This window comes from Martes martes (assembly GCF_963455335.1).
Source record: "Martes martes genome assembly, chromosome: 3".
Taxonomy (NCBI): Eukaryota; Metazoa; Chordata; class Mammalia; order Carnivora; family Mustelidae; genus Martes; species Martes martes.
The window spans coordinates 61,977,101-62,250,482 of record NC_137890.1 but is presented as its reverse complement, the minus strand read 5'-3'; the positions used below and the strand labels follow the sequence as shown (position 1 = coordinate 62,250,482).

General features: G+C 39.5%; 2 protein-coding genes and 1 pseudogene across 3 annotated transcripts; 1 reads left to right on the top strand and 2 right to left on the bottom strand.

Moving 5' to 3' along the window:
- Positions 1 to 25,459: 25,459 nt before the first annotated feature.
- LOC308339381 (small ribosomal subunit protein mS31-like) lies at positions 25,460 to 57,342 on the bottom strand. Its single transcript, XM_080797979.1, has 7 exons — positions 57,087 to 57,342; positions 52,028 to 52,312; positions 42,617 to 42,775; positions 41,683 to 41,820; positions 37,776 to 37,855; positions 33,691 to 33,834; positions 25,460 to 25,759 (listed from the first exon to the last, which is right to left on the bottom strand). The coding sequence occupies exons 1-7, from the start codon at positions 57,200 to 57,202 to the stop codon at positions 25,626 to 25,628; spliced, it is 1,056 nt and encodes a 351-aa protein (XP_080654105.1). The 5' UTR covers positions 57,203 to 57,342; the 3' UTR covers positions 25,460 to 25,625.
- LOC308339804 (ubiquitin-ribosomal protein eS31 fusion protein-like) lies at positions 52,494 to 53,316 on the top strand (annotated as a pseudogene). The gene is made up of 2 exons: positions 52,494 to 52,514; positions 52,874 to 53,316. The product of its transcript is annotated as a ubiquitin-ribosomal protein eS31 fusion protein-like (transcript).
- A 21,641-nt stretch (positions 57,343 to 78,983) lies between the features above and the next one.
- LOC308340231 (phosphatidylinositol 3,4,5-trisphosphate 3-phosphatase TPTE2-like) lies at positions 78,984 to 250,598 on the bottom strand (the record flags this gene model as incomplete). Its single annotated transcript, XM_080799391.1, has 20 exons — positions 78,984 to 79,104; positions 80,200 to 80,270; positions 82,140 to 82,235; positions 84,341 to 84,432; positions 91,575 to 91,680; positions 93,727 to 93,807; positions 95,154 to 95,215; positions 141,546 to 141,634; positions 141,738 to 141,819; positions 142,852 to 142,912; positions 163,867 to 163,931; positions 164,652 to 164,715; positions 164,857 to 164,956; positions 166,973 to 167,092; positions 167,465 to 167,686; positions 168,785 to 168,946; positions 233,242 to 233,295; positions 234,174 to 234,230; positions 243,920 to 243,967; positions 250,552 to 250,598. 20 exons carry the CDS (start codon positions 250,596 to 250,598, stop codon positions 78,984 to 78,986), a joined length of 1,800 nt encoding a protein of 599 aa, XP_080655517.1.
- Positions 250,599 to 273,382: the final 22,784 nt, after the last annotated feature.

Genomic DNA, 273,382 nt, shown 5'->3' with positions numbered 1-273,382 from the left:
TTAAAAAGGACTCATGTCTGTTCATGTAGACAAATTATTTCTAACAAGAAACACCACCTGTATTATGAGATTTTGCAGTTATTCCTAGATAAGTTATTCTTGGCAGCTGTGCTGTAAAATCACGTGTCAATGTGTGTGTGTGTGTACTAGTGTGTGTGCGCACGCACGTTCCTATGTGTACACACCAGGATTCTATTAAAAGATCACAAATCGCCACCTTATTTTTACAGTCCAATGAAAACTTACAGCAAATGTAGTCACTAATAAAAGTTGATGAGAACCATGGAAACCTCTTAACTTAGAAATCAGGTGGACCTGAAAGACAAAAAAAAAATTTTTTTTGAGAAAATTAAGCAGTCAAGGTAAGAATGTTACCCCAAAACATTTAAAGATGTGGACGTTTTTTATTAGCAAGGGCCTTTGCTAATAAATTCTTATGGTCATAATGGAAAAATTATTTTTAAATGGGTCATGATGGAGGAATTATTAAAATAGTAATTTTAATACCCCAGGTAGGGGTGCCTGGCTGGCTCAATGGTTTAAGTGTGCAATTCTTAACCTCGGGGTTGTGAGTTTGAGCCCCATGATAGGTATAGAGATTGCTTAAAAATAAAATCTTTTAAAAAATAGTAATAATGGGTAAAGCACTCTCCCTTATCTCTCAGTAAGTCCCAGGCCTTTCTTGAGTAGGACAGATGTGTGTGCGTTGGGGGGCGGGTGGTGACAAGGACAGGACATCAGTTTTCCTGAAGTCTCTCCTCAGTCATCACTAATTTCCCTCTGCTATCCCTGACCACTTTGCTTCTGGTAGCCAGCTGAGAGAGAGAGGAGAGAGAAGCTAGGGAAAACTTCTAAATCATGATATCCTACTTAGTCTACAATCTGGAGTCTACTTTGATGCCTGAACATTCTCCTGGTCATGGGACAGTACTCCTGCTAGCATTCACCAACCATCAGCTCCCAAGCTCTCAACTTCTCTCTTTAAATGACACCTGTTGCATTCTTTGATTGATGTTAACACATCTGGATTTCTTTCTTTTTTTTTTTTTTTTTTTTTTTGCTTGAGGAATCTATTATGGACTGAATTGAGCCCCCCTCTCCCATGTATTGAAACCCCCAGAACCTCAGAATGTGACTGCATTTGGAGATAGTGTCTTTAAAGAGGCAATTAAGTTAAATCCAGTCATTAGGGTGGGCCCAGATCCAATCTGATTAGTTTTCTTCTAAGAATTGGAAATTTGGACACAGGAGAGACCCCAAAGACATATGATATGAGGACACTGAGAGAAGCAGGCCTTCTGCCAGCAAAGGAAAGAGGACTTAAAACAAAAACACAAACACAAACAAACATGCAAACAATCCTGCTGACACCTTGATCATCTTGGACTTTCCAGCCTCCAGATCTATGAGAAAATTAATGCTGTTTAAGCCCTCCCCCCGCCCTCTCCCCAGGACCTATTCACCCCCACACCCCTCACGCCCCCACTGCCGTCTATGGTATTTTGTTATGGAAGCCCAAGCAAACTAATACACTGACTAAATGATCAGCTATGTTTATGCAAAGCATAAGTTAGATTTTTAATATTCCATTGAGGAACTAAAGGCCCTAACCCAGAAAGGCAGTTAAGCAAATAAAACACTAATTTGAGAGCCAGAGTCTCATCCGAACCATCTGCTAATGCTGGGGTCATTACCAAGTGGCACAGTCCGCATTAGAGGGAAACCAAGCCCCAGGAGTTGTTCTAAGCACTGGACCATACAAACTCATTTCACCTTCACCGCCTTGCAGGGAGGTCTGACTGTCTTACAGGTGAGTCCAGAAGGTAGAGTCACTTGCACAAGGCCACCTGCTAGCAAGTGTGAGAGCTGGGATACTAAATGAGGGAGTCCAGAGTCTTTGCCCTTGACCATCAAGCCATGCGGCATCCTTAATTAGTAAGTCTACTACTTGGGACGCCTGGGTGGCTCAGTCGGTTGGGTGTCTGCCTTTGGCTCAGGTCATGATCCTAGGGTCCTGGGATTAGGTCCCACACGGGGCTCCCTGATCAGCAGGGAACCTGCTTTCTCCCTCTCCCTTTGCCACTCCTCCTGCTTGTGCTCACATGTGCTCTCTCTCTCTCTCTCTGACAAATATATAAAATATTAAAAAAACAAATGGCTACCAGACACATGAAAAAATGTTCATCATCACTAGCCATCAGGGAGATTCAAATCAAAACCACATTGAGATACCACCTTATACCAGTTAGAATGGCCAAAATAAGCAAGACAGGAAACAACGTGTGTTGGAGAGGATGTGGAGAAAGGGGAACCCTCTTACACTGTTGGTGGGAATGCAAACTGGTGCAGCCACTTTGGAGAACAGTGTGGAGATTCCTCAGGAAATTAAAAATAGATCTTCCCTATGACCCTGCAATTGCACTGCTGGGTATTTACCCCAAAGATACAGATGTAGGGAAAAGAAGGGCCATCTGTACCCCAATGTTTATAGCAGCAATGGCCACGGTCGCCAAACTGTGGAAAGAACCAAGATGCCCTTCAACGGATGAATGGATAAGGAAGATGTGGTCCATATACACTATGGAGTATTATGCCTCCATCAGAAAGGACGAATACCCAACTTTTGTAGCAACATGGACAGGACTGGAGGAGATTATGCTGAGTGAAATAAGTCAAACAGAGAAAGTCAAGTATCATATGGTTTCACTTATTGGTGGAGCATAACAAATAATATAGAGGACAAGGGTAGATGGAGAGGAGAAGGGAGTTGAGGGAAATTGGAAGGGGAGGTGAACCATGAGAGACTATGGACTCTGAAAAACAACCTGAGGGTTTTGAAGGGGCGGGGTGGGAGGGTGGGGGAACCAGGTGGTGGGTGTTAGGGACGGCACAGATTGCATGGAGCACTGGGTGTGGTGAAAAAACAATGAATACTGTTACGCTGAAAATAAATAAAAAATTTAATTAAAAAAATATATTAAAAAAAAAAAGTAAATCTACTATTTATTACCCTTCCTCACCAACTCAACTCTAGAGGGGAAGTTAAAAGACCTGAATTCACGGGGCGCCTGGGTGGCTCAGTTGGTTAAGCATCTGCCTTCAGTTCGGGTCCTGATCCCAGGATCCTGGGAGAGCTGCCCGCTTCTCCCTCTCCCTTTGCCTGCCACTCTGCCTACTTGTGATCTCTCTTTTTGTCAAATAAATAAATTTTTTAAAATCTTAAAAAAAAAAAAAACCTGAATTCAAATTCACACTCTACCCCTTAGCCCTCTAGGTAGCTTCCTTATCTGAATGATAATGGTACCCCTTATGGGGCTGATAATGCCTATCCACTGTGGGGGCCAACTGAGATGATCATATAAAGGTGCTTTGCAGACAAAATTAGTCCCAGGCATTGTAGACATTTTAAAATTAAAATTTTAAAATTGGAAATTTTTTTTATAGTCCTTTTTTTTTAAAGGATTTTATTTGTTTATTTGATACACAGAGAGAGATCACAAGTAGGCAGAGAGACAGGCAGAGAGAGAGGAGGAAGCAGCCTTCCCGCTGAGCAGGGAGCCCGATGTAGGGCTTGATCCCAGGACCCTGAGACCGTGACCTGAGCCAAAGGCAGAGGCTTAACCCCCTGAGCCACCCAAGCACCCCCCTTCTGGAAATATTTAGAGGGGTTCTCAGAAGAGTGGGAATCTACCATGGCCTTAGTTCCATCAGGGCCTTATATCCCCTACTGGTTGGTCCTTTTTTTTTTTTTTTTTAAGTTTATTTATGTTTTAGTAATCTCTATAACCAACGTGGGCTCTAACTCAGGACCCCAAGATCAAGAGTCACATGCTCCTCCAACTGGGCCAGCCAGGTGCCCCCAGTGGGTCTTGTATCTACAGTCCGTGAGGACTCAATCAATGCCATCCACACAGCTCCAACCCTGCCTTCTGTAAACCATTCTGTGGACAAGAAAGCATGGGAGGAAAGAGAGATCCCCACTCACTTCCCCTAGCCTCTGGAGCCTTCTCTCCTGCCTTCCCTGAGTCTTCCCAGAGCCCTTAGAAACACCGTGTTTAGGACAAGCAGAGTCTTTAGATGAAAAACATATGTGAGCGGGGCTCTGAAAGAAAGGGAAGCCTGGGCCCTTGGCTGGCTCAGTCAGTAGAGCACAGGACTCTTGACCTCGGGGTTGTGAGCTCGGGCCCCACATTGGGTGTAGAATTTATTTAAAAATAAAATATTGGGGTGCCCGGGTGACTCAGTCAGTTGAGCGTCTGCCTTTGGCTCAGGTCGTGATCCTGGGACCCTGGGATCGAGCCCAGGGTTGATCTCCCTGCTCAGCAGGGAATCTGCTTCTCCCTCTCCCCCTACCCGCTGATCCCCTTGCTTGTGTTCTCTCTCTCTTTCATTCTCTAAAAAATAAATAAATAAAATTTTAAAAACAAATAAATTCTTTAAAAAATAAAAAAGAAAGAAAGGGAAAGCCAGCCTATTGAATAAGGCAAACACAAGACCAGCTCTGACCACAGCCCCCTGCAGGCACGTGGGAAACCTACCCGAAGCTCCTCCCTCCCACCGCCAGCCGCCCACAGTGCCTTCACACTCATTGCCCGCTATGGTCCCTGTGGCTGTGAGGCATGGGAAGGCCACCAGTCTTCCCTGGGACAGGCCTCAGATGTCCGTGTTAGACCCGGTCCACCCCAATTGTAAACCCTGGCCCTCCAGGTTAACGCCTGTCGCTTCCTCCCAGGGCCCCCCACAGCTTGGGCCTTCTGGAATCACACTTTGTAAGTTGTCAGTCACCCCCATCTCTGACACAGCCTCGGCAGCATTGTCCATGCCTTGCCATGCACCTGTTGGGGTGCAATAATTAATTAAATGACAACATTTAATTAATTCCCTGCCTACTCTTGATCTTAGCACAAGCCTCAGGATGGGAAGAGAAAGACTCTTTCAAGAACCGGCTTTTGAAATCGACACTCCCCAGGGAAGCTTGCATTCCCCTCAGCTCCATTCCTGCTGCTGCTCCCATGTCAGGATCCAAACCCAGCTCATCCCATGTGCAGAACAGCTAATTAACCTTGCGGAGAAAGCTCTGTACATCTTGGCAGGGACAGAGCATCAAGCTTACCCCACAAGAGACTAGCTGGGCTGGGGCCCCTATTGAAGATAAATCTTGACATATTCAGAGCCATCGGATTTTTTTTTCCTGTGCCCTTGGCTTCTTTCTATACTACAAAAATTTGCAAAACAAAGGGCAAAAATGCCACAGGCTGGGCTAAATGCCGTGCACATTCTCTAGCTGTGTGGCACAGCCAAAGGGAAGTGCATGGGCTTACTTTTCCCTCTGTTCTCATGGAAATAAACACTCCAAGAAGCTGAGTGTTTCACTCACCGTTTAGAGATCTAATGTTCATTTACCTCCCACTGTTGGTTGTCTGAGCCAGTAGTCAAGGCCCCCAGCAGCCCAGCCTTCCCAGGTGAATATGACACCCCACCCAAGAAGGCCATCTGGCCATTCTACACCATGGACTCTTGCCACACATCAAGTGGACAGCTAAATGTTCCAAGCCTAAGCTGTCATCTATCTGAAGGCTATTACAATCTAGTATTTTCCAAAGTGGCTTATTCTAGACCACCAAAATGTGCAACAGGCCATGTGCAATTAATTTTTGCCATTTGTTTCCGTTTGGGGGATCCTCATACATAATTGTCTATGTTCGTCGTGAGGCGTCCGGGAATGAGCATGAAGTTTTATGTTCATGAGCCCTTCTCTAATACTGAACATATTAAAGTGGGCTGTCACGCTGCTTTTTTACACAGAAGATGATTCCCCACAAATTTAGTCATGGTTATTTGTTAGTTTTCATCTTTTCCTTGAACCACATTTCTCTCCCTTGCCAGTGTCCTCCATCATCTTCTGATATGAATGAGAAGAGGCAAAGAAGTTGCCATGAAGTCCTTTTTCACTTTGATGAAAGTACTTTTAATAACGTTTAAAAGCAGTGTTTTAGTGCCCCCTACTGGTACATAATATTAGTAATCCGTCTGCCAAAAAAGGTTCCCTTTTTAAAGAAAAGTGGAAAAGTAAAAAAAAAAAAAAGAAAAAAAGAAAAGTCTTTTATAAGCCTTTTAGAACTCGTTTGATTTTTAAAATATCTTAAAAGTAACATAAATACTCCACCATTTTCACTACTGTACATTACGTAGGCGCACTAACATGAAATGTCTTGAATTCTCTATCAGCTCTTTTCTTCCATCTAATATTTAGTTTTGGCTGGGAGGAAAACTTTATCAGTTGTACTTTTGTTTTTTTTTAATTTATTTCATTTATTTATTTTTAAAAATATTTTATCTATTTATTTGACAGAGAGAGACACACAACAGGAGAGGGAACACAAGCAGTGGGAGAGGGAGAAGCAGGCTTCCCACCCAGCAGAGAGCCCAACACAAGGGCTCCAATCCCAGGGTCCTGGGATCAGGGCCCCAGCAGAAGCAGACGCCCAGCAACTGAGCCACCTGGGCGCCCTTCAGGTGCACTTTTGGAAACTGTGTCATTTTTACTTAACGAGTAAATATACTTACTAAGAGAGAATTTTCTTTAGATCTTCACACCCTCTCTGAAGCATCTTTTTTGTTAATCTAAAAATAACAATGTTCCACTTGAGGAAAAGGGAGGAAGTAGGCTTTGGGAATGAATCAGTCTTTAAAGGAAATTTATGCCTTAGATTTTCATGAACGATGATAATTCTGAAAGTAGATCAATGATAGCCATTAGGATAAAACCCCAAGCCCCTAAAAGAATACTAGAAGAACACGTCATGCCACATGAGAGACTGGATAAAAGGGTCACTGATGTGGAGAGGAACTGAGGCAAACGGGTAGGTTGTGGGGTGAGGGGTGAGTTGGAACTAGAATGACTTTTAATTAAATGCGGAGAAAGATTTTTATCCTTAATAAAACAAGCCCTGCTTTGAATAGTAAAATAATTTCGCAACATTGATTTGCACACAGAAACTACTTTTTCTCCTTGCATTTGGGTGGAATGCCAGCCAACTAGGGCAAGAAGGACCCCATATGGCCTAGAGCTCTCTGTGCACTCTTAGCCAGAAGGAAGAGGAGAAAATACAAGCGAGCATACAAGCGCAGGCCACAGCCAAATGACGCCAGATCTGCAGTGATGGCTCCCAAGGGCCCACAGGGAGTCAGGACGTGGGGGGGGTGGGGTGGGGGGGAGATGCACTAGAACAGGGGTTTCCAATTCAGCCATTGATGGGCAGGCCTGTTTTGGCAAAACCAGATAGAAACTAGCCATAGATTCCTGTCAAAAATATGCCAAGTGAAACCATTTCACTGATAACCTTTTGCCAAATTTGAATGATTAGCCCTAACGTGAAAAATGCTCTCAAAGTACTATATCCTCACAATGAGCAAAGCTTCCCAGGAAATTTAAATTGCCTGAAACATTCTTCTGCTACTTCCTCAGGGATTTTCTAAGCTGTTTGCAAATCTCTTAGACCCGATCTTCTCAGGTTTTTTTTTTTTAATCCTTATCCTAATTTTAATTTTAAAATTCAGTGGAGGAGATCATTTGAGGTACATTTGTCATATTACTTTTATTTCTGTCACTTATTTCCACCTCTTGCTTTTAAAATCTGTTAAGCAAGAAGTGAGCATTTCATCAAGACATATACTTAAATGTCCAAAACTATGGAATGTCTCAGTGTGTTCTGCCAAAATCTTAATTCTAGGTATTTTGGCTTCAATGTTAATAACTACCATTATTAGTCATACTGTAGGGGGGGAAAGCGCCTTAACTGACAGTTCTCCTAAAACCTAACCTACCCATTATAATTTCACAGGAACTAGACAACTTGGAAATCTGCGCTTGTCTCCAGGGTTTATTTCTCTTAAGGTCAGAAGTGCATTATAAATTTGACACAACTGTACATCTCAGCTCATGTTCCAGGGGAAGGGAAGGGACAGGACGAAAGTTGGGTTTTTGTTTGTTTGTTTGTTTGTTTGTTTTAATAAGCAAGCCTATTAACACATAGATCATTCTCATGAAGGAGCTCGCATTCATCTGCAATCCATAGTTTGATTAAAATACCTAGCTCGGAGAAAGAGTAAAAATAGACTGTGACCCACAAACAAATTATGGCTTATGCAGTCTCAAATGTGCTTTAAAAGTACAACTCCTGGGGCGCCCAGGAGTCTCAGTGGTTAAGCATCTGCCTTCAGCTCCGGTCAGATCCCAGGGTCCAGGGATTTAGTCTGGCATCAGGCTCCCTGCTCCGTGGGAAGTCTGCTTCTCCCTCTGCCTCTGCCTGCTGCTCCCCCTGCTTGCGCTCTCTGTGTGTGTCAAGTAAGTAAGTAAGTAACTAAATAAATAAATAAGCACATGGGGTGCCTGGGTGGCTCAGTGGGTTGGGGCCTCTGCCTTCGGCTCGGGTCATGATCCTGGGGTCCTGGGATCGAGCCCCGCGTCGGGCTCTGTGCTCGGCGGGGAGCCTGCTTCCACCTCTCTCTCTGCCTGCCTCTCTGCCTGCTTGTGATCTCTGCCTGTCAAATAAATAAATAAAAAATAAATAAATAAATAAATAAATAAATAAATAAGCACAACTCCTACAGGTAAGGAAAGTTGGAAACCCTGATATAAAGAACAGTTGTCCTGATTTTCTTTTGCTTTTCCTTTTCTGTCTTCTTCTTTAATGTGAGTATAGCTGACACAAAACGTTACGTTAGTTTTAGCGTACAACATAATGATTTGACAAATTTACACATATGCTCTGCTCACCACCAGTGAAGCTACCTTCTGCCCTGATTTTCTTTTCTTTCTTTCTTTCCTTTTTTTTATTTTAAGATTTTATTTATTTATTTGACACAGAGAGTGAGAGAACACAAGCAGGAGAAGCAGTAGAGGCAGAGGGAGAAGCAGGCCCCCAGCCCAGCGGGGAGCCCAATGCAGGGCTTGACCTGAGCCCAAGGCAGCCGCTTAACCATCTAAGCCACCAGGCGCCCCTGCTCTGATTTTCTTTATGCTGAATTCCACCATGAACTTAGAGAAAACCTAGGATTACATAGGGGTTCGACAAGAAATTCACTGAAGCCTACTTACGCAATGTTTAAGGCTACAAGAGAGATGTATGCATAAGCATTTAGTTCATGTTTAGTATGTGCATTTATTCATATTCTACAATATACCGCAACAATCCTACGGGCTGGGGTAAAGTTTTACAGTCCCTGTCAACTGAGGAAACAAAGGCACAAGGTAGTAAACAATCTATGCACAAGACACAGTTCATCACAGAACCAGGGATTCAGGGTCCTGGGGGTCGGCAAGCCCAGCAACAACAGGGAGCCCACCTCTCCCTCTTCCTCTGCCCCTGCTCATGAGCTCTCGCTCTCCCACTTATTCTCTTGCAAATAAATAAATAAATTAAAAAAAAAACTTATCAACACTGCTCTTAAAAAACCAATCACTCTGGAGAAATTGTGTGATCTATTTTGGGCTCTTTTAGTTATGCACATAGAAGCAAATTCATCCTCATTGTTCTCAGGGACCACGGAACTGTGATGCTTCAGGAAGGGATGCTAAGTGTTCTGTTATTATCTTCTTATAGGACCATGCTCCAGTAAATTATGTTTCTATTAGGGGAGACCTTCCTACCCAAATCTGGATTCAGCCCACACTATGCTTACAGATTATAGGATGATTTTACAGACTTGAGTCTGCTGAGCTGGTGTTTGCAAAGGTGATGAGGACTGAGAGAGAGAGAGAGAGAAAGAGATCAGGAGTTGGATCCTTCCTCCTCCTGAGCTGGATGCAAGACTGGGAAAGGAGGCTGAGCAGCCCAGTACCTGGGGTTGAGCTGTCAGTGTCCCCCAAGTGAGGAAATCAAGAAGAAGGACCCGAGGGACACCTGGCTGGCTTAGTCTGTAGAGCATGTGACTCTCAGTCTTGGGGTCATGAGTTCAAGCCCCATGTTGGGCTTCAAGTTTACTTAAGAAAAATAAATAAAAATTGAAAATTGAAAAAGAAGAGATACGCTACCACTGTACCTCGGCAGGGGCAATATTAGCATTTAGGGCCATTCTTCAACATACCGGACTCTTGTGTGTATGACAAGGTGTTGACTTAGCAGTTGTGACCCTAGCAACACCACTGTCCTCTGTGAGTCATGGAGACAACCATAAAGCAAAGACTATCCTCCTGTCACACACATTTCCAAATACCCTCTGAGTGGGGTGGTAACATTCCATAATGAGTTTAGAGAGAATTTCAAGTAAATATCCTGACATTTCCATATATCACCTGCAGTAAAATAGAATTAATCAAGTGATTTCCCCCCAAACAGAGGACACAACATCAGAACCAGAAATCACGATTCAGACTGCTTTGCAATTAAACCACCACCACACACACACACAAAAGCTCACGTCCCCAGAACTCATACATGGATTTGGAGGAGTGTCAAGTGTTCAAACTACACAGTGCCTAGCACAAAAAATGGGCACTCAATAAATTACATGTGGTTCTTGGGTTAAAATATACCGACTTCTGATTTGCATTGACTTCTAGCTAATCGTTTCATGCCTGTCTTTCACCCCAGACCCAAGCTGTTGTAGCTAGCAATCATAACTTAGTCATCTTTACCTCCCACAGTAGATCTGCAAATAACAGGAAGTATCTTGAACATCGTAAAGGTCAATATCAATGGAAAGTGATGAAAGATATCAGTAATTGGATTAACAGGTAGCACAGTCACTCATGCACTGGTCCCTGGCTCCTGGCTGCATTTCAGAATCACCTTGGGGAGGGAGGGTTGTTAAAACTTCAGATTCCCAAGACTCGTATCACACCCTGTGAAATCAGAATGTCTGGGGCTGAATCAGCAGCATTTGGATTTCTTTTCTTTTCAGCAGCATTGTATTTTTGTCAAACTCCCCAGGTGACTCCTCTATGCCTACCCGGGACACATCCAAAGACTTGGGTTTATGGAACCAACTTTCCTAGGAGTGTCTCTCATACTTCCCAGATGGCAGAATTTATTAAATAAATTTCCAGGTTCCTACCTCAGAGATTCTCATCAGAAAATCTGGGCTGGGTCGCAGGAGGCTAGGTTTTTTAACAAGCACCCCAGGTGATTCTCATAACCACTCAGGATCACTAGCTTAAAGGGTTACGGCTGAATCTAGTCTCCATGGTGAAGGCTGGCCCCCACGCAAGGTTTTGTGGTTGGTTGGTATAGAGCATGTGATAGCAAGAACTAACCAATACTTTCTTCCTCAGAAAGCTATTAGAGGATGTGCTTCAGCAAAAGATGAGGTCAACAAAGAAAGAGGAAGACGTAAGCAGTATAGGAAGAACTATAAGCAACACGGGAGAGGGGTCCCCTTAGGAAGAGGTGAGGAGAGGTAATCACCATGTGCAGTGGACAGCCAGCCCAGAGCAGGTGAAGAGCCCCCAGGCAAGACGTCTTCAGGAAGGTGAACCGGATAACACAAGAAGCATCTCAGTATCTTCAGAGGAGAGATCTAGAGCTTTTGAGAGTTTCCATTTAATCTCTCTGTTATTAGTGCAGAGCCTGGTATCCCCCAGCCCCATCCTTCTGTTTTACCCTCTCTGGAACACGTCTCCAGTGTTTTATGAGTAGGGTGGGTGAGACAGGTATCTAGATGCTTGGGTGTGTGTTTTCTAAGTAAATTCCACCCCAATTCGGGGCTTAAACTCAGGACTCCAAGATCAAGAGTCACATGCTTCACCAACTGAGCCGGCCAGGTGCCCTACCTGACTTCTTCCTAACCTATTTTTCCACCAGTATGTTTTATTTTACCTATTTCCTTCTACCATCGCCTTCAGAGGAATCTGGTACAATCGATGGCCAGCTGGGGGGAGGGGGTAGATTCTGTAGCATACAACAGGTTGGTCCCATTTCCTTGGTTGGCTCCCCCTTTATCACTCACCCATTGGCCACCCAGCCTCCAAAATGGTTTCATCTTTTCTTCTCTTCTGTCCAACTTTATGTACTTGGGCCTCTTTTATTTATTATTTTTTTAAAAGGAAAGATCCCTTTACAGCCATTTTAATGAGGGTTCAGCAAGGAAGATAGATGGCATGTGTTCAGTTTGTTATCTTTAATCAATCAATTTATTTATTAAAGGCTTTATTTATTTATTTGACAGAGATAGACACAGCAAGAGAGGGAACACAAGCAGGGGGAGTGGGAGAAGGAGAAGCAGGCTTCCTGCTGAGCAGGGAGCCCGATCCCAGACCCCGGGATCATGACCTGAGGGGAAGGCAGACGCTTAAGCGACTGAGCCACCAAGGCGCCCCAGCTTATTATCTTAAACAGAAACGCTTATAGATTGCAATTTTTTCATGTACTTCAAAAGTTTTTATTATGGAAAGTTTCAAATATATATAAGATGCCTGTAATGTTAATGAACCATCAGGAGTTTCAACAACTACCAATCCAAAGTCAATCCTGTTTCAGTCCACATCCCTATTTGGCCCTCTTCCTGGATTATTTTGAAGCAAATCCCAGGCATCATATCATTTCATTTGTAAATCAATAATGGATTTGAAATGCTTGTGTAACTACCTCAAGGAATGAATTTCTGATTAGGGCACTTCAAATGCTAACTAATCCCCCCCTAGAGTGTGGGTTCCTAATTAGGGCACTTCAAATGTGCACAGCGTCTAGGGTGTAGCTTAATGTATACACACATACATCACTGTTAATATTAAAGCATTTGAAAGTAAATCATCCTACAGACAATTGGACACTGTGAAACTCAGAGATCTAGGAGCATTAAAGTGCTTTGCTGTCCAACCAGCAGAAACTTAAGAGACAGAGCACTCAAAGCTGATACATTTTGTATGCAAAAATCCCAAGGTGCATTTTTGCTCTTGAGAGAATAAGAGAGGAGAAATCTAAGGAAAAAGAGCTAATTTGTGGAGAAAAATGGAGAACTTGAGATAATATTGGGTGCCACAAGAAATACAGACAATTGATACTCCATGATTAAGGCTCAGAGAGAGGTCAGACTGGCTATTTATATAGCCAGATAAATTATAATAATTTAATAATAATTAAATTAAATTTAATTTAAATTAATTAATTTAACCAAATTTAATTAATTCACCAAAATTAATTCATCAAAATTAATTCACCAAAAGCATGTGAACAAGGGGTTTGTCCAATTGAAGAGACTGGAAAGAGACCAGAATGCCCCCAGTTGGGGCATGGGGAGAGGAAAAGCGGTACCTGTTTGTGGTTCAATCGGTTAAGCACTGGGCTCTTGGTTTCAGCTCAGGTTATGATCGCAAGATCCTGGATCAAGCCCCACATTGGCCCCATGCTCAGCGGGGAGTCTGCCTAAGATTCTTTCCCCATCCCTCTCCCTTCCCTCTGCTCATGCTTGCACACACACGTGCAGGCTCTCTGTCTCTCAAATAAATAAATAAATAAATAAATAAATAAATAAATAAAATCTTAAAAAGAAGTGGTACCTGTTTGACAGAAAGGGAGTTGGGTGACACTTGCAATTTCCATTGCAATATGTTATCATGGAGAGTGTGGTATAAATTTTGTATATGCTATGCTCTCAGAGTAGGGTTCTTTTTTTTAAAAAAGATTTTATTTATTTATTCATGAAGGACAGAGAGAAAGACAGAGCCAGAGGGATAAGCAGGTTCCCTGCTGACCAGAGAGCCCGATGTGGGACTGGATCCCAGGACCCCGGGATCGTGACCTGAGCTGAATGGCAGACGCTTAACCTAATAAGCCACCCGGGTGCCCTTGAATAATGTTTTTCAATGCATAAAATAAAACATATGGAGTATAAGAGATCTAATTATGTTGAAATACAGTTATCAAAATATTTTTGAAATGTGATATAATAATAAGAGTTATTACTTTATTGACATATTAAATAACAAGATCTAGTGGCGGGTCTAATAATTACTGTAATTTTCAAATAATAATGAGCATAAATTATATTTTGAGATATCTGCAACAGTGTTCTAATGTGCTACAAAAATAGTCATGACTTCTATGGGTGACAAAGTCATAGCATGGCTAATATGAGTGTGTTGTGATGTGCACATTTATAATGGAAGGAAATGCTAATTTTCCATGAGAGGTGAGTGGAAACAGGATATATTTTCCTATCTAAGTTCACAGACAGTCCCCTACCCTGAACTCTAGCCCAGACACTCCTCTTCTTTCAACAAGACCCTGGACCTAGTCCAGCGACACCTGGGTGGCTCAGTGTGTTAAACGTCTAGCTCTTGATCTCAGCTCCGGCCTTGATCTCATGGTCATGAGTTCAAGTCCTACATTAGGTCCATTAAAAAAATATATGTTAAAAAAACACAAACCCACTATTCCAAAGGTAGACAGTTGAATACAGTTGACCCTTGAACAACCTGGGGATTAGGGGTGTCAGCCCAGTGCAGGTGAAAATCCACATAGAACTTTTGACTTCCCCAAAACTTACTAATAGCCTACTGCTGACCAGAAGCCTTACCAATAACATAAACAGTTCATTAACATGTATTTTGTATGTTATATATATAGTATATATTCTTACAATAAAGTAAACTAGAAAAAGGAAAATGTGATTAAGAAAATCATAAGAAGGGAGCGCCTGGATGGCTCAGTCAGTTAAGCGTCTGCCTTTGGCTCAGGTCATGATCCCAGGGTCATGGGATCAAGTGCTGCCTCGGACTCCTTGCTCAGTGGGGAGCCTGCTTATCTCTCTTCCTCTGCAGCTCCCCCTGCTTGCGCTGTCTTGCTCTCTGTCAAATAAATAAATAAAAGCTAAAAAAAGGAAAAAAAAAAAAAAAGAAGAAGAAGAGCTACCAGTAGTGGATACTTCATTTAAAAAATACAGAAGGGAGGGCCCCTGGGTGGCTCAGTGGGTTAAAGCCCCTGGCTTCAGCTCAGGTCATGATCTCAGGGTCCTGGGATCGAGCCCCGCATCGGGCTCTCTGCTCAGCAGGGAGCCTGCTTCCTCTCTTTCTCTCTGCCTGCCTCTCTGCCTACTCGTGACCTCTATCAAATAAATAAATAAAATCTTTAAAAAAAAAAAAAAAGTACAGAAGGGGGCAACAAATAGTGTGTTTCTTCCCTCCCCAAGGTCTGAACCATTCATGAGGTAAACAATAAAAAGTCTGGCATATGGAGAGGTGCCTAGGTGGCTCAGTCAGGTAAGCATCTGACTCTTGTTTTCTGCTCAGGGTCATGGGATCGAGCCCCTCCATGCTCAGTGGGGAGTCTGCTTGAGAGTCTCTCTCTCTCCCTCTCCCTTTGCCCCTCCCCTTGCTCCCTCTCTCTCAAAAAAAATAAAATAAAATAAAATAAAAAAGAAAAGTATGGCATGTGGAGACCAGACTATTATGTTTATTATGAACAAAGCTGATTTTGGATAATGCAGCCTATCTCTACCTGTGAGCAGAGAGCCCTCCAAATTCTGCACCCTAGATTTTGGCAGATCTACCCTGCAACTCACAGACAGTGCTGGCCTGAGACAGCTCTCTGCCTGCAAGGAGTAAATATTTCAGCAGGCGTGCAGTCTGATTAAATACTTGTCTTTTACACCCTCAAGCCATTTCCTGGCCTTGGCATCCATCACACCGTACAGCCACGGAATCTTTTTCTCTCTTCTGCGAGCATGTGTCATTCGTCCATTCCTCTCCTCCAATAAATAGCGTTTTTAAACGCCTCTCTGGGGCCTGGTGATATGCTAGGTCTTGAGCACAGGATCTCCCAAGACGACAGAAGCTGACACAACCTCTCCCCTTGAGGAGATCAGGATGGGGAATGTCGTAACGGAAGTAAACAGAGTGTTGTGTTAGACAATAAGCGTGGAGAAATGACTTAATGAAGCAGGGAGAGAGGGCTTTCTTGGGAAGTGACTTTTAAGATGACACGTCAAGGCCAGGGAAGACCTGGCCAGGGTGTTTATACTGTGGAGGCTGGGGGAGGCTCTGCACATGGCAGAGCTCAGAAAAACGCTCAACAGCAGAAGAGTGATAACTGTCAAACACTTCACATGCTAGGAAAGGAGCACACGAGGGTAAGCCATTATCATTGGTTGATACCAGCAGATCTACTTTTATTCCACGTCCTTGGGGTACCCAAAGAGACGCTGAGGCAGACCACAGGAAAAGACGTTCATGTAAAGGGCATCTGCCCATCTGGACAGATGCAGGCCCCTTCTCACCAGGCATGAGCCTGGAGCTATCCAGGTCCAAGCCTGAGCTCCCAGCCCCACAGAGAAGCCCCCACCCCTTTTTAAGAGATTTTATTTATCGATTTGTGAGAGAGGGCAAGAACAAGCAAGGGGAGTGGCAGGCAGAGGGAGAAGCAGGCTCCCCACTAAGCAGGGACCCTGATGTGGGACTCGATCCCAGGACCCTGGGATCATAACCGGAGCTGAAGGCAGATGCTTAATGACTGAGCCACCCAGGGCTCCCCCCCCTTTTTAAAAAAATTAACATATAATGTATTATTTGCTTCAGGGGTACAGGTCTGTGAATCATTTTGGTCTTATACAATTCACAGTGCTCACCATAGCACATACCCTCCCCAATGTCCATCACCCAGCCACCCCATCCTTCCCAGGGTAGCTCTGTGTTCAACATCTTGAGGAGCCTTCATGCTGTTTTCCAACATGGCTGCACCAGCTTGCATTCCCACCAACAGTGGAGGAGGGTTCCCCTTTCCAAAGGAGGCCCTTCTTCTTTTTTTTTTTTTTAAAGATTTTATTTATTTATTTGACAGACAGAGAGCACAAGTAGCCAGAGAGGCAGGCAGAGAGAGAAGAAGGGAAGCAGGCTCCCTGCTGAGCAGAGAGCCCAATACGGGGCTCAATCCCAGGACCCTGGGATCATGACCTGAGCCGAAGGCAGAGGCTTTAACCCACTGAGCTACATAGGCACCCCAAAGGAGGCCCTTCTACCCAACACCTGCCTGGTCCCATGCCCACCCACGAAAGCAAGAGTCTGCTACAGAGGGATGATGACAGTGATGAGACTGTTTATGGATCTTGGAGGAGGACATCATAAATAAAATCAAGCATTCTGTTTCAGTGATGGAAAGTAAAGGTAACTGTATATGAAACCACAAAAAGAGCAAGCTGCCATTCCCAAATTAATGTTGGAGTCTACGGCCATACCACCCTGAACGCGCCCGATCTTGTCCAAATTAATGTTGGATAGTGAAAAAAAAAAAAAGACTCCTGGAGCGTCCTTTCTGACATTGGGGGCCTGGGGAGGAGTACAGAGAAAGAAAAAGGACATTATTTTTGAAGTACACAGAACGTGCCAGTCACTGCGATGTATGTCACCTCGTTCCGTTCCAACTCCTGCAGGTCCCACAAGAAGGGAATTCTAAGCACCATTCACAAAGGAGCAAACAGGCTGAGAGACTGAGCCCTGTTCTTAGAGTCACAGCTCCTACTGACATAGCAGGGATTTGAACCGAAGTTTCTGACTCCAAGGTGGAGAAAACCAAAGAAAGGAGAGAAAAATACAGGAAGGACCCTGCAGAATTGTCAATGATTCAGGACCTGGCAAAGCCAAGAAACTCTCAGAGCCTTTCAATTTGCTTCCTTGCCCTCTGAACTGTCCAGTAAATAGTACAGCACGCAAAGTTAACAGTTTCAGACCAGCCATTGCTTTCCAGATGGATACATTAAGTTTGTCACAATTAAAGTTGGTAAAAATAGGGCACCTGTGGGGGGGAGGCTCCATTGGTTAAGTGACTGGCTCTTGATTTCTGCTCAGGTTATGATCTCAGGGTCATGAGTTTGATCCCCACGTTGGACTCTGCACTGGGTGTGGAGCTGGCTTAAAATTCTGTCTCCCTCTCTGCCTACCCCACTCCACCTGGTTCCCACTCTCTCTCTCTCAAAAAAAAAAAAAAAATATATATATATATATATGTAAAGGTAAACCACTCTCAGACATACGAAATGCTCCCTTTTAGGGGTACTGTGCCAGAGACTATGACTAAGTGTTTTCATATTCTGTACTACTTTCGACAGGAGCACCCGTATTTCATTCTCCATAAAGATGCTACTGAGATCTTGGATAACATTGTCCTTCCATTCGTGTGCTGCGAACATGATTTGTTTAAGAAGCTCTAAATCACAAGCATATTCCAGCAGCTCTTTGCTTTTCCTAATACAAGCTACTTCCCATTCTCTGCCACCATCACCAACATTCTGGTTCAAGGAGATATTAAGAGACACAGTAAATTATTCACTTTTCAGAACTCGCTTAGTCCTTGAATTAATATATTTTAGAAAGCAGGTTTGCTTCAGCCCCTTATGACTCTATTACTTAGAATGAAATCTCCCTAATTTAATAGTCAATTTGCATACATGTATAAATGCATGGATTTTAAAGCAACTTTGGGATTAAGAGGATTTTGTTGTCATTATTTGCATAACTTAAAGCTGATTACTCCAAGGAATTTTGGATCAATTTTAAGAATGGTAACAAGGCAAGAATCTAATGATAACACACTCTTTAGAACCAAGAATCTAATGATAATAAATACATTCTTTAAAATCAAGTCTGTAAACGGCCAGATAAAGGATGTCTTTAACAACATGGTCTCAGCTGAGGACATTCTCTATCATCTGTCAAAACTAGGGCTAAGCTCCGCCTGTCTTGCAGTTATTTGTCCATTTCCATTCATTCCTTAAAATATTATGAATTGTTGTAACATACAAAAGAGTATCTGTGATATGATGTAAATATAAATAATATAAATAATTTAAAGCATAATAATAAAGTGACCACCTGTGAGCTTCCCATCCAGCTTAAGACAATGTTAGTATTATGGAAGCTCCCTGTGTCCCTCCTCAACCACATGGCCATTTCTCCTGAAACGCAGTGTTGTGTCCATCATTCCCATGTTTTTCTTTTAGTTTCATCAAATTTATAGCGCAAGGCAACATATTTAAAATTTGGCTTTTAAATTGTATGGACATGGTACTGTATTACATGCATTCTTCTACAACTTCTTTTCCATGCAACATTGTTTCTGAAATGATCTGTGTTGGGCACCTCGGTGGCTCAGTCCTTAAGCGACTGCCTTCGGTTGGGGTTATGATCCCGGGGTCCTGGGATTGAGTCCCGCTTTGGGCTCCCTGCACTGCGGGGAGCCTGCTTCTCCCTCTGTCTCTGTCTCTGCCTCTCTCTGTCTCTCATGAATAAATAAATAAAATCTTTTTAAAAATTTTTAAAAATGAAATCATCTGTGTTGATGTGTATAGTTCTATTTTAATGATTTTCACTTGGGCATAGTGTTGCATTGCATGAAGAAGCCACAATTTATCAGTTCTCTGGGTAATGGGCACTTTCTCCCTTGATTTTTATACTCTGAATAGTTTTGGGGTTTTTTTTTCCGCTTTTTAAAAAAAGATTTTATTTATTTGAGAGAGAGAGAGTGAGAGAGAGCATTAGAGGGGAGAAGGTCAGAGGGAAAAGCAGACTCCCTGCGGAGCTGGGAGCCGGATGTGGGACTCAATCCTGGTACTCTGGGATCATGACCTGAGCCGAAGGCAGTGGCTTAACCAACTGAGTCACCCAGGAGCCCTCATTTTTTTTTTTTCAAGTAAGCTCTGTGCCTAATCTGGGGCTTGAACTCAAGCCCTTGAGATCAAGAGTCGCATGCTCTATTGATGGAGCCAGCCAGGCACCCTGCTTTGAACAGTTTTATACATGCCTCTCAGGACATATTTGTGAGGGTTTCCTTGGGCATATACTCCAGGAGCAGGATTGCTTGCTTATAAGATTCAGTAATTATGTAGGTAAAAAATATTTATATACACAAAATTATATGTATTTATATTATATATTTATAGTATACATTTACATCTGTATAAATGTACATTTATACAGATGTACAAATGTACATAAATTATACATTACATGTATAATTGTTATATATTTATGTATTATGAAAATTACATATATAAATTACGTAATTCCAAAAGTGGTTGCCAATTTACACTCCTACCAACAGTGTACAAATGATACTGCCTTTTAATTTTTCACCCATCTAAAGAGAATACAAATGTTATCACAATATGGCTTAAATTTGCATTTCTCTGAACATTTTTCATCTACTTATTAGCTATTTATATATTTCCTCCTATGAAATGAAATGCCTGCCTTTGTCTTTTGACCACATTCTTTCAGTTGGTTTATTTCCCTCTATTTGATTTTTAGGAGTTCTCTATGTATGTTATATACAAATTATTTGGTGACTATATCTTCATGTTTGAGGCTTATCTTTGCACTCTTGGCACTGCCTTTTTAAATTAAAAGTTCTAAATTTTAAGTTAAATTTACAAATCTTTTCCTTAGAGATGGTGCTTTTTTTTTTTTTTTTTTTTTTTTGAGATGGTGCTTTTTGATATTTTAAATCCTTGTCTACTCCAGAGCTGTGAAGATATTTTTGTTTTAAATGTTTTTTAAATTTTTTTTATTTATTTGTTTGACAGGGAGAGGGGGAGCAGCAGGTAGAGAGGGAGAAGCAGGTCCCCCACCAAGTAAGAGGACTCCAGGATTATGACCTGAGCTGAAGGCAGACATTTAACCGACTGAGCCACCCACACGCCCCAAGTATCAAATTATTGAATTTTGTTATCATGAACTTTTTATCCATCTACTTACTTAAATATTTTCATTGTTATTATTATATTATTATTATTTTAATTTAAGTAGGCTCCATGCACAACATGGGGCTCAAATTCCAGACCTGGAGATCAAGAGTGTCATCCTCTACTGACCGAGCCAGTCGGACATCCCTTTTTTCCTTATTTTTTATTACTTACTATGTTTCATTAAAGTTTTAAGAGGTTTTCTTCACAAACATCCTAAATATCTTTCATTAAGATTTTGTTCATTTATATCTTTGATGCTACTATGAACAGGATCTCATAAATCATCTTTTTTCTGTCGCTGGTATATAGAAATGCAGTTGCAAACTTGCTAAATTCTCCTATTATAATTTGTAGGTTATTTTTTCCCTACATAATCATAGACTCTAATAATGACAATTTCATTCTTCCTTTCTGTATTCCTTTCTGGGTTCCGGCAAATAACCTCAGACTTAGTGGCTTGGAACAGCATGCACATTATCTCCCAGTTTCTGTGGGTCACTTAACTGGGTCCCCTCTTCAAGGTCTCACAAGGCTGCAGTCAAGGAGTCCGCTAGGCTCTGTGACTTTTCAGAGCTTGGGGTCCTCTTCCAAGATTGGTGGGAGAATTCAGCGGTTGGAGGCTGTGGAACTGAGATCTCCATTTTGCGGCTGGCTGTCAGGCAGGAGTTGCCTTCTGCTCCCAGGGAAACTGCATGTGGCCTGTTCGTAGGCCTTTTCATGACATGGCAGCTTCCTCAAAGCCAGTAGAATTCTCACCCAGTTGGCTAACAAGGAGTCTTAGGTAACGTAATGTAATCACAAGAGGGATGAATTTCATCACTTTTGCCTAGAACGTAACTCAGTTGTGGGAGTGACTACCCCATCACCTTTGCCATATTCTATTTGCTAGAAGCAAATCTCAGTCTCTGTCCAGAAAGGGTGTGATTCAATGAGGATTACTTTAGAATGAATTTCTAATTCTAATAGCTTTTATATATATTTTTTTCTTGCTACACTTATAGGTTAGGCCCCCATATAATTTTTTAGAGATTTTTACTTATTTATTTGAGAGGGACAGAGAGGGAGAGACCATGAGAGAGGGAGGGAGAAGCAGACTCCCCGCTGAGCAGGGGGCCTGGTGTGGGGCTCCATCCCAGGACCCTGGGATCATGACCTGAGCTGAAGGCAGACGATTAACCGACTGAGCCATTCAGGCGCACCCCCAGCCCCACCGCTTTTAAAAGATTTTATTTATTTGAGAGAGAGAGAGCACGTGTGCATGTGTGAGTGAGGAGAGGGGCAAGGGGGAGGGAAGGGGAGAGGGGGCGAATCCCAGGCAGACTCATGCTGAGCACGGAGCCCACGTGGGGCTCAATCTCATGACCCTGAGCCAAAACCAAGAGTCAGAAGTTTAACCGACTGAGCCACCCAGATACCCCTGCATTCTTTAATTTTTTAATTTTTTAATAATTATATATAATTTACTATATAATTATAATTTTAATTTTTTAATTCTTTAATTCTTTAGTTTTTTCCCCATTGTTAAACCTCCCTTGCATTCCAGGAATAAACTCAGTTTGACTCTTGTTTCTTTCCTATTCATTGCTAGATTTAGTTTGCCATGTTGTTTGGTTTTTCAAATGTGCCTTCATGATTATGATTAACCTTTGTTAATTCTAGTCTCTTGAAATTAATTTGAGGTTTGTTCTTTTTCTGTGCTTTAGAATAATTTGTGTAAGAATTACCTTTCTTCTTTTTTTTTTTTAAAGGATTTTATTCATTTATTTGACAGTCAGAGATCACTAGTAGGCAGAGAGGCAGGCAGAGAAAGAGGGAAGCAGGCTCCCCGCTGAGCAGAGAGCCGGATGTGGGGCTTGATCCCAGGACCCTGAGATCATGACCTGAGCTGAAGGCAAAGTCTTTAACCCACCGACCCACCCAGACTCCCCAAGAATTACCTTTCTTCTGAAGGCTTAAAACTCTCCTGAGAAATAGTCTGAAGTTGTTGCTTTCTTTATTGGAAGTTTGTTTTTTTTTAAAGTTATCTCTATGCCCAGCATGGGGCTAGAACTCACGACCCTGGGATCAAGAGTTTCATGCTCTACGGAGCCAGTCAGGTGCCCCTTTATAGGAAGATCTTTAAACTAGGGATCCAATTTCTTTCTTTCTTTTTTTTTTTTTTTAAAGGCATGTAGATGCTCTTTTATTATTATTATTATTATTATTTTTTAAAGATTTTATTTATTCATTTGACAGACAGATCACAAGTAGGCAGAGAGGCAGGCAGAGAGAGAAGGGAGGAAGCAGACTCCCTGCTGAGCAGAGAGCCCGATGCGGGGCTCGATCCCAGGACGCCGGGATCATGACCTGAGCCGAAGGCAGCGGCTTTAACCCACTGAGCCACCCAGGCGCCCCTCTTTTATTATTTTTTAAAGATTATTTATTTATTTGGCAGACAAAGATCTCAAGTAGGCACAGAGGCAGGCAGAGAGAGAGGGGGAAGCAGGCTCCCTGCCAGCAGAGAGCCCGATGTGGGGCTCGATCCCAGGACCCTGGGATCACAACCTGAGCCGAAGGCAGAGGCTTTAACCCACTGAGCCACCCAGGCGCCCCTTAGCCCTTATTTTTAAGATATTTTATGTTTTATCCCTCTCTTCCACTAGTATGACATGAGAAAAAATAACCAAAATGAAGGCAACAAAGCATACAAAAGGTACACAAAAGCAACTAGTAAAAATAAATCCAAATAGATCAGTAACTATGATTAAAAATAAATGAACTAAGTACTCAAAAAAGTTCAGGTGTCCCCATGTTCTAGTAAAGAATGTATTTTGTTGTTGTTGGGTGCAGTTTCTATATATGAGCAAGAGATTACTGTCTGTGAATTGATGTCTTTCATAAACCATAAAAACTCCTCAAGTATCCAGATAGCTTCTGACCCATTTCTTCTTCTCTCCTTCTGGAAATCTGATTGCACAAATGTTACCTTCTCTTAAAAAAATCTTTTTTTAAGTAGTTCTCCATGCCCAACATGCGACTTGAACTCATGGCTCTGAGTTCAAGCGTCATGAGTTCAAGTGTCACATGCTCTACAAACTGAGCCAGCCAGGTGCCTAACAAATGTTACCTTCTTGTATCAATCTTTACCTCTCTTTCAAATTTCTTTTCTCTTTTCTTCTCTGCACTACATATGGATTTTTCTTTAAGTAGGCTTCACACTGGGCACTTTTTTCTAAAACTAGGTTCAACACTCTTGGGGCACCTGGGTGGCTCAGTGGGTTAAGTAGGTTCAACACTCTTTTTTTTTTTTTTTTTTTTTAAAGATTTTGTTTATTTATTTGAAAGAGAGAGACACAGCGAGAGAGGAAATACAAGCAGGGGAATTGAGCGGGAGAAGCAGGCTTCCCGCTGAGCAAGGAGCCCGATGTGGGGCTTGATCCCAGGACCCTGGGATCATGACCCGAGCTGAAGGCAGACACCCAACGACTGAACCACCCAGGTACCCCAGGTTCAACACTCTTGACCCTGAGATCAAGACCTGAGCTGAGATCAAGAGTTGGATGCTTAATTTACTGAACCACCCAGGTGCACCCATATGGATTTCTTTAGATCTACCTTTGTGTCTAATCTGTTGTTAGACTCCTTAAATTTTCGTTTCCCAACATCTAGTCACTTTTATTATCTCCTGCTCTATATTTTACTCTATCTCACATTTAGTTCATAGTATATCATAAGTCCAATATTTATTTATTTGAGAGAGAGCAGGTTCCACACCCAGGACAGAGCCGGGCACAGGGCTTGATCTCATGACCCTGCGATCATGACCTGAGCCAAAATCAAGAGTTGGCCACTTAACTGACTGAGCCACCCAGGTGTCCCAAGCTTAACATTTAAAGACCTTATGAGTCTGCTTCTGCTCGTGTCCAATCACACAGTTTTATTTCCTTATGTGTTTTGTAATTTGAATTCTGAGTTGATGATGGGTTCCTTCATAGGATTTCCATTTGCTTATGCCGGGAGCCTAAAACACTACTAGCGTACGACCACTATAAACTAAATTCTTGTTTTGAGTTTTTTAGAATCTTTATTCCTTTGAGTTGTATGAATTTGAGTCACACTGCTAAGCACCGTAATAGAAAATAAATAGTTCTAACTTTGGCACAAAGACCTAAAGGACTAGAGGGGTTAGAATAAGCCACTTATCTCTACAAGGTTACTTCTTGTTCATGACCTAGACTTTGATAAGGGTAATTAATTTAGGGTGAAATATATAAAGATATATAAATAAAAATATGTGTGTGTAAATATACATAGTCAGTGCATATAAACCTGTCTATAAACCATCTCAACTGTTAGAGCACTCTGATGTCATCAGATATGTGGCTAATAATTGTATTTCAAAGAAGCATAGTCACTGAAAAGAAAAAGAAGTTGTCTTAAACTTGTAGTAATTCTAAGATATTCTTCTTGTTACGAATTACCAGTTGATGGAGCGCCTGGGTGGCTCAGTTGTTAAGTGTCTGGTGCCTTTGGCTCAGGTCATGATCCCAGAGTCCTGGGATCCAGGCCTGCACTGGGCTCCCTGCTTCTCCCTCTCCCACTTCCCCTGCACTCTCTCACTGTTTCTCTGTAAATCAATAAAAATAAAATCTTAAAAAAAAAAAAAAAGAATTACTAGTTGAATCTGTAAATACTGACAACTTTTCTCGATGCAAGAATATTCTTCAGTTACCACTATATACTTTAAAGCATTTTAACATTTATACCATTCAAATCAAATGTAATAATTAACACAATATAGGAAAACTTCTAGTAAAATTATTTTATTTAGTTTTAATATCCATCACCAACAGCTTGAAATAAGAATTTCCATGGTCTTCAATTAAGCCGTATCCCACTTTCTTTTAGAATGTCTTGTTTTTCATTAAAATAATTTCTAAACCACTCTATGTGTTCAATCTTCTGTTTAACACTCAGGTATGGTTTTTGGAAAGGCCACAGGTCACCAGCTCCATGAAGTGGCGAATTGGTCCTTGTTTTGGAAAATCTTTCAGGTGTTTATCCAGAAATACATGTTCATGAAATTCTGAACCATCATCATCAAATCCTAGGAAATGAGATAAAATACAATTTTGAAGTAAAATCTCTATTGTAAAATCAGCACTAATGACTATTACAGTTAAAGCCATCAACTTTGGAGTTAGACCTATGTTTGCCCACCAATTTAACAACTGTGTGACTGGGCAAATTAATTAACTTCTCTGAGCATCAGTCTTCAGGTATAAAATGAGGATTAAAATAGAACCTTCTTCATGGGGTTTCTGTAAAGATTACACAGATACAAAGCTTATAAAACTCTTATATAATGCCTAGCACATTATAAATGTTCACTATAAATGTTCACATTATGATTCATATTATAAATGTCCAAAGCATAGGAGCAGTTACTGCTAATAAAAACTTCAATTCTACAGCAACCACTAAGAAAACTACACAAACTACACAGAAAAAATTATGTAAATAAAACAAAATAGAATTTTAAAACATGTTCAAGCAGCTCACAGGGACCCCCCCCCAAAATGTAACGAGAAATAGAGAAAATGAAAAGAAAACAAGTAATAAAATTGGAGACTTAAGTCCTAACAAATCAATAATTACCTCAGATGTAAATGGTCTAAATACACCAACCAAAAGACAAAGATTGGAGAGTGAATATAAAATCATGCATCCAACGATATGCTTTCTATATGAAACTCGCTTCAAACACAAAATCAGAAGGTTGAAAATAAAAGGATGGAGAAAAATACATCTTGTTAACATTAATTTTTTAAAAAAGCAAGCATGAGTGGTTATATGATTATCAGACAAAACAGACTTCAGAGCAAAACAAACAAAATAATTACTAGGGAGAAAGAAAAACATCTGAATTAGAAAATTAGCCAAGATAAAGAAGAACTGAAGAACATCAACAAACATTATCAAACTGACATCTACAGAACACTCCACCAAACTACTTCAGAATACAAAATCTTTTCAGGAGTTCATGGAGCATTCACCTAGCTGGACCACATCTTGGGTCACAAACTGCAACACATTTAAAATAACTGGAGTAATACACAGTACATGCTCAGATCATAATGGGATCAAACTAGAAATCAGTAACAGAAAGACAATAGGAAACAGTTAAAGATCAAGCAATATACTTAAAAAACACTCAGAATTGAATGAAAAAGAAAACACAACAAATTAAAATTTGTGGGACACGGCCAATGCTACGAGGGATACATACAGCACTGCATGAATACAGATGAAGAGGAAAAGTCTCAATCAATAACCTAAGTTCCCACCTCAAGAACTAGCAAAAGAGCAAAATAACTCTAAAGCAAGCAAAGGAAGGAAATAATAAAGATAACATCCAACATCAATAAAATTGAGAATACAAAAATAGAGAAAAATCAACAAAACCAATACTAGTTCCTATCAAAATCTCAGTAAAGTTTTACCAACAAATTTATTCTAAAATTTATATGGAGAGGCATAAGTCCTAGAATATTATAACAATCTTGAAAGAAGAATAAAATGGGAGCGATAATGCTAAGATTTACTGAAATAGCTACAATAATCAAAAGTGTGGTATTGGCAGAGGGACAGACACACAGACTGATGGGACAAAAGGGAGGGCCCAGAAATAGACCCTGTTATGGACTGAATCGTTATCTCCTCAAAATTGATAGGTTGAGGTCCTAATCCCCAATGTGACTATATTTAGAGACAGGACCTTTAAGAAGGTAATGAAGGTTAAATGAAGTTTTAACAGTGGAGCCCGGATCCATCCTATCGGGGCTTGATCTCACAACCCTGAGATCAGGACCTGAGCCGCAATCAAAAGTCGGATGCTTAACCGACTGAGCCACCCAGGTGCCTCAATGCAACCAAAGATTTAATAAAGGTCTGGTGTCTAGAATATATTAAATATATAAAAAAAAAAAACAACCTCCCAAAGCTCTATAGTAAGAAAACCAAACAATCCAATTAGAGAATGGGTAAAAAACAAGAACAGACATTTCACTGAAAAAGATAAATAGATGGCAAACACACATAAGAAAAATGTGGTCAACCTCTCGACCCACTAGGGAAATGCAGATTAAAACCACAATGAGCTATCAATACACATCTATCAGAATGTAAACACATCTAAAAGAAAAACAGCGACAACATCAAATGGTGGTGAGAATGAGAAGCCAGATGGTTCACACATTGCTGGTGAGAATATAAAATGGCATAGCCACTCTAGAAAACAGTTTGGAAGCTTCTTTAAAAAAATTAAACATGCAGGGGATCCCTGGGTGGCTCAGTTGGTTAAGTGTCTGACTTCAGCTCAGGTCATCTTGGGGCCCTGGGATGAAGCATTGTGTCAGGTTCCTCCCCAGCCCTGGGCAGGGAGTCTACTTCTTCCTTTCTCTCTTCCTCTGTCCTTCCACCTGGCTCATGCTGCACTCTCTCTTTCTCTCTCTCTCAAATGAACAAATAAGTAAAATCTTTAAAAACAAAAACAAAAACAAAAAAACCCACACAGAACTAAACATGTAGGGCGCCCCGCTGGCTCAGTTGGTAGAGCATGTGATCTTGATCTTGGGGTTGTGAGTTTGAGCCTCATGCTGGGGCTCAATAAATAAATAAACTTTAAGAAAATAAAAAATAAAATAAAAACTAAACATGCAGCTACTGTATGATGAAACAATTTCACTCCTGGGTATTTACCCCAAGGAAATAGAAATTTACATTCATACAAAACTCTGTACAAAAATATTCATAGTACCTTTTTTCATAATAGCCCCAAACTGGTTAACAACCCAGATGTCTTTTACCAGGTGAATGGTTAAACAAACTATACAGCACATTCAAATCATGGACTACTACTCAATTAAAAAACAAACAAAAAAACCTCAACCAACCAAACAACAAAAAACAAGGCACAAACATCTGATACATGCAACAATTGGCTAAATTTCCAGGTAATTAATCAGGCTGAGTGAAAAAAAGTTAATTCCCAAAGGTTACACACTCTATGATTCTATTTGTATATATTTCTTGCAATGATAAAATTACAAAAATAGCGAATGAATTTAGTGATTGCCAGGGATCCAGGACTAAGAAGGGGAGGCAGTGGAAGGCAAGCAGGTGTGGCTTAGAAGGGCTCTAAGAGGGCTCTGAGATGATGGAACCGTGTATCTTGACCGTGGTGGTGGTCTCCTGAGTCTACACATGTGATAAAATTGCACAGAACTAAATACACATGTATAAAGGAATACTTGTAAAGCTGGTGACATCTATACACGGATGGAGAATTGTATCAATGTCAATTGCTTGGCTGTACTACGGTTCGGTTTTGCAGGAAGTTAACTATTGGGAGAAAATGGGTAGAGGCTATCTAGGATATTTATTATCTCTTCAGTGGCATGTGAATCTACAATTATCTCAAAATATAAGGCTTAAAAGCTTTCTACTCACTTGGAGTTAGTTTATATTTACTGAAAGAGATTTTAAAAAATTTATTTGGATACTTAAAGATCTATACACTATTTTTATTTATTTTAAAAGATTTTATTTATTTATTGGACACAGAAAGAGAGATCACAAGCAGGCAGAGAGAGAGGAAGGGAAGCAGACTCCCCGCTGAGCAGAGAGCCTGATGAGGAGCTTGATCCCAGGACCCCCAGATCATGACCTGAGCCAAAGGCAGAGGCTTAACCCACTGAGCCACCCAGGTGCCCCTATACGTTATTTTTATTAAAACTGAAGTAAATAAAAAATAAATCAAGGTGGTAGACAGATAAATGGCCACATATCGTATCACTCTCATGCTTCTAGACATTCCCCTTCACAATGTGATTTTGTCATTCTTTGCATAAATGGAGTCTGTTTCTCAAACCCTTGAATTCAGGGTTGGCAAGTGAACTGCTTTGGTCAACGGTATATTACTCAACACAGTGCAAACACAGGCTTGAAAAGTACCTACACATCAATCCTTGCTCTTCCTTGCTGTTATGAACTCTACTACAGTCGTGTGAAGAAGTCCAAGTTAGTCTTTGAGATGATGCGTGACATATAATCCAGTTATCTCTACCTCCACTGACAAGAGCCAGCACCCACAATCAGACATGTGAGACAAGCCACTCTAGAGAGAACTACCTGCAGCTAAGCTGCCAGAACTAACCAGAAAACCCATAAATTCAGGAGCAGTTGTAAGTTAGTTATTGTTTTACTAATTTTGGTGGTAGCATGTTATGTACCAAAAACTGATACATTTCCAAACTTATTGTACTTAACATTTTTTTGGTGGCATGTATATGGCTAAAGAATATTCAAGAGCAAGACTCTGTTAACTGCGTAGTAGTAAAAACATGATTAAATTTAAGGTCAAAGTTAAGGCTAAAATAAAAATGCTTTTATCATCAATCCAATATATAATAACTACTACAAAATCTAAGTGGGAATAATGCCATCTAACTGCTCTTACAAATCTCTATGCTGGCAAACAAAACAGAAGGGACAAACCAGTTCTTAAAAATAACAACAACAACAACAACAACCTGGAAAAAAGCTACTTCAAAATGGAAAATAATTTATATGTTTTATGTGGTAAAACAACACACTGAAATCTTTTATATAAATGAAAAACACAACACTGGAAAGTAAAGCTGTCAACACAGGACACGTCATTTTGTCATTTTCAGTATTATGTTCAGAAACTGGCATGGCCCACCCCTAAAAACAAAACACTTTTCCCTCAAAGTATCAGAGTAAATCTTCATGAAGCTAACTATTAGTAGAGAGAGCATGACATTTTATTAATCTTAAAATTTAAAAATAAGAAATACAGAAGAATATTATTAAACTGTTTAGGCTTCAAATTCTAATGCCACTCTCTTAAAGTATTCTCAGGTTCCAAACTGTATACTGAAGGGAATGATCAAAGTGAGAAAGTTTCCACAGTTCTTTTCCTGTTTTTCATTCCAATAACAATTGCCTCAAGGAGCTGGAAATGAGATACCTCCCTTTCCCACCCTGAAGCATCAATAATATGTACAAGTGTATATGGAAACTTGTCACATTTATCTCCCTAACCTGACCAAAAGACATGTTTGGTTTTTTTTTTTCTTTTTGTAAAAATTAAACTTGCTCAAAACCCAGGTCAAATTTAAGATAAATTTCTTTGGAGTTTGGACATTCAAGATTTTGACGAACTGAAGTGTTTTATTTTTGATGACAATGTATGCTAACCCTTACTTTCCTGTTATCCTATTTGGTGGTTCCTAGAATATACACATCCTCACTAACAGTTTAAGATTTAAGATCCTTGCAGGATAGTAAAACCCTCTCATAATATTGTTATAGGAACAGAGATGATGATGGTTGATGATGCTTTACTTGTATAACCTCACTTGATTTTCAGAAGAATCCCATAAAATAAATTTTATTTTTATTCCCATCATTTTATAGACAGGGGAAGTGAGGCTTAGTGAGATTAAGCATACAACTCACTCAAAACTTGAACCCCTAACCACTGTCTCACCTAAATAAAGTCACATGTTCAGGCACCTGGGTGGCTCAGTTGGTTGAGTCTGCCTTCCACTCTGGTCATGATCCCAGAGTCCTGGGATCAAGCCCCGAATTGGGCTCCCTGCTCAGAAGATAATCTGCTTCTCCCTCTGCCCCTCACCCCGTTCATGCTCTCTCTCTCTTCTCTCTCATAAATAAATAAATAAAATCTTAAAAGAAAAAAGTCACGTTATTCTACCTCAACATTTTGTTTTAGAACCATATTTTTAATTACGATGACTCAGAACACCCATGTTTCATCAAATAAGGAAATTTTCCCTTAATATCACCCACTGCATCCTGCTAATTTTTTTCTTTTAAAATTCTGTGTTCATACAGAAGGGACATGAACTAACATTTATTTACATGTATTATACACTAAGAACTGTGCTGAGCAACTCAAATAACTTTGCCTTAGTTCTTACATTCTTCCAATGAGGTACCTTTAATTTTACAGATGAGGAAACTGATCTGGTTTTTTAACCTCAGGAGGTTAAATTGTTTTCTCAAAGGCAAATGCCTAATCACTGAGAGAGCTAGATCTGTACTCTGGTTTGCACAACTGAAAAGTCCTTGGGCTTTTTTTTTTCACCCTTCCCTGATACCTACCAGAGTATGGGAAGCATAATACTTTTTTTTTAAAACTTTTTTTTAAAGATTTTATTTATTTATCTACTTGAGAAAGAGCAAGAGTGAGTGACTACAAGCGGGGAGAGCAGCAGAGGCAGAGGGAGAAGCAGGCTCCCCGCTGATCAGGGAGCCTGATGTGGGTCTCGATCGCAGGATCCTGGGATCGTGACCTGAGCTGAAGGCAGATGTTTAACTGACTGAGTCACCCAGGTGCCCCTGGAAAGCATAATACTTTGAGAAATATACATTTTATATTTAACAGGTGAAAACACAGCAACATAGCATCCTTTATGACTGCATATACCATACAAATCCACAAAATATTCAGAATTTATTAAAGGAATTATCAGTCTCTAAAAAGTTTTCCTACACAAAGTAATAATTTATGAGGATATAAGACAAAATATTTCTGATACTTAAGCTTCCATTCCACTTATTAATCCAAACAAATGAAAGATTATAAAAAAATAAAATGTTACAATGACAGCATACTACTACAAAGGTTAAAATATGGACTACATTTTCCTAAGACTTACGGCGATGTTTACAATTCCTAGCTAACTGTACCATAAAAGTAAGTGAATCTCTTCTAATTGAAAATACACCTTAAAAAAAAAGCATAAGAAATAAACTGCATAGTAATACTGTTTTCCTTTTGAGTGAGGGAAAAGTAATATCTCCAGAATAATCTTCAGGAAAGTAGATAATATAGCGTCTAGCAGTTCGAAGAACCTAGGTATGGAGCCAGAGTTCCAAAAAATCTTGAAGTCTTCTAACATTTTTGCTTTGAGTAGCATTTAAGCACAAGAACCTTACATCTCATTAGTGCAATAGTTTTATGAGTAAAAGACAACCAGCATAAAACTTAAAGAGTTGTAATGTTCTCTAAAACTGAAATATCATCTCATACCCAAGATTTAATGTATGAGAAGATTTTCCAGGTAATCTCCTGCTTAGCAATTAGGAAACTGTCATCATTTGTAGTCAACACCTTCACGTCACATAGAAATTCATGACACGGGGCACCTGGGTAGGTCAGTCATTAGGCATCCGCCTTCAGTTCAGGTCATAATCCCAGGGTCCTGGGTTCGAGCCCCGCATCAGGCTCCCTGCTCGGCAGGAAACCTGCTTCTCCCTCTCCCACTCCCCCTGCTTATGTTCCCTCTCTCACTGTGTCTCTGTCAAATAAATAAAATCTTCAAAAAAAAAAAAAAAGAAAAGAAATTAATGATACATTTCTACCATATGATTTTACTTGCTTTTTAAATTTATATTATTTTTTTAAAACAGACTCCATGCCCAACGCAGAGCCCAACACAGGGCTTAAGACCTGAGCTGAGATCAAGAGTTGGACGCTTAAGGGCGCCTGGGTGGCTCAGTCCGTTAAGTGTCTGCCTTTGGCTCAGGTCATGATCCCAGGTCCTGGGATGGGAGTCCCACATAAGGCTCCCTGCTCAGCAGGGAGTCTGCTTCTCCCTCTGCCCCTCCCCTCCCACTCGTGCTCTCTCTCAAATAAGTAAGTAAAATCTTCCAAAAAAAAAAAGAAAAAAGAGTTGGACCCTTAACCAACTGAGCTTCCCTGGTGCCCCTAGTTTTACTTCTTTATTTTTCTTATCAAAAACCCAGAACTAAGTGAAATTCTAACTTAAAAAAAAAAAAAACAAAACACTGTCAAATTTCTTTTCAGATACCACAGAGATATTTATACAAAGTTTTGAAATTCATGTAAATACCAAACTCTATGACTGAACACCAACCAGATTTAATCTCCATACGGAATTTTATAAACCTCTGAAATTAACTTACGGGCTTCATTGTTAATTGGAAACTCCCACAGCTTCCCCTCTTTCGTCCACTGGATCATCTCTGCAAAACCATTCTGAAGGGGCTGTTCATTTACCATGGCTAACTGCTTTGCAAATTCCACTTCCCAAAGTGAAGGTGCTGTCTCTACAATAACATTTCAAAATAATCACAAGTCAATATATACATCTTTATTTTTTAAAATGTTATAATCAACTCTAAATTAGTAATACATTTCAGCATTTCAGGCCCTGAGGATTAAAATAAACAGTATATAATGAAAGGTCACTCACTGAGAGCTAAAGCTAAAGGAAGATGACAAAAAAGCCTACAGCAACAATTCCTGCAAGCTTTAGCATTTACTACACTGCTAGGCAAGCAAGCCCTAAAGTCTCACCACCCCCTCTACTGGAAAGGAAAAGGAATGTGTATTTTGTTTAAGAATGTTTTCATTAATGTGAGTATTTTTTTTAAAGATTTATTTATTTATTTTAGGGGCCCCTGGGTGGCTCAGTTGGTTAAGCATCTGCCTTCAGCTCAGGTCATGATCCCAGGATTCTGAGATCAAGCCCCACATTGGGCTCTCTGCTCACTGGGGAGCCTGCTTCTCCCTCTCCCACTCCCCCTGCTTGTGTTCCCTCTCTCACTGTGTCTCTGTCTCTCCGTCAAATAAATAAATAAAATCTTTGGAAAAAAAATAAATATTTATTTATTTGAGAGAGAAAGAGAGGGAGAGACCACGTATGCAAGAGAAGGAAGCGGGGAGGAAGAGAATCTTAAGCAGACTCTCCCTGAACACAGAGCCGGCCAACCAGGGCTGGATCTCACGGCCCTAAGAACATGACCTGAGCCAAAATCAAGAGCTGGATGCTTAAATGACTGAGCCACCAAGGTGTCCCATGAATGTCAGTATTTTTTATATAACATGTGACTTTAATATTTAAAGTCCAGCCTGTTTATCTTTAGTCTGTCAAGATAAGTCACAATGTACTACTATTAATGACCAAAGAAATTAAATTAACATAATACTGATGATACTACTACTGGATAAGGAGCACTTACTCTGCTAATGCTTTTTATGCATTAGTTCATCTCATCCTCACAACCAACTCTATGAGTAAGTTCATATAAGGTTAGCTTATGACCACCATCATATCACATTTCAATCATTTATTTGCTCTGGAAATTGAAGACATCTTTCAAGAAAGGATCATATTTCCACCAGTCACTGCTGGTGGGAATGTAAAATGGTACAACCTCTTTGAAAAATAGTTTGGCAGTTTCTTAAAAAGTTAAAAATACACTTAGCATACAATTTCACTCCTAGATATTTACCCAAAACAAAACTATGTCTACACACAGACTTGTATGTAACAGTTCATGTACGACCACACCTAGGCTTAATTAGCCACATTTACAGAATAATCATAACAACAAAATAATTATCAGTCACATTTTATAGATTTATTCAGTAGGCAATGATCAGCCCACATCTTTTCTGTGATCACAATCATCACCACCATCATCACTGTCATTGCTAACGGCTGCAACTATGTCCTGAATGTCAACTGTGGTTTTGGCACTGTGCCTGACAGACACTTAATTACATTACTTCATTTAATCCTTGAGAGGTATGGACTAGCCCTATTTTATAGATGGAGAACGAGAAACCCAGAAAAGTTAGTATGACAGAATCTGAATTTGAATAATCCACATCTATCAAATACCAAAATTCCTTCCATTAAGCTATATTGCCTCTCAGTTCTAAATTACTGCAGGGTAAGTAGAAAGGTCTACGACTACATCCTTTACAGCAGTGGAACAAACCTGGAGGGAAGCAAAATGTGGGAATCATGGGACAGAAGAATTCATTCATTCTGTCAATAAATAATTACTGAATGCCAACTATACATCAGGCATTATTTTAAGTGGTAGAGAGACAGCAGTGTACGCGGTGGGTATTGTACTTAACTGGAACAAAAGACATTCTTTAGACTCAATCAAGTATAACTTATTAAAACAGTACCTTCATTGAATTTTTAAAAAAAATTTTACTTACTTATTCTTACTTAATCTAGAGAGAGAGAGAGCAGGGGGAGTAACAGAGGGAGAGAGACAAGCAAACTCCCTGCAACTTGGGACACATCAGGCTCCATCCCACAACCTTGAAATCATGACCAGAGCTGAAGAGTGGGATGCTTAACCAACTGAACTACCCAGGCGTCCCCTAAGGTAAATGTTAATAAATTTACCTTATGAGAGTACAATCATTTTATATTTTTTATAGAACACATAAAACTTCAGTGCTTCCTTGCCAGCTAATTTCAGTTTTAAGAAACAGGATTTCTGATTTAAAAAAGCAAGCTGGCTCCTTCAAGAATCCAAGTGCCTCTCCTGGCTGTTCATTAGGTGGACAACCGCAGCTGCCCTGACAATAAACGCCTCCCCCCCTTTTTTTTTTAAAGATTTTATTTATTTGACAGACAGAGATCACAAGTAGGCAAAGAGGCAGGCAGAGAGAGAGGAGGAAGCAGGCTCCCTGCTGAGCAGAGAGCCCGATACGGGGCTCGATCCCAGGACCCTGGGATCATGACCTGAGCTGAAGGCAGAGGCTTTAACCCACTGAGCCACCCAGGCGCCCCAATAAATGCCCTTTTGATGCAAGTGTAATAGCTGCCACATCAACAGGAGACAGGTGATCTATTCTCCATGACTGCACATTTTATTTTGCTTTTTTCAAGTAGCTTGTTAGAATCATCTAAGTGTGTGTGTATGTGTGTGTGCATTTTGTATTTCCCTTTTTTTTTTTAAGGAAGTCTCAACACCCAACTTGGGGCTTGAAACCACGACCCCAAGATCCAGTTACATGCTCTGAGAACTAAGCCAGCCAGATGCCCCTTGTATTTCCTGTCCATCATACAGGACAGAAAGCAGTTTTCGCAATAAGAGCAGGCAAGTTGTTCTCTTAGTTTTTCCTTTAGTTTAAAAGAACAAACACTGATTGAATTAACTCCTTTCCTCTATGGATTGATACTTCACATCTCAATTTGTTCAAAAAAAGCATTTATTAAAAAAAATTTTTTTAAAGCATTTATGATTTAAGGTAGTTAATTCCTATGATTCGTCAGCCACTGGCTAGGTGTTGCTGGGTATACAAAAATTAGTGAAACCCAGCCCCTAATATCTAGCAGTTTACTGAATAGTGGGAAAAATCAGATGTTTATATAAGTAACTATGATAGATTAAATGAGCCATTGGAGGCAGGCCATGGAACTTAAATATCAATTACAAAATTATCAAGCCCAAAAGCTAACTTATAATCTTTGGAAATGAAAGCCACTTGTAAGCTGAAGACCATTTGTATTGAGCTTCCCGTTTATCTGAATTTATCAGTAAACCATACTTAATGTCAAGCAAGAGGACACTCTTACATCTCTTTTAATTAGACTTAAATGGTGATTATGAAAGATTTGACCTCTTACCCAAAGGGATAAGTACATGGAAAAAGGATGGTGTGTTTAAAAAAAAAACAAACATGACCACCACAAATCTGCTAAATATATTTCCTGAATGCTCTTCTTCCCAGCTCCTAAACAATCACTAAGTCACTTCATTAAGTTACTTCTACAAACGCTCTCTCCTTTTTTTTTTTTTTAATATTGTATTTATTTATTTGAGACTAAGGCAGAGGCTCAATGACTGAACCACCCAGAGTCCCACCCCCCCACCATCTCCTCTTCTAGACAGCAAGCTGCCTTAGGGCAGAAACCATAGTTTATCTTTTGTAATAGCATAGTTGCAAACAGAGGGTGATAGTTAATGTTCTAACCCAAATCAGTAGCCAACTGCCAGCTCTGGATTCAAGAAGGTAGTAGTACTTACCTCCCACTGTCTCACCGAATGCAACATTTCAAGGGAGGAATCTGGCCAAGACTAGCAATGGCAACAATTACATTCATAAGCAGGATCCAGGCCAATGACAGGACGGTTTATTAAAATACCTCACATTGAGCAATCAAAATATTAAGGACTTTTTTTTTTGAAAGATGGAATGTTTCTACACCTGAGAAATCATGTTCTTAACAAACCTGTTTCAGGTACCTCTTCAGTAACTGCCTTAAGGTCAAAAATATTAAGTCTCTTCCCTTTGAGCATATTTTTCCTAAGACTGAAAAAGAAAAAACAATTTAACTTAATATTTTTACAATAGCCAACAAAAAATTGAGAAAACTATTTTATTATTATCATTTTTAAAGATTTTATTTATTTATTTGACAGAGAGAGAGACACAGTGAGAGAGGGAACAGAAGCAGGGAGAGTGGGAGAGGGAGAAGCAGGCTTCCTTTCCCCCCAAGCAGGGAGCCCAATGTGGGGCTCGATCCCAGGACCCTGGGATCATGACCTGAGCCGAAGCAGATGCTCGATGATTGAGCCACCCAGGCCCCCTTAAGAAAACTATTTTATATGAAATACTCAATGTAGAAATTAAAAATAATTCCACTGGGGTGCCGGGTGGCTTATCATGAAACCAGGGTCCTGGGAAGAGCTCTGCAGCAGGCTCCCTGCTCAGCGGGAAGCTTGCTTCTCCCCCTCCCACATCCCCTGCCTGTGTTTCCTCTCTCAATGTGCCCCTCTCTGTCAAATAAATAAATAAAATCCTTAAAAATAAATAAATAAATAAGTAAAAATTCCACTGACCCACAACAGACATTTTAACTAAATTGCTGCATCGTAAGAATGGATAACTAAAAACTGGAACAAGTGTACTTGAATTTTTGCATCATGATACAATAAAGCAGTTTAAGTAGTTTAATTTCCAAAATATCTAACTGAAAAGATTAATTTTCCATAATTTTATGTGATCCATTTCATATTAAGGCTTTAGAAAACTCAACATTAGAAAGTTATTAAAATATGCTAAATTAAAAGTTGTTAAAGTCAACAGTTGTCTTAGTTTAAGGGCAGAAAACACTGCATGTTTAATTACAAACTATAATTATAAAAGATGGCACAGATAAATCAAAACATTCCCACTTGGGGCGCCTGGGTGGCTCAGTGGGTTAAGCCGCTGCCTTCGGCTCAGGTCATGATCTCAGGGTCCTGGGATCGAGTCCCATATCGGGCTCTCTGCTCAGCAGGGAGCCTGCTTCCCTCTCTCTCTCTCTTTGCCTGCCTATCTGCCTACTTGTGATCTCTCTCTCTGTCAAATAAATAAATAAATAAATCTTTAAAAAAAAAAAAAACAAAAAAACATTCCCACTTATAAAGCAATCATTCTGTAATTTTAACATAATGATTAACTTTCTTTACATAACATTTTAAATTAACTATTAAAATTAATGTCAGAGAGTTAATAGGTAACTTTTCCTTGTATATTTTAATCAACTGCTTTATGCATCAATTCACATTCATACTTGAATAAATTTACTGGGAGATTAAAAACCAGTTCAAAACTGGATAATTAGTTTTAAAATAATTTTGAATTTTTGGGGCACCTGGGTGGCTCAGTCAGTTAAGTGTCTGCCTTTGGCTCAGGTCATGATCTCAGGGTCCTGGGATTGAGTCCCCCCTACATTGGGCTCCCTGCTCAGTGAAGAGCCTGCTTCTCTATCTCAAATAATAAATAAAATAAATAAAATCTTTAAAATTCTTTTCTGAATCGAATTTTTTAATGAAATCACATTAACTGAAAAAATTCAACTACCATATTAAAATTAGATAAAGTAATCTCAAATCACTTAAGTTTTCCTTTAACAGATCCCCAAGTATTCTTAAACAAAGGTATTTATGCTCCCCAACTATTTTCAGTGTTTTTGCGTCCCTCTCCCCACCTGCACGCCCTCACTTTGCATCAGGTTAACAGGCAGATGGATTAAGGTAACTCACAGCAAAGAGGGAATGATTTGGTAAAGTATGGAATTTTAGAATGTACTAAAGAAGAAGGGAAGGGAACAGACATTTGCTGTGCATCTACTATATATAGCTGGCACATTCCTCTCCTATTTCTCAAGAAAGCCATTTTTTTTTTTTTTTAAGATTTTATTTATTTATTTGACAGAGACCACAGGTAGGCTGAGAGGCAGGCAGAGAGAGAGGAAGGGAAGCAGGCTCCCTGCTGAGCAGAGAGCCCGATGTGGGGCTCGATCCCAGGACCCTGGGATCACGACGTGAGCCGAAGGCAGAAGCTTTAACCCAGTGAGCCACCCAGGCGCCCCTCAAGAAAGCCATTTAAGTCAGGCTTCAGTTTCAGCATTTTATAGATGAGGACACAGACCGACAAGGCTGTAAAAGTTGCCTCAGTCCCAGAATTAGTCAGTGGCATAATGCCAAGATTCTGAGGCAGGCCAGAATGACTCCAAAGCCAGTGCTCTGTGCCTCACCCCTCTCAGATGTCTCTTCCTGAATGAATTAGCCCAGGGTATATCTGTGGTGATTAGTCTAGGCCCGGATTGTCTCAGGCTGTCCCATGACAGAGCAGGGTAAAAACCTGGTATCCCATCACTCCTCTCCCTTACTCTAGAGTCCTTCAGTCAGTTTAACACAGTCATTATATGCACATAAACAAATGTCCAACTTTTTAGCTTCTCCCTTACCACTTTCTAATTTCTAAGAATTTTTTTTTGACAGACACACACGTGTGTTGGCAGCAGCGGGGGGGTGGGGTGGCTGGAAGGAGGAAGAAGAGAGAGGGAGAGGGAGTGAAAGAATCCTAAGCAGGCTCATCTCACAACCCTGAGATCATGACCTGAGCTGAAATAAAAAGTCAGACACGTAACCAACTGAGCCACCCAGGTGCCCTGCCACCTTCTAATTTTCAATGATGGCTAATATCATTAAGAATCAAACTATGATATAGCATTCTGATGTAGTTTCGTGGAATCATTTCAAAGATGACTGATTGAAACAAGACCGAAATTATTAAATAAATAAATATATATATATATATATATATATATTTTTTTTTTTTTTAAAGTAAGCTCTATGCCCAACACAGGGCTTGAACTCACAATCCCCAGAAATTAAGAGTTGCACGCTCTACTGACTGAGCCAGCCAGGCACCCCTGAAATTAAATATTTTGAGGAATCTTAAGTAACACTCCAAGTATACATTATACTCTATCCAACATGTCATAAGCATAAAATCACTTTAAGTTAGTAATTCAGAGAATCTCTCTAAATCACTGTACCTTCTTGAACTTGCTTTGTTAACAGCTGACTATCTTTTACAATCTTCCTGTACAAATCAGTAGTTTAACTTCTGATTAACTTGCTGGGATTATACTTAAAAGAAAATCCAAAGAATACATAACATGTCAAAAACACTCCAACTGTAAGCTCCCCCTTCTATCAAGATCAGTTAGTTTTTGTTAGAGCATACTAAATATCTGGTTTCCCCTCCCCGACTATTACTTCATGGGCTTGAAGGAGAGAAAACAGAAACTTTCAGTAAATACAGACAGCTTTTTATTCTAAAATAATTACATAAGGCATGGCTTAGCATCTTTAAGTCTGCAAATCACCAAATTCAAATTGCCACAAATAATCTACCACCTTAAGGTATTATAATGGATCTTTCTTTCTTTTTTTTGATGGTGGATTATTTCTCTAAGGTATGAATAATGATAATTATATAGAGATAGAAAAACTATATAAATATTGCTATGTACATATCAGAATGAAAAATAATGCTTCTCACAAATGCTCATTTGTTCAGAATTCAATCGGCTCCACTTATCTTAAATCAGGAGACCTCTACTCATCATGGATAAATAGGAGGCAGGGCTCGATGTGATTAATGGTATAGAAAAGCATAAGACTACTAAACCCAGAACATCGTTTCCTCTATAGGAAATGGTACATGCAGGGTGAGAAGAGAGATATAAATGCATCCATAATGCTCAAATACCTATCAGCAATAACATGCACAGAATAAAGTAAATCTACAGAGAAACAAATAAAACCAGCAAAACCAAACAGACTGCAAAGCCTGAGTACCTTTTCTTAAGATCATCAGTCTTCTGTCCCATGTAATTGTCAGTTCCTTCATCAAATTGAATTTGATGCACTGCTCTTGTACTAACTCTAGCTGTGGCAGATTTGGCAACTTTCATATCTGATATTATGTTACTGACACTGAAATAAGAAAAAGGTCAAGTGTATCAGAAACTGTAGCTACAGGATAGTAATAAACTTTCTTATACATGAGATTCCTATTATTTAAGTCATATTTCACTTCCACGCACTATAACAGCACAAAGCATTATGTTTAAATGAAAGATTATATGTCATATGTTAATTCACATCCCACAGACCACTAAGATTTATATTTCTTTTTGAAACACAACTTTTGAAGGTATTCCTCAGAAATGTTCATTTAAAACATAAAAGTGTCACTTTTATGGGACACTATTTTAAAAAAAGTGTCATTTATGAAAAAGTATCAGACATCTGAAGTAGTGTATCAACTTCAGTCAGTTATTTAATAATAAAATAAAATAATGAGATGAGAGGCAGAGTGAGGAGGTGTCAGCTAAAACATAAGGATAAGAGCAAAAGTGAAGGAAACAGGCCTGAAGATGATCATACTGTACATAAGACCAGAAAATTATTTAACAGGAAAAAATTAATATTCTCAGAGAAACTGTCTTATTCTTTTACTTGTTTTTAATCACGATACTGAATTTATCATTTCTTTTTCAGGGACAAGAGATCGTGTAACTTCGCGAAAGAAAAATTTAAACCATTCCATTGATCTTTGAAAGACTGCAATCTTACTTAACATGTCAGTTTAAAAAAAATTACTAATATTCCACCTATAAGAAATATTTCATGTATAAATTGATATACTGTGCACATTACTCAACAGTCACATGAAAAGAATTTATTTTGAAAAACCAGCATTACCAACAGAACTATTTGATTCACTAACCTAATTTTAGTTCTTTCTCCATCTTTCTGTGCCTTTGAGACTTCCTCATGCTGCTGGAGTTGCCTGAGCAGCTCTGACTTGGTTGTCTGCTTATCAAAAGGGAGAAAATCTGCAACAGCAGATGCCGCTGCTTCCAACTCAGGACTCACGGACTTGGTTCTAACAAAGAAAATGAAAAACAAGAAAAAAAAAAGGCATTACTTATTATGCCGTTAGTTTAGTGGAAAGTAAAATGATTCTTTTCCAGAGAAAACTTTTTTCGTCATTCAAAAAAATCCATTTCTGACAAAATCAATTATTTTTAAATATTTGGCTTTTTTTTAAGTAGGCACCACACCCAGCCTGGGGCTCAAACTCAAGACCCTGAGAGCCAGAGAGCCAAGATCAAGAGTCACATGCTCAATCCACAGAGCTACCCATGTGCCCTCGGTATTGCTTTTTTGTTTTTTGTTTTTAAGATTTTGTTTATTTATTTGACAGGAAGATACAGTGAGAGACAGAACACAGTCAGGAGTAGTGGGAGAGGGAGAAGCAGGCTTCCTGTCAAGCAAGGAGCCCGATGAAGGGCTCGATCCCAGGACGCTCAGATCATGACCTGAGCCAAAGGCAGATACCTAACGACCAAGCCACCCAGGAGCCCCGGTACTGGTTTTATATAAACTTTAAAATGTCACAAGCTGAAGTTAATGGATACTTGTTGAAGCACAATACTAACTCAGAACAACACATTAAAGTAATATATTAAAATATAAATTAAGCACAATACTAACTCAGAATATATTAAATTAAATATATATTTTATATATATTATATATTTATATAATGGTTAAAGTAGAGGGGTGAGGAAAAAAAAGAGTGGCGGTTATAGTTTACTGGATTTTTAGATGCCAATTTATTTCAGAAACTATATATATTGCAAGCCAATATTAAAGTAGCTAAATCTATTCACATATCATGATAAATCCATATGATGGAATAGTACTCAGCTCATGCGATTAACATGAATGAAACAATGAAAAGTTGGATTAAAAAAAAAGGGTGCTCTGTAATAGTCCATTTATACAACTTCTAGAACAGGCAAAATTAACCTACACTGAAAAAAATCAGCATAGTGATTGCCTCAGGACAGAAGGCTACTGACGGGAAGAAGGAAATGAGAAATGCTGTGTCTTGATAAGCTCGTGGATTTGCCAAAATCCTACAGCTAAGATGTGTATGCTTCAAAGTATGTAAATTTTACCTGGGGAAAAAAGAACCATAAATCATTATCATGATCTAGTAGGAGATGGAAAGTAGGTGAAGATATAGACAACATAAGAATGGCAAAAATATTGCTTACTGAAACTGTGTGACAGGTACAAAGGGGTTCATTACAGGATTTTATGTTTTAAACTTTCCATAAGAAAAAGCTTTAAACAAAGCTCTTCCTCAGTAAATTAGGATAAGTTAATGGAAAAATGTGCCAGACATAAAAAAACATTGTCTACATTATTACATATTAACTCACTAAGAACTGCTCTCTCAGTGAGCGGGATCCAAGTTAATGTTTTACTTTCTACATAATGATCGGTTGTTTAATATGTAAATCAAAATTCCCAAATCCCTAAGTTGCTGGATAAAGATTTAAGGACTTTACCTGAGATATGAGAACTCTAAAACCTGACTATACCAAGGAAGAAAAACAGAATAAAAAAGGGAATATTACAATTAATACTACTATTAGTTAAAAAGAAATGAGCTACTTACAAAACTGTTACCTATGAATAAGGTCTGAAATTTATCCCAAATCACTTTTCCTAAACTACTTGAGAGGTTTGTTTTCAAATTTTAATATGCATATTTGATCAGAGTGTACAAAGAATATAAACGAGTATTCATTTTCTAGAACCATGAATTTTATCACAACGGTGTTCTTTATAATCATAGTTTCTGGTTTTATAATTTGAAATGTTCTAGTTAATAAAAATTGTCAGGGAGCTTCTATCATTGAAATAAGATGATCTTTACATACTGAGATCCTTCTACCCAGATTTTTAACAAGAGAACTTGCTAAAATAACCACCTGTTCTATCCTATAACTCACACTATTTCAGGAAAACATACTTTATACCATTCTGTACTTCCTGAATTTATTTAAAATGAATTGTATGACATATACAATTTCAGAAAAGAAATTCTTGTAAGGAGTAGGATCCTGTTAAGGGGACACAAAAATTAACACAATTTTTGGCAATCTGATGACACATTTTCAATAGCCTAAGCAGCACCTGGCTAGCTCAGTCAGTTTAGTGCCCGGCTCTTGATTTTGGCTCAGTCATGATCGCAGGGTTTTGAGAAGGAGCCCCAGGGCACGCTCATTCTCTCTCACCCTCTGCCCCTCCCCAACTCGCATGAGCATGCTCTCTCACTCTCACCAGGAAAAAAAAAGTCCCAAACATATGCAAATCCTTTTACCTAGAAATTCCACCTCCAGGAGTATTAGCTAAAGAAAATAAGCAGATACATACATGTAATTTGAGGGATACTACACACTCCAAATTCAAGGCTTAAGCAGTTCTATCCCTAGTACCTGAAAGCAAATCATCTTTCAGATACCTGCATGGCTTTATGCATAACTTTATTTCAGGCCTTTTTTTTTGAGAGAGAGAGTGAGTGAGCACATGAAGGGGGTGAGAGGCAGAGGGAGGAGGAAGAGAATCTCAAGCAGGCTCCATGCTCAGTGCAGAGCCTGATGGAGAGCTCTGTCTTACAACCCCAAGGTCATGCATGACCTGAGCTGAAATCAAGAGCCAGTCGTCGCCCAGCCAACTGAGCCACTCAGGAGCCCTTATATTTCAGGCCTTTGCTTAATCATTATTCTCCCACGATCCCTTTTAAAAAATAGCCCCTCTCCAGCCTATCTTATTTTTCTTCACATTTCATCACCTGACATATTGTATGTCTATGTGATGTGAGTATATATACTCTCTCCCACCCCGACTCCCCCAATATTCCGTAAGGAGCAGAGACTTTTTTTTTTTTGATGCTGTTTTGTTCACTCCTCTCCTCCATCTCATTGGACACTGCCTGAGATATAATGACAATCTAAAGTTGTTGAATGAAGTTCATCATAGCATTATTTTATACCAATGAAAAACTAGAATAATCTAAATTTCAATTCGTGGATTCATTAATAAGTAACTGAAACCTTATTGGATGATCAGAGCAGATAGTTGCTTAGTTAAGAGAAAGTTAAAGTACGAGCTAGAAATTTTGGTTATTGCTGTACTCACCAGGGGTCTTGTTAGGTTCCACAACCCATTCAGACTCACAAGACTACCACAAACGTGTTTGGTCCAGTCTATTCAGAAAGATAAAGGACAGAACCACAGCAGACTGGCAGGGCAGCCTCATGTGTCCCTCTCAGTGGCAATCCTTGCAGCACTCATGTGGATGACACCGCACATGCCATCCAAAAGTTAGGAGACCCACATCACGCAGGTGCAGGAGCTTCTTCGCTTAGTGCCCCGTGGGAACTGGTTCTCTCTCGTAACAAGGCCACAGAGTTTCCATGGTCCCCACAACGGACATGCAGTTACAAGAGCAACTGCACAAGGAAGCCCTAGGTACATATGGTGAACCATAAGGTACCGATAGTCTCCCAAACCAGATGCGATCAATTAGGGGTCAATTTCATCATGGTAATGTTCCCTTTAGTACAACAGACATCAACAGTTATCAGGTTAACAGGTGTGGCAGATAATACTTTTAGGAAATAGAGATACCTGTATTTCTGGTGCTACAGACTCTTCCAAAACCTTGCCACATTCCCATAGAGAGAAGGACTCCATGTTCCCTCCCCTTGAAACCAGAGCAAACTGACTGCCTCGATGAACACAACGATAGAGATGATGCACAGTGACTTGCAAGCCTAGGTCATGTAAGATGACGCAGCTTTGGTTTGGCTCTCTTGAGATGTCTGTCCCTGGAACTCAACTAGGAGGTTATGGAGAGGCCTTGACTCAGTGTTCTGGCAAAAAGCCCCAAATACAGTCTTAACCAGGAGCTAGCACCAGCCACTGGTAAGTACGTGAGCGAAACTTCCCCTTGCACTGGCCCTCACTAGTGCCAAGTGGGGCCGACACAGCTACCTCCACCACGCTCTGCTCAAGCCGTGGGATGGTTTGTTGCGCCATAACACGTAACTGGAAGATTTTGGTATCTAGAAGTTGGGCGCTACTGTAACAAAAAACCTAAAATGTATGGGAAACCTTTGGGTATTAGGCAGTGGGTGGAAACAGGAAAGACCTTGAGGCAAGTATATATGAGAGACTAGGGCCTCAAAGAGACTTAGAGCCCGAGGGCCCTCAAAGCCACTGTGAGGGAGAACTTTAGGAAAATCAACATTACTGGAAGCTGCAGGAAAGGGGACTTCTCTTTAGCAACACTGTTGTTTGTAGTAACATGGAAAACAGGAAATACACCCAGGGAATTGGGTAAGCCAGTCTAAGGAGACTTTCAATGTAGAAGGTGCCTCTTGGCTTCTTAGTTGCGGATGATAAAATTCAAGAACACAGAGATGAGAAAAAACTGTACCATATAAAGGAACCAAGATTTGCTGGAATCAAAAATAAAACATTTTGGGGCACCTGGGTGGCTCAGTTGGTTAAGCAACTGCCTTCGGCTCAGGTCATGATCCTGGAGTTCCAGGATCAATTCCCACATCAGGCCCTCTGCTCATCAGGGAGCCAGCTTCTCCCTCTGCCCCTCGCCCCTTTCATGCTCTCTCTCTCTCAAATAAATAAAATCTTTAAAAATAAATAAATAAATAAATAAAACATTTTTCCTTCTTAGCTCCTCCAGGAAGGAAATGATGCTAAAATTCGGAAATGGCTTCTGATATGATCTCACTGATATGTGGAATTTAAGAAAGGCTGAGGATCATAGGGGAAGAGAGGAAAAAATGAAACAAGATGAAACCAGAGAGGGAGACAAACCATAAGAGACTCTTAATCACAGGAAACAAAACTAAGGGTTGCTGGAGGAGAGGGGATGGAGGGATGGGGTTACTGGGTGATGGATATTGGGGAGGGCATGTGTTGTAATAAGCACTGGGTATTATATTAACATTGATGAATCACAGGCCTGTACCCCTGAAACAAATAGTACATTATCTGTTAATTAATTAAATTTAAATAAAATTAAAAAAAGAAAAAAGAAATAGCTTCTGAAGAGAGATCAAATTCAGTGCAGTGTCAGGAAAACACTGTTTAATGATAAAGCCATGGGTATCAATACAAAACTCCTTGTTAAAATCTTAGATTTTTTTCCAAAGATTTTATTTTTAAGTAATCTCTGCACCCAACATGGGGCTCAAATTCACAACCCTGAGATCAAGAATTGCATGCTCAGGAAATTTGGGTGGCTCAGACAGTTAAGCACCTGCCTTCAACTCAGGTCACGATCCCAGGGTCCTGGGATTGAGCCCATATGAACCCTGCATCAGGGTCCCTGCTCAACAGGGAGCCTGCTTCTCCCTCTCCTGCTCCCTCTGCTTGTGCTCTCTCATTTTATCAAATAAATAAATAAAATCTCAAAAAAAAAATTTCATGCTTTACCAACTAAGCCAGAATTTCATGCTCTACCAATTAAGCCAGTCAGGCTCCCCAAGATCTTAGAAAGATTTAAAATGGTGCCTTAGGGAGCCTATGAACAGACAACAGAATTCTAAGAAACTAACGGGTATGGTCCCACAGGCTTGCACAGGGAGCTCAATGCAGAATAGGACTTAAGTTCTCAAACAATGCCCACAGGGAAACACAGCACCGCAGGGAAGCACCACAGGGAAACACAGCCATTAGTCAGTGACCGTGCAAACTACTAAGTCAAGGTGGTTCCCAGTGTTAACACTGGACCACTGCATTCCTTTTGATGACATATTTTTGTGAAGATGCTTTTCTGGCAGTTGCTATGATAAAAAGCAAGTACCACCCCCTCCCCTCCAATCAATATGAAACAGGAAAGTATCCAATCTTATCCAGTATGAGTCCTAGGTTATACCATAAAAACAACACAAATTCTTTCTGGCTCACTTTCTCTTGAGACACTTGCCTTTGGAACCCAGATGCCACGCAGTGAGAAAGCCCAGGCTGCACAGTCCTGCGCTAAGGTCTCAGCTAACAGCTAGCTTCAACTGTCAGAGCTATGAATGAGCAAACCTTTAACCGATTCCAGCCCCTGGACTTCCAAGTCTTCCAAGGGAGGACAGCACAGAGCAGAGATTAGCCTTTTCCACTATGTCCTGTCCAAACTGCTTGACCCACAGAAGCCATGAGCCTTAAAAATGGTTGTTTTATGCCACTAAATTTTGGAGTAATTGCTATGCAGCCACACTAACTTTATCAACAGCTGTTTAATATATAATACAAATAAAAAACTAGAATCAGGTCATACATGGAGCCATGACAGTCATCATGAATCAAAGATGATTAACCCAAATCTGTGGATCTGGGATCCCTTAAAAAAAGAAGGTGGGGAACAAAATCATTAGATACATTAAAAACAATTTTTTAATTAAGTAAACTCTATGCCCAATGTGGGGTTCAAACTCAGGGCCCCAAGATCAAGCACTACATGCTCTGCTAAGCCAGCCAAGGGCTCCTAAAAGATACATTTTCATTTTATTTAAAAAAAAGATTAATTTATTTATTTTACAGAGAGAGAGCAAATGGGGGGAAGCAGAGGAAGAGGAACAAGCAGACTCCACGCTGAGCATACAGCCCGATGCGGGACTTGATCTCACAACCCCGAGATCATGACCTTAGCCAAAACTAAGAGTCTGAGACTCAATGAACCGCGCCACCTGGGAACCCCTAAAAGATAAATTTTTAAAACAAATGTATCTCATTCACCAATATTTTGTTGCAGGACCAAAGCCCTTCTTTGAACAGAAGTTCCAACATGTATCTTTTATATATGCACTGCACTATAGTACATCCTCCAAGAGTTCCGATTTTGGTTTCTTTAAAGTGGAAACTCAGATTAAGAACTTAAAAAGGCTTACAAAGCATTCTGAGTGCAGAATTTTCTTACATTTTTCTGCTTGTCTCATTCATACCTAATTGGAAAGGAATTTAAAAAAATTTTTTCTGAGTCTTTGCAAAACATTCAACTTATTTTAACCATTTCTATAATAAATAATTAAATTATATAATTGTAATAAAAAACCACAATGGGTCACAAACAGGTCTGGAAGCTTAAAAAAAAAAAACCCTCTCGCTAAAGATAGATATATATATGTGCATGTGTGTGTGTCTATATCATCTAATTCTATATACTTTTACTATTTTTGTTTATTTTGTTTCTAAAAAGGAGGAGGAAGATGGGGCACCTGGCTGGTTCAGTCAGTAAAGCATCTGACTCAGTCTCAGGGTTGTGGGTTTGAAGTCCACATTGGGTACAGAGATTACTTGACAATGAATAAATAAATAGAGGAGAGGGGGTACCTATGACGGGCATGCACTGAATTAGCTTATTCTCTACCACCCAATTACGCATTCCAGGGATGGTTTTGATACAATGGGATACAATACAGAAACCAAGAAGTTTCATAAAAATATTAAGTCATTCTGGAAAGTAGAAATCTACATTAGTAGGCGCTTGGGTGGCTCAGTCATTAAGCATCTGCCTTTGGCTCAGGTCATGATCCTGAGGTCCTGGGATAGAGCCCCACATTGGGCTCCCTGCTCAGCGGGAAGCCTGCTTTTCCCTCTCCCACTCCCCCTGCTTATGTTCCCTCTATTGCTATGTCTCTCTCTGTTAAAAATCTTTAACTAAAAAAAAATCTACATTAGCTGCTGATTCTGCTAAGAGATGTCAAAGATGGGGTTGTTTAAGCCACATACTTTATCACTATTTGAATCGATGATATCTGTGTAAGACTCACCATTATTTAAGTATCATTAAAACAAAACATTGCCATTTAAACTACAACATAATGCTAAAACATTATTAGAATCAGTGAAATAGGGGTGCCTGGGTGGCTCAGTAGTTAAGCATCTGCCTTTGGCTCAGGTCATGATCCCAGCGTCCCGGACACTGGGATCCAGCCCTATATCTGGTTCCCTGCTCAGCAGGAAGCCTGCTTCTCCCTCTTCAGCTTCCTCATGGCTATGTTCCTTCTCTTGCTATCTCTGTCATAAATAAATAAAATCTTAAAAAAAGAAAATAAAAGAATCAGTACTCTTTTCACAAGCACAAGTAATTACAATATTTTGAGGAAACCACATAAGCTGAGAGCACTGATAATTACTGGTCAAAGGAAGTCATATAAAACAGTTGTAATCAACATGCTTAAATTCTATCCTCAGTGGAATTTTTAAAATGGAAATTTCAGGGGTGCCTGGGTGGCTCAGTGGGTTAAAGCCTCTGCCTTCGGCTCAGGTCATGATCCCAGGGTCCTGGAATCGAGCCCCACATCAGGCTCTCTGCTCAGTGGGAAGCCTGCTTCCCTTCCTCTCTCTGCCTGCCTCTCTGCCTAACTGTGATCTCTGTCTGTCAAATAAATAAATAAAATCTTAAAAAAAAAAATGGAAATTTCAAACCCAGTCCTTCAGAGACATGAGGCTACCTCCAAATCAGGATATAAACAATTTGGTAATTAACAGTTTAAAGAGGCAATTAAGTTGCAGTTAATAACACTGATGAACATGTAAGAAAACATGTGGAATTCTCAATTAGATCTTGACTCTTTTCCTCTCTAAATTGTATGCAGATGTCCCCTTCCTATTTAAAGATTTTTTTTTTTCCAATTTTAAAAATTTTTAAGTAGGCCACCCCACCCCCCACCCAGAGTGGAGGCCAACACTGGGCTTGAACTCGTGACCTGGAGATCAAGACCTGAGCTGAGATCAAAAGTCAGATGCTTAACCAACTGAGCCACCCAGGCTCCCCTTAAAGATTTTATTTTATTTTTTAAAAGATTTTATTTATTTATTTGACAGAGAGAGAGTGAGAGAGGGAATATAAGCAGGGGAAGCAGGAGAGGGAGAACCAGGCTTCCCGAGGAGCAGGAAGCCTGATGTGGGGCTCAATCCCAGGACGCTGGGATCATGACCTGAGCCAAAGGCAGACACCCAGCACCTGAGCCACCGCCCCAAAGATTTTAAAGTAACCTCTAAACCCAATATGGGACTTGAACTCACAACCTCAAGATCAGGGGTCACATGCTCAACACACTGAGCCAGCCAGGTGCCTCTCCCCTTCCTATTTAAATATAGAAGGCTAACAGTATCTTTCATGTGCTACAGTCTCTGTGTTTACAGATTAAGTTTTCATGTAGCATCTCCCAGGTCCTCTAATTTCAATTTTTGTTCCTAAAAGAAAGAGTTTCAAAGATTACTTTCAATGTAATTGAAATTCAGTTCAATTTACCTCTTCTTTGGGGCATCTTCCAGAGTTTTTTGAAGCCTGCCAATTGTAGCTTCCACACTCTTGAGTTGTCTTCTGCTTGAGGGCTTTGTTGTTTGTACATTTACTGTGCTTAACTCAATTTTCATGCCCTTAATAATATCTAACAAGTCTTTTTTTGTATTCTCCTTTACACTCTCTTGGCTCTCTGTTTCTTTGGAAATCCCATGCGTTGGAGCAGACTGCTCATCTTTCTTGCTATAAATCACACTGTTAGTGCCAAAGTATCTTTGGACATTATTTTTTGTCCTAGAAAGAAGCATTAAAGAAAAAAAAAATGAAAAATACAATCCAAAATAATAAAGCAAGGATTCAAAACACTGCTTTTACATGTTTTTAAACTTTTCTAATTCAAATCCTTCCCTTTTGTTTTTATTATTATTGTCAGCAACCGTAACAAGAACAACGTAACATTTATTAAATATATACTATGTGCTTAGTCTGGTGCAAAGTATTTATTACATTTCCTCATACCCGCAACAACTCCGTATTTCCCCCATTCTACAGATAAGGAAAATAGAAACCAGAGAAGCGAAGTGATTTACCCAAGTTCATGTAGCGCAGGGCTCACTAAGGCCTAAGATACACTGGTGAGTCACAAATGGGTTACAGGTGTGCTGAGACTGACTGATCACCTGGTCCTTGGGGTAGCTGGGTGAAGCCTGGGGCTGCTGGAGCTCCTATCTGTTGCCTCCCTCCGTTTACCTCAAAGTTTGACATAAGATCATTTTCTATGCATTCTGTGACATTTAAAAAAGGTGATAACTTTGTGATCCACCATCTGTGGTGGAAATATCACCAAGATGAAAGATTTTCATAAAAACCTTATGGGGAAAGACCACTTTCCAGGATGAACCCTCAGATACAATAGAAACTGTAAAGGCCAAGATTCGGGATAAGGAAGGAATTCCTCCTGACCAGCAGAGACTGATCTTTGTTGGCAAGCACCTGGAAGATGGACGTACTCTGTCTGACACAACATTTAAAAGGAGTCCACTCCTCATCTTTGGCTGAGACTTCATGGTGGTGCTGAGAAAAGGAAGAAGTCTTATACCACTCTCAAGAAATTCTTCTTGAGAATTCCTCATGAGGGAAAGAAGGTTAAGTTAGCTGTCCTGAAATACTATAAAGTGGAATCAGAAGTGCCCTTCAGATGGATGTGGTGCTGGAGTTTCATGGCTAGCCACTCTGACAGACATTACTGTGACAAATGCTGTCTGACCTATTGCTTCAACAAACTGGAAAACAAGTAATTGTATATGCGTTGATAAAAGACATGAACTATGGGGTGCCCGGGTGGCTCAGTGGGTTAAAGCCTCTGCCTTCAGCTCAGGTCATGATCCCAGGGTCTTGGGATGGAGTCCCACATTTGGGCTTCCTGCTCAACAGGGAGCCTGCTTCCCCCTCTCTCTGTCTCTGCCTGCCTCTCTGCCTACTTGTGATCTCTCTCTGTCAAACAAATAAATAAAATCTTAAAAAAAAAAAAAGACACGAACTAACATTTAAAAAAAAAAAAAGGATTCCACAGGCTGCCTGGGTGGCTCAGTCAGTTAAGTGTCTGCCTTTGGCTCAGGTCATGACCCCAGGGTCCTGGGATTGAGTCCCACATCAGGCTCCTTGCTGGGGAGTCCACTTCTCCCTCTGCTTGTGCCCTCTCTCTGCCTTTCTCTCAAATAAGTAAAAATAAAACCTTAAAAAAAAAAGGTTGCAAAAACCGTGACAGAGTTAATAAATTGCAATTTACTATTCTCAAACCCCAAACTGACTGACTACCAAGTCCTTGTTCTTAGCATAATACTACCTCTTTAAAAGGTATAAAAATAAAGAAATTTCTTTTTTTTTTTTTAAGATTTTACTCATTTATTTGACAGAGACGTCACAAGCAGGCAGAGAGAGGGGGGGAGGCAGGCTCCCTGCTGAGCAGAGCGCCCCGATGCGGGGCTTGATCCCAGGACCCTGAGATCATGACCTGAGCTGAAGGCAGAGGCTTAACCCACTGAGCCACCCAGGCGCCCCCAGAAATTTCTATTAATAAAGAAAAGTTACTTTCTTTAAAAAACATGTCTGAGTATTATTCTAATGTCTGGGTGTTATTCTAATCTGATCAACTTTCTCATTGAGCTACATGTCATTTAACCAATCACCATTTGTAAACTAAGCTGAAATGGAACAGTAAAAAGGATATTCAATGGCTACTTTCCGCTTTTTCATTAAATACATTTGTGAAAAAGAATGACACAAATGATTACATCTATTTCAAATTCATGCAAAAGATTTGCCAAATCTAAGTCACCCAAATATCTGATTTTATTTTGTGGTGTTAAAAACCTTTTGATACTTGATATTGACGAACTTTTTTTCTTTTTTAGAGATTCATTTATATATTTGAGAGAGAGAGCGTGTGAGCAAGAACGCAAGCACCAACAGAAGGGGCAGAGGGAGAAAGAATCCCAAGGAAGCTGAGCATGGAGCCCGATGTGAGGCTCATTCTCAGGACCCTGAGATCATGACCTGAGCTGAAACTGAGTCAGACATTTAACCAACTGCACCACCCAGGTGTCCTGATATTGAAGAAATTAAAAAGCTAGGGCACCTGGGTGGCTCAGTCAGTTAAGCATCTGCCTTCCGCTCAGGCCACGGTTCTGGGATCCAGCCCCACGTCCTCCACGTGGGGCTCCCTGCTCAGGGGAGAGCCTGCTTCTCCCTCTCCCTCTCCCCCTGCTTGTGGGTGTACTCTCTCACACTCTCTATCCCAAATAAATAAATCTTTAAAAAAAAAGAAAGAAAGAAAATATTTTTAAAAACGTAAAAAGCTAATGAATGTGTTAGATTAGAAAGGTAAAATGTACAAAAAGTCATTCATTAAATACAATGAATATCTACTCTGTGCTGGATACTATACTATGCATTGACGATAGGATACAATAGTAAATAAGAATCTCATGGTCCCTATCTTTCTGAAGCTAACAGGCTAGAACACTGTTTCTTAAACTTCAATATGCGTAAGAATTACCTAGGGGTCCCACCAAGGAATCCTTATTCAGTAGCTTTGAGGAGGGACTCAAAGTGTTTGCATTTCTAACAAATTTCCAAGTAATACTGATACTGCCCATCAGAGGACCGCGTATCTGAGGAGCTACGTGACACACGTCCTTTAATCCTTACAATTTTACAGGACAGGTTTTACTACTTCTGTTTTACATAAGCAACTGATGCTTAAAGAGGCTAAATCAGTGGTTCTTAACCTTTAGGGATCATCTGAATTACGTAGGGAGCTTATTTAAAATACATTCCTGAGATTCTTGGTTGCTAAGTTTGGTATGCTGCACAAGGACCTGCATTTAACCAAGATGCCAGGTGCTTCGGATACAACTCATCTCAAGACCGCACATCAGGCCCTGGGCTACATATTATATCAAGTTCTCAAAGCTAGCCAATAGCAGTACCAGACTAGGGACCCTTTAATGAAAGAAAAAAATGGCTACTTCCAAGAATTCTGAAACAGACTATTTGATTTGCTTATAAAAATATCAAAGGCTATCAACTCGAGGCACTAAACAATTAGAATGCAAAACCAATTACATAATTAATATCTTTATAATCAGTACACAGGATCTTCATCATATCATTCAATATACGGTACGATTCAGTTTAGGAAAATATTATTTCACATGTTAAAGTTAAATATTAAAGGTATTATAACAAAGGTGGCAATCAGGAGACTCTCACATATAACCTCCCATCTTTCAATGTTTCCTTCCAAGACTACTACAGGGCCACAGAAAGTAATCTATGTTTAGTACAGGAAAATCACGTATGGGCAGTAACTCCATAACACTAAAATAATAAAACTTTGGTCATAACCTCCCACCAGGGCTTGTTTCCACTGAGAGCATTTCATCAGCACTTCAAATACAACACATCCAAAATCACCTTCAAGAGCTCCCCTCTAATACTGACTATCCATTTTTCACCCTTCTGTACTGAAGGGGCTTCTTACCATAACAGATATTTTGAATTCTAAAAACTATGACATATTTTAAAAGCTTTCTCAAAGCTGCTCCTCAATCTTCTATTAACATTAACAGTACACCTGTCTTGTAGGGTAGCCTGCTTAAATCTTTTCTCTACCTTACCCTTATTTCATGTCACATCATATCAGTTCTACCTGATTTTTCTCCTCCATCCAGCTACTTCTTCCCATCTCCATTGCTACTAACCTGCTTTGAGCTACACTTAATCATAGTGGCCCTGGCCCCAAATCGTTCTGCTTGGATTATATGCAGCAGAATTAAGTTTCCATAATGATGAGGGTTCTTAGAGAATAAACAGCAAGACGAAAGACGCATAACTACTTTTCTTGCCTGGCTAGCTCCAACCCTTGGTCCCCCTTTAGATTTTATCAGACTTCTTTTCCAGAAAGGATACCCTGAACCTCTCCTGCAATAGTTAGCTGTCCCGACTTGCTCACCCAGCCATGACTGGAATTAATAAAGCATTCTGTGCTACCCACACCATCTCAGCCTCACTCCGCTAAACTTGAATTGCATGCTTGGTGAACTATAAGCTTCGTGGTGGCAGAACTGGTGTTATTCGGGGTTTAACGCCAGTATCGGTACAGTGTAGGTACTTTAAATGTCGAATCAAAGAATAAATGGAGGCAGGAATGAGACCGTTATAGTCTTGGGGAGGGGGGGGGGGAAGGTGAGACAACTTTGCTTCTGGAGCCCGGACTGAACGAGGGGAGGCGTGGCAAGAGGTAGGCGGTGCGGTGTAGAGCAGAGCGCTCGGGACAGGAGCCAACCTTGTAACCGTAGCTCTGTTTCTCACTCACGTTATGACCTTGGGCAAGTCATTTTAGCTTTCTGGGATTTCCCTTTCCTCAGCTTTAAAGCAACGGCCTCTGAGATCCCGCGGGCTGGAACATCCACCCCAGGAAGCGGAGAATGACCACCGAATGCCCCGGAGGGAGCCCGGAGGTTGCCTTAACACCCGTAAGGCCAACAGCGCCGAAATGCGGTACCTGACCGTTCCGTGCGGAGCACCGAGTAGCACAATCGTAGCCTCTGAGCCTCCAGAGTATAAAGGGAAGCGGGAGACGGGCCTTAGGGGTAGGATCGCGGAGACCCTCGGAAACATTGCCAAGAGACAAACCAAACCGGCAGCATAAACGATCAGGCCGTCCCTCTGCCAAACACGTCCCTCGCTCTCTCTTTCCGTTCTCCAGCCTGGTGCGTTCCGTCCCTTCACGTTCCGGTGGGCAACAGGGGCCGGTAACTGAGTTCCGGGCTCGTCCGCGGCCGGGCCCCGTCAGCCGCGTACCGACGGTGCTAGTGTCCTAGGTGGAGTGGATGCCTGAGTTCAGCTAAGATGCGCTGGTTCAGGCATCAGGACCCGCACGGGAGAGGAAGAGAGTGGAAGGAGTGATCTAGTGTGCAATACTACTTTGGGGGGCGGGGAAGAGGCGGAGAACTGACCCTACTGGGCGGCGTCTGGGGGAGAAGATGCACAGCGTTCATCACATTCTCAGAATGGTCCGTGGCCACAATGTTACAAAAGAAAAATTACCCTAGAACGTAGAAATTAGTATTTCTTTTCAGTCTCTGTTCTTGATGTAGCGTCAAAACATGAGACATGTATGTTTCTTCGCCCGCCCCCCACCCCGAAATTGTTTCAGAGAGAAAAATCTGCAAGAGAAAGGCGTGGTTTCTTCCTGCCCTTGAGGAAGGCAGTGAAGGATGAATGAGGGGTGGCCAAACCTCGAAGTGCTTGAGCATAAACCCCGGGGAGAAGGCCGGCTGATAAATCACATGCGAACCTCTGGACTGGACTTGCATGGTGGCCGCTGAAGGCTGACATCAATTTTCCCCCTACCATTTCAAGAGACAATCAAGATAGGTGGCGAGTTTTTTGTAAACGGAAATACAGAAAAGCGTATGAGTCATAAACATGTTGAGGAAAATGTGCTTCATGAATTAGTAGGGACTGAAATTTACTCTTTCTTCCTTCCTTTCTTCTTCTTTTTTAAAATTTTAAAATAGATTTTTGAAAGATTTATTTATTTATTTTAGAAAGACTGAAAGAGAGTACAAGCAGAGGGAGAGAATGTCCAAGCTGACTCCTGCTGAGTGCACAGCCAGAGGTGGGCCGCCATCCCAGGACCTATGAGATCAGGACCTGAGTCGAAACCAAGAGTCCACGCTCAAAAGACTGAGCCACCCAGGCGGCCCAGACTCTCAACTACTGCTTTCCAAAAGAGGCCTTTAATGATTACCCTAGTTAAAATAGCCTCCTGCACCACCCAGTCACACTTTCTGGCAGGGATTGCGGTTGTCTACCAATCCCCATTTGCCTCTTCCTCTGGAGTTTTCACTCTATGTGGCCACAGCAGAAATGACATTTCCCAGCCTTCCTTGCAGACAGGTACCTCTACATTTTACCAACAGAATGTGAATAGAAGCGATGTACCCATAAAAAAATGGGCACAAATTCCCCTAAAACTTTTCCTCTTTCCTCCTAGTTGGCATACAGACAAGATTATAGGAGTCGAAGCAGCTAGGAGATGGAGAGATGAAGCCTTTCAGAGATAAAGGTGAGAGCCACCCTGCCTCTGTCCCTTGCTGCCTCCTCCAGACTCTCACAAAGGAAGGGGGGAGGGGAACACTTCCTTCTTGTTTAAATGTATTTCTTAGTTTCTCTGTGACAAGTAGTCTAGGTTATATCTTAACTAAGGTACCCTCTATGTCAAAACCTTGTTTCATTTTCTACAGAGTATCATTAACGGAAATTTATCTCATATTTATGTGCTTTTGTTATCTCACTCTGACAGAATGTGTGTTCCGTGAAGGAATGGACTTTGTCTTATTCACTGCTGCAGTTCTAGTTCCTAGAACCATGCCTGTCATACGATAGATGCTCAAAAATATTTGGTGAATACATTAATTATTTCCAAGTACAAAATAGGTGCAGAGAGTTTAGGAAATTTGCCCAACTTCTTGCAGCTAATCAATGGAAGAGCTAGATTCAAACTCAGAACCACTTAACTCTGATATTCTTGTTCATCTTGGAGTACCTGAGGGTTTATGATTTTACTTATGCATAAAGTCACAAGGAGGTGGTCACTAAACACATAACTGAGTAGGTCAAAAGATCTGAATCCGAGATTCTAGCAAGCACCCCAGGTGATTCTGGTGCAGGTGGTCTTCAGATAGAATTTTGAGATATACTACAATGACAGTATGGCTTATTTAGCTATTCGTAGCTCTACATTCACTTAGGATGCACTTAAAGAAAAAGTGTTATAATTGGTGTACTATTAAAAGTGATGATCAGACTATTAACTTCTGACGAACGTCAAAGTCATAATGCTCAGCGAACAGAGCCAGATGTAAGAGACCATACACTGTATGATTCTGCTTCCATAACAGTGTGAAGAAGACAGAGCTAAAGGGAAGAAATCAGATCAAAAGTTACCAGGAAGTGGGGATGGAAGGAGGTGATTGGGTACGACAGAACATGAGGGAACTTTTTAAACTTATTGAAATACTCAGGGCGCCTGGGTGGCTCAGTGGGTTAAGCCTCTGTCTTCGACTCAGGTCATGACCCCAGGGTCCTGGGATTAAGCCCCACATGGGGCTCTCTGCTCAGTGGGGAGCCTGCCCCCCCCCCACCACCTGCCTCTCTGCCTGCTTGTGATTTTTGGCTGTCAAATAAATAAATAAAATCTTAAAAAAAAAACTTATTGAAATACTCTATATCTTGATTCTGGTGGGGGTCATGGCCTTTCACACTTACCAAAACTCAAGACGTGTACACCTAAAATGTGTGAATTTTACTGTATGTAAATAATATATCTCAGCAAAACTGATTTGAACAAAAAAGTTAATTAAAGCAGTTAGAAATCTGCAATTATAAAATTGGTCACAAATTAAACCACAGGAGAATTTTAATATATCCTAAGAAAAAGAAAAGAAAAAACCTGTCCTGTGAAAAAGTATAATTTGTGCAATGGTTCAAAGCAATTATTTATAAAAACAACAAAAATGTAGCCTGAAAGTAGAAAATGTTTTTCCTCCTTCTTCTATTCTGCCGTGGACTCACTAATCATTTTCTTCTCATTGCCCCCTGAAATGCACTTTCTAGAACAATGTGCCTTTGGCAAGAGGCAGCAAATCAACTGAAATAAGTCCTGATACACATCAGGGACTTTGTCCTAAATGTCTCATGAAATTCTACACTCATTAACTTGACAAGCTTTCCATGAGCGGAAAAGTCAAAAATTATTCTATATTCCAGTTACCGATTGCTGTGTAACACACCACCCCAAAACTTAGTGGCTTAAAACAACAGTTTATTCTCTCTCACAGTTCTGTGGTTCACTGGGTGCAGCTGGGCGGTTCCCCGTTGGGGTTAGTCATGTGGCTACAGTCAGATAACAGCTAGTCTGGATTGGACGTCCCAGATGTTATTCTCATTCACATATTTAATGGCACAGCTGGGATGGCTGGAAGACACAGGGCCTGGCCGAGTAATATTCTCTCTCTCTCTCTCTCTTGCTTCCTCTCTCTCTGCATGGCCTCTGAAGGGTAGCAAAATATGCCACCTTAAAATATACCACTTGGGTCATAAAGATCATTTTGAGCTGTGGACATTTAAGATGCAAATACAAGTGGAGCTCTCAGCCCTCCCCCTATTTGCCTAAATGCAGGACATAAACTTTTGAAGGTGTTCCCCCTCCCTTCTCTACCAGGAAAGACAAGTTAAGCACTGGCTACAACTCTAGAAATGTCAGCCCAGAAATGGCACTAAAGGGATCCACATAAATAACTTTACTAACTAGCCCTTAGTTTACATTAGTTCCCCCCATATATTTGCCTTTTCACGATTTGCTGCCCTAGAAACTGAAAGTCCTTTGCCCTGGTCTTGTGACTTCCCTGAAAATTCACCACTGTTTTCTTAAGATGCTATAAAAGCCCAAATTCTAACCATCTCTTTGAATTACTCATCTCCGAGTGCTCTCAGACACAGAGATATGTCTGTGTGGCATATGCATTAATGAACTTCTATTTGTTTTTCTCTTGTTAACCTGTCTTCTGTTAGTCTAATTTACAGGGTCCCAGCCATTGAACCTAAGATGGGTGGAAGGAAAAGAGATCTTTTTCCTGCCCTGCACCTCTCTACCTGCCTAGCTGGGGCTTCCTTACAACGTAACATCTTAGAGTATTTGAGTTTTTTACATAGAGACCAACTTACCTTATAGCCTTATATACAGTGAGTGTTCCATGAGGCCCAGTGTAACGCTGCACAGCTTTTTAGGACCTAGCATTGGAAATCACATAGTATCACTGCTGTGGTATTCCACTGGTAAAAAATGAGCCATAAGGCCAGCCCAGATTCTAAGGAAAGGAACTGTACCTCCCCCGGACACTAGGAGGAGTGGCTCCTAGGGCCCACCTTTGGAGACTTGCTACCACCTCTCAGCAAACTTTTAATTACATCCATTCACCGTACCAGCCACTCTGCTGTCTTGTTTTGTCTTTTTTTTTTTTTTTTAAATTTCCAACTATCTTGATAATCGTGTAAGAACTTATTTCAGTTTATATAAAATATTACAAAGAAGTATCACATACATTATTTAATTTGGTCATTGTGATACTAATAGAGGAAGGCAGGACAAGGATTTTCATTTTTATTTTTTAAGGATTTTATTTATTTATTTGAGAGAGAGAGCACGCAGAGGGAGAGGGAGAAGCAAACTCCCCACTGAGTGGGGAGCCCGGTGCAGGGCTCAATCCCAGGAACAGGACCTGAGCCGACGGCAGATGCCCAACTAGCTGAGCCACCCAAGTGCCCCAGAGCAAGGATTTTTATCCCCATTGTACTAACAAGAAAATGAGCCTCAGAGAAGTTCACTGAGTCACCCGAAGTCACATGACTAGTAAGTGCTAGCCCACAGCCTGCTGACTCCTAATCAGGGCTTTTCACTGGCTCTCATGCCGGCTCAATGGCACGTTTGTGTTTCACTGGCATCATTCCAGCCTGAATGTCAAAGTTCACTTGACAACATCCAAGTGCTGGTGTCGGCAAAACGATGCCTCTGAGGTTAGTGTGGTTGGACAAATTAAGAAAAAGCAAACAAAGCTTTAGGGAGCTGTTCACTGGAGAGATTTTAATGAGCCTGTGTTTCAGATGAAGATTATAGGTATTGATCGTACTGTTTAAAAAAAAAAGGGCTTCTTCAAGCTGATTTTGATTTTGTTTATAAAATATGAGATAACCCTGTTGAATAAAGTAGCAATAAATTGGAGGGTGCCTGGGTGGCTCTGTCAGGTAAGTGTCTGCCTTCAACTCAGGTCATGATCTCAACATCCTGGGATCACCACTCCACACCACCCCGCTTCTCCCTCTGCCCCTCCCCTCTCATTTGTGCTCTCTCTCCCTCTCTCTCTCTCTCTCTTTTTTTTCTCTCTCTCTCAAATAAATAAATAAAATCTTTAAAAAGGAAAGTAGCAATAAATTTGCCATCATGCAGTAACGTTAGAGATGATGCCAAGCAAACCTTTTTTTTTTTTTTTTTTTTAATTTATTTGACAGAGAGAGAGAGACAGCAAGAGAGGGAACACAGCAGGGGGAGTGGGAGAGCGAGAAGCAGGTCTCCTGCAGAACAGGGAGCCTGATGCAGGGCTCGATTCCAGGATCTTGGGGTCATGATCTGAGCTGAAGGCAGACGCTTAATGACTGAGCCACCCAGGTGCCCCTGATACCAAGGTAACCTAAAATAATACATAGACAAGTCATGAATGTTCAAAGGATCATTGAAGAAAATATTCAGGTCTCAAATATTTTTATTTATTTATTTATTATTTATTTAGAGAGCAGCGGGAGGGGTAGAGGGAGAGGGAGAAGAATCCCCACTGAACAGGAACCCAGGACCCTGAGATCATGACCCGAGCTAAAATCAACAGTCAGACACTTAATGTACTGAGTCACCCAGGTGCCCCAGGTCTCAAATATTTATACTGATGACATTGTTTAGCATTGCTTCACAATGCCAGGCAGATGTCGAAGTCAACAAAAAAGGAGGATTTGCTGCTGTATGTCAGAGAGTTAACTTCATGGATCTTCTTACCTCCTTAACACCTGGAGACAGACTGACACAGGGTCCAGTACTATAAGCAGACAAAACTATTTGAAGTTTGCCATGTGACATAGACCACCCACAAAATTCACATAATTAAAGAAAAATAAACTCTAACATGTGTTTTTAAACTATTTATACTTTTTCCAAGAAATCGAAAGCAAAGAAATGAAGAATAAAACAATCACACTAAAACTTCGTAGCTCAGGGGGCACCTGGCTGGCGCAGTTGGTAGAGCACACAACTCCTGATCTCGGGGTTGCAAGTTTGAGCCCCATGTTGGGTGTTGAGATTACTTAAAAATAAAATCTTAAACAACAACAACATGGGGCGCCTGGGTGGCTCAGTCATTAGGTGTCTGCCTTCAGCTCAGGTCGTGATCCCAGGGTCCTGGGATCGAGCCCCGCTTCAGCTCCCTGCTCAGCAGGAAGCCTGCTTCTCCCTCTCCCACTCTCTCTGCTTGTGTTCCTTCTCTCGCTGTGTCTCTCTCTGTCAAATAAATAAATAAAATCTTAAAAAAAAAAAGAAGAGTTTGCTACTCTTACAGTAAAAATTGAAAGATGAATGGTAATATCCTTTGAAAGTTTAAAAATTACAGGAGCTGTAAGGGAGACAACTTTGTTTTTGTAATGAAACTTCTATGTTTAAATAATTGTAGACATACAGAAAAGTTGCAAAAGTTGTACAAATATTTCCCAGACTACCCAAATGTTAATGTTTATCACATTTGTTTTTATCTTTCATTCTCTTACCTGTTATTTTTTCCCAGAACACTTGAAAATAAGTTGCAGAGGGGCACATGGGTGGCTCAATGGTTAAGCCTCTGCCATGGGCTCAGGTCATGATCCCAGGGTCCTGGGTTCAAGCCAAGCATCGGGCTCCTGCTCAGCGGGAGTCTGCTTCTCCCTCTCCTGCTCCCCCTGCTTGTGTTCCCTCTCTTGCTGTATCTCTCTCTCTGTCAATAAATAAATAAATAAATAAATAATATAAAATCTTTAAAAAAGAAAAAAAGAAAAAAGTTTGCAGAGATAATTCACTTTACCTCTAAATCATGTGGGGTGTATTTCCTCAAAAAGGGACATTATCAGGGCGCCTGGGTGGCTCAGTGGGTTAAAGCCTCCGCCTTCGGCTCAGGTCATAATCCCAGGGTCCTGGGATGGAGCCCCACATCGGGCTTTCTGCTTAGTGGGGAGCCTGCTTCCTCCTCTCTCTGCCTCTGCCTGCCTCTCTGCCTACTTGTGATCTCTGTCTGTCGAATGGATGAATAAAGTCTTTAAAAAAAAAAGGGACTTTATCTTACATAAGTACAGTGCAATTATAAAATTAGGAAATTAACATCAATATAATACTATAATTCAATCTGCAGACCTTATTCAAATTCCACCAACTGTCACAACGATGTCCTTTATAGCAAAAGCGAAAGAAACTGTTTTCCTCATCCAGGACCCGATCAGAGATCACAGGTTGCATTTAATTCCATGCCTCTTCATCTCCTTTGAGTGGAGTTCCTCAGTGCATCCTCGTCCTTCATGACCTTGACTTCTTTTTAAATTAAAGTATAGTTGACACACAATGTTACATTAGTTTCAGGTGTTTGATCTTGAGGTTTTTGAAGAGTTCAGGTGAGTTATTTTGTAGCGCACTCTTATTTTTTTTCCTGTTTCCTAGTGATTAGATTGAAGTTATTAGTTTTTTTAAATCAGGAGAAACGCAGAACTGAAGTTATATTTTTCACTGTGTTCCACGTCAAGAGGCATTTGTGTTTGTCAGTCCCATTACTAGTGGTGTTAAAAATGAACAGCTAGGTAAGCAAAATAAGTCAACCAGAGAAAGTTAATTATCATATAATCTCACTGATATGTGGAATTTAAGAAATAAGGCAGAGGATCATAGGGAAAGGGAGGAAAAAATGAAACAAGACAAAACCAGAGAGACTTCATAAGTCCCAAACTGTAAGAGACTCTTACAAACCATAAGAGACTCTTAATCATAGGAAACAAACAGGGTTGCTGGGGGCAGGGGGAAGGGATGGGGTAACTGGGCGATGGACATTGGAGAGGGTATGTGATGTAACAAATACTAGGTATTCTATAAGACTGATGAATCACAGACCTGTACCCCTGAAATAAATAAAACATTATATGTTAATTAATTGAATTTAAATTTAAAAAAGAAAAAAATGAACAGCTAGTTTAAGAGATACATAGGGCAAGGTCTAGAAGGGTCCTAGGCGGAGGAACTTCTGTCCCTTTGACTTGGGATGGACCCATCCTCCTGGCGCAGAGATGTGTTTGCCAAACTTGAAGCTTCTGCAGAAAACCATTTTGGTTGAGGATGTTAAACAATCTAGAAGGCTAAGAAGCACTCTCCTTTATAAGGCTGTCTTCTGATTTTAAACATAGCACTCCTAGAGAATACCAAAGCCAATTTTTTCAGCAATTACTACTTCTGGACCTAAACCTTCATCATTCAACTTTTACTAGAAATTCCAGGAAGAGTGTATTGTTATTGTTGTTAAGAATTTTTTTTAAGGATTTATTTATTTATTTATTTGAGAGAGAGAGAGAGAGAGAGAGCACACATAGAGAGGCAGAGGGAGAGGGAGAGAGGCAGACACCTCATTGAGCGTGGAGCCCGACACAGGACTCAATCCCAGGACCCTGAGATCATGACCCGAGCCAAAATCATGGGTCAGAGCTTAACCGACTAAGCCACCCAGGCACCCCTGTTGTAAGAATTTTAATATAGTTCTGGAGTGGCTGGGTGGCTCAGTGGGTTAAGCCTCTGCCTTTGGCTCAGGTCATGATCTCAGGGTCCTGGGATGGAGCCCCCATATGGCTCTCTGCTCAGCAGGGAGCCTGCTTCCCACTCTCGCTCTGCCTGCCTCAGTGCCTGCTTGTGATCTCTCTTTCTCTGTGTCAAATAAATAAGTAAAATATTAAAAAAAAGAATTTTAATATAGTTCCACATGCAGATGCTGAAGAAAATGAAAGAATTTTAAAAATTAAGGAGAACATAGTTTCTAGCCAGCTCATGGTGCTGCAGATCTCTGGAATCTGTGATTTGAAGGCAGAAATCTAGAAGTAAAAATGTTATTGATGTCACATTCAGTTGTATTTTAAAGCAACATGTACATTTAGTCTTGGATGTTGGGAAGAGTTTTTCAAATATTCCGAATTATAACACATCTTTGGACAAGGCCAGTCTGAGAGTTTAGGAAGGGTCATATCCTGAGCTATAGAAAGGCATTCTTGGTTCTGTGCAATAAGATGGACAGACAGGAAGAACCAGGGTTGAGAATTACACCTTCCTCAGGTGTCACAGCAGTGCAGTAGGGAAAGGATTGGCCTTGCTACGAAAATGAGGGATTTGAAGCCTTTGCTGACAGCTTTCTAGAGTATAATATGATAATTATGTTTATTACCATAACACACATGCACACACCTCCAATTATATATATATGTGTGTGTGTGTGTGTACATATATATATATATGTATATATATATATATACTGCTCTGATTCCAAAGCATTCTATGAATTAATGATCATTTGAAATTTTTTCACTAGTGAGTTAGAAATGGAATTCAATGACTAGTGGCGCACTAAACTGAAAGATGATGTTGGGTGTATATTATAATTATATAAGTGTATATTATAATTATATAAAAATATTGAAAATGGGTGAAATTACACAAAGTTACAGAAGAGCAGCAAAGATGATAAAATAGCAGTTTAGTTAACGGTAAAAGTGAATTCTTTTCCATTTAATGCACTTCCTGTAATACTGAATCTACCCACATTCATTTCGTACATTATTTAACTACCATGCTAATTCTAAGAAACACCATAGAGCTAAGTAAATAATACATCTTGGGAAAAGTTAGAAATATTCTGCCGATCTGCCATTGCCGCCAATCTGTTCATGCTAGGACCACAACAGGGCAAATAGAGAAGCCCCTTTGCTGTGAGGGCAGGTCAGTGGAACACAAATGTCACTGCCCAGGTGAGTTTTTCTGGTTCTGTGGCTGCTTGCTTATGCATTCATTGAAGTTTTTGCTGCTTGTTTTATTCCATTTTCCATCACACTTGCTCTGTCTATATACACTTCTTATGCAATCACATTTAATTTATATTATGCATTACTTTTCAGTCACTAGCATCACCTGTATATGTGATTCATTTTCCAATAAATATGTTGCTTTGTTGTTTACTATATACCAGTATTCACTGATACCAATACATTTACTTTTAGCTATAGAGTTTATATATATATGTGTGTGTGTGTATATATATATATATATATTTATTTATTTATTTAAGATTTTATTTATTTATTTGAGAGAGAGTGAGTGAGAGAGAGAGAGAATGAGCTGGGAAGGGAGGGGCAGTGGGAGAGGGATAAGCACACTCTCTACTAAGCAGGGAGCCCAATGTGGGGCTCGATCCTAGGACTCTGTCTGGGATCATGACCTGAGCTGAAGGCAAATGCTTAACCGACTGAGCCTCCCAGGCGTGTGTGTATATATATATATACACACATATATTTGCCTTCAGCTATCTCGTTTACTTCTCCGCATGAAATCAGGATTATCCAATCCAAGGTCATCGCGTGTCAGGGCAGACAGAGGACACCACGCAAGAAGGAAGTCCACAAACAGTCAATATTTGGAAATCCAACCAGCCAGGCTGCCAGTGGCATTGGTACACCGAGGTTTGTTCTTTGTGAAATATGCCTGCAGAATAAGCCCACTTCTCCAGCACTTTTAGTTAGTCATTTCAATTTACACATGACCTCATCAGTAAAAGTATCAAATTATTACGAACGTTCTTCTCCAGGCAACGTACTGGCTGAAGGTGCAGAGAGGAAGAAGGAGGCTAGGCTAGCTGAGCTCACTTAGGGCATAGTTTGTCACCAGGTTTCCCGATTTGGGTAGGGAATGGGTGGGTGTGTGGCAGAATGTCAGAGGTAATATTTCCCTTCCTTTTTCACAGGTGCGCTAACACCTGTTGTGTTTCCACACCATCCACAGTTGGAAATGTTTATCTTTCTCGGTAGATATAGATGTATTTCAGGCTAATCCAGGCTATAAATCAAGCCAAACAAGAGTATCAAACCCAGCCTAAAATAGACGTGGATACCTGGTATTAGTATAAATATGTAACATGTATTATGTGAAAATACAGTTTCGGTCCCCTTGGAATATGAAGATGAGTAAGACTTCATCCCTGCTTCCAGGGTCTGGTGATCAGATCAGGGTCACAGGTTAACAGGTGATGCAACAAGAGATACAAGGCAATGTGGTCAAAGGGTCATGGTCACGTACTCCTGTGGGGGCACGGGTGGAGGAGTCTCTTGGATCACAGGGTAGCCTTCGCACTAGGTCCTCAGTGCCCCAAACCAAAGGGCAACGTCAGGTGTGTGGGGGCCAGGGTTGGGGGGAGGGTAGGGAGACCTGCGGCAGCGGCCTGTGTGGGAGATGGGGGCCGGAAGAGGAAGTGGCTTTGTGCCCTTCAGATCAGACTGTCTAGGTGCTCACTTCTCAGCCTCAATGTAAAATGACTCATTCTCAGAAGATTGACATGTAAAATGGCTTTGGATTTTAAGTTTCTCAAAGAGCAGGATCACGTCATTCTAATGTGAGCTGCACAGTGTAAGACACAGCAAATAATTTCTGGAGCTGACAGAGATGTTTCCAGGCAGAACTGTCCTCAGCCCCAATCCTCAAGTACCTGAAAGGTCCCCGGTTGCCCCACCCCCACTCCCTCCCTTTTCACCCTCATGCTGCCCCTGGGGGCCTGCCTCTGTGCTGCCTGCCCTTCTCAGAGCTTCCCAGCTTTGGGCCTCCCCAGGCCTAGCACCCTGGCCAGATCCTCCCTGGAAATTAGGCTTCTCCTCCCCTCAACTGCCTGTCAAACTGCCTCTCTCTCTCCTCTCTGCACCAGGAGGAGGGCTGAATACTTCAACCGACTTACACTAGTGTGCGAAGGCCCAAATTGCTGTCTTATTTAACACTTATTTAACAAACCATGGCAAGAAAATCTGATTTTTAGAAGAAGAGCCTTTAAATTCCATTAAGCAAGACTGCAGCTCCAGTTGGGATTGTTTTGTTTTCCCTTTCCTGGCCCTCTCAAGTTAGGTCCCCATGAAACCGCTTTTCTGTGAGAGTTAACACCTCTTTGCCCCTGGGATGTATTTGTAGGGCTCAGGTGCCCTCTGCAGGCAGAGATAATTTCATGGTACATAAAACATTTATACCATGGTGTGGGGAGGGGGGCGGCATGTGGTGCTCCAGTGTTGTGTGTGGGTGTATGTGTGGTATGTAGTATGTGTGTGGGAGTGAGGGCGTTGGGGGATATATGTATGCTGTGTGTGTGTGTGTGTGTGGTTTGTGTGTGTATGTGGTATGTAGTATATGTGTGGTATAGTGTATGTGGTGTGTGTGTGTGGTACGTAGGGTATGCGTGGTGTAGTGTGTGGTCTCTGTGGGGTGTGTGTGATCTGTGTGTGGTTGTGTATGTGGTATGCAGTGTATTGTGGTATAGTGTGTGTGCTGTGTAGTCTGTGTGTGTGTGGTCTGTGTGTGTGTGGTGTGTAATATATGTGTGGTATAGTATGTGTGGTATGTGTGTATGTGTTATGTAGGGTATGTGTGGTATAGTGTGTGGTCTCTGTGTGGGGTGTGTGTGATCTGTGTGTGGTGTGTGTATGTGGTATGCAGTGTATGTGTGGTGTAGTGTGTGTATGTGGTATATAGAGTGTGTGTGGTATAGTGTGTGTGGGGTGTGTGGTTTGTATGTGTATGTATGTGGTATGTAGGGTATGTGTGATGGTGTGTGATGGTGTGTGTGTGTTGTGATGGTGTGTGTATGTGGTATGTAGTGTATGTGTGGTATAGTGTGTGTATAGTCTGTGTGTGTGGTGTGTGTGTGTATGTATGTGGTATGTGGGGTATGTGTGATGGCATGTGTGGTATGTGTGTGATGGCGTGTGTGGTATGTGTGTGTATGCATGTGCGTCCCTGCTAAAAAGACTACAGATGATTGGAACCTGAGCTGGGGGTTCCCTCATTCCTCTGCCCCTCATTCTAGACCCCCAGTCCAAGACACCATTGTCCTGGGCTTTGGCTATTTCCATGGTCAACTAAGTGGCCCCCTTCCTGTCATTCCCACTCTCCCACAATTTCTTCCCTATCCAGCCACCAAAGCTCTCATTAATAACGTAATTCAGACCATCTTTTTCATCTGCTTGGAATCCTCAACTGGCTCCCCATTGTACTTCAGAAATTTTCCCCCAGAGGGTAAGATTTCATTTTATTGTTACATCAGTCTCACAAATAAACCAACACAGCGAGAAACACCGAGCAGGTAAAGTGCAGTGCCGGGGCCTGGCAACAGGAGAGAGGAATCCAGTCTGTCTCCCGGGCCGCAGCCTGGAAAGGTCATTCTAGCATACAAGACCAAGGGCAGCTGACAAACAAAGCGACTCACTCTATAGACATTCTGAGGCGAGGAGTAGAAAAACTTCCCAGGTGGGTTCTGTGCAGGGCGAGGAAATGGACCTAAATGCCCTCCATGCCCAGTGCTTGACTGTGGCTCCCACCTCCATCCCCCTCACCTCCCCTCACTGCAGTTCCAGCCACTTGCGTCTGCTTTCTGTTCTTCACAAACACACCACAGCTTTGCTCTAGGACTTTCAGCTTTGGCATGGAATCTCCTCTTTCCTGGACTAGTCTTCTGAAAGACTGTCCCATGATTGCCTCCCTCACCTCTTTCTCACTTAGCTCATCAGCCAGCTTCTCAGCTGCACCACAACTGGTGAAGCCAACCTTCCCACTCCTTCCTGTAGCCCAGTTGCTTTGCCTTGCTCGCACTCATCACCCTCTGAAGCAATCTCCTTTCATCCCCTCAATAGGCTCAGGGAGCGCCTCCAGTAGGCACTAAATTGCATGCCCTTGGGCTATAACGAGATACAAAGAGTTAAGCTCCCTGCCTCTTGGAGCTTACAGATCTTGTCAAACCTTTTGTTTACTTATTTATTGTCAGCCTCCCTCCCTAGAATATAAGCTGTCTGAGACCAGGGACCTTGGTCATCCTTGTTCCCTGCTTTATTCTCAGAGTCTCAAACTGCCTAGCATTGAACATCATTGCCTAGCAATGAACATCATTCATGGTCAATTTTTATTAAATGAATAAAATGTTTATATTCTTATTAGGGTACATAGATAACATTTTAAATTCCTTTCATTGTGATGAAGTCAATTCATTCAATTAGTATTTACTATAAAAATAAGGCAAACAAAAAACCCCCCAAATTACTAATTATTCCAATGATCTATCATAACAATAGTTAGCACTGATTGACCACTTACCATGCGTCAGGGACTATAATAAGTTATTTATATACGTTACCTCATCTTACCTTCACCAAATTCCATGACACAGGTAGAATTATTCTTCCCTTTTTAAGATGAGGAATTTGGGGCTTAAAGAAGTTGTCCACCATCATAAAGCCATCAAATGGGAGAGCTGGTCTTCAAGGACAGGACAGTCGGGCTCCAGAGTCCGTGCTTTCAACCTCCCCTCCATGCTACCTATCCACCTGTCCACATTCATATCAGAAAGTAAGTCTACTCATCAACTCCTTACCACCTTCTGAAAAAACTCAACACTCTTAGCAGGGTCTGTGGGACCCGTGGAGGCCAGCCCTGCTCCTTGCTAACTTCTTCTCCTATTATCCTCACCTTTGATCCTGCACTGAACCACTGGGGCTTCTAGACTGTCAAGCTTCTTTCTCCTTTCTTCTCATGCAGTTGCACAGTTTGTTTCCCCCTTTCAAACTCCTACTCACAATTGCTTCTCATACTTCAAGACTCAGCCATTACCTCCTCCCCGTGTGCTTCCTGGTTCCTTGGGCTTGGTCCTGTGCCCTTTCCCTGTTGCTCCCCAGCATCCCAGACATGCCTCTGCAGTACTCAGTGAACTCCTTTCCTCGTTGCAGCCCCTCTATTTGGGAAACAAGGCTTTATATTTCATCTCCAATTTTCCAGTGTTTAGCACAAAACTTGGGAAGGAGATGTTGACTACTGCTTTGAATGATGGATATGCATTTGGGAATTGGTTGAATGCCATGTTTTAGTATTTTGCACACAGAGGGTAAAGAATCCTATTATAAAGAGAAGGTTAGAATGTGGCATACAGAAGTCTTCATTGGTGAGGTCACCTGGGCATTGGGGGTAGTGGGGATGGGGATGGTACACAGAGCATCAGTTGGTAGAACCGTATCTTTCCCTCATTCTCATCCCCAGAAGACTTATTCGAACTGCCCAGCTGGAAAAATAGGTGTTCGGATTTTCCCCTCAAGCCATCTGACTCCAGACCTGCAATCATCTCTAGGCTGCGTTGCCTCTAATATACTGGACCTTCCAAAGAACGGATGTATCCCTTTATTCGTATTCCCTTTCAGTGATTGTATCTGTGTTTCTCCAAAATACTCAATTTTCTAAAAGCACTTTTTAAATGTTAAGAAATGGCTAAGTGTCTTGGGATGGGTGCACGGAAAGATCAAGTCGTTTACCCAAGTTCTCGCACTACTACTAATAGAGCAATTTGCTTCTAGACACTGTACTCTTAACCGATAGACTGTCTTGTCTTCAGAACAACTCGATCACTCAGTTACTCATTCTACAAATATTTATTGAGTGCCACAGCACGCTAGCTATTGTTCTAGATCAGCAATGTTCGATAAAACTTTTAGTGAGGGGTGTCTGGGTAGCTCAGTCAGTTAACCATTGGACTCCTGATCTCAGCTCAGGTCTTGATCTCAGGGTTGTGAATTCAAGCCCCGAGTTGGGCTCCATGGAGCCTACTTAAAACAAACAAACAGACAAACAAATAAACAAAAACTTTCAGTGATACCGAAATCTTCCATACCTGTCCTGCCCCATATGGGAGCCGCTAGCCATATGTGGGTATTAAGTACTTAAATGTGTCTAGGACAACGGAAGCAATGAATTTACTTTATTTCCTTGTAAGTTCAAGTTAAGCAGCCACATGTAGTGATGGGCTACCAAAATGTATCATTCCAGACGCCAGGGAAACAGTTAAAAGCAAAGATCCTCGATCTTGCCCAGTTTACATTTTGGGATGAAGACAGAGGTGAGAGGAAAAGAGAAAGACAGTAAATAAGAGACATAATACATAAGTGAATTATATAGCATGTGCTACGCTACAGAAAATTAAAAAGTACAGCACAGTCAATAGAGGCTAGTTTGCATTTTGAAATAGAGTGGTCACACCAGTCATAAAACTTTCTCATCCTTTGGTCAGGATAATTTGGTCCGATTCAATTCCTACTCCAATTTCTCTCCTCTCTTCCCTTTCCTCTTGTGAGTTCAGCTCCTCCAAGATGGGGCAGGAAGGGGACAGGAAAGTCAGGCTTGCCTTTTGCACTGGCCTTGCTCTGGGTCCATCTGATGCTGGTGGTCTCTGTCCAGATGAGGCTCTTCAGAGACTATGCTGTGGGGTTCTCTAGGGCAGAGTGTGCAGGTTTGCCCTGGCTCCCTCCATGCTGGAGCGCCCCTCTCAGACAAGGGCAGTGGCTTCTGCTGCGGTTAGCCTACCCCCAAATCCCTCTTCAGGCAATAGATCGTCTCCTTTGGCTCCTTGGGCAGCCCCCGGGCTCCTCCCTTCCTGTCACGTGGGGCCATGGGACCGGCTGAGAGCCCTGATGTCCTTCACCAGACCACTAGACCTTCAAACCAGCAGAGTAAGCCTTTCCACCTTCAGAAATCTCTGAGAAACAGGCATCAGTCCTTAGGTCCATGGGACCTCTGCACTCTGGCTGCCCCCAATACACACACCAAGCCCTCCCAAGACCCCCTTATCCTGCTTGACTCTGCTTGTACGCTTAACTGCACCATGGAGGGCATGGACTTGGCATCTCACAGTCTGCCGGCTGGGAGGAGAGCCAAACATATTCCTCTCAATGTAAAAAAAGTATATTATTGACGTGTAGTTGACATACAATGTTATATTAGTTCCAGGCACACAACATAGAGATTTGACAATGCTGTACATCACACAACACTCACGATGGTAAGTGTGGTCACCATCTGTCACCGTACGTTATCACCACCTTATTGACTATAGTTCCTGTGCTGTACTTTTCATCTCCGTGACTTATTCATTTTATGAAACTGGAAGTTTTTTTGTTTTTTTCTTAAAGATTTTTGTTTATTTATTTGGCAGACAGAGATCGCAAATAGGCAGAGAGGCAGGCAGGGAGAGAGAGAGGGGAGGAAGCAGGCTCCTTGCTGAGCAGAGAGCCCGATGCGGGGCTCTACCCAAGACCCTGGGATCATGACCCGAGCTGAAGGCAGAGGCTTTAACCCACTGAGCCTCCCAGGCGCCCCAAAACTGGAAGTTTTTAACCTCTCAATCCCCTTCACCTATTTCTCTCACCTCCCCCCACCCTCACCTCTTCAATCTTTTGGTGGCCTGAATGATTTTGTGAATGGGGGGGATAGGCATCTCAACAAGAACCCTGCACTCTCCCTGACCCTCACAATTCGCCTATGTCTAATGACAAACATGTCCCTGCCACCTAGTCAGTTTCTCTCCCACTGCAGACTGTGACGGTGGAGCCTGGATGAGGAGGGCTGGGCTGATGGATGAGAAGGCAGCAGGTTGTGCTGCCTCTGTTTAAGCCTACAAGGAGGTGTGGTTATCCACTCGCGGCAGCTCTTTCTGGAACGTATGGGACTTACCGCCTCTTTCCTTTGAGTCTTAGCACCAGTTTAGGACGAGAGGAATCAACCTCCTCTTACGCTTTCTGGTATTAAATCATAATGGTAATTGTTAACAGCAGCATCTGGGTGACTCAGTCGATTAAGGGTCTGGCTCTTGGTCTCAGCTCAGGTCTTGATCTCAGGGTTGTGAGTTCAAGCCCTGTGTTGGCCTCCATGCTAGGTGTGGAGCCTATTTTATTTATTTTTTTAAAAATTTTTATTTATTTATTTGACAGAAAGAGACACAGTGAGAGAGGGAACACAAGCAGGGAGAGCGGGAGAGAGAGAAGCAGGCTTCCAGCTGAGCAGAGAGCCCGATGTGGAGCTCGATCCCAGGACCCTGGGATCAGGACCCGAGCCGAAGGCAGATGCTTAACAACTGAGCCACCCAGGCACCCTGGAGCCCACTTTTTAAAAAAAGCTTAAAAAGATAAAAACAAGTGCAATTTTTAACCATATATTAAATGATCCGTCTATGTAACATCCGTAAATACAAACACTTCCTTTTTTGGTTGTCTTGTTTGGTTCACTAAAAGGGATCCTTCCCAAGAGGATAAACTTCAAATCTTCCATTGACCACAGTGACCAAAATATATATGAGAAAAAGAAAGATCTAAGAACTGTAGGGTTGAGGTAGTCTAGCCTCATAGTTGCCAAGACAACTGTTTTGTAGTGACCAAAGGAGGAACTGTTCCTCCTGATATTATGGAGAAGCTATACATTAAGTTCTCCCTCCCCCAAATGGCAATTGTTCAAGCTGAATTAAGTGCTTATTGACTCTGAAAATTTGAAGGGATCTATCTGACTGGTGTCAGATGTGAACATAAGAGATGAAAAGAACCTAAACAAGAAAATTTATTCATATATTTCTGATAAGTTTGCACTTCTAAGAAAATAGGACCAATTATAAGTAGATTTTGCAGCTTCTAATGATCACAAAAGAAAAAAGAAGGCAAAGAGAATGGGCCTTTAGAATTCTTATTAAAAATATTTATAAAATGCTTGTAACGCTTACTGTGATTAATCTGATAAGTGTAAAAGATCTGCAAAGTTGGTAATGTTTTGATCTGTTTTATCGTTGGACAGATTATTGTTCATTCTGGCTCCTAAGCCATATTTTATAACCATTTTCAAAGATGGTTTTGATGTTGCATCTAAATGAAAACGTCATTGAAAAATGGGGATGTGGCTTTAAGAGTTAGTAATGGAATACTTTTGTATCTAAAGCACGTTAGCTTTTAGAAAAGTATCCATTGCAAAAAGGCCTAGTTGTGGGGAAAGAAGACCATAGACACCTACAACGTTCACGCTGGTGAATTATAAGATGATGATGTAATCCAACAAATTGATTGCAATGATTCATTTTTTAAAAAGATTTTATTTATTTGAGAGAGAGAGTACAGAAGCAGGGGGAAGGGGCGGAGGGAGAGGTAGAGGAAGACTCCATGCTGAGCCGGGAGCCCGACATGGGGCTTAATCCCAGGACCCCACGATCATGACCTGAGCCAAAGGCAGATGCTTTACCAACCGAGCCATCCAATCGCCTTCAATGATTCATTTTTTTAAAAAGAGTTTATTTATTTATTTTAGAGAGAGTGTGCAACCATGACAGTGGTGGGGGGGGGCAGAGGGGGAAGAAGAGAATCTCAGGCAGACAGTTGTGGGAGAGAAGACCACAGATACCTACAATGTCCATACTGATAAATTGTAAGAAAGTGGTGCAATCTGACAAATTTATTGCAATGACTCATTCTTTTTTAAGATTTTATTTACTTATTTATTTATTTGAGAGAGAGAGCGAGCGAGCGAGCATGTGTGCACCACAGTGGTGGGGGATGGGGGGTGGGTAGGTGAGGGGCAGTAGGTGAGGGAAAGAACCTCAAGCAGACTCCGTACTGAGCACAGAGCCTGAAGTAGGGCTCCACCTCATGATCCTGAGATCATGACCTGAGCTGAAATTAAGAGCTGGACACTTAGCTGACTGAGCCGCCCAGACATCTCTCACAACGATTCCTTTTGACAGCACCCCACTGTGGGCAAAGCTGGGGCCAGAGGAGGAATAAGTCAGAGTTCTTGTGCCTCAGCAAGGGACACAGAGTAGATTCTACTATAGGGGCCCTGAGGGCTCAGCGGGTGGCTCCTCCCACCCATCTAGCAGAATTTTCCAGTGCTCTCAGCTTTATACCCACACCTCCCCTGCACAGAGCCAGACTTCTATGGTTCCCCAAATGAGTTGTACCTTTGTACATGCAGTCTTCTCAGTTAAAAAAAAAAAAAAAAAAAAAAGCCCAATTAGAATCATTTGCCAACACCGACCCCCACCCCCGCCCCAGCAAACCCAGACTTAATTACAGTTTCAACGTACCCCAGGAATGTGATTTTTTGTTTGTTTGTTTGTTTTTTAAATTTATTTATTTGTTAGAGAGAGAGAGAGCGAGCACAGGCAGACAGAGTGGCAGGCAGAGGCAGAGGGAGAAGCAGGCTCCCCGCCAAGCAAGGAGCCCGATGTGGGACTCGATCCCAGGATGCTGGGATCATGACCTGACCCGAAGGCAGCCGCTTAACCAACTGAGCCACCCAGGCATCCCAGGAATGTGATGTTTTAACAGGCAATATGAAATTTCCTGATCAGCCCTAGTGAGGTTATCTCCATGATAAATCCTGCCATTCTCTTTCCCCATAAAGAAGCTGACCTGGCCTGAAACAACCCTTTCTTTTCTTTTGCAAATAACTTCTAGGTCCATCCTCCTTCCTCTGAAAACCTTCCATTTTGCACAGCTCCTTTCAGCTTCCCTCTACTTGCTGGATGGGATGCTGCCCGATTCATGAATTACTTAATAAAACCAGTTAGGTCTTCAAATTCACTTGGCCGAATTTTGTTTTGTAACCCCCCTGATGGGAATGCTCAGCCTGTCTCCAGCGGACATGTGTCGTGTTTTCTGGCTGCTTGGCATTGTCTTACAGCCCTGCCTACATTTGCGGAGTTCTACCAAGGAAACTTGTCTTGTCTTTCAAGACAAGCCAGAAATCTCATGTTCGCAGCCCCCTTTGCAGATCAGAGTGCAGGCGCCTGACTCACACTCCTTCCATCAGCTGCCTCTGTGTGATTTAATGATTTGGAAATGAGCAATACAAGGCAGGGGCCGTGGCGTGGCAGTGACTTCTCTGGCCAGGCTGCTAAGGAAGGTGCCCGGCTGGGAAGAGCAGCAGTTAGGGTGCGGAGGCCCTGGTACGAAAGCGACAGTGGTACGGACTATAACATCTAGAAGCTCTGAGGGAGTTGCGGCATGGTTTCCATGGCTCAACAGTTCTGCAGTGGGCTTGGAGACCCTTGCAAGAAGTTCTTTGGGGAGCTCCATCGGCTCATTCAGCAAACGCGGAAGTCACCCAGCATCCTTGTAATCTTTCGCTTTTGTGCTCCAGAGTTGGCTTCTGTTGATTGCAAGTAAGAGTTCCGAGTGATACATCAACAGGGTTTCCTCCCTTAAGAAAGGGCCACTTGTCTTTCAAAACCCACCCCAGTATGGGGGTCCCCTGGGGACTTCCCCTACAACTCACTCTTCTGTCCCTTTTTCGTTCCCTTCTCTGGGATGCCACACTACCCGCCCCCCTCTTGCGGCAAGCCCTCACCAAATTTTAATTATTTGTTTCTTCCTCCTTTACCAGGACTGAAGTTTCTCTGAGGCTAGCCATTGTGTTTTTCATTTCTTTATTTTCAGCACTCAGCACAGGCTGGTGCAGAGCCCATTTTACATTGTATATATTTAATGTTAAAAAAATACATGTATAAATATAAGTATAAATATAAGTATAAGTATAGTATAAGTATAGTATAAGTATAAGTATAAGTATAAGTATAGTATAAGTATAAGTATAAGTATAAGTATAAGTATAAGTATAAGTATAACTATAGGTATACGGGCAAGGAAGGAGGGTTAGGAGACATGAATAGGTGGCAGGGATTGGGGAGAAAATTATCCTATCCTAAAAGGGAAACTATCTATTAGTATCAGCTATTAGTTCTTCAAAGAGTAGTTCGACAGCAAACTCTTGAAGGTAAATTTGCCATGTTTTCTCTTTGTGGGGATTATCCAGCTCATTTCGTGGAAGGTAAAGCCTAGGAAAGAAGAAACAGGTTTCAAGCACAGAAGGCCAACCAGGGTTAGTCTTAGTCCCTCTCCTGTGCCTCAGCTGGCACATACAAGTGGAAGGGCTTGGTAACATCTGGGATGGCCAATGCTGGGGCACTCAGTAAGGCTGTTTGTAATTCCCAAAATGCTCCTTCTGCCTCAGCTGTCCACTCTACCACAGTGAGTCCTCCCTTAGCCAGTTCGTAGAGAGGTTGCGCCATCTCCGTGAACCGCGGTATCCACAGCTTGCAGTAGCCCACCGTCCCAAGGAAATCCCTTATGGAGACCAAAGCCTAAATAAGTGGTGTGGCTCTGACAGAGCTGTGTTTTTACTGCTGACACCCGATACCCTTTCCCTGCAGAGTCTCTAAGAGAGCTCTCGTCCCCCGCAAGCAAGACCCATAGTCCTCAGCGGCTATTTCTACTATTCCCACTAACTCAGTCCTCCTTCAAGCACTAGAGAACTAGAATTCTAGAGAACTTCCAGACTCAGGAACGAATTTCCAGATAGGGAAGAAGTTTCCCTGGAATAATAATTTTCAGATAATTAAAAAATATATATATTTCCCAGTTTAGTCACTAGAAAGTCACTTTTAAATGGGAGAATATTGATTTTTTTTTTTAAAGCTGTCTTCACTGATGCTTACTGTGTCCTCTAACTTCTGCCCTAGATCTAAGTGTGTCAGTCACCTTTAAACTAGCTAAAGCCTTCCTCGAGGATGCTTTCCTTTCTGGCCTAGAATGTGGTAGGTGGTCGGTCATCAGTAGATGAACACATTCGGTGGACCTGCCCTAGTCAGGGTAACTGAGCAGACTCCTCCTCCACTTGCAAGGGGAGGGGTTTATCACCACACTCTAGATCTGATTAGAATACATTTCAGCTCCTATGACACAGTCCTATGGCATGGACTTTTGAGGATAATGCCACAGTGGTTCTCAAGAATAGCCCTATATTTTACATAATGAAGAATGGGGGACTTGAGGATTTCTTGGTTTCTATAAATTGAGGGTAGGAGTGCCATTCTGCCTTACACAGATCTTGGAGATGAAGCCATTTCTACTGGATTATATCAGAGCCATACCTGTTATTTTCTACAAAAGCTGTATGGAACCACAAATAAAATGGGCAGTTGTCATAGTATTTCGGCAAATCCTAAAATTTAAAAAAAAAAGTTAATTTTCATGGTAAAAATGACACTAAAAACTAATTCCAAAGGGATTAAAATTCCTTCCTTTCTATATATGTCGAACAATTACACACATAGCATTAGACACACAGCACTTAACAGTCTATAACCTTCTGCTCACGACACACACCATTAGACACACAGCACTTAACAGTCTATAAACTTCCGCTCACGACACAAAGGAGACTTTAAGAAATGGCTTTTTCTTGGGGCGCCTGGGTGGCTCAGTGGGTTGGGCCACTGCCTTCGGCTCAGGTCACGATCTCAGGGTCCTGGGATCGAGCCCCACGTCGGGCTCCTTGCTCAGTGGGGAGCCTGCTTCTCTCTCTGCCTCTGCCTGCTTGTGCTCTCTGCCTCTCTCTCTGTCAAATAAATAAATAAAATCTTTAAAAAAAAAAAAGAAATGGCTTTTTCTTACCATTCCTATCAAAATTTAAGGAAATGTAGTTTTTTCTATATACATTAGACAATAGCCCTCCAACCTAGTTTACATCGTGCTGACCAGAGACCGATGCCAGTTTATGTCCAAAGACCTCATCCCTTTCTACAACGAGTAGCTACATTGATAATTGACTGTCAGTATTAATGATAAGAATACCCACACATGAGAGAGTTTTCATCTCATGGCCCTTGAAAATCACAAAATTAAGCAACACTGCCCGGGCCAGTACTTCTGGTAGTGGAGCTCCTGCTTAGGACCACTGACTGAGCGAGCGTTCTGACCGGCTTCAGGGATCAAAGGGTAGCCGTCCGGAATGGGAACAATCGAGGTCACTTGCTTCCACACACATACCATTTCACTATCGAACAGATTCTCCGTAACAGGGAGCAAGCAGGGGTGAAGGAGGGCACAAACTAGAACTTGATCAACATTGTTAGTTGTTGGCAGTTCTGCTTGATGATTTTAATAGGAAAACAAAACCACTGAGGCTTAGAAATCTGTTATGTAAAGAGTAACAATTGTACACTTTGTGACTTCTCAGCAGAAGTTACACACTCATGTTCAGAGTAATGACAATGGCAAACATTCTCATTTTTCATAAGGTAAATATTAGATTCAAGATACTATTTAGGGGTGCCTGGGTGGCTCAGTGGGTTAAGCCTCTGCCTTTGGCTCAGGTCATGATCCCAGGATCCTGGAATGGAGCCCCGCGTCAGGCTCTCTGCTCTGTGGGGAGCCTGCTTCCACCTTTCTCTCTCTCTGCCTGTTTCTCTGCCTACTTGTGATCTCTGTCTGTCAAATAAATAAACCTGAAAAAAAAAAAAACTATTTAACACGAATTATGTATCAGTTCAAAGGAAAGTCAGATCTCCCTCATTGTAAAGTACTTTATAAACTATGGGGAGCAGTGTGTTTTAAAGATACAAAACAAAAGTGTGATCACCACTCTACAGTAAACATACCTTGGTTTTTTCCTTATCTGAGAATATATGCAAGTTGTATAGAATTTAGAAAAAATGAGCAAGGGGTGCCTGGCTGGCTCAGTGGGTTAAAGCCTCTGCCTTTGGCTCAGGTCATGATCCCAGGGTCCTGGGATCGAGTGCCACATAGGGCTCTCTGCTCAGCGGGGTGCCTGCTTCCCCCCTGTCTCTGTCTACTTGTGATCTCTGTCAAATAAATAAATAAAATCTTGTTAAAAAATGAGCAAACATCTCTTCTGTTCTTTTTAAAAATTTTGTTATAGACCAGCCTTGTTTTTCTCCCCCTCCCTGGCTAGGGGTTGACATCTCCGATCCTGTTCCTTGCCAGGAATTGTAGCAAAGGAAAGCCTAAATCAGAATCATTCAAAAGGCCAGACGAGAATACTGGCATAGGTTGGTTCTGGATGACTCACTGATGAAGAGAAAAACTTCACTTTCACATCATCATACAGAGGTGGGCAGTTGGACAGATGGATTGTCACGCTGTCTGTTTCAGCATCATGAAGTATCTGTGAATGATCACATGGAACTCAGAACTGTAACCCTAGCTAATGGGTGGATAAACAGTGAAGTTCAGTTTGCTTGTCACGGCTTCCTGGATTTATCAAGTACACTTGGTCTCAGAGTGCAGTCATTACACATATAAATAAATGTGAATCATTATTTCTATTAAGTTGCAATACTGTTTACATTTTTAAAAGACCAACATGTTTGGAGGGTATGGTACTTCACTGCTGAAAAGTAAAATACTCCATTTTCTGTCAGAATTTAAATGTCACTGTTGAACGTGTGTCATTTGATTTGCAGATGCTGGGACACACTAAGAAGCTCAGTTTTAAAGTTGGCATTCACATTCAAAAAACAGTATGTAATTGGTCATGTTTTATTAGAAAGGTGTTTGCTAATGATGTCATAGGCTTTGTCCGTAGCCAACTACTGGATGGAGTGACCACAGATTGGCCAAGTTTCTGGAATGAAGGACTTTGGGGCTATCCTGAGTATTTCTTTGTTACTGATTGGCCCTTGCATAACAGTAGTACCCACACTAAGGAGAGTCTGTGTGAAATACCAAAGAAGGTGCAGACTCAGGTGATGCTTCAGGGAGCTATAGACCTAAGAAACAATGGTAGAATGGCATGAATTACATGTCAAGCTGGATAAGGAAGACTGTGTGGTTGTGTGTTTTGGGGAGCTTAATGAGAAGCATAGAATAAGAAAGTTTCACAGAGGAGCAGAAAAGGAGTTGTGTGTGGAAGGATTTGTGCACACGAGGAGCACTGAAAGAGAATGCCGTGCAGACTGGGTGGTGTGGCGGAGGGGGAGGAAAGACATCGAACACATGAAACAGAAATGAGAGTGTTGTGTCCCAAGGGCCAGAAGGTACCCGGTCTACTTGGAATGGAGTCTGCAGGTCAAGTTCCTGATAGCAATAAGCTCAGGTCTCAGGTATGATAGGGAAATATCTTAAAGGTTCAAGAGCCAGGAAATAAGAAAAATTGTGGAAGCATGGGGGCGGGGCAATTCCTATGCGACAAAGTGGCCTGACAGTTATCGCTTATACCACTTAGTGATTATAGCTCACAAAGCAACTTCACATATATTATCTAACCTAGTCCTCACAACCCTGGAGATGTGGTCTTTATTTTGCAGATATACTGAGCCAAAGATACTGACTGGCTTTGACTACAGGCCCAGAGTGCATTCTTTTTCTGCTCCACTTACTGCTTTTCAAGTAGGAGCAGAGAAATACCTGCATATTGCCGGTCTCTCGACGCTGTATAGTATGAAGAGGAGGGAAAGGTAGGGAGACCACTGTGGAAATCCAGGCATGAGCAAATGGGGTGCTGGACTGGGCCGTGACGATGGGAACAGAAAGGAACGGAGAGAGTGAGGAGAGATTCCAAAGGTAAAATCAATAGGAAGTGGTGACTGGATGTGGGGGCATGGCCAGGAGAGACTCAAGGATTCTACATCGTAAGGCCTCAGTGAGAGAATTCTGGTGTCACTTGCAGAAGCAGAGGAAAAGCTCATCTGACAAATCTGGATTGACAAACACAGTTCTGTCGTTGGGGCAGAAACTGTCTAGGTAGGTGTCCTGCACCTACCATGTGGTGGGTACTCATAAGCCTGTGCAGAGTGGATGGAAGAGAAAAAAAAAAAAAAGTTTACAGCAGGAGAATGGATGAGCAGAACCAAGAGTAGAGTATGTGCAGCGATAAGAAACAGAAGTCAAGGATCAGGTCTGCGCGCGTGCCTTCCGTGGGACAAAGGGGAAGGAGTGGTGGTGGTGAAGTAATAGGAGAAGAGAGACAGACCTGGAGAGAGAATTTTGAGGGTTTATATTTCTTAAGACCCGCGAAAGCTTCTTCTTGCTTTAGGGTAGTCGAAGGCACTTCAACATTTAAGAAAACAGACTACCAGGTCCCATCGCTTAGGGGAAAGAGGTATATGTGTCCCCCTTCCAACCACTCTTGCGTTACTTCTCACAGTGCAGTCCCATAGGACATCGGAGGTAGAGTCACTTGGGACACTGCCTGCTAACACTTAACATGCTGGTTTGACATTGAGATTTGAAACAAACACCAGAATTTCCAGTTTGCATGCTGTCTCTTACCTGACAGTTTTTGGAAGCAGAACAGAAAAAGACGATCTGGCTCTGCATTATTATTTGTACTTTTAGATCACTCCCATTGCCTTTTCCCACACCTGAAGGAAATAAAGTTAGGCTCGTTAGAACAAAGAGCAAAATGTCTCACCGATTAACATTATGGATTAAAGAGAAAATTAGGACAGCTAACAGTGTGTCAACAGTGAATCATTTGGGTCCTGCTTGGATTCCGTCTTTAAGAGACAAAGCTTTAAGCCCAACTTTGTCTCCTAAAGCACAATTGATAAGGCTGGAGGGGGGGAATAAAAAGACACATAGTTTAGCTTCTAAGACAGAATTTCATCTCTTCACCTTTCTAGAAAAAAATCAGGTAGGTAACTTGCCACCTTGCCTGCTAATGTGTTGCTTACTTCAGACATCCGACAATGGGTCTTAAATAGTCCAATTTCCTCTTACCCTCATCTGGAGTTAGATATTAGACAGCTGCATCCAAACATTCCGGTGGCATTCACGATACATCTATAGACAAATGGTTTCTTGCTCTCTATTCAATTCAGATGACCCCCTTTTTTTAGTAGTTCTTAAAGGCTGGTTTCTCAAGCCTCCAATTAATTCTTACTGCTTTTCTTTTAACCAGGAATGTCACAAATATGCATAGAAGGTACAGAAGTAAAAAAATATTCTAACAGAGTCATATGTTAATCATTCTTGATGTTCAGATTCTATTTGCACCGTATGAACACATTATTCATTTGTATTAAGCATCATCATGTCTGAGCCTTACTTCTCCATCCCATCCCATCCCATCCCATTCCAGTTGCAGAACTCCTCTGCAGAACTGATGTTCACCAGAAATTAGTGAAAATGTAGAACTAAATTAATTCAAATACTTAACACATGACAGGAAAGGGCACTGATTTACAAGTTTAATTCCCACACATTTAAACCTTTTAAAATAAAGCATATTTCTATAATATAAAAGGTAAAAAAGACACGAGGTGAAGAGTCTGGCTCACCTACTCCCACCTGTTTATTTGTCCAGCTCCAAATGGAGAATATTTTTATGCACATATAATCAAATACAAATACTCTCCCAGAGTATTTTTATATATGTACGTATGCACAAATACGAATACATGTTATTCCCCACTTCTGTGTTACAGAAATTGTTGCATACCACAGCACTGTCCTCTGCCTTGCATTTTTAAAATACATGTCGAAACCTTATTTGACTCATCAATTAGTAAAAAACCAGTAAAATGTTACAGCTGATTCAAAGTAAACAACAAGCCACTGTGGAAAACAGTATGGAGTTTCCTCACAAAATTAGAAAGAGAATTACTGTATAGTCCAGTAATTTTGCTACTAGGTATTTACCCAAAGAACATTAAGCACCAATTTGAAGAGCTATATACACCCTTATGTTTACTGCAGCATTATTTACAATAGCCAATACATGGAGGCAATCCAAGTGTGTACTGATAGACGAATAGGTAAGGAAAATGTAGTGAAGATGTATTTATACAGGTATACAGACACACAATGGAACGTTGCTCAGCTGTAATTAAAAAAGAAATGAAATCTTGGCATTTGCAACAGTGTGGATGGACCTATAGGGATGCTAAGTGAAACAGAGAAACAAATGTATTTCACTCATGTGGAATTTAAAAATATAAATGACAGGAATAAAGGAGACAAAAAATCAGACTCTTCAATACAGAGAACAAGATGATGGCTGCCATAAGGGAGGTGGGTAGGGGGATGGGTGAAATAAAGGGGAATAAAGAGTACGCGTATCATTTTTAAAATTAACATAAAATGTATTATTTGTTTCAGGGGCACAGGTATGTGAATTATCCATCTTACACGATTCACAGCACTCGCCATAGCACATACCCTCCTCAATGTCCATAAATTTTTTTTTAAGATTTTATTTATTTATTTGAGAGGGACAGAGAAAAAAAGCATGAGCAAGGGAGAGGCAGAGAGAGAAGTAGGCTCCCCGCTGAGCAGGGAACCTGACACAGGGCTCTATCCCAGGACTCTGGGGTCACGACCTGAGCCAAAGGCAGACACTTAACAGACTGAGTCACCCAGCTGACCCATGAGAGTATGCTTATGTTGATGATAATATACTTATCTTGATGAACACTGAGTAATGTATAAAATTATTGAATCATTATATTGTACACATGAAGCTAATATAAACTAACATATGTTATACTTCAATTAAAAAGAATACTGCGCATCTATAGGGAAATAAAGATTGATGACATGAGTTTATAAACAGATACAAAATGGTTTAATCAGTCGCCTGGTGGCTCAGTTGGTTAAGTGACTGCCTTTGGTTCAGGTCATGATCCCGGAGTCCAGGGATTGAGTACTGCTTCGGGCTCCCTGCTCAGCAGGGAGTCTGCTTCTCCCTCTGACCTTCCCCCTCTCATGCTCTCTCTCTCTCCCATTCTCTCTCTCCCAAATAAATAAATACATAAAATCCTAAAAAATGGTTTAATAATCAATCGCTTTCCACTAGATACAACTAATTTGTATTTTTATGTACAAAAATTATTTACAGTATTATTACTTTTCTACAACTTAGAGTTATAAAGAGCTTAAAGACCATGAGAGGTAGAGATAATCCCAGAAGGGTGCACAAGTCAAACTACTGCTCACTGCAAACGCTTTCACCCTTTTTTCTGACAGTCTCCCCATGCCCCTTCTGTTTTGATCTTAACAATCTCAAAGGAAGATTATTCTTATTCCAAAAGAAGGCTGGTGTCTCTAACACTGAGTCACGAAGAAATGGGAAATCTGAACAGACCAATTACTAGTAATGAAACTGAATCAGTCATCCAATAAGTCCCAACAAACTGAAGCTCAGGACCAGATAGAATCACAGGTGAATTCTGCTACACATTTAAAGAAGAGTTAATACCTATTCTCCTGAAACTATCCCAAAAAGTAGAAGGCGAAGGAAAACTTCCAAATATATTCTATAAGGTCAGCATTACCCATACCAAGACCAGACTAAAGTCACAATTAAAGAAACAACAAACAAATAAATAAAACTATAGGCCAATATTCCCCATGAACTTAGATAGATATAAAAATCCTCAACAAAATATTAGCAAAATACATTCAACAATAAAAAGATCCTTTGCCACAATCAGTGGGATTTATTTTGGGAATGCAAGCATGGTTCAATATTTTCAAATCAGTCAGCATGGTACACCGCATTAGCAAGAGGAGGATAAAAATTATATGATGGTTGCTGTTTTGTTGCTGGGAAGATGGCAGAGTAGGAGGATCCTGTGCTAACCTTGTCCCCTACACACACACCAAGATAACAGCCACATCAGTGCAACAGACTCTGAAAAGGACCCAAAGACTGGCAGAACAGACTTTCCACAGTAGAGAGGAGGCCACATCGAAAAGGTAGGTGAGGTGAAGACACAGTTGAGAACCAACCCCCCGGTAAGACTATCCATGAAGAGGAGGGAACCCCAAGCATGGAGAAGCAAGAGGCTCAGACCACAGAGCAGGCACAGGGAACCTGCGCTGAGAAGAGAAGACAAGTCCCCATAACATTTGGCTTTGAAAACTAGTGGGGCTTAATAGGTTTTCAGGACCAGCAAGGCTCAACTCTGGGCACTTTATTTATTTACTTGAGTATAATTAACATAAGTGCTGTATTGGTTTCAGGTGTACAGTATAAGGATTCAACAATTCTATACAATCAAGGTCAGTGTACTATTAATCATCTTTATCTATTTCACCAATCCCCTACCCCACTTACCTTCTGGCAGCTAGCTTGTTCTCTGTATTTAAGACTCTAGTTTTTTGTCTTTTTCTTTTTTTTGTTGTTTCTTACCCCACTTACCTTCTGGCAACTAGTTTGTTCTCTGTATTTAAGACTCTAGTTTTTTGTTTTTTTCTTTGTTGTTTCTTAAATTACATATGTGAATGAAATCATATGGTACTTGTCTTTCTCTGATTGAGTTATTGCATTGAACAATATACCCTCTAGGTCCATTCATGTTGTTCCAAAGACAATATTTCATTCTTTTTTTTTGACTGAGTAATATTCCATTATACATATCTGTATATGCACCTTCTCTTTATGCATTTATCCATTGGCAGACACTTGAGTTGCTTCCATATACTGGCTATTGTAAATAATGCTGCAATAAACATCGGGGGTACATATAGCTTTTGAAATTAGTGTTTCCATATTCTTTGGGTAAATATCCGGTAGTGGAATTACTGGGTCATATGGTAATTCTACTTTTAATTTCGTGAGGAAACACTATAGTATTGCCCACAGTGCTTGCACCTGTATGTCTACTGCAGCATTACTTACAATAGCCAAGACGTGGCTATTGTACTCAAGTGTCCATTGATAGATGAATAAAGAGGTGGTGTGTATGTATACATAGAACAGAATATTACTCACCCATAAAAAGAATGAGATTTTGCCACTTGTGACAACATGGATGGACCTACAGGGTATTATGCTAAGTGAAATAAGCCAGACCCCAAAAGTTAACAGAACTTCTTAGCCTAGAGGGTACAGTGTGTTGGGCAACCTAACAATGCGATAAGATATATATATATATATATAAAGAAAAATGCTGGTGTCATTAGCTTTGGCCTGATTATTTACATGGGTGCAGAAAGACTGGTAACTTACCATGTAGCCCTTCTTAAGTTGGCTCTGAAGTCTGGACCCACATGGTACTGAACAGCTGCTAAGATTACAACTTTGTCTGGAAGTCTCCATGAGGCATCTCAAACTGGACTTTTAGAATCTATTTGTTAGCCTGAGACTAGCAAACCAAACCCATGGAACCCTCTCCCAGTTTTCCCCTGCAGTACTTATCCATTTGGGTTAGCTCCTCTGTTCTCCATCTCTGCACCTTCCAGTTTTAACTAAACAATGTTTCTGCAGTTTATATAAAATTTAAAATTTAGCAGAGAAGTCACAGTCTTAAGGGTACAACATCAGACTGAGAAACATACGAAATTCTAGAACTTATTAAAAACATTTTTAAGCTTAGAATTTTGAGAAACGATTCCCATTCTCACTATTCATGTTAGAAAAATACATTAAAATTCTACTGGACCAAATGCCTATTTGTCTGCCTGGAACGGTTGATACTCATGGGGGTCTGTATAGATACCGTTGGTCCCATTGTTAACAAAGAAGAAACTGAAGCAGAGTATACACTCCGACGCAATTCTGGCTCTCCTACCACTGAGTTGGTTTTAAGGTTGTGTTTATATTTCTCGGTGGGAGAAACTGCTCCAGTGGCGAACCATGTTGCTTTTCCTGGTCTAGAATAAAGTGGTCGACTCTTTTTGCAGGATCCCACTGAATGTGGGAAGGGAACAGATCAAAACTGCTGTCCCCTACCTTCTGACACCTGTTGGACGAGACTGGCTCTACCTGGAGAGGTGTGGCAACACCTGGAATTCTGAGTGAGGTCATCCATTCAGACCACAACAACCCTCTCCCTCCTAATTCACACACCGCCAAGGAAACAGTCATAATGGATTCTCTAGAGGACTCTGCAGTCTGCAAAGCGTTTTCACCAAAAGTTGCTAATTTTTATACACAGGCAGCCTTCTGCCCGAATGGGCCATGTTTCAAGGGTCTGCCTGCACAATGCTTGTTTGGAAACCTAGACAAAATTTCCCACAGAAACAATGCTCCTGGGTTGACATTTGTTTTCACAAGCCAGAAACCGATGCAATCCGATTGTGGTAATCCATTAAAACTCCTCACCACCACCTCTGTGTGTGTGGTGGGAAGGAAGGGATATAGAAATAATTTGAAAAAAGCACTTTATACTTTAACTGTAATCTGTTTTACTATGCAGTTTATATATATACTTAAAGGATTCTTTTATTTCTGAATAATTGGATGAAATGTTTAAAAATATATATATCTAGCTCTTATTTTTTGTGATTCCCCAGAAGGCTAAAAATACAAGCCTGTTTGGATGGATACCAGTGCTCCGGCACCATACTACTCATGAGGGACCCAGCACCTCCACATGGGCCATGGTTTAACTTTGGGGAGTCAGAGCATCGCTCCCTGCTGCACCTCGGGCAGTGAGAGTGAAGCCCCAGCCCACCCCCACTGTGGCGAGCCTGTTCTGCCGCCTCCCCTGTGAACTGTGCAGGAAGCGGGGTGGTTGATGGAGAATTAAAGACTTGAGGATGGTTCTCCCCCTCCCCTTCCCTTTCATTTCTTAAGTCCCAGAGATGGAAGATCTAATTTTCCTGCCTCCCTGCATGATGGCAGATCCCAGTCTCTCTCCGGACATTCTTGAGGCAGGAGAACAGTCAGCTCTTTGAAAATTGGTCAGGATTTTTACTCCTGGTAATAACTAATAGAAGCTAGGAGGCTGAAAGACGCCCCCCCTCCCCACCACCGCCCCGAGCCCAGGTTTCTCCCAACCCCCTTTCTGTGTTTCCGTAGATTCCAGTAAGGAAGACCTGGGTGGTGCTCCTTAGGAAGCTATCCTTGACCTTGACCCTCAGCTGGCAGGGTCAAGTCTGTGTGTGCCCCAACACTGTGGTCAGCTCTTTATATCCATGCGCACGCATTCCTCTCCTTCTTGAGGGCAGAGAAACACTAGCAGGGGGCTTGCCCAAAGCAGGCACTTGGTAGTTATTTCTAAAAGAGAATTTGTGGCAACAAATTTCCTTTGTTGTTTGGGTATTGAAGACACCTTTGTGTATTTAAGACATATCAAGACATCTCGAGTTGCTGGGGATGAGGGGACTAAGGGTGCAGGAGGGAGGGGAGAGAGAGAGACCAGGATGATGAGAGGGAAAAGAAGGTTTCTGAAAGGCTCATGTGAGCAAATGATACAGGGCTGCCAGATGAACCCTGAACTAGAGGTGGACATGAGGGAGAGGTGGTCTCCAGGGCTCGTGAGCCCTTCCTCTCTTCTCCATCAGAGGTCCTATTCTTAAAAGCCCACCCTGGGCTGAAGCCAAGGCAGCAGTGAGAATAGAAAAAAGAAGGGGATGGAGCCCCCACAAACTGGTGAAGAGAGGACATCTAAGGGCTTCTGGGCTCTTCCACTGGGAGGGGTTACATGTGAGGATGCATAAAAGGACAGCCATGAGTTGGGATTGTTGGTACACACATGGGAGCAACCATCCCACGCCTCCAGAGTCAGAACATTGCCCTCCTGGCCAACTCGTCAATGACCCACAAAACACATACCATGAATTGAATGAATGACGATTTTTTGAATCTTAAGCGTTCTTCTTGGCGGGAGAGTCATATTGTAGGTACTTTTCACGTTGGAAAAGTATCCAACGTATCTATTCTGCAAAATAACAGAAGACTCAATTTAAGTGGAGGTGAAAAGTCTATCCTCAGCATTCCTGATTTTGTTTTTGTTTTTATTTTTACATAGAATTTAGGGAGAATCATTAATGAAAGAAACATTTATTGAGTGCCATTATATGACTAGGCATGCTTATGTTTGCTGTCTCATGACTGAGTATCTCCCTTAGAAGAAAAATTCTGAACTCTGTGCTGTGGGGAAGGAACAAGAAGGGAGCCACATGTTGCTCCTATAGGCCACTTTCGACTGAACGGACACCTAACCAGACCCAGGGAAAGAGCTACAACATTTCACCAAGACGTAGTTAATACGACTGTGGAAAAGCTCAGTCTGGGTGGAGGCTTAACTGTGACTAAGTTCAAGGAAGGTTTGTGCTCTGGCACACATTTGTGCTCCTAATCACGAAAGGACTTGAGCTCCACACACCTCTAACGAAGATACATATGCTCTTGTCCCTGTGGCCAGCTTGAGTGTATTTTTTAAAGATTTTATTTACTTATTTGAGAGAGAGTGTGTGCAGTAGAGAGACCAAGAGCATGGAGAGGAGCAGAAGGAGAGGGAGAAGCAGACTCCCCAATGAGCAGAGAGCCCCAGGGTCATGACCCAAGCTGAAGGTAAACACTTAACTGACTGAGCCACCCACATGCCCCAGAAATTGGATATTACTAAGGTATCATTAAGGTATATATTTTTTAAAGATTTTATTTATTCATTTGACAGAGATCACAAGTAGGCAGAGAGGCAGGCAGAGAGAGAGAGGAAAGGAAGCAGGTTCCCTGCTGAGCAGAGAGCCCGATGCAGGGCTCGATCCCAGACCCCGGGTCCATGACCTGAGCTGAAGGCAGAGGCCTTAACCCACTGAGCCACCCAGGTGCCCCAAGGTATGATATTTTTATTTTTTAAAGATTTATTTGTTTGTTTTAGAGGGGCAGAGGGGCGGAAGTAGAGGGAGAGAGAGAATCTCAAGCAGACTTCCCCATGGAATGTAGAGCCCGTTGCAGGGCTTGATCTCATGACCCGAAATTATGACCTTGAGCTGAAATTAAGAGTTAGATTCTTATCGAACTGAGCCACCCAGGTACCCCTTAAGATATAATATTTTTAGATATGATCAATGGTGTTATGGTATTTTTACCCTCGAGAGTCTATGTGAATGCCACACTAAAATACTTGTGAGATAAAATGACCCGATGACTGGGATTTCCTCCACAGTCATCTGAGATCTGTGGAGAAGGGGTGTGTGTGTGTGTGTGTGTGTGTGTGTGTGTGCATGTGCATGTTAGGAGAGTGGGGAGGGAATGAATGCAACATGATAAAACGATGGTTGAAGTGGTGTGAGGACTACAAGGGGATTTATTATAGGATTGTCTCAGCTTTTTATGTTTGAAATTATTCACCATAAAATATTGTTGAAAGGATAAAATAGGGTAACTGCATATATTTCACATGGATTTTCTGAGTATTAAATGAGATAATATTTGTCAAAGTATAACAGTGTCTGGAATAGAATAGGTTTGGTAAGATGTTAATTTCCCCTTTTTCTTTCAAAATACGGCCGCCCCCTCTTGTCTCTTTCTTTGATTCTCCCCCTCTCACACACACACACACACACACACACACACACACACACACACGAGATGTTCTGCAAGAGATGAATGGCCCAAGTAGGGGTTTGTGAAAGACTCATTTCCTCTCAGAGAGAAATCAAAGGCTAGTGATTTTCCATAATCTTCGAGTCTGGAATCCTAGAAATTGGACCTTTCTACTTTGGGAAGGAATCAATTCTTAAACTCCGTAAGCAGTGACCAATGTTAAATGGAGAGCAGGATTCCCCAGGGCAGGGTGTGTGTGTGTGGGGGGGGGGTTACTCATAGACATGGCTCTCTGGCCCTGGGAGGGATACAGGCCTGTCACAGGCACCAGAGTGGAGCGGCCCGATCACGAGAGGAAAAGAGTGCGCAGCGAAACCAAATAATGGCTGCTGAACTCCCCCAAAGGTCCCCCCCTTTAAGAATGACAACTTACCTGAGAAGGGGTTTCAACTCCCTGAAATTTAGTACTGGTGCTTTTATCTGTTCGCCGTTCTCCAAAATAATAAAGGCTCTCCTACGGAAAAGGGGGCAACACAGTCATGGCTCACATGCACCTTCTTTTCCTGTGGAAGGCATTCTTAAAGGTTCTAAGGGCACATTATTTCCTCAAGTCTGCAGCCTGTAGGCAGAGGTTACTCAAACTAAAGTTAACAACAAAAAAAATCGTATCAAGGTTTTTTACACAAACACGCACTCACATACAACTGAAACCAAAGTTTCACAAAACAATACTTACCTTTTGATATTTTCTATTCGAATCTAGTCCATTTTATTTTTAAAAACGCTAGTCACAACCCAACAAGTTGACTTTACAATTCCCTGAGAGATTGGACCCCGTTTGGAAAACACTGGGGAAGAGCCTCCATTTTCCTAACCTGTGTGTCTCAAATTAGGAATAAAGCAGATGGTGGCACCAGAGAGTGGGGCACTGGAGACAACACGAAGTTTCTCTTCTCAGACTACTGGCCAAGTGGGGAGCAGAGCTGCTGGCCATGTCCATTCAGTGGGAATTTCTCAGCACAATCATGGCAGAAATAAGACTGAGAACCCCACTTTAAGAACCGGAAATAGCCCACCCTGTCTCTGCAGAAATTTTCAGAGGGCCCAGCCTCCAATAGATCCCATAGATATTGACTATGAGAGGTTAATAACATCAAGGAGAGATTTTGTTCTGCGTTGGAAAATGTACCTTTGACCTACCTAGTGCTTCTAAGGATGTTGGAGGTCCTTTGGAGAACCTACCAAACCAATCTTGATATTATTCTTGTGAGGAAGGAGACCGTCCCCTAACTAGGGGCATAAGAATGGGGCTGGGAGCAACTGAGCTGTAGGAGGCATTTTGACTGTGGAGTTGTTTTACACTTGGACAGGTTGACTTTACCCCCTCTCTCCTTAATCCTGTCCCTATTAGACCCTACCTTTATTTAAAATGTTGGTATTACTGTAGACATCATGGATTTTTTTCCATTAATCTTGATTTTAAAACATACTGCATTTGATTACTGAAAATTACTGAAACTACTGAAAATTTTGGCATTCCCTTAAATTTTGTGCTTGAGGGGAGTTTCTCACTGACCTCACCCTAGGCCTGGCCCAGACTAAGAGGCACCTAGGTCAGTTACTAACCAGTGCAAATTAAACTAGGAAATATGGTGTATTAACTAACTAGAATGTAAAGAAAATTTTGGAAAAAAAAATACACAAGGACATATCAAAACGAGGCTTTCTAATAAGTGGATCTCTAATTACAACTTCATTAAGTACCATGACTCAAAGAACCATCTTAATATCCTACCAGTGAGGCTTCAGAACTATCAAATTCAATCAGCACAAGATCATCTGTAGTAACATCTTTCCTACCTCTGCAGTTGTAAATATTCCACTGGCAATAAGGTAGGCACAAATCATCGTTCCAGTTCTTCCTGCAAAAGAAAAGAAGTTAGTCCACGAACAACCTGTTCATGGCAGTACTTGGTATAAAGATGCTGTCAGAAATATTCAAAGAGCTCATTTGGGATCGATTTTCTTTTCCTCTGAAAGTGCTTGTTCAAAAGATTTCAATTCAGGAATAGCCAAAGCTGTTTCTTTGCTCTGAGGTTGTATCTAGAATTCTGTCCTGTGTACACAAAGGCACGTGCGCACGTGTATACTGTTCTTGAATCCCCGCTGCTGGGGACTGCAGTGACAGGCAGAGCCAGTGAGGTCTCCTCTAGGACCTTAGAGCTAAAGAGCTACTTACCAGTTAAGAACCAATTACACACCCTGTTTTTCCAACTAACATAAATAAAAGTACCTATAAAAGACAAAACGTGATCAGAACCCAAAACATGACATAGCATTTATAACACCCATTTTTTCTTTCTATTTTTGAGTCTTTAAGTGTGTTATGAAACATACATGAAGGTAAACAGAACAGTATAACAAACCCCATATATCTGTTTCCCAGAGTATATTATATTGTTGTCCTTGTTCGCTCCTCTTCCTTCCTTCCATGTTTTTCTTCCTCTCTTCTACCACAGCATTTCACTTTTTAAACTTTTTGTAAGTATGCTCCACACCCAGCACAGAGCCCAGTGGAGGGCTTGAACCCATGACCCTGAGATCAAGATCTGAGCTGAGATCAAGAGTCAGACACTTAAGCAACTGAGTGACCCAGGCACTCCCTCTAGCATTTAAAAGCAAACCCGTGATTGCGTGTTATTTCATCCTCAAAATTTATGTTTTACTCTAAATTATATTTTTGCCCTGCTATACAAAATTTGATTTAAAAAATACAGTGTGTCTTTTATTTCTACAGTTATCTGTAGCTTTTGTCTTAGCCAGTGTATGCTGAACTTACTTTGTGTAATTTCAAGCTTACCCTTTTAACTTTAGATATATACTACTTCCTATTCTTTTTTTTTTTTTTCAATGAACAACTAAACTTATTTTACAACCCATAGTTTGGAAAACATTCTAAGCCAAGTACTTCCAAAGAAGACTTTTTACCACCTCATGCTGTGGTAAAAAGCCTTTAGCAAGGCTTCTTGCTAAAGGAAATCCTGACTATTACCAACCCTGCTCCCAGTGGTAAAGACTGTTAACATTTCAGTTCTGTCTGGAGGCCATCCCTGGGTCTCTATAACTGGTATTTTCCCATCTGAAAAACACTTTTGCAGATTCCCTGTCCTTGTGGCTGTGTACAGTCACAGACACAGTACATATCCTATCATCCAATCAAGTCAAGTACAGCAGGGAAGCATAAAAAAGATACATACTTACCTTCAGTCATTTATCTTAATTTAAAACATAAGGATTTGGAAAACAGTGTGGAGATTCCTGAAGAAATTAAAAATAGAGCTACCCTATGACCTGCAATTGCACTGCTGGGTATTTACCCCAAAGATACAGATGGAGTGAAAAGAAGGGCCATCTGTACCCCAATGTTCATAGCAGCAATGGTCACAGTCGCCAAACTGTGGAAAGAACCAAGATGCCCTTCAACGGACGAATGGATAAAGAAGATATGGTTCGTATATATAAAGGAATATAATGCGTCATCAGAAAGGATGAATACCCAACTTTTATAGGTGCTGAAAAAGCATTTGACAAAGTATAGCATACTTTCTTGACCAAAACTCTTCACAGTGTAGGCATAGAGGGTACATACCTCAATATCGTCAAAGCCATCTATGGAAAACCCACAGCAAATATCGTTCTCGATGGAGAAACATGAGTGCTTTTCCGCTAAGGTCAGGAACACGGAAGGGATGTCCATTATCACCACTGCTATTCAACATAGCACTAGAAGTCCTAGCCTCAGCAATCAGACAACAAAAAGAAATTAAAGGCATCCAAATTGGCAAAGAAATAGTCAAACTACCACTCTTTGCAGATGATATGATACTTTATGTGGAAATCCCCAAAGACTCTGCTCCAAATCTGCTAGAACTTGTACAGGAATTCAGTAAAATGTCAGGACATAAAATCAATGCACACAAATCAGTTGCATTTCTATACACCAACAGCAAGACAGAAGAAAGAGAAATTAAGGGGTCAATCTCATTTACAATTGCACCCAAAACTGTAAGATACCTAGGAATAAACCTAACCAAAGAGGCAAAGAATCTGTACTCAGAAAACTATAAAGTACTCATGAAAGAAACTGAGGAAGACACAAAGAAATAGAAAAATGTTCCATGCTCATGGATTGGAAGAACAAATATTGTGAAAATGTCTATGCTACCTAAAGTAATCTACACATTTAATGCAATCCCCATCAGAGTCCCATCAATTTTTTTCAAAGAAATGGAAGAAATAATCCTAAAATTTACAGGGAACCAGAAAAGACCTCGAATAGCCAGAGGAATGTTGAAAAGAAAGCCAAAGTTGGTGGCATCCCAATTCCAGACTTCAAGCTGTATTACAAAGCTGTCATCATCAAGACAGTATGGTACTGGCACAAAAACAGACACATAGATCAATGGAACAAAATAGAAAGCCCAGAAACAGACCCTCAACTCTATGGTCAACTAATCCTTGACAAAGCAGGAAAGAATGTCCAGTGGGAAAAGGACAGTCTCTTCAACAAATGGTGCTGAGAAAATTGGACAGCCACATGCAGAAAAATGAAACTGGATCATTTCCATACACCACATACGAAAATAGACTCAAAATGGATGAAGGACCCCAATGTGAGAAAGGAACCCATCCAAATCCTTGAGGAGAACACAGGCAGCAACCTCTTCGACCTCAGCCACAACAATTTCTTCCTAGAAACATCACCAAAGTCAAGGGAAGCAAGGGCAAAAATGAACTAGTGGGACTTCATCAAGATCAAAAGCTTTTGCACAGCAAAGGAAACAGTCCACAAAACCAAAAGACAACTGACAGAATGGGAAAAGATATTTGCAAACGACATATCAGATGAAGGGCTAGTATCCAAAACCTATAAAGAACTTATCAAACTCAACAGCCAAAGAACATATAATCCAGTCAAGAAATGGGCAGAGGACATGAACAGACATTTCTGCAAAGAAGACATCCAGATGGCCAACAGACACAGGAAAACGTGCTCCACATCACTTGGCATCAGGGAAATACAAATTAAAACCACAGTGAGATACCACCTCACACCTGTCAGAATGGCTAAAATTAACAAGTCAGGAAATGACAGATGCTGGCAAGGATGCAGAGAAAGGGGAACCCTCCTACGCTGTTGGTGGGAATGCAAGCTGGTGCAACCACTCTGGAAAACAGCATGGAGGTTCCTCAGAAAGTTGAAAACAGAGCTACCCTACGACCGAGCAATCACACTACTAGGTATTTATCCTAAAGATACAAATGTAATGATCCAAAGAGGCATGTGAACCCGAATGTTTTTAGCAGCAATGTCCATAATAGCCAAACTATGGAAAGAACCTAGATGTCCATCAACAGATGAATGGATAAAGAAGAGGTGGTATATATACAATGGAATACTATGCAGCCATCAAAAGAAATGAAATCTTGCCAATTGCGACGACATGGATGGAACCAGAGGGTATTACGCTTAGCAAAATAAGTCAATCAGAGAAAGACAATTATCATATGATCTCCCTGATATGAGGAAGTTGAGAGGCAACGTGGGGAGTTTGGGCAGTAGGAAAGGAATAAATGAAACAAGATGGGATCGGGAGGGAGACAAACCATAAGAGACTCTTAATCTCACAAAACAAACTGAGGGTTGCTGGGGGGTAGGGGGTAGCGAGAGGGTGGTTGGGTTATGGACATTGGGGAAGGTAAGTGCTATGATGAGTGCTGTGAAGTGAACCTGGCTGTGAACCTGGCAATTCACAGACCTGTACCCCTGGGGCCAATAATACATTACATGTTAACAAAAAAATTATATATATATATATATATATATATATATATAAAATAATTAATTAATTAATTAAATAAAATCTTTAAAAAAAAAAGAAAGGATGAGTGCCCAACTTATGTATCAACATGGACAGGACTGGAGGAGATTATGCTGAGTGAAATAAGTCAAGCAGAGAGATCAATTATTATATGGTTTCACTTACTTGTGGAGCATAAGGAATAACAAGGAGGACATCGGGAGATGGAGAGGAGAAGTGAGTTGGGGGAAACCGGAGGGGGAGACAAGGCATGAGAGGCTGTGGACTCTGAGAAATAAACTGAGGGTTTTGGAGGGGAAAGGGGTGGGGGATTGGGTGAGCCTGGTGATGGTTATTAAGGAGGGCATGTATTGCATGGAGCACTGGGTGAGGTGCATAAACAATGAATTTTGGAACACACACACAAAAAATAATAAAATAAATAAAATAAAATAAAATAATTAAAAGAAACATAAGTGTACACATATTCACTAAACTTCTGATATTAAAGGTTTTAACTTTTTAAGTATGAGTCTCCAGGTTGGAGTTCTTTCTTAGAAAGGCCAGGCCCATGGTATAAACCACTGCATCATCTGTAATTACTAGCTTCAGAATTTTTTTTCTTTTTAGAGGAATCTAGGTGAAGAAGCCTCTTAGATTTTACTACTGTGATTTTTCTCCCAGTGTTTCTATTAGTCTTCCTTGCATTTAATTCAGCTGCAGTTTTGGTTTTAATCACTCAACTTCTTTGAGTCTTCTTGAAACATTCAACTGAGGGCTCATAAAATTGTAATGTTCCGTTCACTCTGACATCTTACAGATCTACATAATATTTGACTATTTGATGTAAGTGTAATAACAAGTAGAAGTGCCAGACACTGTGGAAGCAGGAACACATAGGCACACTAAATTGAAGCTTACTGGCTACAGGTTTTCATCATGCCAATGGACGCCATGGGTGTGTTGTGGTTTTTTTAAAAGATTTTATTTATTTATTTGACAGACAGAGATCACAAGCCGGCAGAGAGGCAAACAGAGAGAGAGGGAGAGGCAGGCTCCCTGCTGAGCAGAGAGCCCGATGAGGGGCTCGATCCCAGGACCCTGGGATCATGACCTGAGCCAAAGGCAGAGGCTTTAACCCACTGAGCCACCCAGGTGCCCCTCACCGGGTGTTTATAAAAGGAATAGAGAACATCAAAATATTCACCAAGTTGGTTGGATGGAAGTCTGTAAGAGACCTTTTGTTATCCTGAAGTCAGAAGTGTCTTGGATCTCTAAATAAAATATAGTTCTGAAATATAGTTCTGGCTTTCATAATTATAACCAACACTTGGTTAATACTTTACAGACCTCATATAATCCTGACAACAATTTTGTGAGGTAAATACCCTGCTTAAGGAAGGAGAAACTGAGGTACTACAGATTTAAGCAACTTTCACATCATCAAAGATATCTTAATGCAAGTTTATATGCTCTTTTACAGCAATCCTTAAACTTAATTCTTTCTCAGCTATGCCTACCATCCTCCCCACAATGCACAAATTATAGTTCAAGTTCTTGAATCTGTAAGCAGAGACTGAGGTAATTTTCCTGACACCAGAGTGGTAGCGTGTATTCGTGTGTGTGTGTGTGTGTGTGTGTGTGTGCATCTTTGTGTCCCTTAGAGTTGCTTAAGGCACCTAAGATGTAATGAAAAGAGGGGAGTTCCAGTCCAAGATGGTGACGTAGGAAGATCTTAAACTCACCTCCTCTGTGGACACACCAAATCTACGCCTATTTACAGGTGCAGAAACCACATAGAGAAACCAGACAGAGAATGGCAAGAGAGAGGGAGACATGGTTCTGAAGGGACTCCCCACCCCCAACACCACAAACTGGGGAAGGACAGTACTGAGGGACCACAAGCAGACTTATCTGCCCTGGGGCACAGACAAAAAGTCAGTTTAAAATAGAAACTAGTATATAAGATCAAGTCCTACAACTTTGCCAAACAGCAGGTGACAGCTGGAACTCTCTCTGGGTCAGAAAGGCTGGTGAGTACCATGGTTTCTGCTTCCCCTCCATGTTGATACTGTGAACAGGAGCAGAGTCCAGGTGTCCTAGATTGTCTGATATCTCAGTGAGTTCTGGGTCACCAGTCCACTTGAGCCAGAGCGATCCCACCAAGGCAGCCCTAGTGCTGTGTACACCAGGACATACCTGGTTAGTGCTCCCTACAACTCTGGCTGTTGTGCCAAGGTGATACAGGTGCAAAGCACCATGCAACATACTAGACCTGCCCCACTTCAGCTTCAGGCAGTTTTCTAGGGCTCTGTTAGCACAGAGCACTCTGGGACCTCCCAATACATACCTGCTTTGGCTCCAGCCAACCTGCCAGAGCACCCCTGCAGGGAGACCCCAGGATATTGACTTGCTCCAACCTCAGCTTCAACTGTCCTCTCAGGGTACCCTTTGCATGGAGAGCCCCAGGACTGCCCTGGCCTGCACACTCACTTGTTGCCTGCTAGGGAGCCCCCTGTGAAAAGTACCCCAGGACCCCTTGGCCTGCATGCCACCTTATCTCCAGCCACCCAAGCAGGGTGCCCCTACATGGAGTGCCGGGGATCCTCCAGCCTGTTCCTCAGCTCCAGCCACCCCATCAGGGCACCGTCTGTTGGGACAGCACCAGGATCCCTCCAACTGCACCTACTTCAGCTTCAGCCATTCTGCAAAGCACCCTCTGCATGGAGAGCCCAGCGACTCCCTGGATGGCACTCATTTCAGATTCAGCCATTCTGTCAGGAAGCCCTCTGCGCAGAGAGCCCAGGGGCCACGCTGGCCAGTACCTACTACAGTTTTGTCCATCCTACCAGACAGCCCAGCATGGAGTGTTCTGGGACCCACAGCATTACCCTCATACCAAAACCAGAACTACAAAAAAAAAAAAAAAAAGAAAGAAAGAAAGAAAGAAAGAAAAGAAGAAAGAGAGAAAGAAAGGAGGAAAGGAAGAAAGAAAGGGAAAAAAAGGAAGGAATCCACAGGCCACAGGCCAATATCCCTGATGAACATAGATGCAAAGATCCTCAACAAAATATTAGCAAACCATATTCAACAACATATCAAAGGGATCATTCACCACAATCAAGCAGGATTTTTCTGGGGATGCAAGGATGGGTCAATATTTGTAAGTCAATCAACATCAACAAAGAATAAAGTCATATGATCATCTCAATAGATGTAGACAAAGCATTTGACAAAACCTAACATTCACTCCTGATAAAAACTCTCAACAAAGTGGGTTTAGAGGAAACATTCCTCAACGTAATAAAGGCCATATGTGAACAACCCATGGTTGACATCATACTTAATGGTAAAAAACTGAGAGCTCTTCCCCTAATAGGAACAAGACAAGGATGTCCGCTCTTGCCACTTTTGTTCAACATAGTACTGGAAGACCTAGCCACAGCAATCAGACAGAATAGAAATAAAAGGCATCCAAATGGCTAAGGACGAAGTAAAACTGTCATTATTTGCAGATGACATGATATTATATACAGAAAATCCCAAAGATTCCGAATTATTAGAACTGGGGCGCCTGGGTGGCTCAGTTGGTTAAGCAACCAACTCCTGATTTTGGCTCAGGTAATGTCTGGGGTTGTGAGAAAGAGCCCTGCATTGAGTGCCATGCTTAGCGAAGAGTCATCTTGAGATTCTCTCTCTCCCTCTGCTCCTTTCCCCAAAGCATGCAAGTGTTCGTGCTATCTCTCTCTCTCTCTCTCTCTCAATAAACAAACAAATAAAATCTTTAAAAAACTATTAGAACTGATAAGTAAATTCAGTAATGTCATGGGATACAAAATTAATATACAGAAATCAGTTGTGTTTAAATACACTAATAATAAGGTAGCAGAAAATTAAGAAAACAATTTTATTTATAATTGCATCCAAAATAATAAAAACCTAGGAATAAACTTAACCACGGAGGTGAAAGGTCTATACTCTGAAAACTATAAAATACTGATGAAAGAAACTGAAGACACCACAAATGGAAAGATACTCTATACTCATAGATTGGAAGAATTAATATCGTTAAAATGTCCATAGTATCTAAAGTGACCTACAGATTTAATGCAATCCCTATCCAGTACTAACAACATTTTCACAGAACGAGAACAAAGAATTCTAAAATATGTATGGAACCAAAAGACCTTGAATAGTCAAAGCAATATTGAGAAAGAAAAAAGCTTGAGGTATCACCATCTCAGATTTCAAGATACACTACAAAGCTGTAGTAATCAAGATAGTATGGTACTGGTACAAAAGTAGACATATAGATCAACAGAACAGATTAGAGAGTCCAGAAATAAACCCACGCTTATTGGGTCCATTAATTAATGACAATGGAGGTAAAAATTATACAATGGGGAAAAGGCAGTCCCTTCAATAAATGGTGCTGGGAAAATTGCACAGCTATAGGCAAAAGAATGAAACTGGACCACTTATACCATACACAAAAATAAACTCAGAACGGATTAAAGACCAAAATGTGAGACCTGAAACCATAAAATTCCTAGGAGAAAACTTACGCAGTAAGCCCTTTGACATTGCCCTTAGCAATATTTTTCTACATCTGTCTCCTAGGCAAGGGAAACAAAAGAAAAATAAACTATTGGGACTAAGCCAAAGTAAAAACCTTTTCCATAGTGAAGGAAACCACTAACAAATTGAAAAGGCAACCTACTGAATAGGAGAAGATATTTGCAAATGATGTATCTGATAAGGAGTTAATATCCAAAATATATTAAGAACTTATACAACTCAACACCAAGAAACCCCAAACAATCCAATGAAACAACGAGCAGAGGACCTGAATAGACATTCTTTCCAAGACAACATACAGATGGCCAAGAGACAAATGAGAAGATGCTCAACATCACTAATCATCAAGGAGATGCTATCAAAACTGCAACGAGATATCACCTTACACCTGTCAGAATGGCTAGAATAAAAAAAAAACGAAAAGAAATAACAAGTGTTGGCAAGAATATGGGAAAAAAGGAATACTTGTGCACTATTGGTGAAAACATAAGTTGGTTCATCCACTCTGAAAAACAGTATGCATTCCTCAAAAAGTTAAAACCTGAATTATCGTATGATCCAGTAATACTGTTGCTGGGTATTTACCCACAGAACACAAAATTTGAAAATATATCTGCACCTCTGTGTTTATCGCAGCATTATTTCCAAAAGCCAAGATATGGAACCAACTCAAGGGTCCATCCATAGATAAATGGAAAAAGAGGGGGTATATACATAGAATGTAATATTACTCGGCCATAAAAAAGAAGACCCTGCCATTTGCAACAACATGGACGGATCTAGAGCACATTATTTCTAGTAAAATAAGTCAGAGAAAGACAAGTACCATATCATTTCATGTATATATGGAATCTAAAAAACAAATAAGTGAACATAAAGGAGAAGCAGACTCATAAATACAGAGAACAAAATAATGGCTCCCAGAAAGGAAAGGGTAAGGGAAGGGGCAAAATGGGTGAAATGGGAGTAGGAAGTACAGGTTTCCACTTACAGGATGAACAAGTCAAAGAGTCAAAGAGCACAAGTCAAAGAGCACAAAGAGTGCAGCACAGGGAATATAGCCAATGGTATGGTAATAGCATTGTATGGTGACAGATGGTAGCTACACATGTGGTAAACAAATCCACATTTGTTCTTTGGGTGAATACCCAGCAACAGCACTACTGGATCATATGATAATTCAGTTTTTAACTTTTTGAGGAACATGCATACTGTTTTCCAGAGTGGATGCACCAACTTATGTTCTCACCAATAGTGCACAAGTATTCCTTTTTTTACCGCATTCCTGCCAACACTTGCCAACATAGCATAAAGTACACTTTTGCTGAAATCAGTATGTTGTACACCTGAGACTAATGTAATGTGTATCGGCTACACTTGTGGACTCTGAGAAACAAACTGAGGGTTTTGGAGGGGAGGGGGGTGTGGGGTTGGATGAGCCTGGTGGTGGGTATCATGGAGGGCACATATTGCATGGAGCATGGGTGTGGTGCATAAACAATGAATTTTGGAGCACTGAAAAAATTAAATTAAAATTTAAAAAATCTAAAAATTTCTTACTCAAGAAATTCAGGCCAAAATTGCCTTTTTATCAGTTTGATACAATGCTCATTTGATACAATTAATTTTCTCAAAAGATGTACTTTGTAGCACTCTTGAAATAACTTCAAAGGAGCTAGAGAAGCTTAGACATTCACCTCCTATTACTTAAATAAAAACAAGCTCATTGCATACTAGAAAACGACAAATGTTGGAGAGGCTCTGGAGAAAGGGAACCCTCTTACACTGCTGGTGGGAATGCAAGTTGGTAAAGTCACTTTGGAAAACAGTGTGGAGATTCCTCAAAAAGTTAAAATAGAGCTACCCTATGACCCAGCAATTGCACTACTGGTATTTACCCCAAAGATACAGACGTAGTGAAAAGAAGGGCCATATGTACCCCAGTGTTCATAGCACCAATGGCCACAATCACCAAACTGTAGAAAGAGCCGAGATGCTCTTCAGCAGACGAATGGATAAAGATGTGGTCCATATATACGATGGACTATTACTCAGCCATCAGGAAGGAAGAATATCCAACTTTTGTATCAACATGGATGGGACTGGAGGAGATTATGCTGAGTGAAATAAGTCAAGCAGAGAAAGTCAATTATCATATGGTTTCACTTATTTGTGGAACACAGGTAATAGCATGGAGGACATTAGGAGAAGGCAGAGAAAAAAGAAGAGGAGAAAATTGGAAGGGGAGATGAACCATGAGTGACTACAGACTCCGAGAAACAAACTGAGAGTTTAGAGGGGAGGGGGGAAGGGGGATGGGTTAGTCTGGTGATGGGTATTAAGGAGGGCACGTATTGCATGGAGCACCAGGTGTTTTATGCAAATAATGAATCTTGGAACACTACATCAAAAACTAAAAAAGAAAAAAAAAGAAAAGAAAAAGACTAAGAAAAATATGTCTTCTACTAAAAACTGATAGTATATGGGCCACCTGGCTGGCTCAGTCAGTGGAGCACACAACTCTTGATCTCAGGGTTGTGAGCTCAAGCCCCACATTATATGTAGAGATTACTTAAAAATAAAATCTTAAAAAAATTGATAGTATATGGTTGAGGGATAATAATAATGGCCATTATTATTAGGCTATTACAACCTCTTTCCTGGTACTCTTCACTATTCATTTAATCCCCACAATATAATTAGGTGTTTGGTACTGTCGTCAACAAATTTTAGATACTAGAAATTAAAGGCAGGGAGATTTTAAGTGATTCATGCAATGACACACAATTATTTAATACCATAGTTGGGATTTGAACCCAGATATTTTATTTCAAAGCCTGTGCTTTTAATTATTGTGTTTTGATAACCGGAACTTTTCAACTTTTTTTTTTTTTAAATCTTTCAAACAGAAAAAAAGTCTAAACATTGGTTGGTAAAAGACATCTGTAAAAGAGAGCTAACGAATGTATCAAAGTTCTCAGTTAATTCTAGTCCTTTGGTCCAGTGGACTTACATCCTAGAAAGCTTAAAATTCCTGAATGAATAAATTTACTAAGGAGATAGCTCAACATCATTGAATATGCTCTATGGTGAAGAACATGAAGATGCTGTAACATAGCACTGATTTCATCTCCTCCTTTGAAAACCAGGAGGTGGTATATTTCTCACACTGACAGCCATTAACTTTGGGGCTAATTCAGGCAAAATATTAATGCAGATACATTTAAAAGGACTGATTACATACACAGAGATGAAGAAAGGCCTTTACTACTCAGGCCAAGCATGACTTCTCTAAGTTCTGGTAGATTTCACGTATTTCTTTGATATTCTCATGATAGACTTCATACTTTCTGTATACCTGTATTCTCATGGTACTCCTTGTATGACACCTGCTCAAATGTCATTTTATTGGTAAGACTTCCTTGACCATTTACATACATGTCAAATTAGCAACCTCTCCCCCCACTTCATATTCTTCTTATCCTCTTTTTTTCTATTGCATGAATCACCAACTAACACGTTTTTTCTTTGTAAACAGGAGCCTCTGGTCTCCATGGGAGCAGTGCCCCTGTGTGTTTTGTACACTGTCACATACCCTGCATTACTCAGTACCTGGTGTTAAATGCATGAATGAATGAATATCTGGCCTTTCAATCTATCAAGACATCCAGTCCCATGACCACTCCTTTTTCTCATTTTTATTTCATTGTCTCATCCACCTAGGTGCATGGTGGATAATTTCACTATTGGTTCTACCAGTACCAAAAAATCATTGCCAATAACATTGTCTTTCATGTTTCTGGCCCCTTTCGCTTTACCTACTCTGTAAAAGTCTAACACTGCGTCAGTTCAAGCACCAACTTCCTCTGTCCCTACACCAGAAATGTAGAGACACTGGTGATGCTGAGAACTGCTAGAGAAAAATCCCACAACTTTTCATATTGGTAGCATAAAAGAACAGTCTAACACTTAAACTGGGCCCTCAATGTGGCCAAGACACCTCTCTCTATCTGTTGTCAGTTTTTCCTGGTTCCCTCAGAATCTGGCTGAAATTTTCCCAATATTCCTTAAGTCTCCAACCCCAACCACCTTCCCATAGTCTCTCAGTTTGTGTCTTTCTTTCTTCAAGACCTCCCTTACCTTGTTGCCTCCCGGAGTCTCTACCATAAGCTTCCTACAACGACATCTATCCTTACTGTCTTTCCATGAATCTCACTTATAAGGAGTTCCTCCTCTTTTTATTTAAAGTCCAGTTCGTTAACATGCAGTGTAGTATTAGTTTCAGGTGAGCGATGTAGTGATTCCACACTTCCACACATCACCCAGTGCTCATCACAACAAGTGCACTCCTCAGTCCCCATCCCCTATTTCACCCTGCCCCTCACCCACCTCCCTTTGGTAACAGTTTGTTCTCTATAGTTAAGTCTGTTTCTTGGTTTGCCTTCTCCCCACCCCCACCCCCGCCCCCTTGGCTTATTTGGTTGTTTTTTTTTTCCCCTTAAATTCCTCATATGTGTGAAATCATAAGGCATTTGTTTTTCTCTGACTTATTTCGCTTAGCGTAATACTTTCTACCTCCATTCATGTCATTGCAAATGGAGGAGTTTCTCCTCTTAATTCAGCAAAACCCTCCAGTTGGTCTCTGGGTCCCATCCGCTTCTGATTTAGTGTCTTGACCTATCAGTCCCCACTTCTCTGTATCTTTAACCACTTCCTCCTCTGACTCCCTCCCCAGGGTAAATAACTATATTCAGGCCCCTTCACCTTGTCTTATAAAAAACACTATCAGCCCAAATGCCCAAACAGCTAATCTCTCTGTCCTTTCACAGCCAATTCTCTCGAATCCCTAACCCACTCTTGTAAATGCCACTTCTTGAGGAATCTCCACACTGTTCTCCAAAGTGGCTGCACCAGTTTGCATTCCCACCAACAGTGTAAGAGGGTTCCCCTTTCTCCACATCCTCTCCAACACACGTTGTTTCCTGTCTTGCTAATTTTGGCCATTCTAACTGGTGTAAGGTGGTATCTCAATGTGGTTTTGATTTGAATCTCCCTGATGGCTAGTGATGATGAACATTTTTTCATGTGTCTGGTAGCCATTTGTATGTCTTCATTGGAGAAGTGTCTGTTCATATCTTCTGCCCATTTTTTAATATGATTATCTGTTTTGTGTGTGTTGAGTTTGAGGAGTTCTTTATAGATCCTGGATATCAACCTTTTATCTGTACTGTCATTTGCAAATATCTTCTCCCATTCCGTGGGTTGCCTCTTTGTTTTGATAGATCTTCCCTATGACCCTGCAATTGCACTGCTGGGTATTTACCCCAAAGATACAGATGTAGTGAAAAGAAGGGCCATCTGTACCCCAATGTTTATAGCAGCAATGGCCACGGTCGCCAAACTGTGGAAAGAACAAAGATGCCCTTCAACGGATGAATGGATAAGGAAGATGTGGTCCATATACACTATGGAGTATTATGCCTCCATCAGAAAGGACGAATACCCAACTTTTGTAGCAACATGGACAGGACTGGAAGATATTATGCTGAGTGAAATAAGTCAAACAGAGAAAGTCAAGTATCATATGGTTTCACTTATTGGTGGAGCATAACAAATAATATAGAGGACAAGGGTAGATGGAGAGGAGAAGGGAGTTGAGGGAAATTGGAAGGGGAGGTGAACCATGAGAGACTATGGACTCTGAAAAACAACCTGAGGGTTTTGAAGGGGCGGGGTGGGAGGGTGGGGGAACCAGGTGGTGGGTATTAGGGAGGGCACAGATTGCATGGAGCACTGGGTGTGGTGAAAAAACAATGAATACTGTTATGCTGAAAATAAATAAAAAATTGAAAAAAAAAAATAAATGCCACTTCTTCCGCATCAATGATTTTGGTGCTGGATGTCCCTAGGCTCCATTTTAATAATTATAACAACTACCATTTATTCACTGTTTACTAGGTGCAGGTGATCTGTTATACATTCTAATATGTATTATCTCATTTTAGTTTCATAACAATCTTCTGAAATAGGTAATTGCCATCCCCATTGTATAGATGGGAAAACAGACTTGCGATGGTCATGTAACTCACCCAGATGGGTTAGTAATGGTCCCAGGATTTAAATTCAGAGTTTAATGCTAATTATTCCACGATTACCCACTGCATAAGAATATGCACAGTTAGAGAAACACTGATCTACAATATTTGTAAGTTTATTACTTTTTTTACTTCATTTCATAATCTTTCTTTCATAAACTATTCCTTTTTATCTTTTCAAAGTTGATATGTATAAATTTATGAAATCAATGTATCTATCTTGGTCTTGAGCTCCTTCATCCCACTGATGGGGGATTTTTCTAGTCACCCACAGGCCACTTTATTCCTCTTGTTTTTTCAGTATTTCTTCACTGCACCTAGATTGCTATATTTTGAGTTTCCTTTACTGGCCTTTTTTTCCCCCTTCATTTCAGATATTTTGTTATTTATCTGGTAAATTTGGCGGGATGGTTACTCTTCTACTATTTTCTCGTAAGTGAAAAATATTTATTCTAAGAAATAGCAAATTTTGAAGGCCTTTCTTTACCCTTAAAAGCATGCTGAAAATATTCAATCTGAGAACTGTTTTCATTAGAGTGCAATAAATCTAATAAATTGATTGAAAGTTTTTTAAAAAGGCTATTTCTAAGTCAAGATTGTGGTTTAAGCATCAGTGATAGATTGAAAACCTCTGCCTCTACCTAAAACACATGGAAATGACAGAGAAAATCATTTGATTTCATGGCTCAATCCAAAAGTAAAAAGGCAAGGAAAACTCAGAGGATCAGAAATGGAGAAGGGAGTCAAGTTGGTAAATACAGTTGAAGCCAAGAAATCTCAAAAGAAACTATTATAGGGGGAAAAGGGTGAAAGAACCCATAGAAGGCAGGAAAAGGGATAAAAGGAATCACAGAAAAATTGTTGTGAATATGAAATACATAACTGAATACCATAAATAAGTCCAAATATATCAGTAGTCACACATAAAAAATATATTGAAAATGGAGCTGAGATTACATTTTCAACGATGCAGTTTGAATGTAAAATTATGAAAGATTCATAACCCACTAAGATGATATAAAATCATGCATTTGCATGTGTCCCTAGCAATATTCCACAAAATATAAAAAATATAAAAATGAAAAGTTGGTAGAATTAAAAGGAACCAGCATCTTTTAAAAAATCAAGGGAGAAATTATTAATATACTTCTCTCAAATTCTGACATTAATAGTAAATATAAAGATTTGAATAATAAAATTCACAAGATTGATTTGATGGATAGATTTCTCTGCATCTGAAAATTAGAGAACATACATTATGTTCTAGGTATGAGATTTCTCATTATCGTTTCAAATGGATCACATGTTACACCACAAATTCTCAACAAATTCCAAAGACCCAATATTATTGTGCAGAAGTTAACAGAGCTGGCCTGAGACTGCCTTCTAGAGGCCTGTCTGGAAGTCTGGCCTTGGCCAGTATCTAGAAAATTGGATTTGGGGAGGATTCCTACACCATTACCTGATAAGACTGGCTCACTGGACCTAGAAGTATTTATGCAAACAATATGGTTTTCTTCTGAACACCTGCTTTCTCCTGGGAACATGGAATTTCAGTGCATCCTAGGTAGAAGATATCTACTAACCAACCTCCAATAAAAACCCTGGACACACGGTCTCTAAGGAGTTTCCCTGGTAGGAAACATTTCACCCATGTTGCCACAACTCACTGCTGAAGGAATTAATCACATCCTTGGTGACTCCACTGAAGAGGACACTTGGAAGCTTGTGCCTGGTTTCTTCTGGACTTTGCCCCATGTACCTTTTCCTTTTGCTAATTTTCCTTTGTATCCATTTAATAATAAATCGCAATCATGAATAGGATTATATGCTGAGTCCTGTGAGTCCTCTGGAGAATTACTGGACCCGGGATGGGTCTGAGGGATCCCTGACACAGTTGGTGGCAGAAGTGGGATTCACTACAATGACTGACTCACTGAAATATGACAAAACATTGTCTGGGAAAAGGAAGGATGAAGAAATATGGGCATGATACATCTTGGGTAGATATGGAGTAACCAGCAATGTGAAACAGCAGCTCAGCGGCTGTTGTGAGAGGGAAAAGTTACCTGTGGAAATAAAAACAAATAGAGGCAACCCTATATGAACTGGCTTGCTGGTTTGCCTGGCTGATTTTGGCCATGCTGGCTAAAGTGAGAGAAAAGTGCAACCCCAATGATTGCCCTTGGCTTCCCCCCCACCCTCCTCTAGGTAAAAGGAGAAAGGGACCAAACTTTCCTAAACGTGAGCTTTCAGGTAGCCAAAAATGTTAAAAGCTTGCCTTGTTCTTTTCTCCAAGTTGGAAGAAAAATGGTTAAGTCAGTCCCCAGGGGGAAGCAAAGCTTTAGATAAACCAGACAGAAAACCAATTAAAGGGGAAAAACACTCTAAGCCATTACTGAGCAATCATCTAGATTGGCGCTCAAACTTAAATGACAGGTTGTCTGAGCATCTTATTAAAGTGTGGATTCTAATTTAGCAGTTCTGAGGTGAGTATGAAGATTTTGCAAGTCCCTGGACCACAATTTGATTCCAGATCACAATCTCTGAACAAATACAAAAATCAATAATAAAAACATAGCTAACTAGAGATTTAAAAATAAATAATTTTTAAATAATCCAGATGTTTAAGAACCACTTCTGTATTATCTTTGCATTTAGAAACCAGAAGATTTTTAGGAGAGTAATTTTTAAGAGAATTAGTACAATCATGAATTATTCAAAACTAAAAACAAAAGCAGTATCTATAAAACAACTGGAAGTCAGCTAAAGCAGTATTAACAGGAAAAGACACAGACTTCAAATCCATAGGTCATATGGTTAAAGAGTTTTTGAAAAGTTTAGGGTTTTATTCATTAATTTGAGAGAGAGAGAGAGAGAGAGAGAGAGAGAGAGAGAGAGCATGAGCACGTGAGCACACAAATGTGGGGAGAGGGGCAGAGGGAGAGGGAGAAGGCTCCCTGATGAGCAGGGATCGGGCTCAGGGCTCCATCCCAGGACTCCAAGATCATGATCTAAGCCAAAGGCAGATGTCTACCAACTGAGCCACCCAGGTGCCCCCCAGATTAAAATTTAATTAGCCAGGTTTTCAATTCAAGAAAGTAAAAGAAATGAATACACTAAAATCAAGTAAAAAATTTTGAAATAAATATTGAAGCAGAAATGAAACACAAAACGAAAGAGACATGATTGGTAACATCAAATACCACGTTTGTTTGTTTGTTTGTTTGTTTCTTAAAAAAACTGAGACAGAAATCTCTTATAAAACTGATTTGTAGTGGTGCCTGGATGACTTAGTTGGTTAAATGTTTGCTTTTGACTCAGGTCTCGATTTCAGGGTCCTGGGATCAGCCCCATATTGCATTCCCTGCTCAGCAGAGAGCCTGTTTCTCCCTCTCCCTCTGCCATTCACCCTGCTTGTACTCTCTCACTCTCTCTCTCTGTCAAGCAAACAAATGGAATCTTTAAAACAAAATGGACAAACAAAAAACCCCTGATTTTTAGAAAAGGAGAGGGGAGACAAATATTAGAAATAAAACAGGGGTCAAAATTATTGTATGGTAGAAATTCAAAAACGCTGTGACGATAACTTTAATAAATCAACTGTTTTAAAAATGTAAAAGAAGATGGGGGCACCTGGGTGGCTCAGCCAGTGGAGCATATAATTCTTGATTTTGGCACAGGTCACTGTCTCAGGGTTGTAAGATCAAGTCCCAGTTTGGGCTCCTTGCTCAGTGAGAAGTCCATTGGAGATTCTCTCTCCATCTCCTTCTGCCTCTCCCTTCACCAACTCTGTGCTCTCGCTAGCTCTCTAAAATAAGCCTTAAAAACTTAAATGAAAGTATCAATTTAAAAAATTGACTCAAAAAGGGAAAACCTGAATAAAACAACATTGCATTAAAAATTATATCTAGTCTTTCTTACCACCTCCCTCCAAAAGAATAAGATGACATTTTTACCAAATCTATAAGAAAGAAATAATTCCTATCATTTATAAATCCTTTTAGATAATGATAAAAAAAAACTTACAACTCATTTACTAACACTGATATAATAGATTCCCAAATTGCAAAAATATAATAAAAGATAATTTTATACCAATGTCACTTAGGAACATAGATGTTAAGACTTATTTACAAAGGGAATCCAGCAGTAGAAAAAATATATATCAATACCATGTTCCATTTATAATGCAAGAATAATCTTATGTCAGAAATCTATACTAATATAATATGTCATATTTACAGATTAAGAGAGATATACCTTGTAATCATTTCAAAAAAGGCAGAAAAAAACATTTACTAAAATTCAGTATATATTCATAGTTTTAAGAGCCAAGCAAAACTAGGAAACTTCCTTTTTTACTTTTACTTACTTATTTTTTTTAGAGAGAAAGAAGGCACAGGTTAGTGGGATGTAGAGGGAGGGAGAGAGAATCTCAAGCCGACTCCACACCCAGCATAAAGCCTGACACAGGGGCTCGATCTCGTAAACCTGAGATCATGACCTGAACTGAAATCAAGAGTTGGATGCTTAATTCACTGAGCCACCCAGGCACCCTGGAAGCCTTTTTAACTTGAAGAAAGGGAATCTACCAAAATACCTACCAGGTGTAAGTATCTTCCATTTTTTCAACATTATGCCACTTCACTTTCATGAAAAACCCATGTTAGCACCTGTTTTTCCTAAGTGAAAGCTGTCTGAAGAGGATTTTCACTTTTATGAAAAAAAGGAAAAAAGCAAAAATACTGTTCAGCACTTATTTTGCAGTGAGTACTTATGGAGGCTGCACACACTCTGAGCAGTGAGAGTGATACTGCTAAACTCCTTCCCTGGGAATGACACTTAGCATCTAGCGTCAAGCCATTGTAGCTTTGAACTCTGTCTGTGAGCATCTGTGGTTCATCCTGATTTATTTTGTGCATCCATTAGCAAGATATGTCCTAAGATACCAGAAAATGCTAAGATGGGTTATTTTCTTGGCTCTAGGAATGCTCTAAAAATTTTCTGTATAAATTAATGGTAATTACTTCTTTATTTCACATTATTTTGGTTTGCAAAAATTTTCACAGGAACACTCTTTCAGATAGCAGGAAACCTGTACATCATATTAATGTTGAAATGTTGCTGGCACTCCCTTTAAAGCCAGGAACTAAATAAAATGTCCATTATTCACTGTTCCTATTTAACACTGTACTATAGGGCTTAGTGCAGTAAGAAAAAGTAACAAAATGTATAGGGATAAAAACAGAAGAAACAAAATTTCCTTACTTGCAGATAAGAAAAATCCAAGTAAATCTACAGGCTAAAGCCTAAAATTAGTGAGAGTTCGGGTAGATTGCTAAATACAAAGCCAACATTAAAAAACCCAATAGCTAAACGGAGATGCAAATTGAAATCTTCAGCATAATTGCTACAGGAATATCAAAATAATATTTGACTTCTAAGCTAATGGTGAAGGCGGAGGAGGAAGGAATTATATTGTAAAATTTCAATCAAACGAAAATAAAATGTCAGTAAGTATACAGAAGATTTGAATTAAAACAATTAACAAATGACCTAACAGCTACAGAGTACTGTTGACAACAATGCCTAATACACTTTCAAGTGCACAGAAAAGATTTGACCAAATTGACCAAATTGTGGACCAGAATGCAAGTATAAGGAAATTTCTAAGAACTAAACTAAAAAATGGGTAATATATTCTCTGCAATGCAACCAGAAATCAACTCCTAAAAGATAATTACAAAATACTTAGATGTTTAAAAATAAGAAAGTATACTTCCACTTAATACATAGGTCAAAGAAATAAGCACAATGGAAATTAGAAAACACTTTGAACTAAATAATTATTAAAAATGCTACATATAGAGGAGGAGTCAAGATGGCAGAGCAGTAGCAGGCTGAGATGACATTGGGTAGCAGGAGATCAGCTAGATAGCTTATCTAACCATTGTGAACACCTACAAATCCAACGGGAAATCGAAGAGAAGAAGAGCAACAATTCTAGAAACAGAAAATCAATCACTTTCTGAAAGGTAGGACCTGTGGAGAAGTGAATCCAAGGCGACGGGAAGATAGACCCCGGGGGGAGGGGCCGGCTCCCGGCAAGCATCGGAGCAATGGAGCACAAAATCGGGACTTTTAAAAGTCTGCTCCATGGAGGGACATTGCTCCGGAGGCTAAACCGGGGGGAAGCCCAGGCAGGGTCAGCGTAACCCCAGGTCCCGTGGGGTCACAGAAGGATAGGGGGTGTCTGAGTGCCGCAGAGCTCACAGGTATTAGAGCGGGGAAGCCGGCTACAGTGACAAAGCCGAGGAGTGAGCTCTCAGCCCGGGATTACCTTGTGCCGGTCGCGGGCTGGGGGGGCTCGGAGCAGGGCCAGAGGCCACAGAGATGGAAGCGACTGGGCGCTTTTCTCCAAGTGCCAGCAATTGACTGCATTCCTCTAGGCGCAACCGCAGGCCAGGGAGGCGGGCGGTAGGGTGCTTTTCTCTGAGGGCGCACTGAGGAGCGGAACCCCAAGCTCTCGGCTCCTCCGGGCCGGAGATTGGGACGCCGCCATCTTCATTCCCGTCCTCCAGAACTCTACGGAAAGCGCTCAGGGAATAAAAGCTCCCAAAAGCAAACCCGAGCAGATTACTTAGCCCGGCCCCCCGCAAGGGCGGTGCAATTCCGCCTGCGGCAAACACACTTGAGAATCACTACAACAGGCCCCTCCCCCAGAAGATCAACAAGAAACCCAGCCAAGGCCAACTTCACTCACCAAGAACAGCGGAATTCTAGAGGAGGAGAAAGCAAATCTTATCTGGACAAAATGACAAGGTGGAAAAACTCACCACAAAAAAAAGAACAAGAGGCAGTACCAAAGGCTGGGGACCTAATCAATACTGACATTGGTAATATGACAGATCTAGAGTTCAGAATGATGATTCTCAAGGTTCTAGCTGGGCTCAAAAAAGGCATAGAAGATACTAGAGAAACCCTCACCGGAGAGATAAAAGCCCCTTCTGGAGAAATAAAAGAACTAAAATCTAACCAAGTTGAAATCAAAAAAGCTATTAATGAGGTGCAATCAAAAATGGAAGCTCTCACTGCTAGGATAAATGAGGCAGAAGAAAGAATAAGTGACATAGAAGACCAAATGACAGAGAATAAAGAAGCTGAGCAAAAGAGAGACAAACAAATACTGGACCACGAGGAGAGAATTCGAGAGATAAGAGACACCATAAGATGAAACAATATTAGAATAATTGGGATTCCAGAAGAAGAAGAAAGAGAGAGGGGAGCGCAGAAGGTATATTGGAGACAATTATTGGAGAGAATTTCCCTAATATGGCAAAGGGAACAAACATCAAAATCCAGGAGATACTAAGAACGCCCCTCAAAATCAATAAAAATAGGTCCACACCTCGTCACCTGATAGTAAAATTTACAAGTCTTAGAGACAAAGAGAAAATCCTGAAAGCAGCCCGGGAAAAGAAGTCTGTAACATACAGGGGTAAAAACATTAGATTGGCAGCAGACCTATCCACAGAGACCTGGCCAGCCAGAAAGAACTGGCATGATATATTCAGAGCACTAAACGAGAAAAACAGGCAGCCAAGAATACTATATCCGGCTAGGCTATCATTGAAACTAGAAGGAGAGATAAAGAGCTTCCAGGACAAACAAAAGCTGAAAGAATTTGCAAACACCAAACCAGCTCTACAGGAAATATTGAAAGGGGTCCTCTAAGCAAAGAGAGACCCTAAAACTAGTAGATCAGAAAGAAACAGAGACAATATACAGGAACAGTCCCCTTACAGGCAATACAATGGCACTAAATTCCTATCTCTCAATAGTTACCCTGAATGTTAATGGGCTCAATGCCCCAATCAAAAGACACAGGGTATCAGAATGGATAAAAAAAACAAAACCCATCCATATGCTGCCTACAAGAAACTCATTTTAGACCCGAAGACACCTCCAGATTTAAAGTGAGGGGGTGGAAGACAATGTACCATGCTAATGGACATCAGAAGAAAGCGGGGGTGGCAATGCTCATATCAGATCAATTAGATTTTAAGCCAAGGACTATAATAAGAGATGAGGAAGGACACTATATCCTACTCAAAGGGTCTGTCCAACAAGAAGACCTAACAATCTTAAATATCTATGCCCCTAACATGGGAGCAGCCAACTATATAAACCAATTAATAACAAAACCAAAGAAATACATCGACAGTAATACAATAATAGCAGGGGACTTTAACACTCCCCTCACTGAAATGGACAGATCATCTAAGCAAAAGATCAACAAGGAAATAAAGGCCTTAAATGACACACTGGACCAGATGGACATCACAGATATATTCAGAACATTCCATCCCAAAGCAACAGAATATGCATTCTTCTCTAGTGCACATGGAACATTCTCCAGAATAGACCACATCCTGGGTCATAAATCAGGTCTCAATCGGTACCAAAAGATCGAGATCATTCCCTGCATATTTTCAGACCACAATGCTCTGAAGCTCGAACTCAATCACAAGAGGAAATTTGGAAAGAACGCAGATACATGGAGACTAAACAGCATCCTTCTAAAAAATGAATGGGTCAACCAGGAAATTAAAGAAGAATTGAAAAAGTTCATGGAAACCAGTGATAATGAAAACACAACGGTTCAAAATCTGTGGGACACAACAAAGGCAGTCCTGAGAGGAAAATATATAGCGGTGCAAGCCTTTCTCAAGAAACAAGAAAGGTCTCAAAGACACAACCTAACCCTACACCTAAAGGAGCTGGAGAAAGAACAACAAAGAAAGCCTAAACCCAGCAGGAGAAGAGAAATCATAAAGATCAGAGCAGAAATCAAATAGAAACTAAAAAAACAATAGAACAAATCAACAAAACTAGGAGCTGGTTCTTTGAAAGAATTAATAAGATTGACAAACCCCTGGCCAGACTTATCAAAAGAAAAGAGAAAGGACTCAAATAAATAAAATCGTGAATGAAAGAGGAGAGATCACAACCAACACCAAAGAAATACAAACAATTATAAGAACATACTACGAGCAACTCTACGCCAACAAATTTGACAACCTGGAAGAAATCGATACATTTCTAGAGATATATAAACTGCCACAACTGAACCAGGAAGAAATAGATCACCTGAACAGACCCATCACCAGTAAGGAGATTGAAACAGTCATCAAAAATCTCCAAAACAAACAAAAGTCCAGGACCAGACGGCTTCCCAGGGGAATTCTACCAAACATTTAAAGAAGAATTAATTCCTATTCTCCTGAAACTGTTCCAAAAAGTAGAAATGGAAGGAAAACTTCCAAACTCATTTTATGAGGCCAGCATCACCTTGATCCCAAAACCAGACAAGGATCCCACCAAAAAAGAGAATTACAGACCAATATCCTTGATGAACACAGATGCGAAAATTCTCACCAAAATATTGGCCAATAGGATCCAACAGTACATTAAAAGGATTATTCACCACGACCAAGTGGGATTTATTCCAGGGCTGCAAGGTTGGTTCAACGTCCGCAAATCCATCACTGTGATACAATACATTAATAAAAGAAAGAATAAGAACCATAGGATACTCTCAATAGATGCTGAAAAAGCATTTGACAAAGTGCAGCATCCCTTCCTGATTAAAACTCTTCAAAATGTAGGGATCGAGGACACATACCTCAATATTATCAAAGCCATCTATGAAAAACCCACCGCAAATATCGTTCTCAATGGAGAAAAACTGAAAGCTTTTCCGCTAAGGTCAGGAACACGGCAAGGATGTCCGTTATCACCACTGCTGTTCAGCATAGTACTAGAAGTCCTAGCCTCAGCAATCAGACAACAAAAAGAAATTAAAGGCGTCCAAATTGGCAAAGAAAAAGTCAAACTATCACTCTTTGCAGATGATATGATACTTTATGTGGAAAACCCAAAAGGCTCCACTCCAAAACTGCTAGAACTTGTACAGGAATTCAGTAACGTGGCAGGATATAAAGTCAATGCACAGAAATCAGTCGCATTTCTTTACACTAACAGCAAGACAGAAGAAAGAGAAATTGAGGAGTCAGTCCCATTTACAATTGCACCCAAAACCATAAGATACCTAGGAATAAATCTAACCAAAGAGGCAAAGAATCTATACTCAGAAAACTATAAAGTCCTCATGAAAGAAATTGAGGAAAACACAAAGAAATGGAAAAATATTCCATACTCATGGATTGGAAGAACAAATATTGTGAAAATGTCTATTCTACCTAAAGCAATCTACACATTTAACGCAATCCCTATCAAAATCCCATCCACTTTTTTTTAAAGAAATAGAACAAATAATCCTAAAATTTTTATGCAACCAGAAAAGACCTCGAATAGCCAAAGGAATATTGAAAAAGAAAGCCAAAGTCAGTGGCATCCCATCTCCAGACTTCAAGCTCTATTACAATGCTGTCATCATCAAGACAGTATGGTACTGGCACGAAAACAGACATATAGATCAATGGAACAGAATAGAGAGCCCAGAAACAGACCCTCAACTCTATGGTCAAATAATCTTCGACAAAGCAGGAAGGAATGTCCAATGGAAAAAAGACAGCCTCTTCAACAAATGGTGCTGGGAAAATTGGATAGCCACATGCAGAAAAATGAAATTGGACTATTTCCTTACACCACAGATGAAAATAGACTCAAAATGGATGAAGGACCTCAATGTGAGAAAGGAATCCATCCAAATCCTTGAGGAGAATGCAGGCAGCAACCTCTTTGACCTCAACCGCAGCAACTTCTTCCTAGGAACATCGCCAAAGGCAACAGAAGCAAGGGCAAAAATGAACTATTGGGATTTCATCAAGATCAAAAGCTTTTGCACAGCAAAGGAAACAGTCCACAAAACCAAAAGACAACTGACAGAATGGGAGAAGATATTTGCAAACGACATATCAGATAAAGGGCTAGTATCCAAAATCTATAAAGAGCTTATCAAACTCAACACCCAAAGAACAAATAATCCAATCAAGAAATGGGCAGAGGACATGAACAGACATTTCTGCAAAGAAGACATCCAGATGGCCAACAGACACATGAAAAAATGCTCCACATCACTCGGCATCAGGGAAATACAAATCAAAACCACAAGGAGATACCACCTCACACCAGTCAGAATGGCTAAAATTAACAAGTCAAGAAATGACAGATGCTGGCGAGGATGCAGAGAGAGGGGAACCCCCCTACACTGCTGGGGGGAATGCAAGCTGGTGCAACCACTCTGGAAAAGAGTGTGGAGGTTCCTCAAAAAACTGAAAATAGAGCTACCCTATGACCCAGCGATTGCACTACTGGGTATATATCCTAAAGATACAGACGTGGTGCTCCGAAGGGGCACGTGCACCCGAATGTTTATAGCAGCAATGTCCACAATAGCCAAACTATGGAAAGAACCTAGATGTCCATCAACAGATGAATGGATAAAGAAGAGGTGGTATATATACACAATGGAATACTATGCAGCCATCAAAAGACATGAAATCTTGCCATTTGTGACGATGTGGATGGAACTAGAGGGTATTATGCTTAGCGAAATAAGTCAATCGGAGAAAGACAACTATCATATGATCTCTTTGATATGAGGAAGTGGAGATGCAATGTGGGGGGGTTGGGGGCAGGTAGGAAAAGAAAAAATGAAAGAAGATGGGATCGGGAGGGAGACAAACCATAAAAGACTCAATCTCAAAAAACAGACTGAGGGTTGCTGGGGGGAGGGGAGACGGGAGAGGGTGGTGGGGATATGGACATTGGGGAGGGTATGTGCTATGATGAGTGCTGCGAAATGTGTAAACCTGGCGATTCACAGACCTGTACCCCTGGGGATAAAAATACATTATATGTTTATTAAAATAAATTTTTAAAAAATGCTACATATAAAAATTTGTGGGAAGAAGCTTAAAAATTCTTAGAGGGAAATTTATGGCCTGACATACTAATCAGAAAAGAAAAAGCTTAAAATCCCTCTAAAGAAGTTTTTTTAAGAAAGAACAAATTAAACCAAAGAAAGTGGAAGAAAGGAAACACTAAATATAATAATAATTAATGAAATAGGAAACAAACAAAAGAAAGAATTACAGTCAATACAGCCAAAACACTTGATATTTTAAAAGGACTAATAAAATTGATAAATCTCTGATGAGACTAATCAAAAGAAAACAAGAAAATAATGTAAGAAAGAAAAAGGAACCACCATGATAGATATTAGAATACAATGATATTTTGAACAAAGTGATGCCAAGACGCTTGAAAATTTAGATAAAATGGACAAGTGCTTGGAAAAATACACCATACCAAAAATGGGTACAATAAATAAAATTATGAATAATTCTACACCTAGTAAAGAAACTGAACCACAGGTTTAAAACTTCCACACAAAGAAAATGAGACCAAATCCCCACACTGAGGCCAGTGTGGCTTTACTAGAGAATTTCACATTATATTTAAGGAAAAACATGTCACCTTACACAAAATCATTGAGAGAATTTTAAAAAAGAGGGAACACAACCCAATTCTGGTTTATGAAGCTAAAATTTGAAAATTATTAGAAAAGAACAAATATACCCAGTCATACCTATGACATGGACACAGAAATTTTTTTTTCTTTTTTTAAAAAAGATTTTATTTATTTATTTATTTATTTAACACAGAGAGAGAGAGACCACGAGAGAGGGAACATAAGCAGGGGAAGCAGGAGAGGGAGAAGCAGGCTTCCTGCTGAGGAGGGAGCCTGATGCGGGGCTCGATGCCAGGACCCTGGGATCACCTGAGTCGAAGGCAGACGCTTAACCAGCTAAGCCACCCAGGTGCCTCTGGATTAATTAAAATTCAATATCCAGCAATTTATGAAAAATCATAGAGCACAACAAAATTGTGTCTGTTCTAGGAATAGAAGGATAATCCACCAAAGCAATCAATCATATTAGCAGAACAAAGCTAAAAATTACATCATCTTAGGGACTTTTGATAAAATTTAACATCCATTGATGATAAAAACAATAAATTACAGGAATTTCTTAATCTGATAGAGTACCTAAAACACACACAGGAGTGCCGGGGTGGCTCAGTCAGTTGAGTGTGCAACTCTTTCTGCTCAAGTCATGATCTCAGGGTCATGAGATTGAGCCCTGTATGGGGCTCTGCAGAGTCTGCTTGTCCCTCTCCTTCCCCTTCTCCTCCTCTAGCCCCCACTTGTGTGTGCGCTCTCTTTTTCAAATAAACAAATTAAATAAATAAAACATATATATACATACGCCCTAAAGCAATAGGTGAGAGATTTGAAAGCTTTTCTTTTTAGAGCAGGAATAGAACAAGGATGATTCTTTCTAATTCAACACTGGACCAAAGGTTTGAGCCAGTGTTAGAAAAAAATAAAATTGAAGGGGAAAAAATACAATTGATTATGTTCACATGATGCAAGCATGTACCATAAAATCCAAAAGGATTTACAGATAAATTAGAATAAGGAGGTTTGGTGAGGTTGCCAATTGCAAGGTTAATAAAACGAATTGCATGCCAGAGCAACAATAAACATTTAGAGAATAAAAATTTTAAAGAGATATGATTTATAATAGTATCAAAATATCTAGGAATAAATCTAACCAAAAATATATAAGCTTTCTTTTTCTTTAAGTTTATTTTTTAGTAATCTCTATACCCAACATGGGGCTTGAAAAGAATCCTACAAACATAGTGATTCACAGGGACACATGTGCCCCAATGTTTATAGCAGCGATGTCCACAACAGCCAAAATATGGGAAGAGCCCAGATGTCCATCAACAGATGAATGGGTAAAGATGTGGCACGTGCGCGCGCACACACACACACACACACACACACACACACACACTGGAATACTATGCAGCCATCAAAAGAGTGAAATTTTGCCATTTGCAACAAAGTCGATGGAACTAGAGGGTACCATGGTAAGTGAAAGAAGTCAATCAGAGAAGACAAATACCATACGTTTTCAGTCATATGTGGAATTTAAAAAACAAAGCAGATAAACATGGGAAGGGGAAAAAAAGAGGAAAGCAAACCATAAGAGACTCTTTTTTTTTTTTTTTAAGAATTTATTTATTTATTTGACAAAGAGACAGCAAGACAGGCAACAGAAGCAGGGGAAGTAGGAGAGGAAGAAGCAGGCTTCTTGCTGAGCAGGGAGCCCGATGCAGGGCTTGATCCCAGAACCCTGAGATTATGACCTGAGCCGAAGGCAGATGTTAACGACTGAGCCACCAAGGCACCCCCCCCCAATAAGAGACTCTTTTTTTTTTTTTAAAAGCTCTTTTTTTTTTTTTAAAGACTTCACTTATCTATTTGACAGACAGAGATCACAAGTAGGCAGAGAGGCAGGCAGAGAGAGAGAGGAGGAAGCAGGCTCCCCGCAGAGCAGAGAGCCCGATGCGGGGCCCGATCCCAGGACCTCGGGACCACGACCCGAGCTGAAGGCAGAGGCCCAACCCACTGAGCCACCCAGGCACCCCAAGAGACTCTTAAGAATAGATAACAAAGTGAGGGTTGATGGAGGGAGGTGGGTAGGGGATGGGCTAAATGGGTGATGGGTATTAAGGAGGGCACTGGGAATTACATGTAAGTGATGAGTCACAAAATTCTACTCATAAAGCCAATATGACACTATATGTTAAGTAACTAGAATTTAAATAAAATTTTGAAAAGAAACAAAAACCCAAACAATTGTGAAAAAGAACCAGAAAAGGGGGCTCCTTTGACTGGAAATCAGGACTTATTAGAAAACAGTGGTAAGTAAGATAGTTGTGTGACAGACACACAGATAGATGAAAGATCAGTGAACAGAAGAGAAAGTTCAGAAACTGAACCACACGTCTTGGCAGTAAAGAAATAAAAGTCTTTCTGATCTTTCTGTGCTGAAACAATTAGATAACTTGGCCCTTGCCTCACACCACACATAAAAATGAACTCCAAATATAATAAACTGTCTATAAGATATCACGGGAAAGGGTCTTCTTAAGCTCAGGGAAAGGCTTTTTAATCAGGATACAAAAACACTAACCTTATAAAGAGAAAGAATGATATACACTGACTATATTAGAATATGTCTGTTAACCAAAAGATACTCATAAAACAAACACAGAAACAGCAAAATACAGAGAAGATGTTTCTTGTAATACATATAACAAATACATAAAACAAATCTTTGTAAATTACATATAACATATAATAGAGTTGAAATCCAGAATATATAAATAATTCCTACAACCCAACTGGGAAGAAACCCAAAAATTCAGAGAAAAATGGGCAAAGAAATTAAAGAGTTACTTCATAACGAAGGACATCCAAGTGGCTAATAAACCTGTGAAAACTTTCCCAATTTTGTTAATAATAATAGAAATGCAAATTAAATCCATAATGAGATTCATCTGCACACCCACACCCACCCAGTAGATAAAAATAAAAAGACTAGGAATTCTAATTATTGGTAAAGATATGGAACACATGGAAATTTCAAACAATTTAACAGTGGAGTGTAAATTGGTAGAATTATTTTTGGACATCATCTATTCAATTTGAGATTCATTACTCTAAACAGGAATATTCTATTCCAAGGTACACAGTCAATAGAAATGTGGGAGCATGTGCAACAAGGAATATATATTTATAATAGCAGCATTAGCTATAGTAGTAAAAACTGGAAAGAATCCAAATGTAATATTAAAAACAGCTTCCATTTGTAGCCGCAGTATGTCTAGGAATGAATTTAACAAAGATACGCAAGACCATAATGAAACACTGTGTGTAACTATACTAAAAAATTATGCAAGACCATCATGAAGGAAAGTATAAATTCTCATTGAAAAACCACCAAACACTTCCAAGAAAGATGGCACTATTGGATGATCCTACGTTCAATTTGTTCTACAGATACACCTAGATAACACATCAGTGCCAATAAACCAGAAAAATGACTGGAATACCGGTAGAGCAGACTCTTCATAACTACATGTAGAGAAGAGGCCACACTGAAGAGGGTAGGAAGGGAAGAGATGCAGTTGGGAGCCAAACTGACCCTCAGGACGGTCTGTGGTTGGAAAGGACACCGCTGGGGTGGACAGGACAGAGGAGCAGACCCACAACACGCACCCCAGGCATGGGAGATCCACAGTGGAAAGACGAGTCCCTGTAACATTTGACTTTGAAAATTAGAGGAGCCTGACTTTACTAGTTCTTACAATCAGTGGGCTTACACAATCAGCTGGCCAGGCTCCAGGAAATCCTGAGGACTACAGGAAACTGAGTTCCCCCCCTTAAAGAGACAGCCCAACAGCCCAGCTGAGATGCAGCACAGAAGCAGCAGTTTGAAAAACACTTGGGATATATGGAACGGCGATTTGTTCACTAATCTTAGAGCCTGTGCTGGAGTGGCAGGGATCTTCAGGAGGCTTTTCCAAGAACAAAGGAGCTGGCAGGTACTGTTCCACTCCCCAGGCCCCCAGTTTATATATACATCTAGGGAATCAGCGTAACACAAACACTCTCCGTTTTGCTTACTAACAGTGCACCCCCCAACCTGAGCGCTTCTGCAGACCCACCCCTCCAGCCTTGGAAGGAGATTTTGGGGGTCTATAGGTCCCCTCTAGTAGAGGGGCCTTGCTGGCACCACATGTCCCACACTGTGTTCTTCTGCAGATCCGCCTCCTCCAAAACACCCTTGTTGGATGTCCATCCAAAGTGATGTCACAGGGGCACCTGGGTGGCTCAGTCAGTTAAGCATCTGCTTTTGGCTCAGGTCATGATCCCAGAACCCTGAGATCGTGTCCTGCATCAGGCTCTCTGCTTAGCAGGGAGTCTGCTTCTCCCTCTCCTCCTCCCCTCGCTCATACTTGAGCTCTTGCTCCTTCTCTCTCTCTAAAATAAATAAAATCTTTTAAAAAAAGAAAAAAAAAAAAAACCCAGTCCCCTCTTTGTAAGAGACGGCCCTGACCGGTCGGTTTGATTCTCGATGCTTGGCGTGAAATAAAGCTTTGCTTGACCTTCAAAAAACAAAACAAAACAAAACAAAAAACCAACTAAACAAACTAAAAACAAAGTGGTGTCACAGTCATGGAAGTGGACAATCAGCCTTGACAGGGCCAGTACCACTCCAAACTGACTCCTGCCCCAGAGAAAAAGTAACCCACATACACCAAGGAGTTTGACTCCACTCCATCAGTGGGCTGGGGGCAGCCCAGTGGGCTGGGGCCTGACTTTTAGTACTGCCCACCATTCAAAGCTTCGTGGGGAAAACACAGGAAAAGTGCCTGCAGTTTGGTGCTATTGCATCTCTGGTTAATGCTTGGTCTGACTAAAATCAAGTCCAATGAGGCTCTAGACAGGCCCACCCATAACACAGGGACCAAACCCTGCCCATGACAGGCAAAGATGACTTGTGGATGACTGGACTGAGAAAAAAGTGGCCAAGACACAGCCATAGGGCACACGCAGCACACATAGGAGACATCCCTGAAGTACCAGGTTCTGGCGAACAGGAAACATTGCACCACAGGACACTACAGGACCTCTTCTGCATAAGGCCACTACTTTCAGGAGCAGGAGACATAGCTGACTTTCCTAACACACAGAAACAGATATACAGACAAGAAGAAGAGACAGACGAATATGTCTCAAATGAAAGAACAGGACAAAATCACAGCAAGAGAACGAAACGAAACAGAGATAAGTAACATGCCCAATAGGAAATTTAAAGTAATGGTCATAAGGACACTCACTGGACTTGAGAAAAGAGTGTATGAACTCAGTGAGACCCTCAACAAAGAGATAGGAAACATAAAAAGAACCAATCAGAGACGAAGAACTAAATAACTGAAGTTAAAAATACATTAGATGGAACATATAAAACACTAGAGGAAGCAGAAAAATGGATTAGTGATGTGGAGGACTGAGTAATGGAAAGCAAGCAAGCGGAACAGAATAAAGAAAAAGGACTAGTTAAAAAATGAAAATATATTAAGGGAACTCAGCAACACCATCAAGCATGATAACATTCACACGGTACGGGTCTCAGAAGTAGGAGAGAGAAAATGGGGCAGAAAATTTATTTGAAGATATAATAGCTGAAAAATTCCCAAATTCTGGAAAGGACACAAAAATCCAGTCCAGGAGGCACAGAGAACCCCCAAAAAAATCAATCCAAGGACATCCATACCAAGATATGCAGTCATTAAAATGGCAAAACGTGGTGATAAAAAGAGAATTTTCAAAGTAGCAAGTGAAAAGGAAACAGTTACATATAAGGGAAACCCCCCAAAATATCAGCTATTTTTTTAAGCAAACGTTACAGGACAGAAGGGAGTGGCGTGCTATATTTAAAAAACTGGAAGGAAAAACCCACAGCCAAGAATACTCTGTTCGGCAAGACTATTATTCATACTGGAAGGAGAGATGAAGAGTTTTCCAGACAAATAAACGATAAAGGAATTCATGATCAGTAACCAGCCCTATGAGAAATGTTAAAGGGTACTCTTCGAGTGGAAAGGGAAGACCATAAGTAAGAATAAGAAAAGCAGGAAGCACAAAGACAGTAAAAATAAGTGCGTCTATGAAAATCACTCAAAGAATTCACAAAACAAAAAAATGTAGAGCATGATACAGTGTACCTAAAACAGGGGAGGGGAGAGGAGTAAAAATTTGCTGCCTTTAGAATGACAAACTTAAGTGACCATAAACTTAATAAAGACTGCCCTATGTCTAAACTGTTATATATGAACCTAATGGTAACCACAAATCAAAAACCAATAAAAGATATGCAAAAAATAAAGAGAAAGGAATCCAAGTATATCACTAAAGAAAGCAAACTAGCCATGAGAGAAGAGAGTAAAAGAAGGGAAAAGAGAACTACAAAACAATAAGAATAATAAAAAAGCCCCAAGTAACAAAATGGCAATAAATACACACTTATCAATAATTATTTTCACTTTAAATGGACTAAATGCTCTAATCAAAAGACATAGGGTGACAAAATGGATTAAAAAAAGTGAGGCTGGGGCGTCTGGGTGGCTCAGTGGGTTAAGCCTCTGCCTTCGGCTCAGGTCATGATCTCAGGGTCCTGGGATCGAGCCCCGCATCAGGCTCTCTGCTCAGCAGGGAGCCTGCTTTCCCCCCTCTCTCTGCCTCTCTGCCTACTTGTGGTCTCTGTCTGTCAAATAAATAAATAAATTCTTAAAAAAAAAAAGTGAGGCTTACAAGGCTTACAAGAGACTCATGTCAGAACTAAAAACATGCATAATGAGACTGAAGGGGCGGGGAGGAGTCCAAGATGTTGGGAGAGTAGGAGACCTAAATTTCATCTGGTCCCAGGAATTCAGCTAGATAGCTCTCAACTCATCCTGAACACCTGCAAACTCAGAGATTTAGGAAAAGAAGAGCTGCAACTCTACAACAGGAAAGTGACCACTTTCTGCAAGGTAGAACATATGGAGAAGTGAATCCGAGGCAACACATGGGAAGATAAACATGGGTGGAGGGAGCACCTGTCAGCCGGTTACGGGAAAGCGATACAGCAGTGAAGTACAGAGTCAGAACTTCTAGAAGTCTGCTCCAGTGAGGGACGCCCTGGCCTCAAAGAGACTCGGGGGGCTAAATGGGGGCAGAACCCTAGGTGGGACAGTGAGGCACAGTTGCTGAGAGGCAACTCTCAGCCTGGGGGTTGCCATAAACCTTGAACTGAGGCACAGTGCCGAGACTGCTCTCTGAGCACGGGCCCAACAATTGACAGAACAGGTGAAACCCTTCTTCCTCTTATGGGAGGAGTGGCACAGGTGTGAGCCACAGGAGTCTGCAGGGTTTGGAGACTCAAAACATGTCCTATGCCTGAGATAGAAATGCTTGGTCACAGGCCAGGTGAACATGGAGTGTAGACAGAGACCAGGGAGACAGGAGGGACTGAGTGTCTTTCCAGGAGGGCGCACTGAGGAATGGGGCCCCGAGTTCTTGGCTCTGGGCTGGAGATTAGGAGGCTGTTATTTTCATTCTCATCCTTTAAAGCTATGCAGACAGCCTGAGGGAACAAAAGCCATATACAGCAAACTAGAGCAGATTATTCAGCCTGGCCCCCTGGCAAGGGTGTTACAATTCCTTCTGAAGCAGAGACACTTGAGAATCAAAACAATAGGCCCCTTCCCTGGGAGATTAGCAAGAACACCCAGGCAAGGCCAAGTTTACCTATTAATGAGAATGGCAAAACTCCAGTAGTAAGGGAATGCAGCACATAGAATTCATGGGGTTTTTTTCCCCATGATTACTTAGTCTTTCAGCTCTAATTTAAAAATTTTTTTTCTCTTTCCCCTTTCAACCACTTTATCAACTTTTTAGAAAAATCTTTAATTTTCATTTTTACAGTTACATTCTATCCCTTCATTGTATTTAATTTTATTTTTGTACATATACAAGTTTTTCTTTCTTTACAATTTTGGGATGTAGTTTCTTCTAACAGACCAAAACACACCCAAAATCTAGTGTATGGCTCTGTTCTAGTCACCTGTCTGATCATATTCTCTTGTACTCTGCTTCCCTTTTTTTGTTGTTGTTGATTCATTGTTGTTGTTTTATTAAAGTCTTTTTTAATTTTCCTCTTTACAGTTACATTCGATCCTTTCGATGTATTTAATTTTACTTTACACTTGGAACATTCTCCAGAATAAATCACATCCTGGGTCACAAATCAGGCCTCAACCAGTCCCAAAATACTGGATCATTCCCTGCATATTTACAGACCACAGTGCTTTGAAACTAGGACTCAATCACAAGAGGAAATTTGGAAAGAATTCAAATACATGGAGGCTAAAGAGCTTCCTATGAAAGAATGAATGGGTCAACCAGGAAATTAAAGGAGGATTTAGAAAATTCATGCAAACGAATGAAAATGAAAACACAACTGTTCAAAACTTTGGGATGCAGCAAAGGTGGTCCTAAGAGGGAGTACATAGCAATACAAACCTTTCTCAAGAAACAAGAAAGGTCTCAGATACACAATCTAATCTTACACTTAAAGGAGCTAGAGAAAGAACAGCAAATAAAGCCTAGCCCAGCAGGAGAAGAGAAATAATAAAGATTAAACCAGAAATCAATGAAATAGAAACCAAAGGAACAATACAACAGATCAATGAAACTAGGAGCTTGTTCTTTGAAAGAATAAGATTGAGAAACCCCTGGCCAGACTTATTAAAAAGAAAAGAGAAAGGATCGAAATAAATAAAATCACGAATAAAAGAGAAGAGTGAAATAAGTCAAGCAGAGAGAGTCAAGTATCATATGGTTTCACTTATTTGTGGAGAATAACAAATAATATGGAGGACAAGGGTAGATGGAGAGGAGAAGGGAGTTGAGGGAAATTGGAAGGGGACGTGAACTATGAGAGACTATGGACTCTGAAAAACAACCTGAGGGTTTTGAAGGGGCGGGGGGTGGGAGGTTGGGGGAACTAGGTGGTGGGTATAAGGGAGGGCACGGATTGCATGGAGCACTGGGTGTGGTGAAAAAACAATGAATACTGTTACGCTGAAAAGAAATAAAAAAATTAAAAAAAAAAAAGAGAAGAGATCACAACCAATACCAAAGAAATACAAACAATTTTAAGAACATATTATGAGCAATATATGCCAACAAATTAGGCAATCTGGAAGAAATGGACACATTCCTAGAGATGTACAAACTACAAAAACTGAACAAGGAAGAAATAGAAGACCTAAACAGATCCATAGCCAGCAAGGAAATTGAAGCAGTCATCAAAAATCTCCCAACAAACACGAGCCCAGGGCCAGACAGCTTTTCAGGGGAATTCTACCAAACATTTAAAGAAGAATTAATTCCTATTCTCCTGAAGCTGTTCCAAAAAAACAGAAATGGAAGGAAAACTTCCAAACTCATTTTATGAGGCCAGCATTACCTTAATTCCAAAACCAAAGACCACCAAAAAGGAGAATTTCAGACCAATATCCCTGATGAACATGGATGCAAAAATTCTCACCAAAATACTAGCCAATAGGACCCATCAGTACATTAAAAGGATTATTCGCCATGACCAAGTGGGATTTATTCCTGGGTTGCAAGGTTGGTTCAACATCTGCAAATCAATCAACATGATACAATTCATTAACAAAAGAAAGGATAAGAAACATATAATCCTCTCAATAGATGCAGAAAAAGCATTCGACAAAGTACAGCATCCTTTCTTTATTAAAACTCTTCACAGTGTCGGGATAGAGGGAATATACCTCAATATAATAAAAGTCATCTACAAAAATCCCCCAATGAATATCATTCTCAAAACTAAGCACTTTTCCGCTAAGATCAGGAACACAGCAGGGATGGCCAATATCACCACTGATGTTCAAGATAGTACTAGAAGTCCTAGCCTCAGCAATCAGACAACAAAAAGAAATACAAGGCATCTGAATTGGCAAAGATGAAGTCAAACTCTATTTGCAGATGACATGATACTCTATGTGGAAAACCCAAAAGGCTCCACCCTCAAATTCCTAAAACTCATTCAGGAATTCAGCAATGTGGCAAGGTATAAAATCAATGCACAGGGCGCCTGGGTGGCTCAGTGGGTTAAGCTGCTGCCTCTGGCTCAGGTCGTGATCTCAGGGTCCTGGGATCGAGTCCCACATTGGGCTCTCTGCTCAGCAGGGAGCCTGCTTCCCTCTCTCTCTGCCTGCCTCTCTGTCTACTTGTGATCTCTCTCTGTCAAATAAATAAATAAAATCTTTAAAAAAATATCAATGCACAGAAATAAGTTGCATTTCTATACACTAACAATGAGACAGAAGAAAGAGAAATTAAGGAGTTGATCTCATTTACAACTGCCCCCAAACCATAAGATACCTAGGCATAAATTTCACCAAAGAGGCAAAGGATCTGTACCCAGAAAACTATAGAATACTCATGAAAGAAATTGAAGGAGAACAAAGAAATGGAAAAATGTTCCATGCTCATGGATTGGAAGAGCAAATATTGTTAAAATGTCTATGCTGTCTTGAGCAATCTACACATTCAATGCAATCCCTATCAAAATACCATCAACTTTTTTCACAGAGCTGGAACAAATAATCCTAAAATGTGTATGGAACCAGAAAAGACTCTGAATATTAAGAACCAAAACTGGTGGCATCACCAGTTTTCTTGATGACTGTAGTCATCAAGACAGTATGGCACTGACACAAAAACAGACACATAGATCAATAGAACAGAATAGAGAACCTAGAAATGGACCCTCAATTCTATGGTCAACTAATCTTTGACAAAACAGGAAAGAATATCCAATGGAAAAAAGACAGTCTCTTCAACATATGGTGCTGGGAAAATTAGACAGCCATGTGCAGAGGAATGAAACTGGACCATTTCCTTACACCATACACAAATATAGCTCAAAATGGATGAAAGACTTAAACATGAGACAGGAATCCACCCATTAAAGATTTTTCTAAAAAGTTGATAAAGTGATTGAAAGGGGAAAGAGAAAAAAAATTTTTAAATTAGAGTTGAAAGACTAAATAATCATGGGGGGAAAAAACCATGAATTCTATCCATCAAAATCCTAGAGAAGAACACAGGCAGCAACCTCTTCGATTTCAGCTACAGCAACTACTTGGTAGACAACATCTCCAAAGGTAAGGGAAACAATGCCAAAAATGAACTATTGGGACTTCATTAAGATAAAAAGCTTTTGCACAGCAAGGGAAACAGTCAACAAAACCAAAAGACAACTGACAGAATGGGAGAAGATCCTTGCAAATGACATATCAGATAAAGGGCTAGTATCTAAAGTCTATAAAGAACTTACCAAACTCAACACCCCAAAAGCAAACAGTCCAGTCAAAAAATGGGCAAAAGACATGAACAAGACACTTCTCCAAAGCTGACATACAAGTGGTCAACTGACACATGAAAAAATGCTCAACATCCCTTGGTCTCAGGGAAATGCAAATCAAGACCACAATGAGATACCACCTCACACCACAGAATGGCTAAAATTAACAAATCAGGAAATGACAGATGTTGGCAAGGACATGGAGAAAGGGAAACACTCTTACACTGTTGGTGGGAATACAAGCTTGTACAACCACTAGGTTCCTCAAAAAGTTGAAAATAGAGCTACCCTACAACCCAGCAATTGCTCTACTGGGTATTTACCCCAAAGATACAAATTTGATCCAAAGGGGCACCTGCACCCCAATGTTTATAGCAACAATGTCCATAATAGCCAAACTATGGAAATAGCCCAGATGAATGGATAAAGAAGATGTGGTGTGTACACACACACACACACACACACACACACAGAGGAATACTACTCGGCCATCAAAAATATGAAATCTTGCCATTTGCAATGACATGGATGGAACTAGAGGGTATTATGCTAAATGAAATAAGTCAATCAGAGAAAGACAACTATCATATGATCTTGCTGATATGTGGAATTGAAGAAATAAAACAGGGGATCATAGGAGGAGAGGGGAAAAAAATAAAACAAGACAAAACCAGAGACAGAGACAAATCATAAGAAATTCTTAGTCATAGGAAACAAACTGAGGGTTGCTGGAGGGAAGAGAGGTAGGGGGATGGGGTAACTGGTGATAGACATTAAGGAGGTCACATGATGTAATGAGCACCGGGGTATTATATAAGACTGATGAATTGCTCACCTCTACCTCCTGAAACCTATAATATATTATATGTTAATTAACTGAATTTAAATAAAAAATGAAAAAATAAAATAAAAAAGAAGTCACTAAAATTTTTCTGCATGAATATGAAAAAAATATTATGGAAAGAAGATACAGATGGATAAGTGATTAAAAAACACACACAACTACAATATGTGAAGAACTTACTAAGTATACTACTATGCACTTTATATACAATTATAAAATTTTTCCTCAACACAAACAAAAAATAAAGTGAAGGAATGGAAGAGCATTTATCATGCAAATGGTAGTGAAAAGAGAGCTGGGTTAGCAATACTTGTATTGGACAAAATAGACCTTAAAACAAAAACTGTAACAAGGACAAAGAAGGGCACTATGTAATCATAAAGGGAAAAATCCAACACAAAGAGAGAACAGTTGTAAATATTTATGCATCCAACATGGGAGGACCAAAATACATAAAGCAATGAATAACAAACATAAAGAAAATAACCAATAGTAATATGTTAATAGTAGGGGACTTTACCACCTCACTTACATCAATGAACAGATCATCCAAACAGAAAATCAGGAAGGGAAGAATGGCTTTGGACACATTGGACCAAATGGATCTAACAGATATAATTAGAACATTCTACCCTAAAACAGTGGAATACACACATTCTTTTCAAGTGCACATAGAACATTCTCTGGATAGATCACATGTTAGGCCACAAAACAAGTCTCAATAAATTTTAGAAGACTGAAGTCTCAGCATGTGTCTTTTCTGACCGTGTTATGAAACTAGAAATCAATTATAAGAAGAAATCTGGAAAGATCACAGATACATGGAAGTTAAATAATATGCTACTAAACAATGAATGGGACAACCAAAATCAAAGAGGAAATCAAGAAATACATAGGGACAAACAAAAATGAAAACACACTGATCCAAAATCTTTGTGATGCAGCAAAAGCGGTCCTAAGAGGCAAGTGCATAGCAACAGAGGCCTACTTAAGAAGCAAAATAAAAAAATCACAATTGCACAACCTAACCTTACAGCTAACAGATATAGAAAAAGAACCAACAAATCCCAAACAAGTAGAAGGAAGGAAATACTAAATATTAGAGCAAAAATAAACAAAATAGAAAGTGAAAAACAATCGAACAGACCAATGAAACCAAGAGCTCATTCTTTGAAAAAAAAAAATCAATAAAACTGGTAAACCTTTAGCCAGACTCATCAAAAACAAAAAACAAAAATAGAAAGAGAGGACTCAAATGAAATCACAAATGACAGAAGAGAAATAGAAACCAACACTACAGAAATGCAAAGGATTATAAGAGAACATTATAAAAAAATTATATGTGAATGAACAGGATAATTTAGATAAAATTCATAATTCTTAGAAATGTATAATTTCCCAAATCTGAATCAGGAAGAAATAGAATATGTGAACAGAGTGATTACCAACAACGAAATTGAGTCAGTAATTTAAAAAAACTCCTAACAAACAAGAGTCCTGGAAAAGATGGCTTCATAGATAAATTCTACCAAGTATTTAAAGAAGAATATATGTGTATTCTCAAACTGTTCCAAAAGTAAAAAGAGGAAGGAAATTCATTTATTCTATGAGGCCAATATTATCCTGATACCAAAACCAGATAAAGGCACTACAAAAAAGAAAAAAAAAAAAAGAATCACAGGCCAATATCTCTGATGAACATAGATGTAAAAATTCTCAACAAAATACTAGGAAACCAAATCCAACAATACTTAAAAAAATCATTCACTGTGGGCAAGTGGGATTTATATTTAACATGCAAGTGTGGCTCAATATTCAAAATCAATTAACGTGATACATCATATCAATGAAAGATAAAAACCATATCATTTCAACAGACGCTGAAAAAGCATTTGACAAGGTACAATAATCATGCATGATAAAAACCTCAACAAAGTAGGTTTAGAGGAAACATCTCAATATAATAAAGGCCGTATATGAAAAACTCACAGATAACATCATACTCAATGGTGAAAAACTAAGAGCTTTTCCCCTAAGATCAGAAACAAGACAAAGATGTCTACTCCCCATTCCTATTCAACATAGTACTGGAAGTCCTATCCACAGCTGACTAGAAATAAAAGGCATCCAAATTAGTGAGGAAGAAGTAACAGTCTATTTGCAGATGACATAATAATGATATAGATATAGATATAGATATAGATATAGATATAGATATAGATATAGATAGATATATAGATCTATCTATCTATATAAAACCTTAAAAGATTCTACCAAAAAAACTGCAAGAATTGATGAACAAATTCAGTAAGGTTGCAGGATACAATATCAATATATAGAAATCCATTGCATTTCTATACACTAATAATGAAGTAGTAGAAAGAGAAATTATGAAAACAGTCCCATTTACAATAGTACTAAAAATAATAAAATACCTTGGAAGAAACTTAACCAAGGAGGTGAAAGACCTATAACATGAAAACTATAAAACACTGATGAAAGAAACTGAAGATGAAGCAAACAGATGGAATGAAATTCCACGCTCATGGACTGGAAGAACAACCATTGTTAAAATAACCATATGATCCAAAGATTTAATGTAATTCCTGTCGACATATGAACGCCATTTTCATACAACTATAAAAATCAGTCCTTAAATTTGTATGGAACCATAGAAGACCTCCAAGTAGCCTAGGTAATCTTGGAAAACAACAAGACTAGGGGTATCACAATCCCAAATTTCAAGATATACTACAAAGCTGTAGTAATCAAAACAGTATGGTACTCTCACAAAAAGAAACAAATAAATTAACAGAACAGAATAGAAAGTCCAGAAATAAACCCACAGTTGTTGGTTCAATTAATCTAGAATGAAGGAAGCAAGAACATGCAATGGGAAAAAGACAGTGTCTTCTACAAATGGTGTTGGGAATACTGGACAGCTACACACAAAAGATTGAAATTGGACCACTTTCTTTCACCATACACAGAAATAAACTCAAAATGAATTAAGGACCCAAACATGAGACCTGAAACCATGAAACTCCTTGAAGAAAATGTTAGCAGAAAGTGCTTTCTCATAGGCCATAGCAGCATCTTTCTAGATATGTGTCCTCAGGCAAGGGAAACAAAAGTAAAAATAAACCTTTGGGACTATACCAAAATAAAAAAACTTTTGCACAGTGAATGAAATCATCAACAAAATGAAAAGCCAACCCACTAAGTGGGAGAAGATATTTGCAAATGACATATATGATAAGGTGTTAATATCCAAGATATACAAATAATTTACACAACACCAAAAAACCCCCAAAAATAGGATTCAGAAAATAGGCAGAGGATCTAAATAGACATCTTTCCAAAAACATACAGATGGCCAACAGACACATGAAAAAATGTTCTACATCACTAATCATCAGGGAAATGCAAATCAAAATCACAATTAGATATAACATTAAGACAAGAAATAACAAGTGTTGGCAAGGATGTGGAGAAAAAGAATCTTTGTGCACTGCTGGTGGGAATGTAAATTGGTATATCCACTGTGGAAAACAGTATGGAGGTTCCTCAGAATTCCTTAATTCTTCTGTAGGTTCCTTAAAAATAAAATTACCATGTAATCCAGTAATTTTGATATTGGGCATTTATTGAAAGAACATGAAAACACTAATTAAAAAGATATATGCACCCCTATGGTCATTGCAGCATTATTTGCAATAGCCAAGGTATGGAAGCAATCCGAGTCCCTATCAAAGGAAGAGGTGATATCTATAACTATCTCTCTATAAGTGTGTGTACACACACATATACACACAATGGAATATTATACAAATATATACACACAATGGAATATTACTCAGCCATAAAAGTATGAGATTTTACCATTTGTGACAACATGGATGGACCTAGAGGGTGTTTTGCTAAGTGAAATAAGTCAGCGAGATAAACACCATATTATTTCAGTTATATGTGGATTCTAAAAAACAAAAGGCAGAAAAAGACCTACAAATACAGAAAGCAAAGTGGTTGGTGTCAAAGGGAAGGGGGTGAGGCTTTGGATAAAATGGGTGAAGGGGAATAGGAGATACAGGCTTCCAGTTATAGAATAAGTCAAGGGGATGAAAGGTACATCACAGGGAGCTGGTCAGTGGTACTGTAACTGAAGATAACAGAAAGCATTGCATAGTGACAGATGGTAGCCACACTTGTTGGGAGCACAGTATAATGTATAGACTTGTCAATTACTATGTTGTATAGCTGAAACTAATGTAACACTATATATCAACTATGCTTTTTTTTTTTTAAAGATTTTATTTATGTATTTGACAGAGAGAGAGATCACAAGTAGGCAGAAAGGCAGGCAGAGGGGGAGGGGGAAGCAGACTCCCTGCTGAGCAAAGAGCCCGATGTGGGGCTCGATCCCAGGACCTGAGATCATGACCTGAGCCGAAGGCAGCGGCTTAACCCACTGAGCCACTCAGGCGCCCCTCAACTATGCTTTAATAAAAAAAATTTTAAGGGGCGCCTGTGTGACTCAGTGGGTTGGCCTCTGCCTTCAGCTCGGGTCATGATTTCAGGTTCCTGGGATCAGGCCTCATGCTGGGCTCTCTGCTCTGTAAGGAGCCTACTTCCCCCCCTCTCTCTCCCTGCCTCTCTGCCTACTTGTGATCTCTCTGTCAAGTAAATAAATAAAAATCTTTAAAAAATTTTTTTTAAATTAAAAAAATTTCAGGGTGGCTCAGTGGGTTAAAGCCTCTGCCTTCAGCTCAGGTCATGGTCTCAGGGTCCTGGGATCAAGCCCCACATCAGGCTCTCTGTTCAGCAAGGAGCCTGCCTCTCTGCCTACTTGTGATCTCTCTCTGTCAAAATAAATAAATTAAAATAAATAAATAAATAAATAAATAAAATTTCAGTAGTGTGGCATAAAGAACTGAGAAACAGTCCCAAACTTCTATTTAAACTTGGTACATGATTGAGAAAGGATTGTAAATCAATGGGGAATAAATGAGCATGTGATGGATGGTGTTATGACAATTGTATATCCATATGGAAAAAAGCCATCCCTCCCCAAATCCCAATTAAAGACCTAAATTTGAAAAATAAAACTTTAATATTTATAAAGTATAATACTGTCACTATCTCAGTGTGCAGACTGGATTTCTTAAACATGACAAAAAGCACAAACCACACATTGTACACACAAAGAAAGACTGATAAATTTCACTCCATTCAAAATCATAAATACTTCCAAATGACAAAATAAATCATAATCAAGTTAAAGATAACACGTAGGAGTAGACTGTTATAATATAAACTACCAACAGAAACAACAGCATCCATTTTTTATGGCTGAGTAATACTCCATCATGTGTGTATGTCCACACACCCCACATTTCCTTCACCCATTTATCTACTGATGGACATTTGGGTTGCTTCTAAAACTTGGCGATTGTAAATAATGCTGCAATAAACACAGGGGTGCACACATCTTTTTAAATTAGTGTCTTCATTTTAACATAGCATGTCAACATTACTCAAAAAAAATCAACATCCAGTTTATTTAAAGTAGTCCCATAAATCAATAATAAAATACTTTGACTGTCATGATTCTGCTGGAGATGTGCAGGCAAGAAGAGAGCAAACCAGCAAGAGGGGACCAAAACCAGTATGAATGAAACTTGAAATAAAAAGCTACTCTGATACATACCAGCTGAAGACCAGCTTGCCAAACAATCCTAAAGGAAAGTCAATGTAAGACAGGTGGACACAGGATAACTGAAGTCCCTTCTCAGAAAAAATTTAAAAATGAAATTTGAAATGAAGGTTATCCTTCAAGCAGGGAATTAGCTTTAATTAAAAGGAAACTACAGTTAATTGCTTGGATTATAATATTTTAGGTCAAGCCACGTGAAATGACAGTATTTGTAAATAAAAGATAGTCAAAGGAATGCCTATGGTTTCACTTCTATAGCCTTCATTTATACATGTATTTCAAATTGCATGTCTAGTATATTTCAACCTGTAGAGCTAATGATAGAACCTACCTATTAATTCACGGGCTTAAAACCAGTTTTCAAGTAAGACTAAAACCTGATTCTACTCAGTTGTATACGGCAGTTTTAAAATACTGTGTTTTACTGGAATGCAATAAAAAAGTGTTTTATAGTCCACCAAAAATATAATTCTTGGCCAAAAATTGTGAAATATACTCAGATGATTATTAAAAGCCTAAAGCTGAATGAGAGAAAAATCCAACTCAATTTAAATTGAATGAATTTACACTTTTTTTTTCCGACTTTACCTCACAAAAATCAACTTCTTTGTATCTCTACACTACAAAAATTACACTATAATTTTTGGGTTTTGCAATAGCATCACTGTTTCCTCCTTAAATTTAAAAGGTCCTCACAAAGTTTAAGAACAATTTTAAACAAAAGTGCTCTGATAGTTTATAAAATTAAACATTTTTACTTTCATAGATATTTTGGCAAATCAAAAATGAAGAAACTCAAGTAGTCAATAAACAAGAAAAAATATGCTCAATCTTTCTTAGTTTTGTTATTCCTATTTTCTTCCCTTTAGTATTTACCTTCCACCCCCCACTCCCTTTCCTTCCCTTCCTTTAGTCTTGAAGCCAACATCAAAAAATGTTAACTATTTTTTTCTTAATTTATTCATTTATTTGAGAGATTTGAAAGAAAGAGTGAGAGAGAGCAGGGTGGGGAGCAGAAGGGCAGAGGAAGAGAGAAACTTAAGCAGACTCTGTGCTGAGTGCAGAGCCTGGTGAAGGACTTGATCTCCCCACCCTGAGATCAGGACCTTAGCTGAAACCAGGAGTCAGATGCTTAACCATTGCGCCACCTAGGCAACCCTCCTTCCAAAATTTTAACAACTATTAATACTAACAACAGTATGAACCTTCTTCTTGTACTTTAATGTATTAATATTTATTTATAAAAAAAATTAAAAAATATTTTTACCTTTGCCTCCCTTACAGTGAATCACTACGATGTTTTCGTCATCTTGAGCCATCCACTCATCTACTTCTTTGGTGAATGCCACCATCTCACTGATTTCAAATGTAAAATTTTCAGTTGAATTAAAATTCATCCAAAAAATCAAGCCCAGTATATTTAGCTTTCTTTTGACAGCCATCTTGGCATGAAATTTACCTTAGGCTGGGGACATTGTGATCATCAATCTTGATTCGCTGGACCCTGTCATGGAAGTACTTAGGATTATAAGCTCTTTCACCTAAAATAAATAATACATAGGTCAGATAGCTATGCCTAATAAACACAGTAAATGATCAAGTTATGAAGAAGTTATACTTTTTATTATAAATGCCTTATCCACCTTAATTTTTAAAAAATATTTTATTTATTTATTTGTCAGAGAGAGAGAGAGAGAGAGAGCATGCGCACAAGTAGGGGGAGTTGCAGAGGGAGAGGGAGAAACAGGCTCCTCATTGAGCAGGGAGCCAGATTCGGGACTCGATCCCAGGACTCTGAGATCATGACCTGAGCAAAAGGCAGATGCTTAACCAACTGAGCCACCCAGGCATCCCCCTTATCCACCATTAAAAGATTTCTTACTGGCTCTTGTTGCTTTTAAGAATATTAAGGGTCTGAAAAACAGAGATAGCAGTGGTTTGTCCATCTTGAGAACCCAACTTATTTGGGCTTAACAGGGCTTACTTTTAATTTTCTAGTAGGTTACTCATCATATTACCGCAAATTACCACAGAGCAGAAGTACATGTGGCCAACCAGAATGCTTGCCTCCTGAAAATGTCTGTTTAATATACAGGAAGAGGAAAAGACAAGACAGAATACTAAGTGGGGATATAATCTCTTTTCTACAGGTTTTGTTTTCGAGCATATTTTCCCTTGTTTATTGACTATTTGGATTTTTTCATTTGGGTTTTGCTCTCCTCACACCCCACTCCTAGAGATTTAGGAAATGTATTTTTTGAATTGTCTGTCTTCAAAACACAAGCCAGCAGGGAAAACAGAAGTATTTTCCTAAACCGAACACCACCAGAGCAGATTCTACCCAAAATGGCTCTGCCTCAACTTAAGCTTCCTGTCTGCCCCACACGGCATTTATACTATTGAGATATTTTTTTCCTCTACAAAACAGAACCAATGCAAGACGGAGATTTTTAAACTCACTTCCCATCACCCAACAAATACTTATGATTAAATGAAATGTAAAGACTGAATCATCTTATATGTAGTGATCTGTTTCATATCAATAGTAGCAAAATATCTGGCCATGTACATACTGCATAGATTGTAGACTTGATAGTGTTCTTGATGTTTGGTATCTAAGAACCGCACAACTTCCTAGAAAAAATAGACACATGTCTTACATAAATCCATATGGCACCTATATAAGCTATTCCTTAGGAGTAAGCCAAAATGATCATTACCTTTTATTCACTTGTCCTTCACCCTAAAGGGGAGATTTAGGGAAAAGAGTACCTACATTTCAAGTCCTAGTTTATCCACTGACAGTTTTCAAATAGTCCACAATGTTGTGTGTGACTACCTGAATAACCTCTACTATAAATACACATTGCTTAAAGCTACCAGAGACAGTTACTATCCTTACGTAAATATGTAAAAATTATGATTTCATAGTAATATATGATTCTTATCTAGATCTATTTTTAAATAGATAGGTTATGTATATTTTTTAATTTTTTAAAAAGATTGATTTATTTTAGAAAAAAGAGAGAGAGAATATGAGTAAGAGGAAGGGGAGGGGGAGAGAGAATCTGTAGCAGACTCCCCACTTAGCATGGAGCCTGATGTGGGGCTCCATCTCACAACCCTGAGATCATGACCTGAGCCAGAACCAAGAATCTCAGGCTCAACCAACTGAGCTACCCTGGTGCCCAAATAGATAGTTTTTTTAGATCATGATCTGGATATTACAGTCAACCTATGCACTATTTAAATGAATAAATAATGCAAAAATGTGTAGTATGATTGTGTGTCTATATATGCATGATAAAAAAACATAAACACATTAAATTTTAGTTAAGTGGTGGCAATATGGAGACTTTTTTGGATCACCTTTGCATATTTTCTAAAATGAATACATATGCATGTATGTGCATATACACACACACACACAAATATGCATATATGCATAACTTTTCAAATAAGATATAGTGATCTAAAGTACAGTTACTATCACATACAAATACAGTATTTCTAACAAATTTATCCATTTGAAACTTCACACACAGGACCATGTGTCTCTGTATAACAAAATGACTATAAAAAAGCTTAAAAATTGATGAGTATAGTACCCTGAGCAACGTTTACTAGCTTCATATTGTGAAAAAGAAAAAATATCAAAACGATCAATTGGTTAAATTGTCAGTAGGAAATAGTAAATAAAAAAGATAAATACTCTGAGTCTGTATAATGCTGGAATGGGGGAATAGACTCATATACATCAAGATTTCATGAGATCCTTTACACTAAAATGAATTCCAGATGGAGTAAAGAATCAGAGATTTAAAAAAACCCACAAATATCTCTAAGAAGTTCAAGTGCATATTAATCAAATCTTTAGATCAAGAAAAACAAAATACTGAAGCAATGGAAGATCAACAGATTTAGGTTCGACTTTAAAAATTTGAGATTTCCATTAAAAAATGCCACAGTACAATAAACAAAGAACAGGGAAGAATCATTTTCAGTAAAATGGAGTGAATGGGGACTATGTCTAATATTACTATAAACTAGTTATACTAGTATAAACTAGTAACTCAAAACAATTTAAATAATACTCCCTCAACCTATAGATAAATGGGCCTAGGACATAAATTCATTAAAAAGAAAATTTAACTGCATAACAACCTATATAGATAAATGTTCACCTCACCAACAGAGAAGTCTAAACAACAATAAACTCCCATTTTCACCCATGAAATTAGCCCTTTCCTTTTCAAATGGGAAAATCCAATGCTCGCAAAGATGGCATGAAAATAAAGCTTTTGATTTATTGCTAACATAATCCCTTGGATTTGGCAATACATATTGAGAACCCCCAAAATACTCATACTCCATAACCAGGTAATTTTATTCCTAGGAACCTATGAGAAAAGGTTTTATGCCTTTAAACCTGTGTGCCTCTGATGCTGCATTATTAATGTTTTTTTAAATTTCTTTTCAGTGTTCCAGAATTCATTGTTTATGCACCACACCCAGTGCTCCATGCAATACGTGCCCTCCATAATATCTACCACTAGCTGCATTATTAATGTTAATGACACCTAACTATCCGACATTCAAGCTTGATTATAACACTGATGAAATATCACACAACCATTAGAATACCGTCTTGCCCTTCATTCTCTCAATAAGCAAACATTTCACAGTGTTTAATTTATGTGCAGTCTTCCTTAGTATACCACACTTACAGATATTCAGCATTTGCTTTTTTAATGGAAGAAAAAAAAAACAAAAACCTGGGGGGCGCCTGGGCAGCTCAGTGGGTTAAGCCTCTGCCTTCGGCTCAGGTCATGATCTCAGGGTCCTGGGATGGAGCCCCGAATTGGGCTCTCTGCTCAGCAGGGAGCCTGCTTCCCCCTCCCCCCTGCCTGCCTTTCTGCCTACTTGTGATCTCTCTCTCTCTGTCAAATACATAAATAAAAATCTTTTTTAAAAAATACCTGGATGGCTAAGTTTTAGGGATTTTTTAAAAATCACCTCATATTTCTCTATATGTTTAAAAAAAATGATCTCAAGGTCTGAATTTTCTCCAAGAGTCCATCCTTGACTCAATACAAAGATAACTTACTGCTATGTTTTCTGATCTAAATAGTTTACCTGAAGACTATAAACACCTCTTAAACTAACTAGCTCTACAGAGACAAAAAGCATGTAAAACAAAGTTCAACTCTGCCAAGAAACCACATTTTGGAGGACTAGATGGATAGTTTTTGTCCTCAACCAGAATAAAGAATATGTAATTGTACCAAGGTCAAAAACTAAAAGATAACTAAGAAGATTTTTAGCAATGTAGGTAATGTAGATCTCCTTTTTCTCAATAACCTTACGTTTACAATTCCAGAAACTCTTGGGAAAGTGAAAAATGCTGTCTACTCTTTGAAACCCTTTTTGCAATAACCTCCCACTTTGTCCTAAATATGCCAACCCTTTCTCTATGTTCACAAAATATTAACTAACCAGTAGAGTTTACACTGGAAGTGACTGTCTATCTTAGCACATTCCATGATCTGGAGATGAAAGTGCAACCTCTTTGCCTGCATGTCATGGCAGCACTGGCCATACTTGTTAACACTTCCACCATAGTGCTTTCTTCTTTATTCCCACATATGTCCAATCTTGCTACTTCTAGGAAACACTTGACATTTATATTAGCAAATTTACTGCATATGAAATCTTACTGTTTGCTCTACATATTACTATCCATTGCTCTACATATTACTATCCATTGTTGTTCAAAGTCTAATCCTGCAAATTTATTCCCTCTTAAGAGTGAAGGGGAACTACATGACCACTTTGCATTTTCTCAGAAATTAATCATGCCGATATCTGAATCTCACACCCTCTAGTCAAACTTGTTAGTTTGTAGATGGCTTTCATCTTAAAAACAACAAAGACATGCTCTGTCCAGGATACGTTGTTATCATTGAACGTGCAAGCACCAGCACAGCTCCACTGCCTCATTCTCAGTCAGCCCAGGTACCTGAACTAATAGCTCAGACATAAGCCTGCACTCTGGCAAAAGAGGAAGGTAAATATTCATAAGGATAGTAGATATGATTTTGGGGGTGGTTTATGATTCATGAGTTTTATGAAAACTGATGATTTATCACCTCTTCTTCTATTATGTCTATTAAAAATGGTAAAAAGATCATGGTTTACTAGAATTTTGTCAATACCCCAAGGAGATAATTGTTAAGAACTGAAAACAACAACAACAACAAAAACCTCAATGGTCTAGAGAACACTCTAAAAGCCAAGAGTAATATCTTTGCTTTGACTTACATACTTAATGAAGTTTGTGGCTTTTTAACACCCTAGCCAATATTAAGTGTTGCTAAATTTATATTTATCACCACTAAATCTACAAAGAAAAATGAATCAATTTAGACAAGTTGTAATTAACCCACAGTTCTCAGCCCAACCTACTGAAAAGTAATATTGGCAAAGGATACTCTATCCCTAGAGATGGATTCTGGCAATTTGAAGATGCTGTCCTGAAGTGCCATAATCCATCCAATGGACCCTGGTCAAATTACTTCATAACTATTCCCATTATGGAATGAATAAAGTAGTTTCCACATTAAATAGCAGTTTGGAAAATTTTTCAAAATTGGTCAAGGGAGTAGTAGAATCATGTCTTACTTACAAATAACATAACCTAGATAAGATATGGTTCACACTCTCCTTAAGACCTTTTTGAACATTTATAAATTGATTTTGACTGCCCAAGTCTCAAGACTATGAATATGGACTACTTATTGTTTTTAATTTTTTGCATGTATAGAAAAGCTTCCCTGCATTAAGTGATTTCATGAATGATTCAAATACTTCATCCTTCCCTATTGGGCTCTATCATGTGAATTTATTTGATCAACGGAATGACATAAAGCAGGTAATTGCAAAAACCCTTATAAGATTCCACTCTAGCTCTTGCCTTTTTGCCATTACATAAGAACACACCCAGGCTAGCCTAATAAAGAATGAAAACATATGGAGCAGACAGGAGTTACCCCAGGTATATGGTGGGATGGCCATAAGGTCATTATAGAGCAGCTGATAAGGAAAACTGAGATTCCATTCCACAGTGGTAATGTAGGAAGACCCTGACTTTACCTTCTCCATGGCCACACCAAATCTACAAATCTACAAATATTAATAGAATAGTTCCTCCTGAAGAACTGAAGGATGACTGAACAGCTTCTGCATAACAAAAGATAAAGATAAAGAAACTATGTAGTTTCTATGTAGAGAACTGCAGAGAGAGGGAGGCACAACAATGAAGGGAAGCCCCACCTCTGACACTGTGAACTGTGAGGGTTCAGTTAGAGATTCATCTGCCTTGGGGCAAGAAAATAAGCCATGGTTTAAAAGGGCAACTAGGATTTAAAAAAAAAAAAATTGTTGCCCTAGAACTCTACCAAATGCTAGGGAAGCTCCCAGAAATCTCTCCAGATTGGACAGGTTGTTGACTGTCACAGTTCATGCTCCCCTTCTACCTAGATAGTGTAGATAGGTGCAGGGTTTACACATCCAAGCTGGTATAGAGCCCCAGTGAGCCCTGGGCCCCTAGCCCACATGAGCCCCAGCCATTCTATCAAAATGGCCCCAGTATGACACACACTGGGACACTCCTGCTAGGCACCCACTATACCTCCAGCCATTGTATCAAAGTCATATGCATGCAAAGCACCCTGAAACATTGCAGGCCCCCACCACATTGGCTTCAGATGGCTTGCTAGGGCACTTACTGCAGAGAGTGTGCTGGGACCTCCTGGTTCACAGTTGCTTTGGCTCCAGCTAACTTGCCAGGGAGCCCTTTGCTGTAAGCACCTTGGGACACCCTGGCCTACACCCACCTTAGCTTCAATAGTTCTGCCAGGGAGTAGTTGTATGTGGAGAACCTGAGGCACCCTCACTGAAACCTACTTCAACAGCTGTCCTGCTGGGGTGCCACTTGTGCAGGGTGCACCAGGACCTCCATAAGCTTGTGCTCCACCTCAGCACTATCTGCATGGAGAGCCATGGGACACCCAGATTTCACCCACTTCAACTATTTTGTAAGGGTCCTCTCAGTGTGTAGAGCCCTAGGACCCTCTGCTTACAGCCACTTCACCTTCTGCTGTGCTACCAGGGTGCTCTCTCTATGTGGACAGCTCCAGGAATGACCTGACTCAGACACACTTCAATTATGGCCATCCCACCAGGGCAGCCCCCACATGGAGCGCCCCAGTACCCACAGATCACACAAGCCAGAATTCTAGCCAGCCCCTCAAAGTTACTAGGAACACACAGTGTACACAAGGGACAACCATACACAAGACCATTCCTTCAAGTTTCGGATAAGTAGCTGTTCTAATCATAGTAGCAAATACAGAAAATCAAGCAAAATTGGGAGGCAGAGGAATATGCTTCAAATAATAGAACAAAACAAAACCTCAGAAAAAGACTAAATGAAACAGAGATAATCAATATGCCTGATAAAAAGTTTAAAGTTATGATCATAAAGGTGCTCACTGGTCTAGAGAAAAAAGTGAAAGACCTCAGGGATAACTTCAACAAAGAGATAGAAAACAAAAAGGAACAAATCAGAGTTGAAGAATGTAATAACTGAAATGAAAAACTACTAGATGGCATCAACAGTAAGTTAGTAAATATAGAACACATAAGTGATCTAGAAGATAGCTGAATAGCAAAAAGAAAAATAGAATTTTTAAAAATGAGCATAGGTTAAGGGATCTCTTGGACAACATCAAATAAGTAAGCATTTGCATTATTGGGGCCCCAGAAGGAGAAGAGAAAGGAGTAGAAAATATATTTGAAGAAATTATAGCTGAAAACGTCCCCATCCTGGGGAAGGAAGTAATATCCAGGTTCAGGAACCATAGAATTCCAAGCAAGATGAACCCAAGAAGGGCCACACCATAACACAGAATAATAAAATGTCAAATGTTAATGATAAAGAGAATTTTAAAGGCAGTCAGAGCGAAGCAAAAAGTTACATAAAAGGGAAACCCCATAAGCCTATCAGCTGAATTTTCAGCAGGAACTTTGCAGCCCAGAGGAGAGTGGCATGACATATTCAAAGTGCTGAAAGGAAAAAATATGCAACCAAGAAAACTACCCAGCAAGGTTTTTATTTAGAATTGAGAGAGAGATGGAGTTTCCTAGATAAGCAAAAGCTAAAGGAGTTCATCACCACCCAACCAGGCTTAAAAGAAATGTTAAAGGAACTTTTTAAAGTGGAAGAGAAAAGACCTTAATTAGAAGTAAGAAAATTATAAAAAGATGTAAAATATGAAAACATAAACACAAAACATGGAGGAAGGATTTAAAAAGTTTTTTAGAATGTGCTTGAACTTAAATGACCATCAACTTAATACAGAATGATGTATACTTAGAACGTCGCATATAAACCTCATGGTAAACACAAACCCAAAACTTATAAAAGATACACAAAAAAGAGAAGGAAAGTCAAGAATAACACTACAGAAATTTATAATCTTAAGTAAAGAGAACAAGAAGGAACAGAGAAGAACCACAAAAATAACCAGAAAACAATCAAAATGACAGTAAGTACACACTGAAAATAATTACTTGAATATAAGTGCTCTAAACACTTCAATCAAAAGGCATAGGGTGGCCCAGTGGATAAAATACAAAACACATCTACATGTTGCCTACAAGACACTCATTCAGATGTAAGGGCACACTCAGGCTGAAAGTGAATGGGTGGAAAAGATATTTCATGCAGAAGGAAGTGGAAAAAAACCCCCAAGGTAACAATATTTATATCACAAAAAGCAGACCTTTAAGACTTACAAGAGAATAAGTAGGGCACTGCATAATGATAAAGAATCAATTGAACAAGATGATACAACAATTATAAATATCTATGTACCCAACAATGGCACACCTAAATACTTAAAGCCAATATTAATACCCATAAAGGGAGAAAGAGTAATACAATAATAGTAGGGGAATTTAACACAGTGCTTTTTAAATAGATATATCATACAAGAAGAATATCAATAAGGAAAGTGTGTCTTTGAACAATACAGTAGGTCAGATGGACCTAACAGATAAATACAGGACATGCCACACAAAAACAACAGAATACAAATTCTTTTTATATGCACACAGAATGTTTTCCAGGATAGATCACATGGTAGGCTAAAAAACAAGTCTCAATACATTTAAAAAGATTGAATCATATCGTGTATATTTTCTAATCACAATGGGGTGAAATAGAAACCAATTACAGAAAAAAAATTGGAAAACCAAACAGGTAGAGATTAAACAACATGCTACGAAGCAAAAAATGAGTCAACAAAGAAAATGAAGAGCAAACTAAAAAATATATGGAGACAAATGAAAATGAAAACACAATAGTCTAAATCTTTGAGACTCAGAGAAAACAGTCCTAATAGGGATATTTATAGAGATACCAGCCAACCCAAAGATATAAGAAAAACCTCAGTCTAAAAACCTAAAAAAAAAAAAGAAAAAGAAAAGTCCAAAATTAGTAGATTGAAAGATTTAATAAAAATTGAGCATAAATGAATGAAGTAGAGTCTTTAAGAATAGAAAAGACCAATGAAACAAAGAACTGATTCTTTCAAAACATAAAAAAGTCAATAAATCTTTAGCCAGACTGATCAAGAGAAGAAAACAAAAGGAACCGAATGAAACCAGAGACAAAAGAGTTAACAAAGAACACCACAGAGGTACAAAAGATTATAACAGAGTACTACAAAAAAAAAATGTCAAAAAATCAGATAACCTAGAAAAAATTGATGAATTCCTAGAAACATACAGTCATCCTAAACTGAATCAGGAAGACATACAAATTCGAAAACCAAATTACTGCTGACAGAATTGAATTGTTAATCAAAAAACTCCCAACAAATTCCAGGATCAGACAGATCATAGGTGAATTTACTAAATATTTTAAAAAGAGTTAATACCTATTGTCTTCAATCTATTCCAAAAAAATAGCAAAGAAAGTATAGCTTTGAAGTACAACCTAATGAGGCCAGCATTATCCTGATACCAAAACAGACAAACACACTACAAAAAAACAAAATTACAGAACATTATCACTGAAGAACACAGAAACAAAAATTCTCAACAAAATATTAGCAAACCTTATTTAACAAAACATTAAAAGGAACATTCACCATGATCAAGTGGGATTTATTCCAGGTTTGCAAGAATGGCTCAATATTTGCAAATCAGTCACCCCAAGTCAACAAAATGAAGTATAAAAACCATGCAATCATCTCAACAGATGCAAAAAAAGCATGTGACGAAATTCAACATCCGTTTATGATAAAACTCTCCAAAAAATGGGTTTAGATAGAACATACCTCAACACAGTGAAGGTCATATATGACAAACTCACAGCTAATGTCATACTCAATGGTGAAAAATTGAGAGCTTTCCCTCTAAGATCAGAAACAAGACAAGGATGTCCACTCTTACCACTTTTATTCAGCATACTCCTGGAAGCTCTAACCACAGCAATCAGACAAGAAAAAAAAAAAAAAGCATCCAATTTGGTAAGGAAGATGTTACTGTCACTATTTGCAGATTACATGATACTATACAGAGAAAACCCTAAAACCCTAATAAAAAACAATTAGAATACATGAATTCAGTAAAGTTTCAGGACATAAAATTAATGTACAGAAATTGGTTTTTTTGTACATTAATAATGAAGTAGCAGAAAGAGAAAACAATTTGATTTACAATTGCATCAAAAAGAATAAAATAACCTAGAAATAAACTTAACAAAGGAGGTGGAAGATCTGTGCTCTGAAAACTATAAAATGCTGATGAAAGAAATTGAAGACAAACCAGATTATGAGATATACTACAAAGCTATAGTAATCAAAATAGTATGGTACTGGTACAAAAATGGACACATAGAACAGATTAGAGAGCCCAGAAATAAACCTACACTTATAGGGAAAATTAATCTAGGACAAAGGAGGCAAGACTGTACACTGGGGGAAAAGATAGTCTCTTCAATAAGTGGTGGTGAGAAAACTGGACAGCTACATGCAAAAGAATGGTCGTTTTGTTCCTTTTTGCTACAAAAATAAATACACTGGATTAAAGACCTAAATGTGAGACCTGAAACTATAAAACTTCTTGAAGAAAATATAGGCAGTAAGCTGTTTGACATCAGCCATTGCAACATCTTTCTAGATATGTGTCCTCAGTCAAGGAAAACAAAAGTAAATATAAACTATTAGGACTATTCCAAATAAGTTTTTGTATGGTGAAGGAAACCACCAACAAAACTAAAAAGCCACCTTGTGAATGGAAGAAGATATTTGCAAATGATATATCTGATAAGGGGTTAATACTCAAAATATATAAAGGACTTATACAAGTCAACACCCCCAAAAATATGATTCAATTAAAAATGGGCAGAAAACCTGAATAGACTTTTTCTTCTGAATTGACATTTTTTTCAAAGAAGATATAGAGATGGCCAACACATACATGAAAAGATGAAAAAGAAATGCAAATCAAAATCACAATCAGCTATCACTTTATACCTGTCATAATGGCTAAAATCAAAGATAAGAAATAAGTGTTGGTGAGGGTGTGCAGAAAAAGAAACCGTTGTGCACTGGTGGTAGGAATGCAAACTGGTACAACCACTGTGGAAAACAGTACAGAGGTTTTTGAAAAAAATTAAAAATAGAATTACCATATGATCCAGTAATTTCACTACTGGGTTACCTAAAGAAAACAAAAATACTCATTCACAAAGGTATCTGTACCTCTATGGTTACTGCAACATTATTTACAATAGCCAAGATATGGAAACAACCCAAGAGTCCATTAAAAGATGGATGGCTAAAGAAGAGGTGGTATATATACACAAAGAAATTATCGAGCCATAAAAAAGAATGAGATCCTGCCATTTGCAACAACATGGATGAACCTAGAGGTATCATTTTGAATTAGTGTGTTTTGTTTTCTTTGGGTAAATACCTAGTAGTATGAATCCTGGATCACATAATATGTCTATTTTTTGGTTTTGGAGAAACTTCCACACTCTTTTCAACAGTGGTTGCACCCAGTTTGCTTTCCCACCAGCTGTGCACAGGGTTCCTTTTTGCTACATCCTCACCAACACCTGTTGTTTCTTGTGTTGTTGATTTTAGCCATTCTGACAGGTGTGAGGTGTTCTTGTGGTTTTGATTTACATTTCCCTTGGTCGTGGGTGATGTTGAGCATCTTCTCATGTGTCTGTTGAATGTATGAGGTTATGAAGTGTACTGGATATATATATTACAGCAGCAAATAAGAAAACAAAACTTTAAAATACCATTTAAAATAATATCAAAGACTTCTGGGGAAGATGGTAGAATAGGAGGACTTTCAGCTCCTCTCCTCACACAGATAAAGCTAAATAAATGCATCAGTGTAAATAACCCAAAAAATGACACGGAGACTGGCAGAACAAACTCCACAGCTAAATGTAGAGAAGGGGCCACTGAAAGAGGGTAGTAAGGACAGAGACATGGTCTGGAGCTAAAGAGACCCATACAACTCTCTGCAGGAGGGACGGGTGCTACAGGCATGGTGAGGGGAGAAAAACAAACCTCCACATCAGGGAGCCCATATAGGGAAGATGAATCCCCATTACATTTGGCTTTGAAAACCAGAAGGGCCAAATTTTGCGAGTTCTTACAACCAGTGGGACTTAAAACATGGAATTTCAAAAATCAGCAGGAGTAAGAAAAGTGGGAAGCACAAAAGCAGTTAAAGTAAGTATAACTATGAAAAACAGTGAGCATACTTAGAAAGTACAAGTAAATTATGACACCACATACCTAAATTGTGGAGAGGAGAGGAATAAAGAATGAATTCAAACTTTAAGTGACCATTGACTCAATATGGTCTATTATATGCAGAAGATGTTACATATAAACCAAACAGTAACCACAAATCAAAAACTGGTAATAGACATGCAAAGAAGAAAGAGAAAGGAATCCAAATGTATCATTAAAGAAAGCCAGCTAATTGTGAGAGAAGAGAGCAAGGAAAGAAAGAGAGAACTACCAAAACAACCATGAAACAAGTAACAAAATGACAAATACATATCCATCAATAATTGCTTTGAATGTAAATGGCTAAATGCTCCAATCAAAAGACATAAAGAGATGGAATGGAAAAAAATAACCAAGACCCAGCTATATGCTGCCTACAAGAGACTCATTGCAAACCTAAAGACACATGCACATTGAAAGTGAAGAGGTGGAGAATGCATGCAAATGGATGTGAAAAGAAAGCTGGGGTAGCAATACTTATGTCAAACAAAATAGAGTTTAAAACAGACTGTAACAAGAGACAAAGAAGGACACTATATAATCATAAATGGAACAATCCAACAGGAAGATATAACAATTGTAAATATTTACTCACCTAAATACATAAAGCAGCTAATAACAAACATAAAAGAAGTAACTGAGAGTCATACAATAGTAGTAGAAGACTTTAACACCTCACTTACATCAATGGACTGGTCATCCAAACAGAAAATCATCAAGGAAACAATGGCTTTGAATAACACATGGGACCATATTGAATTAACGGATACATTCAGAACATTCCATCCTGAAGCAGCAGAATATACATTCTTTTCAAGTACACATGGAATGTTGTCAGAACAGAGAACAAATTAGACCACAAAACACGTCTCAACAAATTCACAAAGATCCAAGTCATAGCATGCATCTTTTCTGACTACAACTATGAAACTAAAAATCAACAACAAGAAGAAATATGGAAAGATCACCAATACATGGAGATTAAATAACATGCTACTAAACAATGAACAGGTCAATCAAGAAATCAAAGAGAAAATCAAAAGATACACAGAGTCAAATGAAAATGAAACACAATGGTTCAAAATCTTTGGGGTGCACCAAAAGCTATTCTAAGAGGGAAGTTTAGAGCAATACAGGCCCACCTCAAGTAGAAGTCTCAGACACACAATCTAACCTTATACCTAAAGGAGCTAGAAAAAGATCAAACAGATAAAGGAAATAAAGATCATACTCAATGGTGAAAGACTGGGAAAATTTAACTATGAATGAAGAGACAAAGCTTCTGAGGAAAAATAATCAAATGGATGAACCTCATCTGTTTCAAGCTGAGAAAGATTTATTTCCTGAAGGCAGTGAAAATACAGGCCTTGGAAACAGTAGTTCTAACTGCCAGGAGACAAAAGAATGAGTAGGATCCAATACCAGTAGAATGAGACAGTCACAGAATCATCTACAGAAAAAAATGACGATGTTACAGAAGTTTTAGATGGATTATTTACATACAGTTCTACTTTTATACTGTATGAAATTTTAATGAAATAAAGTGGACAAAATTAGTTCTACAAGATAAGCAGATTGTAAAATAAAGTACTTTATGGGATAAGTCCTAAAAGAGTTGTTCATGCAGAACTGTAAATTATGAGCTGTTCTGGGTCTTGCTTAGCACTGATTTTTTTGGGGGGAGGGGGCAGGGGCCTCTGGTTAAATTTCGGTTTGTATATATATATTTTTTTTAAATTTAGAATTAAAGTTTTTATTTTATTTTTGGAAAAGATTTTATTTATTTGAGAGAGGGAGAGAGAGCAAGAGCGTGCACATGCATGAGTGGTGGAAGGGGCAGAGGGAGAAGGAAAGAACCCTTAAGCCAGCTCCTCCATGAGCCCAAGTTTGTCCCAGGGTTCAATCCCAGGACCCTGAGATCATGACCTGAGCCAAAACCAAGAGTAAGACACTTAAACAACTGAGTCACCCAGATGCCCCTAGAATTAGAATTTTTAAATGGAAGTAGCAATTACAATTTTTAAACCTTTGGAGAGTATCACCTTTAGTTTATAGATATACACGAAAGCTTTTTGTCTTGTCTTTTTCTGACAGCATTAGCAGTTTTCATATTTTGGTCAAAGTTTCAACATTTTACCATATGAATTATATGGTTTTGTGTTAGTTCCATACTACTTATAAATATATATTACCTATATTTATCTCTTATAGGAAAATATAAAATTTATCCCCTTAGAATAATATGTGTTTATATGTAATGTAGTATATACCATATAATATATAATATACATAATATAGCATGCAATATAATATGTATTATGTAAAATATATAACATGTTATATGATTATATAAAAACTATTATATATAATATACAAATCAATGATGTATTATATATAAATTATCTAGTTTATAGTTTATAAATTTATAGAATTTATAATATAATTACATAATGTATAAACTAAAAAAATGTACTTATATAAACTATATACTGTGTATATTAAATTTGATTATAGGTACGTTAATATATACATGTTATATTTTTATATATATAACTATATCTAAATATACATCTATTTTTCTAGGTTTTGTTTTTCTGTTTCTATAAAAGATGAATTTATATTATATATGTCCATAAACGAAATGTATATTTACATATTATAACATGTATTGCATATAACTCCATATTTTATATACATAATTATATATCCTATATTGTATATTTTAACATATATTACATATAAATACACATATATTATCCTAAGGGGAAAATGTTGTTATTTTTGTGTTTCTAAGAGATGAGTATATACACAAATATATATGCAATATGTATTTATAAATAGAATAAAATATACTACATATAATTTATATGTAATTATAAATTACATTAAATTATATACTATGTAATATATGATATATATTTAAACATGTACTATTCTAAGAGGGAAATATATTATCCTATTATAGTAATATCAATTTATTATATAATATTTATAACTATTATTTAATATATAATATATATAGTACACTGTATATAATATACATTTATATAATTGTATACATATTCCAAGGGGGAAAATGTTTTATTTTTCTGTTTGTCTAAGAGATGAATAAAATGGATACTTTTTTCAATTGATAATCATTGTGTTCATCTCTCTCAAGGCAGTTTCTTTCTGACTACATATATTCCTTGACTTGTGATGGGGTTAGTTCCCAACAAACCCATTTTTGATTGAAGATATTAAAAGTAAAAAATACATTTAATACACGAAACCTACCCAACATCATAACTTAGCCTAGCCTACCTTTTCTTTTATATGTTATGTTATGTTATGTTAGTCACCATACAGTACATCATTATTTTTTGATGTAGTGTTCTGTGATTCATTGTTTGTGTATAACGCAGTGCTCCATGCAATACATGCCCTCCTTAATATCCATCACCAGGCTAACCCATTCCCCCACCCACCCTCCCCTCTGAAACCCTCAGTTTGTTTCCTGGAGTCCATAGACTCTCATGATTCATCTCCCCCTCTGATTTCCCCCACTTCATTTTTCCCTTCCTTCTCCTAATGTCCTCCACACTATTCCTTATGTTCCATATATAAGTAAAACCATATGATAATTGTCTTTCTCTGCTTGACTTATTTCACTTAGCATAATCCCCTCCAGTTCCAACCATGTTGATGCAAATGATGGGTATTCACCCTTTCTGATGGCCGAATAATTTTACATTGTATATATGAGCCACATCTTCTTTATCCATTCATCTGTTGAAGGGCATCTCAGCTCCTTATAGTTTGGCTATTGTGGACATTGCTGTTATGAACACTGGGGTGCATGTACCCCTTCTTTTTACTACATCAGTATCTTTGGGGTATAGCCAGTAGTACAATTGCTGGGTCATAGGGTAGCTCTATTTTTAATAGAGGAACCTCCATACTGTTTTCCAATGTGGTTGTACCAACTTACATTCCAACCAACAGTGTTAGAGGGTTCCCCTTTCTCCGCATCCTCTCCAACATTTGTTGTTTCCTGCCTTGTCAATTTTTGCCATTCTAACTGGTGTAAGGAGGTATCTCAATGTGGTTTTAATTTGAATTTCCCTGATGGCTAATGATATTGAACTTTTTTCCACATGTCTGTTAGCCATTCGTATGTTTTCTTTGGAGAAGCATCTGTTCATGTCTTCTGCCCATTTTTTTGACTTATTTGGTTTTTTGGGTGTTGAGTTTGAGAAGTTCTTCATAGATCTTGGATACCAGTCCTTTATCTGTAATGTCATTTACAAATATCTTCTGAAGTCAAACTCTCTCTCTTCATAGATGACATGATACTTTATGTAGAAAACCCAAAAGCCTCTACCCCCAAATTACTAGAATTCATACAGAAATTCAGTAGTGTGGTAGGATACAAAATCAACGTACAGAAATCAGTTGCTTTCTTCTACACTAAGAATGAAAATATAGAAAGGGAAATTAGAGAATCGATTCCATTTACTATAGCACCAACAACCATATGATACCTGGGAATAAACCTAACCAAAGAGGTAAAGGATCTGTACTCAAGGAACTACAGAACACTCATGAAAGAAATTGAAGAAGACACAAAAAGATGGAAAAACATTCCATGCTCATGGATTGGAAGAATAACATTGTTAAAATATCTATGCTGCCCAGAGCAATCTATACCTTCAACGCCATCCCGATCAAAATACCAAAGGTATTTTTCAAAGTACTGGGACAAACAATCCTAAAATTTGTATGGAACCAGATAAGATCTCAAATCACCAAGGAAATGTTGAAAAAGAAAAACGAAGCTAGGGGCATCGCATAGACTGATTTCAAGTTTTATTACAAAGCTGTGATCACCAACACAGCATGGGACTGGCACAAAAACAGACACATAGACCAATGGAACAGAGTAGAGAGCCCAGATATGGACCTTCAACTCTATGGTCAACTAATCTTCAACAAAGCTGGAAAAAATATCCAGTGGAAAAAAAGACAGTCTCTTCAATAAATGGTGCTGGGAAAATTGGACAGCTATGTACAGAAGAATGAAACTCAACCATTGTCTTACATCATACACAAAGATAAACTCTAAATGGATGAAAGACTTCAACACAAGGCAGGAATCCATCAAAATCCTAGAGAAGAACAAAGGCAGTAACCTCTTCGACATCAGCCATAGCAACTTCTTTCAAGACACATCTCCAAAGTCAAGGGAAACAAAAGCAAAAATGAACTTTTGGGACTTCATCAAGATAAAAGTCTCCTGCACAGCAAAGGAAATAGTCAACAAAACAAAGCAGCCTAGTCTACCTTAATTGTGCTCAAAAACACATTATCCTACAGTTGGACAAAATCATCTAATAGAAAGTCTATTTTGTAGTAAAGTGTCGAATGTCTCATGTAATATATTGAATACTGCACTGAGTAGAAAAAAACAAACATGGCTGTACAGACACACAATTGTTGTCAGGGTATCAACTGTACATGCTCATGATCACATAGCTGCTGGGAGCAGCAGCTGATGAAAATAATTGCACAGCAGATCACTAGCCTGGGAAAAGATCAAAATTCAAACTTCAAAGTGTGAGGTCTACTGAATGCTTATCACTTTCACACTGTTGTAAAGTCGAGCATTTTTCATTTTTATTTTTTATTTAAATTCAAGTTAGTTAACATATAGTGTAGTATTGGTTTCAGGAGTAGAATTCAGTGATTCATCACTTACATTTAACACCCAGTGCTTATCCCAACAAGTGCCTTCTTTAATGCCCATCACCCATTTAACCCATCCCCTACTCCACATCCCCTCCAGCAACCCTGAGTTTTGTTCTTTTAGCTACAGAGTCTCTCATAGTTTACCTCCCCATTTTTTTTTTTTTAGATTTTATTTATTTATTTGACAGAGCGAGATCACAAGTAGGCAGAGAGGCAGGCAGAGAGAGAGAGGAGGAAGCAGGCTCCCTGCCAAACAGAGAGCCTGATGTGGGACTCAATCCCAGGACCCTGAGATCATGACCTGAGCCGAAGGCAGAGGCTTAACCCACTGAGCCACCCAGGCGCCCCCATTTTTTTAATCTTTTTTTTTTTTTTTTAAATGTTTTTTTAAGATTTTATTTATTTGTCAGAGAGAGAGAGAGAGAGAGAGCGCGGATCACAGGCAGACGGAGTGGCAGGCAGAGGCTGAGGGAGAAGCAGGCTCCCCGCTGAGCAAGGAGCCCGATGTGGGACTCGATCCCTGGACGCCGGGATCATGACCTGAGCCGAAGGCAGCTGTTTAACCAACTGAGCCACCCAGGCGTCCCCATTTTTTTAATCTTATTTTTCCTCCCCTTCCCCTATGTTCATGTTTTGTTTCTTAAATTCCACACAAAATTGAAATCATATATTCGTCTTTCTCTGACATTTCATTTAGCATAATACACTCTAGTTCCATCCACGTTGTTGCAAATGGCAAGATTTCATCATTTTTGATGGCTGAGTAATATTCCATTATATATCTATATCTCACATCTTCTTTATCCACTCATCAGTCAATGGGCAACAGCCAAATCATGGAAAGAGCCCAAAAGCTAAAACTTTTTGATTGGAGTCTGTCTGTAATTCAAGATCTGGTCCTTCTGAAATCTTGGAAACTAAGCTGAAATACCAAGTTAAGCACAGTCCAAGAGATCTGTTCAAACTAAAATTCTTCTCTCTCCTTTTGTGATGCTTGAGAAAAAGACTTCATGATTTTTGAGAAAATATTTTTTGTCTTGGTAATTGTTCAAACATTAGCTTACTATTTTGTAGAATGAATACTTATTAAGCTGACATGAGACCATCTCAGAAGCACTAGGCAGGTTCACTGCACTGCTTGTTTTTCAGAATATTTGTGAATATTACACATTTTTTTCTAAAATATTCTAGAGTATGCAATGGTCAATAGAATGAAATATACCATTGTACTGGAAGAATTAATGTATCACTTTAGTGATATACTTGAACTAAATAACTAAAGGTTTAGGGGTGCATAGAAACCACAATAATTTGTGTAACATTTTGAAGTGCATTAAATATTTTTTAACATGATTCTTTAACAGCCAGTATTCTGTTTTTGTTATCAACACAAAGCATAATGACGACCCCAAATGCATGATTTTTAATTCACATATTTAAAAGTCATGTGACTTGTACAACTTCCCTGTCAAAATTACTGGCTCCCAAATTTATATCTGTTTCTTCAGCTGTATCTTTTGATTTTTTAAAAGTTTCTGTAAAGTAGATGTTATAGAATGTAGCACCTTTGCTGTCTTCGTGAACTGGTGTATAATTGTATGATCCCTGTATGTAAACAGAATGCTTGTTTGTAAACAGGATTTTTTTTTAAAAAATAAAGATTTTATTTACCTATTTGAGAGAGACAGAGAGAGAGAGAGCATGCAAGCATGAGCAGGGGTATGGCCAGAGGGAGAAGGAGACTCCCTACTGAACAGGGAGTACAACACAGGGCTTGATCCCAGAACTCCAAGATCTTGACCTCAGCTGATGGCAGCTGCTTAACCAACTGACCCATCCAGGTGCCCCTGAATACTTGGGCTTTTAATATAGAATTTTAGATAGCAGTAAATACTAAACAAATACTAAAATACTAAACAAGTAATATGTAAATTGTAAATAAATAAGTAAATAATAAATAAATAAATAAATAAATAAGTAAAATGTAAATGTAATGTAAATGTTGTAAATGTTGTAAGAACTGTACAACAATATTGAAGGAATCTCAGATTTTGGGCATTAAAATGTCAGTCAAAAAAGATGTATTATATGATTCCACTTATGTGAAATTCAAGAAAAAGTAAAACTAATTTTTACTTTTTACTAATTTTAATTTTTACTTTTACTAATAATTACCTCTAGTGTGTTGGGATATTGACTAAGAAAGAGCAAGAAATGTTCTATATATTGATAGGGGTGTTGGTTAAATGCATACATAACCTATATATAATTTCATCAAGAGCCACTTAAGATTAGCGCAATTTATAGTATTTGTATGCCCCAACAAAAGCATAATTATATATGCATGTTTATGTGTAGACTTATATAAAGACATATACATAATTATATCATATTGATATAATAATATAAATTATACTAATATATAGCCACACACATATGCAAACTTCTTAAATGATGGCTTTTAACTGGAATTTCATATTAAACATCATTTTATGTTTGAATTGATAATTTATTAGTTATGGTAAAAAAAATTAGATTTAGCCAGTGGGACTCAGTTTAGATGATCTCAATTTTGTTGGCAACATCCAAAGCATCATAGTCAGGAGTCCATGAAATATATGCCTTCTTCTATCAGGCTTGATCAGGGTGTCGACCTTGGCCACATCAATGTCCTAGAGCTTCTTCACAGCCTGTTTGATCTCGTGCTTGTTGGCTTTGACTCCACAGTGAACACAAGTGTGTTACTGTTTTCTATTTTCTTCATGGCTGACTCCATAGTCAGGGGAAATTGATGATGGCATAGTGGTCAAGCTTGTTTCTCCTGGGGGTGTTCTTTTGAGGATATTTGGGCTGCCTTCAGAGATACAACGTCTTGGGTCCATCAGAATGTAGGTGATCGGCAGATCTTTTTTTGATGACCATGGATGACTTTCAGCACCACTTTCTTGATCTTCTAAGCCTTTGACTTGGCTTTGGGTTTGAGAGGGGCAGGGGCTTCCTTGTCTTTGTTGTCATCTTCATGGAAGGGTGAAGTAATTTAATCCACAGAATCTAAAGTAGTATGCTTCCACTATAACTTAGGACCTAAGAACATATGTTTTATTTAAAGAATTCTCATCCTTTTCTCTTATGATAAGACTATAAAAATGACCATAATTTATTGCAATTCCTGCCATCAACAGATGCAGTCTGTTCTACTCCTTGAATCTGGACTGAATTGTAAATTTTCCTTGTACTACAGAATGACGTAGAAGCCACATTATACTAGTTTGGACCTGGGCTGTTAAGGGCTCTGTATTCTTTTGCTTGCTGTTTGTGGGACCTTTGCCACTGCTACCATGTGAACAAACCTGAACTAGTCTGTTGGAGCATGAGACATCACATGGAGACATCCAACCATCCCATTTATTTATTTATTTATTTATTTTTAAGATTTTACTTATTTATTTAAAACACATGAGTGTGAGTGAGCAGGGAGAGGGGCAAAGGAAGAGGGAGAAAAATCTCAAGCAGATTTTGTGCTGAGTGTGTGGAGTCCAACACCGGGCTCAATCTCATGACCCAAACCAAAATCAAGAGTTGGATCCTTAATTAACTGAGCCACCCAGGTACCTCTCTAACCACACTGTTTCAGAATAGCCAATCCTCGGATGCCAAGTAGGTACCCACAGATGTATGCATCAGCCCGGCTGTGATTAGTCCACCTGTCCCTGATCAGCAGAACCACCCAGTCAAGCCCAACCTAAATTCAAAAGCCACATTATCATGAACGAAGTAAATGGTTGGTGCTATAAGCCCCTAATTTTTGGGGGGGTCCGTTATACAGCAAAAACTAATTGCTCTCAGTCCATTATAATTCTTTACTGGAGAGAGTAAATTTTTGGAACACTGCCATCTCTGGGCCAATATTAAATTTATGACTCCACAGTCTATGTTTACTGACAATTATGAGCACTTGTTAAATACACTTACCTTAATGGGATTCCTATAGAAAGACTCCTTTCCTGAAGATGGGAATGACATGGCAATGATACGCTCTGTAAGCCAAAATAGTTACTACTATGAATATCATTATAAATGTAAAACAATATAGAGAACTTAACTTATATACAATCGGACTCCTTTTTCATAGAAAAGAACTTTCTGGATTAAGAATGACGGGGAAAAAAGCTACTTCTCAGTATAATCAAGAAAACATATTAAATTATCTGCTATAATGACCATTAAACTCACACAGTGTTCTTAAGACTCAACTGGTTCCCGCCATATGGGACAGATTTGTGTTGACCAGTGGTCAGAATTTATTTCCTATTTAGACACCAAAGAAAAATGAGAAATCTGGGTTCCAGCAATGGTGGGAACTCTCAGGGTACCTTCCAAAGTTCCTGACTCAGAAAACTGAGATCTCTTATTCTCCAGAGTTTCTGGAAGAGAACAGGTCTTTCTGAAATCCTCATACCCCAGAAAAACACTAGAACTCAAATTCCAAACCAAACAAAGGGAGCCAACTGGAAATCCATTCAATTTCCTGGAAGGTAGCCAAGCAGCCATGATTTGAGAGGACAATGCAGATTTTTCATTGTCAGGGATAAACTACAAATATGTTGTGCCGCCATAGTGGCTCATGTCTTCATGGATAAAGAATGCTTTCAAAGAACGTGGCTCAGACAAAGCAAGAACAAGATGAACGTAATTACTCAGACACCAGAAAGATTTGACGTTAATACAAAGTAAATCAACAGTTAAACTTTACAAACCGGTAACATAAGTGAGGTCTAAGTCAAATCCATCCTTCTTATACCGCCGTTTATTTCCTGAAACCTGAGAGTTGAAAACAATCATTAACTTATGAGATGAAAAATCATCATAAAAATAAAGAATATTATAGAGATATATAAAACCCTTGTCAGTATTTCCTGAAGCAAACATATTCTGAATCATAAACATATTCTGCCTGCTTACCATCCTTCTGGCCAGCTGTTCAAGATGTCTCTTTTGATGAGCCAGATGAAAAACTCTTACAAGAATGACAAGTCGTAGAGGTCGAAAGAAAATTGTCAATCTAATGGTAAAGAGATTCATTTTTGCTTTAGAAATAGGATTTTGTCAATATGGATCAAGCCTAGAGCTGTAGTTCTTAACCAGGGGTGATTTTGCACATACACCGCTCCCCCCCCAACCAAGCCTCCTAACCACCCACCTATAGGATACTTGGCAATGTCTGGGGATATTTTTGGGTGCCACACTGTATGAGGGCGTGCTAGTTGTAGCTAGTGGGTAGAAGCCAGGAATGCTACTAGACACCAGTGCACAGGATAGCCCTTATAACAAAAGAACTCTCTGGTCCAAAGTACCTGTAGTGCAGAGGTTGAGAAACTCTGGGGGAGAGAAATAGTTATATGATAGACTTAGAATTTGCAGATTGAACTTTTGTGATTTAAGATGAGCATTTTCCCATCATTTTCACATCAAAACTTTCTTCTGTCAAAATGGTTCCTTTTCACCTATGTCTTTCCCATCAGTAACGAGGCTCACTACAGCTGCTAACACATTATCAGGCAGGCAGCAGATTAAGATATTTCCCGAGTGTGCTAGCTGGTGGCTCTCCTACTATCAGAAAAAAATATGATGGCAGAGAACTGGATGGTTTGAATATGTGTTTCTCTAACTTGAGTGTGCATATGATTCAGTAGGTCTGGAGCAGGGCCTGAGGTGTTTTTCCTCTTGCATTTCTAGTAAGTTCTTTGGTGATACTGAGGTTGCCAGTCAGAGGACCATACTGGATCTACAACTTCAAAAGCCTATCATAGGACATCACATTTTATTGGGACCTGAATTGAATCCTAAGCTGTTGGAGTACAGAAAGGATCAAGATTTTGGGACTAATGAGTGAGCCACCCAACATCTATATTTCAATATACATCTGTTCCTTTTCTTCATTGCTACTGTAGCAAGAGGAAAAGCAGGGGAGAGGGGGACATTTTCAGTCTCTCATACACATTTTAGTTTCCTGATACCTAAACAGTTCTAATGTTGCCTCAGCTTTCTTCATTTCAGCTATACTGCAAAATTCCACTACCATGGTTCTGCCTATGTCACCTTGTTTTCTGTTCCATTTGTTCTTTCTGAGAGAAATCATCTTGGGAGTCACCCAAATTTTGGATATGTTCAAACTAGTACTCTCTTGGTTACAGGAAAAACCCAGGAATTTCATGTGTAAGGAACTTGTAATTGAAGCTCAATGGGAATTCAGTGGGAATTTCTTTTTTTTAATTAAAATTCAATTAACCAACATATAATACATCATTAGTTTTTGATGTAATGTTCAATGATTCATTAGTTGCCTAGAATACCCAGTGCTCATCACATCACATGCCCTCCTTAATGCCCATCGGGAGTATCACAATGCCTGGCTTCAAGCTGTATTACAAAGTTGTGATCATCAAGACAGCATGGTACTGGCACAAAAATAGACACACAGATCAATGGAATGGAATAGAGAGCCCAAAAATGGACCCTTAACCTAGGGTCAACCAATTTTTGAAAAAGCAGGAAAGAATATCCAATGGGAAAAAAACCGTCTTTTCAATAAATGGTACTGGGAAAGTTGGACAGCCACATGCAGAATGAAACTGGACCATTTCCTTACACCATACACAAAGATAAACTCAAAATGGATGAAAGACCTAAATGTGAGATAGGAATCCATCAAAATCCTAGAGGAGAACAAAGGCAATCACCTCTTAAACCTCAGTGGGAACTTCAAAATGTAGAGAAGCTAAAGTGAGTACAAGAGGCAAAGTCCCAACTTTCTTCTTTGTGGGCTCCATGTTCTTTATTCAGCTAAAGGTACTTAATCTGTATACCCTTCACTCTTCCCTAAATACAACAATCCTTTAGTTTCTAAGTATGTGGAAATTTTTCTAAATATTTCATTTTTGGTAGCTTATTTGGCTCAGAATCAGCACATTCAGACTTAGAAAGATTATACAAAAGGAAAAATACAGAGAAAGCCCCTCCCCACCCCCAAAAAAGAAAAAAAATTAAACTTTAAGAGAAATAAACATATATATCTTACCTGGGGATATTTTGAAGAGACTTAAAGTCACAAAACATATAAATAATATCAATCAGTAGAGTCATTACAATAATGACAGCATCCAAGAAGTTAAGTGCATCAGAAAAATAGTATTTTATCCTGTAGTATAAAACAAAAAATATTAGTGTATGCTGTCCCAAAGAAATAAGGATATTTTAAGAACACAAATTATTTGACTTATTCCATTAAGAATTCTAGTTTAATGGATTCTTTAAAATGAATACTAGACTAGACTAAGGAGGAAAACATCCAAATTGTATCTTATTTTATACACACAAGTGACAAAAGCATCAATATGGCAACTTAAGTATGGTAAGAGGTATAACCAAACCATTGAATAAGAGGCAAGCAATGCCTTCACGTATTGGGTGAGAAAGGTGGGCTGTTTGGCAATACTACTGAGCAACAGAAGCTAAATGTGTCACAGCCTTAGAGCAAGTGGGCTGTGAGGATTGTGCAAGAGAAACACACAGTCCAGTAATTTGGTTTGCAAACTCTGGCTTTGTGCCTAGAGTAGAATCCCTGTAGGCTGGGATTTCCCCTGTAAAAGTTGAACTTCTATCCACTTTGCCTTTCTCCCCAACACTGGCTCCTTTAGCCAGGAGCTCTGGTGCTCCAAGGAACTCTTCTTCGAATTCTGGGGTAGCTCCTCTAAGGCTCTGAGTAACCTGGGGGTAAAAACTGTCCTTGGTTCTGAAGTAGGAGGACAGAAGTTCAGCAGAAGAGGAGACACGTAGCCTTCTGAAATGCTCTACATGAAATGAGACTGGAGAATTAGTCCCTGACTCTCACTGCTGACATCTTCCAGGGCTTGGCCCACTTTGTTCACCTTTTCATAAATCCAGCAAGCAAAGAAAATCAGCTGCTGCCTCACCACCAAGCTTCATTGATGGGATGAGCATGCCACAGATACCTTAATGTACTTCAACATAAATATTTTTTCAACCGAGGTAGGGGATTGTTCATGACCTATTATCTAGTATTGATACACTGTCAGATTTTATTTAGATTCAACTCTTGTTGAGATTTATATTCATAGCTCACACACATTTTCCTCTTAATAATGTGCACACAGACACAATAGTTGCCTGGCCCCACTTTACAAACTCTTTAATCTTTACCTGTTGAAGGATCTATAACATACTGCTGGAAACTAGAGTGCCAGCTGCAACAATAATATTAAAGCCCAATCCAGGAGAAATTAGAATTTAGATTGTTTTCTTGTTGACCATTCCTCCAAGGGGAATAGTTTTTCTTTTCTTTTTACTTTTTTTTTTTTTTTTTTAGTTATTGATCTAGTGTTCCATGATTATTTGTGTATAACATCCAGTGTTCATTGCAATATGTGCCCTCCTTAATACCCATCATCAGACTAACCCAACCCTAACCTCCTCCCTCTGAAACCCTCAGTTTGTTTCCCAGAGTCCATAGTCTCTCATTGTTCATCTCCTGCTCTGATTCTACCCCCTTCCTTTTTCCCTTCCTTCTCCTAATGTCCTCCATGCTATTCCTTATGTTCCACATATAAGTAAAACTATATCATAATTGTTTTTTTCTGCTCAACTTATTTCACTTAGCATAATCCCTTTCAGTTCCATCCATGTCAATCCATATATACAATAGAATATTACTCAGCCATAAGAAAGGATGAATACCCATCATTTGCATTGAGGAGAATTATTTTGATAAAGAGGGATGCATTTGTTGGGTCGCCTTGGTAATTATTTTGGGATGTTGCTCACAGAAGTACAAAATAGCTTCACATGCTTTTAAACAATTAATCAAACTTACCCTTCTACATATGCTCGAAGAAGAATATCCATCAAAAAAAATAAAGCAATAGCTAAAGAAATTGAACGATATACGAAAGGAATATACGTTGTACTATTAGTGACAACCAGGTCTGTAATGATGAGAGACAGATCCACAAAGACCAGCATAATTCCAAATATTCTACAACAGAGAAATAGAATAAAGATAAAGTGTTTTTTACTCTTAAAGTTAGACTACATTTAGGCCAATGATATACCAAAATGTCACTTAGGATTAAATTGTCCACTGGTATAGAATACTGTGTTGCCTTAGAATCTCAAAACAATTACTAAGTTTTCACCCAATGGAAGCAACTGTTAGAGAATTAAAATTCCCATACCAACATTTCATGTTATCATGCCCTTTTACAAAGGACACATCAGATTAATACTTCAAGATAGCACAGGCAACCTGAATTAAAATTACATGTCTCAACTTGTAAACTCACCTTAAATGCAAAAAAATTTTAAGGGGCTTCTCCCAATAATAGAATCTCATTCATATAGATAACTTTCACAAATTTAGCAATAAAAACCAAGTGAGAGCATGACTAACATGCCCTTAAAAGTCCACTTTGACTAGTGAGATGTTTTATCAGTGAGATTATATATTAATAGATGCTTCTAGCACAGTGCTGGGCACATGGGAAGGAATTCAGTTCCATAAATACATACATGATTGAACTCTAAAGTACTTGCTAAATCTTGCTTTCATATATTCTAAACACATTCTTCATAAACTGATTACACTACTTGTATAATCTATGAAGATAAATTTATTAGTCCTCAAAATACTTTCTTATAATTCCAATGCAAATTAAAATATTATAAATTTGTCATAAATTTTTAATAATTTTTGTACTATATGGTGGCTAACTGAGCATAATAAAAATTAAAAATAAATTTTAATTTTAATTTTAAATACATTTAAAAGAAAGCAAGTATTTTGTGTGACTCTGTATCATGGCAGGAAATCTTACAGTCATGTAGAGAAGTCCAAGTAGAATGTTTCCAGAATTAAGGAGTACTTCTAGACAAATAAAGTGTTTAATACAAACACTTGGATTTTAAAAAGCATCTTTCATTCATTTACTTTTACAGGTAGAAAAAATATACTAATATGTTATTATCAGGCTTAGATACCATTTCTCTGCAATTCTTAACGTTCAGCTTAAACTAAAATTTCAAGACAAATTACATTAAATGGGGCACAAGGGCTTTTTAGCAACATATTGACAGTGAAAATGTGCCCCCCTGAGGTCCTTTATTATTAAAAAATATTTAATACTAAGTCAAGCAGAGAGAGTCAATTATCATATGGTTTCACTTATTGGTGGAGCATAACAAATAACATGGAGGACATGGGGAGATGGAGAGGAGAAGGGAGTTGAGGGAAATTGGAAGGGGAGGTGAACCATGAGAGATTATGGACTCTGAAAAACAACCTGAGGGTTTTGAAGGGGCAGGGGGTGGGAGGTTGGGGGAGCCAGGTGGTGGGTATTAAGGAGGACACGTATTGCATGGAGCACTGGGTGTGGTGCAAAAACAATGAATACTGTTACGCTGAAAAGAAATTTAAAAAAAAATTTAACAATATGTGTAATTATCTCCTTTTCTAGAGTTTCACATACCTGAACGTGAGTGATGATACAAGTGAGTACAAAATTCTACTAATCATGCTGCTGCAAAAAGAAGTAGAAATTAAATTCCAGAGTTTCAAGTTTATCACAGATTTCTTCTAATACAGAATATAAATTTAGCCAATAACAAAGGACAATATAGTTTGAACGTTCTTCCGAAGTTTCACAACAAAATGTTCTTTACCAAGATTTTCAATGTTCTGCTTCATGATTTTTTAACTTTCATATGTAGAATAAATGCAAATAAAACTCTAAACTATGTTTAGTAATATTTCCATTGTCTGTAAAGCCCCAGTCCCAAGTTTATGGTATTATTAAATTTGGGTTCATTAACTAAAGCAAGATAATATGGAGACAGAAAGGCAGGGTAGAAGAGATCAATGTTCCATCTCTCCCATTAATGAACTGTGGGATCCTGTGCAAGTCGTCAAACCTTGGCCAGACCTGTTTCCATAGCAGTAAAACAAAGCCCTTCAGTAAATGATACTCTTGTCTTATAATATTCATCTCTTGAAAAAAAAGACACACAGGAACACAACACTTACTCATTAATGAGAATCACATTGGAGTGGCAAGTGCACTTTGGAGTTACAGAATTTTAGTAAGATACATTTCTTTTTTATTTTTTTTTAAAGATTTTATTTTTTTACTTATTTGACAGAGAGAGGGAGATCACAAGTAGGCAGAGAGGCAGTCAGAGAAGTGGGGGGGGGGAAGCAGGCTCCCTGCTGAGCAGAGAGCCTGATGCGGGACTCGATCCCAGGACCCTGAGATCATGACCTGAGCCGAAGGCAGAGGCTTAACCCACTGAGCCACTCAGGTGCCCCAGTAAGATACAATTCAAGGAAGAAACACCCTAGAGACTGGGCTCCTTCCATTAACAGGAGGAGGAGGAGCCCGTTTGATGGAGCCTCCAGCTATGCCTGGAGACAAGGTGAGCAAATTATTGCCCTGCTGAAATCTACAACACAGGACCCAAATTTCACCCCAAGTGGTATTAATGTGAAAGCAGTGCTTATAGCCTGCACCCAAGACTAGACTGGCCAATGAAGTGAACAGACGAATAGAACTGGGCCCTGCCAAAATTCAGTACTGATGAATGCTATTAGGCTAACCTGAGATATAAGAGCTCCCCACTGCCTGCAAATTCTCCCTCCCCCAACTGCGCTCACTATCTCTGCCCAGGCTTAGGAAGCTGAGGCTAATGTGGACACATGACTGATTGGCCAAAAGAGGGGAATTGCCCTGAGGCTGCCATTTTCTTAAAACACGCCCTTCTGATCACACACAGACTGGATCTCTGGGTAGTGAGGAAATGTTACAATAATTCTGAATTTACTTGGCAAAGTGACAATACAGAACCCATGTCTGACAGAATCACAAGGCATGAAGGGGAGGCTTTAACTCTCCTATTTTTTTCAGTGCCTCCCAAAACTACTCCAAGTAAATATACAGTTGAGTTTTTTAAAAAGAGTGTTAAGAATGTAGCTTCAAACAATGTGTGTGGAGTTTGCAGAGAAAGAACTGTGACTCAGTAATTTTACATTCAGGAGAAGCATTATTTGTATTTAAAAGGAACAGACAAACACCCTCCAACATGCCATGACTCAAAGCAGAGAGGCCATGTCCCTCTCCTAAAAACAATTACTCAAAGAAGTGCCAACTTCTTTAAAAGTTGAGTCAAATGAGTCAATGAATCAAAATGAAGAACTCAGGAATAAGGAAGATATCTTATAAAGACAAAGTGTTAAGAAATCACAAATACTCAGAACTGAGCCTAAATAATCACTGTTAATATAGCATGTGGCAATGTAAACAATTGATTCTAAAACCAAGGATGAATAATATGAAATTCTCCATAATATTATGGCTTTAATATTGTAGGTTTTCAAGGGACTTCTGGGAAGGTGATAGAGTAAGAGGATCCTAAGTTTCCCTTGGGCACACCAAGATAATAGCCGTGTCAGTGTAACTAACCCAGAAAATGACCTAAAGACTGACAGAAGAGACCTTCCACAGGTCATCATAGAGAGGAGGCCACACTGAAAAGTGGAGGTGGGGTGGAGATGCAGTGGGAAACAAAACTCCTGCTAAGACTAACTGCAAATAAGAGGGACCCCACAAGCATGGAAAAGAGAGAGAAGCAGACTCCACAGAAGGTACCAGACTTGGGGGACATGCAATGGGAATAAAAGCACCATAACATTTGGCTTTGAAAGCCAGTAGGGCTTAACTTTGTGAGTTTGTGCAACCAGGAGAACTTAATTCAGGGTACTTTAAAAATCAGTGGGCTTAGTTCTAAGAGAGCCAGAGGGCAATAGGAAACTGAGTCCCTGCCCTTAAGGAGCAAGAAAAACAAGCAATCCCACTGAGATAAGCATAGAAGCAGAAGTTTGAAAAGTATCTGGGGTATAGTGAAGGATATTTATTAATTAATCTCAGAGTATGTGCTGGAAAGCAGTGATCTTTAGACTTCTCCAAGAACAAAAGAGCTGGTGGGACCATTTGCCCCCTCCCTAGCCTAGATAGCCTGGCACTTACGGGAACCAGTGAGAATACTTTACAGCTACCTTGCTAACAGCATGTCCCCTGCCCTCGTATTCTCCTGTGGATCTGCCACATCCAACATGCCCAACTTAGAGGGGCTGCCTTCAAAGTGACACCTGCCCTGAGGAGGGAAGGTAAAGGGAAGATAACTACACACACTAGTTCTACTGTAGTCCCAACAGCTGAACCTTATAATTGGTAGTGCAGGGTGCCCTGTCAATCAATGCATGTGCCACCCAAACAGATAGATGGGGGCAGGTATCTAATCAGATTTCCAGACCCATCTGTCAACAAGAACCTGCCAGGGGGCAGCACAGGGAGATAAACCCACAGTTCGGGGTCACTGTAGTTCTGGTAGCTGGACTGGAGGCTGGTATCTCGTTAGTCTGCAGGTCTCACCCACCAACCAAAGCCTCTCAGCAACACAGGGAGAGTGCCCTGAGTTCAGTGTGACTGCAGCCCCAGCAAATGAGTTAAGGGCAGGCATCTTGTCTGACTGCTGATACCACCCAACTGCAAGTCCACAGCAGTCCCAGACTGGCCCCTTGACAGCAGAGGGACCTAAGCCAGCCTACAACAGGCAAATTGTAGCCAACAGGCCATTGTAGCCAACTGGACTGGAGGAAAGTGAGGCTTAGCCTACAGCAGTAGAGAACATGGAATCCACATAGGAGAAACCCCTGAAGCACCTGTTTCTGGTAAACAGGCACCACAGAACCTCTTCTTCATAAGGTCCCTACTTTCAAAGTCAGGAGATATAACTGACTTTCCTAATACATAGAAACAAACACAGAAAGTTAGTTAAAGTGAGGAAACAGAAAAATGTGTCCTAAATGAAAGGACAGGACAAAATGAGAGCAAAAGAACTAAAATGAGACAGAGATAAGAAATATGCTTGATTAAAAAAAAACTCAAATTAATGGTCATAAAGATAATTACTGGACTTAAAAAAAGAGTGGATGACCTCAGGGAGACCTTCAAAAAAGGGCTATAAAATATAAAAAAGAACCAATCAGAGGTAAAGAACTCAACAACCAAAATTAAAAATATGCTAGAGGGAATAAATAGAGTAGAGGAGGCAGAAGAATCAATCAGCAAGGTGGAACATAGAGTAACAGAAAGCAATCAAGCTGAACAACACAAAAGAATAAAAAATATGAATAGGTTAGGAACTCAGCAAAATCATCAAGCATAATAACATTCACATTATAGAAATCCCAAAAGGAGAAGAGAAAGAAAAGGGGGCAAAATTTGAAGAAATAGCAGATGAAAACTTCCCAAATTTGGGGATGGAAACAGACATCCAGATCCAGGAGACACAGAGAGCCCCTAATAAAGTCAATGCATAGAGGTCCACACCAAGATACATAACAATTAAAAAGGTAAAAGGTAGTGGTAAAGAGATTTTATCTTAAAGCAGCAAGTGAAAAATAAAGCAGTTACATAATAGGGAAACCCCATAAGTCTATCAGCTGATTTTTCAGCTGAAACTCTGAGGCCATAAGTGGCATAATATATTCAAAGTGCTGAGAAGAAAAAAACCTGCCCTTAAAAACACTCTACTCAGCAAGGCTCTCTTTCAGGATAGAAGGAGAAATGAATAGTTCTTCAAACAAAAGTGAAAGCAGTTCATTGCTACTATACCAGTCTTACAAGAAACATTAAAGGAAATTCTTTTTGTGGAAAGAAAAGGCCACTATCAAGAGTAAGAAAATCATGAAAGGAAAACATTTCACATATAATTACAAACATAATAAGTAGTAAATTAGTTATAAAGCTAGTATGGAGGTAAAGCAAAAAGCAGTAAAATCAATTGTACCTATAAAAATCAGTCAAGGGATTCATAAAATAAAAGGATATAAAGTCTGACATCACATATATAAAATGTGGTGGGAGGTGTAAAAATATAGTGCTTTTAGAAAGGGTTCAAATTTAAGCTACCATCAATTTAATATAACTGCTATATGCATAAGATGTTAGACATGAACCTAATGATAACCACAAATCAAAAACCTATAATTATGCAAAAAAATAAAGAGAAAGGAATCCAAGCATATCACTAAATGAACCATTAAGCCACAAGGGAAGAGAGCAAGAGAAGAACTACAAAAATAACTATAAAGCAAGTAACAAAGGGGCACCTGGGTGGTTCAGTCAGTTAAGCATCTGCCTTCTGCTCAGGTTATGATCTCAGGGTCCTGAGATCAAGCCCCACATCTGGCTCTCTGCTCAGATGGGAGTCTGCTTCTCCCTCTCCCCTGCCACTGCTCATACTCTCTCTCACTTCCTCTCTCTCTCTCAAATAAAAGCTAAAAAAAATAAAAAATAAAACAAATAACAAAATGGCAGTAAGTACATACCTATTAATAATTACTTAGAAGGTAAACAGACTAACTGCTCTAATAAAAAGACACAGGGTGACTGAATGGATAAGAACAAGACCTATCTATAAATGGTGCCTACAAGAGACTCATTTCAGATCTAAAGACATGTAGATTGAAAGTGAGAGGATGGAAAAACATTTACTATGCAAATGGAAGCAAAAGTCTAGGATAGCAATACTTAGATCAGAAAAACAGATTTTAAACAAAGACTGTAACAAGAGACAGAGACATAAACATAAAGGGAACAAACCAACAAGAAGGCATAATTGTATGCGCCCAAATATAACCAATTAGGTGTTCAACCTAGGAGCACCTAAATCCATAAAGCAACTATTAACAGACATAAAGTAAGAAATTGAGAATAATAACATAATAGTAGGGGTCTTTAACACCCCACTTACATCAATGGATAGATCATCCAGACAGAAAATTAACAAGGTAACAGTAGTTTTGAATCACACATTGGACTAGAGGTACCTAACACATATAATCAGAACATTCCATCCTAGAACAGCAGCATACATATTATTTTTGGGTGCACATGGAACATTCTCCAGAATAGATCACATGTTAGGCCAGAAATCAAGTCTCAACAGATTCAAAAGGACTGAAATCATATCATGCATCTTTTCCAACCACATGGTACAAAACCAGAAATCAATCACAAATTTAAAATTTTTAATCAAATTTTTAAATTTAAAACTAAATAACCTGCTACTAAACAATGAATGAGTTAACCAAGAAATCAAAGAGGAATAAAAAATACATGAAGACAAATGAAAATGAAACACAATGGTCCAAAATCTTTGGGATGCAGCAAAAGCTGTTCTAAGAGGAAAGATTATATCAATACAGGCCTACCTCAATTAGCAAGAAATACCTCAGATAAACAACTTAACCTTGCACCTAAAGGAACTGGAAAAAGGACAAAACCAAAGCCAGTAGAAGGAAGGAAATAATAAAGATTAGAGTAGAAATAAGTGAAATGGAGACTTAAAAACAATAGAACAGATTAATGAAACCAGGAGCTGGTTCTTTGAAAGGATCAAGAAGATTGATGAGCCTTTAGCCAAACTCAAAAAGAAAGAGCAAGAGTGAGAGTGAAAGAGAACATGACAGTGAGTGCGCACAAATAAATACATTCAGAAATGAAGGAGGGGAGATAACAACCAACACCACAAAATTACAAATGATTATAAGAAAATCTCATGAAAAATTATATGTGAACAAATTGGACAACGTAGAAGAAATGGATAAATCCTAGAAATAGAACCTCCCAAAACTGAATCAGGAAGACATAGAAAATTTGAACAGGCCAATTACTAGCATGAAATTGATTAAGTTATTGAAAATACTCCTGATAAAAGTCCAGGACCAGGTGGATTCACAGATGAATTCTATTAAACATTTAAAGAAGAGTTAATAACCTATTCTTCTCAAATTATTCCAAAAATAGAAGAGGAAGTAAAGCTTCCAAATTCCTTCTATGAGGCCACCATTACCCTGATACCAAAACAAGATAGACACTACAAAAAAAGAATTACAGGCCAATATCACTGATGAACATAGATCCAAAAATCCTCAATATGCTAACAGACCAAATCCAAAAATACATTTAAAAAAAACTTGCCATCAAAACCAAGCAGGCTTTATTTCAGGGATGCAAGAGTGATTCAATATTTCAAGTCAATCAATGTGATACAACACATCAACCAGAGAAAGGATGAAACATATATGATCATTTCAATCGATGCAGAAAAGACACTCGACAAATACAGCATCCATTCATGATAAAAACTCAACAAAACAGGTTTAGAGGGAATATAACTCCATATAATTAAAGCCATATATCCAAACCCACAACTAACACCATATTCAATGGTGAAAGACTGGGAGAATTTTCCCCTGTCAGGAACAAGACAAGGATGTCTATTCTCACCACTTTTATTCACCATAGTGCTGAAAGTCCTAGCCATAGCAATCAGACAAGAAAAAGAAATAAAAGCCATCTAAATTGGTAAGGAGAAAGTTAGTCTCTATTTGCAGATAATCCAATACTATATATAGAAAACCCTAAAGACTACACCAAAACTCCTAGAACTGATAAATGAAGTCAGTAAAGTCCCAGAATACCAAATTAACATATAGAAATCTATTGCACATCTATCCACTAATAAAGTAGCAGGAAAGTTAAGAAAACAATCCCATTTACAACTGCACCAAAAGGAGTAAAATACCTAGGAATAAGCTTAACCAAGGAGATGGAAGAATATACTCTGAAAACTATAAAACATTGATTAAAGTAGTTGAAGATGACACAAAGGGAAAGATATTCCTTGCTTGTGGTTTGGGAAGACAAATATTGTTAAAATAGACATACTACCCAAAGCAATCTACACATTTAATGCAATCCCTATCAAAATATCAAAAGCATTTTTCATAGAACTAGAACAAGGAATCCTAAACCTTTGTATGGAACCACAAGAGAACTCAAATAACCTAAGCAATCTTGACAAAGAACAGCAAAATGGAAAATATTACAATCCCAGATTTCAAGATATACTACAAAGTTATAGTAATCATAACAGTATAGTACTGGCACAAAAACAGAGATATAGACAAAAGGAACATATTAGAGAGCCCAGAAATAAACCCAGGCTTTTATGGTCAACTAATCTATAGCAAAGGAGACTAGAATATACAATGGGGAAAAAGATTGTCTCTTTAACAAATGGTGTTGGGAAAACTGGACAGCTAAATGAAAAGGAGGGAAACTAGGCCACTTTCATACACCATACACACAAATAAACTTGCAATAGATTAAAGACGTAAATGTGAGACCTCAACCATAAAATCTATAGAAGAAAACACAGGCAGTAATTTCTTTGCCCTCAACCATAGCAACATTTTCCTAGATATATCTCCTAAGGTAAGGGAAACAAAAACAAAATTAAATTATTGGGACTATATCAGAATAAAAAGCTTTTGCAAAATGAAGGAAACAAACAAACAAAAAGACAATCCACTGACTGTGAGAGGTTATTTGCAAACGACATATCTGTTAAAGGATTATCCAAAATATGTAAAAAACGAATACAACTCAACATTAAAAACCCCATATAATCCAATTTAAAAATGAGCAGATGAACAGACGTTTCTCCAAAAAAGACATACAGATGGCCAACAGACACATGAAAATATCCTCAACATCAGATATTATTAGGGAAATGTAAATCAAAACTACAATGGGATATCTTCTCACATCTGTCAGAATTGCTAAAATCAACAACACAAGAAATGACAGGTGTTAGTGAGGATGGGGAGAAAAAGGAACCCTAAACACTATAGGTGACAATACCAACCGGTACAGTCGCTGTGGAAAACAGATGGAAGTTCTTCAAAAAATTAAAAATAGAATTACCATATGAACCGTAATTTCACAACTGGGTATTCACCCCTAAAATTGAAAAACATGAATTTGAATGATATATGCACTGCTATGTTCATTATAGCATTATTCGCAATAGCCAATTTATGAAAGCAGCCCAAGTGTCCATTGATAAATGGATGGCTAAAGAAGAGGTGGTATATATACATACAATGGAATATTATTCAGACATAAAAAATGAAATTTTGCCATTTGCAACAACATATACGGATCTAGAGAATATAATGTTGAGTAAAATAAGTCAGAGAAAGACAAATACTGTATAAGATCATTCATTTGTGGACTTTAAGAAGCAAAACAAACAGATAAGGAAATAAAAAGACAAAAATCAGACTCTTAAATATAGAGAACTAATTGACGGTTACCATAGGAGAAGTAGGTGGGCATAGGTAAAATAGGTGAAGAGGATTAAAGAGTACATTTAACATAATAAGCACTGAGTAATGTATAAAATTGCTGAATCACTATATTGTACACCTGAAACTATTAAACACTGCATGTTAATTATACTGGAATTTTTTTTAAAGAAGTTGTTCCTGTAGCAGTTATTGATAAGATACAAGGATATCCACATCTCACCACACCATAGCAGCTGCAAACTTTCCTAGGTTTCTTAGGGTCTTGGTATCCATTTATCTTTTGCATGGCTCAAGTGCTTCAGCCCCTTTATAGATTTGTAAGAACAGAAGCCCATTGGGATTGGTCTTCAAAGGAAAGAGAAGCATTCGAACAAGCCAAGGTGGCTGTTACACAGATCCAAGACTTAGGCGTTCATGTACAGGGGCAGCCACTTGACTGGATGGAGCCAGTTACCCAGAAGGGTTTAGATGGAATTTATGGCAATGGCAAGGGCACAAATGCATACTGTAAGTCTTCTGGTCACCATTATGGAAAGGAACTGAAGCATGATAATGCATTTTAGAACAACTGTGGGCTAATTACCATGCCTTATGGCAAGTAGAAGACACGACTAACAGGATCCCAGTGACCATTTGCACTCAGTATCCTATAGCAGCATGGCTAAAGGATACATTCCAAGAGCTCAAGTCAGGTATTGCCCAAATCCAGACTGCAGCTAAATGGCATGCCTACTTGCAACAACACAGTACCTTGACAAATAGCCCTCTTAGTGTGGAGCTGCACTCCATTCTTGGCCTGGTGACTCATGTCACCTCTGAAGGAAAGCCATTAACTGAGGTTGCAAAGCCACCACAGTTGCCATTCTTTACAGTTACCAATCCCTGATCATGCTTGTAGGGTCAGCAAGGTGTAGGGTCAGCAAGGTGTGACCTCTGCACCTGGACAGCTACTGCCATCCAACCCTCAACTGAAACTATCTAATGGACTCTGGTGCCAGACATAGTAGTCAATGGGCTGAACTGCAAACAACATAGGTGCTTCATGAGCCCAATTCCATTGTTCTATGCACAGAATCTGGGAAATCTATAAGGGACCAACCATATGATTTCTTCAATGGAAGGCACAGGACTAGATGGTGACAGGGCACCCATGCTGGGGAAGCAACATGTGGAACTCCAGTGCATACAAGGTATGAACACTACTGTTTACCATGTAGAGGCACACACTGCACACATCCCACCTGGTAATCAACAGAACAATGAGTTGGGCCACATCTGCCTCCTAGAAGACTTGCCAAAAGAAGACAATGCCACTTAGCTATACAACATGGGAAATTGAGGACAACAGACCTTGTGGGCAGTTGTTAAGAACTGGGGCTTACCACTGCATTACCAAGACACTGTAACCATCTACCAACAAAGCCCAACCTGTGCCCAGGAACGACCATGACCTTTGTCAAGAGACACAGACAGGTAGTGGGGAAGAGAAGAGGGCACCCTGTTCAGAGATAGCAGATTGATTGGTCCCCTGCCAGTCTCTGATGGCTGACATTATGCTTTGACATGCATGACACTTATTCAGGACTCCTGCAAGCCAGCCCACCAAGTATGCCACACAGAAGGCCAACATCTGTGGCCTGGAACAGCTGTGTGCTACATACAGGGTGTCCACTGATACTGACAGCAACCAAGGCTCCCATTTCACAGGACATAAAGTGCAAGTGGGGGCCAAAGCTCAAGATGTCCATTGGCATTTTCATCTACCATGTAATCCCAGTGCAGCTCGGTTGATAGAATATGTGAGTGGACTGTTGAAATAATTGCAGCAAGAAACCCATTTACTGGCCTTTTGGAAACACCACCTGTCAACAGTTATACAGACATTAAATAAATATATACATTCCAATAGTGCCGATACTCTATTTGCTCAAGGACCCCTGATGTCACCCTTAGAATACAAGTAGACAGCATGCAGGAAGGATGCTCTTTGCTGCATGTAGGGACACAAGATAACTTTTTACTGCCCTTGTCACAAGATCTATCTATAGAAGAACATGTAACTATGTAGCCCTGGAAATGACAAACAAGTGTACAGTGTTTTGGGTTTTCAGTCCTGTAGGATAGGGATAGAACAGGTCCCAACCATCCCCCCATTTCTTCACCCTACTCCACTGAAAACAATGAAGATACATAACCCTAGGCCTCTTGTGAAAAGGGACATTATCATAATGCCCTACAGAGAATTGTGGTAACCCCATTATCCTTTCCAAGTTTGTCATGTAGCAGTTCTGCCATGTAGCAGAAAAGGAGCTAACAATTTGGTACGGTCAATTTGGAGCTAGACTGAGGCCAGGGGTAGGGTTATCCAAGAACAACCCCCCCTCCTGATTCTATTAGTCAATTGTCACTAGCATTTTCTGGTGCCTACTCAACATCTTACTTTTTGCCCATAGATTCTGCATAGGAAACCCATTTACCAAATGGGCCCTGACCACAACTCCTTATAGAAAAAGACCAACTATTGGGTGTGTAGTGAACTCCCCCTATCAGCGACCATGGGCCTCCTTTGACAAATCCAGGCTGCCCTCCACAGCACTTGGGAATGCTTTTATACTTGGTATAACACCTTCATGCCCCTACTTGGACTGACCCATATTCACTAAGGTATCCAGGTTCCCTGTCCAGGAAGACACAAAGAGCAAAATTTTCCACTTGATATGGGAACAGTTAAATAAGACTCTACCTATAGAATAGGTATGGGATGGCTTTTGGGTTGGCTTGGGGTGATTAAATGCAACATAGGTACAAATCATGGGAATGGCCCCATTTGCATAGAGAGGCACAACAGGACCACAGATGCTACAGGTCATAATGTAGGATGGATCCCCACACAACAATGCAGTTATACTTTACTCATCATTGCTGGTACCTGACTATGGAAACAAGCATTCATTCCTGTGGGTGCCTTCCCCTCTCTGTGGGGATGGCTTTGGGCATGTGGTACTCATGGCTGGCCCTACTTACCCTATAACTAGACTAAGTACTGAATCTGGGGTGCCCCACCTGCCAGGCCACAGACTCACCCACTTATAGGAGAAGACTACCAACTGGGAGGTGGTCAGGGCCTGACATAGAACCAGCAGAACATCTTGGTGGTTTCAACCCCTGTCCATTCTCTCTCCTTCTGTGGCCAACCACTGACATAGAATGCAGGTATAAGCTTTAGCCAAACACATGACTACCACCTTTGATTCCACCCATAAGGCAGTCACCCTCCTTATTGGAGAGTTTCCAAATGAGATAAGCAGTTCTGCAAAATAGAATCGCTCCTGGCATGTGCTGTCATCAAGACGGATTGCTGCATGTATGTACCAGTCACTTCAAGAAACTTTAATTATGGTTCTCATTTTGGACATAGTCAAGGGAATGTGGGAAACCTGAGGTTTATTTAGGTACTCACAAGACTTAACTTTAAAGAGGGGGTTTTGATAGTTTCAGGAGAGGAGGAATGGGAATAGATTATGAGGAAAATGCAAGTTCTATAGAGAGAATAGAGGAAAGTGACACCAGAGTTGGGGCCTGAGCACAAGGTGGCTTCTACTGTCTGCAGCCAGGGGGTGGGTGGCCCAGGGAATGGGATGAGGCCTCAGAAGCCATTTTGACCCCTTTCAACTGTTTGTTTGCCTCAATTAATTTAGAAATAATATTATACACAAGTAATGAATCATTGAACACTACAACAAAAACTTATGATGTACTATATGTTGGCTAACTGAATATAATGAAAATTTTTAAAAAATAAAGAAATAGTATTTCACAAAGAGGCAAACAGAATCCTGAAAACATCTGGAAGCCTCAAGGTAACATTTAAAAGAGGTATCTCATTCAGTTTTTGTTTGTTTGTTTTGGAGCCATGGCTTTCTAACTTAGTTTTGAGTAAAACGAGTTTGGGGATATTAAAATTTCTTATAAGGCCACTGAAGTTATAAATTATTTTTGGTCAGGTCAGTATACTCAGTTATAAATGTACATGTGAAGGGACCATAGTTTGAAAATATAAAACCAACAGAGTGCCCATAGTGGTGGAGGAGGAAAGGAGGAGGCAGCCCTCAGAGCATTTTGATGACCGGGATACCATTTCTTAGAGGTTTTTCTTTAGAGCAAAGATATAAACTCCTAAACAGCAGTTTCAGTAGGAGCAGCGTGGTTCTAGAAGGAATCAGGCCAAAAGCCAGCAAAGTTCCAGTAGTAAAATGTGGTTCCAAAAAGGAGTCAGACCAAAGGCTAGCACAGTTCAGTAGGAACAATCTGATCCCAAATAGGAGTCAGACTAAAGGTTTGTGTAATTCCAACAGGCATAGTTCCTGATGGAATGGTCCAATCCCCAAAGGGGGTCAGACAGGCCAACACAGTTCAAATGCACAGTTCCAACAGGGAGAGTCTGGTCCTAAAAGAGAGTTGGACCAAAGGCCAAATAAGTACTCTCAAATTAAAAAAAAAAAAACACACACACAAAACACAAAACACAAGACCTTGAAACAGATCCTGAATAAAGTCTGAAGAGCTTGAACACAAAGTGTAAAGCTCAAAATCCAGGAGAAAACTTACCCTCAAACCCCAGGGTAGGGAAGAAAGCAGTGAGCACAATTGGCTCTGTGGGTACCGGCACCTGTTTGCTCACCAGCCTCAGAGCTGTTGGGGGTCTTCTCTGGATCCCACTTCTGATCACCAAGTAATGTTAACCTTAAAAATAGAACTGCCATCAGGGAAATACAAATCAAAACCACAATGAGATACCACCTCACACCAGTCACAATGGCTAAAATTAACAACTCAGGAAACAACAGATGTTAGCAAAGATGTGGAGAAAGGGAAACCCTCACGCTGGTGGTGGGAATGGAAACTGGTGCAGCCACTCTGGAAAAGAGTATGGATGTTCCCCCAAAAAGTTAAAAATAGAGCTACCCTATGCCCCAATAATTGTACTATTAGGTATCTATCCAAAAGATGCAAATACAGTGATTCAAAGAAGCACATGCACCCCAATGATTATAGCAGCAATGTCCACAATAGCTAAACTCTGGAAAGAGTCCAGATATCCATCAACAGATGAATGGATAAAGAAGATGTGGTGTATATATGCAATGGAATAATATTCAGCCATCAAAAAGAATGAAATATTGCTATTGCAATGACGTGGATGGAACTAGAGGGTATTATGCCCGGCAAAATAAATCAGAGAAAGGCAAATATATGAGTTCACTCATATGTGGAATTTAAGAAACAAAACAGATGAACATAGGGGGAGGGAAGGAAAAATCAGATGAAAACAGAGGGGGTGACAAACCATAAGAAACTCATAACTCTAGGAAACAAACTCAGGGTTACTGGAGGGGAGATGGGGGGGATGGGGTAAGTGGGTGATGGGCATGAAGGAGGGCCCTTGATGGAATGAGCACTTGATGTTATACACAACTGATGAATCACTGAACTCTAACTCTGAAACTAATAATACAGTATATGTTAATTAAATTTAATTTAAATGTAAAAATATTTTAAAAAAAGAAAAATAATAACACTGCCAGTTATTTTACCAGCAAAAATGAGTTTATTCAGGAATTGGCTCTGCTGGTGGCACCTGTTTGCTCCCCAGCCTCAGAGCTGTTGGGGGTCTTCTCTGGATCCCATTTTTTAATCACTAAGTAAAAATAAACTTAAATTTAAAAATATTTTTAAAAGAAAAAAAAATAAAATTACCAGTTATTTTACCAGCAAAAATGGATTCATTTGGGAAGAGCAGAGAATTGCAATCCAGGACAAGCAAGCTATGGCAAAACCACAAAGGAGAGAAACACTCTTTTATAGAGGAAAGGGGGAAGTTGGAAGGGGTTGTTATAAACTAAAAGTAAACCGTAAACTGGTTGGTTGTAAACAGTAAAAGTAAAAGAGTAAATTGGGAGGTTGAAGTATAGTGGTTCTTCATTGGTTGAGTTGTGACAATTTCTCTTGGCTGGGCTGTGTTAGTATTGATTTGCAGTCTCTTTCTGTTGGATTTGCAACTGACAGCAAGTGTTAGGGTATGAGAGCTCCCCTTGCCAAACTTCCCAAGTCCGTTTTAGTGAGATTTCCTTTATTAATTTTCACAATGTAAAAAAATGTTATTTTTTTAAACAAAATTTAACACCCATTCATAATAAAAACTTTCAGTGAACTGCAAATAGAAGAAACTTCCTTAACCAGACAAGCACCATTTACAAAAAGCCATAGCCATCGCTACAGTTAATGGCAATCTTGATGATGAAAGACTGAATTTTTTCTCCAGTGATTAGGAATTTAGGATGTCAGTTCACACTTTCTTCTATTCAAAGTTGTATTGGAGGCCCTAGACAGTGCAATAAGGCAAGAAAAGGAAGTAACAGAAATAAAGATTAGAAAGAAAGAAATAACACACCTCCTATATGCCGATAAAATGCTTGTTTTACCAAGAAAATCACAAGGAATGTGCATAAAAGCTAATGGAACTAATATGTGAATTTTAAAACAAAACATATGCAAGATTTGCATGCTGAAAATTATAAAACATGATGAAAGAAAACATGGTCCAAATAAGAAATGCATCATGTTCATTGATTAGAAGTTTCAATATCAATGTTAATTTTCCACATACCAATTTATAGATTCAATAAAATCTTTAAAAAAATCACAGCATTATTTTTTATAGATATTGACAACCTGATTCTTAAATGTATATGGGAAGGCAGAGTAATGCACTACGTGATTTGAACATTTACTCTAAAGTTAAATAGGACAATGTGGTATTAAGGAAAGAATAGACACACAAAAGAGTAGAACAAAAGAGAGATCAGAAATAGACCCTTGTATTTGGGCAACTGATTTCAACAAAGATGCAAAGGCAATTCTATGGACAAAAGAGAATCTTACAAGAAACCATAATGGAATTACTGGATATACATTTACATATACATATACATTTGAAGAATGCTCTTCAACCTGTATCACACAATATACACAAAAATTAACTCAAAATGGATCCATATAGCTAAATGTAACCCCAAAACTGTGAAACTTCTAGAAGAAAGCAGAAAATATTTCTCACCTTGGATTATGAAAAGATTTCTTAGAGAGAACACCAAAGCCCTATCATGAGAAAAAATTAGATTGCCTCAAAATTTTAAAATTTCTACTGTGCAAAAGACACTATTAAAAAAATGAAAAGACAAGTTACAGATTGGGAGAAAATACTTGTAAAACATTCATCTGATAAAAAACTTGTATCCAGCATATATCAAGATCTCTCAAAACTCAACAATAAGGAAAAAAATTTAAAAACAGGCAAGATGAGACTGACTGGGCACATTCAGGGTGATATTACTTAAAAATAAAACCTCAAAAAGAAAAAGCATTTAAAAAATTTAAAAATTTACTCCAAATTCTGGAAAATATTAGCAATATAACAACTTACAGAATAGATATAGGAGACCAGAGGGAAAATTGATTAAAACTATTTAATAAACTAATTTTTGACTTAATAATGATGCTGCCATATAGTTACATGAATTTGTTTCATTAATATATCACATTAATAGGAGGAGTCAAGATGGCGGAGAAGTAGAAGGCTGAGATGACATCAGGTAGCAAGAGATCAGCTAGACAGCGTATCTAACCACTGTGAACACCTACAAATCCAACGGGAAATCGAAGAGAAGAAGAGCAACAATTCCCGAAACAGAAAATCAATCACTTTCTGAAAGGTAGGACCTGGGGAGAGGTGAATCCAAATCAACAGGAAGATAGACCGCCGGGGGAGGGGCCGGCTCCCGGCAAGTGGCGGAGCAACGGAGCACAAAATTAGGACTTTTAAAAGTCTGCTCCACGGAGGGACTTCGCTCCGGAGGCTAAACCGGGGGGAAGCCCAGGTGGGATCAGCGTAACCCCAGGTCCCATGGGGTCACAGAAGGACTGGGGGTGTCTGAGTGCCACAGAGCTCGCAGGTATTAGAGCGGGGAAGCCGGCTACAATGACAAAGCTGAGGAGTGAGCTCTCAGCCCGGGGTTAACTTGTGTCGGTCGCAGGCTGGGTGGGCTCAGAGCGCAGCCGGAGGCCACATAGATGGAAGCGACTGGGCGCATTTCTCCAAGTGCCAGCAATTGACTGCTTTCCGACAGGTGCGACCACAGGCCAGGGAGGCGGGCGGTTGGGCGCTTTTCTCTGAGGGCGCACTGAGGAGCGGAACCCCAAGCTCTCGGCTCCTCCGGGCCGGAGATTGGGATGCCGACATCTTCATTCCCGTCCTCCAGAACTCTACGGAAAGCGCTCAGGGAATAAAAGCTCCCAAAAGCAAACCCGAGCAGATTACTTAACCCACTCCCTGGCAAGGGCGGTGCAATTCCGCTTGTGGCAAAGACACTTGAGAATCACAACAGGCCCCTCCCCCAGAAGATCAACAAGAAACCCAGCCAAGACCAACTTCACTCACCAAGAACAGTGGAATTCTAGAGGAGGAGAAAGCAAATCTTATCTGGACAAAATGACAAGGCGGAAAAACTCACCTCAAAAAAAAGAACAAGAGGCAGTACTGAAGGCTGGGGACCTAATCAATATGGACATTGGTAATATGACAGATCTAGAGTTCAGAACGATGATTCTCAAGGTTCTAGCTGGGCTCGAAAAAGGCATAGAAGATATTAGAGAAACCCTCACCGGAGAGATAAAAGCCCCTTCTGGAGAAATAAAAGAACTAAAATCTAACCAAGTTGAAATCAAAAAAGCTATTAATGAGGTGCAATCAAAAATGGAAGCTCTCACTGCTAGGATAAATGAGGCAGAAGAAAGAATTAGTAACATAGAAGACCAAATGACAGAGAATAAAGAAGCTGAGCAAAAGAGAGACAAACAAATACTGGACCACGAGGAGAGAATTCGAGAGATAAGAGACACCATAAGACGAAACAACATTAGAATAATTGGGATTCCAGAAGAAGAAGAAAGAGAGAGGGGAGCGCAAAAGGTATATTGGAGACAATTATTGGAGAGAATTTCCCTAATATGGCAAAGGGAACAAACATCAAAATCCAGGAGATGCTAAGAACGCCCCTCAAAATCAATAAAAATAGGTCCACACCTCGTCACCTGATAGTAAAATTTACAAGTCTTAGAGACAAAGAGAAAATCCTGAAAGCAGCCCGGGAAAAGAAGTCTGTAACATACAGGGGTAAAAACATTAGATTGGCAGCAGACCTATCCACAGAGACCTGGCAGGCCAGAAAGAACTGGCATGATATATTCAGAGCACTAAACGAGAAAAACATGCAGCCAAGAATACTATATCCGGCTAGGCTATCATTGAAACTAGAAGGAGAGATAAAGAGCTTCCAGGACAAACAAAAGCTGAAAGAATTTGCAAACACCAAACCAGCTCTACAGGAAATATTGAAAGGGGTCCTCTAAGCAAAGAGACACCCTGAAAGTAGTAGATCAGAAAGAAACAGAGACAATATACAGGAACAGTCCCCTTACAGGCAATACAATGGCACTAAATTCCTATCTCTCAATAGTTACCCTGAATGTTAATGGGCTCAATGCCCCAATCAAAAGACACAGGGTATCGGAATGGATAAAAAACCAAAACCCATCCATATGCTGCCTACAAGAAACTCATTTTAGACCCGAAGACACCTCCAGATTTAAGGTGAGGGGGTGGAAAACAATGTACCATGCTAATGGACATCAGAAGAAAGCTGGGGTGGCAATCCTTATATCAGATCAATTAGATTTTAAGCCAAGGACTATAATAAGAGATGAGGAAGGACACTATATCCTACTCAAAGGGTCTGTCCAACAAGAAGACCTAACAATCTTAAATATCTATGCCCCTAACATGGGAGCAGCCAACTATATAAACCAATTAATAACAAAACCAAAGAAATACATCGACAGTAATACAATAATAGCAGGGGACTTTAACACTCCCCTCACTGAAATGGACAGATCATCTAAGCAAAAGATCAACAAGGAAATAAAGGCCTTAAATGACACACTGGACCAGATGGACATCACAGATATATTCAGAACATTCCATCCCAAAGCAACAGAATATGCATTCTTCTCTAGTGCACATGGAACATTCTCCAGAATAGACCACATCCTGGGTCATAAATCAGGTCTCAATCGGTACCAAAAGATCGAGATCATTCCCTGCATATTTTCAGACCACAATGCTCTAAAGCTCGAACTCAATCACAAGAGGAAATTTGGAAAGAATGCAAATACATGGAGACTAAACAGCATCCTTCTAAAAAATGAATGGGTCAACCAGGAAATTAAAGAAGAATTGAAAAAATTCATGGAAACCAATGATAATGAAAACACAACGGTTCAAAATCTGTGGGACACAACAAAGGCAGTCCTGAGAGGAAAATATATAGCGGTGCAAGCCTTTCTCAAGAAACAAGAAAGGTCTCAAAGACACAACCTAACCCTACACCTAAAGGAGCTGGAGAAAGAACAACAAAGAAAGCCTAAACCCAGCAGGAGAAGAGAAATCATAAAGATCAGAGCAGAAATCAATGAAATAGAAACTAAAAAACAATAGAACAAATCAAAAAAACTAGGAGCTGGTTCTTTGAAAGAATTAATAAGATTGATAAGCCCCTGGCCAGATTTATCAAAAAGAAAAGAGAAAGGACCCAAATAAATAAAATCATGAATGAAAGAGGAGAGATCACAACCAACACCAAAGAAATACAAACAATTATAAGAACATACTACGAGCAACTCTACGCCAACAAATTTGACAACCTGGAAGAAATGGATACATTTCTAGAGACATATAAACTACCACAACTGAACCAGGAAGAAATAGATCACCTGAACAGACCCATCACCAGTAAGGAGATTGAAACAGTCATCAAAAATCTCCAAAACAAACAAAAGTCCAGGACCAGACGGCTTCCCAGGGGAATTCTACCAAACATTTAAAGAAGAATTAATTCCTATTCTCCTGAAACTGTTCCAAAAAGTAGAAATGGAAGGAAAACTTCCAAACTCATTTTATGAGGCCAGCATCACCTTGATCCCAAAATCAGACAAGGATCCCACCAAAAAAGAGAATTACAGACCAATATCCTTGATGAACACAGATGCGAAAATTCTCACCAAAATATTGGCCAATAGGATCCAACAGTACATTAAAAGGATTATTCACCACGACCAAGTGGGATTTATTCCAGGGCTGCAAGGTTGGTTCAACGTCCGCAAATCCATCACTGTGATACAATACATTAATAAAAGAAAGAATAAGAACCATAGGATACTCTCAATAGATGCTGAAAAAGCATTTGACAAAGTGCAGCATCCCTTCCTGATTAAAACTCTTCAAAGTGTAGGGATCGAGGGCACATACCTCAATATTATCAAAGCCATCTATGAAAATCCCACTGCAAATATCGTTCTCAATGGAGAAAAACTGAAAGCTTTTCCGCTAAGGTCAGGAACACGGCAAGGATGTCCGTTATCACCACTGCTGTTCAGCATAGTACTAGAAGTCCTAGCCTCAGCAATCAGACAACAAAAAGAAATTAAAGGCGTCCAAATTGGCAAAGAAAAAGTCAAACTATCACTCTTTGCAGATGATATGATACTTTATGTGGAAAACCCAAAAGGCTCCACTCCAAAACTGCTAGAACTTGTACAGGAATTCAGTAACGTGGCAGGATATAAAGTCAATGCACAGAAATCAGTCGCATTTCTTTACACTAACAACAAGACAGAAGAAAGAGAAATTGAGGAGTCAGTCCCATTTACAATTGCACCCAAAACCATAAGATACCTAGGAATAAATCTAACCAAAGAGGCAAAGAATCTATACTCAGAAAACTATAAAGTCCTCATGAAAGAAATTGAGGAAGACACAAAGAAATGGAAAAATATTCCATACTCATGGATTGGAAGAACAAATATTGTGAAAATGTCTATTCTACCTAAAGCAATCTACACATTTAATGCAATCCCTATCAAAATCCCATCCACTTTTTTTAAAGAAATAGAACAAATAATCCTAAAATTTATATGGAACCAGAAAAGACCTCGAATAGCCAAAGGAATATTGAAAAAGAAAGCCAAAGTCAGTGGCATCCCAACTCCAGACTTCAAGCTCTATTACAACGCTGTCATCATCAAGACAGTATGGTACTGGCACAAAAACAGACATATAGATCAATGGAACAGAATAGAGAGCCCAGAAACAGACCCTCAACTCTATGGTCAAATAATCTTGGACAAAGCAGGAAGGAATGTCCAATGGAAAAATGACAGCCTCTTCAACAAATGGTGCTGGGAAAATTGGATAGCCACATGTAGAAAAATGAAATTGGACTATTTCCTTACACCACAGATGAAAATAGACTCAAAATGGATGAAGGACCTCAATGTGAGAAAGGAATCCATCCAAATCCTTGAGGAGAACGCAGGCAGCAACCTCTTTGACCTCAACCGCAGCAACTTCTTCCTAGGAACATCGCCAAAGGCAACAGAAGCAAGGGCAAAAATGAACTATTGGGATTTCATCAAGATCAAAAGCTTTTGCACAGCAAAGGAAACAGTCCACAAAACCAAAAGACAACTGACAGAATGGGAGAAGATATTTGCAAACGACATATCAGATGAAGGGCTAGTATCCAAAATCTATAAAGAGCTTATCAAACTCAACACCCATAGAACAAATAATCCAATCAAGAAATGGGCAGAGGACATGAACAGACATTTCTGCAAAGAAGACATCCAGATGGCCAACAGACACATGAAAAAATGCTCCACATCACTCGGCATCAGGGAAATACAAATCAAAACCACAAGGAGATACCACCTCACACCAGTCAGAATGGCTAAAATTAACAAGTCAAGAAATGACAGATGTTGGCGAGGATGCGGAGAGAGGGGAACCCCCCTACACTGCTGGTGGGAATGCAAACTGGTGCAACCACTCTGGAAAAGAGTGTGGAGGTTCCTCAAAAAACTGAAAATAGAGCTACCCTACGACCCAGCAATTGCACTACTGGGTATATATCCTAAAGATACAAACGTGGTGCTCCGAAGGGGCACGTGCACCCGAATGTTTATAGCAGCAATGTCCACAATAGCCAAACTATGGAAAGAACCTAGATGTCCATCAACAGATGAATGGATAAAGAAGAGGTGGTATATATACACAATGGAATACTATGCAGCCATCAAAAGACATGAAATCTTGCCATTTGCGACAATGTGGATGGAACTAGAGGGTATCATGCTTAGTGAAATAAGTCAATAAGAGAAAGACAACTATCATATGATCTCTTTGATATGAGGAAGTGGAGATGCAATGTGGGGGCGTTGGGGGGAGGTAGGAAAAGAAAAAATGAAAAGATGGGATTGGGAGGGAGACAAACCATAAAAGACTCAATCTCAAAAAACAGACTGAGGGTTGCTGGGGGGAGGGGAGACGGGAGAGGGTGGTGGGGATATGGACATTGGGGAGGGTATGTGCTACGATGAGTGCTGTGAAATGTGTAAACCTGGCGATTCACAGACCTGTACCCCTGGGGATAAAGATACATTATATGTTTATTAAAATAAAAAAAATATATATCACATTAATAAAGTTTAACTTATCCTTTCTTTAAAAAAATAAAAAATATAAATAAAATAAAAACAGGCAAGTGATTTGGACAGACATTTCATCAAAATAATCTATAGATAGTAAATAAGCAGAAGAAAAGATGTTCAACATGATTGTTCATATGAAATTGCAATTTCAAGTCTCATGAGAAGATATTTCTACTCATCTATTAATTGTCTTAAAAAACTAAACAAAACGGATGGACAAACCAAGTACTAGTGAGGATACCGAGCAACGAGAACCCTAATACATGTAAAATGTTAGCCTTTTTGGAAACTATTTCTATTATAATTAAACATAGTCTTTACCATAAGATTCAGCAATTCTATTGCTCAGTGTTAACCAATTATATCCACACAAAGACTTGCTTGCAAATGTTCATAGCCACATTTGTCATAATAGGCCAAAAGCAGAAATAATTCAAATGTCCATCAATCAGTTAATGGATAAGAAAATATGGTATATTCAAATAATGGAATACAAGTCTGGAATAAAAAGAAATACAATACTGATACATGTATTAATGTGGATAAATCTCCAATGCATTACACTACATGTAAGAAGCCAATTTCGATTGTCTATAATTCCACTCAAATCTATTAAATGACATTCTGAAAAAGGTAAAACTGTAAAGAGAAAACAGACCAGTGATTGCCACATGCTGAGGTTGTGGGAGGGGCTGAACACAAAGGGACTTGAGAAATTTTAAGGGGATGATACAGTTGTTCTTGTCCTGATTATGGTTACATGAATGTATTAGTCAAAACTCACAGAACTACCACACAATGCATAAAATTCATTATATATAAATTGTACCTTAAGTTGAAAACATGTTTTAGTGTGTTGTAAATTATACCTTAATGTGTGAAAAGTGTGCTATAATTAAAAGGCTAATAAAATGATGGAATAAAATAGATTCTGGAAGCAGTCAGTATCTAAAGATTCATAATATAATAGAAAGGGATCTAAAAATCATTGTAAAAATTTTTTCAATGAGTTAATTAATTCAACCAAACTCACTGAATGCCTACTATGGGCCATGGAAGTGCTTTAGGCACTGGAGAGAGAGCAGTTAAAATAGAAAAAAAAATTATTCTCTTATGGTGCTTGTATTCTTATTTGTAAAGATAACCATAAATATAATAAATAAGTAAATAGCATACTAAGTTATAAGGTGATAAGTGCAATAAAGATCATTAAAGTTGGCAAAGACAACGGAGGGTGATACAGTTTTGATATTGAAAAACTAGTAGTTACTCAGGAGAAAAAGAGATTCCTATACTTCATACCTTAAAACAGAGTAACTTCTGGGAAGATGTTCTTTTTAAATGTGGAAAATAAAGTCACAACATAGAAGAAATGTTGCTCTATATATTAAAATCTGGGATAGAGGCTTTCTAAACTCTAAGGCATGAATCATAAAGATGAGTACAGATATATTTTATTGCACAAAGATTAGAAAGTTCTGTATAGTGAAAAGCTTGACAAATGGAAAAATTACTTGCCTCATTTAGGATACAAAAAAATGATATATTTAAGCTTTTAATCAAACAATAGAGATAAAACCCATGATTTTAAATGGGCAAGGGTATTTTGCAAACAAAGAAGTACAAGTTCTATAAAAAATGTCAAAGGGGATGTACATTAGAATAAACATATTACTAAGATTGATAAGATCAATGATGGCTAGTGTGGGTAGGAAGTACACACATCTTCATCTTGATGTGGGAGGGCTTATCAGTATCAATAGCCTTGGGGTACATGGGTTGCTTAGTTGGTTAGGCATCTGCCTTCCGCCTAGGTCATGATCTCAGGGTCCTGGGATCAATCCCCATGTCTGGCTCCTGTATCAGCTCAGCGGGAAGTCTGCTTCTCCCTCTGACTGCCACTCCCCGTGCAATGTGCTCTCTCTCTCTCTGACAAATAAATAAATAAAATCTTGAAAAAAATGTATATGTATAATTAAAATATAATTTTAATGGTGTATAAAATTTTAATTTTAATGGTGTATAAAAATATCAGTAGCCTCAAACATTTCTGTTGACACAGAATTCTATTCCTGAGAATTTATCATAAGGAAATAATCATATACAGAGATTTGGTCTTAAAAATATTTTTTTGCAACAATAAAAAGTTGTAAACAACATCCAGCAATATCTGACTATTTAAATAAGTTATATCAACAAAACTGAAAGGCAGCCTATGGAATGGGAGAAGATATTTGGAAATGATGTATCTGATAAAAGGTTAGTATCGAAAATCTAATAAAGTACTTACCAAACTCACACCCAAAAAACAAATAATCCAATTAAGAAATGGACAGAAGACATGAATAGACACTTTCCCAAAGAAGACATCCACATGGCTAAAAGACACATGAAACGATGCTCAATATCACTCATCATCAGGGAAATACAAATCAAAACCATAATGAGATACCACCTCATGCGAGTCACAATGGTTAAAATTAACAACTCAGAAAATAACAGATGTTGGAAAGGATGTGGAGAAAAGGGAACCCTCTTGCATGGTTGGTGGGAATGTAAACTGGTATAGTCACTCTGGAAAACAGTATGGAGGTTCCTCAAAAAGTTAAAAATAGAACTTCCTTAGGATCCAGCAATTATACTACTAGGTATTTACCCAAAGGATAAAAAAATACAGATTATAAGGGGTACCTGCACACCCATGTTAATAGCAGCATTATCAACAATAGCCAAAATATGGAGAGCCCAAATGTTCATCAACTGATGAATGGATAAACATAATGCGGTATATATGTACAGTGGACTATTACTCAGCCATCAAAAAATGAAATCTTGCCCTTTGCAACATGTGGATGGAACTATGAATTTATTTTAAAAAGAATGTAAGAATGGCAAAAATAAACTATTAGAACTACATCAAAATTAAAAGCTTCTGCACAGCAAAGGAAACAATCAATAAAACCAAAAGGCAACTTATGGAATGGGAGAAGCTATTTATAAATGACATATCTGACAAAGTGTTAGTATCCAAAATATGTAAAGAATTTATAACTGAACAACATAAAACCAAATAATCCAATTTTAAAATGGGCAGGAGACATGAACAGACATTCTCCAAAAAAGACATACAGATGGCCAACAAACACATGAAAAGATGCTCAACATCACTAACCATCAGGGAAATGCAAATCAAAACTACAGTGAGATATCACCTCACACCAGTCAGAATGGCTAAAATCAACAATGCAAGAAACAAATGTTGGCGAGGATGTGGAGGAAAAGAAACTCTTGTGTTCTATTGGTGGGAATGCAACTGGTATAGCCACTGTGAAAAACAGTATGGAGGTTTCTCAAAAAATTAAAAAAGAAACTACCCTATGATCTAGTGATCATACTATTTGGTATCTACCCAAAGAGTAAGGAACACTAATTTGAAAGGATGTATGCACCCCTATGTTTGTTACAGCATTAATTATAATAGCCAAGATATGGAAGCAACCCAAGTGTCCACTGATAGATGAATGGCTGAAAATGTATGTGCGTGCGTGTGCGCGCGCACACACACACACACACACTCTCTCTCTCTCACAGGAATATTATTCAGCCATAAAAAATGAAATTGTTTCATTTGCAACAACATGGATGGAGGTAGAGAGTTTAATGCTAAATGAAATAAATTAGAAAAAGATAAATACCATATGATTTCACTCATATGTGGAATTTAAGAAACAAAGGGGAAAAAAGAGACAAACCATGGGGCACCTGGGTGGCTCAGTGGGTTAAAGCCTCTGCCTTCGGCTCAGGTCATGATCTCAGGGTCCTGGGATCAAGCCCCGCATCAGGCTCTCTGCTCAGCAGGGAGCCTGCTTCCTCCTCTCTCTCTGCCTACTTGTGATCTCTCTCTCTGTCAAATAAATAAATAAAAATTTAAAAAAAAATAAATAAAAAAATTAAAAAAAAGAGACAAACCAAAAGAACAGATTAACTGTAGAGAACAGACAGAGCGTTATGAGAGGAGAGGTCAGCGGGAAAATGAATGACATAGGTGAACAGGAGTAAGAATATACTTATCATGATGAGCACTGAATAATGTATAGATAGAATTGTTGAATCACTATATTGTACACCTGAAACTAATATAACACTGTATGTTAACTATACTGGAATTAAAAACTTAATTAAAAAAAGAATGTAAGCATGATACTTTATCCATAAAAAACATGCATAAAGAACCTTAAAAAATAGTTATCAGAAAATCAGAATGACTATTTATGGGTGGAGTTATTTCTTATCTGTATTTTCTGATTTTCGTAATAGAACTTTAGTTATTTTTGGCTTTGAGCATAAAATTTATTTATGGTGCTTTAGGTTTGAAACACTTTCATGCCTATTATTTTACTTTTATTAGTTTTTAATTATGCAATACCCAGTAAATAGGTATGTAGATAGAATTATTACCAGTATACAGATGAATGATCTGAAGTTTAAAGAGATTTAGAGAGTTGCCAAGTGCCAGGTAAGTCTTAGATGCCAAAGCCAAGCATTAATTTCAGCTCTTACTTCAAATCTCACCTTCCTTGCTAGAAACATCTGTATTTCTCACAGATACTAATGCAAATACTACCAGTATCTATGTACTAAGTGTTTGCAATTTAAAAACAAAACCAACAAAACCCCACTTTATTTTGTTTGGAGAGGGCAAGAAGGAAATACTTGCCCTGTTCAGTCTATTCAAATTCTGGCCTTCCTCCCCGACTTTTGCTCTTTTGTTTTGTTTCTTAAATTCCACATGTGAGTGAAATCATACAGTATTTGTATTTCTCTGGCTGACTTACATTGCTTAGCATTATACTCTAGCTCCATCCATGTTGTTCAAATGACAAGATTTCTTTTTTTATGGCTGAATAATATTCCATTATATACACACACACATATCTTATCCATTCATCAATACATGGACACTTGGGCTGTTTCCAGAATTTGGCTATAGTAAATAATGCTGCTATAACATAGGGGTACATGTATCCCCTTTGAATGAGTGTTTCTGTATTCTTTGTATAAATACCCAGTTAATACAATCGCTAGATCATAGGATAGGTCTATTTTTAACTTTTTGAGAAACCTCCATACTGTTTTCCCCACTGGCCATAAACAGACTCTTAACTATAGAGAACAATCTGATGGTTACCAGAAGGGAGATGGATAGGGGAATGGGTTAAATAGGTGATGGGGATTAAGGGTGCACTTGTCATGATGAGTATCAGGTAACATATAGAATTGTTGAATCACTATATTGTACACCTGAAACTAATATAACATTATATGTTAACGATACTAGAATTAAAAACAAACCAAAAAAAAAACCCCCAAACCCCAAAACAAAACAAATTTTGCTCCAGTCCTCGGCAGCTTCACTGCAGAAAACATATAGCTAATATGCGGACCTATAATTTAATTAAGTAGCAGAATGAACTTTTCACTGATGGCCCACGATGAAAAGTCATAGAAAATGGAAATTAATTCATCATAATCTGGAGAACTATTTGGATTCATTAGTCTCCTCTTTATTTTCCATATAATCTTTTTCTAGACAGCAAAAAAATTCCAAGAGTGACCAGTTAATTTCCTATTCAGCACTACTCACTCTCCAACATTGACACAAGCTGTTGAATGGTTAAATAAGTGGCAAAAAGAAAAGCAAAAGAAAAATCTCGTGAATATTTCTGCAACTCAGACACATGTGATTTTAAGAATGTATTGTTTCCTTGCCATGAATACATAGTAAAAATGCCTTCAGGTCATTGCAATAGGAAGTACTCTCAGGGAGATTACTCACACACAAGTCAAAATTAATAAAATCCCAATGAGCATGAAGAGACCCTTACTCAGAAAAATGTTTTCACTTTTGTTCTCAGTCCCATTTGCTCATAGACAAAATCCACAAAATATATTCTGGGTACGAAAATATATCCAGAAGAAAAATGAGGAAGGAACACAACTAAGGAATAAGTAGCATTCTGCAACCCTCTGTTAAGAAAACTTTACTCTAAAATTATTATCTATTAAAAATATTTTCACATTCTTAAACTAGAAGAACATTTATTCGTGAAACTTTAGAAATATTTTTTCCAAGCATGGTACTCATCTGAAAATTCAATATGAGTCATTATTGTGTACTCTCCCTCTCAAACATTTTGATACCTTTTCAGTTTTTCTCTTTGCCTCTGTACAAGATCTACCTTTACAAAAATAAGAGATCCACTGATGGCTCCCTTCTTTCAAACTTCAAACTGACTTACTCATGTGAATTGAGAAAGACAGTGTCTTCAGTATCTTCATCATGGAACCTGGAGAGTCGTTCCATTATACTTTAACCACCAACAAATGCAAAAACATGTCGTTAGAGATTTGCTACATGTAACAGCAATGTGATAATTAATTTAAACAAAAAAAATTCCTTGAATCTAAAGGATATGGTAAACATGACTTAGCTCACTGGACGACCTAAATGTTTAGAAAAAATTTTAGACTTGTTGTCCAGAAAACTCTGTATTCTCATGGGTACTTCCAAGATCGAATTTTGTAAATCTCTCTAGCTTCCTCTCCACCACCTCCCTCCTTCTAGTCTCCCTCCTCCCATCCTTCTCCCTTCTCTATTTCTCCTTCCCCCACCCCACACCCTCAGTCTATCTCCTGTCTCAGTCTTCTGCCTGTCTTCCTCTGTGTCCCTCTTTCTTCAGCTCTATATGTAGAGAGATCAATGTATATATAGCACTGACCCAAATAAATGACATCAGTAGTCTTTAATGCACCATCATTGAAAGTTGAAATATACTAAAGTATAGTCAAATACTTCTGCTGTCACTTTATTCAGGTCAGTATGAAGGATTAAAAATGTACATGGAACCAAGTGACTTCAGAGACTTACTTTTTTTAGGTTGAAATTAGATACATTTGCTCTGCAATATATAAACTGATTGAACTTTTAAAAATATGTCAATTAGTTATTTAGAACCTCAGCCCCTCTACCACCTTCTACTCTTCAAATATCATGGATATCTTTTCCCTGGATAGGATTTAAATAACTTTTGGAGACAAGGACTTCATAACTAATTAAATCTCAAAAACTTTATTATCCCCCTTCCTCTCCCTTTACATATTTATATCTTACCTTTCATTGGTGGCTCTAACACAGGTTACTTTTTTCAACACATTTAAATCAGAGCTATGGGATTAAAAATGCACATAGTAAGACTCCATGTCTTTCTACAGTGATTTTTAAATGCAAATTAGTTTCAATTACTCTACAATTTATAATGTAGTTGACCCGAAAAAATTACATCTTAATCAGCTCACTGAAGCCTAGTATTATATAATTTTTCCCTGGAAATGAATTTTGTTTGTAATGAAAACCTTAGTCCTGTGGAAAAAATTAATAAATCAGGTTTATGTACATTTCTTTTAATTACCAAGTGTAATACCATTTTGTGGTTAAATTTGCTTCAAATTCAACTGAGTTTGTAGATACTCACCTTGCTTGCCCTTGTAATTTTCTGCCTTCTCAAGTCCCTAAACCACCTATTAACCCATCATAGAAGCCTTTCCTGCACCTCAGAAAGGGTCAGGTAACTGCCAACCTGCCTTCAGTGTGATGGTAAGTTTGGGGCACCAGACTCACATGTTGACAGCACTCTGGGAGGTCAGAGATACATCCAGGGTCTGCTAGCTCCATTTTTTTTTTTTTTCTGCTGAGGGGTCCTATGCTCCCTATCCACCACTGAGTCCTCCTTGCTCCAAATTCAATTCTATCTTCTCTTGGCCCACATACTTAGGGAGTACATCGAATCTCATACTTGGGCAATCTGGTAGTTTCCTAAGTATTTTGGATGCTACTAAAGGTAACAGACTATTTCCTTTTATGATCTGTTCTTTTTCCCCCAAAAAAGATGCAAAAGAGAAAGAAAGTTACATACTGAAGCTTGCAAAGACTTTAGATAAAGTACCAAAGAAACTCTATTGCCATGAATACTTTCCTTAATTCCACAAATCTCAGTATCTCCCTTCCTCTATCTCCATATGTTTATATCTCACCTTTCATCAAAGGGTCAACACAAATTAGCTTTTTCACCTGACTTTGGTCATTGCTAAAGGATTAAAAATGCATATTTTAAGACTTTTCATGTCTCTCTAGACTTGTTTATAGATGAAAATTATCTAAACCATGCTACAGTTTGCAGTCTAGTTGACCTAAAAGTTAACCTAACCAGTCATTTGAAACTTGGCATTTAATGTTTCCCTACAAATGAGGCTTTCTATGCTTATAATGAGAATCCTAGTCCTGTGGGAAAAACCTTAATGAATCAAATTTGTGTACATTTCTTCACTCCTGAACCTTCTCCCTGCTCCAAAATAGGTTTTTCTGCTCTCTTGTTCCATTTTAGTAGAGTCTTACACACGGAGCATTAGGATAGTTTCCTAGGAGTTTTGGGGGCCACTAACTGAGGGGGACAAAAAGACAAGGAATAAGATGTATCTCTCTCATGACCTGTTCCTCTTTTATTAAACTCCACTCAAACCGGACAGAAAGTTACAAATGGTGTCCAAGACACTAAAGTTCATGGATCCTCCTGCAAATGAATCTCCCAAATCTCAATCTCTCTTTCTCCCCCGCCCCATACTTATATTTACATGTGGATAGTTTTGTTCATATCTCACATTTCCTTGGTGATTCCATCAGAAGTTCCCGTTGTAAATTCACTCACTGTAGTACTAAGGGATTAAAAAGGGACACAGTCAGACTACATGATTTTCTAAACTAAATATTTTGGTTCAAATTTTAACATTACTCTCTAACTTGCAAAATAGCTGACCCTTTACAAATTTACACATCAATCAGTTATATGAAACCTGGTATGTCATCTCCCCCAGAAATGAGACTTTATATGTTCCTAATGAATGCCTCATACTTGTCAAAAAAAAAAAAAAACTAATGACTCAAAGTTTATATATAGTTCTTTACTACTGAATCTGACCCAGTGTGCAATATCCTCTCATGGTAGGACTCATTCATTGAACTCAGTGTAGATATATATTTCTATTGACTAACCTAAATTCCTGAAGGCCCTCTAGTCCATCTGTGCTCTTTAGGAACCATGGATGTCTTTCTTAGCCTTCAGATGGTATCTTAGACACCACAGGTCTAAGTCAATGATTCTATCCAATGTGACGATAGGTCCAGCCTTGGGGGACCAGTCGCACATGCTGGCAAACACAGACAGATCTGGTCTATTAGCTCAACTCTTTTCTGCTGAGGAATTCTCTGCATCCTGTCAACTCATACCATTTACCATTTACAATTTAATATTACTCTCCTTCTCCAAAAAGGTGTCTCTCATCCCTTAACCCACTCCAGTACAGCAACAGACAGAGTCAATTGGAGTTTCCTATCAGTTTCGCTGTTAGTATTAAGGGTGAAGCCTAGGAGAAAGAGAATGCCTTATATGACCTGTTCATCCTTTTTTACACCTCCCTTCAAAAGACAAAGAATATTAGCTATAGTGGCTTACCATGAGATGTTACAAAGAGTATCACAGGAACTCTGTATTCCTATGTGTGATCCTGAGAGCAAACATCCCAAATCTCAGTGTGTATGTGTGTGTGTGTGTGTGTGTATTTGTGTGTGTAGAGATACATATTTATGTATGTATTCATCATAGCTCACATTACTTCGGAGAGTCCTTCAGTGGATGAGGCTGTCCATTCACTCTGGCCAGGGCTAAAGGATTAAAAACAGACACGGTAAGACATCACATGACTTCCAGACTTACTTTCTTAAGTTGAACTTATAAACTCACTGACACTTAGAAAGTTCACATGCAAATCAATTATTTGAAACCTAATCTCTCATTTGCCCTAGAAATGAAGACTTACGTGTTTGTAGTAAGTGTTATGGACCTAGCAAAAACACAGATGATTCAAGGATCAAGTACAGATCTTAACTACTGAGCCTGGCCAGTGTGGAACAGCCTATTATGGTGGAACTGATCTCAAATTCACCCTCAATTTGCAGGTATACCTCCTTCTTCCCCATCTAACTTCCTGCTTCTCCAGTCCCTCCTTCACCGCCTTTCACCTCCCATGCCTGCCTTCCCTGCCCTCAGATGGTGTCAAGTAACTGGCAGGTCTGAAACAGGGGCTCCCTCCACGTGACTGTGGCTTTGGGACAGTGGCTTCACATGGTGGCAAAGCTCTGGAGGGTGAAGGATCCAGGTTTGATTAGCTCCTTTCTTTCTGCTGATGGCTCCTCTGCCCCCTGCCTACTGCTACCTCCTCCTGTCTTAAATAGCATTCTGTCCCTTCTTCACCCAATCAAGGAAGTCTCGTACACAGGCATTCCGGAAATCTCTGAAAGGTTTTGGTTGGTAGTCACTAGGAGGAAGAAGGATCCTCCTATGACCTGTCCTCCTTTAACCCAACTGGAGCCAAAAAGGATAAACAGTTGCCTATAGGTGCTACATTGAAAAGATTCAGAAGGAGTCAAAGACATTGTATTGTCATGGGTGTTCCTAGGAATGCACTGGCAACTTCATCCCTTCCTCTCATTGTACTTATGTTTGTGTGTGTCTTTGTGGGTCTGTTTTAATATATAAATATTTTCAAACATGTCCATATAGATATATATTTATCTTTATTCACTTAGCTCACATTTTACTGGTGACTTCATAGCCATCTGACTTCAATTCAGGCACGGAAGTGCTAAAGGATTAGAGAGGCACATAGTCAGACACCACCTGTAATGCTAGACTGACTCCCCCCCCCATTTAAATAGCTGCAACTGCTCTCTACGTATGAACTGGTCAATCTTTAAAAATTCATGCATATATCATCTAATTTAACCTGGTAGGTCACTTTTTATTAGAAATGAGGCTTCATTTAAGAGGCTAAGGACTATGTTAGGCCTACAAATAAATAATGTGTCAATCTATAAGAAGTTCTATACTGTCACCCTAATCCCAGTGTGTAACAGCCTTTTCTGGTAGAATTTATTTCAAATTCAGCTGCAGTTTAGAGGTACAGATCTCTTTGACCCCAACTCATTTCATGACTCTCAATTCCCTTCATCACCTGCTTACTCTTCCTGCTTCCTGGTTGCCTTTCCTGCCCCTCAGGCAGGGTCAGTGGCTAAAGACCTGAGGCAGAGGCTCCTTCCAGTTTGGTGGCAGGTTTAGAGCACCAGCCTCACATGGGGGCAGAGCTCTGGAGCGTGAGGGACAGATCCAGGATCCATCAGCTGCATCCTTTCTGCTGACTCCTCCTTCCTCCAAATAAATTTTCCTCCTCCCTTGCCCATTCTAGTAGAATCTCAATAGTCAAGGGTAGACAAATATGAACAAAACCAGGAATCAAAAAGACTCTCTCTAGAGTCTGTTCATCCTTTTTCCACCTCCGTTCAAAAGACCAAGAATATTACATAGAGAGGCTTACCATGAGAAGATGTTACAAACGGTATTGCGGGAAGTCTGTATGCCCATGTGTGATCCTGAGAGCAAACATCCCAAATCTCAGTGTGTGTGTGTGTGTGTGTGTGTGTATTTGTGTGTGTAGAGATACATATTTATGTATGTATTCATCATAGCTCACACTACTTCGAAGAGTCCTTCAGTGGATGGGGCTGTCCATTCACTCTGGCCAGGGCTAAAGGATTAAAAACAGACACGGTAAGACATCACATGACTTCCAGACTTACTTTCTTAAGTTGAACTTATAAACTCACTGACACTTAGAAAGTTCACATGCAAATCAATTATTTGAAACCTAATCTCTCATTTGCCCTAGAAATGAAGACTTACGTGTTTGTAGTAAGTGTTATGGACCTAGCAAAAACACAGATGATTCAAGGATCAAGTACAGATCTTAACTACTGAGCCTGGCCAGTGTGGAACAGCCTATTATGGTGGAACTGATCTCAAATTCACCCTCAATTTGCAGGTATACCTCCTTCTTCCCCATCTAACTTCCTGCTTCTCCAGTCCCTCCTTCACCGCCTTTCACCTCCCATGCCTGCCTTCCCTGCCCTCAGATGGTGTCAAGTAACTGGCAGGTCTGAAACAGGGGCTCCCTCCACGTGACTGTGGCTTTGGGACAGTGGCTTCACATGGTGGCAAAGCTCTGGAGGGTGAAGGATCCAGGTTTGATTAGCTCCTTTCTTTCTGCTGATGGCTCCTCTGCCCCCTGCCTACTGCTACCTCCTCCTGTCTTAAATAGCATTCTGTCCCTTCTTCACCCAATCAAGGAAGTCTCGTACACAGGCATTCCGGAAATCTCTGAAAGGTTTTGGTTGGTAGTCACTAGGAGGAAGAAGGATCCTCCTATGACCTGTCCTCCTTTAACCCAACTGGAGCCAAAAAGGATAAACAGTTGCCTATAGGTGCTACATTGAAAAGATTCAGAAGGAGTCAAAGACATTGTATTGTCATGGGTGTTCCTAGGAATGCACTGGCAACTTCATCCCTTCCTCTCATTGTACTTATGTTTGTGTGTGTCTTTGTGGGTCTGTTTTAATATATAAATATTTTCAAACATGTCCATATAGATATATATTTATCTTTATTCACTTAGCTCACATTTTACTGGTGACTTCATAGCCATCTGACTTCAATTCAGGCACGGAAGTGCTAAAGGATTAAAGAGGCACATAGTCAGACACCACCTGTAATGCTAGACTGACTCCCCCCACCCCATTTAAATAGCTGCAACTGCTCTCTACGTATGAACTGGTCAATCTTTAAAAATTCATGCATATATCATCTAATTTAACCTGGTAGGTCACTTTTTATTAGAAATGAGGCTTCATTTAAGAGGCTAAGGACTATGTTAGGCCTACAAATAAATAATGTGTCAATCTATAAGAAGTTCTATACTGTCACCCTAATCCCAGTGTGTAACAGCCTTTTCTGGTAGAATTTATTTCAAATTCAGCTGCAGTTTAGAGGTACAGATCTCTTTGACCCCAACTCATTTCATGACTCTCAATTCCCTTCATCACCTGCTTACTCTTCCTGCTTCCTGGTTGCCTTTCCTGCCCCTCAGGCAGAGTCAGTGGCTAAAGACCTGAGGCAGAGGCTCCTTCCAGTTTGGTGGCAGGTTTAGAGCACCAGCCTCACATGGGGGCAGAGCTCTGGAGCGTGAGGGACAGATCCAGGATCCATCAGCTGCATCCTTTCTGCTGACTCCTCCTTCCTCCAAATAAATTTTCCTCCTCCCTTGCCCATTCTAGTAGAATCTCATCCACAATAGTCAAGGGTGGACAAATATGAACAAAACCAGGAATCAAAAAGACTCTCTCTAGAGCCTGTTCATCCTTTTTCCACCTCCGTTCAAAAGACCAAGAATATTACATAGAGAGGCTTACCATGAGAAGATGTTACAAACGGTATTGCGGGAAGTCTGTATGCCCATGTGTGATCCTGAGAGCAAACATCCCAAATCTCAGTGTGTATGTGTGTGTGTGTGTGTGTGTGTGTGTGTGTGTGTGTGTGTGTTTTGTGTGTGTAGAGATACATATTTATGTATGTATTCATCATAGCTCACACTACTTCGAAGAGTCCTTCAGTGGATGGGGCTGTCCATTCACTCTGGCCAGGGCTAAAGGATTAAAAACAGACACGGTAAGACATCACATGACTTCCAGACTTACTTTCTTAAGTTGAACTTATAAACTCACTGACACTTAGAAAGTTCACATGCAAATCAATTATTTGAAACCTAATCTCTCATTTGCCCTAGAAATGAAGACTTACGTGTTTGTAGTAAGTGTTATGGACCTAGCAAAAACACAGATGATTCAAGGATCAAGTACAGATCTTAACTACTGAGCCTGGCCAGTGTGGAACAGCCTATTATGGTGGAACTGATCTCAAATTCACCCTCAATTTGCAGGTATACCTCCTTCTTCCCCATCTAACTTCCTGCTTCTCCAGTCCCTCCTTCACCGCCTTTCACCTCCCATGCCTGCCTTCCCTGCCCTCAGATGGTGTCAAGTAACTGGCAGGTCTGAAACAGGGGCTCCCTCCACGTGACTGTGGCTTTGGGACAGTGGCTTCACATGGTGGCAAAGCTCTGGAGGGTGAAGGATCCAGGTTTGATTAGCTCCTTTCTTTCTGCTGATGGCTCCTCTGCCCCCTGCCTACTGCTACCTCCTCCTGTCTTAAATAGCATTCTGTCCCTTCTTCACCCAATCAAGGAAGTCTCGTACACAGGCATTCCGGAAATCTCTGAAAGGTTTTGGTTGGTAGTCACTAGGAGGAAGAAGGATCCTCCTATGACCTGTCCTCCTTTAACCCAACTGGAGCCAAAAAGGATAAACAGTTGCCTATAGGTGCTACATTGAAAAGATTCAGAAGGAGTCAAAGACATTGTATTGTCATGGGTGTTCCTAGGAATGCACTGGCAACTTCATCCCTTCCTCTCATTGTACTTATGTTTGTGTGTGTCTTTGTGGGTCTGTTTTAATATATAAATATTTTCAAACATGTCCATATAGATATATATTTATCTTTATTCACTTAGCTCACATTTTACTGGTGACTTCATAGCCATCTGACTTCAATTCAGGCACGGAAGTGCTAAAGGATTAGAGAGGCACATAGTCAGACACCACCTGTAATGCTAGACTGACTCCCCCCCCCATTTAAATAGCTGCAACTGCTCTCTACGTATGAACTGGTCAATCTTTAAAAATTCATGCATATATCATCTAATTTAACCTGGTAGGTCACTTTTTATTAGAAATGAGGCTTCATTTAAGAGGCTAAGGACTATGTTAGGCCTACAAATAAATAATGTGTCAATCTATAAGAAGTTCTATACTGTCACCCTAATCCCAGTGTGTAACAGCCTTTTCTGGTAGAATTTATTTCAAATTCAGCTGCAGTTTAGAGGTACAGATCTCTTTGACCCCAACTCATTTCATGACTCTCAATTCCCTTCATCACCTGCTTACTCTTCCTGCTTCCTGGTTGCCTTTCCTGCCCCTCAGGCAGGGTCAGTGGCTAAAGACCTGAGGCAGAGGCTCCTTCCAGTTTGGTGGCAGGTTTAGAGCACCAGCCTCACATGGGGGCAGAGCTCTGGAGCGTGAGGGACAGATCCAGGATCCATCAGCTGCATCCTTTCTGCTGACTCCTCCTTCCTCCAAATAAATTTTCCTCCTCCCTTGCCCATTCTAGTAGAATCTCAATAGTCAAGGGTAGACAAATATGAACAAAACCAGGAATCAAAAAGACTCTCTCTAGAGTCTGTTCATCCTTTTTCCACCTCCGTTCAAAAGACCAAGAATATTACATAGAGAGGCTTACCATGAGAAGATGTTACAAACGGTATTGCGGGAAGTCTGTATGCCCATGTGTGATCCTGAGAGCAAACATCCCAAATCTCAGTGTGTGTGTGTGTGTGTGTGTGTGTATTTGTGTGTGTAGAGATACATATTTATGTATGTATTCATCATAGCTCACACTACTTCGAAGAGTCCTTCAGTGGATGGGGCTGTCCATTCACTCTGGCCAGGGCTAAAGGATTAAAAACAGACACGGTAAGACATCACATGACTTCCAGACTTACTTTCTTAAGTTGAACTTATAAACTCACTGACACTTAGAAAGTTCACATGCAAATCAATTATTTGAAACCTAATCTCTCATTTGCCCTAGAAATGAAGACTTACGTGTTTGTAGTAAGTGTTATGGACCTAGCAAAAACACAGATGATTCAAGGATCAAGTACAGATCTTAACTACTGAGCCTGGCCAGTGTGGAACAGCCTATTATGGTGGAACTGATCTCAAATTCACCCTCAATTTGCAGGTATACCTCCTTCTTCCCCATCTAACTTCCTGCTTCTCCAGTCCCTCCTTCACCGCCTTTCACCTCCCATGCCTGCCTTCCCTGCCCTCAGATGGTGTCAAGTAACTGGCAGGTCTGAAACAGGGGCTCCCTCCACGTGACTGTGGCTTTGGGACAGTGGCTTCACATGGTGGCAAAGCTCTGGAGGGTGAAGGATCCAGGTTTGATTAGCTCCTTTCTTTCTGCTGATGGCTCCTCTGCCCCCTGCCTACTGCTACCTCCTCCTGTCTTAAATAGCATTCTGTCCCTTCTTCACCCAATCAAGGAAGTCTCGTACACAGGCATTCCGGAAATCTCTGAAAGGTTTTGGTTGGTAGTCACTAGGAGGAAGAAGGATCCTCCTATGACCTGTCCTCCTTTAACCCAACTGGAGCCAAAAAGGATAAACAGTTGCCTATAGGTGCTACATTGAAAAGATTCAGAAGGAGTCAAAGACATTGTATTGTCATGGGTGTTCCTAGGAATGCACTGGCAACTTCATCCCTTCCTCTCATTGTACTTATGTTTGTGTGTGTCTTTGTGGGTCTGTTTTAATATATAAATATTTTCAAACATGTCCATATAGATATATATTTATCTTTATTCACTTAGCTCACATTTTACTGGTGACTTCATAGCCATCTGACTTCAATTCAGGCACGGAAGTGCTAAAGGATTAAAGAGGCACATAGTCAGACACCACCTGTAATGCTAGACTGACTCCCCCCACCCCATTTAAATAGCTGCAACTGCTCTCTACGTATGAACTGGTCAATCTTTAAAAATTCATGCATATATCATCTAATTTAACCTGGTAGGTCACTTTTTATTAGAAATGAGGCTTCATTTAAGAGGCTAAGGACTATGTTAGGCCTACAAATAAATAATGTGTCAATCTATAAGAAGTTCTATACTGTCACCCTAATCCCAGTGTGTAACAGCCTTTTCTGGTAGAATTTATTTCAAATTCAGCTGCAGTTTAGAGGTACAGATCTCTTTGACCCCAACTCATTTCATGACTCTCAATTCCCTTCATCACCTGCTTACTCTTCCTGCTTCCTGGTTGCCTTTCCTGCCCCTCAGGCAGAGTCAGTGGCTAAAGACCTGAGGCAGAGGCTCCTTCCAGTTTGGTGGCAGGTTTAGAGCACCAGCCTCACATGGGGGCAGAGCTCTGGAGCGTGAGGGACAGATCCAGGATCCATCAGCTGCATCCTTTCTGCTGACTCCTCCTTCCTCCAAATAAATTTTCCTCCTCCCTTGCCCATTCTAGTAGAATCTCATCCACAATAGTCAAGGGTGGACAAATATGAACAAAACCAGGAATCAAAAAGACTCTCTCTAGAGCCTGTTCATCCTTTTTCCACCTCCGTTCAAAAGACCAAGAATATTACATAGAGAGGCTTACCATGAGAAGATGTTACAAACGGTATTGCGGGAAGTCTGTATGCCCATGTGTGATCCTGAGAGCAAACATCCCAAATCTCAGTGTGTATGTGTGTGTGTGTGTGTGTGTGTGTGTGTGTGTGTGTGTGTGTTTTGTGTGTGTAGAGATACATATTTATGTATGTATTCATCATAGCTCACACTACTTCGAAGAGTCCTTCAGTGGATGGGGCTGTCCATTCACTCTGGCCAGGGCTAAAGGATTAAAAACAGACACGGTAAGACATCACATGACTTCCAGACTTACTTTCTTAAGTTGAACTTATAAACTCACTGACACTTAGAAAGTTCACATGCAAATCAATTATTTGAAACCTAATCTCTCATTTGCCCTAGAAATGAAGACTTACGTGTTTGTAGTAAGTGTTATGGACCTAGCAAAAACACAGATGATTCAAGGATCAAGTACAGATCTTAACTACTGAGCCTGGCCAGTGTGGAACAGCCTATTATGGTGGAACTGATCTCAAATTCACCCTCAATTTGCAGGTATACCTCCTTCTTCCCCATCTAACTTCCTGCTTCTCCAGTCCCTCCTTCACCGCCTTTCACCTCCCATGCCTGCCTTCCCTGCCCTCAGATGGTGTCAAGTAACTGGCAGGTCTGAAACAGGGGCTCCCTCCACGTGACTGTGGCTTTGGGACAGTGGCTTCACATGGTGGCAAAGCTCTGGAGGGTGAAGGATCCAGGTTTGATTAGCTCCTTTCTTTCTGCTGATGGCTCCTCTGCCCCCTGCCTACTGCTACCTCCTCCTGTCTTAAATAGCATTCTGTCCCTTCTTCACCCAATCAAGGAAGTCTCGTACACAGGCATTCCGGAAATCTCTGAAAGGTTTTGGTTGGTAGTCACTAGGAGGAAGAAGGATCCTCCTATGACCTGTCCTCCTTTAACCCAACTGGAGCCAAAAAGGATAAACAGTTGCCTATAGGTGCTACATTGAAAAGATTCAGAAGGAGTCAAAGACATTGTATTGTCATGGGTGTTCCTAGGAATGCACTGGCAACTTCATCCCTTCCTCTCATTGTACTTATGTTTGTGTGTGTCTTTGTGGGTCTGTTTTAATATATAAATATTTTCAAACATGTCCATATAGATATATATTTATCTTTATTCACTTAGCTCACATTTTACTGGTGACTTCATAGCCATCTGACTTCAATTCAGGCACGGAAGTGCTAAAGGATTAAAGAGGCACATAGTCAGACACCACCTGTAATGCTAGACTGACTCCCCCCACCCCATTTAAATAGCTGCAACTGCTCTCTACGTATGAACTGGTCAATCTTTAAAAATTCATGCATATATCATCTAATTTAACCTGGTAGGTCACTTTTTTTTTTTTTTTTTTTTTAATTTTTTATTTATTTTCAGCGTAACAGTATTCATTGTTTTTTCACCACACCCAGTGCTCCATGCAATCTGTGCCCTCCCTAATACCCACCACCTGGTTCCCCCACCCTCCCACCCCGCCCCTTCAAAACCCTCAGGTTGTTTTTCAGAGTCCATAGTCTCTCATGGTTCACCTCCCCTTCCAATTTCCCTCAACTCCCTTCTCCTCTCCATCTACCCTTGTCCTCTATATTATTTGTCATGCTCCACCAATAAGTGAAACCATATGATACTTGACTTTCTCTGCTTGACTTATTTCACTCAACATAATCTCTTCCAGTCCTGTCCATGTTGCTACAAAAGTTGGGTATTCGTCCTTTCTGATGGAGGCATAATACTCCATAGTGTATATGGACCACATCTTCCTTATCCATTCATCCGTTGAAGGGCATCTTGGTTCTTTCCACAGTTTGGCGACCGTGGCCATTGCTGCTATAAACATTGGGGTACAGATGGCCCTTCTTTTCACTACATCTGTATCTTTGGGGTAAATCCCCAGCAGTGCAATTGCAGGGTCATAGGGAAGATCTATTTTTAATTTCCTGAGGAATCTCCACACTGTTCTCCAAAGTGGCTGCACCAGTTTGCATTCCCACCAACAGTGTAAGAGGGTTCCCCTTTCTCCACATCCTCTCCAACACACGTTGTTTCCTGTCTTGCTAATTTTGGCCATTCTAACTGGTGTAAGGTGGTATCTCAATGTGGTTTTGATTTGAATCTCCCTGATGGCTAGTGATGATGAACATTTTTTCATGTGTCTGGTAGCCATTTGTATGTCTTCATTGGAGAAGTGTCTGTTCATATCTTCTGCCCATTTTTTGATATGATTATCTGTTTTGTGTGTGTTGAGTTTGAGGAGTTCTTTATAGATCCTGGATATCAACCTTTTATCTGTACTGTCATTTGCAAATATTTTCTCCCATTCCGTGGGTTGCCTCTTTGTTTTGATGACTGTTTCTTTTGCTGTGCAGAAGCTTTTTATCTTGATGAAGTCCCAGAAGTTCATCTTTGCCTTTATTTCCTTCGCCTTTGGAGACATATCTTGAAAGAAGTTGCTATGGCTGATATCAAAGAGGTTACTCCCTATGTTCTCCTCGAGGATTCTGATGGATTCCTGTCTCACGTTGAGGTCTTTTATCCATTTCGAGTTTATCTTTGTGTACGGTGTAAGAGAATGGTCAAGTTTCATTCTTCTACATATAGCTGTCCAGTTTTCCCAGCACCATTTATTGAAGAGACTGTCTTTTTTCCACTGGATATTTTTTCCTGTTTTGTCAAAGATTATTTGACCATAGAGTTGAGGGTCCATATCTGGGCTCTCTACTCTGTTCCACTGGTCCATGTGTCTGTTTTCACGCCTCTCTCAGAAATAGACAGATCATCGAAGCAGAAAATCAATAAAGAAATAAGAGCATTGAATGACACATTGGACCAGATGGACCTCATAGATATATACAGAACATTCCACCCTAAAACAACAGAATACTCATTCTTCTCAAGTGCACATGGAACCTTCTCCAGAATAGACCACATACTGGGTCACAAATCAGGGCTCAACCGATACCAAAAGACTGAGATTATTCCCTGCATATTCTCAGATCACAATGCTTTGAAACTGGAGCTCAATCACAAGGAAAAGTTCAGAAGGAACTCAAATACCTGGAAGCTAAAGACCACCTTGCTTAAGAATGCTTGGATCAACCAGGAGATCAAAGAAGAACTTAAACAATTTATGGAAACCAATGAGAACGAAGACACTTCACTCCAAAACCTATGGGATACAGCAAAGGCGGTCCTAAGGGGGAAATTCATAGCCATCCAAGCCTCCCTCAAAAAAATTGAAAAATCCAGAATACACCAGCTGTCTCTACACCTTAAAGAACTGGAGAATCAACAACAAATCAAACCAACTCCACACGTAAGAAGGGAAATAATCAAGATTAGAGCAGAGATCAACGAGGTAGAAACCAGAGATACAGTAGAACGTATCAACGAAACTAGAAGCTGGTTTTTTGAAAGAATCAATAAGATCGATAAACCATTGGCCACACTAATCCAAAAGAAAAGAGAGAAAGCCCAAATTAATAAAATTATGAATGAAAAGGGAGAGATCACAACTAACACCAAGGAAGTAGAAACAATCATCAGAAGCTATTATCAACAGTTATATGCCAATAAGCTAAGCAACCTAGATGAAATGGATGCATTCCTGGAAAACTATAAACTCCCAAAATTGAACCAGGAAGAAATTGACAACCTGAATAGACCGATATCTAGTAACGAGATTGAAGCAGTGATCAAAAACCTCCCAAAAAACAAGAGCCCAGGACCTGACGGATTCCCTGGGGAATTCTATCAAACTTTCAAAGAAGAAATAATACCTATTCTCCTGAAGCTGTTTCAAAAAATTGAAGCAGAAGGAAAACTTCCAGACTCTTTTTATGAAGCCAGCATCACCCTGATCCCCAAACCAGGCAAAGACCCTACCAAAAAGGAGAATTTCAGACCGATATCACTGATGAATATGGATGCTAAGATTCTCAACAAGATCCTAGCAAACAGGATCCAACAGCACATTAAAAAGATTATCCACCATGACCAGGTAGGATTCATCCCTGGGTTACAAGGATGGTTCAACATTCGCAAATCAATCAATGTGATAGAACAAATCAATAAGAGAAGAGAGAAGAACCACATGATCCTCTCCATTGATGCAGAAAAAGCTTTTGACAAAATCCAGCATCCGTTCCTGATTAAAACGCTTCAAAGTATAGGGATAGAGGGAACATTCCTGAACTTCATCAAATCTATCTATGAAAAACCCACAGCAAATATCATCCTCAATGGGAAAAAGCTTGCAGCCTTCCCATTGAGATCAGGAACACGACAAGGATGCCCACTCTCACCACTCTTGTTCAACATAGTATTAGAAGTCCTAGGTAGGTCACTTTTTATTAGAAATGAGGCTTCATTTAAGAGGCTAAGGACTATGTTAGGCCTACAAATAAATAATGTGTCAATCTATAAGAAGTTCTATACTGTCACCCTAATCCCAGTGTGTAACAGCCTTTTCTGGTAGAATTTATTTCAAATTCAGCTGCAGTTTAGAGGTACAGATCTCTTTGACCCCAACTCATTTCATGACTCTCAATTCCCTTCATCACCTGCTTACTCTTCCTGCTTCCTGGTTGCCTTTCCTGCCCCTCAGGCAGAGTCAGTGGCTAAAGACCTGAGGCAGAGGCTCCTTCCAGTTTGGTGGCAGGTTTAGAGCACCAGCCTCACATGGGGGCAGAGCTCTGGAGCGTGAGGGACAGATCCAGGATCCATCAGCTGCATCCTTTCTGCTGACTCCTCCTTCCTCCAAATAAATTTTCCTCCTCCCTTGCCCATTCTAGTAGAATCTCATCCACAATAGTCAAGGGTGGACAAATATGAACAAAACCAGGAATCAAAAAGACTCTCTCTAGAGCCTGTTCATCCTTTTTCCACCTCCGTTCAAAAGACCAAGAATATTACATAGAGAGGCTTACCATGAGAAGATGTTACAAACGGTATTGCGGGAAGTCTGTATGCCCATGTGTGATCCTGAGAGCAAACATCCCAAATCTCAGTGTGTATGTGTGTGTGTGTGTGTGTGTGTGTGTGTGTGTGTGTTTTGTGTGTGTAGAGATACATATTTATGTATGTATTCATCATAGCTCACACTACTTCGAAGAGTCCTTCAGTGGATGGGGCTGTCCATTCACTCTGGCCAGGGCTAAAGGATTAAAAACAGACACGGTAAGACATCACATGACTTCCAGACTTACTTTCTTAAGTTGAACTTATAAACTCACTGACACTTAGAAAGTTCACATGCAAATCAATTATTTGAAACCTAATCTCTCATTTGCCCTAGAAATGAAGACTTACGTGTTTGTAGTAAGTGTTATGGACCTAGCAAAAACACAGATGATTCAAGGATCAAGTACAGATCTTAACTACTGAGCCTGGCCAGTGTGGAACAGCCTATTATGGTGGAACTGATCTCAAATTCACCCTCAATTTGCAGGTATACCTCCTTCTTCCCCATCTAACTTCCTGCTTCTCCAGTCCCTCCTTCACCGCCTTTCACCTCCCATGCCTGCCTTCCCTGCCCTCAGATGGTGTCAAGTAACTGGCAGGTCTGAAACAGGGGCTCCCTCCACGTGACTGTGGCTTTGGGACAGTGGCTTCACATGGTGGCAAAGCTCTGGAGGGTGAAGGATCCAGGTTTGATTAGCTCCTTTCTTTCTGCTGATGGCTCCTCTGCCCCCTGCCTACTGCTACCTCCTCCTGTCTTAAATAGCATTCTGTCCCTTCTTCACCCAATCAAGGAAGTCTCGTACACAGGCATTCCGGAAATCTCTGAAAGGTTTTGGTTGGTAGTCACTAGGAGGAAGAAGGATCCTCCTATGACCTGTCCTCCTTTAACCCAACTGGAGCCAAAAAGGATAAACAGTTGCCTATAGGTGCTACATTGAAAAGATTCAGAAGGAGTCAAAGACATTGTATTGTCATGGGTGTTCCTAGGAATGCACTGGCAACTTCATCCCTTCCTCTCATTGTACTTATGTTTGTGTGTGTCTTTGTGGGTCTGTTTTAATATATAAATATTTTCAAACATGTCCATATAGATATATATTTATCTTTATTCACTTAGCTCACATTTTACTGGTGACTTCATAGCCATCTGACTTCAATTCAGGCACGGAAGTGCTAAAGGATTAGAGAGGCACATAGTCAGACACCACCTGTAATGCTAGACTGACTCCCCCCCCCATTTAAATAGCTGCAACTGCTCTCTACGTATGAACTGGTCAATCTTTAAAAATTCATGCATATATCATCTAATTTAACCTGGTAGGTCACTTTTTATTAGAAATGAGGCTTCATTTAAGAGGCTAAGGACTATGTTAGGCCTACAAATAAATAATGTGTCAATCTATAAGAAGTTCTATACTGTCACCCTAATCCCAGTGTGTAACAGCCTTTTCTGGTAGAATTTATTTCAAATTCAGCTGCAGTTTAGAGGTACAGATCTCTTTGACCCCAACTCATTTCATGACTCTCAATTCCCTTCATCACCTGCTTACTCTTCCTGCTTCCTGGTTGCCTTTCCTGCCCCTCAGGCAGGGTCAGTGGCTAAAGACCTGAGGCAGAGGCTCCTTCCAGTTTGGTGGCAGGTTTAGAGCACCAGCCTCACATGGGGGCAGAGCTCTGGAGCGTGAGGGACAGATCCAGGATCCATCAGCTGCATCCTTTCTGCTGACTCCTCCTTCCTCCAAATAAATTTTCCTCCTCCCTTGCCCATTCTAGTAGAATCTCAATAGTCAAGGGTAGACAAATATGAACAAAACCAGGAATCAAAAAGACTCTCTCTAGAGTCTGTTCATCCTTTTTCCACCTCCGTTCAAAAGACCAAGAATATTACATAGAGAGGCTTACCATGAGAAGATGTTACAAACGGTATTGCGGGAAGTCTGTATGCCCATGTGTGATCCTGAGAGCAAACATCCCAAATCTCAGTGTGTGTGTGTGTGTGTGTGTGTGTATTTGTGTGTGTAGAGATACATATTTATGTATGTATTCATCATAGCTCACACTACTTCGAAGAGTCCTTCAGTGGATGGGGCTGTCCATTCACTCTGGCCAGGGCTAAAGGATTAAAAACAGACACGGTAAGACATCACATGACTTCCAGACTTACTTTCTTAAGTTGAACTTATAAACTCACTGACACTTAGAAAGTTCACATGCAAATCAATTATTTGAAACCTAATCTCTCATTTGCCCTAGAAATGAAGACTTACGTGTTTGTAGTAAGTGTTATGGACCTAGCAAAAACACAGATGATTCAAGGATCAAGTACAGATCTTAACTACTGAGCCTGGCCAGTGTGGAACAGCCTATTATGGTGGAACTGATCTCAAATTCACCCTCAATTTGCAGGTATACCTCCTTCTTCCCCATCTAACTTCCTGCTTCTCCAGTCCCTCCTTCACCGCCTTTCACCTCCCATGCCTGCCTTCCCTGCCCTCAGATGGTGTCAAGTAACTGGCAGGTCTGAAACAGGGGCTCCCTCCACGTGACTGTGGCTTTGGGACAGTGGCTTCACATGGTGGCAAAGCTCTGGAGGGTGAAGGATCCAGGTTTGATTAGCTCCTTTCTTTCTGCTGATGGCTCCTCTGCCCCCTGCCTACTGCTACCTCCTCCTGTCTTAAATAGCATTCTGTCCCTTCTTCACCCAATCAAGGAAGTCTCGTACACAGGCATTCCGGAAATCTCTGAAAGGTTTTGGTTGGTAGTCACTAGGAGGAAGAAGGATCCTCCTATGACCTGTCCTCCTTTAACCCAACTGGAGCCAAAAAGGATAAACAGTTGCCTATAGGTGCTACATTGAAAAGATTCAGAAGGAGTCAAAGACATTGTATTGTCATGGGTGTTCCTAGGAATGCACTGGCAACTTCATCCCTTCCTCTCATTGTACTTATGTTTGTGTGTGTCTTTGTGGGTCTGTTTTAATATATAAATATTTTCAAACATGTCCATATAGATATATATTTATCTTTATTCACTTAGCTCACATTTTACTGGTGACTTCATAGCCATCTGACTTCAATTCAGGCACGGAAGTGCTAAAGGATTAAAGAGGCACATAGTCAGACACCACCTGTAATGCTAGACTGACTCCCCCCACCCCATTTAAATAGCTGCAACTGCTCTCTACGTATGAACTGGTCAATCTTTAAAAATTCATGCATATATCATCTAATTTAACCTGGTAGGTCACTTTTTATTAGAAATGAGGCTTCATTTAAGAGGCTAAGGACTATGTTAGGCCTACAAATAAATAATGTGTCAATCTATAAGAAGTTCTATACTGTCACCCTAATCCCAGTGTGTAACAGCCTTTTCTGGTAGAATTTATTTCAAATTCAGCTGCAGTTTAGAGGTACAGATCTCTTTGACCCCAACTCATTTCATGACTCTCAATTCCCTTCATCACCTGCTTACTCTTCCTGCTTCCTGGTTGCCTTTCCTGCCCCTCAGGCAGAGTCAGTGGCTAAAGACCTGAGGCAGAGGCTCCTTCCAGTTTGGTGGCAGGTTTAGAGCACCAGCCTCACATGGGGGCAGAGCTCTGGAGCGTGAGGGACAGATCCAGGATCCATCAGCTGCATCCTTTCTGCTGACTCCTCCTTCCTCCAAATAAATTTTCCTCCTCCCTTGCCCATTCTAGTAGAATCTCATCCACAATAGTCAAGGGTGGACAAATATGAACAAAACCAGGAATCAAAAAGACTCTCTCTAGAGCCTGTTCATCCTTTTTCCACCTCCGTTCAAAAGACCAAGAATATTACATAGAGAGGCTTACCATGAGAAGATGTTACAAACGGTATTGCGGGAAGTCTGTATGCCCATGTGTGATCCTGAGAGCAAACATCCCAAATCTCAGTGTGTATGTGTATGTGTGTGTGTGTGTGTCTGTGTGTGTGTGTGTGTGTTTTGTGTGTGTAGAGATACATATTTATGTATGTATTCATCATAGCTCACACTACTTTGAAGAGTCCTTCAGTGGATGGGGCTGTCCATTCACTCTGGCCAGGGCTAAAGGATTAAAAACAGACACGGTAAGACATCACATGACTTCCAGACTTACTTTCTTAAGTTGAACTTATAAACTCACTGACACTTAGAAAGTTCACATGCAAATCAATTATTTGAAACCTAATCTCTCATTTGCCCTAGAAATGAAGACTTACGTGTTTGTAGTAAGTGTTATGGACCTAGCAAAAACACAGATGATTCAAGGATCAAGTACAGATCTTAACTACTGAGCCTGGCCAGTGTGGAACAGCCTATTATGGTGGAACTGATCTCAAATTCACCCTCAATTTGCAGGTATACCTCCTTCTTCCCCATCTAACTTCCTGCTTCTCCAGTCCCTCCTTCACCGCCTTTCACCTCCCATGCCTGCCTTCCCTGCCCTCAGATGGTGTCAAGTAACTGGCAGGTCTGAAACAGGGGCTCCCTCCACGTGACTGTGGCTTTGGGACAGTGGCTTCACATGGTGGCAAAGCTCTGGAGGGTGAAGGATCCAGGTTTGATTAGCTCCTTTCTTTCTGCTGATGGCTCCTCTGCCCCCTGCCTACTGCTACCTCCTCCTGTCTTAAATAGCATTCTGTCCCTTCTTCACCCAATCAAGGAAGTCTCGTACACAGGCATTCCGGAAATCTCTGAAAGGTTTTGGTTGGTAGTCACTAGGAGGAAGAAGGATCCTCCTATGACCTGTCCTCCTTTAACCCAACTGGAGCCAAAAAGGATAAACAGTTGCCTATAGGTGCTACATTGAAAAGATTCAGAGTCAAAGACATTGTATTGTCATGGGTGTTCCTAGGAATGCATTGGCAACTTCATCCCTTCCTCTCATTGTACTTATGTTTGTGTGTGTCTTTGTGGGTCTGTTTTAATATATAAATATTTTCAAACATGTCCATATAGATATATATTTATCTTTATTCACTTAGCTCACATTTTACTGGTGACTTCATAGCCATCCGATTTCAATTCAGTCAGGGCAGTTCTTTTTTTTTTTTTTTTTTTTTTAAAGATTTTATTTATTTATTTGACAGACAGAGATCACAAGTAGGCAGAGAGGCAGGCAGAGAGAGAGGGAGAAGCAGGCTCCCCGCTGAGCAGAGAGCCCGATGTGGGGCTCGATCCCAGGACTCTGGGATCATGACCTGAGCCGAAGGCAGAGGCTTTAACCCACTGAGCCACCCAGGTGCCCCCAGTCAGGGCAGTTCTAAAGAACAAAGAGGCACATAGTCAGACACCATATTTAATTCTAGACTGACTTTTTTCTATTTAAATAGCTACAACTGCTGTATACATATGATCTGGTCAACCTTTAAAAATTCATGTATATACCACCTAAATGAACCTGGTAGGTCATTTTTTTTACAAATGGGGCTTTATTTAAGATGGTAATGATAGAGTTACGCTATCACCCTGCAATTGCACTACTGTGTATCTACCCCAAAGATACAGATGTAGTGAAAAGAAGACCCTTATGTACCCCAATGTTCATAGCAACCATGGCCCCAATTGCCAATCTGTGGAAAGAGCCAAGATGCCCTTCAACCGATGAATAGATAAAGAAGATATGATCCATATATACAATGGAGTATTATGCCTCCATCAGAAAGGATGAGTACCCAACCTTTGTATCAACATGGATGGGACTGGAGGAGAATATATTGAGTGAAATAAGTCAAGCAGAGAGAGTCAATTATCATATGTTTTCACTTAGTTGTGGAACATAAGGAATAATATGGAGGACATTAGGAGAAGGAAAGGAAAAGTGAATTGGGGGAAATAGGAGGGGGAGACAAAGCATGAGACACTGTGGACTCTGAGAAACAGAGGGTTTTGGACGGGAGGGGAGTGGAGGGTTAGGTGAGCCTGGTGGTGGACATTAAGGAGACCATGTATTGCATGGAGAACTGGGTGTGGTGTATAAACAATGAATATTGGAACACTGAAAAAATAAAATAAAAAGATGCTAATGACTATGTTAGGCCTACAAATAAATAATCCATCAATCCATAAGAAGTTCTATACTGTCATCCTAATCCCTATGTGTAACAGCCTTTTTTGTAGAAATTTTTTCAAATTCAATTTCAATTTGGAGGCACCCATCCCTCTTATTCATTTAAATTCCTAGTTCTCATGGCTTTCTCTCTTCTCCTTACTTTCATTAAGGGTTTGGCTGCTACTAAGGGAGACAAATGTACTCAAGCGAAGAAGCATCCCTCTTATGGCTTCCGCTCTTTTTCAACTAAATCTTAAGAAAAAAAGAAGAAGAAGAAGAAGATAGAAAGTTACCTACATATACTACAGCAAGAACTTAGAAGCAGTATTAAAGATACTCTATTGCCATGGATGCTCAAGAGTGACTATTACAAGTCTCAGTCTCTCTCTTTACTGTTCCATGTGTGTATGTATTGAGATTATACATATCATTTTAAATTTATGCATGCATAGCTCACATTCCAGTGGTGAAATCCTCATAGTTTTCCAATGTCAGTTCACTCTGGGCAGGGCTAAAGAATCAGAAAGGCACATAGACACCACATGTAATGTTAGACTGACTTTTTTCCATTTAAATACCTACAATTGTTCTATACTTATGAACCAGTCAATCTTTAAAAATTATTTACTTATCAACTAAATGAACCAGGTAGTTCATTCTTTATTAGAAATGAGGCTTTATATAAAAGATGCCAATGATTTAGGCCCATAAATAATGTATCAATTTATAAGAAGTTCTATACTGTCACCCTATTCCCAGTGTGTAATAGCCTTTTCTGGTAGAATCTACTTCAAATTCAGTTTCAGTTTGGAGGCACCCATCCCTCTTATCCATTTAAATTCCTGGTTCTCAGGGCTTTCTCTCTTCTCCTTACTTTCGTCTAAGGGTTTAGCTGCTACTAAAGGAGACAAACTTAGGGGAAAAGCATTTGTCTTATGAATTCTTTTATTCAACTAAATCTTAAAAAAAAAAAAAAAGACAGTTACATATATACACTACAGAGAAGACTCAGAAGCACTTTTGAAGACTCTCTATTGCCACGGATACTCCTGAGAGTGACTTTTACAAATCTCAGTCTCTCTCTTTATTGTTTCATGCGTGTATGTGTTGAGATTATATATATCATTTTAAATTTATGTATGCATATCTCACATTTCACTGGTAGATTCCTCATAGGTTTCCAAAGTCCACTCACTCTGGGCAGGGCTAAAGAATCAAAAAGGTACATTGTCAGACATCGGGTAATTCTAGATATACTTTTTCCATTCAAATAGTTACAACAGTCTATGATATGAACCGGCTGATTTTTAAAAATCCAAGTGCAGGGGCGCCTGGGTGGCTCAGTCGTTAAGCGTCTGCCTTCGGCTCAGGTCATGATCCCAGGGTCCTGGGATTGAGCCCCACATCCGGCTCACTGCTCCGCAGGGAGCCTGCTTCTCCGTCTCCCACTCCCTCTGCTGTGTTCCCTCTCTCGCTGTGTCTCTCTCTGTCAAATAAATAAAATCTTTAAAAAAAAAAAATAAATAAAAAAATAAAAATCCAAGTGCAAATAAGTAACCTGGAACTTGGTGTGTCAGTTTATTATTAGCAATGAGGTTTATATGGTAGTAATGATTATCTTATATCCATGAGTAGTTAACACATCAAGATTTAGGTGAAGTGTTCATTATTAACCTAATCCAATGTGTAACTACTTTTGGTGGTGGAATTTATTTCAATTCAACCTTAGTTTGTAGGTTTAGACATACATATCTCTTTGACCTCAACTAATTTTGTGATTGGTGATTCCCTCCATCACCTGCTTACTCTTCATGGAGGTGTTTTAGGGTCAAGCAACTAACAACCTGAGACAGAGGCTCCCTCCAGTATGATGGCAGATTTGGGTTTGGAGGATCAGCTTAATACAGCAGCAGAACTCCAGAGGGTCATAGACACAACCAGTGTATTACCTCCATTCTTTTCTGCTGAGGTCTCCATTTTTCTGTCCATTGCTGACTCCTCCTTATTTCAAATACCATTCTGTTCTTTCTTGGCCCACCCCAGTAGAGTTTCCTATATAGGCAATCTGATATTTTAAGGATTTGCCTGCTACTAACTAAGTAACAAACATACTTAGAGGAAGAAGCATCCCTTTCATGACTTGCTCCTCTTTTATTTAAGTGAATCTTTAAAAGATAAAGAGTTACCTACAGATGTAATTGTGAGAAGACTTAGAAACAGCTTTTTACTGTACTGCTTTGGATGCTCCTGAGAGTTAATTTCATAAATTTCAATCTTCATTTCTTCCTGTTGTATTGCTGTGTGTGTGCATGTGTATGAATGTATAAGTGTTTATGTTGATAAGAGTATGTATATGTATATATGTACTTATTACTTTACACACACACACACACACACACATATATATATATATATATATTTATGCTTTTCAATTTCACATTTCATGGCTGCCTTCCTCATAGGGTTCTGATGTTAATACGTAATGGTTTGGGCTAAAGGATTAGAAAGGTACATGGTCAGATACCACATGTAATTCTAGATTTACTTTTTTTGTCCAAACAATTGTAATTACTCTATGCTCATGAACTGGTTGATCTTTAAAAATTCATGTATTGGTAAATTGAACCTGATATATCATTTTTTGTATTAGAAATAAGGCTTTAGACTGCTGGGCAAGATGGTGGAATGTGAGGATCCTGTGCTCCCCTCATTCCATGGATACACCTAGATAACACCTACATCAGTATAGATAACCCCCCAAATAACCCAAGAGTGGCAGAACAGACTCCACACTCCTAAATGTAGAGAAGAGACAACATCAAAGAGGGTAGGAAGGGCAGAGACACAGTCAAGAACTAAATGGACCAACAGAACTCCCCACAGGGGTGAGGGATGTGGTGGACACAGAGAGAATAGCTCAGAAAACCCCACACCAGGCACCCCAGGCATGGGAAACAAGCACAGAGAAGACAAACTGCCATAACATTGGGCTTTGAAAGCCGGAGGGGAGCAACTTCACTAGTTCTTACAATCAGTGGTACTCAATGCCTGGAACTTTAAAAATCAGTGGGCTCAGCTCTGGGAGAGCTGGAGGACAATATGAAACTAAGTACCTGCTCTTAAAGAGACGCACAACAAACAGCTCCCCAAGATAGAACATTGACACAACAATTTGAAAAACACCTGGGGTACAAAGGAAGGAGATTAATTTACTAATCTGAGAGCATGTTCTGGAGGGGGAGGGAAACTTTGGGAAACATCTCCAAGAACAAAAGTGCTGGCAGGTGTCATTTCCCTCCCCAACCTCTCAGCCAAGTTATGTAGATACTTGTGGTAACTGGTGCAGCACACTCTCCACTTAGCTTACTAACAGTGTATTCTGCACCCCTGTTCTCCTGCTGACATGTCCCTACAACCCCAGACTGGGCAGGAGTTTTCCATGAGTGGCTGCAAGTCTCTTTCCGTACTGGATCACTGTAGACCAAGCACCCCTCTCTCATAGCAGAGAGACCCATAGCAGGAGATCTTCCAAAGCTGTGTCACAAGCAGTATGCCAGCATCCCTAACAGGGGCCAGTGCCACTCCAAAGTGACCCATGCCCTGGCGTAAGGGAAAAATAATCATACACACCAGTTCAACTGTAGACCCAACAGTGAGTAGGGGACAAACATCTGGTCTAACTGCAGGCCCTGCCCACCAACAAAAGCTTCTCAGGGCACAACAAGTGAGAGTGCCCTGCAGTGACAAATGGCAAACAGTCTGACTCAACTCAAGCTGGAGGTGGCCCCAGACTGGCCCACTAAAACACAGGGAACAAACCCTGCCCATAATAGGCAAAGAGAGCCATTGCTAATGATTGGACTGAAGGCAAGCAAAGCTCAGCTGCAACAGGAGGACACACACAACACACATAGAAGAAACTCCTGAAGTGCCAGGTTCTGTTGAACAGGGGACTGCACTGTAGCACACCACTGGAACTCTTCTTTCAAGAGCAGGAGATGTAGCTACTTTCCCAACACATGGAAACAGACACAGAGTTAGACAAATGAAAAGACAGAGGAATATGTCCCAAATGAAAAAAACAGGACAAAAATCACAGCAAGAGACCTAACAAAATGGAGATAAGTAACATGCTTGGTAGAGAATTTAAAGTAATGGTCATAAACCTACTCATTGGACTTGAGAAAAGAGTGTAGAACTTGAGTGGGAACTTCAACAGAGAGAAAGAAATCATTAAAAAGAACCAATCAAAATGAAAAATTTAGTAACTGAGATTAAAAATACATTGGAGGGAATGAGTACTAGAAGCAGAAAAATGAATCAGTAACCTAGAGGACAAAGTAATGCAAAGCAATCAAGCTGAAAATGAGAAAGGAAAAAAAAATAATAATGAGAATATATTAAGAGAACTCAGTGCCATCATCAAGCATAATAAGATTCACATTATAGGGATTCCACAAGAAGATGAGAGATAAAATGGGGCAGAAAATTTATTTGAAGAAATAAAGTGGAAAACTTCCCTAACCTGGGGGAAGAAACAGAAATCTGGATCCAGGAGGCAGAGAGACCCAAACAATATCAACCCAAGGAGGTCTACACCAAGGCACATAGTAATTAGGATGGCAAAAAAAATTGTGATAAAGAGATAATTTTTTTAAAGATTTATTTGAGAGAGAGTGCACGCACAAGCAAGCAGAGCAGCAGGCAGGGGGAGAGGGAGAAGCAGGCTCCCCTCTAAGCAGAGAGCCCTATGTGGTGCTCAGTCCCAGGATCCTGAGATCATGACCTGAGACAAAGGCAGACATTTAACCAACTGAGCCACCCAGGTGCCCTAAAGAGAGAATTTTTAAAGCAGAAAGAGAAAAGTAAACAGTTACATACAAAAGAAACCCCATAAACCTATTAACTGATTTTTCAGCAGAAATTTTGCAGGTTGAAGGGAGTGGTCAATATATTCAAAGTGCTGAAAGAAAAAAACTTGCAACCAAGAGTACTCTATCCAGCAAGGTTATCATTCAGACAGAAGGAGAAATCAAGAGTTTCCCTAAACAAACAAAACTTAAACCAATTCATCATCAGTAAACCAACCTTACAAGAAATTTAAAGCTGACTCTAAGTGAAAAGAAGAGATCATAGGCAGGAGTAAGAAAATAGGAAGCACAAAAGCAGTAACACTCAATCTATAAAAATCAGTCAAGGGATTCACAAAAGATGTAAAGTATGACACCATCTAAAATGTGGGGGGAGGAGTAAAAATTTAGTGCTTTTAGAATGGGTTCAAATTTATTTTATTATGCCATGTTAGTCACCACACAGTACGTCATTCATTGTTTTTTCACCACACCCAGTGCTCCATGTAATCCATGCCCTCCCTAATACCCACCACCTGGTTCCCCTAACCTCCCACCCCCTGCCCCTTCAAAACCCTCAGGTTGTTTTTCAGAGTCATTAGTTTTTGATACAGTGTTCATGATTCATTATTTACGTATAACACCCAGTACTCCATGCAATCCCTGCCCTCCTTAACACCCATCACCAGGCTCACCCATTCCCCCACCCCCTCCCTTCTAAAACTCTCAGGTTGTTTACCAGAGTCCATGGTCTTTCATGATTCATCTCCCCCTCTGATTTCTCCCCTTCATTTTTCTCTTCTTTCTCTTAATGTCCTCCATGCTATTCCTTATGTTCCACAAATAATTGAAATGATATGATAATTGACTTTCTCTGCTCGACTTATTTCACTCAGCATAATGTCCTCCAGTCCCATCCATGTTGTGTAAAAGTTGGGTATTCATCCTTTCTGACAGTTGAGTATTTAAGCAACCATCAACTTAATATAGGCTGCTATATGCATAAGATATTATATGTAAACCTAATGGAGCCACAAATCAAAAATAAGAAATAGATATGTAAAAAAATAAAGAGAGGAATTCAAGTATATCACTAAAGAAAGCCAACGAACCATGACAGAAAAGAGGAAAAGAAACAGAGGAACTATAAAAACAACCATAAAACAAGTAACAAAATGGCAGTAAGTACATACCTACCAATAATTACTTTGAACGTAAAAAGACTAAATGCTTCAGTCAAAAGATGTAGGTGATGGAATGGATTTAAAAAAAAAAAAAGCAAGACTCATTTATTTGCTGCCTGTAAGAGACACACGTCAGAACTAAAAACACATGCAGATTCAAAGTAAAGGGATGCAAAAGCGTCTATCACACACATGGAAGTGGAATCAAAGCTAGGATAGAAATACTTATACCAGACAAAATAGATGTTCAAACAAGGAGTGTAACAAGGGACAAAGAAGGACACTATATAATAATCATAAAGGGAACAATTCAACAAGAAGTTATAATAATTGCAAATATATATGCATCCAACATGGGAGCACCCAAATACACAAAGCTATTCATAACAAACTTAAAATAATTGATAGTAATCATTCATAGTAATACAATAACAGTGTATGTGTATGTGTGTATGTATGTATGTGTATATATATGTATGCATGTATATATACATGTATGTATGTATACATATATGTATATATGTATGTATGTGTGTGTGTGTGTGTATATCCACTTACATGAAGGACAGATCATCCCAACAGGGAATCAACAAGGAAACAGTGGTTTTATTTTGTTTTTAACATATATATGTATATAAATGGAGCACAAAAGGGGGTCGGACAAAAGGAGAGAGAGAATCTCAAGCAGACTCCATGCTGAACATGGAGTTCAATGCAGGGCTCAATCTCACAACCTGAGATCATGACTTGAGCCAAAATGAAGTTGGATACTTAACTGACTCAGCCACCCAGGCACCCTGGAAACAGTGGCTTTAAATGACACATTGGACCAGATGGATCTAACAGATATATTCAGAATATTTCATCTTAAAACAGCAGAATACATCTTCTTCTCAATTGCACATGCAACATTCTCCAGAATCAATCATAGTTTAGGCCATAAAACAGGTCTCAACAAATTAAAAAGGACTGAACGCATACCATGCATCTCTTCTGACCACAACACTATGAAACTAGAGATCAACCACAAGAAGAAATCTGGAAAGAACACAAATACATGGAGATTAAATAACACGTTACTAAACAATGAATGGGTCAAACAAAAAAAAAAAATCAAAAAAGACATCAAAAAAACATGGAGACAAATGAAAACAAGAATACAATGGTCCAAAATCTTTGGGATGAAACAAAAACAGTTCTAAGAGAGAAGTTTGATGCAATAAAGGGCTACCTCAAGAAGCAAGAAAAGTCTCAAACAACCCAGCCTGACATCTAAAGGAGCTGGAAAAACAACACAACCCCAAACCAGTAGAAGGAAGGAAGTAATAAAGATTAGAACAGAAATAAACAAAACAGAAACTAAAAATAAATGAAACAGATCAATGAAACCTGGAGCTCTTTTTTTTTTTTTTAAAGATCAACAAAATTAATAAAATCAATAAACCTTTAGTTTAACTCATTAAAAAAAAACAAAGAAAAAGAGAGAAAGGACTCAAAATAGGAAATAAAAGATGAAAAATACCACAGAAATACAAAGGATTTTTAATATTATGAAAAATTACAAGTTGGACAACCCAGAAAAATTGGATCTATTCTTAGAACATATAATCTTCCAAAACTGAATCAGAAATAAATAGAAAATTGGAATAGACTAATTATCAGCAATGAAACTGACACAATAATCAAAATCCTTCAACAAACAGAAGTCCAGGACCATATATCTTCACAGGTGACTCCAATGAAACATGAAAGAAGAACTAATAACTATTCTCCTTAAACTATTCCAAAAAAAGAAGGGAAGAAAAGCTTTCAAATTCATTTTAGAAGGCCATCCATGATACCAAAACCAGATAAAGAGACCACAAAAAAAAAAAGAAGAAGAAGAAGAACTACAGGCCAATATCTCTGATGAACACAGATGCAAAAACCCTAAACAAAATATTAGCAAACTGAATGCAACAATACATTAATAAAATTATTCATCTCAATCAATGTTGTTTCCTCTAGGTCTGCAAAAGCAGTCCAATATTTGCAAATCAATGTGATATACAAGAGAAAGAATAAAAACCATATGGATTATTTCCATATATGCAGAAAAAGCATTTGACAAAGTACAACACCCATTCATGATTAAAACCCTCAACAAAGTAGGTTTAGGGGGAACATACTTCAATATAATAGAAACCATATATGAAAAACCCATAGCTAACATCATACTCAATGATAAAAAACAGTTTTCCCCTAAGATCAAGAACAAGACAATGAAGTTCTTACCACTTTTTCAACAGAGTACTGAAGTCCTAGCCACTGTAATTAGACAAGAAAAAGAAATAAAAGCATCCTAACTCATAAGGAATCACAAGGAAGAAGTTAAACTGTTGTTATTTGCAGATGACATGATACTATATATAGAAACCCTAAAATTTCCAACAAGAAACCACAAGAATTGATATATAACGTCATTAAGTTTGCAGGACACAAAATCAATATACAGAAATCCACTGTATTTCTGTACACTAATAATGAAGTAGCAAAAAGATAAAGAAAACAGTCCCATTTGCAATAGCACCAAAAAAGTAGTTAGAAATACTTAACTAAGGAGACAGAAGACCTATATTCTGGAAACTATAAAACACTGGTAAAAGAAATGGAAGATTACACAAATGGAAAAATATTCCATGCTCAGGGGTTGGGAGAATACTGTTAAAATAATACCCAAAGCAACCTACAAACTCAATGCAATTCCTATGAAATTACCAGTGTTTTTCACAGAACTAGAACAAAGAATCTTAAAATTCATGTGGACCACAAAATACCCACATATAGCCAAAGCAACCTTGAAAAAGAATAAAACTGGAGGTATCACAATCCCGGATTTGAAGATAAACCACAAAGCTATAGTAATCAAAAGAGTACAGTACTGGCATAAAAATAGACACATAGATCAGAGAGGCCAGATATAAACTCATGATTATATAGTCAAATTAATCTTCAACAAGGCGGCAAGAATATGGAAGGGGAAAAGAATAGTCTCTTCAAGAAATGGTGTTTGGAAAACTTGACAATTAGCTGCAAAAGAATGAAACTGGATCAATTTCTTACTCCATACACAAAAATAAACTCAAAATGGATAAAGGACCTGAATGTGAGATCTAAAATAATAAAAAGGGTACAGGCAGTAATTTTTTACGTTAGCTGTAGCAAAATCTTTCTAGATATGTTCTCTTGAGGCAAGGGAAACAAAAGCAAAAATAAACTGTTGGGTCTACATCAAAATAAAAAGTTTCTGCACAGCAAAGGAAACAACCAAAACTAAAAGACAACCACTGAATGGGAGAAAATATTTGCAAGTGACATATCCAATAAAGCATTAGTATCCAAAATGTATAAAGAACTTCTACAGCCCAACACCAAAAACCAAATAATCCAATTAAAAAATGGGCAGAAGTCATGAACAGACATTTCTCCAAAGAAGATATCCAGATGGCCAACAGGCATATGAAAAGATGCTCAACATCACTCATCATCAGGGAAATGCAAATCAAAACTACAATGAGATATCATCTCACACTTCTCAGAATGGCTAAAACTGAACTGCCCATTGATAGATGAATGGATAAAGAAGATGTGGTATGCATGTATATATGTAGACACACATATACACACACTCACCAATGAATATTAGTCATAGAAAATAGTGAAATTTTGACATTTGCAACCTGGATGGATCTAGAGAGTATAATGTTAAGTGAAATAAGTCAGAGAAAGACAAATACCATATAATTTCACTCATATGTAGAACTGAAAAAACAAAACAAAGAAAAAGAAACAAAAAACCCAAACTTTTTTATTTTTTAAATTTCATTATGTTATATGTCACCATACAGTTCACCATCGGTTTTTGATGTAGTGTTCCATGATTCATTGTTCATGTATAATATCCAGTGCTCCATGCAATATATGCCCTCCTTAATAGAACCCAAACTTTTTAAAAAATTCTATTTAAATTCAGTTAACATTAGCTAGAGTTCAGTGGTTCATCAGTTGCATGTAACACCCGGTGCTCATTATATCACGTGCCCTCCTTAATGCCCATCACTCAGTTACCCCATCCCCTCACCCACATCCCCTCCAGCAACCCTCAGTTTGTTCCCTATAGTTAAGAGTTTCTTATGGTCTGTCTCCCTCTCTGATTTCATCTTATTCTTCCCTCCCTTCACCTATAATCTGTTTTGTTTCTTAAATTCCACATATGCATGAAATCATCATTGTCTTTCTCTGATTGACTTATTTTGCTCAGCATAATACCCTCTAGTCCCATCAATGTCATTGCAAATGGAAGATTTCATTTGTTGATGGCTGAGTAATATTCCACTGTATATATCTACTACATCTTCTTTATCCATTCCTTTGTAGATGGACATGAAAACAGTACTCAACATCACTGGATATCAGGGAAATAAAAATCAAAACCACAATGAGATACCACCTCACACCAGTCAGAATGGCTAAAATTAACAAGTCAGAAAACAACAAACATTAGCAAGGATGTGGAGAAATGCATCCATTTCTTTCATCAGTGTTTTATAGTTTCTCCACAAGGATGTGGAGAAATTCTCACTGTTGGTGAGAATGCAAGCTAGTACAGCCACTCTGGAAGATAGTATGGAGGTTCCTCAAAAAGTCAGAAAAACAAAAGACTCTTTACTAGGTTACCCGGGGTGGGGGGGATGGGTGAAACAGATGAAAGAGGACTAAGAGCACACTTACGGTGACAAATATTGAGCAATGTATAAAATTGCTGAATCCCCATTGTACATTTGAAACTAATATAATTCTGTATGTTACTTATACTGGAATTAAAATTTTTTTAAAGGAATAAGATTTCATATGGTGGTGACTGATATCTTAAAATTGTAAAAACAGTAAGCATCAAGGTTTAAGTAATTTAAGTTCTTTTTTTTCTGTTTTTTTATTTTTCTCTTACATAATTTAAGTTCTTTATCTGTCCCTAATCCCAAAATATATATGCCGTTGGTGGTGGCATTTATTTCACTTTAACTTCAGTTTATAGTGTACACGTCCCTCTTATTCCATCTAAATTCCTGATTTGCAAGTCCTTCTATCACCTTCTTACTTTCACCCATCGTGGTCATCTTTCCTGCCTCTTAGACAGGGTCAAGTAATGCAGGTCTGAGGCAGTGGCTCTATCCACCATGATAGTGGATTTGAGCTTCAGGCCTATCTCACATAAGCTCTGGAGGCTATGGGGTAGACACAGTATCTGTTAGTTCCATTATTCCCTACTAGGGCCTCTTCTGTTCCCAGTCTACTGACATTATTCTTCTGGCTCTAAATAGGACTCTCTCCTAACTTGTCATATATTATGTTGTAATCCTATCCCTTGTAACTCAGCATGTGACCTTTTTGGAAATAGGGTTGCTGTAGGTGTAATTAAGACACAGTCAAACTGGTTTAGGCTGGGCTCTGAATCCAGTATAATTGGTGTCCTAATACAAAGGAAAAATGTAGACACAAACACACATACTTCACCTATGTAGAGATTAAGGTAGAGATTGGAGCAATGATTCTACATACGATGGAACAGCAGAGATTGACAGCAATCACCAGAAGCTAGGAGAGGGGCATGGAATAGATTCTTGCTCACAGCCCTCAAAAGGAAACAATCCTACTGACACCCTGATATCAACTTCTAGCCTCTAAGACTGAGACAATGAATTTCTGCTGTTTTAAACCATTCAGTTTTGTGATATTTTGTTACAGCAGCCCTAGAAAACCAATACAGCCCATTCTAGTAGAATCTCATACAACAATCTGATAGTTTTCTAAGAGTTTTGGCTTCTGGTAACTCAGATAGGAAGACCTAAGTTTCTATCAGATCTAACTAGATCTATCTGATCTAGTTTCCACCAAACTAGATAAAAAATATGTTACATAAAGAAGTGGAGACTGCCAACATTTTAGAGTGTCCAAAAAACTGCGTTGAATATCTCTGGTGTATCTTTACACATGTTTATCTCACCTTTTATTGGTGACTTCCTTATCAGTTGCTGAGGTCAATTCATTCTGATCAGAACTAAAGCATAAAATGAATCTAATCAAACATCTTACATACTTTTTTCATTCAAATAAGCTTCAATTTATCTACAAATCATAATGTGGTTGAACACTAAAAAATTCTCATGTAATTTGGCTATATGGAAAGAAGTATTTCATTTTCCCCTAGAAATGCAGCTTTATATGGTAGAAATAAAATTCTTAGACCTGTAAAAGAATCCTTAATGGATCAAGAGTGATTTTAAAACATTTCTTGACTACTGAACCTAACTCCAATATGTATCTGCTTTTGCACTTGCATCTATTTCAAATTCAGCTATAGTTTGTAGGTACCTATCCTTCTTATGCCATCTAATTTTCTGATTCCAAGTCCCTCTACCACCTCTTTACTCTTCATGCTTCATGGATGTTTTCCTTGTTCCTCAGATATGGCCAGCTAACTTCAGGGCTGGGGCTGGGACTCCATCCAATATGATGGCGGGTTTGGGTTTAGGGCAACTAGCCTCACATGGTGGTAGAGTTCTGAAGGGTGATGGAAAGATCTTGGGTCTATTAATTCCTTTATTTTCTGCTGAGGGCTCCTCTGCTCCCTGTCCACTGCTATTGCCTTTTTGCTTCCAAGTGTATTCTCCCCTCCCTTGGACTACATAAGTAGAATGTCATATACAGACACTCGGATAGTTTCCCAAGCATTTTGAGGGGTAATCCCTTAAGGTCACAAACAGGCCCAGAATAAATGTTCCCTCACTTTGATTTGTTCCTCTTTTCCCATCTAGATCCCAAACAAAATAACAAAAAAGAGTTATATACAGAAGCTGACAGGCTATCTGAATAAGCTGTATCACCACTGATGTTTCCAAGTCATTATCCCACTCAGATAACAGAAAATCAACTCACCTATTGTTGATATTATGGCCAGAAGACATTGAAGAGGGCACTGGAACGTTGTCATTTCTGCCAGAGGGATAAAATACACAAAAAATAAAGTCAGACAATGTGGAAGGAAATAATGCTTTTTCCTGAGGAGAGGTGACAGAACCTGAAGCAACAGCTTTGAATTACCACAGTGTAAGCCAGCCTCTGGGGTGAGTGCATGTGTGTCCATGTGTGTGCATGTGTGGGCACATGCATATGCATGTGCATATTTACTGGAAATAGTAAGAAGCAAGTAAGAGAAAAGTTTCAATAATGATTAAATTAGCCTTGTTCTTTCCCAATTTTTCTACCATTCTGTTAACTGTTGAATAAATTTGGGAAGAGAGAGATGGAGACATGACAGTGTAAGGATGGGGAGGTAGATCCAGGTAACAGTTGTTGAAAGGATATAGAGAGAATGGAAGGAAAATGCCAGAACAATGAGAATTTCAATGGCAAGTCCAGTCCCTAGTCACTATTTGGGAGGGCAGAAAGAAGTAGCTAGATTAGGATCTACCTAAACTCTGTTTACAGAAGTTTCTAAACTGAAAGTAGAGCACATCATCAGAATGACTTTTCTTCCCATTAATCCTTTAAAAACTTTTTTATTAATATTTTATATTATTAACATTATATTAGTTTCAAGTGTACAACATAATGACTTGATATTTGTATATATTACAAAATCATCACCACAATAAGTCTATTAACATCTGTCACCATACTTAGCAGAATTTTTTCTTGTGATGAGGACTTTCAAGATTTACTCTCCTAGCAACTTTCATATATTCAATCCCGTATTATTAACTATAGTCATTGTGTTGTATATTACATCACATAACCTATTTTATAACTAGAAATTTGTACCTCTGGACCCCCATCACCCAAGTGGGAGAAACTTTGAGTGAACTCAAATACAGGGTAGTGGAATTCATCTAGTCAGAGAGCAAAAAGAGAAGAGAATAAAAAAGACTGAAGATGAAGCAAAATCGAAAATCTTAGGGGCAAGGAAAAGCAGTACTAAAAAGAAAATAAATGCAATCTGTGCCCTCCCTATACCCACCACCTGGTTCCCCCACCCTCCCACCCCGCCCCTTCAAAACCCTCAGGTTGTTTTTCAGAGTCCATAGTCTCTCATGGTTCACCTCCCCTTCCAATTTCCCTCAACTCCCTTCTCCTCTCCATCTCCCCTTGTCCTCTATATTATTTGTTATGCTCCACCAATAAGTGAAACCATATGATAATTGACTCTCTCTGTTTGACTTATTTCACTTAGCATAATCTCTTCCAGTCCCGTCCATGTTGATACAAACACGCCAATATTCACAGCAGCAAGGGCCACAACTGCCAAACTGTGGAAAGAGCCAAGATGCCGTTCAACGGACTTAATGGATAAAGAAGATGTGGTCCATATATACAATGGAGTATTATGTCTCCATCAGAAAGGATGAATACCCAACTTTTGTATCAAAGCCAAACTTTTCTGAACTTAGTTAGAAGTTGTCTTCAGGGGCGCCTGGGTGGCTCAGTGGGTTAAAGCCTCTGCCTTCGGCTCAGGTCATGATCCCGGGGTCCTGGGATCGAGCCCCGCATCGGGCTCTCTGCTCGGCGGAGAGCCTGCTTCCTCCTCTCTCTCTGCCTACTTGCGATCTTTGTCTGTCAAATAAATAAATAAAATCTTTAAAAAAAAAAAAAAAAAAAGAAGTTGTCTTCAATTTGTAAACTGGTTGAATTCTAAAAAAAAAAAAAACACCTTTGTAAATTAGTTATTTGGAAACCAGTATTTCAATTTTCCTTAGAAATGGGGTTTTAGAGGGGGGAGGGGTCAAGACGGCAGAGAAGTAGCAGGCTGAGACGACATCGGGTAGCAGGAGCTTATCTAACCATTGTGAACACCTACAAATCCAACGGGAAATCGAAGAGAAGAAGAGCAACAATTCTAGAAACAGAAAATTGATCACTTTCTGAAAGGTAGGACCTGTGGAGAAGTGAATCCAAAGCGACGGGAAGATAGACCCCCGGGGGGAGGGGCCGGCTCCCCGGCAAGCGGTGGAGCAACAGAGCACAAAATCGGGACTTTTAAAAGTCGGCTCCACTGGGAGACATCGCTCCAGAGGCTAAACCAGGGGGAAACCAAGGCGGGGTCAGCATAACCCCAGGTCCCGTAGGGTCACAGAAGAACTGGGGGTGTCTGAGTGCCGCAGAGCTTGCAGGTATTAGAGCGGGGAAGCCGGCTACAGCGACAAAGCCGAAGAGTGAGCTCTAAGCCCGGGGTTACCTTGTGCCGGTCGCAGCCTGGGTGGGCTCGGAGCGCGGCCAGAGGCTGCGGAGACGGAAGCGACCCGACGCTTTTCTCCAGCTCCAGTAATTGACTGCTTTCCTCAAGGTGCGACCGCAGGCCAGGGAGGCAGGGCGGTTGGGCGCTTTGCTCTGAGAGCGCACTGAGGAGTGGAACCCCAAGCTCTCGGCTCCTCCAGGCCGAGAGATTGGGAGGCCGCCATCTTCATTCCCGTCCTCCGGAACTCTACAGAAAGCGCTCAGGGAACAAAAGCTCCCGAAAACAAACCTGAGCGGATTACTTAGCCTGGACCCTGGCAAGGGCGGTGCAATCCTGCGGCAAAGACACTTGAGAATCACTACAACAGGCCCCTCCTCCAGAAGATCAACAAGAAACACATCCAAAACCAACTTCAGTCACCAAGAACACCGGAATTCCACAGCAGGAGAAAGCAAATCTTACCTGGACAAAATGACAAGGCGGAAAAACTCACCTCAAAAAAAAGAACAAGAGGCTGTACCGAAGGCTGGGGACCTAATCAATACGGACATTGGTAACATAACAGATGTAGAGTTCAGAATGACAATTCTCAAGGTTCTAGCCGGGCTCGAAAAAGGCATAGAAGATATTAGAGAAACCCTCTCTGGAGAGATAAAAGCCCTTTCTGGAAAAATAAAAGAATTAAAATCTAACCAAGTTGAAATAAAAAAAGCTATTAATGAGGTGCAATAAAAAATGGAAGCTCTCACTGCTAGGATAAATGAGGCAGAAGAAAGAATTAGTAACATAGAAGACCAAATGACAGAGAATAAAGAAGCTGAGCAAAAGAGAGACAAACAAATACTGGACCACGAGGAGAGAATTCGAGAGATAAGCGACACCATAAGACGACACAACATTAGAATAATTGGGATTCCAGAAGAAGAAGAGAGAGAGAGGGGAGCAGAAGGTATATTGGAGACAATTATTGGAGAGAATTTCCCTAATATGGCAAAGGGAACAAACATCAAAATCCAGGAGATGCTAAGAATGCCCCTCAAAATCAACAAAAATAGGTCCACACCTCGTCACCTGATAGTAAAATTTACAAGTCTTAGAGACAAAGAGAAAATCCTGAAAGCAGCCCGGGAAAAGAAGTCTGTAACATACAGGGGTAAAAACATTAGATTGGCAGCAGACCTATCCACAGAGACCTGGCAGGCCAGAAAGAACTGGCATGATATATTCAGAGCACTAAACGAGAAAAACATGCAGCCAAGAATACTATATCCGGCTAGGCTATCATTGAAACTAGAAGGAGAGATAAAGAGCTTCCAGGACAAACAAAAGCTGAAAGAATTTGCAAACACCAAACCAGCTCTACAGGAAATATTGAAAGGGGTCCTCTAAGCAAAGAGACACCCTGAAAGTAGTAGATCAGAAAGAAACAGAGACAATATACAGGAACAGTCCCCTTACAGGCAATACAATGGCACTAAATTCCTATCTCTCAATAGTTACCCTGAATGTTAATGGGCTCAATGCCCCAATCAAAAGACACAGGGTATCGGAATGGATAAAAAACCAAAACCCATCCATATGCTGCCTACAAGAAACTCATTTTAGACCCGAAGACACCTCCAGATTTAAGGTGAGGGGGTGGAAAACAATGTACCATGCTAATGGACATCAGAAGAAAGCTGGGGTGGCAATCCTTATATCAGATCAATTAGATTTTAAGCCAAGGACTATAATAAGAGATGAGGAAGGACACTATATCCTACTCAAAGGGTCTGTCCAACAAGAAGACCTAACAATCTTAAATATCTATGCCCCTAACATGGGAGCAGCCAACTATATAAACCAATTAATAACAAAACCAAAGAAATACATCGACAGTAATACAATAATAGCAGGGGACTTTAACACTCCCCTCACTGAAATGGACAGATCATCTAAGCAAAAGATCAACAAGGAAATAAAGGCCTTAAATGACACACTGGACCAGATGGACATCACAGATATATTCAGAACATTCCATCCCAAAGCAACAGAATATGCATTCTTCTCTAGTGCACATGGAACATTCTCCAGAATAGACCACATCCTGGGTCATAAATCAGGTCTCAACCGGTATCAAAAGATCGAGATCATTCCCTGCATATTTTCAGACCACAATGCTCTGAAGCTCGAACTCAATCACAAGAGGAAATTTGGAAAGAACGCAAATACATGGAGACTAAACAGCATCCTTCTAAAAAATGAATGGGTCAACCAGGAAATTAAAGAAGAATTGAAAAAATTCATGGAAACCAATGATAATGAAAACACAACGGTTCAAAATCTGTGGGACACAACAAAGGCAGTCCTGAGAGGAAAATATATAGAGGTGCAAGCCTTTCTCAAGAAACAAGAAAGGTCTCAAAGACATAACCTAACCCTACACCTAAAGGAGCTGGAGAAAGAACAACAAAGAAAGCCTAAACCCAGCAGGAGAAGAGAAATCATAAAGATCAGAGCAGAAATCAATGAAATAGAAACTAAAAAACAATAGAACAAATCAAAAAAACTAGGAGCTGGTTCTTTGAAAGAATTAATAAGATTGATAAGCCCCTGGCCAGACTTATCAAAAAGAAAAGAGAAAGGACCCAAATAAATAAAATCATGAATGAAAGAGGAGAGATCACAACCAACACCAAAGAAATACAAACAATTATAAGAACATACTACGAGCAACTCTACGCCAACAAATTTGACAACCTGGAAGAAATGGATACATTTCTAGAGACATATAAACTGCCACAACTGAACCAGGAAGAAATAGATCACCTGAACAGACCCATCACCAGTAAGGAGATTGAAACAGTCATCAAAAATCTCCAAAACAAACAAAAGTCCAGGACCAGACGGCTTCCCAGGGGAATTCTACCAAACATTTAAAGAAGAATTAATTCCTATTCTCCTGAAACTGTTCCAAAAAGTAGAAATGGAAGGAAAACTTCCAAACTCATTTTATGAGGCCAGCATCACCTTGATCCCAAAACCAGACAAGGATCCCACCAAAAAAGAGAATTACAGACCAATATCCTTGATGAACACAGATGTGAAAATTCTCACCAAAATATTGGTCAATAGGATCCAACAGTACATTAAAAGGATTATTCACCACGACCAAGTGGAATTTATCCCAGGGTTGCAAGGTTGGTTCAACATCCGCAAATCAATCAATGAGATACAATACATTAATAAAAGAAAGAACAAGAACCATATGATACTCTCAATAGATGCTGAAAAAGCATTTGACAAAGTACAGCATCCTTTCCTGATCAAAACTCTTCAGAGTGTAGGGATAGAGTGTACATACCTCAATATCATCAAAGCCATCTATGAAAAACCCACAGTGAATATGATTCTCAATGGAGAAAAACTAAGAGCTTTTCCACTAAGGTCAGGGACACGGCAGGGATGTCCGTTATCATCACTGCTATTCCACATAGTACTAGAAGTCCTAGCCTCAGCAATAAAACAACAAAAATAAATTAAAGGCATCCAAATTGGCAAAGAAGAAGTCAAACTATCACTCTTTGCAGATGATATGATACTATATGTGGAAAACCCAAAAGGCTCCACTTCAAAACTGCTAGAACTTGTACAGGAATTCAGTAACGTGGCAGGATATAAAGTCAATGCACAGAAAGCAGTCGCATTTCTTTACACTAACAACAAGACAGAAGAAAGAGAAATTGAGGAGTCAGTCCCATTTACAATCGCACCCAAAACCTTAAGATACCTAGGAATAAATCTAACCAAAGAGGCAAAGAATCTATACTCAGAAAACTATAAAGTCCTCATGAAAGAAATTGAGGAAGACACAAAGAAATGGAAAAATATTCCATACTCATGGATTGGAAGAACAAATATTGTGAAAATGTCTATTCTACCTAAAGCAATCTACACATTTAATGCAATCCCTATCAAAATCCCACCCATTTTTTTTAAAGAAATAGAACAAATAATCCTAAAATTTATATGGAACCAGAAATGACCTCGAATAGCGAAAGGAATATTGAAAAAGAAAGCCAAAGTCGGTGGCATCACAATTCCAGACTTCAAGCTCTATTACAAAGCTGTCATCATCAAGACAGTATGGTACTGGCACAAAAACAGACATATAGACCAATGGAACAGAATAGAGAGCCCAGAAATAGACCCTCAACTCTACGGTCAACTAATCTTCGACAAAGCAGGAAAGAATATCCAATGGAAAAAAGAACGCCTCTTCAACAAATGGTGCTGGGAAAATTGGACAGCCACATGCAGAAAAAATGAAATTGGACTATTTCCTTACACCACAGACGAAAATAGACTCAAAATGGATGAAGGACCTCAATGTGAGAAAGGAATCTATCAAAATCCTTGAGGAGAACGCAGGCAGCAACCTCTTCGACCTCAACCGCAGCAACTTCTTCCTAGGAACATTGCCAAAGGCAACAGAAGCAAGGGCAAAAATGAACTATTGGGATTTCATCAAGATCAAAAGCTTTTGCACAGCAAAGGAAACAGTTCACAAAACCAAAAGACAACTGACAGAATGGGAGAAGATATTTGCAAACGACATATCAGATAAAGAGCTAGTATCCAAAATCTATAAAGAGCTTATCAAACTCAATACCCAAAGAACAAATAATCCAATCAAGAAATGGGCAGAGGACATGAACAGACATTTCTGCAAAGAAGACATCCAGATGGCCAACAGACACATGAAAAAATGCTCCACATCACTCGGCATCAGGGAAATACAAATCAAAACCACAAGGAGATACCACCTCACACCAGTCAGAATGGCTAAAATTAACAAGTCAAGAAATGACAGATGCTGGCGAGGATGCGGAGAGAGGGGAACCCTCCTACACTGCTGGTGGGAATGCAAGCTGGTGCAACCACTCTGGAAAACAGTGTGGAGGTTCCTCAAAAAACTGAAAATAGAGCTACCCTATGACCCAGCAATTGCACTACTGGGTATATATCCTAAAGATACAAACGTGGTGCTCCGAAGGGGCACGTGCACCCGAATGTTTATAGCAGCAATGTCCACAATAGCCAAACTGTGGAAAGAGCCTAGATGTCCATCAACAGGTGAATGGATAAAGAAGAGGTGGTATATATACACAATGGAATATTATGCAGCCATCAAAAGACATGAAATCTTGCCATTTGCGACGATGTGGATGGAACTAGAGGGTATCATGCTTAGCGAAATAAGTCAATAAGAGAAAGACAACTATCATATGATCTCTTTGATATGAGGAAGTGGAGATGCAAGGGGGGTTGGGGGAGGTAGGAAAAGAAAAAATGAAAAGATGGGATTGGGAGGGAGACAAACCATAAAAGACTCAATCTCAAGAAACAGACTGAGGGTTGCTGGGGGGGAGGGGGACGGGAGAGGGTGGTGGGGAAATGGACATTGGGGAGGGTATGTGCTATGATGAGTGCTGTGAAATGTGTAAACCTGGCGATTCACAGACCTGTACCCCTGGGGATAAAAATACATTATATGGTTATTAAAATAAAAAAATTAAAAAAAAAAGAAATGGGGTTTTATGTTCATCATTACTAGCCATTAGGGAGATTCAAATTAAAACCACATTGAGATACCACCTTATACCAGTTAGAATGGCCAAAATTAGCAAGACAGGAAACAACGTGTGTTGAAGAGGATGTGGAGAAAGGGGAACCCTCTTACACTGTTGGTGGGAATGCAAGTTGGTGCAGCCACTTTGGAGAACAGTGTGGAGATTCCTCAAGAAAATAAAAATAGAGCTTCCCTATGACCCTGCAATTGCACTACTGGGTATTTACCCCAAAGATACAGATGTAGGGAAAAGAAGGGCCATCTGTACCCCAATGTTTATAGCAGCAGTGGCCATGGTCGCCAAACTGTGGAAAGAACCAAGATGCCCATCAACGGACGAATGGATAAGGAAGATGTGGTCCATATACACTATGGAGTATTATGCCTCCATCAGAAGGGATGAATACCCAACTTTTGTAGCAACATGGACGGGATTGGAAGAGATTATGCTGAGTGAAATAAGTCAAGCAGAGAGAGTCAATTATCATATGGTTTCACTTATTGGTGGAGCATAACAAATAACATGGAGGACATGGGGAGATGGAGAGGAGAAGGGAGTTGAGGGAAATTGGAAGGGGAGGTGAACCATGAGAGACTATGGACTCTGAAAAACAACCTGAGGGTTTTGAAGGGGTGGGGGGGTGGGAGGTTGGGTGAGCCAGGTGGTGGGTATTAAGGAGGACACATATTGCATGGAGCACTGGGTGTGGTGCAAAAACAATGAATACTGTTACGCTGAAAAGAAATAAGAAAAAAAAAAGAACATCAGACTTAAAAAAAAAAAAGAAATGGGGTTTTATATAGTTGTATTAAAAATTTCAGGTCTGTCGGAAAAGCCTAACAAATCAAGATAAGTGCAATTCTTTACTGTTAAACTCAACTTTCCTAAGGAACTGCACTGATGTTGAATTTACTTCAAAATACAACCTTGGTTTGTAGGTAAACAGCCTTTCAGGTTATTTCCTGATTATCAAGTTCCTTCACTATATATTCTTCATGTGTCATGTAAGTATTTTCTGTTCCTCAGTTTGGTTCAGAAAAGTGCACACTTGAGGCAGGGTCTTCCTCCAATATGATGGCGGGTTTACGTTTAGGACACCAGTTTCATTTTATTTATTTTAGGATTTTTTATTTATTTATTTGACAGAGAGACACAGAGAGAGGGAACACAAGCAGGGAGAGTAGGAGAGGGAGACGCAGGCTTTCCGCTGAGCAGGGAACCTGATATGGGCCTCGATCCCAGGACCCTGGGGTCATGACTTAAGCCAAAGGCAGATGCTTAATGACTGAGCCTCCTAGGCACCCAGGACACCAGTTTTAGATGGTTGCAAATCTCTGGAGAGTAAAGGGGACAGACCAAGGTCTGTTATCTCCATTCTTTTTTCTTTTATTTTTTAAGATTTTATTTATTTATTTCTCAGAGAGAGCATAAGTGGGACAATGGGAGTAGGGGGGAGAGGCAGAGGAGCAGAGGAGGCAAATACTTAACTGATTAAGCCACCCAGGGTCCCAGCTCCATTCTTTTCTGTGGAGAGATCCACTGCACCCTGTCCACTGCCACCTCTTCTTGCTCAAATAACAGGATCCTCTCTTCACCTGGTCCACTTTAGCAGTATCTCACCACAGACATTATGAGAGTTTCCTAAGAGCTTTGGTTACTCAGGGTCCCAAACAAACTTTAAGTAGAAAGTCTCGCTCTTATGACTTGTTCTTTTTTCTACTTGGACCCCAAAAGAAAGACAGTTACCTATAGAAGCTTACAATCTTTTATGGAAACCTCTTACTGCTACCAATGCTCTCTATTACCTTTTGGTACTCAGATCAGTCAAGTCAACTTACCCCTTGACATCGCTGTCGTTAGAGGATCCTAAGAAGGAATCCATAACTCTGTTAAAAAGTAAAAAACATACAAAAATTAAAATCATTTTGGAAAGCAATCAGGTTCCTTTTCCTGACAGAATTTTAGGACATGACAAAATCACGAGGAAACATGACAGAAACAACAGGAAGTTTCAGGGTACAGCAACGGGACCTCTGAGACAGACTCTCAGCTGTTTGATTGTTCACTGGAAAGAGAAGGAATTAAGGGAGGTATAGTCTTTGTGATTATACCACCTTTCTTCTCCGTTTTGTCAACCATTCATACATTCTGGAATCAATTTGAGATATGTGAATGATCTGACCATAGGCACGGGGAGGTGGATCCAGGTAATAGGTAGCAAAGGACATAGAAATAAAGAAACTGTCAAAACAATTAATATTCCAGTGCCAAGGGCTAGTCTCTGGCCATCATTTGGTATAGAAGAAATAAACAAGAATGTTTAAAGGATTTTTCTGAAGTGAAAACAGGACAAGTGTTCAGAATGATTTTTCTCTCAGATCATCACAAAGAGGTATATGGTTAAGTTATCCTAAGTCAAGACTTCCTGCCACCAAACCACTGGGTTGGATAACTTAATCTCTCTAGTTTAACTTCCTCACCTGTAAAATAAGACACACTGAAAATGCACTTTGCATGTGTCTACTTCATAAAGTCATGCTGAAGTTCACCATCTCACAAACATTACAAGTTTTTAGGCAGCCTGCCCTCTCCACCAAATGTTATATCAAAAATACCAATGTGACAAATATGAAAAAAAAATCAGTGACAACAATATAAAAAGATAATATTTAAGTTTCAAAAACATTTCCAAAGTACTACATTCCCATAATTTCCTGGGAAATTTTGGAAATTTTGGATTCCTATCCATAGGATACTCTTCCTCCAAAACTACAGAAATTAAACTATAGATTTAAAAAACTAACAATACCACAAACCCTGTGAGTCTCCAAGGAGATATAGCTGTCCCTTAACCAGCAGACAGGAAAAGGCTGCTATGGGCAGTCTTGAGGGGCTGAGTGGAAGGGAAAATTTTAAGTTCTGTTCTTGCCTTTCCCCAGAGATAGTCACTACCGTTCTTAGTAGCAACTACCCAGAAGTAATTAGAATAAAATTTGGGTAACATTAGGTTAGTTAATGAAAGCAGGGAAAGGCTGAAGAGCAATCTTTGGGCTTTTACCTCTCCCCTACCTCCAAGGCCAAGGTGAACAACCTAGAAGGCTACCTTCTCCAATGCTGCTTTTGTCCAGGACCTTAAAGGTGATGTACCCTGGCTACAGAAATTACCTGGGTCACAGTGTTTCACTGTTCTGCAGATTCTCTGTCCCCAGGCTATCACCCTCATGTTAAATATACTGAGAAAGATATACCTTAGGTCCCAGCTTTGAACAAGGATGACTTGTATTACCTCATCCAACAGAGGATACTTTTGAAAGTAGAACAGACATGCTATTAGTAATTATGCTTTGAGAACAGCTGCAGACTGAAATTGTCCCAAGCAAATCATTAGCCCTTCCCTAATACAAGTTACCAGACAGGGGGGTCAATGGCCACAAGGAATGTAAGATCACAAATCAAAAGGATGTGGAGAAAGGGGAACCCTCTTACACTGTTGGTGGGAACGCAAACTGGTGCAGCCACTTTGGAGAACAGTGTGGAAATTCCTCAGGAAATTAAAAATAGAGCTTCCCTATGACCCTGCAATTGCACTACTGGGTATTTACCCCAAAGATACAGATGTAGGGAAAAGAAGGGCCATCTGTACCCCAATGTTTATAGCAGCAATGGGCACGGTCGCCAAACTGTGGAAAGAACCAAGATGCCCTTCAACGGATGAATGGATAAGGAAGATGTGGTCCATATACACTATGGAGTATTATGCCTCCATCAGAAAGGACGAATACCCAACTTTGTAGCAACATGGACAGGACTGGAAGAGATTATGCTGAGTGAAATAAGTCAAACAGAGAGAGTCAATTATCATATGGTTTCACTTATTGGTGGAGCATAACAAATAATATAGAGGACAAGGGGAGATGGAGAGGAGAAGGGAGTTGAGGGAAATTGGAAGGGGAGGTGAACCATGAGAGACTATGGACTCTGAAAAACAACCTGAGGGTTTTGAAGGGGTGGGGGGGTGGGAGGTTGAGGGAACCAGGTGGTGGGTATTAGGGAGGGCACAGATTGCATGGGGCACTGGGTGTGGTGAAAAAACAATAATACTTTTATGCTGAAAAAAATAATAATAATAATAATTAGATACCTGAGGAGTACAATCACTGAAAACAAAATACCACAAACTGAACAACATATACCATCTGAAACAGAACCACTGGATCATACGGACCAAGATTTTAAGTAAGCATTAGAAATACCATTAAAGGGCGCCTGGGTGGCTCAGTGGGTTAAGCCTCTGCCTTCAGCTCAGGTCATGATCTCAGGGTCCTGGGATCGAGCCCCACACATCAGGCTCTCTGCTCAGCGGGGAGCCTGCTTCCCCCTCTCTCTCTGCCTGCCTCTCTGCCTACTTGTGATCTCTCTCTGTCTAATAAATAAATAAAATCTTTAAAAAAAAGAAAAGAAATACCCTTTTAAAGGTAGAAGGGAAGAGGATAGTAAGTGAAATGAGAATAAGAAATCCTAAGGAAAAACCTAAGCAAAATAAGTCAGTCAGAGAAAGACAAATACCATATGATTTCACTCACATGTGGAATTTAAGAAACAAAGTAGGGGGAAGGGAAGGAAAAATAAGATGAAAATTGAGAGGGACGCAAACCTTAAGAGACGCTGAGCTCTAATAAATAAACTGAGGGTTTTTGGAAGGGAGGTGGGTGGAGGGAAGGGATAATTGCATGATGGGCATCAAGGAAGCCACTTGATGCAATGAGCACTGGGTGTTAAAACTGATAAATCATGAAATTCTACTTCTGAAACTAAAAATAAACAAAAACAAAAACAAAAAGACTGAGATCAGGAAAGGTCTAGTAAAACACCTGAAGGCATACAGCGAATGACGGTTTTTTTAGTGTGAGGCCAGGATTCTACCCTCTGCTTATACACTCATTAAAGGGAACTTCTAAACACACACACACATACACACACACACACACACACACAAAAGAGGGTATCTTAAACTTAAAAGTCTAATTGTTGAAATAATCATTTCATGGGATACATAGTAGTTTGGATACATGCAAAAAGCAAATTAACCTGGAGTTGGAAGACAAGGTTGAGACATTCTCCCAGAAAATAGTAGGAAAAAAATAGAACATACAAAATAAAAGCCAGTTGATACGAAGGATAAAAACAGATCTCCAACACTTGGATTATAGACATCTAAGAAAAAAAATTTGAAAAATAAATTTCTTAAAATTAAAGAAAGAATATCACAAAAGTGATATTTCATCTCATGAACATTTAAATGGTATTTATTAAGTGCCAGGCATTGTACTGATGTTTCACAGATATTTTAATTGGTCCTCATTACAACTCTTGCAAAGGTAACTATTATTATTTGTTTTAACCAATTCACAGATCTTGAATAGTCATAGGTCTCTAACATCTATCATGCTGATTCGCAAGCCACTCATCACTAATAAAAATCTGTGACCTTCCCTGTGGTAATTAACAGTGTTTCACATATTGATTGAGACAGGACAACTAAAGCCCTTATAGTGGCCATCTCAAAATGGTCAACTCCCCAAAAAGGACAGAGTAGCCCTAATGGGGCATCCAGGTGTCCCAGAGGAGAAGCTAAAAGTGGCTGTGACTCAGCAAAGGAAACAGTCAACAAAACTAAAAGCAACCTACAGAATGGGAGAAGATATTTGCAAATGTCTTATCAGATAAGGGCTAGTATCCAAAATCTATAAAGAACTTATCAACCTCAACACCAAAAAAACAAAAACAAAAACAAAAAATCTGGTCAAGGAATGGGCAGAAGACATAAACAGACATTTCTCCAAAGAAGACATACAAATGGAGAACAGACACATGAACAAATGCTGAATGTCACCCAGCATCAGGAAAATGCAAATCAAACCAGAATGAGATACCACCTTACACCAGTCAGATTGGCTAAAATTAACAACTCTGGAAAGAACAGAAGTTGGCAAGGATGAGAGAAAAGGGAACCCTCTTATACTGGTGGTAGAAATGCAAACTGGTGCAGGCACTCTGGAAAACAGTATGGAGGTTCCTCAAAAAGTTTAAAATAGAACTACCCTATGACCCAGCCATTGCATTAGTAGGTATTTATCCAAAGGATACAAACATAATGATTGGAAGGAGTATGTGCACCCCAGTGTTTATAGCAGCTAAGTCCACAGTAGCCAAACTATGGAAAGATCCCAGATGTCCAACAACAAATGAATGGATAAAGAAGAGGTGGTGTATATGTATACAGTGGAATATTACTCAGCCACCAAAAAGAATGAAATTTTGCTGTTTGCAATGACATGGATGGAACTGGAGGGTATTATGCTAAGCAAAATAAGTCTACCCAAAAAAAGCCAATTATCATATGATTTCACTCATATGTGGAAATTAAGAAACAAAACAGATGAACATAGGGGAAGGGAAGGAAAAAATTAGATGAAATCAGAGAGGGAGACCAATCATAAGAGACACTTTTTTTTTTTTTCCCATAAGAGACTCTTAACTCTAGGAAACAAACTGAGGGTTGCTGGATGGGAGGTAGGTCAAGGGATAAGGTAGACGGGGGGATGGAGTAGCTGGGAGATGGGCATTAATGAGGGTAGTTGATGGAATGAACACTAGATGTTATTTGAAACTGATGAATCACTAAATTGTACCTCTGAAACCAATACTGTACTGTATGTTAATTAAATTGAATTTAAATTTTAGAGAAAGTGACTGTGGCTACCACATGCATATTATTACTGGCATACTGCCTACGCTGTAGTATTTTAAATAAATTATAAGCATAAAAACAAGATCTTTAAATTGTGAGTTTGCCAAATTTCATTTATATACAGTTTACATTAATCATGAAAGAAAGTATACATGTATTCCCTATTCTATTAACCAAGGCCGAGAATTATCCTTAAAATTTAGTAAATTTAAGGCTTATCACTTACTTATTATTTTTTTGATGCATGAACCAGAGATATAAACGGTTCTTCTTTAATCTCCGCATGTTATTGTCTTGGGGTTGTATTTAATCTACAATTAATCTAAAAAAAGGAAAGGCACATATTAAATTCAGTATTTTTAAAACACATAAGATATTTGCCCAATTAGAAAGTCACACATAGAACTTACTAGGAATGGATCAGCATTTCTAAAATCTTGAATCCACAAACTTATAAAATCTACAATCCTGTACAATTTTATCAATCTGGTGAAATGTGCATTTTGTATTTTCCCCTCAGTATTTTATTCTGGGTTGAGAAATAGAAGAAAAGTTTTTTGAATGTACAGTAAGTTTAATTCAAAGACAGGACACTTTAAAGATTGTTCTTTGGCTACATAGGACCCAGGAAGGGAAACAAACTCATTTCAAACCAATTTTATATTATCATAGGGATCCTGAAATATTCTGTAGCATAAATCAAAGGGTGGGAAAGCAAAGATGCACCCTTCAACATTGCACAGAACAATCTGTGTCATGCAAGAAAACTAGAAGTCACTGGAGAATAAGATATTGCCGAGTTAACGTGGCAACCCAAGTTATCAAGGAGGCAGCCTGAAATGTGCCACAAGGCCTAAATTCTGGACAAGGAGAAAAAAATGAAAATGAATTAAAAAATATTTTCATAAATAGGTCAATTTGGGCATAAATGTTGATGAGTTTGCGTGTGAGGGCCAACCACCTGTAAATTTGGTACCTGCAAGAGATAGCACCTCATGGGCAGTGGGAGTAGGAATCCCAAAGCTCTGAGGTTGCTCCATTCTGTTCCAGAGGTGGCCAGGAAGGGGTGGACCAAGGCAGAGCCGCATATTTAAGGATACTCCTACCCTGCAAAGCTCGGATCTGCTTACCTGCAGGCAGGGCTGCTTTCGAGGGGCCGAAGCAGAAGGGTGGTAGACACAGAAAGACTAGTATCTTGTCACTCGACAACAAATTTTCCTAAATGGGAGCAAACATTACTAGAGATACTAACAGCAGGGTTCTTTCTTCCTGCCTTCCAGGATGATGCCTTTAACTTCCTTTTTTATTTTTATTTCCCCAAACCAAGCCCATTAAGTCAAATCTTGCCCCAATTCCTGGCCAGCAACAAGGTTACTGCTATTTGGTCCTATATTGACCTAGTGCACCCCCATAACCCCATCCACACACCCTCACCCCACAGTCCCTCCACCTCTGGTTCCCTGAGGGTGAGAAGGTTCTGGGAGGTCCCCAGGAAAAAAACAAACATTTATTAATGCTCCCCACAGCTGAGCACAAGGCAAAACTTCCTGTCTGTGGCCACAAAGACCCCCTTCCTGTACCCTTCCCCATCCTCCAGCCCTCCCTCTAGAACATTATATTCTTTTTACTCTCAGTGAGGATGAAGGGCAACGTTAGTCAACATAGAAAGTAGAGTATAGGATACCCTTGTCCGGAGAGCCCTCCACCCCAGCTCTTTACCTGGTGCTTGTAACAAGCCAGTAGTGGAGTAAGAGTTCCGTGTCCATGGCAACCCCAAACAACACATTCTGGGTGGTCCTGAGATCATAGTAGAGTGGGGAATACAATGAACTTGGTTCCACACTGATTCCAGTTGGTCCTGAGTTTGTAGTAGTAGAGTGGGGTATACTGTGAACTTGGTTCCAGGCTATAGGGTCTTAAAAATAGATGCAGTTCTCCTTAAAGATGAGGAATGGGGGAATACCAAGATCAAAGATCTGAGGATAATAATCTCACAGCAGATTGTCTCATCTTATACCTTCAATTTTGCAAGAAAGAAAATGAATCAGAGGGCTGAATGTTTTCTGGATAACCCTAATTTGACTAAAATAGGCAAGGTTGATACAGGACTCAGGACAAAAATTATTTATGCAAGCTATCATTTCATGGGATTGAGAGGAAGCAATCAAATATTAATTTTAGGGGCACCTGGGTGGCTCAGTGGGTTAAAGCCTCTGCCTTCGGCTCACGTCATGATTCCAGGGTCCTGGGATCGAGCCCCGCATTGGGCTATCTGCTCCACGGGGAGCCTGCTTCCTCCTCTCTCTCTGCCTGCCTCTCTGCCTACTTGTGATCTCTATCAAATAAATAAATAAAATCTTAAAAAAAAAACAAAAACAAATATTAATTTTAAATCTAAAATATTCCCATTTTCCTGGTAGAGCAAACCTGAGAAGGTGGATACAAGTGCCAAAGAAAGGAAAACAAATATGGAAAGAAAGTTTTAAAAATACAGATGAAACATCAGAAATTTCTGTATGAAAATTATAAGAATTACCACAAAAAGGAATAAGAAACACCTGTTTGACAGTCCATGTTGGTACATGTTCTGATGTCTAATAAATGGTCACAGCTGAAGTCACAGAAAAGAAATTAAGGTCATACTTATTTAATATTTCTGCAAGTTCTTGGCAAGATACAAAAATGAATAAAACATGGTCACTGACTTCAGTATCATGTTGATGACCCCAAGGCTAGATCATTTTGAAATATGCCCAGAGCATTCTGTTCTCTGTGAGAAAGAACTGCTCTAAACAGAAATTATTTTACCAGAGCCTTGTGTTCCCTAAGGGAAAGGCAAGAAGACAACCTTAGCCCTTCTAGACTTCCTGTCTCCCATAAGAGGATGATAAAGAGACTAAGAAACTCTTTCGAAGGTCACAGTATTTGTTTCTTCTCAGGTCTTAATATTTTATTGAAAACTGGACTTTTAAAATAACCGCAAATCACTGATTTTTCCCTTTCCCAGGGTTCATTGTTGTTCGTTTAGTGACTTTTCTGAATTCTGATTAGAAATTTCTAATTCAAAGTTCTGTAAAGTCTCTATTCTTTATAAAGTGTGGCCACTGAAGTCAGCTTGATTAGTATAATGGTCAGCTAATAAATGTACAGATTCCCTCAGATGCCTGGGAAGCACTAAGTCTCTCCGTAGACACAAGAAGTTTCATGTACTGTTTGAGCATGCTTTCCACACAGCCAGGCAGTTTACAGGTCCACCATAACCTACACTTGTGCAGGGCACAAGAAGATTGGCCAGGGATAAGAAAGACCTGAAAAGACCTAAAGGTTTAAAGTAGGCAAAATCCTGGACATGTGTACAGCCTTAGAGGTACAGGTGGCCTTCTAGAGTCCCAGGAATATGCTGCAGCTTTTCAAACTCTCTATGGATATCTCATTACATAGCTTTTTCTTTTGCCTCAACTATTATTTATACCTTAGGCAGCCATGATGTTCAACAGTGGTCTCTGATTCACTGATTTCAACAAATGTCCCCAGGGCAAAGGCTGGGTAAGCTCCAAGTCAGGCCACATAAAGACAGTCTTGTGAGTGGGCTCTTGCAGGGACCCACTAGATAGGTCGAATAACGACATTTTTCTGGGAACAGACCTTTGAATAGCTCTAATCCCCTTCTGTCCCCTCCATTGGCACCCAGAAGACTGGTTTTCACCATGATTGCAAGATGTTGGTCTTCAAGGCTACCATGGAGCTGGGGAGAGTGTAACACAAATGGCGCAAGATAAAACACCACAAAGTTATCTGTGCGCATCAAAATCCAGAGCATATTCTTCAATAAATGCTCCCCCAGATTGCTGCAAGCCTTTGGTTAATTTCCAGAGTTCTGGAAAAGAGGATTCTGACCATTTTCACCAACATTCTTGCTATTTTTATAAAGGGAAGAATTTTTAGAGATCCCTGCTTTGCCATTTTCACTGGCATTACTTCTAAAAATACCTCTTTAAAAAAAAAAAGATTTTATTTATTTATTTGACAGAGAGAGAGGGAGAGATCATAAGTAGGCAGAGAGGCAGGCAGAGAGAGAGGAGGAAGCAGGCTCCTTGCTGAGCAGAGAGCCCGATGCGGGGCTCTATCCCAGGACCCTGGGATCATGACCCGAGCTGAAGGCAGAGGCTTAACCCACTGAGCCACCCAGGCACCCCCTAAAAATACTTTTAAATACATTGCTAAATTTAAAAAAGAAGGGAAGTATGAAATGATCACAGGCACACAAACACGCACATACATCCATGCATACATACATACACACTCTGGTACTGAAACTAAAGTGGTAAATGACACAGAAGCCTGAAATGCTTTGGAAGTATGCCAAGCCAAAAAATCTAAAGTTTTTTTAGTTAACATTGTGGCTGCCTGAAGTGCTAAACAGGAAGTGGGGCAAACAATAGGCTAACCAAAATGCTAGGAAGGGAGGAAGGAGGGAAGAAGGGAGGGAGGGAGGGAGGGAGGATAGAGAGGGAAGGAGGGAGGAAAGGAAAGGAGGAAAGTTGTGAAATGAGATGTCAAGAAAGGACTTTGAAAAGTTCTAACATATTCCTGGGAATCTAGAGTTTTGTTGGTTACCCATGTAATAGGATTGGAATTTGACAAAGTGGTGAGCTAAATCTAAGACCTACATGTAAATCCAGGCACCCAGACTGGTTATATGTTTAACTGAAAAAAAAAAAAAAAAAAAAAAACCTTGAAAAAAACCTATATGCTAACAGAATGACCAACAAGCAAATCAGTGTCTCTGTTGGCATTGGGTTTAAAAATATTAATAATTTTAATAGTCTCGCTAATGTTTTGTAACCAGCTTTATGCTCTTTCTGGGATTTGAATTGATGCTATGCTCACAGTTCAAGAAACCTCAGTCCAATCAATTAAACTGAAGTGGTTCCTGATTGGTAGTGACCCTAGCACCCAGCAGAAACCAAAGAAAATCATCTCAGTTCAGATCCCTCAGAATTCCCAAAACTAAGGTTCATCCAAATATGAGCTCTTAACACCATCCAGCAAACACATGAGGAATCAAACCCTCATGAACAGAAGTCAACAAAAATTGTTTAAAAAAAAAAAAAAAAAGGAAAGACTACAGAAATTAAAGTAAGAAACTTTATGTTCAGGAAATACATTTAAATTATGGCATATACAACTATGAATCATTGAACATTATATCAAAAACTAATGATGTACTAGATGTTGGCTAACTGAATTTAAATACAAAAAAATAAATAAAAGTATGTTTGAAGTGAATAATAGAGATAAACACTACCTGGAACAGAAAGAAAGGCCATTGGCTTGATTTGGAACTTTGATTTTTTGAAGGGAATGATTCTAGAGCTTGGACTTGAAGGACAGTAAATAAAAAGGCAGGAAGAAAAATGTGGTGAGGAAATTCCAGACAGAAAAATCATAAAAAACAATTACACAGAAGCCCTGAACAGCATGGGGACTTTTGGGGAAACTGTAAACATTATCTATTACTCCCATAAATAACATGCAGAGCAGGGAGTAGCAGAAGTTGCAAATATAGCCCTGTAAAACATATTAAGTAGTACAGACTTTATATGCCAGCAAACTGGACAATCTAGAAGAACTGGATAAATTCCTAGACACATACAATCTTCCAACTGAATCAGGAAGTAATTGGTCTGTTCAGATTTTATATTTCTAGCAATGAAATTGAATCAGTAATCCAAAAATTTCCAAACAAAAGTCCTGGACCAAATGAATTCATAGGTGAATTCTACTAAACATTTTTCAAAGAGTTAATACCTATCCTCTTCAATATATTTAAAAAAAAAATAGAGGAAGGAAAATTTCCAAATATAGTCTACAAGGCCAGAATTACCCTGATAGCGAAACCAGACAAAGACACTACCAAAAAAAAACTACCAACCAATATCTCTGATCAACAGAGATACAAAAATTCTCACAAAATATTAGCAAACTGCATTCAGGAATACATTAAAAAGATCTTTCACCACCATCAAGTGGGATTTATTCTGGAAACAACAAGGATGGTTCAATATTCACAGATCAATATGATATACATCAATAAAGGATAAAAAATCATGTCATCTCAGTAGGATTTTGTCAAATGCTTTCTCTTACCAACTTCTGTCCATGATAAAAACTCAAAAAAGTGTTTTTAGAGGAAACACACATCAATATTATAAAAGCCACATATGAAAACGCACAGCTAACATGATACTCAATGGCGAAAAACAGAGTTTTCCCTCTAAGATCAGCAACAAGAAATGGATGTCCATTCTTACCCCTTTCATTCCACATAGTACTGAAGTCCTAGCCACAGCAATCAGACAAGAAATACAAGCCATCCAAATAGGTAAGGAAAAAGTCAAATTGTCACTTTCTGCAAATGACATAATACTATACATAGAAAATCCTAGACCCCACCAGAAAACTATTCAAATAAATGAATTTAGTAAAGTATCAGGATACAAAATAAATGTACAGAAATTAGTTGTGCTCCTATACATTAATAATGATGTACCAGAAAAAATGAACAATTCCATTTACAATTTTGTCAAAAAGAATAAAATAGCTAGGAATAAACTTAAGCAAGGAGATTGAAGACCTGTACTCTGAAAACTATGAAACACTGATAAAAAACACTGAAGATGACACAAATGGAAAGATATTCCATGCTCATTGATTTTAAAAAAACTCACAAGATTAATTTCTCCAAAGATTTTTTTAGAGTAATCTCTACACCAATGTAGGGTTCAAACTTACAATGCCAGGACCAAGAGTCACATGCTCTACAAGCTGAGCCAGCCAGGGACCCCAGAAAAATTTAATCTTGTTAAAATGTCCACACTGCCCAAAGCAGTCTACAGATTCAACGCAATCCCTCTTAAAATGTCACCTACATTTTTCACAGACCTAGAACAAAGAATCTTAAAATTTGTATAGAACCCAAAAGACCGTGAATACCAAAGGAATTTTGAGAAAGAAGAACAAAGCTGGAGTTATCACAATCCCAGATTTGGGGATATATTATAAAGCCGTAATAATCAAAACATTATGGTACTGGCACAAAAATAGACACACAGATCAATGAAACAGAATAGAGAACCCAGAAATAAACCCACCCTTATAGGGTCAACTAATCTAGGGACAAAGGAAGCAAAAATATACAATGGGGAAAAGATAGTCTCTTCCATCTTTAGTGTTAAGTCTCTTTCTATCTCTAGTGTTAAGAAAACTGGACACACACATGCAAAAGAATGAAACTGCACCACCTTATTATTCCCATATATAAAATAAACTCAAAATGGACTAAAGATCCAAATGTGAAACCTGAAGCCATAAAACTAGAGGAGAGCACAGGCAGTAATTTCTTTGACATCAGCTGTAACAACATTTTTCTCAGGCTAGGGAAACAACAGCAAAACTAAACTATTGGGGCAACACCAAAATAAAAAGCACAGCAAAAAAAAAATCAACAAATTGAAAATTGAAAAGGCAACCTACTGAATGGGAGAAGATATTTGCGAATGATATATTTAATAGGAGTTAATAACAAAAATGCATATAAAACTTCTACAACTCAACACCAAAAAAATAATCCAATTTTAAAAATGGGCAGAAGACTTGAATAGACATTTTTCCAATAAGACATATATACACATGGCCAACAGACATATGAAAACATGTTCAACATCACTCATCATCAAGGAAATGAAAATCAAAACCACAATCAGATATCACCTTACACTTGTCAGAATGACTAAAATCAAAAACACAAGAAACCAATGTTGGTGAAGATGTGGAGAAAAAGGAACTCTAATGCACATTTGGTGGAAATAGAAATCAGTGCATCCACTCTGGAAAACTGTATAGGGGTTCCTCAAAAAACAGAAAATGCAAATACCATATGATCCAGTAATTCCACTACTGGATATTTACCCAATGAAAACAAAAACACAAATTCAAAAAGATACTGCACCTTTATGTTTACTGCAACATTATTAACATTATTTATCACAGCCAAAATATGGAAGCAATCCAGTTGTCCATCAGTAGATGAATGGACAGAGAAAGTGGAATACTGCTTAGCCATAAAAGGATGAAATCTTGTCATCTGCAACAACATGGACCCAGAGAGTATTATGCTAAGTGAAACAAGTCAGACACAAATAGACAAATGCCATATGATTTCACTAATATGTGGAATCTAAAAAACAAAACAAATAAGTAAACAAAAAGCAGAATCAGACCCAAAAATACAGAGCACAAATTGATGTCTACCAGAAGAGAGGGGAGAGGGGGGATGGGCAAATTGACTGAAGGGGAATGGGAGATGCAGGCTTCTAGCTATGGAATGAATAAGTCATGGGGATTAAAGGTACCACAAAGGGAATCTAGTCAATGGTAATGTAATAATATTGTATGGGGACAGATGGTAACTACACTTGCGAGAATAGCATAAGGTGTAGACTTATCCAATCACTATATTGTATAACTGAAACTAATGTAACATTGTATGTCAACTATACTTCAATTAAAAAAAAAAAAGTAGTACATTCTCTGACATGGGCCATAGCAACTTCTTTCTAGATAGGTCTCCTGAGGCAAGGGAAACAAAAGCAAAAATTAATGAACTACATCAAAATAAAAAGCTTCTGCACAACAAAGGAAACAATCAGCAAAACAAAGGAAACAATCAGCAAAACTAAAAGGCAACCTACAGAATGGGAGAAGATACATACAAAGGACATATGTGATAAAAGATTAGTATCCAACAGATAAAAAGAACTGATTCAACTCAACACCCCCAAAAATGAATAATACAATTAAAAAGTAGGCAGGGGCACCTGGGTGGCTTCGTCGTTAAGCATCTGCCTTTGGCTCAGGTCATGATTCCAGGATCCTGGGATCGAACCTTGCATTGGGCTCCCTGCTCTGCAGGAAGCCTTCTTCTCCCTCTTCCACTCCCCCTGCTTGTGTTTCCTCTCTCACTTTGTCTCTCTCTTTCCAAAGACAACCTACAGATAGCCAACAGACACATGAAAAGATGCTCAACTTCAGTTATCAGGAAAATACAAATCAAAGCTACAATATCACCTCACACCTATCAGAATGGCTAAAATCAACAACACAAGAAGCAACAGGTGTTGGCAAGAATATGGGAAAAGGGCACACCTCTTACATTATTGGTAGGAATGCAAACTGGTACAACTACTCTGGAAAACAGTATGCAGTTTCCTCAAAAAATTAAAAATAGAACTACCATATCATCCAGCAACTGCACTACTAAATATTTACTCAAGGAATATAACAATACCAATTCAAAAAGATACATGCACCTTCGTGTTTATAGGTTTATAAGCAGCATTATCTACCATAGCCAAATTATGGAAACAGCTGAAGTGTCCATCAATTGAGGAATGGATGAAGATGCGATTATATATATATATATATATATGTATTGAGTGTGTGTATATATATATATATCTGTATGTATTATAGACACATAAATATGTATAGCTATATGTATGTGTGTGTGTGTGTGTGTGTATTTATATATATGGAGAGAAAGTAGATGTCCATAATGGAATATTACTTGGCCATAAAAAGTAAGGCATTTGCAATGCCTTTTGCAATTTGCAATGACATGGATGGAGCTACAGAGTATTATGCTAAGTGAAATAAGTCAGTCAGAGAAAGGCAAATGCCATAGGATTTCACTTATATCTGGAATTTAAGAAACAAGGCAAATGGACAAAAGGGAAAAGGAGACAGAGGGAAGCAAAGAGAACAAATATGGCTACTAGAGGGAAAGTGGGGGGGATGGGTGAAATAGGTGATTAAGGAGTGCACTTGTTGTGATGAGTACTGGGTATTGTATGGAAGTGTTGAATTACTATATTGTACACCTGGAACTAATATAGCATGGTATGTTAACTAATGATTGAAATAAAAACTTAAAAGAGGTATAGACTTTAGTAGGCAATACAAATCAGCTGAAGGATTTTAAGCAGGGGCATTTCATGTTCATTTTGTTTTAGGTAGGCTGTCTAGCAATAGTGAGGGAAAGAATTTAAGAGGGACAACTGAAGGATTAGAGAGCTGATAGCAGGCTACTACACAGCTTAGGTAAGAGACACTACGGGGCGCCTGGGTGGCTCAGTGGGTTAAAGCCTCTGCCTTCGGCTCAGGTCATGATCTCAGGGTCCTGGGATCCAGCCCCACATCAGGCTCTCTGCTCAGCAGGGAGCCTTCTTCCCCCCACCCCACTCTCTCTCTCTCTCTCTGCCTACTTGTGATCTCTGTCTGTCAAATAAATAAATAAAATCTTAAAAAAAAAAAAAAGAGTCTCCAATGGCTTGTCAATAAAAACTTTTTAAAAATCCCTCATTTCCATCCACCCCAGGCGAGGCAAACACAGAAACACATCCTCCACCACACCTTGTCTGATGCACGGTAGGCCGGCCATTAAGTGTAGAATCTCCCAAATGAAAGATGAAGGCAGGGGCCTCCGCGGGCACCAGGGAGATACATCATGGGAGATCAGCTTCACCGGAAGCAAGACCCCCAGGACTACGTCCGAATATGGATCCTCCACATTGTGGACATGGGTCCTGCAAGGAGAGTTTGGGACACTTACCTCTCCGCGGGGGGCTTGGGGGTGGGGCAGACGCTGAGTGAGGTTTCTGTTCTTCTGACCCGGTCCCATTTCTCTCAGGGCGGGAGAGGCTGTTCCCCAAGCCCCTGCGGCAACTGCAGCAAGGCCGTAGGCCAGGCCCTCACCTCTGGCACTTTCCAAAGCGCCTTTTCTGTTCGTTCCCTGTCGTACCACACCTGCTTGATCCGCAGTAACAGACAGATGAAATCTGGGCCTTAGAGTCCCGGCTCACCCAAGCCCCGACAGCCAGTACCCGGTGGGGGAGGGGCGGTCAACACAGCGGTCAATATTATTCCCACCTTATTTCACTGTGTCCCTGGAGTTCCAGTGCCGAGGGCGTCCACACCCGGGGGGCCCGCCCCTGGAGAGGCTTCGGAGCACCATCTGAGGCCCGGAAGTGCAAGAGCCCCGAAGGGCTCTAGTTAAAGCCCCCAGAGGGTGCAGGCTGAAAGGACACTCAGGCATCCGGAAAGCCTGCCTGACCCTCGTCTGGGAGGTTCGGTGCGCAACTCTGGTCTCGCGGAAGCGGGGTGGTAGAATTCCGCACCCTCAGGTCAAGTCTATGAACACCCCCACCAGGAAGCTGGAGGTGGGCGTGCGTGAAACAGGGCTCCTGACACTGGCCCCGCCCCAAAGCATGCTGGGGAGGCCTCCTTGCAGATAGCGCTCGGGTGGCTTATTAACTCCCCCAAATAAGCAGTAAGGGCCAGTCACCTGTGCAGCTCCAGAGGCTGGGGCAGGGCCATGAGTGGGCAAGATAGGGAACCAAGCCGAAAGTCACAGTGCAGTGTGACGGCGAAAGGAAGGGACAAGGGCTGTCTCCCAGAGGGACGACTCTTTCACAATAAACGGAAGGAAAGGGGAAAGTAGGGGTCGAACGTGAAATTCACCAAAGGTTTGTTGATGAAAAGCTCCCATCCGATGGCTTATGGTTCTTCTGTGAAATGGGGGCTCCAAACCATCTACTAGGGGAACAAAAATTGGAGGGAAGTGGAGAATATTTGAAATGGCCTTGAGTAGGAAGGTGAAGGGGTTGACTAAGGAGATGATGTTGTGAACTCCAGAGGCAGGAAGCTTTGTGGTGGGTTCACCTGGGCTAAGTACAGTGCCCTGCTTTGCCTGCCTTCTCTCACTTTTCCCCTCCCCAACTGGTGTTTTGATCCTTGTTCCAGGGCCCACTTTTGTGGGAACCTAAACTAAAAGAGTCCATCCTTTTTCATTTTGGCCACTGGGGAGGGGTGATTAGGGGGCAAATGTGTCTTAAAGCCTCCTAAAGGGAGAAGGTAATAATGAAAAAAGGCTGAGAAATATTGGTTTAGATATATGATTTATCTCAAATTTATTTTTGTGTAGAGTGTAAGGTATGCTTCCAATTTCATTTTTTTTCCTTTTGCATATGTTTATCCACTTTATTTTTTCTTTCTTTTTTTTTTGTTTTTTGTTTTCTGTTTTGTCTTGTTTATCTACTTTAAGCAGCACCATTTGTTGAAAAGACCTTTTTCCCCATTGAATTACCTTAGCACCATTGTCAAAAATAATCTACTATATATGTATGGGTCTCTTTCTGAACTCTATTCTGTACCATTGCCTTTTTTGTCTGTTTTTATGCCTAAACCACAGTGTCTTGATTATCTCTACAGGAAGTCTTAAATAGTATAATCCTCTAGCTCTTTTCTTTTCTGAGAATGATTTGGCTATTCTTAGTGCTTTGTAGTTCCATATTAATGTTAGAACCAGCTTGTTGTTTTCTACAGAAAGGACCCCTTGTATTTTTATTGGGACTGTGGTCAATCCAGAGATCAATTTGGAGACCAACAAACTTGAATCTTACACTCAATCAACATGACATAACTCTCTACTTATATAGGCTTGTGTCTTTTGTAGATAGGTTTATGTATTTGATGATTTGCAAGTCATAATTTTTATTTCATTTCTCAATAGTTTTTTTTTCTTTTTTATTTTTAAGTAATCTCTACACCCATCATGGGGCTTGAACCCACAACCTCAAGATCAAGAGTCACATGCTTCATCAACTGAATAAGCCAGGCATCCCTCAATAGTTTCTCGCTAGCATATAGAAACACAGCTGTTTTTCTTTTATAATTTAATGAGTCAGGAAATTATCCATCTAACTGCAAATATTAGATTCATGACAATAATAATATTTTTTGTGTTACTTTTAATATAAGGCAAATCCAAAATACTAATGAATAGCAATATTCACATTGGATTTGAGACATTCATTCTTTATATAAAATATTGCTGGGAAACAATTGCCAATTCATACCAAAGTGATAAGGATAAAGAAAATTCTATAGAACATTGGGTTTCTATAAAGTACAGCAAAGTATTCTATAATACAGCAAAGTATTAAAATGCTTTGAAAAAGTATTTTAAAAAATACTTTTACAAATAAAAAAGTATTTTAAAAACTTTTTACAGTATTTTTACAGTATTTAAAAATACTGTAAAAAGTCTTTTAAAAATACTTTTACAAATTAAAGTAAAAATACAGCAAAGTATTTCTATAAAATACAGCAAAGAAAATACAGTATTTTCTATAGAATACAGCAAAGATTATTTTAAACTTTAAGGTTTTTGAATCCCCATATGAAAATATTGTAATTCATTTACTTATTTTTTATGCTACCAGACTTTCTTTACTGTCATATTCAATGTTCTTTTATCAACATAATACACCTTATTATATTTACGCATATGATCTATCCATTTCAATGTTTAAGTCCTAATATTGCTTAAAATTAAACATTTAAAACATGAATATTTTTATTGAAGCATATCGTATGATAATACAATGTTATTAAATATTGCCTTTATGACAAACCAATAAGTATCACACTTAAATAAGAGTACAGAAGTAGAATGAGTGTACATAGGGTTTCTGTGGCAACTGCACTCATTCTTTATCTTATTTTTTCTTTCTTCCTTCTCCCTTTTTAATGCATATCTTTATATACTGGTGCTTTATTTCTGTAGGAGAGTCTCAAAAGTAAGATTTCTATATCAACGAATACATTCACCTAAGTTAGTAAGTATAGCAACAAAATAAACATCCATAAACCCAAGACTTCACATAGAATGAAAGCATTTCTCATCCTGGGGAAACTACTAGAGGGTCCTTCCTGATCCATGCATCTTGCCTTTCCACAGAGGTGACTACCCATCTCACCATTATGTTCACAAGCTCCTTGCTTTTCTTTACAGTCCAGATAGATAGATAGGTGACAGAGATTTACCTACACAATATATAATTGTGTTATGTTCCTTTTAGCTTTATAAGAATGGATACCATTATGAAATAATATTTACCTTGAAGCATATCTTGATTACTAAAAAACACACAATAAATGTTAGTTAAATTAGGGGCACCAAGGTGGCTTGGTCAGTTTAGCATCTGCCTTTGGCTCAGGTCATGATCCTGGGGTCCAGGATCGAGTCCTGCATCCAGCTCTCTGCTCAGCAGGGAACCTGCTTCTCTCTCTTCCTCTGCCTGCCATTCCTCCTGCTTGTGTGCTCTCTCTCTGTGTCAAATAAATAAATAAATCTTTAAAAGTGTATTAGTTAAATTATTAGTTAGTTAGTTATTAGTGTATTAGTTAAATTAACTCATGCCAGCATTGTTTGCATAATTTACAAAAATGTTATTCTGTGAAATATCTAAATAACATTCCATGTTAATAAATATCAATGGCTCTTTGATTTAAAATGGTGAAAGACAAGCTAATTGTAAATGTTATTCTTATATCCACATTATTTTGCAGTGACATTGACCCTCCAATTGACCTCCAATATTTATAATATTGGAACATATTAATGTATAATATATAATATATATAATATAATATATAACATTTATAAATAGGTCATTTGGGCAAGAAGAACTTGCTGAACTCTGGAAAGTACAAAGTAGTCACAATGGGAGGTTTTTGAACCTGGAGAATGAAGGATAATTTTCCATAAATGATTTTTCACAACTGTGGTCCTTATATTCTTAGACATTTTTTTTAATTGCTGTACTACCAATTGGTTTCACTAGATGGAGACATGAGGCATCATAATTACAAATGTGTAAAAAAGGAAAAATAACACTTGGTATCAAGAAACTATTTGCAGAAGAGAAATTATCACTTATAAGAAGTTACCTTAAAGGATATTGATCTTCCATATAATGAATTATCAGCCCCAGGGAGAAACATTTGCTGGGATTTGACAATAAAGCATTTACTAGTTAATAATAGTTAATCAGTGAACTGAGTAGACTCCTTTATTTACTCACCCATTCATTTGCTCATCTTTTTTATTTGTTGACCAAGCATTTACCAAGAATCTAGTGTGCCCAATACTGCTAGGTACTGAGGTTATCCAAAGAAGGAAGACATCATCCCAGTTCTTGTGGAGCTCACAACCTCAGTCAAGTAGGGCAGATAAGTATATAAACTACCAATTAGAATGCATCTGGGACCAAACTATTGAATGGGTTAACACAAGCTTCAGTGGTGGCATCAAGAAACAAATCACTCGTATTGTGTCGGAAGAGATGCCTGGGATATGTTTTAAGCGATGAATAATTCAGAGACAATCAAAGATGAAAAGAAGATTAAAGTAATAGTCCAGACAAAACTTGGCGAAGGCCTGCATCAAGTGGGTGCCTGTGGGGATAGAAAGAAGGAGAAAAAATACGTAAGATGTGGAGAAGGCAGAAGAGGTTGGACCTCATAGCTAGATGATTGCAAGGATCTTGCAGGGTGGGGAGAAGAAGCTTCCTAGATAGTTTAAGACAAGTGCTGCGGAGGTCAGGATAAAAATTCAGGATGACTGTGAGAAACGGAAAATAAATTTAATAAAGCACCTTTACTCATATCTTAAATTGTAAACTGCCTCCCCACCCTTTCCCTCTCCTTGAGATCTCACTGCGTTCTGTTTGCTCTGGCGTGTGAACCTAGTTTTCCTGCCAAGTGAGTCATTCTCAGTTAGATTTGTGCTGACATGTATTAAATTTCCTGTAAAAGTAAGAAAGAAGTATGTCACATCTCTCTCTCTCTCTCACACACACACGCACATATCACATGCACACTCCATACACATTCAAGCACACACAGAGACGAGAACAAAGAAAACATATTCTGTCATTTGTAGACAATTAAAAAAAACAAAAGATATGAAGTGAACATTCATATAGCAGAAAAGCAATTACACTCATAACAAACCCCAAGAAACTATGATTGTTATTGCCCTTAAGTGTCCTTCAATCCTGGGATAGAATATAAGTCTTACTGCAGATATTTAAATCACAAGACATACTCACCTATTTGGAATAATTTCCTAAGTTATTTTCTCGGTTCTTTTTTTTTTTTTTTAAGCAGACTCCATGCCCAACATGAAGCCCAATGTAGGGCTTGAACTCACGACTCTGAGATCAAAACCTGAGCTGAGACCAAGAGTTGGATGCTTAACTGACTGAGTCACCCAGGCACCCCTCAGTTCTATTATTTCATGCAAAAGATTAGAAATCTGGAATTTTATAGTTTTTGTTTTCAGTCTTTTAATTTCCACTGTAAACTTAGCTCTGGTTTCATTTAACATCCATATGTTTCATTGTATCCATCCCTAACACAGAGTATAATCATACGCACCTAGTGAGCATGTGACTCTGAGAAGGTGACTTGCCATGACCCCATAAATCAGCTGACAACTGCTGGAGGCACCTTGAGAGGGAGAAAAAGGGAAGAGGGCCAAAGTCCCCAAGAGCTCTTAACCTAAGGGCACAGTAGATCAAAGGCCAGAGAAAAATTAAACTTCAAAGATTCTGACTTGCTCATGAAAATTTTGTGATTTTTAATTTTCATGGTGGTAAATAGAAAGAATTTAGACGTGTATAGTGAGTTCCATCAGGGTTTCTCCGAGCCTCCCTATCCATACCTTCATCTATAGCCACATTGCCTCTGTCTATAGCTATAGCCTTAAATACACTCAAATTCACTCTTGTATCTTCTCGTCTTCCTGCCACCTCATCCCAGCAGCGTGAGTAAGGTGGACAAAGAAGGATTGGGAGTCACCGCAGCCAATGCAGGATGACTAGAACCAGCTCAGTAAGGACAAACTTCATCTACCTTTACAGTATATTTCTGGGAACATTTATAAAGGGTTCAGGTCACGTTGTTTAAGATGTAACATAAGAGGTTTATATCAAAAGGTCTTGGTTCGTAAGTGTCCTTGGAGGAGTGGCTTATTCTAAGACTGGGGTAGTAGAAATCTAATTAAGCCTGGAAAACTTTGTGTCCAATATAAGGAAAGACTGAACACAACAACCCCATGATGATAAGGCATCATGAAGTCAACCATGGATGTAGGAGTGAACCTAAAGGAATTTCCAATGGCCAAAGGTGGAAAATTTGGGCAACAAAATAATGACAGTACTGGGTTATAACCTACAAAATAAAATATCCACAAGTCCATACATATCAATATAAATACATTACAAAATCACTGCTAGGTGAACATCACAATAATATTTGTTGCAGGTGAGATCTATCCACTGATAGATTCTAAAATCTGTGAGTTAAAGTTTGAGGAAAAGCAAGATTTCAGCATAGTCTCAATGTATGTCCTTAAGGTTATTTATCATTTATAAAGGGAAAAATAATAAGTTGACAGCAGAGAAAACTGACAGTGGAGACACCATCTCAATCAAGTGACAAAGGTTAACATCACCAGTCGAAAAACATAACGACATTGTGTGCTTTCTGGAAAGATGCACTGAGAAGGACACCACTTCACCTCTGTGGTATTGTCACCAAAAACATATAACCTCAGTCTAATTGTGGGAAGGCATCAGACAAAAACCAATTGAGGAACATTCTACAAAATACTTGACCAGTATTCTCTAAAAGGATCAAGGTCATCGAAGACAAAGTCTGAGAAACTCTCCCAGACGGGAAGAAAGTAAAGAGCCGTAATAACTAAATGCAGTGTGACATTCAGGATTTGATTCCAGAGTGACAGACAAAAAGACACTAGCAGAAGACATACAGATGGCTAACTGACACATGAAAAGATGTTCAACATCTCTCAGCATCAGGAAAATACAAATCAAAACCACAATGATGTATCACCTCACACTGCTCACAATGGCTAAAATTAACAACTCAGGAAACAACAGATGTTGGCAAGGATGCAGAGAAAGGGGAACCCTCTTACACTCGTGGTGGAAATGCAACCTGGGGCAGCCACTCTGGAAAACAGTATGGAGGTTCCTCAAGATGTTGAAAATAGAACTATCCTAAGAACCAGCAATTGCACTATTAGGTTTTATCCAAAGGATACAAACATAGTGATCTGAAGGAGCACGTGCACCCCAATGTTTATAGCAGCAATGTCCACAATAGCCAAACTATGGAAAGAGCCTAGATGTCCATCAACAGATGAATGGATAAGGAAGATGTGGTATATATATACAATGGAATATTACTCAGCCACCATAAAGAATGAAATCTTGCCATTTGCAACAACATGAATGGAACTAGAGGTATTATGCTAAGCGAAAAAAGTCAGAGGAAGACAAATATCATATGATTTCACTCATATGTGGCATATAAGAAACAAAACAGATGAATATAAGGAAAGGAAGGGGAAAATACAATAAGGTAAAAGCAGAGAGCAAGGCAAACCATAAGAGACTCTAACTCTAGAAAACAAACTGAGGGTTGTTGGAAGAGAGGTGGGTGGAGGGATGGGGTAATTGATGATGGGCATTAAGGGGGGTGCTTGATATAATGAGGACTGAGTGTTCTGTGCAACTGATGAATCACTAAATTCTACCCCTGAAACTAATAATACATTATATTTTAACTAAATAGAATTTGAATAAAATATTTTTTAAAGAAAGACACTAGTGGGAAAACAGATGAAATCCAAATAAGGTTTGTAGTTTAATTAATAGTACTATGACAATACCAATTTTCTGGTTTCAATAATTGAACTACAGTTGTATAATTGTCAACATTAAGGGAAGCTGGATGAAGGGTATACTTGAACTTTATGTACTATTTTTAAAACTTTTCTGTAAATCTGAAGTTATTTAAAATTAGACGTTTTATTTTTTAGGAGCTTAGTGCAAAGTCCCCTATAGCCTGTTACTTCTACGACTTTCCTGGGCCTCATTTTCCTTACTAAACAGGAAATAAAGATGGATAATCCCCAAGTCCATTCTAGAGAACTATAGAGTTGCTTTCTTATGCTTCTTACGCACAAGGTTTCTTTCCTTTCCTTCCTTTCCTTCTGCAGACCAAGTGACCGTTGACCAGTAGTTGTTGAAAGGAAGAATCTTGAAAACAGTCATGAAATGGTAATTGCAGATCATCTATCTCTGCGTTCAAGTTTCCAATTTAAGGAAGAATAATACAACACCTGAGAATTGTTCCTAGCTTGTTAGGGGCCAGAAGCTGCTTTAATAGATATGCCAAGAGGAAACTTACTGGCCTGAAAGAATTGCTAAGAAGGATTTCAGTCTAGAAGAAAACACAAACCACAAAACATAAAACATAAAGAGGTTTTTCGTTTTGTTTTGTTTTGATTTTCAGTTAAAGAGTAGCAGAATTATGAGCAGCCATTTTGTTTCCAAGTTTCCTTAATGTCATCATTATCTTTTGAGAATTAAAAATACATCTGAGAAAAAAAATGCCTGTACTCATAATGGATAAGCCTATTGTTGAAACTCACCACCTCTCTAATCCTAGCATCTAGGGAGAATGTCCCAGGAATGCTTTGGCAGTTAAAAAATAAATCAGCTTGGCAGAGTTCATTTCCCTTGACACCCTCCCACACACCCACAAACACATTTCTCTTGACCACTACGGACATTCCATGCTCTCTTTTTCCAACAGTATCCGCCTCCCCGTTCTCATTCTCCTGTGGGCCCTGCAACCCTGCAGATACAGGGCATCTAATTCAAGCAAGAGTCTGAGCTCAGGGATACAATGCCTCAGACTAGAAGAGATCTGCTTTTCACGATGATTTCCAAGTTCAGCTAGGTTTTCTTTAGTTGCTAACAGAAATTTTCAACCTCTGTATTTACCCACCTTTTTCTTCCATTTCAAAGTTCCACTCATCAAGGTTCTCCTTCAATGCAACAAACAAGTGTTTTTATTTGTTTGTTTATTCCTTTTAAAGATTTTAATTTTAAGTAATCTCTACACCCAGTGTGGGTCTCGAACTTACAACCCCAAGACCAAGAGTCGCACGTGATACTGACTGAGCCAGCTAGGTGCTCCAAACAAGTGTTTTGTTTTTTTTTTTAATACTTTGCCCCATGTGGTACATTTTCTAAGTGTTAAAAGAAGTTGAGTTTGTTTTTTAAAGTTTCTTGAAAATTTTTCCCATCAAATCTCTGTGGAATAGAAATCATGCAGAAAACTCACCAGAAGCCCATTTAGAATGATTCACTTTCAGAAAAACTAGCAAGACCTTTCCATGGGCCTTACCCTATGGAGCGCTCACAACCATTTGCCCCAAGGAAAGCACATGCTTTCAGAATTACTCAGCATTGCTACAGCACTAATGAAATTACATGTTGGTGGTAATGGTGTTAAGTCAGTACTTGTTGGGATTACATGACCCCTTTTCAGTTGCCTAGAGCTCTACTCACTCCACTCATAGTAGCCCTCTACTCAAAGGTGGCTCCTTTGTCACAGTCCTGGTTCTACGGGGGGGGGGGAGGGGGGGGCTTAATCCCTGGCTGGATTAATACACGTATCTGAAGGATTTATCCCTCCGAGCCCCAAAATGAAAACATTATTTAAACTGTTCTCTATAGAATGTTCATATATTTAGGGCGCCTGGGAGGCTCAGTCAGTTAAGTGTATGACTTTGGCTCTGGTCAGGATCTCAGGGTCCCGGGACTGAGTCCCAAGTCAGGCTCCAAACTCAGCAGGGAGTCTGGTTCTGGTTTTCCCTCTGCCCCTCCCCCTGCTTGTGCTCTCGGATTGTCTCTTTCTAACGAAAGAAAGAGAGAGAGAAGGAAAGAAGGAAATCTTTAAAAATTTTTAAAAATAAAAATAAAAATATTATATCTTAATGACGCCTTAATAATATCCAATTTCTGGGACACCTGGGTGGCTCAGTCGGTTAAGTGTCTGCCTTCAGCTCGGGTCATGATCCTGGGGTCCTGGGATCGAGTCCCACATCAGGGTCCTTGCTCATCAGAGTGTCTGCTTCTCCCTAGCCCTCTGGTCCTCTCCCTGCTCTTGTTCTCTCTCATGCACATACTCTCTCTCAAATAAGTAAATAAAAATCTTTAAAATATGCTAATAATATCCCATTTCCATTATTACCTTAAATGTTTCTAAAATTTAGTTTGTTTCAATCAGGATCCAAACAAGGGCCACACATTTCATCTGGTGGCTAGAGCGCTTCAATCTCTTTGAGTTGATAGGTTTCCCACCCCTCTCTTTTACTCCCTGTTTATTGCAGAAAGCAGGGTATTTATCCTACAGAGTTTACAACATTCTAGACCTTGTTGAAAAGCCATGTGAGGGGCATTAAATTCAGCATCTCATTAAATAGTCTCAAAAACTCTGAGTGAGCACCATATGGTTCCCATTTTACAGACTGGGAAACTGAGGTTCAGGGAATCTAACTTGTTGAACCAAGAACTCGAATCCAGCCCTGTCCGACTCTGAAGCCCATTATTTCCCATCCTGTGCCCAGCTTCTCTACATTGTCCTTTCCGTATTGCTCCTCAAGCTGCAGTGAGAGCTGCTTGGGAACCCTTAAGTAGGTGTAGATGTGGACGTGGCTGTGAGGGAGAGTTTGGAGTTAAGCTCTGGGAGCCAGAGAGCTACCCCTGCCTTTGTTAGCAACACATTGTAACTGCGGACACTAGACATTTAGTTTGGGGCAAAAGAGCGCAGCCTTATCCACTGCTACTTTTCTGCCACCTTCAAGCAAAAAAGGAAGGAAAAAAAAGTCAGAGGCCATAGGCTGAAAGTCATAAACAAATTTACTGAGGCCTGACTGTACTCGGGGAAATCCTGCCCTTTCCACGCTCAAGACCCATACTGGTTTCTGACTGCCAGTAGCAACAAATGTAAATGTTTAACCTGTCATATAAATAAATAAAATCTTTTAAAAAAAAAGAATGTTCCTGTATTTACCCATCTTTGCATTTAAAATCAAGTATATGGCATATAATTTAATACTTTTGGTTGAACCCTATTGTAAAATGTGATGCCCTACAGCTGGGGAATGTATATTATTGTCTGATTTTGTTTCCTAGGTTATACTTTCTTTTTCTCCTTTACTGTCAAGGTGTCAACCTACCCACTGTTACCAACGTGCCAGCCTCTGTACTTCTCAGCTACTTCTAATGTGATGTTGGCTTAGGAATGAACTTTCTGGGATCTTAACATGGCATGTAAAATAAGAGTCCATAGAACCAGAAAGAGACATGACCTCTTACATTATTAACATACATGAGCTTCGAGTATGATTCAGAAGAAGTGAAGGAAGCTAGAAAGAAAATAAAATGACACATTGGACTTGGGATTATTAAAAATGTCATCTTTGATCCACCAAGCTACAAAAATAAAAGATTATAACATTCTTGGGGCGCCTGGGTGGTGCAATTGGTTAAGCATCCAACTCAGTTTCAGCTCGGGTCATTGTTTCAAGATCATGAGATCAAGCCCTGTGTTGGGCTCTGTGCTCAGCACAGAGTCTGCTTTAAGATTCTCTCTCCCTCTCCCTCTGCTCTTCTCCTACTCTCTCTCTCTCTCAAATAAATAAATCTCTCTCAAATAGATAAATCTTTCATTGAGGTATATTTCATGTATAATAAAATGCTTAGATCTTCAGTGTATAATTTAGAAAGTGTTGACACATGTATATATACCCATGTGACCCCATTCCTCAAAGCAAGATGAAGAGCATTTTTATCACTCCAGAAGCTTCCTTGTGCCTGTTCAAGCCTTTGTCTCTCTTCCTGTCTCCACACACACATACACAGAAGCAGCAGTTTTTCTGATTTTTATTGCTATAGATTCCTTTGCTGGCCCTTGAAATTCACATGAATGGAGTCATACGATATATCCTCTTGTCTGTCTGCCGTCTTTAGTTCACTATAATGTTCTGCATGTATTTGTGGTTCATTCATTCAACCACTACTATTCATTGAGTAGTAGTCTGTTGCCCAAATATAGCACAATTTGTTTATCCATTCTTCTGTTGGTGAAATTTGGAATTCTAGTTTAGAGCTCTAATAAATGAAGACTTATGAATATTTAAGTATAAGTGTTTTGAGGATGTATGTTTTTATTTATCTTGAATAAATGCCTTATCAAAGAGTGGAATTTTTAGAATTGGTCCCCTCTTTCCACTTATTTTTGTAATGATATATATATATTCATTCTTTACATGTTATCGCTTGTTATAAAAGCTTGGCTTTTTGGCTTTAGAATTAACCTATAGACAAAGCAAGTGAATGTAACTGTAGTTCTAGAAAAAAGAGTGGAGAAATGAGCATGGTAGGTCAAAGAAACACACATGTTCCAAGGAGGAAAATATTTGATGTACTTGAGGATCTGACTGAAAGACATATGGCTAGAGCATAATGTTTGAAGGAAATAGCGGTCAGAGAAGAAGCTAGGGAGGATGGCTGGGGTCAGATCATGCAGAGTTTAATAGGTTACTCTGAAGCATGCTAGATTTTTACCTTAAGTGCATCCAACCAATGATTTTAGGAAGCCAAGTAATATGGTCCCTTGTTCTCCATGGAGGAGATGAAAGTATAGAGGGAGGAAAAGACAGAGTTCCAGCACTAAAGTTCAGGGGAGATGGGCATGGTGCTAGGCTATAGATGGAGAAATATGGGCATTCGTGAGACATATTTTGGACTTAGAATTTGAGCTCATTGCACCCACCAAATTAATTTCCATGTGAAAAATTGAGCAAAACTTAAATAAATTTCCAAACACCATTTTTGAGATCTTAAATTTATTTTTTTTTATTTTTTTATTTTTTTTGGTGCGGGCTGATTTTCTGTGAGTCATTAAAAGGTATTGCCAGGACAGATAAAAGAAATGAGACTATGGAGAAAAGGTTAATAAAAAGTCTTCTCTCCACGTTATTAAACTTTCCCCAACTTTCTGATAGTTATGTATTTTTCAAAGTGGGTCAGCTCTTCACTTGTATCAGAAGCACTTGGGGCTGGTTGTTTTAAGTGTGTATTCCTAGGTTCTAATCTAGATCTATTGAATCTCAATCTCAAGGAAGCTAAGGATGGGGATTTGCATTTTAAACTAATTCCCCAGAAGATTATGAAGTATTGCTCTATGCCTCTCCAAAACAGTAACAACCGTCATTCCGTCCGAGCCTCAATCCCTTTGGGTGAGTTGGATACACGAAGTCTTGTTGAGTCCAAACTATTACAAGGTAATATTAGAGGAGAGCATCTCAGTTAATTGAAAGGAAATATTGAGAAGTAAACCTTCAGAGTCACTTTTCCCAGCATAGACTATCTAAAAATGCGACTGTAAAAAAAAAAAAAAATCTAAATATGCTATGGCAAAAGGAATACTTTTTTAAGATTTACTTATTTATTTTGGAAAGAGAGAGCGTGCAGGAGTGGGAGGGACAGATGGAGTGGGAGGGACAGATAGGGAGAGAGAATCTCAAGCAGATTCCACATTGAGCATGGAGACCCATGGGGGGCTCAACATGGGTTGGATCTCACAACCATGAGATCATGACCTGAGCTGAAACCAAGAGTCAGACATTTAACCACCTGCGTGAACCAGGTGCCCCTGCAAAAGGCATATTTGTAAAAGCTACATTGGGATAATACTA

Bases quoted from the DNA above. Each gene is read 5' to 3' on its own strand.
- LOC308339381 (XM_080797979.1), bottom strand. From the start codon at position 57,202: ATGTTTCCGAGGGTCTCCGCGATCCTACCCCTAAGGCCCGTCTCCCGC. The intron at 33,835-37,775 runs GTTTGTTAAGAA...ATGTTATTGTAG, and splicing joins TGAAGAGGTACCTGAAACAG to AGACAGCACCTTCACTTTGG. The intron at 25,760-33,690 runs GTAAGTTAATTT...CTCATTTCCTAG, and splicing joins TCCAATTAACAATGAAGCCC to GATTTGATGATGATGGTTCA.